We start from the raw sequence: 288358 nt of genomic DNA on the forward strand, positions 1-288358 counted from the left end.
AAACATTCCGGCACAGCGTAGCTTCCGGTCCCGATTCAAAGGCGCATCTGGAAGGACGGGACGGACAGCATTACCATCATATTTAACCCAGCCTGCTGGGCTCGGAGGAACACCACTATCCTCCCCCATCAGTCATGGATAATTTTGATATTTGATTACTCGTGGGGTACAATAGGGACAAACATCACTACGATTCCCATTCTCCGTTTTCTGCCTGTCTCCATTGTATTTGTTTAAATAGATCTCAATATAAGTTTGATTCATGCCCTCCACCTCCCACACACCCGCCCCACGTCGTCCGCGAGTAGCTTCTATCTCGGGTTCCCAGTCCTTGAGAGGATTTTTAAAAATCTAGAAACGAATTGACGGTTGTGGAGAGCAGACAAAGGGGGAGCTAAGGCTACGGTCAGATGAACCATGACCTTTTTTTTTGGATAGTAAGAAGTCTCACAACACCAGGTTAAAGTCCAACGGGTTTATTTGGTAGCACAAGCTTTTAGAGTCTCGCTCCTTCTTCAGGTGAGTGAGGAGTTGTGTTCACAAACGGGGCATATATAGACACAGGCTCATTTACAAGATAATGGTTGGAATGCGAATCTTTACAGGTAATCAAGTCTTAAAGGTACAGACAATGTGAATGGAGAGAGGGTTATGCGCAGGTTAAAGAGATGTGAATTATCTCCAGCCAGGACAGTTAGTGAGATTTTGCAAGCCCAGGCAAGTCGTGGGGGTTACAGATAGTGTGACATGAACCCAAGATTCCAGTTGAGGCCGTCCTCATGTCTGCGGAACTTGGCTATCTGTTTCTGCTCAGCGATTCTGCATTGTGTGTCGTGAAGGCCACCTTGGAGAACACTTACCCGAAGATCAGAGGCTGACTACCCGTGACTGCTGAAGTGTTCCCCAACAGGAAGAGAACATTCCTGCCCAGTGATTGTCGAGCGGTGTTCATTCATCTGTTGTCGTAGCATCTGCATGGTCTTGCCAATGTACTATGCCTCAGGACATCCTTTCCTGCAGCGTATCAGGTAGACAACGTTGGCCGAGTCGCAAGAGTATGTACCGTGTACCTGGTGGATGATCTCACGTGAGATGATGGCATCCGTGTCGACGATCCGGCATATCTTGTAGAGGTTGCTGTGGCAGGGTTGTGTGGTGTCGTGGTCAATGTTCTCCTGAAGGATGGATAGTTTGCTGCGGACAATGGTCTGTTTGAGGTTGTGTGGTTGTTTGAAGGCAAGAAGTGGGGGTGTGGGGATGGCCTTGGCAAGATGTTCGTCTTCATCAATGACATGTTGAAGGCTCCGGAGAAGATGTCGTAGCTTCTCCGCTCCGGGGAAATACTGGACGACGAAGGGTACCCTGTGTCCCGTGTTTGTCTTCTGAGGAGATTGGTGCGGAAGAAAATGTCATTGATGTATCTAGTGTATAGTGTCAGTTGAAGGTCCTGTGCAGTGAAGAGGTCTTGTTCGAACCTGTGCATGAAGATGTTGGCATATTGCGGTGCAAATTTGGTCCCCATGGCTGTTCCGTGTGTCTGGATGAAGAACTGGTTGTTGGTGAAGACATTGTGGTCCAGGATGAAGTGGATGAGTTGTAGAATTGCATCTGGAGATTGGCAGTTGTCGGCGTTAAGTCCTGAGGCAGTTGCAGCAATGCTATCGTCGTGGGGGATGCTGGTGTAGAATGCCGAGACATCCATTGTGATTTTCTGGATGGCAGAACAAGCTTGAGGGGCCGAATGGGCCAGTCCTCCCTTATGTTCTTATGCCTTAGTTTCTTAAGGAGTTAAACATGGACACTGCTGTGGGAAATCTAAGAGAAAAATCATGAGGTCATCAAAATTATAAGTTTTTATTTTCAGCAAAACTTCTGTTCATTACAAAAATACTTGAGATGGGAGAAAAAAGAAACTGCCTGACTGGGTTGAGGTGAGTGCACTCTGGATAACCTGATGAAATCTCCAGGAATACAACATTCACCTGCTAACTATACAGTGAACCCTTACCCTGCAGAGGCTGAGTGCCAACTATTTTGACATTCCCCAATACCTTCCCTGGACTGTGATTCCTCCTACCATTCAACGGCAAGCCATTGTCTCCAGGACTGTCACTGACTGACCTGATCTCTTGAGCTCTTCCGAGTGCAGCTTTGGAACCAAGTGTATACTTGGGAGTTTTTTGTGTGGCAGTTAGATGAAGAGCAGAAGTAGGTGCTCCTTTCGTTTGCTTTTTCTCTCTGACAGAGAAAAGAGTTTGGTGAGTATCTGGTGAGTGGTTAAGGTCTATTCTGGTCTTAAGATTTAAAATTGTACACAAACTGATGTTGAAGTTGAAAAAATATATAAAAAAGGAAAAACAAAGAACAGTACAGCACAGGAAACAGGCCCTTCGGCCCTCCAAGCCTGTGCCGCTCCTTGGTCCAACTAGACCAATCGTTTGTATCCCTCCATTCCCAGGCTGCTCATGTGACTAATAGTGAATAATATAATTAAGTAATTAAAACACATTAAGAGTGGCAGGTCAGGTGATGTGTCAAGGCTCTGTGGGAGCTCCTGGATGCAATTGTGATCCAGGGCAAACGTCTGCAGTAAGTTCTTACAGCTCAATGAACATCAGCTCAGAATGATGGAGCTGGAGTCTATGCTGCAGACACTCTGTCATATTAGAGAGGGGAGAAGTTACTGGATACTTTATACCAGAAGGCAGTCACACTCCTTAGGGTCTTCTGATTTCGTCAGGGCAGGAGGATGTGACAGTGAGTGACACAGGTAAGGAGAGGGCAGGAGTGCAGGAGCCTCAGCCTTTGCATTGTCCAATTTTTGAGGTTCTCCACAGTTGTTTGGATGACAGTGGAACTGAAGAGTGGATGAGCAAACTGACCATGGGACTGTGGCACGAGAAGCTATTCAAGGGGATGTAATAGTGAGAGGGATTGACATTTCTCCAGCAAATTCAAGAGTCCAGACAACTGTGTTGCCTGTGCAGTGAAAGATCCAGGCCATCTGGTCAGCTGGAGAGAATCTTGTGTGGGAGGAGAAGGATCCTGTCGTTGTAGTCCATGACATCGGCAACAATGACATCGGCAAGACAAGGAAAACGAATCTGCGTAGTCAGTATGAGGTGCTAGGTGCCAAATGAAAACACAATCTCAACAGTAATAATCTCCTGGTTTATTACCTGACCGTTGAAAATTGGCAAAGGACAAATAAGATTAGAGAAAAGGATGCGTGGCTCAAAGACTGGTGTGGTAGAAGTGGATTCTTGTTCGTGGGGCACTGGCATAAGTACTAGGGAAAATGGGGGATGTATTGTGGGACAGTCTACACCTGAACCATGCTGGGACCAGTTTTCTTGCAAGCCAAACAACTAGGGAAGTAGAGAGGATTTTAAATTAAATAGTTGGGGGCAAGGGATCAAATTTGGGAAGATGTGGTAAAGCAAAGTATAGAGCTAAGCAAGAGAGAAAGGTACTAATATGGGAAATGATAAACAGACCTTGACAGGAAAGGATAGAGATCACAAATCTAAGAGTAAGTCGGCAAATAAGGCTAGAGAATCATCATAGAAACACTACAGTGCAGAAGAAAGCCAATCGGCCCATCGAGTTTACACCGACAAAAATCCCACCTCGGCCTTACCCCCAATGCCCCACACATTTAGCCCACTAATCCCTGTAACCTGCACATCCCAGGGCACTAAGGGGCAATTTTGCATAGCCAATCAACCTAACCCGCACATCTTTGGACTGGGGGAGGAAACAGACATGGCGAGAATGTGCAAACTCCACACAGACAGTGACCCAAGCGGGGAATTGAACCCAGTTTCTTGGAGCTGTGAGGCAGCAGTGCTAACCACTGTGCCACCATGCTGCCCATTACAAAAATAATAAAAGGACAAGACTAAAAGCTCTGTATCTGAATGCATGTAGCATTCGAAACAAAACAGATGAACTGAGAGCGCAAAGAAAAATAAGCATGATCTGATAGCTATCACAGAGACATGACTGCAGGATGACAGATTGTGACGTGAATATTGAAGGGTATATGACATTTAGATGGACAGAAAGCTAGGAAAAGGTGGAAAGATGGCTCTGTTAAATTATGGTATTAGCACAAGAGAGAGGGATGACCTAAGTTCAGGAAACCAGGGTGTCGAAATGGTTTGGATAGGGATTAGCAATTATAAAGGCAAGAAGTCACGTGGGGTACCACACAGCAGGAGGAAATAGGAAGGAAGTTATGTTGGGAGCAGCAGGGGCCTCAACTTCTTACAATTCATATGAATGACTTAGATGAAATGACTGAAGGTATGGTTTCTAAATTTGCTGACAACTAGACAGGAAAGTAAATTGTGAAGAAGAGATAATGCAGCTGCAAAGGGACACTATGTATGCCGAGGCACGTGAAACAAAGGACTTCACACTAACCTTAGGTACTTTGTATTAGATAGATTACACTTGTTATACTTGGTACATTCAGTACCTAAATGTTACAATAAAATACTTAATTAACCAACTGTCATCCCACAGGTGTTGGCCTTTATCTCAAGGAAGTTGGAATACAAAGTGCTGGAAGTGATACTTCAGTTGATCCAAGTCCACTTGGAGAACTACAATGGTTCTGGAGTACAGCACTGGAGAAATGATAGATATATTGCTCTTAAAAAGAGTAGAGCATACATTTATCAGAATAATACCTTATGCAGTGAAAGTGCAGAAAATTGGATTATATTTGCTAGGGTTTAGAAGGCTGAGTTTTGTAAAATTATAGTGACTCAGAAGGGTGGATATAGAGAAATGATTCCTCTGATGAGAGATTTGAGAAAAAGAGGGCACAATCTTAACGAGAGCCAGGCTGCTCAGAAGTGAAATAAGAAAGCATTTCTTCTTCCAAAGAAGTAGTGAAAATGTGGAACACTGCCCAGAAAGTGTGGTTTTTGGATCAGTTTAAATTTTCAAGACTAAGATCAGTGCATTTGTACTTTTAATTGTATATTTGTAATTATATAATATTTTTTGACTTTAAAATTCTCATCTACATTTTCAATTCCCTCTTTGGTCTCGCCCCTCTCTATTGCTGTTATCCCACCAGACTGTTGCCCTCAAACTCAGGTCAACTGATGCCATGGACAAAGACACTCAAACTCTCAAATTATTATACAACAAACTCGTTTATTGTGTTCTACTAAGTTATCACAAAAGTATCAAACTCTAATGCAAAACTTTAGTACACCAGACATTAAACTAAGTTTATTTAGTATTGTCACAAGTAGGCTTACATTAACACTGCAATGAAGTTACTGTGAAAACTTTGTCATATACAAAGTATTCAACCTCTGTCTTTACTTCATTATGTGGAGATGCCGGCGTTGGACTGGGGTAAACACAATAAGAAGTTTAACAACACCAGGTTAAAGTCCAACAGGTTTATTTGGTATCAGCTTGTGTGGCTTTTGCTACCAAATAAACCTGTTGGACTTCAACCTGGTGTTGTTAAACTTCTTACTGTGTTTACTTCATTATACATAAAGTAACCTCTGACTTACTTTGTTATACACAAAGCATTTAAAAAGTACCAAACCATAACAAAATATCCAAACTCACAACTTGGACTTAAAGCTACTACCTATGGTGAGGCAAACTGATCAGATTTCCTCCTGATAGGCTTTGTTCAGATGCCTCCGAGTCCCAGACTTGGGTCTTGCTGCTTCTTCTGCTGTGTTTGATCCTGGATTACTACTGCCAGTATCTCACTGTTTCTTCTTTTACAGATCTTACTGATACTGATCGTGCTTCCAGTCATATACTCACAGAACAGGTACTAATCAATCACTGTCTTTTTGGTCACGAATGCTGAAGAGCTGAGCCTCTGTCAGGGATTGTAATTCTCTCAGGAACATGACGCACCAGGGTTTGTGTTCAATCACTATCTGTTCAAAGCATTGCAGAAGCCACTGTCCAATCAACTCCTTGTTCCATTGTTACACATCCTGTTGTTTGCTGCTCCCACAGTCCTTAGCCCTTTTAACCATCAGGCTTTGCTGGTGGCTTCACTTTGCTGGTGTGTATAAATACCAATCAGTCTACAAGATCTTCAACCCTCAGCACTATCCTCTAATTCTAGAACATAGAACATAGAAAAGCTACAGCACAAACAGGCCCTTTGGCCCACAAGTTGCGCCGAACATGTCCCTACCTACCAGGCTTACCTATAACCCTCTATCTTACTAACTTCCATGAACTTATCCAAAAGTCTCTTATAAGAGCCTATCGAATCCGCCTCCACCACCACTACCGGCAGCTGATTCCACGCACCCACCACCCTCCGAGTGAAAAACTTACCCCTAACATCTCCTCTGTACCTACTCCCCAGCACCCTAAACCTGTGACCTCTTGTGGCAATCATTTCAGCCCTGGGTAAAAGCCTCTGAGAATCCACTCTATCAATACCTCTCAACATCTTATACACGTCTATCAGGTCACCTCTCATCCTTCTCCTCTCCAAGGAGAAAAGACCTAGCTCTCTCAACCTATCCTCATAAGGCATGCCACCTAATCCAGGCAACATCCTTGTAAATCTCCTCTGCACCCTTTCTATGGCTTCCACATCCTTTCTGTAATGAGGCGACCAGAACTGGGCACAGTACTCCAGGTGGGGTCTGACCAGGGTCCTATACAGCTGCAGCATTATCTCCCGATTTCTAAACTCAATTCCTCTATTGATGAAGGCCAGTATTCCATACGCCGCCTTCTTAACCACAGTCTCTACCTGCGACACTGCTTTGAGCGTCCTATGAACCCGGACCCCAAGATCCTTCTGATCTTCCACACTGCCAAGCATCTTACCCTTAATATTATATTCTTTCATCCTATTCGACCTGCCAAAATGAATCACCACACACTTATCTGGGTTGAAGTCCATCTGCCACTTCTCCGCCCAGTCTTGCATCTTATTTATGTCTCGTTGCAACTGCTGACATCCCTCTACACTATCCACAACACCACCAACCTTTGTATCATCAGCAAATTTGCCAACCCATCCTTCCACTTCCTCATCCAGGTCATTTATAAAAATCACAAAGAGCAAGGGTCCCAGAACAGATCCATGGGGCCTCTTGTACATCCCCAATTTTAATTGGTGCATCATTGGTGGCCGAGCCATTAGTTTCCATGGCCCCAACCTCTGGGATATACTCCCTACACCTCTGCCCCTCCACCGCACCTTCCTTCTTTAATACAGTCCTAACTAGATACCTCAAATAAAAGCAAAATACTGCGAATGCTGGAATCTGAAACAAAAAACAGAAAATGCTGGAAAATCTCAGCAGGTCTGACAGCATCAGTGGAGAGAGAGAATAGAACCAACGTTTCGAGTCTGGGTCCAGACTCAAAATGTTGGCTCTATTCTCTCTCCACAGATGCTGTCAGACCTGCTGAGATTTTCCAGCATTTTCTGTTTTTGCTTAAAAGCTACCTCTTTGGGTAAGCTTTTTGATCATCTTTCCCAATATCTTTTTATGTGGTTTTGTGTCATACGTTGTTTTATAATGTTCCTTGTGAAGTTCCTAAGTGCCTTTCATAATGTAATGTTTCATTATATTAAAGGTGCTATCTAAATAAGTTATTGTTGTATTCAGGAAAAGTATTGAGATACAAGGCAATGGCAGGTAATTGGAAGTTGAGTAACAGATGAGCCATGATCTAATTGAATGGTAGAATGGAGGTTGTAAGGCTTACTCTTATCACCAGAATCTAATATTTAAAGTTTGATTCTTTAGCGAGAAGGTATGGAAATGTAAAGATTGTCATGAGCATGTAATAGATGCAACCAGATTATCTTATTAATGTATTAATCTATTTCAAAGTATGAAGTTAAATAGGAACTTGATTTGGAAGACCCAACATCGCGATCATTATCTTGTAGTACTTGAGATTCAAAATGGTATAGTGTGGGAGGAGACTAAGATCTGTAGGAGATCTTAAGTCCTAATTCAAACTGAACTTCTTAATTGTGCTGGCATCTGAAAGCAGGAAGAACCATCTTCATCTCCAGTTCTCTGTCCAACTCACAACACCCACAAACTCCGCCACGAGTATGGAACATTGCTGTGCTTCCTACATTATATCACTGACTATGCTCAAAATGTATTTTGTTGGCAATTAATAATTTTGTTCTCTTTTATGGGATGAGTATGGTTGGCGAGACCAGCATTTGTTCCACGTCTCTATTTACCCTAGAGAAGGCGGTGGTGAGCTGCATTTTATGAATCACGTAAACCATCTGATTTAAGTACACCCACAGTGCTGTTTGGAAAGGAGTTTCAGGATTTCAGGGGTAATGGCTAGATTCTGTCTTTTTGGAGATGGTCATTGCCTGGCATCAGCACAAGCTTGAATGTTGTCCAGGTCTTACTGCGTGCGAACTGCTTTTGTATCTGAGGAATCATGAATGGTATTGAACACTGTGCAGTGAACAGAAAACATCCCAACTTTTGACCTTATGATTGAGGGAAGGTTATTTATGAAGCAGCTAAATATGGTTTGGCCTAGGACACTACCCTGAGAAAATCCTGCAGTGATGTCCTAGGGCTGAGATAATTGACCTCCAATGACCACACCAGTCTTCCTTTTTTTCAGTTGAGTGGTAATGGCAACAGACTTAGTGAGAAGAAAGACGATACCATTAATAATATCAGCTAACATGGGAGCCACAGGATAATAAACCAAGATGAGTTGCAGAAATATTACCTGATTACATTTTTTACCCCCCTGGAACCTGAAGAGATCCTAGTGAAAGTATGAAGCTGTCTAGGTGAATATGGAGTCTGAACAAGTCATTCAATTGTGTTATAGGAAATCCCCCAAAGGCAAAGAGACAAAGCATTCTGGTACCAATATTCAAAGTAAAAGACATTCAAGACTACAAAAGCTACAGAGGAATTAATCTCCTACAACATACCTTCAGGAATTGGGAGTTGTGGACCAGAGATTCAGATAATGAAAGCCCATGATGGTCAGTTGGGATTCATGATGCCATTTTGTTTTGAGACAAGTGATGGAGAAATATTGGGAAGGCCAATGCAACATGAAGACTGTAGTCATTGATCTAGAGAAGGCTTATTATGATCAAGTGCCCTTGGAGGAAGTATGGCTATGTGCTGGATCTGTGGTGTCCCTGAAAAGTATGTATGATTAGTACAGAACTTGTACGAGGAGTGCCAGACAAGTTGGTTAGCACTGCTGCCTCACAGCACCAGGGACCTGAATTTGATTCCTGGATCGTCATGGATTTTCTGAATAAAGTGAGACAGGAAGTACATGGTCAATAGTGTTTGCAGTTAACATTGAACCATGTGGTGAAGATGATGAGAATTGGAGAGAAGTACTGGAGTATGGCAGAGGTATGAAGATCAGTAAACCAAATATGTGGACAGTCAGTTTGAGCTTCGGGAAGAGTATCAGAGAGCAGGTGTAAAGATTGTGGTGAAGATGTAGCGAAAATGAATAGCTTCAAGTATCTAAGATCAGTGGTGGCAGAAGATAAAAGTATTTAAGTGGAAATTAAACAAAGGATTAACTCTCGTTGGACTAATTGGAAGAAATGTGTGGAGTGTTATGTGATAGAAAATTATCACTGAAACTGAAAAGAAGACAGTTTGGGTAACATCTGGAAGAGAGGAACAGCAAAGATACAAATGAGTTGTGAATGCTGAGATGAATGTGACAAGAAGGGACAAGATCAGAAACGAGTACATTAGAGAGCCAGTGAAGATTGTGGGAACATCGAAACAAGTAGCTGGCAAGAGATTGAAATGATATGGTCATCTGTTGTAGAGAGAGAGAGAGTACATTTGGTGAGGCAAGTGATGGAGATGGGACTGCCAGGAAGAATGAGAAGAAGAAGATCGAAGACCAGATGAAAGGATAGGATGGCGAGAAAGTGAAATGCAGTGGAATTGGAAGAAGAATGGGTGGTTGACAGGAGGAGATGAAGGGTGATCAACCAGCATCATGGCAACCCCAAAGTAAAATGGAAGAAGCTGAAAGAAAAAGAAAGAAGTCCCTATTTACATTGTTCTGTGCTCAACAATCTATTGCAGTTTCACAGATCCAAAAACACATTCAGCTACTACTCTTTTTGCGGCAATTATGTCTCTGATTTTGAAGGGTTTTAGAAACGTCTTACGTGTGCACAGTATATTTGAAACAGGGAATATCTTGCTGGTGCCCTCTCCTGGTCTAACAGAGTGATAGATTGTGTTAACAGTGGCCTGAAAAGTATTTGAAGGGGCATGAATCATTGGCCGGATGACCAAGAGACATTCCAGAGGCAATTAGAAATCAACCGTTGCATATACGTTTGGTCACAATGTTGAAACATCAAAGAAGTCCCCAATATATTTAAGTTTTCAACACAAGGGTTTCATATAGCTGAGATGTAAATGATTTTCTGATTAGAGATAGGATTTAAGGATTATGTTGAGGAAACAAGTTGTCTTTAAATTAGACATTTATATTCTCAGCTGAAAAAAATCTTAATGAATCAAATTATTATATTTGTTTCCATAACCGTTTTTTGGCAACTCCAAATTTAGCAGGGTTCAATATTAGCTGCTGCTTCTATTTACTGCTCCACTGTTGTACATCCCTAACAATTTGCTGGGAGTATGAATTTTCTGAAGAATCAAAACTTAAGCATATCTAAAATTGAAATTCAGTTCGACACTAAAATTGTAGTTTTAAACTGCATGAGAAAGTGTACCCAGAAACATATAAGGTCTTACTTCTGTTTTTACACTTAGCATCAGGTTCAAGAATCAGGGTAGGTTCTTGGAATTTGGCAGCTTGGATAGCTTCTTTAATCTGGTATCGCACAGTATCTGAAATAGATTCAGGGGCTAGAATATGGGGATTGGCTCACTGATGAATTATTGGTTTGTCAGCAATGAGAAAGAAGGGCACAAGACTGAAGCAATGAGGAAATGAGGTTGGAAGCACTGGTTTATAAGCTTTAAATGATCGTTGCAAACTTAAATTCATTGTTTTGTAATTTGTTCCTATAGCTCTCAAAATTGTCATTAAATCGTTTCATAATTTTTTAATAGCCAAAATACATTCTAAACTGAACTTTCCTGGTTGCTGGAAACACAATTATTTTTATTATTTGGAAAAATGGGAGGAAGAGCAGGATTCTCTGGCCGTTCACGCCAGCAGAATTCTCAGGTCCCACTGTAGTGAATGGAGATTTGGCTGAGCGCCAAATTCTCCGTCCTCTCTGGCAGCGGTGACAGGGCGTGAACGGACGGAGAATCCCAGTCACTGTCTCCAACCCAAAGTGTTTATAATTTGAACATTAAAAACCAGTACAGTACTACTTAGAATAGATATTTCCTCTTACACTTTTCTCAGTTTCTGAACTTAATCTGTTCTGTTGAAATTTATCCTAGTTTTGTCAAAAAAAATTCAAAAACAACTAAGGCTACAGTTGGAAACTTGGAGGATTGCATCAATTGGGCGAGCTGAATGCTACTGATACATTATGGCAAATTGTGCGTTTAGTGCCCATTTAGATTGCAATAAATCACAAAATGTCAAGTACGGTCTTAAAGACAGAAATAAGGACTTTAATAAAGATATTACTGAACACAAAGAACAATTCCAAAGATGAATTTAGCCGTTATTGTGAAATATGAAATTTTTAGTTACCTAGAAAACAGGCACAAATCTTCCGTTCTCTGGATCAGTGGCGACCGGATGGATGACTCAAGATGTGTGATGGAAGTCCTGATATGTTGACTCCTTTGGGAATTCTTGGAAGTTTCAACTTCTGATGGGCAATTTCTCCAAGTTAGAGTTGGAGACAACAGTTCCGCGGTACTTACCTGGGCAGAACATTTTCGATTTAAAAGCTAAAGCATGGGTAATAAATAGAACTGACCGTTTAACCACTCACACTGACCCTCCCCAACCACCCCCATTGACCTGACCCCATTACCCCTCCTGACCACGCTAACCCCCCCTCCTCATCTCACTCACCTGCCACCCAACCTACCTTACTTCCAACTCCTGAAGTCACCCAAGGAGGAAACAAAAAGAAAGCAACATTAACATTAGCAACAAAAACAGAAAATGCTGGAAAATCTCAGCAGGTCTGACAGCATCTCTGGGGAGAGAATAGAGGCAACGTTTGGAGTCTAGATGACCCTTCATCAGCTCTGACCACCACCCTTGCATGATCATTTTCTTTACCTTCTGGGCCTTTTTCTGTCCACAATCTTATGTGCCTTGCTGAGACCGGCAAAGTCTCTATCATACGCAATGCAGAATTGGCAGTGATGCCACTGTGTGTGGCAGGGGGAACCTGCTGAGCATATCCTCATTTGATATCTGTGTTCCTGGGCAATACTGAGCAACATAATTGTACACATCCAATAAGAGAGCCCATCTCTGCATCCTTGCCGAAGCTATTGGTGGCACTGGCTTATCTTCTTTGAATAAACCCAGCAATGGCTTGTGGTCCAAAACTATTGTAAAATGTTGACCATAAATCTACTGATTAATTTTTTTGACTGCAATATGACTGCCAAGCTTTCCTTATCTATTTGGGAATATTTATTTTCCAAAGGCAATTGGCCTTTCTGCTTCATCAGGCATTCTGTGAGACAAAACTGTTCTCATGCCAGATGGTGATGCATTGCAAATTACCACCAAGGGCTCAGTTGGATTGTCGTGCACCAATAATGTTGATGACTTCAGAACCTGTTTGATTTTTATGAATGCTTCTTTCTTTCTGGTGTGTCCCCCCCACCCCCAAAGTTGATGTTTCTTTAACAATTGGTGGAGTGGGGCTAAGATGGTAGATATATTTTATAAAAACCTACCATAAACTTCACCGTTCCAAGAAATGATTTTAATTCAGAGACATTTGTTGGCTGCAAAGCCTTTTTATGGCTTTTATTTTGTCTTCCAAGAGGTGCAACCCTTTTGCATCTACCTAAAACCTAAATAGGTAAATTTGTCTGCTTGCAAAGTACAACTGCTTCTTTAAAATGTTTCAAAATTTCCTCCAAATTTTCCCTGTGTTCTCCAGGAGTTGCTCCTGTAATTAAAACATCATCGAGATAACCCACTAATGTACTTTCCATCTGCTTATTTGAGCTCCTTTATTAACTACCAATTTATGGTCCCCACAAATTCTTGCAGTCCGACCTGGTTTTAGTATAGAGACAATGGATGCTGCCCATTCTGAGAATTGAACAGGGTTTATGATACCTAAATCTTCCAGTCTTTTGAGCTCAATTTCAGCTTTATGATGAAGTGCATAGGATATAGGGCGAGCCGGGAAAAAATTAGGTGTTGTCTCTGAATTCAGATACATTTTAGCTTTAGCTCCACTTATATAGCCCAGTTTATTTTGAAAGACCTCAGAATATTTACATAGCAGTTCCTGAAAACCTCCAGCCCGCAGATTTACTGGGTGGGATTTTACAGCTTTGCTCATCCCGAAACCGTAAAATCTCATCTGAGGCCAACAGACCTTTCCATTGTCTGCCTCTTGCCCGCTCCAATTCCTGTGGCAGGCGGGGCAGTAAAATTCCGACCAATATCTCTAACCAATTCAGTTTAATCTGTTTGAGCCAATAACATTCCATTAAACAAGGTCAATATCCCTTAATTACTAAGACAGGTAACTGCACCACTTGATTCTTGTTGGATGCTGTGTTGTTGCTGTCCCTAATTCTTCACTGCCTCTCCAAGTATATGTAAACAATATGGCTCCTGACTCGTTCAATCTGAATGATCTGAGACCTTTTTAAAGGTAACAAAATGCCAGCTCCCCTATAACTGTAGCCGTACCCCTGTGTCAACTTCCATTTTAAGAGATCTACCCCCATGTTCTGCACATTCAGTCACTTGGCAAGCTTCACAGCTTTTTCTGATTTTGGTCTCAGCCAATAACTTCTTTGGTATAATTAGACAATTTACGCCACAGACCAAAAGGTCTTTTAACATTTGTTCTAAAGTTGGACTGAATTTGCAATGCACTGATCCTCTCAACCTGACCATGAAGCCTGAGACTGTCTCCCCGAGCTCTTGGACTGCTGAATGAAATTTGCACCTCAACATAATTGAGGGTAAGATTTGAAATGATTTTTAATCAGCTCAACCATCTGGCCAAAAGACTTGAGTATCAGGTGATGTTAAACTTCTGATTAAGCTGTAAGTTTGTGGGCCACAAACTGAGCAAAATAACCTTCTGCTTTTCTTTAGTTATCTCATTTGTTACAAAAAGGTAACATAGCCTTTCAATATACTTAAGGGATGTGATATAAAGCGGAGGTTGATACCCCCCCGCTGAGGAGTACCTCACTTTATAAACTAAAAAGTGTGTGTGAAGTGGTGTGACCTGCTCTTCAGCAACTTCTAGTGGTTAAATACAAAATAAATCCCTGACACTTACTCTAAAATCAACACACAACAACTTATTTATCTAACAGTGAACAAATTAACTAAACTATTAACAAACTTAATAAATCCCTTCTAACTATTAACTATTTCTGAAAACAAGATTTTAACGGTATGCTGTTCAAACAAATACAATTCCCACACATTAACAAAATGAGAATTTAGTCACTCTCTAAATTACAACCAGGTTTCGTGTCTTCCGGAATATTCTGAGCCTTCTCTGTTGATTCTTCTGTCTGGAACTTCTTTCTTCTTTGGTACCTTTGCTATCGAGATGGTGCTTTCTCTAAGACATAGATGAAGCTATGAGTTAGCGATTCTCTCACGCGCTCTCTCTCTCTCTCTCTCTCTCTCTCTCTCTCTCTCTCTCGAGAGAGAGAGAGAGAGTTGAGAGCTGTTAGCTCTGGCAGGTGGCAGTTGCTTTACTTCTTTGTCTCACTGCTCCCTTCTTTTATACTCGTGATGACATTTCAATATTTCCCACAATAGGATTGGTCCTAGGTTATTGATGCGCGACAATCAAGCACGTGGAACAAGGCTTCAGCTATTGAAGGCTTTTATTAGCAAACAATGGAACTAACTAACACGAGTACACCAGTTCAGACTGGAGGGGTCCTGCCGGAGCAGAGGGTCTTATACCTCTCCTCCGGAGGCAGGGCCCCACCGGGATGTGCCATAATAACATTTACCACAGGTAAACACCCTAACCCAACAACATTATACAACCCCCACAGTGACAACACCCTAACCCAACAGTAACATAAGAACAACCCCCAGTGGTAACCAACGATGGTTCACCACATTCACCCCTCCTTTAAAAACAAAGGCCGGCGGGGTGCAAAAAACAGGTCATATATGTACAAAATTCACAAGTCCAGACGGTCTGGAGGACCGCACCGTCGCTGTGATCTCCTCAACACCGGTTGCGAAACCGGAGCAGGTGCTTGCGGTGGCGTTCTCTCCAAAACAGCGTCCGGCTGTCCCCTCAAGGACTCCCGGGCCGGTTGACCCTGGTGAGGCGATGGTGCAGGGGATCCTGGAACCTTCTGTGGTGGCGCCGATCTCCGAGTCTCAGGCAAGCTGTACATGGGAGTATAACTGTTATGCATTGGTCCCGGTGCTGACCGCGCCACGTCTGGGGAAGAAGTAAGTAATAGGGGATTCGTGACAGGGGGTATGGGAGCGACAGGAGTTGCTACGTCCCCTGCGGGCGCCAGGTCTCGAATGGAGACTGTGTCCTCTCGCCCATCAGGATATGCCACATAGGCATACTGAGGGTTGGCGTGGAGGAGTTGGACCGGTTCGACCAAGGGGTCGGACCTGCGGGCCCTCACATGTCGCCGCAGAAGGACGGGTCCTGGGTACGTCAACCAGGCTGGTAATGAGATCCCCGAGGACGACTTCCGAGGGAATGAGAACATCCTCTCGTGGTGAGTAGCATTGGTTGCCGTACACAGGAGGGAGCGGATAGAATGGAGCGCATTTGGAAGGACCTCCTGCCAACGGGAGACTGGAAGGCCCCTGGATTTCAGCGCCAGTAGGACAGCCTTCCAGACTGTAGCATTCTCCCTTTCCACCTGTCCGTTACCCCTAGGGTTGTAGCTCGTGGTTCTACTAGAGGCAATCCCGTATGAGAGCAGGAATTGCCTCAAGTCGTTGCTCATGAACGACGAGCCCCTGTCACTGTGTATGTAGCAGGGGTACCCGAACAGGGTAAAAAGCTCACTGAATGCCTTAATCACGGTGGCAGTCGACGTGTCCGCACAGGGGACAACAAACGGGAACCGGGAGTACTCATCTATTATATTGAGGAAATAGACGTTCCGGTCCGTTGAGGGAAGGGGGCCCTTAAAATCCACACTCAGCCTCTCGAAAGGGCGAGTGGCCTTGACCAATTGTGCCCGGTCCGGTCGATAAAAGTGCGGTTTGCATTCCGCGCAAATCCGACAGCTTCTCGTCACTGACCTGACATCCTCCACCGAGTAGGGCAGGTTGCAGGCTTTTACGAAGTGGTAGAGTCGGGTGACTCCAGGATGACACAGGTCATTGTGGAGGGCCTTCAAGCGGTCCTCCTGCATGATGGCGCATGTTCCGCGCGAGAGGGCATCCGAGGGCTCATTGAGCTTCCTTGGACGATACATAATATCGTAATTATAGGTGGAGAGCTCAATTCTCCACCGCAAGATCTTATCGTTTTTGATCTTGCCCCTCTGCGTGTTACTGAACATAAACGCCACGGATCGTTGATCCGTGATCAGAGTGAATCGCTTCCCCGCCAGGTAATGGCGCCAGTGTCTGACAGCCTCCACAATGGCCTGAGCCTCCTTCTCCTCCGCTGAGTGCTGAATTTCGGGGCCTTGAAGGGTGCGGGAAAAGAACGCGACGGGCCTGCCTGCCTGGTTTAGTGTGGCGGCTAGGGCGAAATCAGATGCATCACTCTCCTCCTGGAAAGGGATGGATTCACCCACCGCGTGCATCGTGGCTTTCGAAATGTCGCTTTTCAAAGCCTTGAAGGCCAATTGGGCCTCCGGCGTGAGTGGGAAGGTCGTGGACTTGATGAGCGGACGGGCTTTGTCCGCGTAGTTGGGGACCCACTGCGCATAATACGAAAAGAACCCGAGGCATCTCCTCAGTGCTTTCGTGCTAGCGGGCAAGGGAAGTTCAGTAAGGGGGCGCATACGGTCTGGATCAGGGCCAATGACCCCGTTTTCCACCACGTATCCAAGGATGGCTAACCTGCGCGTACGGAATACGCACTTCTCCCTGTTATAGGTCAGATTCAGGCGAGATGCAGTGCGCAGAAAGTGTTGGAGATTCGTGTCATGGTCCTGCTGGTCATGGCCGCAGATGGTGACGTTATCCAGGTACGGGAAGGTAGCCCGCAACCCGTTCTGGTCCACCATTCGGTCCATAGCACGCTGGAAGACCGAGACCCCATTGGTGACACCAAATGGAACCCTGAGAAAATGGTATAGACGACCATCCGCCTCAAAAGCCGTGTATTGTCGGTCCTCTGGGCGGATGGGGAGTTGATGGTAGGCGGACTTAAGGTCTATGGTAGAGAACACTCGGTACTGCGCAATCTGATTGACCATATCAGAAATGCGCGGGAGAGGATACGCATCCAGCTGCGTATAACGGTTAATGGTCTGACTGTAGTCGATGACCATCCGAGGTTTGTTCCCGCTTTTGACTACCACGACCTGCGCTCTCCACGGACTAGCACTGGCCTGTATGATCCCTTCCTTGAGGAGCCGCTGAACCTCAGATCTAATAAAGATCCGGTCTTAGTAGCGATGGGCTTGCAGCCTGGTACCAGATTCTTAAATAAAGAAGGTGTGGTGATTTTCAGAGTGGAAAGATTGCATGCGGGGCGCTTTGGGCAATTTGGAGGCTGCGGCTGATTCCCTACTGCCAGTGAAGGGAGTGGCCCACCGTACTGTAGGATCACACTCTTCATGTGGACCATAAAATTTAGTCCGAGGAGAATTGGCGCACAAAGATGAGGTAACACAAGGAGCCTGTATTGCTCGTAAATTGTGCCCTGTACCTCTAGAGTTACCATACACCGTCCTTGGATCGGTACAGACCGAGACCGTGATGCCATGGAAATTGTCTGCTTGGCAGGTAGAACCCGGAGTCCACACCTTTTTGCAGTGTCAGGGTGTATGAAACTCTCGGTGCTCCCACTGTCAAACAGACAATACACAGTACGACCATTTACCTTGATGTTCATCATGGAATTCTCAAGCCTGTGGTGCTTTGTCTGGTCCAGGGAGATCGACGCCACCGTTGGCCCCTGGGCGTCACTGCACGCAGCCGATGTTGATGCTGAGGACCCCTGCTGGTCGCTCCTGGTCGTCGTGGACCATGATGGCCGCCCCCATGAATCGCACGTGGGTGAGGGCGCCAAACGTAGCGACTCCTGGTGGTCTTCCTCCTCCGTCAGCCACGATGGCGCCGTCCTGGATTCGCACGTGGTCGGACCTCGTGGGTACTGTGACGCCGAAGGAGATTGTCTCCGCTCTGGAGGGTTACAAGCTGCACTGCCGTTTTTGGACTTCGACCTGCAAACTTTAGCATAGTGGCCCTTTTTACCGCACTGGCTGCAGATTGCCGTTTTTGCAGGACACTGTTGCCGTGGATGCTTGGCCCCACCGCAAAAATAGCATCGCTGGCCGCCTGGAGCTGCCGCCGTCGTCGGATCGATATGGGAGCGCGAGCCCGCGGGGCGAGGAGGGATTTGAGCTTGCTCTTGCCACGTTGTCTCCACGTGGTCCTCGGGGTACAGAGCCAAGCTTTTCGACGCCGCTTCCAGCATCTCAGCCATCTCCATCGCTTGGGTCAAGTTGAGGTTCCCTTTCTCCAGTAACTTAAGCCGGATGTACGAGGACCCTACCCCTGCTACGAACGCGTCTCGGGCGAGGTCGTACATATATTGTTCGGCTGATACGTCTTTACAATCGCAACCCCTGGCAAGCTGCAGGAGCTCATTGGCGTAGTCCTCCATGGTTTCGCCCGACTGCCGACGTCGTGTAGCGAGGAGGTAACGAGCGTGTATCTCGTTGGGTGGTCTCGTGTATCGTTTCTTCAGGAGCTCGATGGCCCTCGGGTAAGTGGTGGCCGCACGAATCGCAAGATAAATCGTGTCGCTTACCCTTGCGTGGAGGACCTGGAGTTTGTTGCTGTCTGTAGTAACAGCTACAGAGGCTGCCAGGTAGTCTTCGAAACACTTCCACCAGTGGTCGAAGGTGTTAGCGGCACCGACCGCACGTGGGTCCAACGCCAGACGTTCTGGTTTTAATATCTGTTCCATACTCCCTTTTTACTGTTGAGAGTTTTATGTTTGCTAATAAAATTGATGCGCGACAATCAAGCACGCGGAACAAGGCTTCAGCTATTGAAGGCTTTTATTAGCAAACAATGGAACTAACTAACACGAGTACACCAGTTCAGACTGGAGGGGTCCTGCCGGAGCAGAGGGTCTTATACCTCTCCTCCGGAGGCGGGGCCCCACCGGGATGTGCCATAATAACATTTACCACAGGTAAACACCCTAACCCAACAACATTATACAACCCCCACAGTGACAACACCCTAACCCAACAGTAACATAAGAACAACCCCCAGTGGTAACCAACGATGGAATATTCTGAGCCTTCTCTGCTGATTCTTCTGTCTGGAACTTCTTTCTTCTTTGGTACCTTTGCTATCGAGATGGTGCTTTCTCTAAGACATAGATGAAGCTATGAGTTAGCGATTCTCTCACGCGCTCTCTCTCTCTCTCTCTCTCTCTCTCGAGAGAGAGAGAGAGAGTTGAGAGCTGTTAGCTCTGGCAGGTGGCAGTTGCTTTACTTCTTTGTCTCACTGCTCCCTTCTTTTATACTCGTGATGACATTTCAATATTTCCCACAATAGGATTGGTCCTAGGTTATCAAACCAACAGACCTAAATTTAATTGGCTTTTGGTATCTATGTGCCTGATTCAAATTGATTGACTAAATTCAAAAGCCTGTTGTCTTGGTAAAAACTGTTGCTGGCCTTTTGATACAAATGTTTCAGTTGGGGCTTCTTATGTACTTGCATTTTTAAAAAAAATCTCTAAGCACAGAAAAAGCACCACCTTTTCAAGGGATATGCAAAGCTTTCCCCCTAGCATTTTACAATTTTACAAACACCAAATTCTAACTTCCTACCTCCCAATCTACAATTACTCTATCCAACTTCGCAACAGTTGAATTGTTCTAATTTCCTGATCGAAGGAATTTTAACGTGTGCCTTTACCTTGTTTCTTCTTATTTTTGACACTCCAGTTTCTTCCCCCTCTGGTTGTGCAGTGATCTCCAAGGACTTGAAAATTTTTCCTCATCATCAGTGTAATAAATTGAGGGCGACTCGATGAGACTAAAGATCAAAAGGCTTCATGGCCAATGAACAAATAACTATATCTACAACAGGGTCAGACAGAATAACCATGCAACTTTACACTATTCCTTCCTGGCTCCAACTCGGATCCTTTCCTGGCCTGGGATACATCCCACTCGATTGACTCTGCTTCCCACCTCGACATTCCATAGGGTCTGGCTTGACCACGTGGCTCTTTGGGAATGCTGCCTTAAAGGGCCCACACTACCACAAGAGTAATTTAATTAATTTCATATTTTGATGGGCTCTTTCAAAATTTGGGATTGGTAGTTTTCATAATTCCTTAGTTTCTCATTGGCCATGATCTAATGAATTACTGTGTCTAGTCACATGTTCTCTGCTTCTTCAGTTTTGGGTCGTGCTACTTTGAGCCAATCAACAATATTTGTCATACTTTTATAGTGATAGAACCTGTAGCAAACAGAAAGTGAATGGTAGACAAGATATTATGTTTGTTATAAGCAGATCCCTTGAGGCGGTGCATATGGTGAGTTAGAGATTACATGGTTTGACTTTTCCTGTAATTGATCCTTAGATTTGATAGATTACCTGCACCACATGAAAGGCAATTTGTTAAAATAATCTAAAACCATGTTTAAGATTATTGATATTTGAACAGTTTAATTTATTAAGGAAATGAGTTAATACTACAGTGGCACATTGGCACAGTGGTTCGCATTGCTGCCTCCCAGCGCCAGGGACCCAGGTTCAATTCTGGCCTTGGGCCACTGTGTGGAGTTTGCACATTCTCCCCGTGTCTGCATGGATTTGATTTATTATTGTCACATGTATTAGTATACCATGAAAAGTATTGCTTCCTGCGTGCTATACAGACAAAGCATACCGTACATAGAGAAGGAAAGGAGAGAGTGCAGAATGTAGTGTCACAGTCATAACTCGGGTGTAGAGAAAGATCAACTTTAGTACGAGGTAGGTCCATTCGAAAGTCTGATGACAGCAGGGAAGAAGCTGTTCTTGAGTCAGCTGGTATGTGACCTCAGACTTTTGTATCTTTTTCCCGATGGAAGAAGGTGGAAGAGAGAATGTCCGGGGTGTGTGGGGTCCTCTATTTTGCTGGCTGTTTTTCTGAGGCAGCGGGAAGTTTAGACAGTCAATGGATGGGAGCCTGGTTTGCATGATGGACTGGGCTTTGTTAACCACCCTTTGTAGTTTCTTGCAGTCTTGGGCAGAGCAGGAGCCATGCCAAGTTGTGATACAACCAGAAAGAATGATTTCTATGGTGCAACTGTAAAAGTTGGAGAGAGGCATAGCAGACATGCCAAATTTCCTTAGCCTCCTGAGAAAGTAGAGGCATTGGTGAGGTGGGTTTCCTCCAGGTGCTCTGGTTTCCTCCCACAGTCCAAAGATGTGTGGGTTAGGTTGATTGGCTATGCTAAATTGCCCCTTAGTGTCAGGGGGACTAGCAGGGTAAATACATGAGGTTACGGGGAGAGGGCCTGGGTGGGATTGTTGTTGGTGCAGGCTTGATGGGCTGAATGGCCCCCTTCTACACTGTAGGTTTTCTATGTTTCTATGTATATGGAGAGTATTTGTAAAGAATTCAAAACATTGACCTGGTTGCTGCAAACCAGTGGGAGGAAGCACGGAGGGTGGCAAGCGTGCAAAATGTATTCTGGCTGGGGAATTTCAATGTCCACCACCATGAGTGGCTCAGCAGCAGCGCTACTGATCGAGCTGGTTGAGTCCTAAAGAATATAACTGCTAGACTGGGGCTGCAGCAGGCGGTGCAGGAACCAATAAGAGGGAAAAACATACTTGACCTCATCCTTACCAATCTGCTGACTGCAAATGCATCAGTCCATGATAGTATCGGTAAGAGTGACATCTGCACAGTCCTTGTGGAGACGAAGTCCCGCCATCACATTGAGAATAACCTCCATCATGTTGTGTGGCACTATCACCGTGCTAAATGGGACAGACTTTGAACAGATCTAGCAACTCAAGACTGGCCATCTATGAGGCGCTGTGGGACATCAACAGCAGTGGAACTGTACACCACAATCTGCAACATCATGGCCCAGCATATCCCCCCACTCAACCATTACCATCAAGCCAGGAGATCAATCCTGGTTCAATGGCGAGTGCAGGAGGCCATGCCAGGAGCAGCACCAGGCATACCTGAAAATGAAGCATCAATCTGGTGAAACTACAACACAGGACTACTTGCATGCCAAACAGCATAAACAGCAAGTGATAGACAGAATTAAGCGATCCCACAACCAATGGATCAGATCTAAGCTCTGTGGTCCTGCCACATCCAGTTGTGAATAGTGGTGGACAATTAAACAACTGGCTCCACAAATATCCCCATCCTCAATGATGAAGGAGTCCAGCACATCAATGCAAAGAATAATGCTGAAGTATTTGCAGCAACCTTCAGCCAGAAATGCTGAGTGGATGATCCATCTTGGCCTCCTCCAGTGGTCCCCAGCATCTAAGGTGCCAGTCTCCAGCCAATTTGATTCACCCCTCGTGATATCCAGAAACGGTTGGAGACATTGGATAATAAAGAATAAAGAAAATTACAGCACAAGAACAGGCCCGTCAGCCCTCCAAGCCTGCACCGACCATGCTGCCCGTCTGAACTAAAAACCCTTACCCTTCCGGGGACCATATCCCATTATTCCCATCTTATGCATTTGTCAAGACGCCTCTTAAAAGTCACTATCGTATCTGCTTCCACTACACCCCCTGGCAGCGAGTTCCAGGCACCCCACCACCCTCTGTGTAAAAACTCTTGACTCGTTCATTGCCTTTAAACCTTGCCCCTCGCACCTTAAACTTATGCCCCCAAGTAATTGACTCTTGCACCCTGAGAAAAAGCTTCTGACTATCCACTCTGTCCATGCCCCTCATAGTCTTATAGACTTCTACCAGGTCACCCCTCAACCTCCATCGTTCCAGTGAGAACAAACCAAGTTTCTCCAACCTCTCCTCAAAGCTAATGCCTTCCATACCAGGCAATATCCTGGAAAATCTTTTCTGTACCCTCTCCAAAGCTTCTACATCGTTCTGGTAGTGTGGCGTCCAGAATTGAACACTATATTCCAAGGTTCTATAAAGTTTGTCAGTTTTTAAACTCAAGGCCCAGCCAATGAAGGCAAGCATACCATATGCCTTCTTGACTACCTTCTCCACCTGCGTTGCCACTTTCAGTGACCTGTGTACCTGTAAACCTGGATCCCTCTGCCTATCAATGCTCTTAAGGGTTCTGCTATTTACGGTATATTTCCCATCTATATTAGACCTTCCAAAATGCATTACCTCACATTTGTCCGGAGTAAAGTTAATCTGCCATCTCTCTGCCCAAGTCTCCAGCCGATCTATATCGTGCTGTAGCCTCCGGTCCTCATCGCTCTCCGCAATTCCACCAACCTTTGTGTCGTCCGCACAGCCAATAGCAATGGGCGCTGACAACATTCTAGCATTGGGCTCCAGAACTTGCCGCTCCCTAGCCAAGCTTTTCCATTACAAAGAACAAAGAACAGTACAGCACAGGAAACGGGCCCTTCGGCCCTCCAAGCCTGTGCCGCTCCTTGGTCCAACTAGACCAATCGTTTGTATCCCTCCATTCCCAGGCTGCTCATGTGATTATCCAGGTAAGTCTTAAACGATGTCAGCGTGCCTGCCTCCACCACCCTACTTGGCAGCGCATTCCAGGCCCCCACCACCCTCTGTGTAAAAAACATCCCTCTAATATCTGAGTTATACTTCGCCCCTCTCACCTTGAGCCCGTGACCCCTCGTGAACGTCACTTCTGATCTGGGAAAAAGCTTCCCACCGTTCACCCTATCTATCCCCTTCATAATCTTGTACACCTCTATTAGGTCTCCCCTCATTCTCCGTCTTTCCAGGGAGAACAACCCCAGTTTACCCAATCTCTCCTCATAGCTAAGACCCTCCATACCAGGCAACATCCTGGTAAACCTGCTCTGCACTCTCTCTAACGCCTCCACGTCCTTCTGGTAGTGCGGCGACCAGAACTGGACGCAGTACTCCAAATGTGGCCTAACCAGCGTTCTATACAGCTGCATCATCAGACTCCAGCTTTTATACTCTATACCCCGTCCTATAAAGGCAAGCATACCATATGCCTTCTTCACCACCTTCTCCACCTGTGTTGCCACCTTCAAGGATTTGTGGACTTGCACACCTAGGTCCCTCTGTGTTTCTATACTCCTGATGACTCTGCCATTTATTGTATAACTCCTCCCTACATTATTTCTTCCAAAATGCATCACTTCGCATTTATCCGGATTAAACTCCATCTGCCCAATTTTCCAGCCTATCTATATCCTGCTGTATTGCCCGACAATGCTCTTCGCTATCCGCAAGTCCAGCCATCTTCGTGTCATCCGCAAACTTGCTGATTACACCAGTTACACCTTCTTCCAAATCATTTATATATATCACAAATAGCAGAGGTCCCAGTACAGAGCCCTGCGGAACACCACTGGTCACAGACCTCCAGCCGGAAAAAGACCCTTCGACCACTACCCTCTGTCTCCTATGGCCAAGCCAGTTCTCCACCCATCTAGCCACTTCTCCTTGTATCCCATGAGCCTTAACCTTCTTAACCAACCTGCCATGTGGGACTTTGTCAAATGCCTTACTGAAATCCATATAGACGACATCCACGGCCCTTCCTTCATCAACCGTTTTTGTCACTTCCTCAAAAAACCCCACCAAATTTGTAAGGCACGACCTCCCTCTTACAAAACCACGCTGTCTGTCACTAATGAGATTGTTCCGTTCTAAATGCACATACATCCTGTCTCTAAGAATCCTCTCCAACAACTTCCCTACCACGGACGTCAAGCTCACCGGCCTATAATTTCCTGGGTTATCCCTGCTACCCTTCTTAAATAACGGGACCACATTCGCTATCCTCCAATCTTCAGGGACCTCACCCGTGTCCAAAGAAGCGACAAAGATTTCCATCAGAGGCCCAGCAATTCATCTCTCGTCTTCCTGAGCAGTCGAGGATAGATGCCATCAGGCCCTGGGGCTTTGTCAGTTTTAATGTTCCCTAAAAAACCTAACACTTCCTCTCTTGTAATGGAGATTTTCTCTAACGGGTCAACACCTCCCTCCGAGACACTCCCGGTTAACACGTCCCTCATGCGAAGTATTCATTTAGGATCTCCCCTATTCCCTTGGGTTCTAAGCATAATTCCCCTCCTTTGTCCCTGAGAGGTCCGATTTTCTCCCTGACAACTCTTTTGTTCCTAACGTATGAATAGAATGCCTTAGGATTCTCCTTAATCCTGCCTGCCAAGAACATCTCGTGACCTCTTTTTGCCCTTCTAACACTCCGTTTGAGTTCTTTCCTACTCTCTCTGTATTCCTCCAGAGCAAGAAGTTTAACAACACCAGGTTAAAGTCCAACAGGCTTATTTGGTAGCAAAAGCCACACAAGCTTTCGGAGCTGCAAGCCCCTTCTTCAGGTGAGTGGGTGGCTTTTGCTACCAAATAAACCTGTTGGACTTTAACCTGGTGTTGTTAAACTTCTTACTGTGTTTACCCCAGTCCAACGCCGCCATCTCCACATCATTCCTCCAGAGCTCCATCTGTTTTCTGTTGCCTGGACTTAATGTACGCCTCCCTTTTCATTTTAATCAGATCCTCAATTTCCCTGGTTATCCATGGCTCTTGAATCCCACCTTTCCTATCTTTCCTTTTTACAGTCACATGCCTATCCTGCAGCCTTATCAATAGTTCCTTAAAAGTACAGTTACAATACTGGTATCTACCCAACAGTGTGGAAAATTGTCCAAGTATATCCTGTACACAAAAAGCAGGACAAATCCAAGCCGGCCAATTACCGCCCAATCAGTATACTCTCAATCATCAGTAAAGTGATGGAAGGGGTCACCAACAGTGCTATCAAGCAGCACCTGCTCAACAGTGACGCCCAGTTTGGGTTTCACCAGGGTCACTCAGCTCCTGACTTCATTACAGCCTTGGTTCAAACATGGACCAAAAGAGCTGAATTCCAGAAATGAGGTGAGAATGACAGCCCTTGACATCAAAGCCACATTTGACTGTGTGGCATCAGGGAGCTCTAGCAAAACTGGAAAAAATGGGTGTCGGGGCAAACTCTCCACTGGTTGGAGTCATACCTGGTACATAGGAAGGTGGTTGTGGAGGGTCAGGCATCTCAGCTCCAGGACATCTCTGGAGTCCCTCTTGGTAGTGTCCTAGGCCCCAACCATCTTCAGCTGCTTCAATGACTTCCCTCCATCATAAGGTCAGAAGTGGGGACATTCACTGATGATTGCACAATGTTCAGAACCATTCACGACGACTCAGATACTGAAACGGTCCATGTTCAAATGCAACAAGATCTGGAGAATATCCAGGCTTGGGCTGACAAGCGGCAAGTAACATTCGCACCACATAAATGCCAGACAATGACTATCAGCAATAAGAGACATTCTAACCATCACACCTTGACATTCAATGGTGTTACCATCACTGAATCTCCACTGTCAACATACTTGGCGTTACAACTGACCAAAAACTCAACTGGATTCACCATATAAACAGTGGTTACAAGAGTAGGTCAGAGGCTAGGAATACTGCGATGAGTAACACCCCTCCTGACTCCACAAGTCAGGAGTGTGATGGAATACTCCCCATGTGCCTGGATGGGGGCTGTTCCAACAACACTCAAGAAGCTGGACACCATCCAGGACAAAGCAGCCTGCTTGATTGGCACCACATCCACTCCCTCCACCTCCGATGCTCAGTTGTAGCAGTGTATACTATCTGCAAGATGCACTGCAGAAATTCACCAAAGCTCCTTAGACAGCACCTTCCAAACCCACGACCACTTCGTGAGACAGAAGGACAAGGGCTGCAGATACATGGGAACAACACCACCTGCATGTTCCCCTCCAAGCCACTCACCATCCTAAATTGGAAATATATCGCTGTTCCTTCGTCATCGTTCGGTCAAAATCCTGGAATTTAAAGTAAAGTTTATTTATTAGTCACAAGTAGGCTTACATTAACACTGCAATGAAGTTACTGTGAAAATCCCCTAGTCGCCACACTCTGGTGCCTGTTCGAGTACACTGAGGGAGAATTTAGCATCGAACCAGCACGTCTTTTGGACTGTGGGAGGAAACCAGAGCACCCGGAGGAAACCCATGCAGACACAGGGAGAATGTGCAAACTCCACACAGACAGTGACCCAAGCCGGGAATTGAACCTGGATCCCTGGCACTGTGAGGCAGTAGTGCTAACCACTGTGCCACCATGCCGTCCATCCCTCCCTAATGGTATTGTGGGTCAACCCGCAGCATGTGAACTGCAGCGATTCAAGAAGGCAGTTCACCACCGCCTTCTCAAGGGCAACTCGGGATGGGCAATAAATACTGGCCAGCTAGCGACGCCCATGTCCCACAAATGAATAAAAAAAATAGGCCCAAACTCTAGACTCATCTTGGAAGGGAAATCAGACAGTTTGGAGCAGAAAAACCACAGCCTGAGGTTTGAAATCAGATTGTCTCTTTTCAAAAATAGACAATTTATTGTATATTATTTTGTATATTGCAACTAAATGATAACTAACTTGTGCAGAAACTGTGAAATTTAATCTCGGTCAAAAGATATTGGGTGGAATTTTCTGCTCCCACCAACAGCAGGAATCTTGGCTGGCAGGGGCATGTAACTTAGCAAGAGGCAAAAAATCTGTTTCACCAAGGGTGGGAAAAAGTTCAGGTTTTATTCTGTTGATTTTCAAACTGGGTTAACAATGTCGGGAACTCTATTTGCATCTCATGCATGTTCATTAAAAGGCCACAGCACTGGAATTAAACTCCGGTCCAAATTATGTACCCTGCCAGTGAGAATTTAGAACATTGTTTTATGATCATATACAAGTGGCATGCATCTGGCAAGCCTTACCTCTCCCAGGACTTTGAGGTCTGTAGATGGTGCTTTTTCCTTCTCAGGAAACTCACATAATTTCACTCATATTGAGTGTCATTAGCTAGCACGTGGGCATGGATTGTGATAGGGTCCAGGTCAACGGGCGAAATTCAAGGGTGACAAAGGGTGGGCCTATGGTGATGGAGGAGGATAAAAGGTGGTGAAACAGGTTTGCAAGGTGACATGCATCATTCTTCCAATCTGACCTTGAACATGCAGTTAGTCAATCAGTGAGATCCCTTGAGATGGGTGGGGGGATCTTTTGGTAGGTGAAGCTTAAGGTCAGCATATATGGCCAACTAAAGAGACAGCCTAATAATAAAGTAACTGGATGTCAATGATGCTCACTTATATTCTCCTCTCTCTAGTTGGGCCCGCATTACGATCGTTTTTTTCCCCACCTCGTGGGTCTCACAACATCAAGATCCCAACAAGGTGTGGATTCTGTGCCATTTGCCATCAGCTGAAGTCAGAGGCAGGGACAAAGGGTGGGAAGGAGGTGGAATGCCTCCAAGGACATGCTGGTGGAGGGCAGCTAACCAGTGACTCCAAACATCCATTCTCCTTGGTTGATGGTTGAAAGGGTAAATAATCTCACAAATTTAAAAATCACAAGCTGCAAGCTGCTAAACTCAGTCACACAGGAAAACTATGAGAAAACCACAGGTTTGATTAAAGCAGACCCAGATGAGTGTCAAGGACCATAAAACTCCTAGTTACAAGGGAGGTCTCGGTCCTCCATGCACACAAGACCTCCACTGAATTATGCACAGCTGTAGCTTGTCAGTGTCTGTTCCAAGGGACAATGGGACAGAGGAGCTGATATATCACTGGTTAGCAGGATAACTTCATAATTGTGTCGATACGGGCATGGTGATATTATAATTAGGTAGACATGCATAATGTGTAATTTGCAACGATACCCTTACGTTATGCATGATGTAAATCTAATTGATAGTTGTGAGTAGATATAGATAACTTCTGTGCAAATGTACATCTTTGATTGGTATATCTTGTAACTCAATCTTAATTATAAATGTTTGCATAAATCCCAGATTGGGGGCTCACTCTGGGCCCGATTTTATCATTTTGATTCTAAGTGCTGAACCTGGGCGCAATTCAGATCCGACTGGGAAAACTGCTCTCAGGTGCCCCCATACGTACTTAGCCCAAAAGAAAAATTGTGAGTCTTAATCGCGCTGTAGGCAGGACTTATCACACCTGAAATGCTGCAGCTCTGATCGGAGCTTTGAATTGTACATGCGCAATGAAAACAAATATGAAAAACACCCGCTGTCACATTGCTCCCGGGCCTCAAAAAGCGGATAAAGCGGTCCAGGAGTGAAAAGCGGGAGCGATGGTCCCCACAGACATCACCCCACCCCCACAACATAACTGTCCCCCTTATCCACCCACTCCCACTACCCAGACCAATCGCAACCCTCTGCCCCCCTTCCCTCCCACCGATTGCCCGCAGAGTGGCAGCAGTCCCCGCTGCCCCTGCCCCCCCCCCCCCCCCCCCCCAACCAGAGATCCAGCAGGCCCGCCTCCCTCGTCCTCCTGCATCAGAGAATGATCGGGCCTCCCTCCTCTCCCCCCCACCAGAGAACGATCTGGCTTCCCTATCGCCCCCCCCCCCCCCCCCCCCCCCCCCCCCCCCCCACCCACCAGTGATTTGGCCTCCCTTCTCCCCCCCCCCCACCGGAGAATGATCTAGCCCGTCTCCCTCCCACCCCACCACCACCGATCTGAGTCAGAAAGCCATTGGAAGCTCTGAACTTACCTCTTAAGGAGCTGGAGCGCCCGAAACAGACCTTTGCCGAGCATGTCTGTTTCACGCCGAATCTGGACGGGCAAATGTGATGGTAAAGGGGGAAATGCTGGTAAAGTTGGGTGGGCAGGCCATTAATTCAATTTAAATGCATTTAAATTGCCGTTGCACCCGTTTCGGGCACGGTTCGGATCGTGGTTATTTTCGGGCTTTGGTAAAGTGGACATTTGCGTGAATGCAGGCACGGATTGCGCTAATCGTCTTTCCCCCAGTTTTACCAAGTTTTCACGCCCGAAAATGGACGCAACGCATTGGTAAAATCGGGCCCTAAGAGTGTTTGTCTGGTTTTCCCGAGAGTGAAATACACTATAGCCACATAGCTTTATTTTTCTCCTTAACAATGGCATGGTTATCATGCTGTTTTTCTATGCTGCCAAGGAATAGTCTCTGTAGAGTTTTGAGAGTAATGGAGACGAGCAGAAAAGTGAGGCTTCTTGCACGTGACTTTGGTCAAAGAGTAACGGTTCCATATGCACTCATGTACGAACAGGAGGAACACCCATCTCTAGTTCTCCAGGATGTCCTTTACCTGGAAAGGGTCGGTTGGATTGCCATACCTAGACAGAGACCAAGTGAAAGGCTGAGCAGTTGCCTGTTGGCTTTGAGATGGTGGTAAAGGACATGCTCAATTAATGTATCACTTCAGTTCATTCACACATCCACTGTAGCATCAATGATGCAAGCTGCAGGCACCACTACCTTGCTCTTGTCTAGATGTAGCAGGGTTGGCATCTCCAGTTGGCACAGGGCCAGGAGAAGGTAGGGCCTGTGTAGCAAGAGGTAGCAGGGCCTCTAAGTTCAAGAAGCTGGCAAACATGGGACACTTCAACAGTGAACATTGGGCCGATCATGGGTATATCATTTGCGGTGCTCAAGTCTTGATGAGCGAAAAGCTAATGCCGTGGGCACCCTCATATGTCCTTGGATGTGGTTGTTCACATCTGCCAGCTTCTCAAATACCAGCTGTGGCTGCAAGGTCTCTGCAGGAGTAGTGCAGATCTAGCCTGTAATTACTGAATGTTTGCCTGAATATCTTTAAATATGGCGCCAGGACCTTTGCTCATGAGGTTATGACAGGACAAGTGATTTCCTCCCTGTCCTCGTCATGAAATTCGCCGAGCTCCTCGTAGATGCGTAATTAATGAGCTTAAAAGTAGAAGATTGCACGTTCACCCACCCCGCTACCCAGCAGGAACCATGCCAACTTTCCCATCTGCTACTGGACTTGAAACATATTCAATATTCACTGTGGGAGTGCTGCTCGGGCTGCAGTAGAGTAATTAATTTATTTAATTATTTTTCAGTTCAATTAGTGAAAAAAATCGGAGGTTTTTTTTTCTAAACAGGAAATAGGCCCAGCAGCAGCCTGGGAAGATTTTGGAGGGTTTAAAAGTAGGCCGCACCTTTGAGCGGGCAGCGTCGTTAGCGGGCAGTGGAGTGAGCAGGGGACAGAGTGAGAGCTAAAAGGGCTTTGACTCACAGGGCTTCGGCGAGGAAGGTTGTTTGTTTGTTTTTCTTCGGTTACACCCCCTTTTTGTTTTATCCCCAAAACTAAAAAGGACATGGCTGGTATGAGTGGGAGGCCAGTATACTGCATTCGGTGTGGGATGTGGGAGTTCCTGGAGACAACTTGCCTCCCGGAAGTCCATATCTGTGCCAGATGTGTGGAACTGCATCTCCTGAAGGATCGTGTAAGGGAGCTGGAGCTGAGGCTCGATGAACTCAGTTTAGTTAGGGAAAATGAGAGAGTCATAGATAAAAGTTATAGTCAGGTAGTGACACCAGGGTCTCGGAAGGAAGACACGTGGGTCACGGTTAGGAGGGGTAATAGTCAGAAGGGTGATGTGCCAGAAAGCACCCCAGTGGCAGTCTCCCATAAGAGAAAGGGATGGGCAACAGATGGCAGAAGGGAAGGGAGTGAGCAGTCTGTGGAGGGATCCCCTGTGGTTGTCCCCCTCCACAATAGGTATATTGTTTTGGATTCTGTGGAGGGGGATGACCCTCCAGGGGTAAGCCACGAGGACCAGATCGCCTCCACGGGGACAGGCTCAGGGGTCCGGAAGGGAAAGAAGGGGTTTAGGAGAGCGATAGTTGTGGGGGACGCAATAGTTAGAGGCACGGACAGGCGCTTCTGTGGGACTGAACGAGAATCCAGGATGGTAGTCTGCCTCCCTGGTGCCGGGGTACTGGATGTCTCCGAGAGGGTAGGAAGCATATTTAAAAAGGAGGGTAGTCAAACGGATGTGATTGTACACATTGGGGGAAATGATGTAGGTAGGAAGAGCAGGGGGGTCATACGAGAAAAATTCAGGGAGTTGGGTGCTAGGCTAAAAAGTAAGACCTCCAGTGTAGCAATCTCTGGACTGCTCCCGGTGCCTAGTGCAAGTGAGGCTCGGAACAGGGAGATTCTACAGTTGAACGCGTGGCTAAAGAACTGGTGCAAGAGGGAGGGTTTTAAATTCATAGATAACTGGGAAATCTTCAAGTCAGGATGGCAACTGTACAGAAAGGATGGGTTACACCTTAACTGGAAGGGAGAAAATATCCTGGCTGGGAGTTTTGCTCGAGTGTTTCGGCAGGATTTAAACTAGTGTGGCAGGGGGGTGGGGAACAAAACAGGAGGTCAGTAAATACTGAGGCTGGGGTCGAGCTGGGGGCCAGGGCAAGGCTAGCTAAGAAGAGGAGCACTCTAGAGGAGGAGGACCTGACTGGGCCTGGAGGTCTGGAGTGCATCTGCTTCAATGCGAGGAGTGTAACGGGTAAAACAGACGAACTTAGGGCCTTAATGCTTGTGCGGAATTTGGATGTGGTTGCGGTGACGGAAACTTGGTTAAAAGGACAGGACTGGCAGCTGAATATTCCGGGGTATCAGTTTTTTAGGCGAGACAGAGGAGGGGCTAAAAAAGGTGGGGGAGTAGTGATATTAGTTAAGGAGCATATTACCGCGGTGCAGAGGGTAGACAACTTAGAGGGGTCATGTACTGAGTCGCTGTGGGTGGAACTCAGAAACAGGAAGGGTGCAGTCACTATGCTGGGGGTGTACTACAGACCACCCAACAGCCCACGGGAAGTGGAGGAAAGGATATGTCAGGAGATTCTGGATAGGTGCAGAAAACATAGGGTTGTTGTAGTGGGGGACTTTAATTTCCCTGGCACAGACTGGAAAGTGCTTAGAGCTGGGGGACCGGACGGGGAGGAATTTGTAAAATGCGTACTGGAAGGTTCTTTGGAACAGTATGTAGATAGCCCGACTAGAGAGGGGGCTATACTGGACCTAGTTCTGGGAAATGAGCCCGGTCAGGTCGTCAAAGTTTCGGTAGGGGAACATGTGGCAAATAGTGACCACAACTCTGTTAACTTTAGGATAGTAATGGACAAGGATGAGTGCTGTCCTACGGGCAGGGTGCTAAATTGGGGGAAGGCTGACTATAGCCGGATTAGGCAGGAATTGGTGGATGTTGATTGGGAGAGGATGTTCGAGGGTAAGTCCGCGTCTGGCATGTGGGAGTCTTTTAAGGAACTATTGATAAGGCTGCAGGATAGGCATGTGCCTGTAAAAAGGAAAGATAGGAAAGGTAGGATTCGAGAGCCGTGGATAACCAGGGAAATTGAGGATCTGATTAAAATGAAAAGGGAGGCGTACGTTAAGTCCAGGCAACTGAAAACAGATGGAGCTCTGGAGGAATACAGAGAGAGTAGGAAAGATCTCAAACGGGGAGTTAGAAGGGCAAAAAGAGGGCACGAGATGTTCTTGGCAGGCAGGATTAAGGAGAATCCTAAGGCATTCTATTCATACGTTAGGAACAAAAGAGTTGTCAGGGAGAAAATCGGACCTCTCAGGGACAAAGGAGGGGAATTATGCTTAGAACCCAAGGGAATAGGGGAGATCCTAAATGAATACTTTGCATCGGTATTCACGAAGGAGAGGGGCGTGTTAACCGGGAGTGTCTCGGAGGGAGGTGTTGACCCGTTAGAGAAAATCTCCATTACGAGAGAGGAAGTGTTAGGTTTTTTAGGGAACATTAAAACTGACAAAGCCCCAGGGCCTGATGGCATCTATCCTCGACTGCTCAGGGAGACGAGAGAGGAAATTGCTGGGCCTCTGACGGAAATCTTTGTCGCTTCTTTGGACACGGGTGAGGTCCCTGAGGATTGGAGGATAGCGAATGTGGTCCCGTTATTTAAGAAGGGTAGCAGGGATAACCCAGGAAATTATAGGCCGGTGAGCTTGACGTCCGTGGTAGGGAAGTTGTTGGAGAGGATTCTTAGAGACAGGATGTATGTGCATTTAGAACGGAACAATCTCCTGAGTGACAGACAGCATGGTTTTGTAAGAGGGAGGTCGTGCCTTACAAATTTGGTGGAGTTTTTTGAGGAAGTGACAAAAATGGTTGATGAAGGAAGGGCCGTGGATGTCGTCTATATGGATTTCAGTAAGGCATTTGACAAAGTCCCACATGGCAGGTTGGTTAAGAAGGTTAAGGCTCATGGGATACAAGGAGAAGTGGCTCGATGGGTGGAGAACTGGCTTGGCCATAGGAGACAGAGGGTAGTGGTCGAAGGGTCTTTTTCCGGCTGGAGGTCTGTGACCAGTGGTGTTCCGCAGGGCTCTGTACTGGGACCTCTGCTATTTGTGATATATATATAAATGATTTGGAAGAAGGTGTAACTGGTGTAATCAGCAAGTTTGCGGATGACACAAAGATGGCTGGAATTGCGGATAGCGAAGAGCATTGTTGGGCAATACAGCAGGATATAGATAGGCTGGAAAATTGGGCGGAGAGGTGGCAGATGGAATTTAATCCGGATAAATGCGAAGTGATGCATTTTGGAAGAAATAATGTAGGGAGGAGTTATGCAATAAATGGCAGAGTCATCAGGAGTATAGAAACACAGAGGGACCTAGGTGTGCAAGTCCACAAATCCTTGAAGGTGGCAACACAGGTGGAGAAGGTGGTGAAGAAGGCATATGGTATGCTTGCCTTTATAGGACGGGGTATAGAGTATAAAAGCTGGAGTCTGATGATGCAGCTGTATAGAATGCTGGTTAGGCCGCATTTGGAGTACTGCGTCCAGTTCTGGTCGCCGCACTACCAGAAGGACGTGGAGGCATTGGAGAGAGTGCAGAGAAGGTTTACCAGGATGTTGCCTGGTATGGAGGGTCTTAGCTATGAGGAGAGATTGGGTAGACTGGGGTTGTTCTCCTTGGAAAGACGGAGAATGAGGGGAGATCTAATAGAGGTATACAAGATTATGAAGGGTATAGATAGGGTGAACAGTGGGAAGCTTTTTCCCAGGTCGGAGGTGACGATCACGAGGGGTCACGGGCTCAAGCTGAGAGGGGCGAAGTATAACTCAGACATCAGAGGGACGTTTTTTACACAGAGGGTGGTGGGGGCCTGGAATGCGCTGCCAAGTAGGGTGGTGGAGGCAGGCACGCTGACATCGTTTAAGACTTACCTGGATGGTCACATGAGCAGCCTGGGAATGGAGGGATACAAACGATTGGTCTAGTTGGACCAAGGAGCGGCACAGGCTTGGAGGGCCGAAGGCCTGTTTCCTGTGCTGTACTGTTCTTTGTTCTTTGAAGGGGGGGAGGTTTAACACAGATATCAGAAGGACATATTTCACACAGAGGGTCGTGGGGGCCTGGAATGTGTTGCCGGGCAAGGTGGTGGAGGCGGACACACTGGGAACGTTTAAGACTTATCTAGACAGCTATATGACCGGAGTGGGAATGGAGGGATACAAAAGAGTGGTCTAGTTTGGACCAGGGAGCGGCGCGGGCTAATTGTTCCTTGTTTCTCGTTTCAAGGCTTCATTCTATGATCATCTTGCTGGTGCCAGTACAGAGCGAGACTGCGGATAGTTGGGAACCTGTCTCGGGGGCAGGGAATTCATATGGTGTTCATGGAAGTGGAAATGACTAGGGTTGGGAAGTATTTTCCAATCAGGGCCATTGTGATCTCCTGGACTCGTTTCGATCGCCTCAGGGGGTCGGAGAGGAATTTCCCAGATTTTTTTTTTCCCCCATATTGGCCCTGGGGTTTTTCACTCTGGGTTTTCGCCTCTCCCTGGGGATCACATGGTCTGGAATAGGGGGGTGGGGGTGAGTTAATAGGTTGTAATGAACAAAGCATCGTAGCTGTGAGGGACAGCTCGGTGGATAGGATATTGGTATGTAGATAGGCTGGAAAATTGGGCGGGGATCCTGGATTCAGGATTCAATCCTGGACCGGGGAGCGGCGCGGGCTTGGAGGGCCGAAGGGCCTGTTCCTGTGCTGTATTGTTCTTTGTTCTTATATTAATAGGAAATTGAAATTCACCAATACATTTAGAAAGGAAATATCTTTATTTCATCTTCATACCGTAAATTAACAATTATGATTCAGTGTTTAAGGACACAAAGGACCACACAATGCAGCTTATGTACAGCAAAACCGCTCCAGAGGAGAACAGTGCTCAAAGATAAAATTTAACTTGATAAACAGACTACTGTCAACTTATAGCTTATAAATATCAAATACATACATACTTTCAATTTCATAAGGACTAAAAATATTCTATTTTACAGCAAGAGCTGGTTAGATGCATCATATCGCATGTTTCAAGTATTATTCAATCTTTTTGACACACTTCAAACACCAGCCTGGTGGTATACTTCCATTAAATTAATACCAATATCAAAAACCTAACTATGAAGTTGAATGTTTGAAGACTGTGAGAAATCCTTCACATTATGCAAGGCATCACTTATTTCAGTTGAACTTCAATTTTATTCATTTCTATAAAGTGCACAGCATTACATCACTAATACAAGCATCCAAGATGTGCTTCCAATAACTTTTGTCATACATTAATTAAATCACTTGGACAGTTCTGCCATTTAAAGAAAAAAAGCAAATATAATCGAGTTTGAATTAGATATTTTTAAACATATGTTGGAGACATAAAATACTTGCCTACATTAATTGGTTTGACATCACAAATGGGGAATGTTGTAGATTTTGGAGTTGCATTTACATTTAGTTCCTATAGCGATGGTAAAATTGACTCTAATTCTAGGTGAGACCCTTAGTATAATCATGAGCAAGAAATCTTGTTTCCTGTTTCTTGTTCCATCATTAATAGCATCCAAGATGTGCTTGCAATAATTTGACTCAATAATTAAATAACTTGAATGATTCTATCATTTAAACGTAAAATAATTGTTTATCTAACATTAGGTAATTTTCCCTGCTGGACATGCAAGATAAGTCCACAGTTTGCCGCTGCACATTATTTATGCAATAACAAAAATCTTCAATTTTATTAGGGTAATATAGATGATACTATTGTGGATTTGGAAATTATATGGCACCAATTGTCACAACTTGTTTTGTCAAATAACCTCAACAGCATCAGTTGCCTAATGTAACAAAAATGAAACATTTATTCAAATGAAAATATGCATTACAATGTTAATTTACTTGCATCATGTACATGAAATGTAAAGGCACTTGCACAAAGTTCCTCTACTATGTTGATTTCAAAGTGCTAGTTTAAACACGTCCAGTTTAAAATAAATGATTTCACATTTCAAAATAGCAGACACAAGAATTTCATATGAAGGCATTAAATATTCATTTTGGTATTTCTACAGCATAATTTCAAGACTAATGATACTTAACCACAGAATTCCACTTCAAGTAACTGAAATAATAACATGGTGTACAATTGTTGAGGGCAACAAAAATTGATAGGTTTACCTGTTCCAATACTTTAGATCCCGATGCTTCGGTAGCGAAGAAACTAAGTTCCAGAAGCCGTTCACTATCTAAATTAAGACTGCTCAGTGCCAACAGCAGCAAGATCCTTCTGTAGTTTATTCGCTGAATTATACATATATAACAAAATGTAAATTGTTCCCTGCAAAATAAGACCTTCCTTCAAACAGATGCCATGCAAACATTTAAGAATGGGTGAACTAAGTCATTGGTTTCGTTTAGAGTTGAGGGTAACATATTTCTGGTTGGCTTCACAACCCCCACCTTCCATAAATTTCAAGCCACCCAAACCTCTGCTGCCCATATCCTCAGTTGCTCCAGTTCAATATTTTAATTCACTCATGGAATAAGTGCAAAACAGGACAAGGCCAATATTTATTGCACATCCCTAATTCGTCTTAAGGAGGTTGCAGAGAGCCTCCTTCTTGAACTACTACAGTTCATGTGGTGTCGAAAAATCCACCGTGTTAGGCAGGAAGTTCCAGGATCTTGACCCAATGATAAATGAACAGTGATTTATTTCCAAGTAGGGATGGGGTGTGACTTGGAGGGAAACATTCAGGTGGTAGTGGTGTTCCATTGGCTTGCTGTCCTTTTGTTATAGGTGGTTGATGACATGGGTTTGGAAGCTGCTGTCGAAGTAGCCTTGGTGAGCTGCGAAAGTGGATCTTGTAGTTGGTACATTATTCAGCCATGGTGCACCAGTGGTGAAAGACGTGCTGGTTAGATGCATTGGCTACGCTAAATTCTCCCTCAGTGTACCCGAACAAATGCCGGAGTGTGGCGACTAGGGGATTTTCACAGTAACTTCATTGCAGTGTTAATGTAAGCCTATTTGTGACACTAGTAAATAAACTTGTGGAGGGAGTTCATGTTTCATGTGGGGAATTGGTATGAATCAAATGAGTTCCTTTATCTTAAATAGGGATGAGCTTCAACAGTTTTTGGAATTGCATTCTTCCAGGCAAGCGCTGAGTATTCCATCACATTCTTGTGCCCTGTAGCTGGGGAGTCAGGAGATGAGTTATTTGCCACAGAACATCAAATCTCTGACTGATTTTTGCAGCCATGGTATTTATGTGGCTAATCCAGTAAAGTCAATGGTGACTGCCAGGATGGTGATAGTGGTATTAGATAGTTGATAAGTATTGAATGTTAAGGGAAGGCAGTTAGATGCTTTCTTGTTGGAAATGGTCATTACCTGGCATTTCTGTGGCACAAATGTTACCTGCCACTTACTAGCCTTAGCCTGCATATTGATCAGATCTTACTGAATGTGAGCTTTATTATGCTACGCTGTAAAAAGAACTGAGCACGATGCAATCATCAGTAAATATGCCCATTCCCAACCTTAAGATGGAGCAAAGATCATTGATGAGGCTGCTGAAGATTGTTGGGCATAGGACCCCACCCTGAGGCATCCCTTTTAGTGATGTCTAGCAGCAGAAATGATGGGCCTCCAATAACCACAACCACCTTCTTTTGTGCTGATTTGGCACCTCCCAGTGCACTTCTGACCCATATAATGTTCCAACTGAGCGACAACTTGATTGTTAAAATTCCTATCCTTGTTTGCAACTCAGTCTGTGATCTTGCCTCTCCCTACCTCTGTAACTACCCAAAGCTCTACGAGCCTCCCAGATATCTTCTCAAATTCTGGGCCTCTTGTGCATCTAGGATTTTAATTCCTCCAAGATTGACCGCGTGTCTTTAGCTGTTAAGAGCAAAGAACTTCCTCTCCAACTATTTTTCCCTGTTTAAGATCCTCCTTGAAACCTAACTCTTTGACCAAGCTTTCGGTCATCTTCCCAAATATGTTTTGGGACAAGGTGTCAAATTCTGTTTGTTGATGCTCCTGTGAAGCACTTGGACATTTTACTACTCGAGTGCTAAATAAATGCAAGTTGTTTTTGGAATTGCATTCAGTTGTTGTTGGTTCTAAGGATGACAGCATTATATTTGTTTGATGCGTAATAGCAATGGAGAGGGAGCACAAATATTTGTGAAGAAAATATTAGATAGTATATCTTATTTAAAATATTGGAAAATATTTTCAAAAGAGCTACTTACTTAATTGATCAATCTCAAATTTGATCACCTAGGATGTAGAATGTGCTTTATCAACAATCCATTTAATTACTGTACATATTTTTGCAACTCAAACTGATATTACACATCAGATTGTACAAAAATAAAGAATAGTGAACAAGCAAACAGTAGACAGTCCTTTAACAAAGGCATTCCTGTTCATCTTTTAAAGCAATTTTGTAAACAGCTCACGTCATAATCAAAATAAACCAATGGTTACTTGATAACTGATTCATTAATGGGTGTAGTAATTTAGTTCAATTCTTTCACAGGAGATACTGTCTCATTTTTCCGTCCAGTATTAATGAGAACATTAGACTTCCTAATCTCAGATTCTGCTCCGGCAAAATATTTAGCGGATAATGTCTAGATAATGTATGTCGGGATAAAGGAAACTAATAAGAACAGCTAATAGCTTGTTGCCATCCAAAATGCAATAGTTTGGGTTCTTGATAAACATTGTAGCCTGTGAAATCTCTTCTTGATAGTCTGCGTACTGTTTACTCAATGACATAGATTCTAGTCCATTCAGGGCCTGAAATGTAAAAAGAAAAATGTTATTTTGTTTCGCATCTTTTTAAAAAAAATGCAGAAGAATGTATTTCACAATGGGGAATAATCTCCCATGTTATAGTAATTATAAATAGGTAGAATAAAAGCTGATAGTATTCTGATTTTAGGATGAACCAGTGAATATATTTTGTGTTAGAAAAACTGAACTGGTGGTTGAGGTACTTGAAAAATAAAAATGCTTTCAATGGTTGTTGCATTCAATCTGGAACTCAAATAAAACCTATTGCCTGCAGAAGTCTATGGGAGAACTAACGCTGGATCAGGTGTCACCCCTGGTTTAATGGTGACATTTTCACCTGAGTCAGAAGGCTCTGTGTTTAAGTCTCACTCTAAAGACTTGAGCATATAATGCATGCTGACAATACCAATGCAGCATGGAGGGAGTACCTCTCAAGGTGGATGTTAATAATCTGCCACTATTTTGAAGAACAGGCAAATTCTTTCCAGTGCACTGGTTAATATTCATCCCTCAACCAAAATCACTAAAATTAGATGGTCTGGTTATTTATCTCATTGCTGTGTGTAAATTTGCTGCCATGTGTCCTACATCACAGCAGTGGCTAAATTCCAAAAGTACTTCATTTGGTATAAAGCACTTTGAGATGAATTGAGGTTGTGAAAAGTACTGTATAAATTCAACTCTTTTTCTTCCTTCCTAGTATACTTCTCTAGTTCCGTTTTAAATATCTCTGCCTCAATAGTCATTTGTGGTGGAAATCTATCGCTTAATAATGTTGCAGAATTAGAACATTCCTTCCACAGTGCAGGAGGCGGCCATTTGGCTCATCAAGCCTGCCCCGACAACAATCCCACCAAGACCCTATCCCCGTGACCCCACGTATTTACCCTGTTAATCTCCCTAACACTAAGGGGCAATTTAGCATGGCCAAACCTAACCTGCAAATCTTTGGACTGTGGGAGGAAACTGGAGTGCCTGGCAGAACCCCACGCAGCCACGTGGAGAATGTGCAAACTTCACACAGACAGCTACCTGAGGCCGGAATTGAACCCGACTCCCTGCTGCTGCGAGGCAGTAGTGCTGACTACTGTGCTTTTCCAGCATGTCCTTTTTAAATTCAGATTTAACTTTTTTGCTTTTATAAGCAGTTCGGCAGGTTCCATGGGAGATGGATGTGGAACATCATCGGTATCAAATGGGAGTATAAAGTTACCAACACTGAGGTACTTCAAAAGCAGAAAAGTCTAAAATTGAAGCACTTATCATCAGAGACAAGCTCAGATGGAGTGGACATGTGGTACATATATCTGACAATAAAATCCCTAAGGCGGTCATGTATTCACAATCTAAACTTGGATGCTTGGATACCGGCTGCAAGATTAAGACCTCATGAAATGTGGCATGTTCACCACAAAATGCAAAAGGAAAAATCAGGGGGTAATAAGAACATAAGAAATAGGAGCAGGAGTAGGTCATCTAGCCCCTTGAGCCTGCCCCGCCATTCAACAAGATCATGGCTGATCTGAAGCGAATCAGTTCCACTTACCCGCCTGCTCCCCATATCCCTTAATTCCCTTATCGATCAGAAATCTATCTACTTGTGATTTAAACATATTCAATGAGGTAGCCTCCACCACTTCAATGGGCAGAGAATTCCAGAGATTCACTACCCTCCGAGAGAAGAAGTTCCCCCTCAACTCTGTTCTGAACCGGCCCCCACTTATTTTGAGGCTGTGCCCTCTAGTTCTGGTTTCCCTTCTAAGTGGAAAGAATCTCTCCACCTCTACCCTATCCAGCCCCTTCATTATCTTATATGTCTCTATAAGATCACCCCTCAGCCTTCTAAACTCAAGTAGTGACACTGTTTCCTTTGAACAGCAAAGTATACAGGTAGCAAAGGACAAAAGGCAAGCTGGATAAACCAGATAGTCCCAACAAAAAATCAGACAATTCATCCTTATGCGAACGATGGTAAGCTATGCAGGTCTGCAATCAGGCTCCACAGTCACACTGGAATTCATAACAGATTATTTTATGCGTACAAGAAAAGGCCACCTTCGATTATGAAGGGAAAGCAATGATAACTATCCCATTACAAAATGAATTATCAGAAGACAGACTACAGAGAAAACAAGTGTGGATCCAGTTTCGATCTATCCCATTTTTTGTTAAGCTTTTTGATTATACTTTTATTTTTTAAAACCACAGTTTTAAACACCTGGGCAAATCAAGCAATACCTAAATGCTAGAATTGGTCATACTTATGAGGTGTCCCTTCATACTTACGGTAGTAATCATATCAAAATATTGTGCTAGAAAAACACAATACTTACTAGAATACATTGGGAATGCTATCGTGTCTGACAAAATGATAGTGAATCTTAATATGGCAACTATTCACACATTTGCATCTTCCACTAAGTAATAGCTTGGACTTAAAACAAAATGCAAGGAGGTTAAGTTTGTTGATGGTGTTAAACTAGGATAGGCAACAGAATCAAAGGAAGCAACTCAGAAATTAGAATGAGCTGGGAAAAGTAAGTATATATATGGGCAGATTAAAGGTAGCTGAAGTTTAATGTAAATAAATGTAAAGTTTTGTAGCTAAGATGGAAGAATGGGCAACATGCATACTCCATGAGTTGTGCAAAACTAAAGCTGGTTGAAGTTGAAAGAGATATAGAAGTCTGATAGAACTGGTGTTCAACAGGTCCAATCAATGTACAACAGTAATAAAATGTAGAATTACATTGCTAAAATAGTAGAATATTAGCTTGAGAAAGCTGTAATGAAATTATAGTCAGACTGCAGCTTGAGTATCTATTTCTGGGTGCTGCAAACAGGGGCGAGACATTCATGTGCTGGAGGGAAATTCTTTTTAACACCAATCTTTGACTCAGATCGGTGGTGGGGGTAGGGAGGCGGGTCCGCTCATTCTCTGGTTTGGGGGGGGGGGGGGGGGAGAGGGAGGTAGGCTAGATCATTCTCTGGTGGGGGGGGGGGGGAAGGGGTGGGCTGGATCATTCTCTGGTGGGGGGGGGGGGAGGAGGAGGAGGAGGAGGAGGACAGATCGCTCTCTGGTGGGTGGGGGGGGGAGGAGGAGGAGGACAGATCGCTCTCTGGTGGGGGGGGGGGGGACAGATTGTCGTCTGGTTGGGGGGGGGGGGGGGGGGGGGGAGGAGAGCGGACCCCATCATTTTCTTGGGGGGGGGGGGCCCGATCATTCTCTGGTGAGGGTGGGGCAGGAGAAGGGAGGCCCGATTATTTTCTGGTGGTTGGGGGGGGGGGGGGGGGGTGTGTGTGTGTGTGTGGCAGGGCCAGATGTATCTCTGGTCGATGGGGAGGAGGGAGGCCCAATCGTTGTCTGGTGGGGCAAACTTTCTCTGGGTGGGGGGAGGGGGAGGGTTGGAGGAGGCCCGATCATTCTCGCGGGGGGGGGGGGGGGGGGGTGGGTGGAAGAGGGGGGGGGGGGAGGCCAGAAGGATCTCTGGGGAGGGGGGGGGGGAAGATAGGGCCAGATGGATCTCTTGGGGGGAGGGCCAGATGGATCTCTTGGGGGGGCGGGGGGTCCGCTGCCACTCTGCGGGTGATCGGTGGAGGGGGACAGAGGGTCGCAATCGGTCTGGGTAGCGGGCGGTGGGTGGATAAGAGGGAAAGTTATGTTGTGGGGGTGGGGGTGATGTCTGTGGGGGCCATCACTCCCGCTTTTCACTCCCGGGCTGCTTTATCCACTTTTTGTGGCCTGGGAGCGATGTGACAGGGGCGCGTTTTTCAAATTTTTTTCTAACTGCGCATGTGCAGTTCAGAGCTCCGATCGTTTCAGACACACTAAGCCCCGCTCACAGTGCGATTCAGACTCGCGATTTTTTTTCAGGCTAAGTGCGTATCGGGGGCGCCTGAAAATGCCCTGATTCAGCATTTAGAATGAAAATGGTAAAATCAGGCCCAAAGATCAATCAACACGTGACTTTGACTCGGTCCCTTCTAGAGAACTGGAGGTGAAAAACATTTACTAATTAAATGCTACAGTATGGTGGTAGAAGATAGTATAGAGTGCTTCTTGGTAGGTGAATTCTGATGGGAATGGTTTTCATTAACTGTAATTAATTTCTGAAAAAATATCCAGTATTGAACCCATTGTATAGGTTCTCAATACCTGTTGTGCTTTGGGAGATAGCTGCAGGTCTGTGCCAGGCTTTAGTCGAATGCAGTTCTCTGCAGGAAGCTGAACCAAAAGGAATGCTGACATGCTTCGTGCCACCACTCGAAATCTATAAAGACAAATAAACAGAAATCTGAATACCAACTGGCACGAAAATGGGACAGGAAATGTGGCAAATCTCAATTTCAAGAAAATGGATGTGTAAAGAAAGTCACTAATATAGCGAAAGCAAAATACTGCATATGCTGGAATTCTGAAATAAAACAGAACATGTTGGAAATAATCAGCAGGTCAGGTAGCATCTGTGAAGGGAGAAGCTGAGCTAACATTTCATGTTGAAGGCCTTTCCATTCTATATGACTCATATCGCTGAAAAAAGAAACATGCTATCAAAGCTTTTTGTCTTGCACTCATCAGAACAGCTTGCAAGAAATACCAACAATCAAGGGAACAACAGTTCATATTATATGGTATGAGAAGAGTGCGCTGATTAGTTGGCAATGGACTCCGATTGGTACATTGGGGGAGGGGGGAAAGAACACTTTCCCCTGAGATGTCCCTTTTGGGGGCTTTTGAACTGCTCTCCTTCTGGAGACTTGGTTCCCCTGGGGATGTAGCATCCTGTTGGCTGTGGGGCCTCAGTGCAAGTCTGAGTGTTTTGGTTCCGCGTTGTCAGAGTCTTTCCTTGGTTGATATTAGGCTGATTGGAGGAGTAGTTCGCCCTCCTCCATGTGGTCTGTCCTCCTTCCTGAGGCTTGGGCTCCCCAACAGAGGCAGTATCTTGCTTATTGTGAGGTTATGCAGTCCTGTTTTTGGTATCCTTTTTGCCAAAGTAGACCATGTCTGGCATCTATTGGCTAATCCTGGTGTTACTCTCTCTCTGGGGTTTCCTTCCTTTATCTGGGTAGATGAGGTGCTGATACAGGCTTTGAGTTGTTATATTTAATTCTAGAATGTTTCCCTGATTTTGTTGGGAGGAGAATTATATCTCACGCTGAGATATCCTGTTGATGGGCATCTTGATGATCTTTCTCCTCCTTGTCGGTAGGGTTTCCTTGGTGGAAAATGGTTGAAGTTTTCTGGTGAAGGTGCCTCTGATATGGCTGGAGATGAGTGAGGTCTGTTGTGTTGTAAGGCTTGGCATGGTGTAAGAATCCTTGGCTTACTAGCTCCTGTATTCGAGAGTGTACACAGCCAAGCCACGTCTTGTACTGATGGCAGTAACCTGATATTCCTTTTTTCTGGGGTATCCTTTCGTTAATTGGAGGTCTTGGGATGCTTAGCTAGGTTCCGATTGGTTGTATTTTACCCCACAAGGATCCCGTATATTGTGTGGCTCTGTTTTTGTTATCCGGTGCAGAAAGGCATGCCGAATGGTGCCATGTACTCATGGCTTTATCCTGATGTGGAGATGCCGGTGTTGGACTGGGGTGCACAAGGTGAGAGGTCACACGACACCAGGGTATAATCCAACAGGTTTATTTGAAGTCACAAGCTTTTGGAGTGCTGCTCCTTCGTCACTTCAACTATAACTTGGTTTCGTGTGACCTCTCACCGTGGCTTAATCCTGTTATCCCCCATTCTTTCTGGTATTCTTTCATTATCCGTATAAAAGGAGACACCGACTACAATGGTTACAATGATTGATAATCTGAATCATTTGTATGAGTATTTGTTGGTCTTTTCTGTATGTACATATGGAATAATGATCACTCTATACTGTACTAGATTTGGGAGATTTGTTAGATCTTGTAGTAAAATGGAAAACACTTCATAAAAACATTCATTAAAAAAATGAAAATTGCTGAAAATACTCAGTATGCATTGTAATATACAATTCCGATTAACCATTGTTTTCATGTAACATATTTTATAACTATTATGAACTCTATGAACCCATAATATAAAATAGACAATTCTGAAATCCCATTAATTGAAGAAAGCAATCTTAAAAAAAAAAAATGCAAGAGCAGTCTGATTTATATATGCTGTTGCTTCCAGGTGAAACCCTTTAAAAAGTTCTTAGTATTAAGTGTGCTGAACATTAAAATGAGAAAATGTTGATGAAATATGTATGTTAATAAAATGTCTGATTTTGAACACAGCTTGCCAAAATGTCTATGGCTTATACAGGAGTTAAGTCTGAAAAAATACATTTCTGAACATGAGAAATTAAGACAGAGGTTATCTTTTGAAGTCTGAAAGAATTATATTAATTTATAAAATTAGTTGCTGAAAACAGGGTGAAAGGCAAAACATTTATTTTTTTTGCTAAACTTCGCACAAAATTCCCCACCTGTTTGAGAGGGGAGACTTCCTTCCAAGACCAATAGCTCCCAGAATTCCAGCAGATAGTTTCTCCTCTGCCAAATGATTTTGCTTCATTTGAAATGCATTTAGTATTCTCATTAAAAATTCCAATGTAGTTACGTCATTCTGCTCAAGTTGGATGAATGTTAACTGCAATACTTTGTGCCACCAAAGGAACAGCTTAGCCTCATCATTTGCACTGCTATTTGAGGAAAAAATAGCAATGTTAAATTTCAGCAGAAAACAAAATCTCTCATGAATATCCACCAGATTAAATCACACAATCCCCAAAGTCTAAAATGGCATATTTTATTTGTATGAAAACAAATCCATCTTCAATTAAATTCTGACACTATTAAGTGCTTTCATATTCCTGGACACTTCTGTTGCTCTGGTTGGCAACTTTTGTGTATTTTCAGCTCACTTGCACACAATGCTAAAATTGTAGAGTTTTGGTGAGACGACATCTGGAATTCTGTATCCAGTTTTGGTCTCCACATCTGAGAAAGGATATATTGGAGTTGGTACAGCCTCCCTGATCTCTGGAATGAGGGGTGGGGGGGTATATCCTATGAAGAGAGATTGAGTAAATTGGGCTTATATTCTTTGGAGTTTAGATGAATGAGAGGCAATCTCATTGAAACCTACATGATTGTGAAGAGGCTTGATTGGGTAGGCGTTGAGAGATTGTTTCCACTGGTCAGGAATCTAAAATGTCTCCGTGCACTGTTGGAGAATAGATTTTCACTCCATCTGACGAAGGGGCAGTGCTCCGAAAGCTTATGGTATTTGCTACCAAATAAACCTGTTGGACTTTAACCTGGTGTTGTGAGACTTCTTACAGGAATCTAAAACACAGGGACACAGTCTCAGGATAAAGGGCCAAACACTTAGGATTGAGATGAAGTGAAACTCTTCACTCAAAAGGTTGTGAAGCTGTGGAATTCTCCAACACAGAGGGTTGTGGATGTTCCACCTTGAATACTTTTAAGGCAGGGAAAGAAAGATATTTGGTCGCTCGGGGAATTAAGGGATACGGGGAACATTCAGGAAAATGGAGTTGAAGCCCAAGATCAGCCATAATCGTATTAAATGGTTTCTACTCCATTAGCCATTTTATAGTGCGAATAACAAGCGAACATATTGAAAAGCTTACAACATACTCCAAAGGGCAGTTTTTTAAAACATTCAAATGACAAGCGTTGGAAGATTGAAAAGCCAATTTATAGAAGCTAGCCTGAAAGCTACATTTCAGCATCGAGAGCAGAAGTACTGGTGATTCTTATTGGTGCCTGCAGCCTGACCAAACCTGAACAGTAAATCTGTTGATGCTTAAAGATTTAAAGTATCTCTCCTCCCTTGCCAACACACTCAATTCTCACAAAATGTTACTTTTGGAGGTTCTATTAAAAGCCTTTGTCAATTAATTTGTAGCACTGATATCACTAGTGCACCTTTTTTAAAAGGTCCCATGGCACAGGTGAAAGAACTGAATTCTCCAGATGTTCTGGTTTATAGCTCTCCAATGCCACCAAAAACAAATCAATCATTTCATTGCTATTTGCACAATGTTATTGTCCTATTTGATTATGTAACAAGTCATTCCAAGTAATTCAATGCTGTGGAGTGCTTTGAGACTTTTCAGAGAGACTGGATAAAACCCTACATCAACAATTTTAAATTGTTTAGCTTTCTTTACTGTTGCACACTTATTTTGTTAAAATAAACCTTGGAATTGGATTTTTTTCTAACACATCTGTGGCTCTGGATTTGAAAGTTCCATGTAGATTAAACAACACAGTCTTGTTAGTCTGACATTTATAATTATAAAAAAATTATAAAAATTATTCCAAAAACACTTAAAATACATAGCTCCCTAAAGTTATTCTTACTTAATCAATAGTACCTGGGAAAAGCTTGCTCTATCCATTTGTTAAGTAGAACTAGCATTTTCATTTCATTGGACAGAGTCTGCTCCATGTTCAAATGCTGAAGAATGTACACATAAAGTGTCAAGTAACTTCCTAAGTCCAAGCATTCTTTTAGAAATTCTTCTGTAGTTAGCTCTGGAACTTGAAGTGACACTAAAATTGGTCCCCATCCAAAATACTGATCAAGACATGCGCCTAGATTGAAAAAATGCACATCTTAGTAAAAATTAAAAATCTGTTTCATTCCAAATCATCATGGCAATATGTTATACAAGTTGCTTGGGCAGTATTATTTTGTACAAGTTTTAAATTAGAGGTTGAGACATATTAAAAACTACACAGTATTAATATTGCTCAGTATTAAGCCTAAAAATTCTGGGGCCAATTAACATTTTGCCAAGTTACATGGAATTGTAGATGCTATGCCATGGATAAATGGAGTCAACTTATACTCAGGCAGAAAATACTTCTAGGTAAAATACTGAGCAATTATGCAAACAACAATAACAAATGTATGTAGTGTCTATAATGTAATAACATGTCCCAAGGTGCTTCACAGAATTATTATATATGAAAGAATGACATCAAGCCAGATAAGGAGATATTAGGACAGTTGACCTAAAACATTGGTTAAAGACATCGATTCTGAGGAGTGTTTTAAAGGAAAAAAGTGAGACAGAGAGATGGTGAGGTGTAGGGAGGGTATTGCTGAGTGTGGGGCCTAGACAACAGAAGACTTATCACCAAGGCGGAATGATTAAAACTGGGAATGCACAAGAGGCCAGAAATAAAGTAAAGATATCTCAGAGCATTGTGGGGCTGGAGGAGAGCTTGGAGATAGGGAAAGGTGAGGCAATTAAAGCATCTGCAAAAAGGGTCATAAACAGTGGAGCAATTAAAATCGGGGATGCTGAAGAGGCCAGAATTGGAGGATTGCAGAGAGTGTGAAGGGTTGTAGGGTTTGAGAAGGCCACAGAGATAGGGATGGATGAAGCCATGGAGGAATTTGCAAATAAGGATGAGAAATTTAAACAGTGGCACTGCTTAACAGTGAGCCAAATGTGGGTCAGTGTGTACAGGTAAATGGTTGAACATGACTTGATGTGAGTTAAGACATGGGGAGTTTTGGGTGACCTTGGGGGTGATTTTCCCAAAAACATTCAAAATGAAGAATTCACATGAAAATTGGAGCAAATCATGCTTTTTTTTTCAGTGGGAGTTTAAAAAAGAATCTCCCACACTCTGTACACTGCAAAATTCACTAGCATGATTAATGTTAAAAATCAGGGGGTGAGGCCTATACCTGCTGGAGAGGCCGGCAGCATAGTGCTGAGTGGGCCACTGCGCATGCGTCAATCTGTCAACACCGAGATCGGCGCATGCGCTGCCAGCCTCCTGATTGCTGGGCAGCCCCATGACCCCCGCATCGCCGGCTCTCCACCTCCGTGCCCCCCAACAGCCCGATCGCTGGTCGCCCAAAAACGCCTGGGCCCAGCCCCAACCTCCTAGCCTTCCTCTATCTCCCAACACCCTCCCTACCCCGATGGCCAACCCCGATCGTTGGCCTCCCTCCCCTTCCCCACCGATCCCGATTGCAAAGTGACAGCGGGAACCCCCAGCCCCAGGCCCCGCCCTCTTGGCACTGCTCCATGCCTGGTGGGTAGTGTCGTGCCCTGTGGGCATTAACACTTTGCCCCTCAGGCAGTGCCAGGGGGCCCAGGCTGGCACTGCCAAGGTGTCAATGCCCAGGCCTACCCCCTGGTCCTTTGGGGAGCTTAGATTGCCCCCCGCCTTTCAGTTCAGCGGGGTCAGGCAACCAGCTTCCTGCAAGTGGGGGGGTTACTGTAAACCCTGCTGGAGTGAACCATTCCTGGTGGGGGGAAATGCTAGCGGGCTAGGAGATTTCAGTCCCAGGCCCACTAATGCTATTGAAATTGTATGCTAATTATGGGCTGCATAATTTATTCAGCTCCGTGCTGTTTTTTGACGTGGAGCTGACGACGTCAGAAATCCGGCGCCGGGAGACTTGCTCAAGGCTGGACGTCCAGCCGAATCGCGTGATTCGGGTGCCCCTTGAATCTCCCGGCCCGCTAAAAAATCAGGGATGGGAGAATCGCCCCCCCCCCCCCTGTATTTACAGAAGGTGGATGATGAGAGGCCGGCCAGGGGTATATTGCTATCGTCAAGTCTAATCAAAGCTACCATCTTAAAAATGTGAATTTCCACCCTTGATGTAATGGCCATGGAAATTATATGGTCCATTTAGCTACTCTTCCATGCACTTATTCAGCAGCACTGAATGAAAACCATCCTAACGTGCAAGGTGCGAACGTCCATAGTATATATTGGAAGGCATTCAATTGTCTCCTGCTGATCTGATATGCAAGAATACACAGTTTTGAGACAGCTGATCTGTTGTTTCAACCAGTTTATCTTAAATATCTTAAGACAGCTTAATTCTCATCGGGACTTAACATTTTGTGAACTCAATCTTCCAGGCCAAATAGAAAAAAAACCTAGAGTGTTAAAGGCACAAATAGATAGGTAAAAAGTGAAGAAAATGAAATCAGCTCCTCAAACATACACAAACTGCTTACCATCCTTGAAATAAGCCATGATGCACCCTTCAGTCGTTTCTGCCATGTGTTTAACAGATGCCAGACTTTGACAAGTTGCAGTCAGTAGTGGTAATGAGAGATTATAACACATTTTAGTCTCGATCCATGTCCGCAAACTCACTCGCAGCGATTCTGCTGATTTAACACTGGTGTTATTCAGCATCATCAGTACTTCCATAAAAAGACTGGCTATTGCCATGTGACGCATTTGATTGTCCACATCTGAGGAAGGGAAATGGAAGGAAAATACTGTTCATGAAAAACTTACTGACGAATCATCAGTTTAATTAAATATACAATATTTACTAACTTACCTCCAATGCACTTTATTATGATTTTTTGAAAGTATAATTGTAATGCAAATATCTGGAACTTTTTCCTCTAAAAGTTTGTAGGTGTTGGATCAATTGAAAATTTTAAGACTGAGATTGATAGATTTATTGTATATAAAATTATAGATTTATTGTTGTGCAAAGGTATCAGGAGCTATGGATCTTGATATTTAAGTTGAGGTGTAGATCAAGAGCAATTAAGATGGGCAATGAAGGTTAACCTTTGAGTGATATTTGTTAGGGACCAGGTCGGAAACGCCAAGGAATATTATGAAGTTAGACTAGACCCCAACGAATTTTTTGATTTTGGCATTAATGTGAGGTTAAGGTGTTTCACTCCAGGTGTGATTCTATTGACACATTAGGAAGCTTTTATCAAAAACATTATTTTAACAATACATTTTAACTATAATAAATGAATTAGTTTAACTTTCACCAATTGAAGTACTTAAACATGACAAGATACAAATCTTAACTCCTAACCTATCTCTATTAGTTCCAATGTAAGCAATATTCCTCATATACTTAAATTTCAATATATAAATGCAAAATACTGCGGATGCTGGAATCGGAAACAAAAACAGAAAATGCTGGAAAATCTCAGCAGGTCTGACAGCATCTGTGGGGAGAGAATGGAGCCAATGTTTTGAGTCTAAATGGCCCTTCGTCAGAGCTAAGAGCATCAGCAGAGATTTATACTATGAGAGTGGTGGGGGGTTGAATGGGACAAAGGGAATGTAAATAAGGATACAGAAGACTGAGAAGGTGCTAAAAATGTCCATAAAGTGGCAGAACAGAGGTACTGGTGGTATAGGAACTGCCTGGGGATTATGGCAGTTGCCTGAAGGGAGTGGGAGGGAAGAGATGGGAAAGGGCGGGGGCAAAGAGAGCTAGAATGGAGAAGCGAAAAAATGGAAGTGAGAAAGAAGGATGATAAAATGGATGAATGAGGTGAAACGAAATGAAAAAAAAAATGGAAATGGTGTGAAGGTGAAGGACAGACTTCTGAAGTTTTTGAACTCAATGTTCAGTCCAAAAGGCTGTAAAGTGCCCAATCGGAAGATGAGGTGCTGTTCTTCCAGTTTGTGTTAGGGTTCGTTCGAACATTGCAACTCTCTCCTCCACTCTGTCTCTTGTCAATCAACCTAATCAAAACCCTACTCTGAAACACCAGGGGAAAAATAAAAAATAAAAATGCATTTGCTCAGATAAAAACAAACCCCCCATTAGCTAAAACCAATTATTTTCCTGCATTCTCAGCATGCGAGGTGCCTGGTGCGGACAAATTGACACCATGTAAACAGAGTTAAATTCTAAATATACCCCTTACAAGAAACACAAAAAAAATACATTTCTTAAAAGGCACAGTATCATCATATGCTTCATCCCATGAAGGTATACCTGAAAAGAGTGACTTGACTGAATGATATACAATATTTAAGGGGCTGAATGGCCTGCTCCATTTCTTTTCTCTTCCTGGTTCAAATAAAATTGTGCTCCTGTGTATGAGCATGCATACTTAAGTTCTACCGCATTCCCAAAGTGGTCCCGACACCTACGCTAATGGTTTCTGTGATGAGTGGAGTATTTCTGAAATTATCAAAGGTTATCTGTAAATAATGGCACAAGTAATCACATTCTCATGTAGTTTACTTGACTGTCTTTGTCAATCTTAGAGGAATTTAATTAGTAGAGAGGGGCTGGAGGAGAGGATGATAAATGTAGGCATCAACATGTCAGAATGGTTCAATTTGACTAGTAGTTGGGCATTTCATCTCTATGTTGTTCTTTTCACATGGAGGTGCTTTGGTAGTGTGGGTGTCCTATTCTTTTTTTACATTTTCTACAAATAGTTAATCAAGTGCACTTCAAGTTTTCAAGCTGTCGTAACAAGATGAAAAACACCAGACAGTATATAATGTAATGAGTAACACATATAAAAACACACGAACTCAGAAACTGACATTAACATCCCTTCGGTAGTTTTCACACTGCACTGACCTGGTGGGTTAAAGATAACAATATCATCCAATAGTGTTAGCATTTCATGTTCTAATTGAGCATGGACTATCTGAGCATTCTGATCCAAAGTGATGAGGAACTGGACAACTTGATGAACACATGCCCTGCATTTATGTGTAGCATCCTAAAGAAAACATATACACAGCATTAGCATCTAAAGTATTCAGCAATATGTGATTAAAATAAAAAAACAATTTTCTCAGAGACAACTGTGGCCTTTGTTATGTGAACACAGAATATTCAGCAATTTCCAGTATAATGTCCAAACCAGATAAATGGACGACCATAATCGGGGCACAGGCATCACAATCATAACTTTTAAATAAATCAATCTGATTTTTTTCTCCCCTCTATGTGCTCAATGTTTCTTCTCATGCAATTAGAGTCCTGCTTCAGAATCTGAGGTTATTCTGCAAGAGTGGACTCAGAAACTCTCAGCATCTATACTGGCATGGATTTCAGGGTAAAGCAAATGGCAGCCAATATTTAGCTTCAATTTCATTAGTGTTGTTTTCCAACATGTCTAAGGAACTTCCATTCATCACACTTCACATTGCGATGAAGGTTGTGTCTAATTTCAGAGCAGCTATGAAGTCACAAAATATTACTGAATAAACACACAAGCTGATTTGGAATACATGCAAAGAGATACTTTTAGTTAATGAATATTATTCAAAGGCCCATCATTGTGGTGTACCATGTACTGGAAAACTTGAATTAGAAAAGCATTCACGTAGCTTCAACATAAATCATACTGACCAAACAAATATTTTCATTTTAAATATCTACTTACACTGTGTATGTCCAAGGTTTCACAAAAACCTGCAGCAACTTTTAAAAGCTTTACTATCAGTTCAGCTGATGGAGTTTTTAAAATTACAACGGAGGGTGAGTAGTGGTTACTGAAGTAGCTGATGACATTTTGGTATGATACAGTATCCACAAAATGCCAGGGTATTGCATTTGATTGTCCAAGAAGGCTATGTAACGGGGATTCCTGCAGAGATGCATTAACAACGGAATTAGTAAAACCTAAGTTGCGAATACAATTAAATAAGCAAGACTGTAATATTTTTCACAGAAGTATCCAAGGTGAAGCAGTCAAATTCTTCTGGGTCATTTCAGAATCAAATAGACATGACTGCATTCATATGCTTCTGAAGACCTGATTTTTCCAAGAAGCAATTACTTTTCAGAACATTAGTAGGAGCAGGAGTAGGAGCAAAGTAGGAGCGGAACAGAAGTAGACCATATGGCCTCTTAGGCCTGCTCCACCATTCAATACAATCATGGCTGATCATCTCTATTTTCCCACCTACTCTCCATATCCTCCATTCCCTGAGAGAGGAACAATCTCAGCCTTAAGTATATTCAACAATGAAGCATCCACAACACTCTGGGCTAGAGAATTCCAAAGGTTCACAACCCTTTGAATTCTCCTAATCTCAGTCTAAAATAATTGGTCCCTTACCTTGAGATTGTGCCCCCATATTCCAGATTCCCCAGACAGGGGAATCAACTTCAGTGTATCCCCTATCAAGCCCCTTCAGAATATTGAATATTCAATGAGATCACTTCTCATTCTTTGACATTCTGGGAAGCAAAGATTCAATTTACTCACTTTTCCATTATAGGACAACCCTCACATCCCAGGTACTGATCCAGTGAACCAATATAACAAAATAAACATGAATTTATTGCACAATGAAAATGTAGGGCGGATTTTGATCTCTGTGCAATGGATTGATGGAGTGCGGTCAAAATCTTCAGAGATTTGAAAAGCGTGGTTCACTCAGATGTGACCGATTTTCAGTGGCCTTTACCAATTACGTAATCAGGTACACGCCCATAATGGGCGAGAACTTGAGTCTAATACTTTCCAATAAATCCAGAAACTCAGCTAATGTTCTGGGGACCTGGGTGTGAATCCTGCCACGGCAGATGGTGGAATTTGAATTCAATAAAGCAGATCTGGAATTAAGAATCTACTGACGACCATGAAACCATTGTCGATTGTCGGAAAAACCCATCTGGTTCACTCATGTCCTTTAGGGAAGGAAATCTGCTGTCCTTACCTGGTCTGGCCTACATGTGACTCCAGAGCCACAGCAATGTGGTTGACTCTCACCTGCCTTTTGAAACGGCCGAGCGAGACGCTCAGTTGTATCAGCGTTTCAATAAGGCAGCTCACCACCACCTTCTCAAGGGCAACTAGGGATGAACAATAAATTCTGGCCAGCCAGCAATGCCCAAGTCCCACAAACGAATAAGAAAAAAATCATCTCCCCTCATGGTATATTCATACCTCTTGACATGATATCACATTGGCGAGGTTCTCGACAGAAGAGGGACATGGCCAGGCAGTGCAGGGGCGGGTCCTAGTAGGATTCCCACTGGGGGTGGGTGTGGGGGGGACACAAGCACGGAGGGGGTTGGGGATGCCGGTGATGATTATGGAGGCGGGAGTGGGGGGGGGGGGGGGGGGGAAGACTTATAATTCTGTGGTGGTGGAGGTGGTTACCTTTTGTTCTGATCTGGGAGCTCTTTAAAAATGGCGCACAGATCTCTGTGGAACCAATCTTGTCGGCTCTAAGAGTCTCCACCCTGCCAGAGTGATGGCGTAAACCGCACATTCACTTTTTAAAAAAGTCTAAGAGACTCACAGTCCAGAGAAAAAAACTGGTCTATGGAGCCGGAGGGCTTCACACCAGTTTTCTTTCTGAGGCTGAAACTTTGAAGAATTCTGGTAAGATTCTGCCCAACAGATTTCTATGCTAAGCCATGCTAATGAATGGAGGACAAAAATATCAAATCAGAATTTTTGTAGCTGTTAATATAAACATATTTTGTAATACAATTGATGTTTTCCATATTCTTGAAGTTAATTATACACTTATATTTCAGAAACATGAACAGCACAGATTGCCTCTCTCTTCTTAATGCTTTTTATCTTCTTCCTTTCTCATCAAGCCTGCGACAAAAAACTTTTCCATATCCAAAAATACATTAAGGAAATGTTTCCATCATTTGTGTTGTTTCAAGATGATGCATCCTGTTGGATGAGAGTGTTTGAAGACTTGGACCTTAGACCAGGTACCAAGCTCATGGTCGACAGAACAGTAGTGAAATCCATCCTCCTAATTGCTCAGAGACGTGGACAATGTGCAGCAGGCACCTTAAAACCCTGGAGAAGTACCATCAGTGCTGCCTCTGCAAAATCCTGCAAATCCTTTGGCAGGATGGGCACACCAATGTCAGTGTTCTCGCTCAAGCCAACATTCCCAGCAACGAAGCATTGACCACTCTTGATCGGCTCTGTTGGGTCGGCCACATCATCCGTGTGCCTGACACGAGGCTTCCGAAACAAGTGAAATTCTTGGGAGTTTCGACATGGCAAGTTAGCCCCAGAAGGACAGAGGAAATACTTGAAGGACACTTAAAGACTCCTTGAAATATTGCAACATTGCCATCGACACCTAGGAATCCCTTGCCAAATCTCCCAAAGAGGAGAAAAAACATTTGGGAAAGAGCTGAACACCTCAGATTTAATCTCAGAGCAAGATGAAGTCAAACGTTGACAGCAAAAAGGACTTGTGGCAACCCAGGCACTCCATCTACTGGCTCCTCCAATCACCACCTGCCCTGCCTGTGACAGAGACTGTAAGTCACACATTGGACTCTTCAGTCACCCTTGACTCTGAGGGACTGCCTGAGAGAGAGGGCATCCTGTTGATGTCACTTGCTAATTTTCCTCCCCCTACTGCCCAAGGAAGGCAGGTTAACTTTCTGCCCCTTTGTAAAACGACTGTCACCAGTTTGCAACTTTATTGTCTTTGAATTATGTCATTTGGTTTACATGAGTCACACCTCCCATTTGAATGTGGCACATCAACAGAACACAAGTTCAGATTTGAAGTTATACTTCCCAATTTTGCATTTTAAAATGTACTTTTCTGGATAAATTATTGAATAATCTTTCTAAATTATGTTTTAGCTGAGAAAATGACTTTAAATATTACAAACAAATCACATTGATGCTCAGTTACTCAGAATTCATGGATCTGCTGTTTTGATAATAAGATATTGCATTATCTCTTAATAGAAAGCTAGACAAGGGAAAATACAAAACTACTTACTGGTTTACTTATAAGCTTGTCTTCTTTTGATAGAAAAACCATCATAAACAACAAACAGACAACCATCATCCGTGTTTGCAAGAGGGGTTGGGGATTCCAAGCATCAGAAAGAACACTAACCCAGTTAACTTCACATAGCAAAGTTCCCAAAAATAGGAAACAGCTCTTTGGACTTCCTCTCTCTACCTGAAAAATAGCATCAAGATTATTGACCAGTGTCCTCTCTTTGGATTTGAGAAGAACTAAAGCCAAGATTGAATATAAACATGGGATGGTTGAATAGTCCTCTATAACAGAGTCATTGTCAATTATATCTCCACAAACAAAAGAAATAAAAAACACTTCCATCTGAAAAAGTTTTACGCTCATAACACTTCCTCTGAAGCAATAGTCTGTACTAATATTCCAAATATTTCCCAATCTTATACACTATCTATCAATGGTTAGCGATCATCTTGTCTGCTCAATGACCTAAAAGGCAACCAGTCATATGGCAGAGTTGTATTTCATTGTTTAAGCAATGATGCAGTTATTATAATTTACACATTTATCAATGCTCGACTCGGAGTGTTAGAAAGCATGATTCTTCTACCTTTGTAAAAATGCAAATGTTAAATAAACCGTTGCTTTGTCAAACAATTCTATAAAAGCAAATTACGACAGATACTGGAAATGTGAAATAAATACACAAAGTTCTGGAAAAACTCAGCAAGTCTGAGCAGCATCTGTGGAGCAAGAGAAACAGAGTTAACATTTCATGTCAAATATGACTTCTTCAGAACATTCTATATATTGTCCTTTCGTTTTATCCATGTAAGTGAAGTCCCCTCATTCCTGGAACCATTCTCATAAATCACTTTCAGATCCTTTCTAAAGCCTTCACATTCTTCTAAAAGTGTGGTGCCCAGAGTTGGACACATTATTTCAGTATGTTTTAGGCAAGACAGAGGTGAAGGTAAAAGAGGTGGGGGAGTTGCAATACAGGGTAGGGGACATATTACAGCTGTACAGAGGGAGGATATCTTGGAAGAATTACGTAATAAGACACTGTGGGTAGAAGTCAGAAACAGGAAGGGGACAGTCCCTATGATAGGGGTGTACTGCAGGCCTCCCAATAGCCCAAAGGAAGTTGAGGAACGGATATGTAAGCAGATTCTGGACAGATGTAGAAATAATAAGGTTGTTATAACGGGAGACTTTAATTTTCCTCATATTGACTGGAAATCCCTTAGGGCCAATGGGTCCAGATGGTGAGGAATTTGTTAAGTGTGTCCAGGAAGGCTTTTTGGAAGAATATGTGGATAGTCCGACTAGAGAGGGGGCTATTCTGGACCTAGTACTAGGAAATGAGCCTGGCCAGGTCATCAAAGTTGCACTGGGGGAACATGTGGCGAACAGTGACCACAATTCCATAAGCTTTCGGATACTGATGGAAAAGGACGAGTGTTGTCCTAGGGTTAAGGTGCTAAATTGGGGGAAGGCTAACTACAACCAGATTAGGCAGGATTTGGAGGCTGTTGTTTTGGAGAGGCTGTTTGAGGGTAAATCCACATTTGGCATGTGGGAGTCTTTTAAGGAGCAGTTGATCGGAGTGCAGGACAGGCATGTGTCTATGAAAAGGAAGGACAGGAAAGGCATGATTCAGGAACCGTGGATGACCAGGGAAATTGTGAGTCTAGTTGAAAAAGGATGCGTACATGAGGTCTAGGCAACTAAAAACAGATGAAGCATTTGAAGAATACAGGGAAAGCAGAAAATAGCTCAAGCAGGGAGTTAGGAGGGCAAGAAGGGGGTCACAAAATGTCCTTGGCAGACAGGATTAAGGAGAATCCCATGGCATTTTATACATATATTAGGAACACGAGGGTAGCTAGAGAAAGAGTTGGTCCACTCAAGGACAAAGGAGGGAAATTGTGTGTAAAACCAAAGCAAGTGGGTGAGATCCTTACTGAGTACTTTGCATTGGTATTCACAAAGGAAAGGGACACACCGATTGATGTTATCTTGGAGGGGTATATAAACCCTTTAGAACGAGTCATCGTTACGAGGGAGAAAGTGTTACGTGAATTAAGATAGACAAATCTCCAGGGCCAGATGGCATCTATCCCAGGTTACTGAGGGAGACAAGAGATGAAATTGCTAGGCCTCTAACAGAAATCTTTGTTTCTTCATTGGCCACTGGTGAGGTACCAGAGGATTGGAGGATAGTCAATCTTGTCCCATTTTTTAAGAAGGGTAGCAGGGATAACCCGGGTATTTATAGGTCAGTGAGCTTGACGTCAGTGATGGTAAAACTGTTGGAGAAGATTCTTAGGAGTAGGATCTATATACATTTGGAACTGAATGGTCTTGTTAGCAACGGACAGCATGGTTTTGTACGTGGGAGGTCACGTCTCACTAATTTAATTGAATTTTTTGAGGAGGTGACAAAATTGATTGACAAGGGAAGGGCTGTGAATGTTGTCTACATGGACTTTAGTAAGGTATTTGGCAAGGTCCCTCATGGCATGCTGGTGCAAAAGATTAAATGTCACGGCATCAGGGGTGAACTAGCTAGATGGATTCAGAGCTGACTTGGCCATAGAAGACAGAGGGTAGCGGTGGAAGGGTGTTTTTCTGAATGAGGGTCTGTAGCGAGTGGTATTCCGCAGGGATCAGTGCGGGGACCTCTGCTGTTTGTAATATATATAAATGATTTGGAAGAAAACGTAGCTGCTCTGATTAGCAAGTTTGCGGATGATACTAAGATTGGCGGAGTTGCGGATAATGATGAAGACTGTCAGAGAATACAACAGGATATAGATAGACTGGAAAATTGGGCGGAGAAATGGCAGATGGAATTTAATCCGGCCAAATGCGAGGTGATGCATTTTGGTAGATCCAATTCAGGTGAGAGCTATAAAATAAATGGCAGAACAATCAGGAGCATAGACACGCAGAGAGATTTCGGAGTACAGGTCCACAGATCCTTAAAAGTGGCAGCACAGGTGGAAAAGGTGGTGAGGAAAGCATATGGCATGCTTGCCTTCATCGGATGAGGCACTGAATATAAAAGTTGGCAAATTATGTTACAGTTATATAAAACATTGGTTAGGCCACGTTTGGAATACTGTGTCCAATTCTGGTCACCAGAACTACCAGAAGGACTTGGAGGCTTTGGAGTGAGTGCAGAAAAGGTTTACCAGGATACTGCCTGGTATGGAGGGTATTAGCTGTGAGGAGAGATTGAATAAACTGGGATCGTTCTTCCTGGAAAGACAGAGGCTGAGGGGCGACCTGATAGAAGTTTACAAAATTATGAGAGATGTAGATAGGGTGAACAGTTGGAAGCTTTTTTCCAGGGCAGAAATGACAATTACATGGGGGCACAAGTTCAAGATAAGGGGGAAAGGTTCAGTGGAGATGCGAGGGGAACTTTATTTTTAAACAGAGGGTGGCGGGGGCCTGGAATGCATTGTCAAGTGAGGTGGTTGAGGCAGTTACATGAGCCACATTTAAGACTTACCTTGATAGGCATATGAACAAACGGGGAATAGAGGGATACAAGCGGTTGGTTTAGATAGGCAAATGTGATCAGCGCAGGCTTGGAGGGCTGAAGGGCCTGTTCCTGTGCTGTACTGTTCTTTGTCCAGTTGGGATATGAGCCAATATTTTATAAAGACCGAACATAGCTTCCTTGCATTTGTTCTCAATGCCTCAATTTATTAAGTCCAGGATCCTAAATGCCTTATTACTCACTTTCTCAACCTGCCACTTTCAATGATTTGAGTACATATACCTTGAGATTAAATTTGCAGTTTGCAAGCTGTTCTCTGCACTATGGTTTTCAAAGCCTGTGTATTTTTGAAACAGTTTCTGGCTGTGACATCGGACTTTAAGTAGTCTGCACCTTCTGTCGACGGGGAAACAAGATGTTTGGGAAGGTAAAGAAAACACTTCAGTTAGTGGTCAGAACAGACACAGGCTTCTTGGAGCTCAGTGTTTTCAGCAGGAGAAGAACAGTATAGTAGGTGTGGAGAAGCTGTATGTGTAAGACTGTTAAAGTAGAAAGCTGTGGAACAGCAGAAGACCAAAAAGAGTGGTACGTGGTAGGGGTGGAGAATGACCTTAAAAGGTGCACCATTTAGTAGACATTTTACCTGTGGAACTTGGGTAAATCTGTTGTCAGATGGGACTTTTGTGCCTAACTCCTACATGGGTAAAAAAACTGAACTTCTAGCCAGGAAAAACTGAGTTTTGAGGGACTTTGTAGTTAGATTAATGCCATACATGCGGACTGGACTACTGAAAAAATCTGAGATCCTACCTTTGGTGTATCAGCTAAAGGAGTGCAACGTATGGTTTCTACTTAATATAGTCTGCCTGTTAATTCATGTTGATTTTAGTTTGATTGCTACAATAGAAATTTTAAAATGTTAAATCTTGTCCATTAATTTCTTACATTGGTGTTTGGGAAGTTTGGTTGTTGTTATTGGTCTCCATGGGGATCATAACTATCCACAGGACCCTCTGCTCTTGCACACCCCCTAGAATCATATACTTTATCTTGCTTCCCCTCGTTCTTCCTACCAAAATAAATCACATCATACTTCTCTGCATTAAATTTTATCTGCCACATGTCCATCTGTTCCAGTAATCTCTCCACGTTCCTTTGAAGTCAATCACAATCCTCCTCACAGTTCAGAATCCTTCTCAGTTTTGTATCACCTGCAAATTTTGAAATTGTGCCCAGCACACCCAAATCTAGGTCATGAATATAGATCACGGTGGCACAGTGGTTAGCACTGCTGCCTCACAGCACCAAGGATCCGGGTTCGATTCCCAGCTTGGGTCACTGTCAGTGTGGACTTTGCACATTCTCCGTGTGTCTGTGCGGGTTTCCTCAGGGTGCTCCGGTTTCCCCTCTCAGTCCAGATGCGCGGGTTAGGTTGATTGGCCATGCTAAATTGCCACTTAGTGTTAGGGGGACCAGTAGGGTAAATATGTTGGGTTACAGGGATAGGGCCTAGGTGGGGCTGTGGTCGGTTCAGACTTGATGGGCCAAATGGCCTCCCTCTGCACTGTAGGGATTCTATGATCAAGGAAAGCACTGGTCCCACTTGTGAACTTTGGGGAACTCCATTATATACCCTTCTCCAGTTCTTAAAACAACTGTTCACCACTACTGCTTCCTGTCACTCAGCTAACTTTATATTCATGCTGCCACTGTCCCTTTTATTCCATGAGTTTCAACTTTTCTAACGTGCGACATATGACATTTTGTTATGTGACATTTTGTTAAAGACCTTTTGGAAGTCCATGTACACTGCATCCATCTCATTAACCCTCTCCATTACCCCCTCAAAAAACTCAAACAATTTGAGCGGTAATGTGGCAATAATGGAAACTTGGTTCAACCTTTTCAACTCTTTTTCCTCTCTGCCCTTTACAAGATTTATACCCCAGTCTATATGAGGATAATTAGTATTCCCCACTCTTAACTACTCGAAAGATTTTACACCCTCAGTAACTTCCTTACAATTCCTTTCCCTCTGGTTGTTGACCTATGGAATATACCTAGTGCAATAGTTTCTCAAATATTTCTCAGTTGTAATCAAATCAATTCTGTCCTTGACTCATGCCACTGATCCTGCTTTCTTTCCTTTCCTATTTTTTCTGAACACCTTACATCCAGGAATATTTAGTACCATATACTCAGTCCTATCCTTTTTCAGCTAGATCTCTTATTACAATATCGTATTACCGAAATAACAACCTGCACTTGTAGCTCCTAATTTACAACACTGCCTATGTTCACATAGGCAGAAGCAGCCCAATTTAGGTCACTTTGCACTTTCTCTTATGCTGATCCCACCTAATATCTCATTAAATGCAGATGTTTGCAAATAATTCCATGTTTTATTAATTTACCAGGTAAGTCTGTAATTGGAAAAGATAAAGGGAATTTGAGGGTGGAAATTTTATTCTCAAGTGTTTCATTCTTTTATCAGCCATTCATTAAAGTCAGCTTCACAGTACATTCAATAAATGCAGCAAGACATAAATATTGATGTACTCAGAACCTGTAAAGTCAATAGTTACAGCAAAAGTGAGTTGAATATACTTAACTTTGTAGAGAACAACTTTTCATAAAGTAACCTACTTTAAAGAACTCTTCCATTAAGGCTTGGTCAGGATACAATTCTTTCCATGGCAGTTTGGAATATTCTGAATGGTAGGTATACAGGATATACTCAGGCATTTTGGGTTCAGTGCAAGTTTCACAATAATGCATCAAATGGAACCATAGAGCACCTCGCTGGCCAGGAATTAGTCGATCTGTAAGGAAAAGAGTGGAAAATATTGTGTATAATGAAGAAAATGACTATCTGCTGTTGAGGCTAAAATAGCAAAGAGAAACAATTTATGCTCGTGTCATTTTTGTGACATACATACCTAGCAGATTGGAAAATTGCTAATACAACACTGGGATTCAAGAAAGGAAGGAGGCCGAAAGCAGCAGGCCAGTTAGCCTAACGTCTGTCATTGGAAAATGCTAGAATCCATTATTAAAGAAGTAATATCAGGACATTTGAAAATCAGAATACAATCAGGAAGAGACGATATGGTTTTGTGAAAGGGAAATCATGTTTCACTAATTTATTAGAATCCTTTGAGGATGTAACAGGCAATATGGGTAAAGGGGAACCTGTAGATGTGGTGTATTTGGATTTCCAAAAGGCATTCAACAAGGTGCCACGTCAAAGCTTACTAAACAAAATAAGAGTTCATGGTGTATGAGAGTAACATATTAGCATGGAGAGAGGATTGGTTAGCTAACAAGAAGCTGAGAGCAGGAATAAATTAGTTTTTAGGTTGGCAAGCTGTGACTAGTAGAATGCCTCAGGGATCAGTACTGGAGCCTCATCTATTTATGATTTATATCAGTTACATGAATGGAGGGACAGAACATCTGGCAGTTAAATTTGCTGCTGACACAAAGATACATAGGAAAGCAAGTTATTAAGAGGACAAAAAGAATCTACAGAGTTTTTAAAGTTTATTTATTAGTGTCACAAGTAGGTTTACATTAACACTGCAATGAAATTACAATGAAAATTCCCATGTCGCCACATTCCTGCGTTTGTTCGTGCACACCAAGGGAGAATTTCGCATGGTCAATGCATCTAATTAGCACGCCTTTTAGACTGTGGGAGGAAACTGGAGCACCCGGAGGAAACCCACGCAGATACGAAGAGAACGTTCAGACTCTGTTCAAACAGTGACCCAAGCCAGGAATCGAACCTGGGTCCCTGGCGCTGAGAGGCAGCAGTGCTAACCACTGTGCCACCGTGCTGCACCACCTCCCCCATATGGATTTATATGTGGTACATGAGCGGACAGAAATTTGACAGGTGGAATACAATGTGGAAAAATGTGAACAGGAAGAACAGAAAAGCAATATATTATTTGAATGGAGAGAGACTGCAGACCTTTATGGTACATAAGGATTTGAGAAACCTGGTCCATGATAAGACCATAAGACAAAGGAGCAGAATTAGGCCACTCGGCCCATCGAGTCTGCTCCGCCATTCAATCATGGCTGATATTTTTCTCATCCCCATTCTCCTGCCTTTTCCTCATAACCCCTGACCCCCTTATTAATCAAGAACCTATCTATCTCTGTCTTAAAGACACTCAATGACCTGGCCTCCACAGCCTTCTGTGGCAAAGAGTTCCACAGATTCACCACTCTCTGGCTGAAGAAATTCCTCGTCATCTCTGTTTTAAAGGATCGTCCCTTTAGCCTGAGGTTTTGCCCTCTGGTTCTAGTTTTTCCTACTAGTGGAAACATCTTCTCTACATCTACTCTATCCAGGCCTCGCCGTATCCTGTAAGTTTCAATAAGATGCCCCCTCATCCTTCTAAACTCCAACGAGTACAGATCCAGAGTCCTCAACAGTTCCTCATACGACAAGTTCTTCATTCTAGGAATCATTCTTGTGAACCTCCTCTGGACCCTTTCTAAGACCAGCACATCCTTCCTTAGATATGGGGCCCAAAACTGCTCACAATACTCCAAATGGGATCAGACCAGAGCCTTATACAGCCTCAGAAGTACATCCCTGCTCTTGTATTCTAGCCGTCTTGACATGAATGCTAACATTGCATTTGCCTTCCTAACTGCTGACTGAACTTGCACATTAACCTTAAGAGAATCTTGAACAATGATTCCCAAGTCCCTTTATGTTTCTGATTTCCTAAGCATTTTCCCATTTAGAAAATAGTCTATGCTCCCATTCCTCCTTCCAAAGTGCATAACTTCACACTTTTCCACATTGTATTCCATCTGCCACTTCTTTGCCCACTCTCCTAACCTGTCCAAGTCCCTCTGCAGCCCCCCTGCTTCCTCAATACTACCTGTCCTCTACATATCTTTGTATCAACTGCAAACTTAGCAACAGTGCCTTCAGTTCCTTCCTCCAAATCGTTAATGTATATTGTGAAAAGTTGTGGTCCCAGCACTGACTCCTGAGGCACACCACTAGTTACCGGCTGATGACAAAAAGTTGGTATGTAAATGCAGCGGCAAGTGATTAGGAAGGCAAATAGAATCATGATGTTTAATGCAAAGGGCAATTGAATATAAAGGTAGGGAAGTGTTGCTGCAGCTGGGGTGATAGACTGCACAGGAAGACAGGAAATAGGAGCAGAAGTAGGCCACTCGGCTCCTTGAACCTGCTTCACTATTCAACTAGATCATGGCTAATCATCTACCTCAACACTATATTCCTGTACTACTGCCATAGCCTTGATGTCTTTAATATCCAGAATTCTATTGATTTCTGTCTAAAACATACTCAATGACTGAGCCCCATAGCCATCTTAAGCATCTGGAGTACTGTGTACAGTTTTGGTCTCCTCACTTAAAAAAAGATACATTTCCATTAGAAGCAGTTCAGAGAATGTTCACTCAACTGATTCCTGGGATGCAGGGGTTGTTTCATGAGGAACAGTTGAGCACGTTGTGCTGAAACCCATTGGGTTTCTGAAACCCAAGAGCGATAAGGGCAAGAAAGGGGTACAGGGCAAAGATCACAGTGAAGAAAAGAATTATTGTTGAACACAAGTCCAGAATCAAATTCCAATAGTGTATTCTTTCACAGAGTCAGCAGGTTGAAGAGATGCTGGATAATTCACCTTTCCAGTAGAGATGACTTTCTTGATGAGATAGGCACATAGAGGTGATGCAGTCTTGTAGGCACTGGTATAGAAGCTCAGGTAGAAACAGTGTAGATGAGGATCTGAAAATTTAAACCTAGACAAAGCTCTGGTTCTGTTGCTGTTTGATAGAGCATGGCAGATTGCCCTTGCAACTTCACAAGGCAGGATTAACTGGTTCTCCCATCTGGGGTGGGGGAGGAGGGTGGTGGGCAGGGCTGTCATGTGATATGACTCCCACTTTCCCACTTTGGTTTGGACAAAGCATGTATATTTCTTTGTCTAAAATTATAGAATCCCTACAGCGCAAAAAGCATCCCACCCAGGCCCTTCCCTCTGCCCAATCCCTGTAACTATGGCTGATCCACTTAACCTACACATCTTTGGATTCTTAAGACAGTTACTATTTCAACCATTAACAATTTCAAAGGAAATTTCAGGGTCCTTTGCTCTGTCAGACAAGTGGTCTATGTTGGCTGGTTCTGGCCTCTGAAATGTAAACTGTCTTTGCATAATCATTTTGGAATTTGGTCTCTAAGCACAAGGTTGTTAGCGCATCTTCAGCGATGACAAGATTGTAGCTGTTATGATTGCCAGGAAGTTCCTAGCATTTGAGTCAAAGTCATCAATGGCTTCAATCATTGCACAGCCTTTGTCCAGTTTCAAAGATTTAATTGATTCACCATGCTGATATATAGAACATAGAAAGCCACAGCACAAACAGGCCCTTCGGCCCACAAGTTGCGCTGATCATATCCCTACCTCTAGGCCTATCTATAGCCCTCAATCCTATTAAATCCCATGTACTCATCCAGAAGTCTCTTAAAAGACCCCAACGAGTTTGCCTCCACCACCACCGACGTCAGCCGATTCCACTCACCCACCACCCTCTGAGTGAAAAACTTACCCCTGACATCTCCTCTGTACCTACCCCCCAGCACCTTAAACCTGTGTCCTCTCATGGCAACCATTTCAGCCCTTGGAAATAGCCTCTGAGAGTCTACCCTATCCAGACCTCTCAACATCTTGTAAACCTCTATCAGGTCACCTCTCATCCTTCGTCTCTCCAGGGAGAAGAGACCAAGCTCCCTCAACCTATCCTCATAAGGCATGCCCCCCAATCCAGGCAACATCCTTGTAAATCTCCTCTGCACCCTTTCAATGGCTTCAACATCTTTCCTGTAATGAGGTGACCAGAACTGCGCGCAGTACTCCAAGTGGGGTCTAACCAGGGTCCTATAAAGCTGCAGCATTATCTCCCGACTCCTAAACTCAATCCCTCGATTAATGAAGGCTAGTACGCCGTACGCCTTCTTGACCGCATCCTCCACCTGCGAGGCCGATTTAAGAGTCCTATGGACCCGGACCCCAAGGTCCTTCTGATCCTCTACACTGCTAAGAATGGTACCCTTCATATTATACTGCTGCTTCATCCCATTGGATCTGCCAAAATGGATCACTACACACTTATCCGGGTTGAAGTCCATCTGCCACTTCTCCGCCCAGTCTTGCATTCTATCTATGTCTCGCTGCAACTTCTGACATCCCTCCAAACTATCCACAACACCACCTACCTTGGTGTCGTCAGCAAACTTACCAACCCATCCCTCCACTTCCTCATCCAGGTCATTTATGAAAATGACAAACAGCAAGGGTCCCAGAACAGATCCCTGGGGCACTCCACTGGTCACTGACCTCCATGCAGAGAAAGACCCCTCCACAGCCACTCTCTGCCTTCTGCAGGCAAGCCAGTTCTGGATCCACAAGGCAACAGCCCCTTGGATCCCATGCCCTCTCACTTTCTCAAGAAGTCTTGCATGGGGGACCTTATCGAACGCCTTGCTGAAGTCCATATAGACCACATCCACCGCTCTTCCTTCGTCAATGTGTTTGGTCACATTTTCAAAGAACTCAACCAGGCTCGTAAGGCACGACCTGCCCTTGACAAAGCCGTGCTGACTACTTTTGATCATACTAAACTTCTCCAGATGATCATAAATCCTGTCTCTCAGGATCCTCTCCATCAACTTACCAACCACTGAGGTTAGACTCACCGGTCGGTAATTTCCCGGGCTGTCCCTGTTCCCTTTCTTGAATATAGGGACCACATCTGCAATCCTCCAATCCTCCGGAACCTCTCCCGTCTCCATCGACGATGCAAAGATCATCGCCAAAGGCTCCGCAATCTCCTCCCTCGCCTCCCACAGTAACCTGGGGTACATCCCATCCGGTCCCGGCGACTTACCAACCTTGATGCCATTCAATAGTTCCAACACATCCTCTTTCTTTATGTCCACATGCTCGATCCTTTCTGTCCACCGCAAACCAGCAGTACAACCACCCAGATCCCTTTCCACCGTGAATACCGAGGTAAAGTATTCATTAAGCACCTCCGCCATTTCTAACGGTTCCGCACAAACTTTTCCCCCTTCACCTTTTAAGGGTCCTATGCCTTCACATCTCATCCTTTTACTCTTGACATATTTGTAGAAAGCCTTGGGATTCTCCTTAATCTTACCCGCCAAGGTCTTCTCATGACCCCTTCTCGCTCTCCTAATTTCCTTCTTAAGCTCCTTCCTACATCCCGTATACTCCTCTAAATCCTTAACACCTCCTAGCTCTCTGAACCTTCTGTACGCCTCTCTTTTCTTATTCACCAGGTTCATCACAACCTTCGTGCACCACGGTTCCCGTACCCTACCAACACCCCCCTGTCTCATCGGAACGTTGTCATGCAGAGCTCCACTCTATAAAAATATAGAGTGAGGTCTTAGCTCCAGGACACTGAGGGAAGGAAGAAATTTACTGGGCGTGCAAGCACTTTGGAACTGACTGACAATGATATTTTTAAAAACTCTCTCTTTAGCGTTACTGGGAGTTACTTGCAGCTGGGATTAACATTAATTAACATTAAGGGTGGCACAGTGGCTAGCACTGCTGCCTCAGTGCCAGGGACTCTGGTTCGATTCCCCGCTTGGATCACTGTGCGGAGTCTGCACATTCTCCCGTGTTTGCGTGGGTTTCCTCCGGTGCCCCAGTTTCCTCCCAGTCTGAAAGATGTGCTGGTTAGGTACATTGGCCATGCTAAATTCTCCCTCAGTGTATCCGAACAGGCACCATGTGGCAACTAGGAGACCTTCACAGTCACTTCATTGCAGTGTTACTGTAAGCGTATTTGTGACACTAATAAATAAACTTTAAAACTTTAAACTTTAATTATTTTGATACAATCATGAACAATGGGGGCCTGATTGAATATCCACCCTTTTACAATATCTGACCATAAATGCACATTTCTCAAAATTCACCCTTCTTTCCAGAATTAAACAATCTGTTTAATTAAATCAGAGCTCACCTTTAAAACCTTGATGCAGATAATCAACACTTTTAGTAAATAACTTCACCATGCCAGATGCTACTGGACTGTCAATCTCTAGCCAAGGATACGAACGGTTATTGCTGTAAGTTAAAATATAACATTGGGATGCTCAACTAAACATAAATGAACACAGTTACAATTTGCAATTCACACTATCAAAAATGGTAGTCTATGATAAAACGGTCATTCAAAATCAAGTAAGTAGCAGAATTAGGGGGAGGAACAACTTGCATTTAACAGTGATGGGCACAGCACCTGCCAGGCCATCCAATTTTATCCCACCTCCCCCCCCACCCCACCTCCCATTGGTGAGGGCCATGTAAAATTCCTGCTCTATTTCGGAAGTTCTCTCATCAAACTCCTTTATTATATGTATTGTTTTGGGTTCCGCCACAGCCACTCAGCTCCTGACTTCATTACAGCCTCAGTCCAAACATGGACAAAAGAGCTAAATTCCAAGGTGAGCTGAGAATGGCTGTGCTTAACATTGAGGAAGCATTTGACTGTGTGCGACATGAAGGAGCTCTAGCAAAACTGGAGTTAGCGAGAATCATGGGGAAAACCTTCCACTGGTTGGAATCATACCGAGCACAAAAGGAGATGGTTGTGGTTGTTGGAGGTCAATCATCTCAGTCCCTGGACCATCACTGAAGAAATTCTTCAGCTGCTAGATCCCACCATCCTAAGGTTAGAAATCTGGATGACCCTTCGTCAGAGCTCTGACTTATTACATCTTTCCATTCTGAAAAGGACCCATTTATTGCAGCTCAATGGTGACAACCAGTTTTCAATAAATGCTAACACATTTCCTCCATTTCCATAGGCTTTTACTTTATGCACCAGCCTCTTATGTGGCACCTTGTCAAATGTCTTTTGGAAATCTAATTACGCTATATCTAGGTTCCCCTCAATCCACCCACCTTGTTACATCCTCAAAGAATTCGGGCAAATTTGTCAAACATGATTTGTCAAACTGAAGAGAGTTTGGAAGTTAGGTCCAATCATAGGAGGGGTTGTAAAAGTTCACCTTTGAGGTGTCTTTTAAAATTGAGGAGAAATTAAGCAATACAGACATGTAAGAAATATATTAAAAAGTCTCACAACACCCAGTTAAAGTCCAACAGGTTTATTTGGTAGCACAAACCACTAGCTTTCAGAGTGCTGCTCCTTCATCAGGTAAGTGGGAGTTCTGTTCACAAGCAGGACATATAAAGACACAAACTCAATTTACAAAATAATTTTTTATTATTATTAAAATCATTATTTTGTAAATTGAGTTTGTGTCTTTATATGCCCCGTTTGTGAACAGGACTCCCACTTACCTGATGAAGGAGCAGCGCTCCGAAAGCTAGTGGCTTGTGCTACCAAATAAACCTGGTGGACTTTAACCTGGTGTTGTGAGACTTCTTGCTGTGTTTACCCCAGTCCAACACCAGCATCTCCACATTAAGAAATATATTCCAGAACACAGGGCCACTGTTCTCTCATCCCACCGAGAAATGCATAGCAATCTGGAATTAGAAGGGCCAATATTGAGAGTTTAGATATGGGGCTGGGATAGGGTGGAGTCAATTTGGAGAGATTTGTAGATGTAAACAAGGATTTTCATGTCAACATGTGGTAGGATGAGGAATGCATGGGAGTGAAGTTTATTGTGAAATAGGTTGCAGGCAGTGAAATTTTGGAGTTAAAGTTGTGTAGGATGGAGTGCAGGAACCCAGCGAAGAAGTCATTAGGTAAATGATGTCTGGAAGTGACAAAGGTATAGATGAGGATTCCTGTACATGTACCATGTTCAAATTAATAATAGATTAAGAAATGGATTAACGTTACATAACTTTGTTGTGAATAATCCCCATATCTAACAGAACTTCATTACATGTATAAAGAAAACAACATATTACAGTTAAAGTAAAAGCTTCTACAACTGCTACAATTAAGTTGCTTCCAGTTTTGCTTTGTCTCAGAATGCAATCACCTTTTGTCATAGCAAGTTTACAAGATTTGGCAGTTTCATTACTTCCTTATTCAAACATGAAAATCAAACTATTGTTTTGCCTGATGTTTTACAAGGAATTACAAAAGTGGTTACCTTGCTTCTTCTGTATTTAACACCAATAGCCATGGCCTGAAAAGTCCCAGCAATTTTGAATATACCATTTGCAAGCCTACAATGAAACGATCACAAATCATTAATGTTGGAAAAATGAAACTAAATTAAATACAGTTGGAACAGTGGACCGCTCGGATTTCTATTTGTAATATAGATGAAATTAACCCATTCTAAAGTACCATGTTTTGCCCACTCAATTTACAAATGATGCAGTAATATAAATTTTATATTGTATCTTCTAAATGACTGATTATATAAAGTTTAAGTTTGTTTATTAGTGTCACAGTAGGCTTACATGAACACTGCAATGAAATTACTGTGAAAATCCCCTAGTCGCCACACTCCAGCGTCTGTTTGGGTACACTGAGGGAGAATTTAGCAAGGCCAATGCACCTAACCAGCACGTCTTTTGGACTGTGGGGGAAACTGGAGCACCCGGAGGAAACCCATGCAGACACGGGGAGAACGTGTAGACTCCACACAGACAGTGACCCAAGCCGAGAATCGAACCCGGGTCCCTGGCACTGTGAGGCAGCAGTGCTAACCACTGTGCCACCGTGCCTCCCATTGCAACAGTTAAACAGAGTGGTAAGTTATTATCCCCATTCTTTGAGTGTCCTCAATCACAGCTGGATCTTTTGCCCTCAGGAAGCAAGCAGCTTTTATTAATTAGACGTTTGCGTCTTAGCGAAATCCAAAAAATGAGCAACATACTCTTTGAAATAGTTAATACTGAATTTCAATATTAAGTCAATACTTTCTCTAATCCTAACACATCAAATTGTTCTACTGTGTTAGACATGGTTCAGGTGGTAGCATTCTTGACCTGAGTTGGAAGTTTGCGGCTCCTCCAGAGACTTGAACACAAAAATCTAGGCTGATACCCCAGTGTAGGCTGTGCTGTAGGGGTGCTGTTTTTTGGACTAGACTTTAAATTGTGGAGCTGTCAGTCCCTTCTTAAACGATCCCTTGGCATAATTTTGAAGGGGAGCTGGGGAGGGTCCTGGTCAATATTTATTCCTCAATCAACATCACAAAAATACTCATCATATTGCTGTATAAATAATTGGCTGCTATGTTTCTCACATTACAACAGTAACCATACTTCAGAAGTGCTGCTTTAGCTATAAAGTGCTTAGCGACATCCAGAGGTCACAAAAGGTGCTGGATATAAAAGCAATTCTTTTTCAAAATACTTGCTCAGGGAAATTACTTGTTGAAGCCAGACAACTCAAAACTGTCTTTTCCACTTGAGGCCTGTTGTGTGCCAGATTAATTTTATTCTTAATCATATTATTGGGCCTTCACAACAATACTCCCATCCAGTGAATTCCTTCTGAAACGTTAATTCTTGTACAAACTACAGTAGCGAGGTACCAACACAGTAAAGGAGATGAATACACACTTAAACAGTTTTGATACTATTGATGGAGGAAGAAATATTAGTCTAGACAGCATGTGAACTCAATGCTCTTCCTCAAATAGTGCTATAGGGAACCTGAACATTCACCTAGATCAATGGAACTTGTAGATGGGACCAAGATTTAACACCTTATCCAAAAATGGCAGCTTTGATAATATATAACTTATATGCACAAGGCCAGAACTGCGATATGGGACTCCCAACATTCCAATTTAGAATAGAGCTACCAACTGAATCAATCCGACACTATGTTCATCAGATTGTGCAAAAAAGCTCACTTAAAAATGTTGATTGAGAATAAAATGTAGGCATAGAAATGTATTTCCGCACAGGACATGCTGTATTTGAATTTATGCAGATCAAAAAAGGAGTCAATTGATATTTTAAATGCAATTGTGGTAATTTTCAACAGACAGATGAAACTGGACCAACTTTCTTGAGAGTAATCAATTCTCTTTCAGAAGTATTTGCTTAAAAGTTAATTTTCAATGTAACAGATATTTGTTAGAGTTCTTAAATCGTATACAATAGAATCATAGAGGTTTACAGCATGAAAACAGGCCCTTCGGCCCAACTTGTCCATGCCACCCTTTTTTTTCAAAACCCCTAAGCTAATCCCAATTGCCCGCATTTGGTCCATATCCCTCTATACCCATCGTACCCATGTAACTATCTAAATGCTTTTTAAAAGATAAAATTGTACCCACCTCTACTACTACCTCTGGCAGCATGTTCGAGACACTCACCACCCTGTGTGTGAAAAAATTGCCCCTCTGGACACTTTTGTATCTCTCCCCTCTCACCTTAAACCTATGCCTGCTAGTTTTAAGCTCCCCTATCTTTGGGAAAAGATATTGACTATCTAGCTGATCTGTGCCCCTCATTATGTTATAGACCTCTATAAGATCACCCCTCAGCCTCCTACGCTCCAGAGAAAAAAGGACCCTTTTCTTCATTCACTGAAGAACATGGGGACCCTGTTCTTCATTCATGGATCAATTGTTTAATTTAAACATGAATACAGAATCAGGCAATCATAACCAGGAATATTGGGAAGACGATGGCCTGGTGGTATTTTCGCTGGACTATTAATCCAGAAACTCAACTAATGTTCTGGGGACCTGGGTTCGAATCCTGCCACGGCAGATGGTGGAATTTGAATTCAATAAAAAATATCTGGAATTAAGAATCTACTGATGACCATGAAACCATTGTCGATCGTCGGAAAAAACCCATCTGGTTCACTAATGTCCCTTTAGGGAAGGAAATCTGTCGTCCTTATCTGGTCTGGCCTACATGTGACTCCAGAGTCACAGTGATGTGGTTGACTCTCAACTGCCCTTGGGCAATGAGGGATGGGCAATAAATGCTGGCCCAGCCAGCAATGCCCATGTCCCATGAATGAATTTTAAAAATCCTCACTCCAATGTAATATGTGCATTTCACAATACCAGTCATTGGCATTGACACTAACATTTTACTTTAACATTGTATTCAGAAAGTGAAAGTGCAACTAATGAAGGATCAGATGCTGATTCATCAATCCTTTGGTTAATACCTGCTACATTTTTGCTGCTGGCCAGAGGTTCTTGGGCAAGTTTGGCAATCTCAGAATCAATGAGAGACCTAGCAAGGAACATCAACAATTTCTTCACTTCATTCATGTATGGAGTCCACTTTGAAAACAGACCAAAGCTCCTTAGATCTGGTTTTGAAAGGCGCAGTTTGAAGAAGAAATCAGAAAGCCATTGTATGGTCTCCAGCACCTGCATGGTGAAACAAAGTTCAAAACTACTTCCAAATTACATCTGAAAATATTTAGATGTGAAAAATAATCATCAAAACCTGTGCTTAAAATGTCATTTTTTAAAGGATATTTTTGATTCCTCTCTGTTGAGTAAGTTAGGGTAGGCTTGAATTTTGAATCCCCTTTTTACATCTCAAGTTGGTTTAAGACCCACATTGCATTACTCAGCTTAAAACAGGATAATTCAGTGCATGGATAACTCAATACACGTTGCCAATGTTACTTCTTGGCATCACACTTGAAATTACATAGAAAGGAACCCTTTGGAAACTATTTTTCTCTACCTCTGCTGGCTGATATGCTTGATTAACAGACTCACTCCATTGAAACTAAAATGTAAATACTGCTGAAGACAACACCAAATGTTCAGGCCTCAAAGTTTGAAGCTCCCAGATCTGTTTTAATTGCAAATTATTTGATAGAGAAATATTTTGGTCGGAACATGGTGTTTTTAATTGTCCAATTATCTGCAGCAAACACCCAAATTCACAGATAATTGCATTGAAGAGTGGTCCCGACAAAACTTACTTCTGAGATATTTGTCATTCTCCTTCATTGTGCTGATCAGCATCCTTCATGAGGTGACCCAACATACTACAAAAGTTGTAATCTGTGATGAAGGGTGTGTTACCCAGTGTAACAAACTACTAATCAATACTCATCTACTTAATGTCCGAGGACATTAACATAATCTGAAAACACCAATTATGCATTTGTCAACATCAGGTTTTACAACACTGGTAAGTCATTTCTCAAGAACCAACCATTTTGTTTTCCTCAAATTTACTCTTATTTCAAGATTTACTTTTGTGCTACGGTCCCTATTGGTTACAGTTGACATGTTTGTGCGAACACGATATGCCTGCTACATGCAATGGATGTACAGAGTTCTGTCTCCCTACTTCTAACTAAAATAAAGCAATTAAAATGATGTTGCTGTTCTAAGAAATGCATAAAGCATATGCATTAAACTCTCCACAATGCTTTTTTAAACAAAGGGTATATCATGGTTGGTCAAAGAATCAGAGGCACTAACTCTCACTCAGTACGAGAGAGTCACTTTGGGCTTATTTTGCTTTCTGTCAATATATTTATGGAAAATATTCCTGACTACAGATAAGCTGTATGAGAGGAAAGCTTTTCATTTTATTCAGTTATGGAGAATTGCCTTTTCATAGGCATTTCTAAATTCAGCATCAGGAAAAGTATTTGTTAACTTCCCTGTCAGTGTGGAGTGATGATGTGGAGATGCCGGCGTTGGACTGGGGTAAACACAGTAAGAAGTTTAACAACACCAGGTTAAAGTCCAACAGGTTTATTTGGTAGCAAAAGTGTGGAGTGAAACAGAGGGAGTAAGTTATTTAGTTTCAGATGTAAATGTACTGAAACTAATGAAAACTGCCAATGTAAACTTGTCATGCTGCAATTACACCCTCTTGCCTGTGCACTTACAAATTTATAATGCAGTCTGTGAAACTGAGAATGTACAACTTTCAAAACATGAGTACCAAGTTGTGCTTGCTTGCTCTGGGCAATTAACCGCTATGCTCTAACTCTACTTCACCCAAAGAATAAAGGAGATTAACTACAAAGTAATTACTTCTGTTTAAAACTTAAAATAGGGAGAGAAATCACAAAGGTGTTCAGTAGTCTGGAATTCGCACCACTAAAAGGCTCCGGATGTCCAATTAAATGCCGTTTTCAAGATTGAGAGTGATAGATCTTTACTGGGTAAGAGTGTAGAAAAGAGGCAGATAAATGGACCAGAGGTGTGGACCAGTCATGATCTGACTGGATGGTTCTTCTCCATATGGTACTTTCAACCCAAATAAATTTTACCACACTTTCATTTAAGAACCGAAGAAATCTTTTAGGGAAGAGTTGGCTTTTTCAGGTTTCCTCAAGTCATGTGCCACTCAATTATAATCTGAGGGTACCGCCAATATACTTTGGAACTGGTCACTAGGAGCTAAAGAATTGCACAGTGATTTACCTTAGCTTTCTCCTTCACGTGAGGAAGTACCTGGCTTCCTGATTTTATGACTGGGATATGGAACTTTCAAGCTAACTGTAGGTTTGAACATCCTACCTCTCCACTGTCAAATTGATGTGCCATTAAACTTCATTTTACTTGGATTTATTTCTGAAGATTTTGAAACTCTGCTTACCTAATCCTCCATTTTGCTTTAAGCACAGTCAAAGAAAGGTACGTGAAACATTGACCTAATTTGATTCTAGTACTATTCTAAACTTCAACTCAATAATATCTTGTTGAATAGGATCAATATTGCAGCAACGTGCTGAATTAAGGATGGGCTGGTGCATGGGAACAGGAAGAGACCAAGAAACCAACAAGATGATAAACATTGTGAGACAGAGTTAAAGAGAAGATAAAAGGAAACTACACACAGAGAGAGAGTGACAGAGAGAGAAAGAGAGACACAGAATTTAAGGGATTAAAAATGTAGAATATAAGGGGGTATGGGGGGGAGACAGGATTAAAATGAATATGAACTCAAGAAAAATAGGGAGAGAATACTAGAATTTAAGAATACTGGAAATGAAAAACAAACCAAGAAACTCCAGAAACAATCTCAGAAGTCGAAGTATTCTAGTGGTAGGCAATTAACCCACTTTTCTCATGTTTGAATATAGTTGGTAGACTTTGCATTACCTGTTCAAATGACAGGCTAATCTTTTGAGAACGTTGCGTTTCTGTGGATCTCACAATTCTGGGTTCATGTTCATCTTCAGAGGTACAATTTAACGTTTTCAAAGCAACCTTCCAGCAGTCAGGGTTCAATCTTTGTTCTGAAGAGCCTTAACCAAAGAAAAAGGAAAGTGGACATTTCTTTCTGCAAAAGCTCTTCCTATTCAGCAGTATCCTAATAGAATCATAGAATCCCCACAGTGCAGAAGGAAGCCATTCAGCCCATCCAGTCCGCACTGACTCTCCAACAGAGCATCTTACACTAGTCCACCCCCCACCCTATACCCGCAACCCCACACATTTACCTCGCTAATCCCACTAACCTACATATTTTGGGACACTAAGGGGCAATTTTAGCACGGCCAATCCACCTATGTTAATTATTTTATTTACATCCATTAAACAAATAATTGACAAATGACTGTCGATAGCAGCGAACAAGTTAACCTTTGAAGCCTTGAAAGTTCCCGCCAAAAGCAGGGGTCAACTTACGTGCCTGGTATAAAAGCGAACTGCTAAAATGAGTGCAGGCGATCACAAGGCTTTGTCATTTGCCATGCAGGGTCTGCTGTGTGTATGCATGTTTTAAACGCTCACGCATCTTCACAACACACCCTGTATCGTGTGCTTGATCCCTCACACCCAGTTATAAGGTATAGGTAAGTAAAACATCCATTTGTGGGATGAAAAATTGAGGCTGACCACTCATGCAATATAGCATGTCTTGGCTGAAAAGGGCATCAACTTATACACTGAGTATATAAAAAAAAACAGGATTTTTTGGGGCTAATAAAAGTTGCATAGCTTCTATGCTGGATGAACTTTTCAGTGTGATCTATAGTATAACAGCAGGGATATAAAAAAAGACTTAATCGAACAGCCAATGGGAAACGACATTGAAACTGCTGCCTCAACTTTCATTTGTCTTCGGATTTCACAAAATACAAAATTCATCAGGCTGAAGGAAGGGAAATACTGGACCAGAAAAATGTATGTTGCGGGGGTAGCGTTCATGTTCATTTAAGACTGACATAGGACTGAGATATAAGAACATAAGAACTAGGAGCAGGAATAGGCCATCTGGCCCCTTGAGCCTGCTCCGCCATTCAATAAGATCATGGCTGATCTTTTTGTAGACTTAGCTCCACTTACCCACCCGCTCACCATAACCCTTAATTCCTTTACTGTTCAAAAATTTATCTATCCTTGCCTTTAAAACATTCATAGGAATATTATAACCATTAAAACATGAAAATACTTCCAAGCAAAATGAACATTATTTTTCCAATATCCATTCCTGTCGTAAAATACATTTGAGTAACAGCTTGACATATGGAAGCAAAATATTAATTTCTTCCTGATAGAGCTCACCTACGTGGCAAAATCCCAATGACATTCAAACAGTCCAATCAGACAAAAGTGAACTGGATAAGCAAAACAAAATCATTCAGGTTTACCACTTAAAAAGTCACCTTCGATTTCTGTGAAAATTCCTGTTAATAAAGAGCTTACTCTGCATCAGAAGTCTGAGGAAGTCACTATAGTGATCAGGGAACTGATATTGTAGAACATACATCCAGTGTTTGCAAAAAATGTTAAAAGCCATTTGAACTTCTTCCTCTGGTTGGAAGCCACACAAAATGAGGGCTATATGAATTATCTCCAATAGCCGAGTCCGCTCAGACATAACTGGCTTGGTAGAATTCAACCACAGCACAAGGTCAAACTGCAATATAAAAACAGAAGTCAATTTTTATCTTGGTAGGATCCTAAATCTTGATTAATACATACATCTATGTGTAGTTGCTTTTGAGCACAGTCACTATTTCTGGGGAAACCACATGTTACGTATGAAAATAGTATGATAATCCACATAGATGGCAATGTACATCAAGGGAAAACAATCAATCTCAAACTCTGTTCCATGTCATGAAGATAATGACTTGGATACAAGCAGCAGTACTTTCATTGCTGGGTCAAAATCCAAGAATTCCCTGCCTGACACCTTTGTGGGAGCAGCATCAGTAGATTTGATATGTTGTTTAAACTCATGAGAGGTTGGGACAGGATAGATAGAGAGAAATTGTTCCCACTGGTGGAAAGATCAAGAACCAGAGAGCACGAATTTAGTTAATTGGCAAAAGAACCAGAGACAGGATTTTTTTTTAATGGAGCAAATAGTTAGGATCTGCAATACCTTCACTGAGAGTGTAGATTCAACTGTGGCTTTCAAAAGGGAATTGGCCAATTATCTAAAGAGGAATAATTACAGTGTTATGGGGAAGACAGTGAAGTGGGGTTAGCTAAGTCACACCTACAGAGAGCTAACACAAACAGAACAGGCCAAACTGCCTCCTATACTGTAACCATTCTAGGACCGTGATGACCACAAGGTCTGAAAATGCTCAAAGAGAAGGACTTGATGAAAACTTGGATTTAGTGAGGTAAACAAAAAGAATAATGGCTTTCCCTGTGTAAAAATCTGCTTGTGGCAAATGTATTTTTCTATCAAGGAGTGTGAAAAATCATTGCAGTAAAACCAGTTCTGTAGAAACATCATATGGACTCGAAATATTCACTGTGTTTCTCCCTAGATGCTGCCAGGCCTCCTGAGTTTACCCAGCTTTTTCTGTTTTTATTTGAATAAACATTGGACTTAGTTGTCACCCAAGAGGGGAGGCGGGGTAAAGAAATATGATCACTTCCTGCTGAGTAAATACAAAATGTAAATTAATGTGCTGTCATGCAGATCCTTTTCAGCCAATGTGAGTTCATAAGATAGCTTTGGCAATCCTAAGGTTCAGAATGAGAATAAGAATTGACGGCACGGTGCAGAGTGGTTAGCACTGCCGCCAGGGACCCTGGTTCAATTCTAGCCTTGCGTGACTGTGGAGTTTGCATGTTCTCTGTGTCTGCATGGGTTCCCTCCGGTTTCTGCCCACAGTCCAAGGATGTGTAGGTTAGGTGGATTGGCCATGCTAAATTGCTTCTTAGTGCCCAAAGGTATGTAGGTTAGGTGGGTTGAGTGAGTTGGTGGTTGAATGGAGCTGGTGCCGTCAGCATACATGTGGAACCTGATGTGATGATGTCAATGAGGGACAGGGACCAGGACCGGACTGGCAATGACTGAAGTGAAGAGTGTAACCAGCAAAGTGCTGTTGCACTTAGTTATTTAATGAAGAAGTGGATGGTGAAATCAACTGTGTAAAGTCTGCAAGAGAAGATTGTGAATCAATATTGCACAATGGTCACAGTAAGAGAGGATTGCATTTACAATTTTGAGGAAAGCCATTTAGGTGCTAACGTAGCGAACCCGTATATAATTAATCACCTCTCCAGGTCACTACTTTTCTCATTGGCACATCAGCAACACTAAGTTAAATTCTGAACTGTGATGCAATAAACCTATTAAATGGGCAGCATGGAGGCACAGTGGTTAGCACTACTGTCTCACAGCGCCAGGGATTCGGGTTCAATTCAGGCCTTGGGTAACTGCGTGGAGTTTGCACATTCTCCCTGTGTCTGCATGGGTTTTCTGCGGGTGCTCCGGTTGATTGGCCATGCTCAATTGTACCTTTGTGTAAAGGAGATTAGCAGGGTAAATACGTGGGGTTACGAGGATAGGGCCTGGGTGGGATTGTTGTCAGTGCAGGCTCGATGGGCTGAATGGCCTCTTTTTGCACTGTAGGGATTCTATCAAGATTATTTTGATAGTATCTTTCTCTCTTGTAACTTCCAGTACTGTTAAGGACAAAAGCAGCAATATCCTCAGAGTACAATCACTCCCAGTGTGCTCAGTACATATCCCAGGATTCTGTACCAAACAGCATTTGGGAGGACATCACCATAGGATTGCATAAAACCCACAATAACCTCCCAAAAACAATTGCAATAAATGCAATTCTACCAGTGTCGCGACATCCCAAAGACAAAACATAAGAAATTTGGATACGACAACTGAAAGAAAGCAGACAGAGTTGCACCATGCCACTAACTTGGAAATCCTCAACTTGGGTAAAAGTTTTGATTCAGTGATAGGGTAAATACAAAATACAGGTTGGCACAGTGCCTAGCACTGCAGCCTCACTTTGCCATGGACCTTGGTTCAATTCCAGCCTTGGAAGACTTTCTCCCCGTGTCTGTATGGGTTTCCTCCGGGTGCTCTGGCTTCTTCCCACAGTCCAAAGATGTGCAGGTTAGGTGGATTGGCCATGCTAAATTACCCCTTGGTGTCCCATGATGTGTAGGTTAGGGGGATCAGCAGGGTAAATATGTGGGATTACGGAAATAGGACCTGTGTAAGGTGCTCTGTCGGAAAGCCGGTGCAGACTCGACCAAATGGCCTCCTTTTGCACTGTAGGGATTTAATGATTCTAAAATGGTTAGATAATGAACAGCACCTACGATGAAACTAGATTTCAATAGTTTTAAAAATGAATAATTTTACCTTTGTTAGTAACATGAAGATGACATCCCCACTATCTGTGTGGAGGACCTTGACAACTTCTTCGTAAAGACTGACAAATTCATCTGGAGATATATTTGGAGTGAAGTACGGTGACAAAAGATTGCACAGTCTTCTATTCTGAAGAACTTTTTTCAACACCGTTTTGCTTTCAGTTTTAGCACAACTAAGAAAAACCTGAATAAGTCACAGAGAAAAGTATTCAAATTTTATTCTACCAATTGAAGATTGAATAACCAAATTATGGAGTAAATATAACTTAATATATGCATTAAAAAACTGCTCAATAATTTAAGTTGAGAAAATTAGAAATTCTAACGTGTTATGTTCACAGTGCTAGACTTTAAGTAACCTTGAATTTACTAATTCGAAACACTGATGACACTATTAGGATCCTTGTAAGTTCAAAGGGGACACATTACCATTAGTGATGTTATTGTCCAAACACTTCATGGCTGCAGCAAACTTTCCTCTTGATTTGCAAGCATGCATTAACTCAGTTAAAATAAATGGGCTAATGCCTTTGTAAAAATAGTGAGAAAGAAGTTTGACGCAAACCCTCAAGGGCAATTAGGGATGAGCAACAAAAGCTGTGCTGCTGTGACAAACAGAATAAGAAATATGACCCTTGAATTGGACCTGCTTGTTCTGAATTATGAATCCTGTTCATTCTCTCACTAAATTCCCTTCTCCCTTATTTTAATAAAGCTTGTTTATTTTAATTGGGTTTAATCATTTTTGTTGAGGGCGGGGGGACATTGGCTCATCTTGCTTCGTCGTTGGCTTTCTTCTAAGCTTTCCCTGTCCAAGTCTCAATGTTATCCAACCACTGGATTTTTCTTCTTCCTCTTCTGTGGTTACCCTCAATAGTATGACTTCCCCAAGCAAACCAAGGGAGAGGTGACCAAAGTAATAAATAGCTTTGACTAACAATTCCCCAATTTGGCTGGTCAGAAAGTTAGATGGCTCTTGGAGGCTGATGTTCGACTACTGGGAGCTGAACAAAACAACCCCGATCACAGCATCCATGGCAACAACCACCCCCAAGACCATGATGAGGCAGGCCCTCCAAGCCAATTATTTCACTGTGCTGGGCATCAGCAACGGATTCTGGTCAATCCCTTTAAACACACAATGCCAGTACAAATTTGCCTTCATGTTCCAGGGCCAGCAATACATGTGGCCCTGCCTATCCCAAAGATCCCTCAAGGGCAATTAGGGATGAGCAACAAAACATTAGGGGGCGGCACGGTAGCACAGTGGTTAGCACTGCTGCTTCACAGCTCCAGGGACCTGGGTTCGAATCCCAGCTCGGGTCGCTGTCTGTGTGGAGTTTGCACATTCTCCCCGTGTCTGCGTGGGTTTCCTCCGGGTGCTCCGGTTTCCTCCCACAGTCCAAAGATGCGCGGGCTAGGTTGATTGGCCATTCTAAAATTGCCCCTTAGTGTCCCGGGATGCAGAGGTTAGAGGGGTTAGTGGGTAAAATATGTAGGGATATGTGGATAGGGCCTGGGTGGGATTGTGGTTGGTGCAGACTCGATGGGCCGAATGGCCTCTTTCTGCACTGTAGGATTCTACGGATTCTATGATCCACAATTCCCCATCCATTTTACACCAAAGGTTAGCTAAAGGGTTGGAAGGGTTCTCAAAACCCAAATGCCTAATCCAACACATGGATGGTCTCTTCCCCCAGACAGAGAGCAGATGGGAACAGCTTTGGCTATTGAAAGAGCTGTGAACCTCTTCGCCACATTAGGACTAAAGGTAAAGCCCAAAAAGGCATACATTGAGATCTCAGATTTCATACTTGGGAACCGTAGTGACTTTAGGGGAAGCATGAAATTGAGGGGAAACACATCGAGTTCGTAACCCACTTGCCCCACCCAGAGATGTGGGCTCATTGCGTTCCTTCAAAGGGTTGATAGAGCATTGCCAAAATGGATGGTTTTGCCACAAAAGCCACCCTCCTGTCAGACCTGCTAAAAAACAGCATGCCGTGGGAATGGACCGAGCAGCATACAAAGGCTTTATCGGAATTAAAGCAGGCCCTAGCGAAGGCCTCACGCTACAGATGCCAGACTTAGAACTCCACTTTGCGCTAGAAGTTGCTGCCATGGATGCAACACTTGTGGCTGTACATCTACAAGAGCACCATGGGAGACTCGGATATGTGGCACGGTGGTTAGCATTGCTGCCTCACAGCACCAGGGAGCCGGGTTCAATTCCCGGCTTGGGGTCACTGTGTGGGAGTTTGCACTTTCTCCCTGTTTCTGCGTGGATTTCCTCCGGTTTCCTCCCACACTCCAAAGATGAGGGGGTTGGGTGGATTGGCCAAGCTAAATTGACCCTAGTGTCAGGGGGGCTAGCTAGGGTAAATGCATGGGGTTATGGGGATAGAGCCTGGGTGGGATTGTGGTCGGTGCAGGCTCGATGGGCCGAATGGCCTCCTTCTACATTGTATGATTCTATGATCTATGAAATATTCAATCCCTCCACAATTGACAAACAGTGGCAGCAGTGTGCACCACCTACAAGATGCACTGCAGGAATTCACCAAGATTCCTTAGGGAGCACCTTCCAAACCCTCGACCATTACCATCTAGAAGGTCAAGGGCAGCAGATATATGGGACAAGGGCAGCAGATATATGGGACAAGGGCAGCAGATATATGGGAACACCACCACCCGGAGGTTCCCCTCATTCACTATCCTAACTTGGAAACATATTGCTGTTCCTTCACTGTCACTGGGCCAAAAACCTGGAATTCCTTTCCTAACAGCGCTGTGAGTGTACCTACACCTCAGCACACCATCATCTTCTCAAGGACAATTAGGGATGGACAATAAAATGCTGACCTAGCCAGTGGTGCCAAGGTCCCAAATGAATTTTAAAAATTGCTGTAGATATTTGTAACATATAAAAAAACAAATTATACCTGTCCAAGAATTTCTATACATGATGTAAAGAACTGTCTTGTTGGTGGATGTCGCTGTGTTTCATCACAGACAAAAGACACAATCTCATAGAACAAGGAAATGCCCACTTTCTGGTAAGTGTCTGTATGATGTAGCTTGAAGGCATTTACCAAGGCCCTGGAAAAAAGCCATAACATGAGTGAGGAAAACAAGCAAAATATGAAGGCATTTTAGAAATCTTAAAGAATGTAACTGGTAACAAAAGTTTAAATACACGTGTTTTCCACACAGACCACACACGCTTAGAAGCACATGCATATATGGTAAAAATTGTTTCCACTAATTAACAAATCATTAACAAGGGGGGAGTTTTTCAGGAATTACTCAAAGAATGAAATGGGAGGTGAAAATATTAGAGTTAATTGGAGTAAAAGCAAAATATTGCAGATGCTGAAAATCCAGAATATAAAAGATGCTGGAAATACTCAGCAGGGGGGCGTGGCATTCCTGTGACCTTACACACGAAGTGGGGGGAAAAAACAAAAATGCAACAGTTTAAGTGAAATGTGGTGAGAATGGGAAGAACAACAAAATAAAAGGTCTGTGATAAGGTGCAGGGAAGGAGAGGTAAAATGACAAACAATTTCACAGTGGAAGCCCAAAAGGAATTATAATGGGACAAGAAATAAAAAAATGTCTAGAGAACACCAAGTATATGAAAAAGAAATAGGTAAACAAAACATACCAGCAAAGAAACATCAGATAAAATAGGGGCAGAAGTTATGATTTAAAATTGTTGAATTCAGAAGGTTGTAAAGCACGCAGTCGAAAGATAAGGTGCTGTTCCTTCTGCTTATATTGAGTTTCATTGGAACACTACAGCAGGCCAAGAACAGAAAGGTCAGAATGGGACAAGGTGGAGAATTAAAAATGACTGGCAACTGGTAGCTCAGGGTCACGCTTGCAGATTGAATGGAGGTGTTCTGCAAAGCGGTCACCCAATCTGCGTTTGGTCTCTCCAATATAGAGGAGACCACATTGTGAGTAACGAATACAGTATAGCATCTACTGCTCGCAAGAGTTACATTCCTGCGAAACATCGCAAATAGCAAAATCGCAAACAATTAACATTTTTCAACGAGGCTCAATCTGATAGGTTTCAGTAAATTGTGGTGCAGTACCAGTATACAACAGACAGGGGAGCCTTTGAGCAATCCAGGACATCAGTGAAGATTTCAAAATTATTTCAGCTGCACTCCTGCTCCTAGAATAATAATCATTTGACTCAACAAAGTATCTCGATTGCCACTTTAAAAAAAAAGAGTGCAGGCAAGAAGATGAGCCGCTGCATTGACTTTGTCAAGAAGCTTCTTCCCAACTGGATCAACACACCAACTTTCAGCACCAGCCAAAAGCCCCAGGAAAAAGAGAGGGGTAGAAAAAATGCGGACAAACGAACATTGTGCTCACAGAAAGTGCAAAACACAGGTAAATGAAAACGTGGAAAGCAAGTCACAAAATACAGGACTTAGCAGCATACTAAACTGAGTGTACAAGTAAATCGCTATTTCTCCTAGGAGTGTTTGAGGTCTAAAGAGGTTTGGGGGTGACTTAGGAATGGACCAGGATGTCATGGAAGAAATGGCCCCTTTGGAACGTTGAAATGGAAGATTAGGGAAAGATGTGTTTGGTAGTGGCATGATGCTGGAAGAGACAGAAATGGCACAGGATGTGCCATTGAATGCAGAGACTGATGGGGTGGAAGGTGATTTTAAGTAGGAAGATGATCTTGCTCATTCAAGCACAGTGTTGGTCATTAAGTAGATGGTGCTGGCATTAAGATAGAGCTGAGTGGTGACATATACATGTGGAAACTGAGGGCCCTATTTTACCATTTTGATTCTAATGGACTTGAAACTGGGAGTGTTTCAGATCAGACTTTCAGACCCATTCTTAGGTGCCACTGTACGCACTTTGTCTTTAAAAATATCAGCGATTCCGAATCGCGCTGCACAAGCCTGTGGGTGGGGCTTAACGCATCGGAAATCCTGCAGCTCCGATCGGTGCCTCCAACTGCGCATGTACAAAGAAAAATGATTGAATGCTGTTCCCTTGCCACATCCCTCCCGAGCCAGATAATGCCTCCTCCTGGCCCCCACAGACATTGCTCCACCCCCACAACTGACCCTGTTATGCCCCCACCCCGCCGCTCAGACCGATTGCGGGCCCCAACTCCCCTTCCCCTCAGGCAGAGTGGCAGTGGACCCCCCTTCCCTCCCACTGACCACAGGCAGAGAGGCAACGGGCCGCCCCCCCCCCCCCCCCGATCTCAAGCAGAGTGTCAGCAGACCCCCCTTTCCCCCCTCCCCCCCACCGAGCGTCCGAATCGGAGTTCTATGGAGCATGCCTGTTTCCCACCGATTCTGGATGGGCGAACGCAGTGGTGAGGGGGGCAAGTGCCAGTAAAGTTGGGCGTGCAGCCCATTAAGTCAGTTTAAATGCCTGCAAATGCATTTAAACTGCCATCGTGCCCGTTTCAGGCACGGTCCCAGTTGCGGCTATTTATGGGCCTTGATAAAGAGGGAACCGGCGCGGAGGCAGGCACGGATCACGCTATTCACCTCATGGCCGACTTTACCAAGTTTTCACGCCCGAAACCGGGCGCAATGCGATGGTAAAATTAGGCCCCGAGTCTCTATCTGCAGATGCTGCTACTGGTGGTTGGGGGGGGGGGGAAACAGGGGTTAAACTTAGAGAATTTTGGTACTAGTTTTACCTTGAAAGGCAATCCTCTTGCACTGAGATGGTTTGCTTGTGGAAGGGGAAATGCAGTATTATTTGGGGCAGTTCACTTGGATCTAGTGATGATCCAGATACTGACAAAGGATTGCTTTTCTACTGTCAATGCAATTGCAAATTTGATTGGTGAGACCACATCTGGAGTATTTGTACATTATTGGAGTTCCTTGTATAAGGAAGGATGCAAGTAAATTGGAAGAAGCTCAGATTTACTAGACTAATAGCTGGATCGGTATGTGGAAAGGTTGGACAGGCTAGGCCTGTATCTGATGGAGTTACATAAGAACATAAGAAATAGGAGCAGGAGTAGGCCATCTAGCCCCTCGAGCCTGCCCCGCCATTCAATAAGATCATGGCTGATCTGACGTGGATCAGTACCACTTACCCGCCTGATCCCCATAACCCTTAATTCCCTTACCGATCAGGAATCCATCCATCCGCACTTTAAACATATTCAGCGAGGTAGCCTCCACCACCTCAGTGGGCAGAGAATTCCAGAGATTCACCACCCTCTGGGAGAAGTTCCTCCTCAACTCTGTCTTAAACCGACCCCCCTTTATTTTGAGGCTGTGTCCTCTAGTTTTAACTTCCTTACTAAGTGGAAAGAATCTCTCCGCCTCCACCCTTTCCAGCCCCCGCATTATCTTATAAGTCTCCATAAGATCCCCCCTCATCCTTCTAAACTCCAACGAGTACAAACCCAATCTCCTCAGCCTCTCCTCATAATCCAAACCCCTCATCTCCGGTATCAACCTGGTGAACCTTCTCTGCACTCCCTCCAATGCCAATATATCCTTCCTCATATAAGGGGACCAATACTGCACACAGTATTCCAGCTGCGGCCTCACCAATGCCCTGTACAGGTGCATCAAGACATCCCTGCTTTTATATTCTATCCCCCTCGCAATATAGGCCAACATCCCATTTGCCTTCTTGATCACCTGTTGTACCTGCAGACTGGGCTTTTGCGTCTCATGCACAAGGACCCCCAGGTCCCTTTGCACGGTAGCATGTTTTAATTTGTTTCCATTGAGATAGTAATCCCATTTGTTATTATTTCCTCCAAAGTGTATAACCTCGCATTTATCAACGTTATACTCCATTTGCCATATCCTCGCCCACTCACTCAGCCTGTCCAAATCTCTCTGCAGATCTTCTCCGTCCTCCACACGATTCACTTTTCCACTTATCTTTGTAAGAGTCGACTTGATTGAAACATAAGCTCCTGAGAGGTCTTGACAGGGTGGTTGGGGAAAGGATGTTTCTTCTGGTCAGAGTATCTAGAATGAGGGGCCACTGTTTAAAAATTAGGGTTCACCCATTTAAAACAGAGATGAGAATTGTTTTTTCATCTCAGGATTGACTCTGTTTGGAAACAGAAAATTCTGAATAATCTCAGCAGGTCTGGCAGCATCCGTGGGGATAGAAACAGAGTAAACATTTCAAGTCCATATGGGTCTTTTTCAGAACTAAAGAGGGGTTGAAATATAATGGATTATATAGTTGCGGGGGGGGGGGGGGGTAGAGGTCAGGGATAGGTCAGAGCTAAGGACAGATTTGACAAAGATGTCATGAGACACAAGACAAAGGGAGTGTTGCATTAAGGACTAAAGAGCTGTTGATGATGGCATAAAGGTAAGATAGCAGAATGGAAAGCAAGACTGAGGAACATGTGATAGATGTCCCAGCAGGGGTGTCCATCTGGGATCCTCCACATCTTGTCCCTCTGACTCCACGCCTTTGCATTGTATTCACTATACTCTCTGGCCTTCTCCTCTCTGATGATGAATGATCTGTACTCAGCAAAGGACTCAATTTCATTCCCTTACGTCCTCACCTCAATGAATTTCAATGCCGAACTTTTCTTTGTCTCCATGCTCTCTTCTTTGGGCAGGAGTCGATCCCCTTTCATCTGCCTTTTTCCTCTATCTGGACCCTGCCCTGTGACCTCTTATCTGTTCTTGATCTTTTTATTGAGACCTATTCATTACAAAGCCACGACTCCTACAGTTACCTTGATTACAGCTCCCCACACCCTAATCCCTGTAAGGACTCCATCCTATTCTCTCAAATTTTCCACCTCCACTGCATCTGCTCTGATGATGCCACCTTTGAAATGAGGGCTTCTGACAAGTCTGCTTTTCTCTTCAACCGATGTTTCCTCTCCACTGTTGCTGACAGGGTACTCAACACCCCATCATCTCCCCCCCACAGGGCCATCTGTCAACTTGTTCTTCAGTGTTGCTTTCATTGAACATTGACCTTTGTTCCCCTATTAACACATTCTGCTATCTTACCTTTATGACGCTATCAGCACTTCTTTAGTCCTTAATGCCACCATCAACACTCCCTTTGTCTTGTGTCCATCACATCTTTGTTAATTTCTCCTTAACTCTGACCTATCCCTAACCTTCTATTCCGCTGCACCCTATATACCCCCACCAACTATATAGTCCATTACATTTTTACCCCTCTTCAATTCTGAAGAATAATCATGGACTCAAAACGGTAACTCTGGTTCTATCTCCATAGATGCTACCAGACCCGCTAAGTATATCCAGCATCATCTGTTTTTATTTCAGATTTCCAACATTCGCAATATTTACTTTGATTTGAGTGCCTTCGGAACTCTGCTTCCTGCAGTGAACACAGTAAGAGTTTTTTAGTCCTGCAGTGGAAGCAGAGTCTTGGATATTTTTAAGGCAAACCCAAATGGATTCCTGATAAGCAAGAATGTGAAGTTGAAGTTACAATCAGATCAGCCATGATCTTATTGACTCGTGGAGCAGGCACAAGGGACCATGTGGCCTACTCCTGCTCCTAATTCGTTTGTTCATATGCTTTGGCTAAAAATGTCCCAGGTTGGAATGACTTAGCATCTCTCAAGTTCACTTGGATGAGGCACCAGACGCTAACCTATCTTCAAGACAAAGTTTTTGGAAGAGTCGGGTTTTGGAGGGGGGGGGGGGTTATTGTCCAAAATATTCAACATTGTGGTAGAGAAAAGAGATTTTCCTACATCTTTAGATCTTACTGCTGACAAAAATGGATCAGAAAGTAACTTTCAAGCAGCACTATGGAAAAATCACTAAACAGAAACCAATAACACTGATAGGACAATAGGTAGAATGATGTGATGTAGGCTATAATGCCTAACAAGTTAATTTAGTTACAGAGCAGTAGGGACAATATCAAACTGCAACAACACAACCATAAAAAGTTTAAAACAAATGTATTTCTGTAGATATATTAAAAACATCATCACTATGACTGCATCTTACCAGCAACTCAATGATGTGGAGGCTGTGACCACAAAATGATGTCCCAATGATCAGTAATGCCACATACAAGAACTTTAACCCCTTATCTCTATTAAAAAATAAATAAACTGACATTTGTCCGCGTGAATAAAAGGAAATGAAAGACTTAAAACATGCCTGCAGAAAGTACATTCCATCAGGTGGCTAAAGACGACATTATTTAACTTTCTTTTTAATACCACAATTACATTTTCTAGAAAATAACAAAGCAATATTTCTTTTTGTGATCACTAACTTACGTTATAAAGTTTTCCACATGTACAGCAGCTTCAGCAATGTTTTGAGGAGGAGGCTTGGCAACATCGGTTTGCAACTGCTTAATGTCTTTACTTAAAGCATCAATTTGTTGTCTGATAGCATTATTCTGGTACAATTCTTTACACTGAAATGTGAACAGAAATTCATTAACTCATTTTAATTATTTTGTCAAGATGATTTAGATAAACTTGTACATCTGAAATTTAACTTTTCCTAACTTGCATGTATTTTTAATTATAGTTCCATACAGCAATATGCTTGTGTTGATATTAATATCTCAATATTGCTATTTGTGTAAAATTTACAGGACCAAAAACAGGTCAGTTAGTCCATGTGATCCATGTCAGTGTTTATGCTTCACAGGAGACCTCTCACCTTAAGTCATCCAACTATATCAGCATACCTTTCCATTCCTTTCTTTCTCATGTATTACCTAGCTTTCCTATCAAAGTGTCGAGGTGATTTATGTAAAATACTTCATATGACAGCATATTCCATATTTTAACCACTGTTTAGTCTTTACCTGAATTCTCTATTAGACTTACTAGTGACAAGCTTACATCTGTGACTCCTGGTTTTGGACACCACCACGTAATGCTGTTTAATGTGTCTTGTAAGTGATATCTTTCACATGTATTGGTGAATTGATTAGTATGAAGTCTTGAAGCAGGCTTGATAGTTTAATTAAACAAATCTATGAATTTGTTATGAATTTTACACTTATTTCCTGGATAGTGATTAGGATTTCCAGATGTGTCCTTCTCCACAAAGTTAACACAACCAAACTCAGGTTGTTGATTAACAAAAATGTAGTTTCTACATAAATTGTATACTATAACAAGTATTAATGAACTGCCATAACACAAATACTGCAAATAAATGTTTCCTTCTCTTTTCTTTAATTAGTTACTACATTCATAATAAAATAATAGCAGACTTGAAATTTTACCCTAAATAGTAATTAAATTCAAGTGACAGCGGTGTTTAATTTCCAACTGGGGCCAATCACATTACTGCAGTAATTACATTTCTAAAGTAACATCTTCCCATTTTCAAATCTCCCCATGGCCTTGACAGGCCTCCCCCACCAATTCTCCGTTGTTTCCTTCAGACCCACAATCTTCTGAGATATCTGCACTCCTCCAATTCTTGATGAGATCGATTTCAATTGCTCCACCACTGGCGGCCACAAGTTCAAATGCCAAGGCTCTAATCTCTCCATATCTATACTTTCCCCTCCTGTAAGATGCTCTTTAAAATCTCCCTGGGTTAAGTGAGTGGGCAAAGATCTGCCAAATGGATATAATGTGGACAAATGTGAAATCCGGCATTTTGGCAGGAAGAATAAAAAATAAGCTTATTATCTAAATGGTGAGAGATTGCGGAGGTCTGAGATTCATAGGGATCTCAGTGTCGAAACAAAGTGAATGAGTTGATGGCACAAATCAGTACAAATGGGTATGATCTAGTGGCCATTACAGAAACGTGGTTGCAGGGTGACCAGGACTGGGAACTGAATATCCAGGGGTATCAGATTTCGGAAGGATAGACAGAGGAAGGAAAAGGAGGTGGGGTAGCTCTGTTAATTAAAGATAACATCAGGGCGGTAGTGAGAGACGATATGGGCTCTAAGGAGCATAATGTGGAATCGTTGTGGGTGGAGATAAGGAATAGTAAGGGGAGAAAGTCACTGGTGGGCGTGGTCTATAGGCCCCCAAATAATGGGACTAAAGGTAGACAAGTCCCCGGGCCCAGATGGAATGCATCTCACGGTACTGAAAGAAATGGCAGAAGTAATAGCATTATTGTGTGCAATTGGTTGTAATTTATCAAAATTCGCTGGACTCTGGGGAAGTGCTGATTGGAAAACAGCTAATGTGACTCCACTGTTTAAAAAAGGAGGTAGACAAAAAGTGGGTAACTACAGGCCGGTTAGCTTAACGTCCGTAGTTGGGAAATTGCTGGAATCCATCATTAAAGAAGAAATAGCAGGACACCTGGAAAAAAATGGTTTGATCAAGCAGACGCAGCATGGATTCATGAAGGGAAAGTCGTGTTTGACGAATATACTGGATTGTTATGAAGATGTCATGAGTGCAGTTGACAGAATGGAACCGGTGGATGTGGTGTTTTTGGATTTCCAGAAGGCGTTCGATAAGGTGCCTCACAAAAAGTTGCTGCAGAAGATTAAGGTACACGGAGTTGGGGGTAAAGTGTTGGAGTGGATTGAGGATTGGCTATCTAACAGGAAGCAGAGAGTTGGAATAAATGGGTGCTTTTCTGGTTGGCAGTTGGTGACTAGTGGCGTGCCGCAGGGATCGGTGCTGGGGCCTCAACTGTTTACCATATACATAGACGATCTGGAGGAGGGGACCGAGTGTAGGGTAACAAAGTTTGCGGATGACACAAAGATGAGTGGGAAAGTGAATTGCGTGGAGGATGCGGAAAGTCTGCAGAGAGATTTGGATAGGCTAAGTGAGTGGGCGAGGATCTGGCAGATGGAGTATAATGTTGACAAGTGTGAGGTTATCCACTTTGGAAGGAATAATAGTAAAATGGACTATTATTCAAATGGTGAAAAATTACAACATGCTACTGTGCAGAGGGACCTGGGGGTCCTTGTGCATGAATCGCAAAAACTCAGTTTGCAGGTGCAGCAGGTGATCAAGAAGGCAAATGGAATGTTGGCCTTTATCGCGAAGGGGATGGAGTATAAAAGCAGGGAGGTCTTGCTACAATTGTACAAGGTACTGGTGAGGCCGCAACTAGAGTACTGTGTGCAATTTTGGTCCCCTTATTTGCGGAAGGATATATTGGCCTTGGAGGGAGTACAGAGAAGGTTCACCAGGTTGATACCGGAGATGAGGGGGTTAGCTTATGAGGAGAGATCGAGTAGATTGGGCCTGTACTCGTTGGAGCTTAGAAGGCTGAGGGGAGATCTTATAGAGACATATAAGATAATGAAGGGGCTGGATGGGGTGGAGGCAGAGAGATTCTTTCCACTTAGAAAGGAAACAAGAACTAGAGGACACAGCCTCAAAATAAGGGGGAGTCAGTTTAGAACAGAGTTGAGGAGGAACTTCTTCTCTCAGAGGGTAGTGAATCTCTGGAATTCTCTGCCCATTGAAGCAGTGGAGGCTACCTCGTTAAATATGTTTAAGTCACAGGTAGATAGATTTCTGATCAATAAGGGAATTAAGGGTTATGGGGAACGGGCGGGTAAGTGGAACTAAACCACTATCAGATCAGCCATGATCTTATTGAATGGCGGGGCAGGCTCGAGGGGCTAGATGGCCTACTCCTGCTCCTATTTCTTATGTTCTTATGTCCTAGAAACAAAAGGCTAGTATGCAGGGACAGCAAATAATTAGGAAAGCTAATAGCATGTTATAGTTTATTGTGAGGGGAATTGATTACAAAAGTAGGGAGGCTATGCTCCAGGTGTACAGAGCACTAGTGAGATCATATTTGGAGTACAGTGTACAGTATTGGTCACCTTATTGAAGGAAAGATGCAACACATTCAATGTTTTTCATTTGGTAATATCGTCATATTTTCTATGTACTGGAAGACAAGCTGTTGAGGGGTTCTAAGTATGGTCATTGGAATAAGTGACAGGGTGGCTGCAAGAATCTAAACTGACAGTAGGAAGTGGTTTTGATATGGTAATAAACCAAGAGGAACTTCTGTTTTTCACAAGACAGGAGTGGTTTTGAATGGATTGTTTTAGTTCAAAGGGAGTCACAGAATGTGGGGGGGGGGGGGGAGATCTTCCAAGAGGGAGTTCCCAGCGCATTTTTGGGGTAATCTTCAAATCCAATGCCACGGAGCCAGGAAATTATGGGCCATTAACTCAGTTTCTCTCTCCACAAATGCTTCCAAACTTGCCAAGTTTTTCCAGCATTTTCTGCTTTTATCACAGACATAAAGGGTTGTGCATTCAGCTAGTGACATCAAAATGGGGCATGCATCGCACTGCTTGACCTTTTTACTGATTTTACCATTGGGCCCACATAGTAGCTGGGAGAGCAACTTCCCTCTACAGCTTAGGGCCAAGGTAGGATCATACTTTTTCATGCAGTCAGTGGCGAACATCTCTGCTTTGTCGCTGACCTCAAGATCCGGATTATTGTTTCATAAAGTGCTTTGCAGCAACGTACGGTAATGAAATCTGCATGATGTTTGTTTATCATTTATTTCTTTACAACAATGAAATATCCTTCAAAGGTAGTTAAGTGGCAATGAAGTGCTTTGGGAAGTCCTGAGAATAGAAAGGCACTATATAATTGCAAGTTCTTTCATTTGTACTAACCCATCCACTTTAGCTGAAAGCTTTTAATTATGCAACTGCCATTATAAAGGTGTGATTGGATCCAGTTTCAAATCCCCAGTCAATTTAGGAGTCTTTGAGTGATTGCAAGTGAGAACAAGTACAAGGGATCAGTGCATTGATTTAGAACATAAGAACATAAGAAATAGGAGCAGGAGTAGGCCATCTAGCCCCTCGAGCCTGCCCCGCCATTCAATAAGATCATGGCTGATCTGACGTGGATCAGTACCACTTACCCGCCTGATCCCCATAACCCTTAATTCCCTTACCGATCAGGAATCCATCCATCCGCGCTTTAAACATATTCAGCGAGGTAGCCTCCACCACCTCAGTGGGCAGAGAATTCCAGAGATTCACCACCCTCTGGGAGAAGAAGTTCCTCCTCAACTCTGTCTTAAACCGACCCCCCTTTATTTTGAGGCTGTGTCCTCTAGTTTTAACTTCCTTACTAAGTGGAAAGAATCTCTCCGCCTCCACCCTATCCAGCCCCCGCATTATCTTATAAGTCTCCATAAGATCCCCCCTCATCCTTCTAAACTCCAACGAGTACAAACCCAATCTCCTCAGCCTCTCCTCATAATCCAAACCCCTCATCTCAGGTATCAACCTGGTGAACCTTCTCTGCACTCCCTCCAATGCCAATATATCCTTCCTCATATAAGGGGACCAATACTGCACACAGTATTCCAGCTGCGGCCTCACCAATGCCCTGTACAGGTGCATCAAGACATCCTTGCTTTTATATTCTATCCCCCTCGCAATATAGGCCAACATCCCATTTGCCTTCTTGATCACCTGTTGTACCTGCAGACTGGGCTTTTGCGTCTCATGCACAAGGACCCCCAGGTCCCTTTGCACGGTAGTATGTTTTAATTTGTTTCCATTGAGATAGTAATCCCATTTGTTATTATTTCCTCCAAAGTGTATAACCTCGCATTTATCAACGTTATACTCCATTTGCCATATCCTCGCCCACTCACTCAGCCTGTCCAAATCTCTCTGCAGATCTTCTCCGTCCTCCACACGATTCACTTTTCCACTTATCTTTGTGTCATCTGCAAACTTCGTTACCCTACACTCCGTCCCCTCCTCCAGATCATCTATATAAATGGTAAACAGTTGCGGCCCGAGTACCGATCCCTGCGGCACGCCACTAGTTACCTTCCTCCAACCGGACAAACACCCATTTATTCCGACTCTTTGCTTCCTGTCGGATAGCCAGTCCCCAATCCACTTTAACACACTACCCCCAACTCCGTGTGCCCTAATCTTCTTCAGCAGCCTTTTATGGGGCACCTTATCAAACGCCTTTTGGAAATCCAAAAACACCGCATCCACCGGTTCTCCTCCATCAACCGCCCTAGTCACATCTTCATAAAAATCCAACATGTTCGTCAAGCACGACTTTCCCCTCATGAATCCATGCTGCGTCTGATTGATCGAACCATTTCTATCCAGATGCCCTGCTATCTCCTCTTTAATAATGGATTCCAGCATTTTCCCTACTACAGACGTTAAGCTGACCGGCCTATAGTTACCCGCCTTTTGTCTCCTTCCTTTTTTAAACAGCGGCGTAACATTAGCCGTTTTCCAATCAACCGGCACTACCCCAGAATGCAACGAGTTTTGATAAATAATCACTAACGCATCCACTATTACCTCTGACATTTCTTTCAATACCCTGGGATGCATTCCATCCGGACCCGGGGACTTGTCCACCTTCAGTCCCATTAGTCTACCCAGCACTGCCTCTCTGGTAACATTAATTGTATTAAGTATTTCTCCTGCTGCCAACCCTCTATCGTTAATATTTGGCAAACTATTTGTGTCCTCCACCGTGAAGACCGACACAAAAAACTTATTTAAAGACTCAGCCATATCCTCATTTCCCACTATTAACTCCCCCCTCTCGTCCTCCAAGGGTCCAACATTCACTCTAGCCACTCTATTCCTTTTTATATATTTATAAAAACTTTTACTATCATTTTTTATATTAATTGCTAGCCTAGCTTCATAGTCTATCCTTCCTTTCTTTATCGCTTTCTTAGTCTCTCTTTGTTGTTTCTTAAATTTTTCCCAATCACTTGTTTCTCCACTATTTTTGGCCACTCTGTACGCAGCTGTTTTTATTTTAATACTCTCCTTTATTTCCTTCGTTATCCACGGCTGGTTCTCCCTTTTCTTACAATCCTTGTTTTTTGCTGGAATATATTTTTGCTGAGAACTGAAAAGGATCTCCTTAAAAATCCTCCACTGTTCCTCAGCTATCCTACCTGCCAGCCTGCTCTCCCAGTCTACCTTAACCAATTCATCCCTCATCCTATCATATTTCCCTCTGTTCAAACAGAGGACACTGGTTTGAGACCAAACTTTCTCCTCTTCCATCTGAATCAGAAATTCGACCATATTGTGGTCACTAGACCCAATTTCTAAGATTGTAGCAGATACTTTATTCACTCAATGCCACATTATTGATTAGGTCAATTTTTCTCAATGTTCTTAAGGCATTGAATTAATTATCAGGTTCGGTTTGATTTCACATTTTAGTTACATTATGTAGCATACACATGGAGAAATAATTACCAACCTTGACAGAGATTTTTGCTGCTCCTTGGCATATGTGATTTGAAGAGCTACCTCGGCATTCTAGTTTCATCGTGATTTGCTCTTCCCGGTTGCTGTACAATTTTGGTAACGTGTTCAAAAGCTCACTGTTCAGCACTGTCTGCTGGCACTCCCATTGGGCTGCAATTCTGAAGAACCAAAAAGATTATTTTGCTTTTTTCTCCACCTCAAGTCACTTTTAACAATTTGTTGTGTACCTTAGGAGATTAGACTTACATACAGCAAATTTGCCATTAAAAAATAAATAGCACAAATAATTGAGAAAATGTGGCCATTAATGGGAGTATCTTGCCAAAAAACAGAACTGTAGATTAATGTACACACCAAGGAGAGAACAACATAAAATATCAGGAACAGAAGTCATCCTGGTAAGCTATAAACCAATCTTGTCATGGTTTATAAATCACAACCTGTGATTGCACCTTGGTTTGAACCAACACTTGACAACTAGTCCCTTCAGCATGCTCATAGTTACAGAACTCTTCAGGGGACAGAGTCCCTAGATATTTTTCAACTGCTCTTACTAATGTACTTTATTGATACCATCACGGGAGTGTTCTTTTCACTATCAATTCAAACATTTGAACTGAAGTAGTACAACTGAAGTAGCTCTTGAGGCTGTTCTGCCATTTAATAAGGTCATGACTGATCTGTGGCCTAACTCATTTGCCCCATATTCCTTAATACCTTTGGTTAGCAGAAATCTATCAATATTAGATTTAGAATAACTGACCCAGAATGAACTGCCATTTGGAAAAGGGAGCTCCAAACTTCTATCACTCTGTGTAGAAGTGTTTCCTGACTTCTCTCCTGAAGTCTAGCTCTAGCAGGTTGATCAGGCATGACCTACCCTTCACAAAGTCATGCTGGCTCCCTCTGATCAACTGGTTCTTTGCAAGGTGTTCAGTTACTCTACCCTTAATTACAGACTCTAGTAATTTGCCAAAAGGAAAAGTTGGGCTACAAATTTCTCGTGGTTTTCTTAAACAACAGATGACGTGCATGTTTCCAATCTAAATGGTCTATTCTCAAATTTATCTAAAATTTTAAAAACCTTCAGAATCAACTTGTTCACATTATTTTGAACTGAATTTTCCAGGTAGCAAGGACACTTTATTTTTCATGCAAATGTGAAAAGCTTAAAAAGGCCCTTTCAAAGGCTAACGAATGCTGCAAGTGACTTACTTTGCCTGCTGTCGTAAGATGTTTAGATTTCGGTGAATAAGTTTGATTGCCACTTTTTTGTCTGACAAACTCATTTTGACAATATCTGGAACAGGAGCTTTCATATACTGCAGGGACACAGTAGGTACGGGGGCATCATGAGTCTTCAGATTGTTAAAGATTCTGTCTTTTGCTAAAAGGGAAAGAAAAATACCATCACCAAAGTATGTGTGTGTGTGTGTGTGTGTGTGTGTTTTCTCCTGTTCTTCCAAATAAGAGACGAATGCTATCATGGAAAAATGATATCGAAATACAACTCTGTTGTATTTCAATTACATCATCGTATTTTCCTTACCAACCTTTTATGAACAATACATATTATACATTTCTTAACATTATCATCCTAGGGCTAACCATCTTTGGTTGCCTCATCAATGATTTTCCCTCCATCATAAGGTGAGAGATAGTAAAGTCAGCTGACAATTGCACAATGTTCAGTAGCATTTGTGGTTCCTCAGATACTGAAGAGTCTGTGTCCACATGCGGCAAGAGCAGGACAACATTCAAGCTTGAACTGATAAGTGGCAAGTAACAAGTGCCAGGCAATGACCATCTTCAACAAGATAGAATCTAACAATCCCCCCTGGAAATGCAATGGCATTGTCATCACTGAATCACCCATTATCTGGGGGCTATCTTGACCAGAAATTGAGCTGGACCAACCAAATAACTACTATGGCTACAAGGTAGGCAAGTAACACCTTCTGACTCCTCAAAACCTGCCCACCATCTACAAGGTAGCATGTAATAGAATACTCTCCACTTTCCTGGATGGATGCAGCTCCAATAACACTCAAGAAGCTTGACACCATCCGGGACAAAGCAGTCCCCTTAACTGGCATTCTTACCAAGACCTTAATCATTCATGCCCTCCATCACCAATGCACAGTGGCAGTAGTGTGTACCAGCTACAAAATGTGCTGCAGCGACTCACCGAGGCGCCTTCAACAGCACCTTTCAACCCTCCAATCTCTACCATCTAGCAGGTTAAGGGCAACAGATGCATGGGAATAAAACCCATGTTCACCCTCAAGCCACACACCCCTCCGAGTTCCTTCACTGTTACTGGGTCAAAATTCTGGAACTTCCTTTCTAACAAAACGGTGGGTTTATCTGCACCACACAGAGTGCAGCAGTTCAAGGTGGTGGCCCCACTACCACCTTCAAGGGCAACAAGGGATGGACAACTGGCCTAGGCAGCAACGCCCACATCCCATAGAAGAAATTTAAAATATGATCTGAACATAGCACTTTGAAACACTTGCCTGAAAGTGAATCAATAAGGTTATTAGAACTTGATGTTCGATAGGTTGTGAAAGGTTCATAGTGGGGCTGGGTCCAGAGATTCAATGTCTCTTGAAATTCGTGTTTAATACGCTCATTGTCAACATATTCAGTCCAAAGATCCTAGATAAATAGAAAACAGTCTTGTAACAATCACATTCAATCAGACTCATTTTATTTTCTATTTGCTATTTGGTGAATTCATTGCTCGATAAACATGAAGATTTACCTGCTGGTTCTGCATGACCTTTGCCAATCTATGTGTATCATACTGGACAGGTAGAGAAGGTAGATAAAGATCTGTCTTTTGTAGATTCATATCATCCAGCCAAAAGGCAAAAACATGGAAAAGCCTATTAAAAAGATAAACATGCATTTATGTACCATCTTACGTCCCAGAGCAAAATGCTTCACACAGAGAGTTGGTTTTGAATCACAGTAAATGTCATCAAGCAGGTAACCACAACAGTATCTTTATCAGTAACATTTCACAAACAGGAAAGAGATAAAATTACCAATTAATTTCTCACTGGTATTGATTGGATAGAAATCAGCATTATTTGAATGTAGTAATGCAGGAATAATAGTTGGCCATTTATTCCCTTCAGCTTATTCAATGGTTGATCTATGACCTATCTCCAAAAGCCCATATTTGCCATATATCTCCCTTTGATTAACAATGATCTATCAATTTCAGATTTAAAATCTAGAATCAACTTTGTTTGCGGAAGAGAGTTCAAACTTTTACAATCTTGTGTGTCCAGAAGTGTTTTCTAATTTCACTCTTGAAACAGTCTGGCTCTAACATTTAGAATGTGCCACTAGTCTTCGACTTCCCAACTGGTGAAAAAGAACCCACTCTAAATTCAAAGCATCTGAAAATTAATATTTGAACACAGGTTTGTCATAATAGGTTGCTTACAGTATGTGCCAGGATTTTAAAAAGAAAACTCAAGGGAAAAAATATTTCAGTACATACAGGTATGTGCCTTCACAGAACACAAACAACAATACAGCACAAATATTAACTATTTACATTTATCAATAGGGGACAAAGACAACAATACAGACAGAAGTCTCACTAATTGTAAAAACTCAAAATATTCCTCACACTGCTGTCACACATTGTCACTGGTGTCTCGTGAGCTGTCACTTTCTTCAATTAGCACGTCATCCTCACTGCCACTAAGGGCGTTACTGATGTTACATTTCTTGGATGTTTCACTATTCGCCACAGATTTCTCATTGACTCACATTACCCTGGGTCTCTGGATTATTAGCCCAGTGACAATACCATTACACCTCTGCTTCCCCTTAGAAAGGGAGTTAAGGAGGGAGTTCCAGGACTTTTACTGAGTAATTTTATCTGGTCACCCTATTATAGAAAGGATATTATTGAACTAGAAAGAGTGCAGAAAAGATTTACTAGGATGCTACCGGGACTTGATCGTTTGAGTTATAGGGAGAGGCTGGATAGACTGGGACTTTTTTTCTCTGGAGCGTAGAAGGCTGAGGTGATCTTATAGAGGTCTCTAAAATAATGAGGGGCATAGATCAGCTAGATAGTCAATATGTTTTCCCAAAGGTAGGGGAGTCTAAAAATAGACTTTAAGGTTTGAGGTGAGAGGGGAGAGATACAAAAGGGTCCAGAGGGGCAATTTTTTCACACAGAGGGTGGTGAGTGTCTGGAACAAACTGCCAGAGGTAGTAGTAGAGGCGGGTACAATTTTATCTTTTAAAAAGCATTAGACAGTTACGTGGGTAAGATGAGTATAGAGGGGGATATGGGCCAAATGCGGGCAATTGGGACAAGCTTCGGGGTTTAAAAAAAACAGGGCGGCATGGACAAGTTGGGCTGAAGGGCCTGTTTCCATGCTGTCTATGACATTAATAGTGAAGGAACAATGCTAGAGTTCCATATGAGAAGGATTATGGTTTTGGGGGGAACTTGCAGGTAGTGATATTCCTCTCTATCTGCTGCCAGGAACTGATAACACACCATTAGGGTTGGGACTTTTAGAAAGAGGCCAACTGGACACTTTGGCCGTACTTTCTTGAGCCACAATTACATCTCTTCTTCATACATCCATTCCTTATAACGAAAGTAAACAAGAACTCTATGAGGAATTTCAATCTTTGGTATCATTTTGTTTAACAGATAAGTTATGGTGGCAGTTTTTGCACTCAGAACAATGTGCCAAAATAGCAGTGCAGTGAATCTTCTCATGGCTAAATATTTTTATTGCTCCATGGTCTTGCTTGATGGAACATCAGAAGTTAAGGCAGTTTTGTCCATTGGTCTAAGTTTAAAACTCCATTTTTCCTTTCATTAACCATGAACATGTGAAATTGAAACATCTTTGTTTTGTCTGGCATTTTCTATGCTTTCCTGGTTCAATACATATGTTTAACCCATGCCTTTTCAGACATCTGTAGCAGTAAGATATCCACTTGTCAAAATGAACAAAACCATTTTCTGCTGCTACTCTTCACGCACAGTCGTTTTGGTATCAACTTACTCAATTTTTCACCTCTTCTTCCAGCTGTGGCTACTTTGCAACATACTTATGAAAAGTGTGCTTGCAGTTTTCTATTTTCACTAGTTTTTCTTCTTGCTGCTTTCAATCCAATACAATTTTGTCAGGTGACAGAACAAAATGTCTTTCAGCCATTCTATATCTCCATGCTCTTTGGCATACCTTACCACTTGCAGTTTGAATCTTATGGCAAGAGCAAAGCTTATTTGTCTTTACTCACTGGGTTTGTGCTAACTGCTGGTATGTGTGTATAACTTCGAACAATGTGCTAATCATCTGAGCAGCAGGGTATGTTCAATCTTGGGCAACGAAAAAAAATGCATTTTTCTGGTTTGGCAAAGAAGACAATATAAATTTCTCCGGTGGAAAAATAACTTCACATTATCAGAGATAGACTATAGTGAGAAAGGAAAACATGGAAAAGTTCAAAGGGCAGTATTTTAACCTTAAAAAATGGGCAGGCTTGGGATAGGTCGGGGTTGGTTAAATTAAAAAAAGTCTACCTCTTGACTTCAATGCACTTCTAACCTTCCCATTTCAGCTTTGAACAAAGACTGGAAGTTGGGTAACCAACTTGATCCAAGGAAATGGATTTTAACTTTAAATATGATAATAAAGCTGAGAGTCTCATTGTCATGCACCTTGGAAATTCACAGCTGTCAACTGGGTTTCTCTAATATAGGGTAACTTGCCAGTTACCTTGAGGTAAGAACATGGTGGGTTCAGGAGTTAAGTGCCTTCAATCTACCTCAAGCGTCTGCACTCACTAACCATTCACCTCGCACCCAACCGCAAACAAGGCCTTTAGTCTCCTAATCACTCTTTACCATGTCCCGATCCTTGCTCCCCAGAGGCTCCCCCACTTCACTCCCTCCCAACTCCCCTAAGACCAGTCCCCAAATTCCCCTGATTTCACGATCCCCTGCCTCCACTCAATGCTTCCCTAACTTGAGTTGACTCTTGTCCTTGGTGTGGGCTTACTTGCAATCCTGTGGCTTCCAGTGACAGACTCCCTACCTAATAAAGTCCCAGCCTGTAATTAAAAGTTGGCCTCTGAGTGGGGGAACATCCCAAATTGTGGGCTTCCCTCAACCTCTTTACTGATCCATGGGAGCTGACACGTGAAGGAATAATTCTGCACAAAATCTCAATATGATGGAACAGCTGGGACACAACTAAGAAAGACTAGAGTAATCAAATAATGTGATGGTTCATAGCCTGAAGGAGAACAGAGGTACAACAAACAAAAAATCATAAAATAACTCTCCTTCTGCCCACCCATTTCAATCTTCTATATTCTGCATAAATAATACTTTATTCAATATTCAATCTTGTCCAATAGACACTATTCAATTCTGGACTGTTATCCTTCCAGGACTAGTTTTGTCTAATGGATTGTACTGTTGGCCAGATGACTAAGAGAAGGCAATTGGTTGTGCGGGATGCTTTCTAAAAATTATGCGTGGTAGTTTCACGAAACAAATTCTATTGAAATAATTTTATACCTGAGCAATTCTTTGTGCAGCTCTGGTGATGTCATGGATTCAGGCTGGCAATTTCTGATGTTCTCATTCAATGTTGAGATGTTGTCAGCATGATCCATATTCTTCTGGATCTTTACAGCCTTACTAGCTGCATGATGAAAATCGGCTATTTCAACAAGACGCTTTTTCATTTCTTTCAGCAAGTTGGAGTGCGAAGTGCTATGGAAATATCGTTTTCCAATACAGCCACTTACAGGCAAACTGAAACAAAAAATAAACTTGTATTTTCTTTCAAGTGCAAATAACACAATTAAAATTGTGCTCATATTAGTGACATTCACATTACTTGTTCCAAAAGTGACAGATTGTACTCCAAAGTATATTTCACCATTTCAATTCACATTCTCATTTTTATATATATTCATATATATTAAAATTTTCTAGCATTCTACAATCCCAATCAGCTGATTGACACCTGAACTGAAGTAATGATAAAGTGGTAGTAATAGAAATGGTAGAAAAACAGAGATTCAAAGGCGACAAAATTGAAAAGAAAATTTACTCTGTGGTGCCTCAAGTCTGGTGCTGGATTTGCACTTTTTTCTCTCGGTCTTAATTTGAAAAATGGTAACAGATTTATGCATAGCTAGAAAGGGGCAATCTGAAGCTGAAAAACAGGGAGCAACACCACAATTCTGAGTAGTAGGAGACAGCAGCAGACTCCACTTTCTTCATAGTCAGGAATGGAGCTACAGAATGGGCTTCAAAGAAAAGACAAGGAACAGACTTCGAGCAGGTGTAAAGTAACCAAGACATTAAATAGGGAAAGCAACAGGTTGTTTATTGTGAAGATACTGTGCCTTTAAGAAATATATTTGAGTCATGCTCTTGTGCAGCATCTGTTGCAGCAGTGCTATGCAATGGGAGCGGTTTTGTCTGGATCTGGCAGCACTGTATTGTTACTGCAGCAGCTTAATTGCTTCTATTTGATCGAATGTTTGTTCTAATCTGGATTAATCCTGTTCTTGGTGCTCCCCTGGCGTTTTGCAGAGTTGGGCTTGATTAGGATGATTGACAGGTAGGGTCATATGACTATGGAGCTAGGCTTACACAGATAATTCAAGCTTAGTTGCCCTTTAGATGTTTTGATTTGATTTGATTTATTATTGTCACATGTATTAACATACAGTGAAAAGTATTCTTTCTTGCATGCTGTTCAGGCAAAACATACCATTCATAGAGAAGGAAACGAGAGAGTGCAGAATGTAGTGTTACAGTCATACCTAGGGTGTAGAGAAAGATCAACTTAATGCAAGGTAAGTCCATTCAAAAGTCTGACAGCAGCAGGGAAGAAGCTGTTCTTGAGTCGGTTGGTACGTGACCTCAGACTTTTGTATCTTTTTTCCGAAGGAAGAAGGTGGAAGAGAGAATGTCCAGGGTGCGTGGGGTCCTTAATTATGCTGACTGCTTTGCCGAGGCAGCGGGAAGTGTAGACAAAGTGAATGGATGGGAGGCTGGTTTGCGTGATGGATTAGGCTACATTCATGACCTTTTGTAGTTCCTTGCTGTCTTGGGCAGAGCAGGAGCCATACCAAGCTGTGATACAACCAGAAAGAATGCTTTCTATGGTGCATTGGTGAAAGCTGGTGAGAGTCATAGCTGACATGCCAAATTTCCTTAGTCTTCTGAGAAAGTAGAGGCGTTGGTGGACTTTCTTAACTATAGTGTCAGCATGGGGTGACCAGGACAGGTTGTTGGTGATCTGGACACCTGAAAACTTGAAGCTCTTGACCCTCTCGACTCTTCTGTTCCTTGGAGTTGAGACAGAGAGCAGTGCCTCTCTTTTCCTCTCTCTGAAGTTGGAGACCGGAATCTGCCAGGAGATAAGTTTCTTTCTCTGAGATTCTGCTGTATGTGAGTGCCTCTTTCTCCGAAAGTTGCTGTTTGAGAATAGATCCTTCTCTGGAAACTGCTGTCTGCATCTCTGCCCAGAAGTACTAAAGAGGCTATAAATCTAGCAGCACATGAGCATTCTTGTTTTTTGTGCTAACTAATTCTGAAGAAGGGTGTATGTCTAAGGGGATATTGCTTTAAATTGGAACAATAGAGATAGATGTTAAGAATTATACTTTGCCATGTTTAAGCATTTTGATTAGTAAAAGTTAGGCTAATTCCTGTTCTTATATTCTCAATGTGTTCTTAAATAAAGTTTGTTTTGATAAAAGATACCGTGTGGTCAATTGCATCATACCAGGAGCTTATGCTTATGCTCAGCTTATTGCCAAAATCACAAGTAAAAGTTGGGTCTTGACTAACTTCATAATACACCTTGGAAATTCTGATCTGGTCCATAACATTATTTACATTTTTAACATGTTTAAAAATTATAATTAAGGAACAATTAAGAAAGCAAATGTGTTCATCAAGACTTCAGTTAGTGACTAAACTTTGCAACCCCCCCCCATCAAAATAGTAACCATAAAATTAAACAGAAAACGTTTCTTTAGTAACTTGCAATAGAAAATCCTGACAAACTAATTAATTACAAATAGTGACAAGAAGAAATAAGTTCTGTAAACAGGAATGCTCATCTTATACAAGATTTTAAATGAATATAGGTCAAAAGTAACCCATTTGATATCAAACAGATCATTAGAAAGAATCAGTAAGAAAAATAATTTTTAAAAATGTTGAAAGTTACCCAAATTCTGGCCCAGACCGGTGAAGATAGAGAAAGAAGAATTTCTGCCAGATGAGAGGGAGGAGCGGGTGATCTGCAGGAGTAGCTAAAGCTTGATGGGCCCAGCGATAGATCATAAGCCGCTGAATGGATGGCACAATTGGTAACTTTAAGTGGCTTTGGGCCTTCTGTGAACAAAATAAATGAGGAATCACACATCAATTCTCCACTTTTCTAAAACCTAAAAGCATAAATTTTATGTTTGAGTTGTAAGTCAAGTTAAAGTAAAAGTCAATGCAATAAAATATGATATGACCAGATAAATAAACCAAACTGGTGGAATCATTTTACAGAGGTATTGTCTACTTAGTGCAAGCATCGGATCAGTTTTTTAAATATTGTCTGCTTGGGGTGGGTGGGGCATGGTGGGGAATCTTCTCACCCATACGCTGTACATGGTGAATTTTGGAATATTTTGATTTAAAGGAGCTCGAGTATAAACAGACCGAATTGCTGTGCACTACCGGACAGTGAAATTGGATACATGTACAGCTCTATTAGAGATACGGGAGTTTCTCTGCAGGTATGGATGCTGTGGAAAGAGAATTCCGTTACATTAAATCTGGGACTTGTAGATATATTAGAAGGTGCAGTCAGCAATTAGGTTACCTGAAATTGTGGGGGGCTCGAGATTGGGATGGCAGGAGGACGAAAGGGAGACTGGGAAGGGGGTCTGAGAGCGCAAAAATGGTGAGGATAGTTTCTCCATTTACTGGTCTTTGGTTTCCCACTTAAGCCAGCTCTTGGGTGGCTTCCTTCTTCTTCGGGTTATCACAACAGGTGTTTGCATAAATAATTCACAACTACAGGGACCCAGCCTTTAAATGTTGTTGGATTTGCCTTACATAGCTGATGTGTCACATTATCTGACATGGTGTAAACAAGCCGAGATTTTATTTTAGTACAGTTTAGTGTGCTTGCTTACCTTGGTCATTTTATTTTAAAGTCCTTTTACAAACACATTTTGTCCAACAAACCAACTAGGTCAAGTCACCATTTTGTGCTAACACAGCATCAGGAAAGAAGACATATTAATGTTGCTAACCTTTTACAAACAAACGTAACTTATCATTAGTCACCAACTAGCAACAGTTTATTATATTAGAAGAGAGTACCTCAATTACCATGTAATTGAAGGATACACAATAATCAAATAGTTACTAAGAATCAGGTTTTATTTATATTTAACCCTAATCCTAATATTCCTATATTAGCATTAAAGTTTGAAACTTAAAAATATTGTAACAGTAGCTATCAGAATGGAATCTGCATGATCCAGTATTATCCCCTGTCAGAGCACATTGTCCTGGACTTATTCAGTACTGGTCAAATAATGAGACATTTGTGAAGTTTCAAGATAAGGAATACATCTAGAAGTAATCTTAAGGCAACGTGTGCAAATGGAAAGATCCAACAAAATTAACCCATGCAACATTATTGACCAATTTAGCAAAAACTGTGGGCTAAAATGGGGTGATGTCAGAATTATGAATAAAAGAGGGTGTCAGGAACTATTTTCTTTGTGTACACTAGGTGTCGGGGGATTAGTAAGGTAAAGTGTTTGGTTGATTGTCAGACCCTTGGGGGCAGCGGGAGTTCCTGTCAGTGTAGGAGTCACTTGTGAAACACTGGCCCCAGGGACTGAGGTGGAATTCTTATCATCGGGGCATCAAAGTCTTTATTTCCAAGACAGGGGCAGAATCCCTGTTGGTGGAAAAGGGCTGAGGGTATTTCCTAAAGGACATTAGTGAACCAGATGGGTTTTTGCAACAATCGATGGTAGTCTCAGTAAGACTAGATCCTATTAATCAAATTTAAATACCACCAACTGCCATGGTGAGATTTAATCCAGAGTTTTAGCCTTGGCCTCTGGATGGCCATTTCAGTGACATTACCACTACACCATCATCTCCATCACTGCACCCCTCCCCCACTTAAGTGTGCCATCAATAAAAGCATTTTCTCGTCAACCGATGTTTGTTAACTTGTAAGTATTCACATTAATTAGTCCTCGTACTCACTTACAGTGGGGGAGATGCATATTAAGCTGAATTATATGCAATTCGTTTACTAAGAGATCGTAATATTTACCCTAAGGGCTTGATCCGGAGTAACTGAAGATTTGCTAATTAATTCAAGTTCCACATATCTACGGAGCTGGGAATCTTCTTCAAAGATGGCCTCCATGTTGAATATCATCCAGGAAAACCACACCTATATAAAAAAAAGTATTTCTTAAAGGAAAAGTTGGGTGGGCATTGCAGTACTAAACAAAATCAATGTTACAAAGTAAGGGACTGTCAATAATTCTGACAAAATGCAGGAGCACCTGTTTTTTCGCTGCTCCTAAAAATGATAGCCCAACAGGTCTTTAGAAGGACTCTGCTGAACACTCAGTTCATTCCCACCATTCAATGTCCCATTTATATTATAAAGTTACACAAACACACGCGCACACACATTTTTACTCACCTCATTCTCTCCATCCATTATTCCTGCTTTAGCAGTGTTCCCAGCACAGACTAAGATCCATATTCTACCAAATTTATGTGGGGATCATAGCTAAACCAGGTACGTATGATCTGCTGAAATGACAGTCCTGATAATGAAAACTTTCAAATGGAAATAATCGAAAGCTGGTTTTTGAAGATTTCCAGTGATGGGGCAATGGACCATTTCCTTTGGCCAGGGGTAGCATGGAAGTTAAAATGTTCAGATTTTAAAAATCATGCCTTCTCTGTAACAGCTTGTGAGAATGTTATTAATTGCAGATCTTCAATGGAACCTCTCTGCTTCAGACTAATCTTCTCTTGCCGAGGCCTTAAAACATTCTGCTTTTTGACCTTCACCCGAGGGTGAGCAAGACCAGATTTTTTTCATAACAAATACCAAAGGCGAGATATGGGGATATGCTATGCAAATGAAGGATTAGCAGAAGTTAATTTTTCATCGAATGAGAAAGGGCGAAAAGTCAGGATTTAATTGGTAAATATGTACGCCAATGAAAGGTGTGAAAAATCGCTTGTTCCTGATTTGCTGTAATTGATTATGACTGTTTAGTTGTTTCTCTGTAACGTCAGAACCACTCCAGCCATTTTGATGTGGGGGTGGGGATAGTTGGCAGGGGTTGACTAAGGGCCTGATTTTACCATTTTCATTCTAAGTGCTGAATCTGGGCGTAACTCAGATCCGACTTAGAAATCTGCTTTCAGGCGCCCCCATACGCAATCAGCCTAAAAAAAATGACAGGTCCCATTCGTGCTGTGGGTGGGGCTTAGCGCGGCCAAAACGATCTGAGCTCTGAACTGCGCATGAGCAGTTAGAAAGAAATTTGAAAAAGCACGCCCATGTCAGATCGCTCCTGTCAGAAAGCAGAGAAAGCGGCCCAGGAGCGAAAAGCAGGTGCGATGGCCCCCACAGACATCGTTGTCCCCCTTATCCACTCCCCCACTACCCACACACATCACTGTCCCCCTTATCGACCACCCCCACTACCCAGAGACATCGCTGTCCCCCTTATCCACCCCCCCCCGCTACCCACACATCACTGTCCCTCTTATCCACCCACCCCTCCCGCTACCCAGACCAATCGCCACCCCTGCCCCCTCCCTCCACCAATTGCCCGCAGAGTGGCAGTGGAACCGCCTGCCCCCCCACCAGAGATCCATCTGCCCCCCCAACCAGAGATCCATAGAACATAGAACAGTACAGCACAGAACAGGCCCTTCGGCCCACGATGTTGTGCCGAGCTTTATCTGAAACCAAGATCAAGCTATCCCACTCCCTATCATCCTGGTGTGCTCCATGTGCCTATCCAATAACCGCTTAAATGTTTCTAAAGTGTCTGACTCCACTATCACTGCAGGCAGTCCATTCCACACCCCAACCACTCTCTGCGTAAAGAACCTACCTCTGATATCCGTCCTGTATCTCCCACCACGAACCCTATAGTTATGCCCCCTTGTAATAGCTCCATCCACCCGAGGAAATAGTCTTTGAACGTTCACTCTATCTATCCCCTTCATCATTTTATACACCTCTATTAAGTCTCCCCTCAGCCTCCTCCGCTCCAGAGAGAACAGCCCTAGCTCCCTCAACCTTTCCTCATATGACCTACCCTCCAAACCAGGCAGCATCCTGGTAAATCTCCTCTGCACTCCTTCCAGCGCTTCCACATCCTTCCTATAGTGAGGTGACCAGAACTGCACACAATATTCCAAATGTGGTCTCACCAAGGTCCTGTACAGTTGCAGCATAACCCCACGGCTCTTAAACTCCAACCCCCTGTTAATAAAAGCTAACACACTATAGGCCTTCTTCACAGCTCTATCCACTTGACTGGCAACCTTTAGAGATCTGTGGATATGGACCCCAAGATCTCTCTGTTCCTCCACAGTCTTCAGAACCCTACCTTTGACCCTGTAATCCACATTTAAATTTGTCCTACCAAAATGAATCACCTCACATTTATCAGGGTTAAACTCCATTTGCCATTTTTCAGCCCAGCTTTGCATCCTATCTATGTCTCTTTGCAGCCTACAACAGCCCTCCACCTCATCCACTACTCCACCAATCTTGGTGTCATCAGCAAATTTACTGATCCACCCTTCAGCCCCCTCCTCTAAGTCATTAATAAAAATCACAAAGAGCAGAGGACCAAGCACTGATCCCTGCGGCACACCGCTAGCAACCTGCCTCCAATCCGAAAATTTTCCATCCACCACCACCCTCTGTCTTCGGTCAGACAGCCAGTTGCCTATCCAATCGGCCAACTTTCCCTCTATCCCACACCTCCTCACTTTCATCATAAGCCGACCATGGGGGACCTTATCAAACGCCTTACTAAAATCCATGTATATGACATCAACTGCCCTACCTTCATCAACACACTTAGTTACCTCCTCAAAAAATTCTATCAAATTTGTGAGGCACGACTTGCCCTTCACGAATCCGTGCTGACTATCTCGGATTAATCCGCATCTTTCTAAATGGTCGTAAATCCCATCCCTAAGGACCCTTTCCATCAATTTACCAACCACCGAAGTAAGACTAACCGGTCTATAATTACCAGGGTCATTTCTATTCCCTTTCTTAAACAGAGGAACAACATTCGCCATTCTCCAGTCCTCTGGCACCATCCCCGTGGACAGCGAGGACCCAAAGATCAACGCCAAAGGCTCTGCAATCTCATCCCTTGCCTCCCAAAGAATCCTAGGATACATTTCATCAGGCCCAGGGGACTTATCGACCTTCAGTTTATTCAAAACTGCCAAGACATCCTCCCTCCGAACATCTATTTCCTCCAGCCTATTAGCCTGTAACACCTTCTCTTCCTCAAAAACATGGCCCCTCTCCTTGGTGAACACTGAAGAAAAGTATTCATTCATCACCTCGCCTATCTCTACTGACTCCATACACAAGTTCCCACTACTGTCCTTGACCGGCCCTAACCTCACCCTGGTCATTCTTTTATTCCTCACATAAGAGTAAAAAGCCTTGGGGTTTTCCTTGATCCGACCCGCCAAGGACTTCTCATGTCCCCTCCTCGCTCTCCTAAGCCCCTTTTTCAGCTCATTCCTTGCTAACTTGTAACCCTCAATCGAGCCATCTGAACCTTGTTTCCTCATCCCTACATAAGCTTCCCTCTTCCTTTTCACAAGACATTCCACCTCTTTCGTGAACCATGGTTCCCTCACTCGGCCATTTCCTCCCTGCCTGACAGGAACATACCTATCAAGGACATCCAGTATTTGTTCCTTGAAAAAATTCCACTTTTCATTAGTTCCTTTCTCTGACAGTTTCTGTTCCCAACTTATGCCCCCTAATTCTTGCCTAATCGCATCATAATTACCCCTCCCCCAATTGTAAACCTTGCCCTGCCGTACGGCCCTATCCCTCTCCATTGCAATAACAAAAGACACCGAATTGTGGTCACTATCTCCAAATTGCTCTCCCACAACCAAATCTAACACTTGGCCCGGTTCATTTCCCAGTACCAAATCCAATGTGGCCTCACCTCTAGTCGGCCCATCCACATATTGTGTCAGGAAACCCTCCCGCACACACTGCACAAAAACTGCCCCATCCAAACTATTTGACCTACAAAGGTTCCAATCAATATTTGGAAAGTTAAAGTCCCCCATGACAACTACCCTGTGACCCCCACACATATCCATAATCTGCTTAGCAATTTCTTCCTCCACATCTCTATTACTATTTGGGGACCTATAGTAAACTCCTAGCAACGTGACCGCTCCTTTCCTATTTCTAACTTCAGCCCATATTACCTCAGTGTGCAGATCCCCCACGAAGTGCCTTTCCGCAGCCGTTAAACTATCCTTGATTAACAATGGCACTCCTCCACCTCTTTTACCAGCTTCCCTACACTTCGTGAAACATCTATACCCCGGAACGTCCAACAACCATTCCTGTCCTTGTTCTACCCACGTCTCCGTAATGGCCACAACATCGTAGTCCCAAGTACCAATCCACGCCCCAAGTTCATCTACCTTGTTCCGGATGCTCCTTGCATTGAAGTAGACACACTTCAACCCACCTTCCTGTCTACCAGTACCCACCCTTGACCCTGATACCTTCCCCAATACCTCACCACCCTCACTGACTTCTGGACTACAACTCCCTTTCCCACTCCCCTGACAAATTAGTTTAAACCCCCCTGAAGAGCCGTAACAAATTTCCCTCCGAGGATATTGGTGCCCCTCTGGTTCAGGTGCACCCCGTCCTGTTTGTACAGGTCCCACCTTCCCCAGAACGTGTTCCAATTATCCACGTATCTGAAACCCTCCCTCCTACACCATCCCTGCAACCACATATTTAACTGCACTCTCTCCCTGTTCCTCAACTCGCTATCACGTGGTACCGGCAACGTACCAGAGATGACCACATGTTTCGTCTTGGCTCTCAGCTTCCAGCCCAGCTCCAGAAATTCCTGCTTTAAATCCCCGTAATCCATCTACCCCCACCCCACCAGAGATCCATCTGCCCCCATCCGACCAGAGATCCATCTGCGCCCCCACCCCTACCAGAGATCCATCTGCCCCCCCCCCCCCCCCCCCCCCCCCACAAGTGTGCGATCGGGCCTCCGCCCCCCCCCCCCCCCCCCCACCAGTGAGCGATCGGGCCTCCCCCACCCCCACCAGAGATACATCTTACCGTCTCCCTTCTCTCTCTCTCTGCCCCCCCCCCCACCCCAAGACAGCGATCTGGCCTCATTCCCCCCCCCCTCCAGACAACGATCTGGCCTCACTCACCCTGTTTCCCCCCCCCCCACCAGAGAATGGTCTGGCCTCACTCAACCACCCCCCCTCCCCCCCAGAGGAACATCTGACCTGCCTCCTCCTCCCTCCCCACCAGACAACAATCGGCCCTCCCCCCCACCAGACACCTCCTCCTCCTCCCCCCTCCCCAACCAGACAATGATCTGGCCTCACTCCCGCGCCCCCCCCCCACCCCCACACAACCAGAGAATGATTTGACCCGCCCTCCCTCCTCCCCCCCACCACTGATCTGAGTCAGAGAGCCATTGGAAGCACTGAACCCGCTCTTCAGCAGCTGGAGCGCCCGATTCAGACTTTTAGTTAGCAGGTCTATTACGGCACGGTTCCGGATTGCCAAACGCGGTGGTAAAGGGGAAAATGTTGATAAAGTTCGGCGGGCAGTTCATTAATTCAATTTAAATGCATGGATCGCCGCCATTCCCGGGTTTCGGTAAAGTGGCAATCTGCGCGGACGCGGGCACGGATCGCGTTAATGGCCTCACACCCGACGTTACTACATTTTCGCGCCCCGCAATGATAAAATCAGGCCCTAAGTGTGCCTAAGGTTGCTGGTACCCAAGGATCTCTGATAGTGGGGGAAAGATTGTTAATACACTGTCTTATAAACAAATGATCTGTGTGTGGTTGGCTATCTCGCGATTCCACATTGCTGGAGAACACCATGTACTTGTTTCAGTCAATCCCTCTGACTCCATTCCATATTTTATAGAAGGTGGTCAGTTTATTTTTCTCCCTCCATTGCTGTAATGATTCCTATTCCAAATCTTTGACGAAGGATGATCCCACACACATCAGCCACACGACAAGTCACACGCACGCACACAAGTCTTCATTTCATCTCCAAATCTATTCATATGTTTAAATGAAAAAGTTTACTATCTGTTCAAGGATACTTAAGACTGTTAATTTTTAAGTTTTCTAATCTATTCATGATCATTCTGACAGCACCACTGGTATATTTATTCAAAAATATCTCTTATGGTATTGCACATGCAACATTAGAACCAAGTGCAGTCTTTAATGAACCTTGTTGAGGGGCCAGATGATAATTCCCATTTCCAGAGTTCCCATTTTAAAGTAATCCATTCTGCCTTGTATTATTATACGTTTGACCATTACAAATTCCTACAACATCCCCACTGTGGGAGGGACGTAATTACAACTTGATATCAGAAGTTTCCTTTATAAATTTGGACATAAGAATTTAGAATGGAATAGGTTGACAGATCTAGATATGATTTTGATGTAAGGTTTTAAATTATTGCAGATGAACTGTATCGATTTTGACAGCATGTAGCATATTTTCACGGTTATTAGCCAGGTCAGGGTAAGTAAGAGGAATGTATATTTGTAGTTGTGTTTTGTTTCTGAACCTATAAGCCAGGTGGTTACATTTGTCTCAAACAATCAAGCATTCCTACCAAAGTGAGGTATCCTCTTTGCAATATGCTAGTTATTAAAACAATTATAGAAATAGTGATACAGAGCTGGCTGCCTTATCAGTGATGTGATTAGAGTTTTAAAACATCATATTATATATAAATATAGTTGTGTTTATAGATATAGGAAAAAGTTCCACTGTACCTCAGTTGAGGTGGCACTGCCTTCAATGAAGGATGGAGTTATGTTGCCAGCTAACATCCAGCTCATGAATGAAGTTAGTAATCCACGATCACCATGATATCCAAGAGCAGTCTAAACATTTATTAAAATCAAGAATATCTCTTTAGAGATTAATAAGAAACAATACAACATGTAAGAGGACTTGTACATGTGTGAGCAAGCTTCACTATTATAGTTACAAATTGTAAACAGGAGGGAAGCAAACTGACATCTTAAATGGATGCTTCCAAATCAATGATCATTAATAATACTATATCTATTTTGCAATCATAGAATTTCTACAAGTGCAGAAGGAGGCCATTTGGCTCACTGCCAGTGCTAGACACTGTGCTGTCCATTGATATGTTATCAATATAAGGTGTTAATACATATGTTAAATAGTTCTAAAGATATTTGGCTATTGTTTCATCTTTTACATGAAAACATGTTCCAGAATTTTAGGCTAGCTTGCACCTGAAAATTTAATTTCTGTGAGATACCTTGTGCAGCTGGTAAAGAGGCTTTTGCAAACAATCTTCCTGTTGATGAAGGAATGCAACCTTACAAAGATTATCCATCAGAAACAAAACACTTTTGTCTTTGTGCCACAGTTGTTGGCTTGTCAAGACCTGAATCCAGAATTCCAGTACAGCAGCTGCTCCAACTCGACCAGGTTTATTGCTCTCAGAGACATGAGTCTGTAAACATGAATGGCAATTAATTTCTTTCAGAGCATAAGATCCAAATTTGATGACTAATTGTATATATGAACATAGACTATAGCATGAAAAGTATTTCCACCAAAGACTTGCATATTGTGTCTTTTGTGACCACCAGACGTGCTAACTTGCTTTACGGCGAATGGAGTTAATTTTGTAGTTACAAAATTAACAGGCTCTGTGAAGGGTCATCCAGACTTGCAACGTTGGCTCTGAGTCTCTCTCCACAGATGTTGTCAGACCTGCTGAGATTTTCCAGCATTTTCTGTTTTTGTTTCAGATTCCAGCATCCACAGTATTTTGCTTTCATCTTAATTTTATAGTTACTGTTGTAATGTAGGAAATGCAGCAACCAATTTGCACACAACTCCTATAACAGCAATTTGAAAATGACCAAATAATCTGTTTTGTGATGTTGGAATTGCCCTTGAGCTGAATGGTCTCAGTTCATAGTCAACAAAATATTTAGTTGGCTGTAAAATCATAGAATCCCTACAGTGCAGAAGAGGCCATTCACCCCATCGAGTCTGCACCGACAGAGTATCTTATCTAGTCCTTGCCCCCATCCTATCCCCGTAACCCCACACATTTACCATGACCAATGTACGTAACCTACACATTTTGGAAACTAAGGGGCAACTTAGCATGGTCAATCAATCTAACCCGCACATCTTTGGACTTTGGGAGGAAACTGGAGCACCCGGAGGAAACCCACGCAGACACGGGGAGAACGTGCAAACTCCACACAGACAGTCACGCAAGGCTGGAATTGAACCCGGGTCCCTGGCGCAGTGAGGCAGCAGTGCTAACCACTGTGCTGCCGAAAATGATTTAGGACATCTTGACGTCACTGAAAGGTATGACATAAACGTGAGTTTGTTATTCCTTTTGTGTGATTATTCCTTTTGTATTAACCCTTTATGATCCTGTAACTAATGTTTCTTTTTACCTGAATCATACTGTTTAACAATTTAATGTTTTCTCCATAGCTGACGCCGGTCAAATGCTGTGCTACTTTCTGGGTCACCTGTTGAGTCACTCCCTGAAGCACACCACTATCAGTCTGAAGAAAAAGCTGTAGACACGTTAAAAACCTATGGTGGAGGAAGAAACAAGGTATGGTGAGTTTTCCATTGCTTAACATTAGGTTGTCTAATCACAGTTCACAATCACATTGGGAATGGAGACAGAACGTAAATTAAAACAGATTGACATTTCCTGAAGGCTACCAACTTATGAACTGGAGCACTTTGGCTTATAACAAGTCAGGATCAATGGACCAGCTGGTCTTTTTCTGTCCTTTGACTTTTAACACGTTTATGTAGTTGCAATCTGCCAATGAGTCACACAAAAAGTGCGGCAGATTTATTTTAACATTCAAGAACATGCAGCGTTCATGATACAGATGCTAAAATATGGGCTAATCTAAATAAAACAAAACTTATATTGCCTAATTTCCAAGAAGTCAATCAGGTCAATGACTTAAGTTTACTGAAATTCAATTAAAATAGAAACAATCATCATTTATGTGGAATTGTCATTTTAACGATTAGCTTGGTGTCAATTAAAGGATTTGCTTGGATGTCAACAATTCAGGATATCAAATAATAATCAGGTAAATGGTACAAGTATTACATGAGAACATAAGAATTAGAAGCAGGAGTAGGCCATCTGGTCCCTTGTGCCTGCTCCGCCATTCAATAAGATCATGGCTGATCTTTTCGTGGACTCAGCTCCACCTACCCGCCAGCTCACCATAACCCTTAATTCCTTTACTGTTCAAAAATTTGTCTATCATTGCCTTAAAAACATTCAATGAGGTAGCCTCAACTGCTTCACTGGGCAGGGAATTCCACAGATTCACAAACCTTTGTGTGAAGAAGTTCCTCCTCAACTCAGTCCTAAATCTGCTCCCCCTTATTTTGAGGCCATGTCCCCTAGTTCTGGTTTTACCTGCCAGTGGAAACAACTTCCCTGCTTCTATCTTATCTCTTCCCTTCATAATCTTATATATTTCTATAGGATCTCCCCTCATTCTTCTGAATTCCAATGAGTATAGCCCCAGTCTACTCAGTCTCTCCTCATAAGCCAACTCTCTCAACTCCAGAATCAACCTAGTGAATTTCCTCTGTACCCCCTCCAGTGCCAGTATATTCTTTCTCAAGTAAGGAGACCAAAACTGTACGCAGTACTCTAGGTGTGGCCTCACCAGCACCTTATACACCTGCAACATAACTTCCCTGTTTTTAAAGTCCATCCCTCTAGCAATGAAGGACAAAATTCTATTTGCCTTCTTAATTACCTGCTGCACCTGCAAACCAACTTTTTGTGATTCATGCACAAGGACACCCAGGTCCCTCTGCACAACAGCATGCTGCAACTTTGATCATTTAAATAATAGTCCATTTTGCTTTTATTCCTACCAAAATGGATGACCTCACATTTACCAACATGGTACTCCATCTGCCAGACCCTTGCCCACTCACTTAGACTATCTCCATCCCTTTGCAGACTTTCAGCATCCTCTGCACACTTTGCTCTGCCACTCATGTTAGTGTCATCTGCAAATTTTGACACACTCCAAATCATCTATGTAAATGGTAAACAATTGCGGTCCCAACACTGATCCCTGAGGCACACCACTAGTCACTGATCGCAAACCAGGAAAACACCCATTTACCCCCACTCTTTGCTTTCTGTTAGTTAACCAATCCTCTATCCATGCTAATACATTACCCATAACACCGTGCACCTTTATCTTATGCAGCAGCCTGTGGTGCAGCACCTTGTCAAATGCCTTCTGGAAATCCAGATACACCACATCCACAGGTTCCCCATTATCCACTGCGCATGTAATGTTCTCAAAGAATTCCACCAAATTAGTCAAATGTGACCTGCCCTTCATGAACCCATGCTGCATCTTCCCAATGGGACAATTTATATCCAAATGTCTCGCTATTTCTTCCTTGATGATAGATTCAGTCATTTGCCCTACTACAGAAGTTAAGCTAATCGGCCTATAGTTACCTGCCTTTTGTCTACCTCCTTTTTTAAACAGTGGCGTCACATTTGCTGTTTTCCAAACTGCGGGAACGGCCCCAGAGTCCAGCGAATTTTGGTAAATTACCACTACTGCATATGCCATTTCCCCCGCCATCTCTTTTAGTACCCTGGGATGCATTCCATCAGGGCCAGGAAACTTGTCTACCTTTAGCCCCATTAGCTTTCCCAACACTACCTCTTTCGTGATAATGATAGTTTCTAGGTCCTCACCTGTCATAGCCTTCTTGTCATCAATTTTTGGCATGTTATTTGTGTCTTCCACTGTGAAGACCAACACAAAATGCCTCAGCCATTTCCTCATTTCTAGTTATTAAATCCCCCTTCTCATCCTCCAAAGGACCAATGTTTTCTTTAGCCACTTCTTTTCATTTTATCTACTTGTAGAAACCTTTGCTATCTGTTTTTATATTCTGAGCTAGTTTACTCTCATAATCCATCTCACTTTTCTTTATAGTTTTTTTCGTGGTTTTCTGTTGACCTTTAAAGATTTCCCAATCCTCTAGGTTCCCACTAATCTTTGCCACTTTGTATGCCTTTTCTTTCAATTTGATATCCTCCTTTATTTCCTTAGATATCCATGGCTGGTTATCTCTTTTTCTACAGTCCTTCCTTATCACTGGTATATACTTTTGCTGAGCACCGTGAAAAATCACTTTGGAAGACCTCTACTGTTCCTCAATTGTCCCACCATAAAGTTTTTGCTCCCAGTCTACCTTAGCCAACGCCTCCCTCATCCCATTGCAGTCTTCTTTGTTTAAACACAAGACACTGGCATTGGATTTTACCTTCTCACGCTCCATCTGTATTTTAAATTCAAACATACTGTGATCGCTTCTTCCGAGAGGATCCCTAACTGTAAGATCATTAATTATTCCTGTCTCATTACACAGGACCAGATCTAGGATAGCTTGCTCCCTCATAGGTTCCATTACATACTGTTCAAGGAAGCTATCGCGGATACATTCTCTGAACTCCTCCTCAAGGCTGCCTTAACCAACCTGGTTTGACCAATTGACATGTCGATTAAAATCCCCCATAATAATTGCTGTACCAGTTTTACATGCATAGTTGTTTATTTCTCACCCCATGATACTATTTGGTGGCCTATAGAAAATGCCTATTAGTAACTTTTTCTCCTCATTATTTCTAATTTCCACAGAACCTATATTATCTCTCACGACTGCCCTGATGTCATCCTTAAATATCAGAGCTACACCACCTCCCTTTCCTTCCTGTCTGTCTCTCTGAACAGTCTGATACCCCTGGATATTTAACTCCCAGTCGTGACCATCCTGCAACCATGTTAGTTTAGACAATTCATCGAAACAGAATGGAAATAATTTTGTGATAGCATACTTTTCCGAGTTAGTCAGTGAAGGTCAAATAACTTTGTGACCCTAATGGTCAAATAATGGTTAAATTACGGTGTTAAAATAACTCAAATAAGAATTTAATGCATTATTAACCTATGCATTAAAAATAGCAAATTGAGGAAATGAAATGCCCAAAATCAATAGGATATATCAATTGCTTTCCAAATTTATCAACTGGCGGGCATGCCTTCCAACATCAACAACCATATCTATGAATAAGAAATATTCTCTAATGAATGCAAGTCTTTTTCCTTCAGTGAAAAGTCAGATAGCTTCTACTTAACTGTTCATTTTTCAGAAGATAGTACTGGCATGGGTAGAAGAGTGGCAAGATCTTATCCAACACATAGACTAATGCTTTAAGATGCTTTGACTGTACTAGTACACCCAGCAGAGGTATGCCTTCTGAGCAGAATTTGTCAATGCTAAAAGAAATGTTAAAACATAAGCAAATTCAGAAGATTATAACATTGACTTTACATCTTTGAATGAAACAATGCAGTATTATAGATACCAGAGGAGGGAGAGAACAGTGATCACATGAAAATCTTCAAACCTCTCATGTTGAATGGCATAACAACTGCATTCACTGGAAAATTAATGAAGAATGCTAACAGTTCTTTGCAGTTGCTACTTTATTGTTAACAGGTTTAGCTGGTTCTACTCCTTACAATGAAATACACAGGGCCTGATTTTACCAAAACTTGGCGCCTGTTTTCGGGCGCAAAATCGCGGTGAAGTTGGGCGTCGGGCCTTTAACGCGATCTGCACCCGAATCCGAGCAGATCGCGGTTTTACCGACACCCGATTCGGGCGCGGGTCCGGCCCGCGCCCGAATCGGGCAGCCCGGGACATTTGCATGCATTTAAATCGACTTAATGAACCGCGCGCCCAACTCTACAGCCAAATCCCCCTTTACCGTCTTCTGGCCCGATCCGCGTCTGCGCTGTAATCGACCTACCGAATAAAAGTCCGAAGTCGCCGCTGCAGCCTCCGAAGAGCAGGGTCAGAGACGGCAACGGCTCTCTGACTCAGGTCATCCTCTGGTCGGGGGACGAGGAGGGTGGGAGGAGGAGAGGGGGTGTGACATCTCATCCCCTGTGGGGGGGGGGGGGGGGAAAGAGGGGGGAGAGGTGTGTGACCGATCATCCCCGGGGGGCGCTGACGTCTCATCTTCTGGTCGGGGGGGTTTCGCTGCCTGTCTGCGGCCGATTCCCTTCTGCCGGAGTGGACGTGCGGCCATGCCATCCCACAAAACCTTCAGGATGAAGCCATTCCTCGCTAAGATGATAAAGCAGAACCGGCTGATTCCACCGTGGATCCGCATGAAAACCGGCAACAAGTTCAGTACAAGTCCAAGAGGAGACACTGGAGAAGGACCAAGTTGGGCCTGTAAAGGGATACACCATCGCTGGTACACTACCAGCCACAGATTACTCTTCCCTGCAGGAGCAAGAGAGCGGGAGAGATGGCTGTGGCTGGTAGTGTACCAGTGATGGTGTATCCCTTTACAGGCCCAGCTTGGTCCTTCTCCAGTGTCTCCTCTTGGACTTGTACTGAACTTGTTGCCGGTTTTCATGCGGATCCACGGTGGAATCAGCCGGTTCTGCTTCATCTTCTTAGCGAGGAATCACTTCATCCTGAAGGTTTTGTGGGATGGCATGGCCGCACGTCCACTCCGGCAGGAGGGAATCGGCCGCAGACAGGCAGCGGAACCCCTCCGACCAGAGGATGATACGTCACACTCCCTCCCCCCCCATTAGGGGAAGATCGGTCACACCCCCCCCCCCCAAGAGGAAGAGATGTTACAGCCCCTCTCCTCCCCCCCCTCCCAGGGGATGATCGGTCACACACCACTCCCCCCCCCCCCCAACCGACCAGAGGATGATCTGCCCCCCCCCCCCCCCCCCCCAGAGGATGATCGGCCCCCCCCCCCCCCCCCCCCCCCCCCCCCGACCAGAGGATGATCATCAGAGAGCCACTCTCTCCGCTTTTTGCTTTTTCTTTCTTTCGCACCCGGGCGCGCTCAGTCAGATGTTTTTTGAATTGTGCATGCGCAGTTCAGAGCTCCAATCGGTCCGCCAGCGCTAAGCCCCGCCCACAGCGTGGATCGGGCCGGAGCCGGCAAAACGCGTATGGGCGCGCTGGAAAGAGGATTCCAGGCGCGGATCTATTTGACGCCCGGATTTGGCACTTAGACTCAAAATGGTAAAATTCCCCCCACAGTGTGCATCATACCTGTGACCTATTGATGTTATTGACAGTGCAAGGTAACAACCAATAGGAATGCCAGCTTTTACAGCTTTAGAAAGAGGATGGAGGGTAGGTGACTCATTCATTTCAGGCGCAGCAATAACGTTGTTAATAGGTGGCCAACGCTGGTCATTGCATGGATGATTATTGTGCAGCTTCAATCTGACAACCAATTCCCACGCCCAGTGATTAAATAAGGCCTCAGGAGTCTGATTCAGACGAACAACATTAGCCAAATATGACACCTAAAATTAAACAAAGATCAAAAAGGTTAACGTGGATTTGTATGAGTAAAGTATCTGAAAGTTTAATCACAAAATCTGTATTTACAAAAGTTTTGCCGAAGAAGAGAGATGCTGATATCAGGACAGATTGGCAAGAATACCAAATTTAGAGGGAACAACAATTTATACTGCGTGAGAAGAGGGTGCTGATTGGTTGGCAAAAGGACTGACTGATAGAGATGTTGCTATGGTGAATACACCAGGGAACAGTTAACTGCCTAGTTTTGGCTTAAATTTAAATCAGGCAGGTCAATCTGATTATTTAATGAATTGTTATGGAGATTGGACCAGGGAATGGCTGTCCTCCAAATTTTGTTTAGTTAAAAAAGGTGCTGTTTTTGTTTGCAAAGGACAAGACCCTGTGTGTGAATATATGTAGCTTCCAGCATGTGTAAGCAGCCATACTGCGAGCCCTACTGATCATATTAGTTTACTGCATTAAACTGAATTGCTGAAGTACATTTGAAAGTTTAGATATTGTTGTGTCTCGATAGGGTCTGATAATATATTTCAAATTTGTTTATGAAGAATCATCTTGAAATTGCAGATGAAGAATTTAAATTCAGTTAATAAAACAAATCTGGAATAAAAACCATCATCAGTAATGATAACCATGAAATTTCCAAAACCGTCTTCATTAGTTTTCAAGAAAGGAAATCTGTTGTTCTCATCTGTTTGGCTTATTTGTGATTTCAGATGCACAGCAGAGATTCTTAACTGCTTGAACAAAACGTTCAGTTGTATAAAACTGCGACAACATCTAATATCCTATGGATCAGATGAAATTTCTGATGAAAGTCTTGCCAAATGCAATTATGAATAGTCGTAAACAATTAAACAACTGATGGGTATAGGAGGCTCCATGAACATCCTGACCCTCACTGATGGCAGTACAAATGACTTCAGCCAGAAGTACCATGTGGATGATCTATCTCAGCCTCTTCTTGAGTCCCAGAATCACAAATGCCAGTCTTCAGCCAATTCGATTCATCCCAGAACTAGGAGTGTCTCTAGTCAAGCTGTTCCAATATAGCTACAACAATGACATCTATCTGTCAATGCGGAAAATTTACCAGGTATGGCCTATCCACAAAAAAGGACAAATTCTATCTGCCCATGTACTTCCAGTCTATTCTGAATCATCAGCAAAGTTATGGAAACTGTCATTGACAGCGCTAAAAAAATGGCACTTACTTACCAATAGCCTGCTCACTGGTGCTCAATTTCCGCCATGACTAATTGTCTCATGACCTCATTACATCCTGGAGTTCCAGGATTTTGACTTGTTACTGAGTTAGTTAGCTGAAGTTACAGTCTCCTACCTTGCAAATGACAAATGAGCACTCACCAGCTATTGTTGGAAAATAAAAATCAGCACCTCCTTCCCCATTTGCACCCAATTTTCACTTGTACCAAATTCCAGACTTACATTCAGTTCGTGAAACACTTCTCAGATCACTTTGCGCTGTGTTTAATATTGACATCCATACATATTTTGAAATTATTTACAAAACTAACAAAAGTACATTTCTTGTATTTGACAGGTTTTGTGGTCAGCATTTACATTGTGGGTGTCAACTTTTATGGAAATACCTAAAATCAAGGTACTTTGTTTAAACAATTTTACTAACTAAAAATTAGCCAAGAGAAAAATAAATGATTTTACATGCTAGCTTGTTCCTTATCCTGCATGTTACCTGCTTTATGCTTTCAGAGATGAATCCACTGTAAGGCTGGTCAGTGAGGTACTTCTGATATACTTCGAGAACCATCAATGCTACTTCTGTATGAAGGCAAGGGTCAAGAGCGAGGGCTGATTGCTGGAAAATAAAGCAAATTACTAACTCAAAGATAATGTTAAATGCACAGGGCTTAGCAGGTTAGGGACTATAAAGTAAAATGTTTATTTAAATAAAAACAGAAAATGCTGGATAAACTCAGCAGGTCTGACAGCATCTGTGAAGAGAGAACAGAGCCAACGTTTTGAGTCTGGATGATTCTTTGTCAGACTTCTCTCTCCATTGATGCTGCCAGACCTGCTGACTTTTTACAGCATTTTCTGATTTTGTTTCAGATTCCAGCATCCGCAGTATTTTGCCTTTCTCTTAATGTTTACGTAAATGTTCAATTAAATTTAATTTTCATTAATCTGAATATAATTCCTTGCAATATATTGTTTTATATTAAAGGCCCCCTAAATCAGGAATGGGGACTATTTTCCTCCTTCCTTAGTTTCAGGACACAACATTCAATTCATTCCACTGCTATCCAGACAGAGAGCTTTAACATAAATTAGCAATCGAATCTGGGATCTCAGATCTGTATTGTATTACTGCACTGAACCAACAAGGTTGAAAGACTTTTAAAAATATTCAGTAGGGTCCAAGGCACATTATACAATTTAGGCAGGATTTTTATCTCCCAATGGGGGCCAGCATGGAAGCAGGCATGCACACAAATTCATGCCACTGATCAGAATGCTGGTTTGCAGGCTAGATTATAACTCTAGTCCCAAATGGAGACTACCCTAGATCGGGAGCACTCTCTCAATAATCATCCTCACCTGAGTTAGAACATAGAACATAGAACAGTACAGCACAGAACAGGCCCTTCGGCCCACGATGTTGTGCCGAGCTTTATCTGAAACCAAGATCAAGCTATCCCACTCCCTATCATCCTGGTGTGCTCCATGTGCCTATCCAATAACCGCTTAAATGTTCCTAAAGTGTCTGACTCCACTATCACTGCAGTAGCTTCAGGGCAGCAGCTTCATACAAACATTTACTTTGGATCTGAGAAAATCAACCATGTCTTCCCCAGGGAAGGCAACCATTAAGAGCATGAAGTATACCCACTAACACAGTATAGGAAAGAATGCACCTCAGATGTAAATTCATTTACACATGTAAAATGCTCTTAAATGCTAGGTGTATCCAATCTACAAGTTGAACTTATAAAGTGTAACCTAATGTGAAAAGTTTCCAGTCCAAACTAAGAAATCCTTGGGCGGGATTTTACGGTCTCGATCCCGCGAGACCATAAATTCCCGCCCAAGGTCAATGGAGACTTCTGTTGCCAGACACTCGCCCACTCCGATTCCGGGCAGGCGAGGTGGTAGAGTTCCGGCCCATGTGTCCAGTCTGTGATCAGTTTTAACAATTATTGTTCCTGGTTTTAGAAATACGGACCAGGTTTAAACAAACTCTACCTTAGCGGAATATATTTAAAAACCCACAATGCCTGAATCTAAGTATCAAGAGAAAGAATGATAAAGCTTTCGTAACTGTAAATGGAATGTTACTTTTGCCCCTCGCAACTCTTATAACATACTGTAGAAAATGGCCATTTGGCCCATCGAGTCTATAGCGACTCTCTGAAAGAGCATCCCAAGCAGGCCCTCTCCTCCGCCCTATCCCCATAACCTCACGCATTGACCATGGCTATTCCACCAAACCTACACATCTTTGGACAACAAGGGGCAATTTAGCATGGCCGGTTCACCTAACCTGCACATCTTCAGACTGTGCGAGGGAAATGGAGCACCCAGAGGAAACCCATGCAGACAGAGGGAGAATGTGCAAATTCCATACAGTCACTCAAGGTCAGCTCTCTGGCATGGAGAGGCAGCAGCGTTAATCATTGGGCCATCATGCTGCCCTTTTTGAAAAGAATGGAAAAGTAAATACCTGCTCGTCAAGTCCCCAGTTCAGTCCTTCAAGTATGATGCATGCCAACTTGTTCTCCACAGTAGATAAATTGTAGTTCAGAAGCCACTCACGAATTACATCCATTTCAGTTGAGGTGATTTTCCATTGGTGCAGGGGAAGTTCTTTAAATAGGTATAGAGAAACCTACAACACAAAATGTGCTGAATTTCTCTCAAAATAAAAATTCAAGTTTAAATATTGTTTTTAAGAGAGATATTAGAGTTCAGATTTCATTCACATCCACTTCTGTGTTCAAATTCTTAATTTGCGCGCAAGTTGCACAAAGCTGCTCCTGATGTGCAAATCATAAAATCTAATGTTATATCTAATGTTATGCTATACTCATAGTTCCACTGTGAATGTTTTACTGCTTAAACCATCATAAATTGCTATTTCAATTTCACAGGCTCTTAAAAATGACAATATGATGCTGCTCTGTAGCATTTTGATTTCTTATTCCATTTTGGGATTTAACTCCCAGTGCTGAAATTTGTAACATGTCCCCAAAAGAAGTAACCTAGAATAGCAATAGAAATGGCAGCAATAACATTTCCAAAGCAGGAATATCATGCCATTAACAGCAGAAATGTCAGTGGATGTGTAATTTGGGTTGTCTTTGTGAAAATAAATTTAAAATGTTAAAATAAAAATGTTAGTAATATATTTTGAAACATATGTAACTACAATAGTTTTCACCAGCCAATTTCTTCAAGTGGTGCTGTTATTTTGAATAAATATGAACATGTTCATGGAAAGTATTTTATGATAATCTGCAGTCTAATGATTAGAATTGAAAGTAGAAATATTGAAGGACAAGAATTTCGCAATTATCACTTTTTGCTCACCATTTAAGTCTGAAGCACAAACTGCATAAAAACATACATATTATTTTTCCCTTTCAGAAGCTAATGAGGCTGCTATGCATTTTCAGGGTTGTCTGATTTTATTTTCAAATGCTTGCATTCAGAGACTTTCACGAGGATGAGCCAGATATTAATTTAAATTCCAGAAATAAAGAATGTATAATTACTATACCATTTAATCTTCTTTCCAATGTATTTTATGATAAAATACACTTAAAATGTGCATGCACTTGAATCAATTCTAAGGCTCTGTTATAATTACCCCAGCTTATTTGCTGCCGAAACCCTTAATCATGCTTTTGTCACCTCCAGATTTGACCATTCCAGGCCTGACTGGCGTTTCATGTTCCATCCTGTCTAAACTTTGTTCAAAGCTCAGCTGCTTGTGTTCTATCTTGCACCAAGTCCCATTCACCCATCACAGCTTCACTCAATGACCGACATTAGCTCCTCACTCAGGAATGCTTCAATTTTCAAATTCTCATCCTTGTTTTCAAGTCCCTCAGTGGCCTTGCCCACCCTATCTCTGTAATTTAACATGAGGATATAAGAACATAAGAACTAGGAGCAGGAGTAGCCATATTGCCCCTCGAGCCTGCTCCACCATTCAATAAGATCATGGCTGATCTTTTTGTGGACTCAGCTCCACTTACCTGCTCGCTCACCATAACCCTTAATTCCTTTACTGTTCAAAAATGTATCTATCTTTGCCTTAAAAACATTCAATGAGGTAGCCTCAACTGCTGCACTGGACAGGGAATTCCACAGATTCACAACCCTTTGGGTGAAGAAGTTCCTCCTCAACTCCGTCCTAAATCTGCTCCCCCTTATTTTGTGGCTATGCTGCCTAGTTCTAGTTTCACCCACCAATGGAAACAACTTCCCTGCTTCTATCTTATCTACTCCCTTCATAATCTTATATGTTTCTATAAGATCTCCCCTCATTCTTCTGAGTTCCAATGAGTATAGCCCCAGTCTATTCAGTCTCTCCTCATAAGCTAACCCTCTCAACTGCGGAATCAACCCAGTGAATCTCCTCTGCACCCCCTCCAGTGCCAGTATATCCTTTCTCAAGTAAGGAGACCAAAACTGTATACAGTATCCAGGTGTGGCCTCAGCCTATACAGCTGCAACATAACCTCCCTATTTTTAAACTCCATCCCTCTAGCAATGAAGGACAAAATTCCATTTGCCTTCTTAATTACCTGCTGCACCTGCAAACCAACTCCTTGAGATTCCTGCACAAGGACATCAGGTCCCTCTGCACAGCAGCATGCTGCAATTTTTTACAATTTAAATAATAGTCCATTTTGCTGTTATTCCTACCAAAATGGATGACCTCACGTTTACCAACATTGTACTCCATCTGCCAGACCCTTGCCCACTCACTTAGACTATCTATATCCCTTTGCAGACTTCCAGCGTCCTCTGCACACTTTGCTCTTCCACCCATCTTAGTGTCATCTGTGAATTTTGACACACTACACTTGGTCCCCAACTCCAAATCATCTATGTAAATGGCAAACAATTGCGGTCCCAACACTGATCCCTGAGGCACACCACTACTCACTGATCACCAACCAGAAAAACAGCCATTTACCCCCACTCTTTGCTTTCTGTTAGTTAACCAATCCTCTATCCATGCTAATACATTACCCGTAACACCGTGCACCTTTATCTTATGTAGCAGTCTTTGGTGCGGCACCTTGTCAAATGCCTTCTGAAAATCCAGATACACCACATCCACAGGTTCCCCATTATCCACTGCACATGTAATGTTCTCAAAGAATTCCATCAAATTAGTCAAACATGACCTGCCCTTCATGAACCCACGTTGCGTCTTCCCAATGGGACAATTTATATCCAGATGTCTCGCTATTTCTTCCTTGGTGATAGATTCAGGCATTTTCCCTCCTACAGAAGTTAAGCTAACCGGCCTATAGTTACCTGCCTTTTGTCTACCTCTTTATTTAAATAGTGGCGTCACATTTTCTGTTTTCCAATCTGCGGGAACCATCCCAGAGTCCAGCGAATTTGCTATTTCTCCCGCCATCTGTTTTAGTACCCTGGGATGCATTCCATCAGGACCAGGAGACTTGTCTACCTTTAGCCCCATTAACTTTCCCAACACTACCTCTTTTGTGATAATGATAGTTTCTAGGTTCTCACCTGCCATAGCCTTCCTGTCATCAATTTCTGAGATCCTCTTTGCCCTTCCAATTCTGCCTTCTTGTAAATCCCTGATTTTAATCACTCCTGCATTCGCAGCCATGCCTTCAGCCACCGAGGCCCTAAGCTCTGCAAGCCCTTCCGAAACATCTCTGCTTCTCTACATCTCTCTCCTCCTTTCTGATACTCCTTATAACCTCTTTAACCAAGCTTTTAGCTACAGTCCTAACAGCTAATGTGACTTGGTGTCAAATTTTGTTTGGCAATGTTTCTGTGAAGCGTCTTGGGACATTTTACCATGCCCTCTATGCAAGTTGTTGTTGGAGCAAAAAATAGGTAATATTTTCCTTCCTTATAAAAAAAGAAAATTGTATTTATCCAGCTAGTAGCAGCTCACACTGTTAATGTGACATAGAGGTAAATTCAATTTCTTCAAGCAAAATTACTCAATTTGTTTATGAACAAGCTTTGGCAGTTCATTCAAAGTTAAAACAGAACATACCATTCCAACCTTTTCAATGGTTTCTCGGACGCGAACCAGAAGTACAGAGATTATATCAGGATGGGCAGTCGAAATTGTTGCCAAAAGTTCACGACCAACCTTGGAAAAGGTTTCTCTGGTGGAAAGGCTTACGTAAGCTACCTATGTGGGATCAAAACACAAGGGATATCTTATAAACACGCACAAGGAAATATATTCTGTAGTCCATTGTCCTAGTTGGGCAATTCCAAGGTGATGGTGGTGATAGTATTTTTGTACTGCCATTTTTTCACTGCTATATTTACAGTGTTTTTTAAATAAAAGATTAAAACAGGCATCATTATCATAATAAGGGATATTTCTAAATGATCTCTCCAATGTGTACTGTTATGATCCCAGCTATTGTTGCTACTGAACAAGTCAGATCCTGGGGTGGAACCTGGCTTGAAAAATCCTAACTTGTATTTTTTGTTTAGAAATGTGGAGGGCAGCTACTGAACAGGAGACTGCTGATGAACCTTTAACAAGAGAATATACATTCATGAAATAAGAAAAGACAATCTATATTACACAGCTCCTTCACCCACAACTATATCTTTACAGATATACACAGATTTGTAAGAGTAACACAAGTTATAAAAATCTATCTTGCAGAGTCCATGTAAACCAATAAGTGACAGGTGGTTAGACACATCACACTCTGAAACCAGGTGACAGATGCCAGCCCAAAGCAACTTCTATGGATCTCTCATCAAGCCTCCTCAGACGCTTGTCACTCGGTGAGCCAACTGGTCCCACAGAAGTTCTAACTTTTAACTTGGGTTTCAAATCTCCACTCTCAAAGAACTCGCCTTGGAATTTCCTCCCAAACTATGCTTTCACTTGAACATCTTCCACAAGGATTCACCTCCAGACTTTCGATCTCTCCCTCTGCTCCCCTGTATCGCCATGTGCATTTAAGCTACACTTCCAAAATACTCAGCCTTGCCAACAGAACACCACTGCTTCACAGGCCCTTATTAAGGAATCACCAACCTCTGGGTATCTTCTTGGATCTTCTGGCTTCTTGTAAGCCCACTTTGTCTTAATTCTGCTCCTCACTTTAACTTCACTGAACAGGACCTTGTTCAAACTTTCATTCTTGTTCCCTGACTTAAGTATCTTTTGGGGACTTTCTTTTTGTCCCACTCCCTGGTTTCTGGGACTTACTCCTGTTCTTTTGGGAATCTGCTTTCTGCAGTTAGTTCCCTCTCCTGTTCAGCTCCTCTTGGTAGCTGTTTCCAACTGTACTAAAGCTGCTTTCTGTTTCTCTGTCACCTGTTGCTAGGCAACCGCCCCATTTTTTTCTACTTTTTAAAAAACTTCCCTAAACCACTATCTACCCTTTGGTAACACAGCTCTCCATTTCAAGAGTCACAAACCTTCATTAAAATGCAGGTATAAAAACAAACCCACATGCAGGCATCACTCTATAGTGAAAGCAAAACACAGGTTCCCCCTTTCTTAACACACAAATGCAGAAATATAAATCAAGTTTAAACTTAAAGCTGTAGCTTATTCCTAACACATACAAATACACACATAACCTGCTTAAACTAACTCCAGTTCCTAGCAGTACATTGAATTGCTCAACAATGCAATTTCTTCCATCAGTTTAGTTCCTCTGGTTACATTCTCCACCCCTGCTGCCACCACCCAAACCACCCTCCTCCCCCCCCCACCCCCAACCACCCAACCCATCCCCACCCTCACGCCCCCAGCTTCACTTTTAATTACAAGCCTTTTTACAGCTGATGAAGTATCCCCTCAAATTCGGTTGCTCTCAGAAATTTGTCATCATCCTCTGCCTACTCCATGATGACATTTAATCTGTGATCCTCACCAATGGAACCACCACAGACCCTATCTAAATGAAGACTGGAGTCAAATAAAGCTGTGTGTTTGCACTAACCCTCTTCGCCATTTCTTATGTTACAATACTGCACCTCACCTCCAACAAATTACCCACAAAACAGATGGAAACTGTTCAACCTATGCCATCTTCAATCCAAAATCAAAATCAGTTCAACCTCAGTCACTGAGCTCCAGCATGCAGATGATGCTTGCGTGCGTTCACTCAGAAACTGAATTCCAAGTCATTGCTGGCTCCTTCAACAAAGTGCAAGAGAAAATGGGACATTCACTAACCAGTTCCCACAGCCTAACACCTCACCCATCGAATACAATCAAGGGTGAGACCCTGGAAAATGTGGACCATTTTCCATATCTTGGGAACCCCCACTTGATGAAGGCAGACAAAGATGAAGAAATTCATCAATGCCTCCAATGTGCGAGCTCAACTTTCGGTCGACAGCAGAAAAGAATATTTCAGGACCTGGAGCTCAAACATGGGACTACGGTCATGGTTTACTCAGCAGCAGTAATCTCTGCTATCTTCCTTGGAGGCTTGGGAACCCCCTGCAATAAGAATCTCAAAGCACTGGAAAGATACCACCAGCAATGCCTTCAAAGGTCCTCCCGATTTGGCAGCAAGAAAAGTGGTCCAACATCAACATTGCCTCCCAAGTCAACATGCCCAGCACTGAGATGTTAATCACTCAAAACTAGTTCCACTGACATCAGACTTCAGAAGGAACTACTCAACTTTAACTTGGTCATGGCAGGAGACTCCCAGGAGGACAACTTTTGAGATGTCCTTCAAGCATTGCTGAAGAAGTCAAACGTCTCTACCAACTCACGGGGGTTCCTGAATTGTGATGGACCAAAATGGAGACGGTTCATTCAGGAAAGCACGAAAGACATTGAGAGACTTCATCGGGAATATGGAATGTTTGAATCAAGGCGTCAGAGGAAATCCACAAAGTCCTAACAATTTATTTACCTGACCCTTCAAACACGACCTGGCCTGCAGGGGGCAGTCTCCAGATTGTGCACTGGATTTACAACAGTAATCCCAGAATCCCTGAAACTACAGTAAAGCAAATCATCCTCGATTCCGAGGAATTCCTGAAAAGACTGTAATTCTTTTAATTTACGGCACAGGAACAGGCCATTCGGCAACTGATTTATACTCCATCTGAGACACCAACCACAACTCTTCATCTGACCCTATTAGCATATTCTTTTATTTATTTCTCCCTCTTTTGTTTATCTAGCTTTCACATGAATGTATCTATGTTTCCACTTCAACTACTCCCTTAAGTAGTGAATTTCACACCGTAACCACTCTCTCGGGAAATAAATTTCTCCTGAATTCTTTATTGGATTTATTTGTGAATATCATATATGGTTTAGGTCTTCTCTGCAAGTAGAAACATCTTCTCCACATCCACTCTATCCAACCATTTCAAAACCTTTATCAGAAACACCCTGTAGTCTTTTCTGAAGGAAGAGCCCAGTCTATTAATTCTTTTCTGATAAATATAACTTCTTAGTTCTGACATTAGAACATAGAACATAGAACAGTACAGCACAGAACAGACCCTTCGGCCCACGATGTTGTGCCGAGCTTTGTCTGAAACCCAGATCAAGCTATTTCCTCCCTATCATCCCGAAGTACATGTGCCTATCCAATAGCTTCTTAAATGTTCCTAAAGTTTCTGACTCCACTATCCCTGCAGGCAGTCCATTCCACACCCCAACCACTCTCTGCGTAAAGAACCTACCTCGGACATCCTTCCTATATCTCCCACCATGAACCCTATAGTTATGCCCCCTAGTTACTGCTCCATTCACCCGAGGAAATAGTCTTTGAACGTTCACTCTATCTATCCCCCTCATCATCTTATAAACCTCTATCAAGTCTCCTCTCAACCTCCTCCGCTCCAAAGAGAAAAGCCCAAGTTCCCTCAACCTTTCCTCATAAGACCTACCCTCCAAACCAGGCAGCATCCTAGTAAATCTCCTTTGCACTCTTTCCAGTGTCTCCACATCCTTCTTGTAGTGAGGTGACATTGTTCTGGTAAATCTTTTTTGTATCTTGTCCAGTGTCTCTGTATCTTTCTTATAATATATAAACCAGAACTGTTCACAGTGCACCAAGTGTAGCCAAACCACTAGTTGAACAGACCGACTATGCTTGCCAATTCTATCCTGTCACAAATAAACCCCACTGATATGTTTGCAATTTAAAAAAAACTGAGTTGCTACTTTTGGTGATCTCTACTCTTTTTGATCCTCTACCCTATTTCATGGAGCATGTATTCTCCTTACTCTTCCTACCAAGTTACCTCACACAGATCTATAAGGACGCTTATTTGTCAATTACACGCTCATTTTGAAAATGTACTGTGTTCCTGCATTGTGCATTTTTCAAAAACTGTGATGAGTACAGGATAAGCCAACATGGATCCAGTAAAATTTTCCAATATTCTGTTCTAAGCTACTCATTAAAATAATGTAACGTCACTCTTACATCAGACTACATCAACTAAACTTGATTTATTTATTTAAAGTGAACAACATTCTGTATTGCCCATATAACAAATTAATGAGGTCTTAAAGATCATAAGAAATGTTACTTTTTTGTTTGTATGACATAATGCAGTACATTCACTTCACCAGATTCATTGGACAGCAATCGGGAATGGGGTCAATTTTCTTCCTTCCTTAGATTGAGGACACCAAAATTCAATTTATTCCACTGCTATCCAGACTGAGAGGGCATCAACGTAAATTAGGAATCAAACCTGGGATCTTAAGCATTCTGCATTTTCATGGACAGCACATCTGCATATGCACCAAGTTAGGTTTATAAACCTAGATACAATTAACAATAATCATTCTGATTCGTCATAACCATCAGCATTGAATAGTTGCATGAACCATATTAACCATATTAAAGCTATTTTCAGTACTACAGTGCTAAAGTCTTACATAAGCTTGAGTTATTGTCCCTTACATTTCAAAGCTACATTATTTTAATTTCCTGATAATGTGCGTACCTCATATATTTCTAAAGCAACTGTCTTCACAAACTCTTGATCCACATTTCCTTGTTTTGGTTGGGTCATATGTGCAAATGTAGTGAGAAGGCATATTCCTTCTGAGTTAGTAATGTTGGACAGACATTGTTCAAACATTTTTTTATGTTCAGGGTCTGCATTAAAATAGAGACAAAGTAATGTAATGAGTTTCAAAGGTTTGCACAAAGTAGAAGCTTTTAAGACATGGACTGTCATATAAATTGGAAGCAGCACTTTACAATGATGTGGAAGCAGTAAAATATTTAAACTTCTGCATATTTTATGGTTTGGACCACAGACACCAGATTTTTAAATTGCATTTCTCTTGCAACCAAGCTACTTAGAACTTTTAATAAAAATCATGGGGGCGATTTTCATTAAAAAATTCTAAGGAGTAGTGCTAATTCTAAGAGTCGAATTCACTTGAAGATTGGAGTAACTACGCTAGTTTTTTTAGCGTGATTTTCAGAGTGCATCTCCCACACTCTGAGCGCTGCAGAGTGCTCTAACCTGATACACTCTGAAAATCAGTGGCCATCCGGGAGGCCAGCAGTATAGTGCTGAGCAGGCCACTGCACATGCAGTAATCTATCAGGGCAGAGATTGGTGTATGCGCAGTGTCAATGCACTGCCGGCCTCCCGATCACTGACCAGCCCCTCGACTCCACATCGCTGGCCTCCCAGATCTCTCCGGGCAAACCCTGGTCTCCCTGACCACGCCCCTCCCCCGACCCGGATGGCTAGCCCCTTTCTTTCCTCTGCCTGCGATTCGAATGTAGAGTGGCAGCGGGGCTCTCTCCTCAACTCCACCGATCGCCCTTCCAATAGGCCTTACCCTCTTGGCACTACCCGATACTGAGTGGGCAGTGCCAAGGTGCCCCTTGGTCATTGCCAGTTTGCCCCTTGGGCAGTGCCGGGGACCAGGTTGGCACTGCCCAGGGGGCACCCCCCTTACCCTCGAACTCCTGGGGGGCATCAATGGCCTCTATTCTCCCCAGTGGGGTTAGCCGCCCGTTCCCCGTTAGTGGGGAGCAGTAGTAAACCCTGCTGGAGAGAACAACTCTTGGCACAGCGGGGAGGGAGGGGAAGACGAAGCGGGCCCGGAGGCTTCAGTCACAGGTCCGTTAATGAATTGGTAATGTTATAATATTTAAATCTGTGCTGATTTCCGGCATGGAACTGATTACTCCAAAAATCTTGGAGCTGGAGATGCATGGAGGCCATGGCACCCAACGGGGAGCCCCCTAAAGGCCTCTGCTGATGTCTCCAGGCCTGTTGTGCTGCTAGAGCAACGGGATGGGAAAATAACCCTGCATATCTACTCTACTTCAAATGCTCTCAGTCTTTCTTGAAGTGTTGGGATTCTTGCCGTTTTCTTTGTTTCTCAAATGAGTACACTAGGAAAAGCTCACATCAATCTACTTTTGAGCTTCAGCTTCAACATAATTTGTGTTTTTGGGGGATTCTGCCAATTATGGCGTGAGGGCACTAAGAGTCCAGGAATCGAGTAATATACAGGCCAAATCAACTGGGGGTTGTAGGATATTAGAGATTTTACAAAAATCAATAGTTTTTATGTTCATTTATTCTCCTGCTAAACCACAAATGACAAGGTTATTGAATTTAATTTCATAACTTGCCCCAGTAGGATCTGAACTCCAAACATTTTAGTGCAGCTAGTCCAGTATCATTCTGTGCCTATGAAATATTTAAATACTCTATTGATTGTCCTATAAAACCAACAGATCAAAGAATCCTGCGATTCTCACTTGGGGTTATATTCAGAAAGTTATGATGAAAGACTAACGGGATTTTACCACCTCGCTTGTCCCGAAATTGTAATATCCTGCCCGAGGTCAACGGACCTTTCCAATGTCCACCCCTGCCCGCTCCGATTCTCATGGCGGGCGGGACGGTAAAATTCTCCCCAGGATCTAAAATATCAATATTTCTTCAGAGAAATATTTCTCCTCCTAATCAATTTCTTACCCATGTTAATTTTAATCCTGTAAGAAGTTTAACAACACCAGGTTAAAGTCCAACAGGTTTATTTGGTAGCAAAAGCCACACAAGCTTTCGAGGCTCTGAGCCCCTTCTTCAGGTGAGTGGGAATTCTGTTCACAAACAGAACTTATAAGACACAGACTCAATTTGCATTCCAACCATTATTCATGGAAATTGAGTCTGTGTCTTATAAGTTCTGTTTGTGAACAGAATTCCCACTCACCTGAAGAAGGGGCTCAGAGCCTCGAAAGCTTGTGTGGCTTTTGCTACCAAATAAACCTGTTGGACTTTAACCTGGTGTTGTTAAACTTCTTACTGTGTTTACCCCAGTCCAACGCCGGCATCTCCACATCAATTTTAATCCTGCCAGAAATAACATATAATTCTCAACATTGCTACTTTAATTATGTGCATAACCAAGGGTGAAAAGTCTATTTTCAGTACCTTTAAGTTTGTCCTTGCACTCATTAGAATGCAGACTAGCACACAACCCCTCAATATTTTCACTTTCTGCACAATGTAGAATATAGAAGAGTTTCCATATCATATGAGTGGATAAGGTTTCAAATGGCATTTCAGACATGAAAAGCCAAATTCCCAACCTGTTGCAACAAAGGAGAATTAGTTTATTTTCTTAAAAGAATTGATATATTACATACATTTAAATTTTTTTAGGCCAACTAGATTCTCAACATGTATAGCAATAAATCATGTTTAAGATTCTCCAAACCCAGCTAGTGAGAGAAACCCACACAAGTAAAGGCTTCATTTGCCCAATCCAGTCTACAACCTATACTTGTAGAACTACCATTATCCCTTATAAACCCCATTATCCTGTCTAGAGAATAGGATGACGGAGTCCAGGTGTAGAAACCACAGGTATGTAGAGGAGTGTCAGCAAAAACCATGCAGTCAACCAGTAGAGCACACTGATAAATACACTGCTGCGTGTCCAGCTACGCTTATCCTATCCATTAGGACATGGTTTATAGGGCTATCTGAATGAAAATACCTCGGCAGCAAGTTTAAATGTGGCAGGTTGTTTCATCAATCAATGATGGCATCCTGGCATTCATTGAACTTGTGACTATTAAGTCTGTCATAGAAGGTTGACTTGATTCTGAAACACAAGGCTCACTATCTTGTAGTGCACTTGCCTACAAAGAGAATTTACTTACCTTCCTCCTCCTTTGCCAATCAACTAATAGGCAGCAGATATGAGAAGCTTGTCATGGTTGGCATGGAGAACACAGGTGAGATGAAAGTGAATGCATTTAAAAGGTATGTGAATAAGCACTTGAAATGTCATAACATTTAAGGCTATGAGCCAAGTGCTGGAAAGTGGGATTAGTGTAGATTAGTGTAGTTTTTGTCGTTGCAGGCTCGATGGACTGACGGGCCTCTTCTCTACTGTAGAACTCTATGGACTACAATCAAATTATGGAAGACGGCAAAATCTGGATAGAAATAACATATTTATGTATGTAATCTTGTTAAAACCTTAGTGTAGCTGCTGACCTTCATCTGATAAAGTTCTTCAGCATCTATACACCTTGGGAAAAGGTATGTAACCAGATGGTCTAATTGCATCAGGGTAACACGAGTTTACGATGGCAGTTCTCATTATAAATGTTGACACTGACACAATCCATAAGTGATAACAGGAAGCAATTTCACCATCAAAAGTCCTCATGGAGTGAAATACCATCCCAAGCTTTCTGTGGCATATTTAATTCCTATTTATTGTTTTTTTTTCATTCATTCACGGGACGTGGAAATCACTGACTGGACCAGGAATTTTTTTACCCATCGCTAATAGTCCTCGAGGTGGTGATGGTTAGCTGCCTTCTGGAACCGCTGTAGTCCAGGACTTTCTTGCAATTCATAGGGAGTTTTAAAGACAGGAAGAATTTGGAGACCTAAGGTTTATAATGATAATGTTAGAGTCATAGAGGTTTACAGCATGGAAACAGGCCCTTCGGCCCAACCTGTCCATGCCGCCCGTATTTCTTTTTAAAAACCCCTGAGCTAATCCCAATTGCCCGCATTTGGCCCATATCCCTCTATACCCACCTTACCCGTGTAACTATCTAAATGCTTTTTAAAAGATAAAATTGTACCCGCCTCTACTACTACCGCTGGCAGATTGTTCCAGACACTCACCATCCTGTGTGTGAAAAAATTGCTCCTCTGGACACTTTTGTATCTCTCCCCTCTCACCTTAAAGCTATGCCCTCTAGTTTTAGACTCCCCTACCTTTGGGAAAAGATATTGACTATCTACCTTGTCTATGCCCCTCATTATTTCATAGACCTCTATAAGGTCACCCCTCAGCCTCCTGCACTCCATTGAAAAAAGTCCCAGTCTATTCAGCCTCTCCTTATAACTCAATCCATCAAGTCCCGGTAGCATCCTAGTAAATATTTTCTGCACTCTTTCTAGTTTAATAATATCCTTTCTATAATAGGGTGACCAGAATTGCACACAGTGTTCCAAGTGTGGCCTTACCAATGTCTTGTACAATTTCAACAAGATGTCCCAACTCCTGTATTCAATGTTCTGACCGATGAAACCAAGCATGCCGAATGCCTTTTTCACCACTCTGTCCACCTGTGACTCCACTTTCAAGGAGCTATGAACATGTATCCCTAGATCTCTTTGTTCTGTAACTCTCCCCAACGCCCTGCCATTAACGGAGTAAGTCCCGCCCTGGTTCAATCTACCAAAATGCATGACCTTGCATTTGTCTAAATTAAACCCCATCTGCCATTCGTCAGCCCACTGGCCCAATTGATCAAGATCCCGCTGCAATTGGAGATAACGTTCCTCACTGTCCACCATGCCACCAATCTTGGTGTCACCTGCAAACTTACTAACCATGCCCCCTATATTCTCATCCAAATCATTAATATAAATGACAAATAACAATGGGCCCAGCACTGATCCCTGAGGCACACCGCTGGTCACAGGCCTCCAGTTTGAAAAGCAACTCTGTACAACCACCCTCTGGCTTCTGTCAATAAGCCAATTTTGTATCCATTTAGATACCTCACCCTGGATCCCGTGAGATTTAACTTTATGCAACAACCTACCATGCGGTACCTTGTCAAAGGCCTTGCTAAAGTTTATGTAGACAACATCAACTGCACTGCCCTCATCTACCTTCTTGGCTACCCCGTCAAAAAACTCAATCAAATTTGTGAGACATGATTTTCCACTCACAAAGCCATGCTGACTGTCCCTAATCAGTCCTTGCATCTCTAAATGCCTGTAGATCCTGTCTCTCAAAATACCTTCCAAAAATCTACCCACCACAGATGTGAGGCTAACTGGCCTGTAGTTCCCAGGGTTTTCCCTGCAGCCCTTTTTAAACAAAGGCACAACATTTGCCACTCTCCAATCTTCAGGCACCTCACCCCGTGACTATCGATGATTCAAATATCTCGGCTAGGGGACCCGCAATTTCCTCCCTAGCCTCCCACAACGTCCTGGGATATACCTCATCAGGTCCTGCAGATTCATCTACCTTGATGCGCTTGAAGACTTCCAGCACCTCCTTCTCTGTAATATGTACACTCCTCAAGACACCAATATTTAATTCCCCAAGTTCCCTAACATCCATGCTTTTCTCAACAGTAAATACTGATGAGAAATATTCATTTAGGATCTCACCCATCTCTTGTGGATCCGCACATAGATTACCTTGTTGATCCTTAAGAGGCCCTACTCTCTCCCTTGTTACTCTTTTGCCCTTTATGTATTTGTAGAAGCTCTTTGGATTCTCCTTTGCCTTATCTGCCAAAACAATTTCGTGTCCCCTTTTTGCCCTCCTGATTTCTCTCTTAACTCTACTCCTACACCCCCTATACTCTTCAAGAGATTCACTTGATCCCAGCTGCCTATGCACGTCATGTGCCTCTTTCTTCTTCTTGACCAGGGCCTCAATATCCCGAAACATCCAGGGTTCCCGACTTTTGCCAGCCTTGCCCTTCACTCTAAGAGGAATGTGTTTACCCTGAACCCTGGTTAACACACTTTTGAAAGCATGCCACTTACCAGATGTTGTATGTGACATGCTGATTCAACCAGGTGATCATTTCATGTCCAACACAAAAGTGAGTGCACATGAGCTTAAGTGAGTCAGATGATATATCGGCACATAATTGAACATTTAACTATGATATTGCCTTATGAAGGGTCATCAAACAACATTTGAAGAAAACTTTAAAATGGATTAGTTCTAAAGCACAAATAGTTCATCTGTATCTACAACCGTTTTGGTATCAACATACCTTTTGGCTTTCAACACGTGAAGTACCGCCCGAAGAAACAGTTCATCAAATTCCACTTGCAGCTTTTCTAAGGAGTAAAACTGGTGATTCATCCTGGTTCTATGCTCTTTGTGGAAAGTGACAAACTGAGCCCAATGGTCACTTATGTAACAAATTGTCCTCCTAGTAATCATTTCGAAAACAGAACAAATGTTTTAAAAACTGAGAAATGATTAATTATCTAAACAAATCACAATGATGCTTTGCCTCAGTCTCTCCTACGCAGCACGGTGGCATTGTGGTTTCCCAGACTGTCACCTGAAAAGTTGATGGGAGAAATATCCTGGCTGATTGTGGCTGCACTCCCCATAGAGCTGGAAGCGGGACTTCCACCCCTCACTCAGGAAGTCCTGCCTTGCAGAGTTGCCAGCCCATCAGATTTGTTTGATAAGTTTGGGGACATGTTCCCAGTTCTCAAATTTTAGGCACCCCTTCTGGTTTGCAGTGGCCGATTAATATTGAGGCTAAAGAAATGGTGTACAATTGGATAACCGAATTATAGTTTCTTGGATTCTCCTTTTTTTAATGAAAACATTGCTACAACTCTCCAGTACAAGAGCAGAAGGAGCGCTGAAAGCTTGTGGCCAGAGTTTATATTGTTTTTTCAATGATTCTTTCAGTGGTGTACATCATCAGGGCAGATGACTTATTCACCTGGAGCTCTGTTACGTTGGTCAGATTCAACTACTTTAATCAACTTTAATTAACAGTTGTTCCCTGTCTTTGTAGCCCTACCATTTTATTTCCACCAATGAAAGTATTATGCCATACCTTCAGTCTCTACAATTTAAAAAAATTAATAGACAGGATGTGGGTATCATTGACCAGGCCAGCATTTATTGCTCATTCCAAATTGCCTTTGAGAAAGTGGTGGCCTTCTTGAACTGCTGCAAGCAATGTCGCTTAGGTACACCAAAGTGCTGTTAGGAAGGGAGTTCCAGGATTTTGACCCAACGACAGTGAAGGAAGGGTGATATATTTCCAAGTCAGGATGGTGAATGTCTTGGAAGGGAACCTCCAGGTGGTAGTGTTACCACGTATCTGCTGCCCTGGTCCTTCTAGATGGCAGTGATCATGGGTTTGGAAGGTGGTAAGATGCCTCGGTGAGTTCCTGAAGTGCACCTTGTAGATGGCACACATTGCTGCTACCGTGCACTGGTGGTAGAGGGAGTGAACGTTTGTTATATCAAGCGTGTTTTTGAGTGTTGTTTGAACTATATTCATTCAGACAAGGAGACAGTATTCCATCACAACTCCTGACTTGTGCCTTGTAGATTGTGTAAGAAGTCTCACAACACCAGGTTAAAGTCCTACAGGTTTATTTGATAGCACAAGCTACCAGCTTTCAGAGCACTGCTCCTTCATCAGGTGAGTGGGATTTCAGTTCACAAATAGGGCATATAAAGACACAAACTCAATTTACAAAATAATGGTTGGAATGCGAGTCTTTACAGGTAATCAAGTCTTAAAGGTACAGACAATGTGAGTGAAGAGAGGGTTAAGCACAGGTTAAAGAGAAGTGTATTGTCTCCAACCAGGACAGTTAGTGAGATTTTGCAAGCCCAGGCAAGTCATGGGGGTTACAGATAAGAACATAAGAAATAGGAGCAGGAGTAGGCCATCTGGCCCTTCGAGTCTGCCCCGCCATTCAACAAGATCATGGCTGATCTGAAGCGAATCAGTTCCACTTACCCGCCTGCTCCCCATATCCCCTAATTCCCTTATCGATCAGAAAACTATCTACCCGTGATTTAAACATATTCAACGAGGAAGCCTCCACCACTTCAATGGGCAGAGAATTCCAGAGATTCACTACCCTCTGAGAGAAGAAGTTCCCCCTCAACTCTGTTCTGAACCGGCCCCCCCTTATTTTGAGGCTGTGCCCTCTAGTTCTGGTTTCCCTTCTAAGTGGAAAGAATCTCTCCACCTCTACCCTATCCAGCCCCTTCATTATCTTATATGTCTCTATAAGATCACCCCTCATCCTTCTAAACTCCAACGAGTACAGACCCAATCTGTTTAATCTCTCCTCATAAGCTACACCCCTCATCTCCGGTATCAACCTGGTGAACCTTCTCTGCACTCCCTCCAAGGCCAATATATCCTTTCGCAAATAAGGGGACCAAAACTGCACACAGTACTCCAGTTGCGGCCTCACCAGTGCCTTGTACAGTTGCAGCAAGACCTCCCTGCTTTTATATTCTATCCCCCTCGCGATAAAGGCCAACATTCCATTCGCCTTCTTGATCACCTGCTGCGCCTGCAGACTGAGTTTTTGCGATTCGTGCACAAGGACCCCCAGGTCCCTCTGCACAGTCGCACGATGTAATTTTTCTCCATTTAAATAATATTCCAATTTACTATTATTTCTTCCAAAGTGGATAACCTCACATTTGCTAACGTTATATTCCATCTGCCAGATCCTCGCCCACTCGCTCAGCCTATCCAAATCTCTCTGCAGACTTTCCACGTCCTCCACGCAATTCGCTTTCCCACTCACCTTCGTGTCATCAGCAAATTTGAATACCCTAGATTCAGTCCCCTCCTCCAGATCATCTATGTAAATGGTAAACAATTGAGGCCCCAGCACCGATCCCTGCGGCACGCCACTGGTCACCAACTGCCAACCAGAAAAGCACCCATTTATCCCAACTCTCTGCTTCCTGTTAGATAGTAAGAAGTTTAACAACACCAGGTTAAAGTCCAACAGGTTTATTTGGTAGCAAAAGCCACACAAGCTTTCGGAGCTCTAAGCCCCTTCTTCAGGTGAGTGGGAATTCTGTTCACAAACAGAGCTTATAAAGACACAGACTCAATTTGCGGTCACGGTCATTCGGCCTCTGATATTCGGGTAAGCGTTCTCCAAGGCGGCCTTCGCGACACACGACAGCGCAGAGGCGCTGAGCAGAAACTGATAGCCAAGTTCCGCACACACGAGGACGGCCTCAACCGGGATATTGGGTTCATGTCACACTATTTGTAACTCCCACAGTTGCGTGGATCTGCAGAGTTTCACTGGCTGTCTTGTCTGGAGACAATACACATCTTTTTAGCCTGTCTTGATGCTCTCTCCACTCACATTGTTTTGTTTCTTAAAGACTTGATTAGTTGTAAGTATTCGCATTCCAACCATTATTCATGTAAATTGAGTCTGTGTCTTTATAAGCTCTGTTTGTGAACAGAATTCCCACTCACCTGAAGAAGGGGCTTAGAGCTCCGAAAGCTTGTGTGGCTTTTGCTACCAAATAAACCTGTTGGACTTTAACCTGGTGTTGTTAAACTTCTTACTGTGTTTACCCCAGTCCAACGCCGGCATCTCCACATCCTGTTAGATAGCCAATCCCCAATCCACACCAACACCTTACCCCTAACTCCGTGTACCCCAATCTTCTGCAGCAACCTTTTGTGAGGCACCTTACCGAACGCCTTCTGGAAATCTAAAAACACCACATCCACCGGTTCCCCTCTGTCAACCGCACTAGTGACATCTTCATAAAAGTCCAGTAGATTCGTCAAACACAGATAGTGTGACATGAACCCAAGATCCCGGTTGAGGCCGTCCTCATGTCTGCGGAACTTGGCTATCAAAGCTTTGACAAAGGGTCATCTGGACTCAAAACGTCAGCTCTTTCCTCTCCTTTCAGATGCTGCCAGACCTGCTGAGATTTTCCAGTGTTTTCTCTTTTGGTTACTTATGTGGCTATTCCAGTTCAGTTTCTAATCAATGGTAACCCCCGGGATGTTGGAAGTGAAGGATTCAGTGATGGTAAAGTCATTGAATGTCATTATGCGAGGTTAGATTTTTTCTTGTTTGAGATGGTCTTTGCCTGGCACTTGTATGGTATGAATGTTAATTGCCACTTGTCAGTCCAAGTGTGGATTTTGTCCAAATCTTGCTGCATTTGTACATGAACTGCTTCAGTATCTGAGGAGTCATGACTGGTGCTGAACATTGTGCAATCTTCAGCGAACATCCCCACTTCTGATGGAAGGAAGGTCATTGATGAAGCAGCTAAGATGGTTGGGCAGTAGGATAGACACTACTCTGAGGAGCTCCTGCAGCGTGTCCTGAAACTGAGCAACCACAACTACCTTCCTTTGTGCTAGGTATGACTCCATCCAGTGCAGAATTTTCCCCAATTCCCATTGACGTCACTCCTTGATATCACACTCAGTCAAATGCTTCTTTGATATCAAGAGCAGTCTGTGTTTGAACCAAGATTGTAATGAGGTCAGGAACTGAGTGGCCATGGCAGTACTGAAATTGAGCAGTGAGCAGTTTATTGCTAAGCAAATGCTGCATGATTGCACTGCTAATGACCCCCCTCCCATCACTTTACTAATGATTGAGAGTATATTGACGGGGTAGTAATTGGTCGGGCTGGATTTGTCCTTTTGTGTATAGGACATACCTGAGCTGGGTAGGTGCCTGTGTTGTAGCTGTATTGGAACAGCTTGGCTAAGTGTGCAGCAAGTTCTGCAACACAAGTTTTCAGTACCCTTACTTTATCCCTGAGCAATCTTACTCTCATTCTAAATATTATTTACTTATGTGCTTATACAGCAGCTTTTACTAATTCCTTTGATATTATTTGATAGCCTTTACCCATGTGCCCTTTCAGCCTTTCCAATATCAGTTTTCAGCTTCGTATTACATCTTTTTCATCTTTCTGATTTATTTTTGTTGGCCCTAACTTTATCATAATACCCCCTTTTAAGTTTTACTTTAGTTTTAATACACTCACATTTTGCTCCATTCTTATCTTGCTGATTTTGCCTTTTCCAATCTAGCACTAAATGTTTGTTATTTTGTTGTGGCCATGCACTCAATCCATCATTGTCTTACAATTTCACAGATTTCCTCCTACTCAGTTATTTGCCTCACTTCATTTTCCAGAACAAAAAATAAACAATGCTTCGTTCCTTGTTGGAATAGGAACACTGATTTAATAAATTTGTTCTACTCAACATTCTCTCTAGTTTCCCTTTGCTATGCACAATGCATTGTTAACACTACACAGTCCCTAGAACACTGCCGTGCAGATGCATGTGCTTGCATCTGTGTAGCACATTCCTGGTCCAACTGTATGAGATACATTTGGAGCAAAAGGGAAAGGATGCACTGCTTTTTATGTTGTTTTCAGCCTCCAGAAGCTGGTGAGATTCAAGACTTTAATTAGATGAGCAGATAAGAGATTGTTTGGTGAATTTTGAAGATATTATCCTTCTAAATCCAGGCAGCAGTTTAATCTGGTATTGGGGAAACATAAGAATTGCATTAAATTTATAACTTAACCAATTGAATTACTTGGTGATAACTACAGACAACAGTTGAGTGATATTTCGAAAATTGAAGCCTAATTGGTAAAATTAAACACAGTAAAGGTGTTGCAGCATTAGCTAGTGTATGGATCACAACTTCTGGCTTTATATCCTCCCTGTTCACAATGTCTTGTAGGTGCTCAGTGACGCCTTTAACCCTGGCATTAGGGAGGCAAGTCAGTGCCCACAGAAATGTTTCTCTGTTCCCTACACTATAGCTCTTCCATTCTTTTTCCCCACCTATGGAGCTGAGCCACACCTGGTGCCATGGACTTGGACCTGCCTGCACTCCCCATGAGGATCTATCATGCTCACGAGTATTCAGAATTTGGAGAGTGTGTTACTTGCCTGTCCTCTTTGTCCTTTTGGCGGTCACTTTTCCCCTCGCCCTCTTTTCCTGCACATTTCTAAGTTCTGGAGCGACCATCTTCAGAAACATACTATCCACAAAGCTCTAAGCCTGCGGATGCATCCTAGTGACTCCAGCCAGCTGCTCAAGCTCCAAAACCTAGAGCTCAAACTTTTCTATGCTTGACACTCTATCTTGGCTAGCACTAAGTGTAGTATTTATGTGGCACTGCACTCAGAGTCTTCTGGATGAGACGTTAAACCAAGGCTCCCTATCAGCCCTTTAGGTAGATGCAATACATCTCATGGCACTAATTCAAAGTGCAAAGGAGTTAGAACATAGAAAAAATACAGCACAAACAGGCCCTTCGGCCCACAAGTTGCGCCGGTCATGTCCCTACCTACCTAGGCTCATATATAGGCTTACCTATAACCCTCAATCCTATTAAGTTCCATGTACTCATCCAGAAGTTTCTTAAAAGACCCTAACGAGTTTGCTTCCCTGGTTGTCCCTGGTTATCCCACCAGTTATCCCTGGTGTCCTGGCCAGTACATATCGCTCAACCAACATCAGAAAAACACATTAAGTGACCATTATCACATTGTTGCTCTGCACGATTTGGCTTGTGTTTTCTATATTACAATAGTGCCTACATTTCAAAGCTACTGCATTGGCTGTAAAGCATTTTGGGAAGTTTTGGTCAAGAAAGGTGTTCATGTATGTCCAAATCTTTCTTTTTTTCCCTACTCTACTAAACCTTTATTCTGACAAAAGGCCATTTGATCTTAAACAGCAACTCTGTTGCTCTCTTCACAGATGCTGCCTGACCTACTATTTTCAGCATTTTCTGTTTTTACTTTCTAATGTTTCCTCTGGTTTCGCAACCATTTTTTCATTACAGAGAGCATTTTGTTAAGTTAAAGACACTATCAATATGTATTTCTTTTATTTTGTAAATACAAATTCAAAAATATTTCATCAAGAATAACAGGTATAATATCTTTACCTCACCTGATCATCTGACCAATCCTTTTCACGAACTGCCTGTATCGTACTCGGTTAAAAGTTTCCAATCCCACAGCCAGAAGGTCTGTCAACGAGGATGCAAATCCAATTATCTTCATCATCTGATCACATGTGGTTTTTTCAGGTTTGTATTCACCTGATCAACATGAAAGCAAATGAAAAGTTTTTTTGTCAAACATTATAAATCAACATTGGCTTTATTGAACATTCTCATTATATGGATGTAATAACTGGTACGCAAGTTATTTTAAAAAATCTTCCCAATGTTCACTATACAATCACTGTACGGAGTGTGATTGAATCATTTTATTATATAATGTCAAAAAGCAGTTGGTGCTTCCTTTTATCTGAATCAATGCACTGAAGTTCCAAATTTCATGACATTTGGTGTAAATTTACATACTTTACAAATATATGGTGGCCTAGTGACATTTGTGATGACTAATTTTCTCTTTGTAAATATTTACAACACAATAGCTATAACACTGGCATCTACCCAACAATGCGGAAAATTGCCCAGGTACGTCTTGTCCACAAAAGGCTGGACAAATCCAACCCGGCTAATTACTCCCCCATCAGTCCACTCTTAATCATCAGTAAAATAATTCAAATGGTTGTCAACAGTGCTAAGAAGCGACACTTACAAAGCAATAACCTGATCACTGATGCTCAATTTGGGTCCTGCAAGGGCCACTCAGCTGCTGACCTTGTTACCTTATAATGGGTGGCACTGTGGCAAGCACTGCTGCCTCACAGTGCCAGGGGCCCAGGTTGGATTCTGGAGTTGGGTGGAGTTTGCACATTTTCCCCATGTTTGCGTGGGTTTCCTTTGAGTGCTCTGGTTTCCTCTCACAGTCCAAAGATGTGCAGTTTACGTGGATTGGCCATGCTAAATTGCCCCTCAGTGTCTAAACATGTGCAAGTTAGATGGATTAGCCATGGCAAATGGGATATGGAGATAGGACGGGGAGTGAGCCTGGGTATGATGCTCTTTCGGACAATCAGTGCAGACTCAATGGGCTGAATGGCCTCCTTCTGTACTGTAGGCATTCTATTGTACAAACATGGAGAAAAGGACTGAACGCCAGAGGTGAGATGAGAGTGACTACCCTTGACATCTAGGTAGCATTTGACCGAGTGGAGCCCTAAATAAACTGAAGCAAAGGGGAATCAGAGAAAAATGTATCTGCTGGTTGGAGTCATACCTAGCACAAAGGAAGATAGTTGTGGTTTTTGGGAGGCCGCTCATCCCAGTCCAGGATATGCTCAGGGCAAGTTCCCTCCAAGCCACACAACATCCTGTCATGGAACTATATCGCCGTTCCTTCACTGTCACTGGGTCAACACCATGGAGTTCCCTCCCTAACAGCACTATCGGTTTACTTGCACCGCATGACTACAGTGGTTCAAGAGGTTGCTCACCATTAGTTTCTCAAGGACAATTAGGGATGGGCAACAAATGTTGGCCTAGAGAGTCATAAAGGTTTACAGCATGGAAACAGGCCCTTCGGCCTAACTTGTCCATGCCGCCCTTTTTTAAAAAAACCCTAAGCTAATCCCAATTGCCCGCATTTGGCCCATATCCCTCTATACCCATCATACCCATGTAACTATCTAAATGCTTTTTAAAAGATAAAATTGTACCCGCCTCTACTACTACCTCTGGCAGCTTGTTCCAGACACTCACCACCCTCTGTGTGAAAAAATTGCCTCTCTGGACACTTTTGCATCTCTCCCCTCTCACCTTAAACCTACGCCCTCTAGTTTTAGACTCCCCTACCTTTGGGAAAAGATATTGACTATCTACCTTGTCTATGCCCCTCATCATTTTATAGACCTCTATAAGGTCACCCCTCAGCCTCCTACGCTCCAGAGAGAAAAGTCCCAGTCTATCCAGCCTCTCCTTATAACTCAATCCATCAAGTCCCGGTAGCATCCTAGTAAATCTTTTCTGCACTCTTTCTAGTTTAATAATATCCTTTCTAGAATAGGGTGACCAGAATTGCGCACAGTATTCCAAGTGTGGCCTTACCAATGTCTTGTACAACTTCAACAAGACGTCCCAACTCCTGTATTCAATGTTCTGACCGATGAAACCAAGCATGCCGAATGCCTTCTTCACCACTCTGTCCACCTGTGACTCCACTTTCAAGGAGCTATGAACATGTACCCCTAGATCTCTTTGTTCTGTAACTCTAACCAATGCCCTACCATTAACTGAGTAAGTCCTGCCCTGGTTCAATCTACCAAAATGCATCCCCTCGCATTTGTCTAAATTAAACTCCATCTGCCATTCGTCAGCCCACTGGCCCAATTGATCAAGATCCCGTTGCAATTGGAGATAACTTTCTTCACTGTCCACTATGCCACCTATTTTGGTGTCATCTGCAAACTTACTAACCATGGCCCCTATATTCCCATCCAAATCATTAATATAAATGACAAATAACAGTGGGCCCAGCACTGATCCCTGAGGCACACCGCTGGTCACAGGCCTCCAGTTTGAAAAGCAACTCTGTTCAACCATCCTCTGGCTTCTGTTAAGAAGCCAATTTTGTATCCAGTGCTGCCCACATCTTGTGAAACAATAGATAAACAAATAGCTTCTGCATAAGAAATACTGAATTCCTCTTTCTGCACTGTATTCTATAAGATTTTAATGTCCTATCTGTAATGGACCATCCAGAACACCACATGGTATTCTAACTCATACTTTGTATAGATTTATCATTGTTTCTTCACTCTTGTTTTTTATGTCCATTTATAAATTCAAAAATGCTATTGTTATTTCTAATGGCTTTAATTAATTTAATCACCTCCCCGCAGTAACAGAACGATATCTTGTGCTTTACCTGGCACAATGCTCATGATTATAATACCATACAACTTAGTAAGCACTGCCCTACAAAATCTGCTGTCTAGGAGAGAACGTATTACCTTTAACAGTTATCCCAAGTAATTGCTTAAACAGTTCATCAAAAGGAAATTGTGACAAAAGGGTAACCAAGTCATCCTCGGACAGCAGTAGCCAGCTGGTGTCAGGATCTTCATCCTACATCACGAATCAATACAAAACAAAACTGACAACTTAATTATATATTAACTTAATGAACTATTCCAAATATTCCATTGTTCGAATGCATTTAAATTCCTATTTTCACTCTTGAAGTATACATCACCTAGCTTTCAAATATACAATTTCTTAGTTTCTTACTCCTATTACCCTCTTATGCTCAGTACTATACATAAACAGCTATGAATGATTCAAATTTATAGAATTCAAACATTCTTTATCAAATTTTAAGCATAAGAATAAGCTAACAGTTAACTAAATGTACAAAAGAAATTGCACTTAGAGCACCATTCCCTTCCTTGGAACGTTGAACAGAATTCACACCCAATCAATGACCAGTTAATCTGGTTTTAATAATGTGGGCTGAGGGGAATCCTGGCCTGAATGTGAGAAGAACTTCATTTTCTTCTTAAGTGATCGCTTTGGCTCAATGATAGTCAGAAGAATATTGATTTAAGCCTCAATCCAGAGACTTGAGCACATATGCTGAAAACTTCCGTCCTCGTTCGCAGCTGGGATTCTCCTGTGTCGCTGAAAGTGAATGGAGTTTTGGCTGAAACACCAAATTCTCCATTCTACTTGTAGCGGGGCGACCACAGGTGAGATCGAAGAATCCTGCCCATAGTTTAGGTTAACACTGCAGTGTAGTTCTGAGGGAATGATGCAGTCTCATCATTTACTGCATTTATAAGTCCCTGGCCATTTCCCAACCAAAATCTCCTCCCTTTCTCATTTGAGCTCTGCAATATCTGACTCCCCATTCTTGGTGATTCCAAACCTCACTTAAATTCCCACTGTCTCCAAAATAGATGAATTATTCATCCACAACTTTAAACTACCTCGATGCCAAAAGCAGCAGGACCACTGAGTGAAAGCAGAAGGACAGCAGAATTCATCCTGAAGCCAGCTAAAACACCAACCTTCAGGAGTCACATTTCCCTTTAATTTTACTGGACTCTGAATTATTTAATCTATCCCCCCACCCCCACTCTGTTAATCTATGTGGAGTGTGTGAGTGTGTGTGTGTGTGAGAGAGAACTTAAAGTGTGTCTGAATATGGAAGTCAGATTTTTATTTTTTATTTTATTTAGACTGGGTTAAGTGCAATAAAAACTAACCCCTTTCTTTTTAAAAACTCAAGAAAATTGGTCACGTATTTTATGGTCACAGCATGTGAACAGTTAAACACTCACTGAATTGGTAAATATATCCGTTTGAAGCAAAAACCTGATATAATCAATGAGGGGAACCATTCAACTCCTCCACAGCCGATGATAATCATGAACCATGAAATCCTGTCTTCTCTAATGCTAACGTTCCAAGTTCTAAACTCCAACCCACTACTCATGCATGCATTCAGGATTGATCATAGAATATCATAGAATCCCTACAGTACAGAAGGAGGCCATTCGGCCTATCGAGTCTGTACCAACCACAATCCCACCCAGGCCCTATTCCCACAACCGCACACATTTACCCTACTAACCCCAAGAAACTAAGGTCAATTTAGCATGGCCAATCAACCTAACCCACACATCTTTGGACTGTGGGTGGAAACCGGAGCACCCGGAGGAAACCCACGATCTTAATAGGTTTTATGCATGTCAAAGAATAAGACTTTCTGAAGTCAAATATAATTCTACTGATCACATATAGATGCAACAGATTCCATAGCACAATTTGAAGAGGAGAATTATTCTACCATTCTTTTTTCAATCACCAACATAAATGATTAACTGGTCATTTACCTCATTTACATTTTGAGAGATCCTGCTAGCGACCTCATTTGTTTACACAATAACAACATTAAAAAATAATCAACTGTAAAAGGCTGATAATAAGGCACAATGATTTATTTTTCAGATGGATATAAAATAGTATTTTGTGACTAAATTCTGTTACATACCAATGTAAGAAACATAAACAGGGATAGACCATATTAACCCTCAAGCCTGCTCTGTCAATACAATCATTGCTGATCTTCTGCCTAAATTCCATTTTCCTGCCCACTCCACATATCCGTTGATTCCCTGAAACACTAAAACCTTGAATATATGCAATGGCAGTGCATCCACAGCCCTCTGGGGTGGAGAAAGCGAGTAAAGATTTCTCAATTGTGTTCAAAATGATTGACCTCTTATCCTGGAACTGCACACCCATTATAAACTGCTGCCTAATTTTATGCAACATACTTAAAATTCAAGTGTTGACACAACGTTTAAAAAATCTTACAACATCGATTACATCATAACATTTCTAGCCACTGGTTTCAGTTCAAATAAATAATTTAGTTTCTATCGGACCTCTCTCCTAATTTTATCGTAAAGACCAATAAAATTAAAAATGCATTTTGAATCCTCATCCAGATGAACAATGTCTTGCTCAGTTCCACCATTATGACTTAAATCAATTAATCAAATCAGTAACTTTGGTTAAAACAGCAGTTTTATTTTCTTAATAGTAACAGAAGGAGATCACTGACTCTACACTTTACTCAGTAATTTTTCAGCCAAATTTATTCACAATATACACGTTTCTTATTTTTTGATATTGAGTTCAATAGAGAAGTTTTTTGTTTAGTAACAATCTACATTTATGGCTTCTAAGATTAAAAAAGTAAATACCTCTTCCCCAGCTTCATCGACCAAAGTCCAGTTTTGTATGTCTTTGCCTTCTGGCATAGCAGGAAGTGACTTTTTGTCACTGGGTTTCATGTTTATCAGAAAGTCAGATCGATGCCTAAGGCGATTTGAAAACGATACATTTTAAATTATTGTATAAAGCGACATGATTAGTCCCTGCCTACATCTTAAATATGATTGCAGATACAAAAATTACACAAATTATGAAGTTAATTACGACTAATACGTCATTTTACTTTTTTTTGGTTTTAAAGCAATTCAGTTAGAAGACATAAAGACTTAGTGAGCATAAAGAAATAGCACCAATGAATGTGAATCAAGGCTGAACACAACACTGAATATTTTATTTGTCAGAATCTCTCATGTCTGGCCACAAAATGGAGTTACGCAAGAAAACAAAATACTTGAATAGTTGGCAAGCGTATAAAATGTACCTATTCTAAGAGCATAGCATACTTCCTGTCAACAAATGAAGGAGTGGCATGATTGATGATAGGATTCAGAAATGCCTGACAATTAAAGGAAGGCTATGTGCATCAGTTTAAAGGTAATCTTTCTGGAAGTCCTATATAGCAGCCCTCGCTCCAAAGAAAATGACATTTTCTTCAATTTAATTGACAGAATTAGCACCTAACGGGGCAAAGGAATATCCAATGAATGGTAGCATGCTAGGACGACCAAAGGGACCTTGGGGTGCATGCCCAGAGATCCTTGAAGGAAGCAGGACAGTTGGATAAGGTGATTAAGAAGGCATTTGGGTTACTTGCCTTTATTAGCCGAGGCACAGAACATAAGAGCAGGGGAGTTATGAAATTCTCATTAGGCCACTGTTAGAATACTGTGTGCAGCTCAGGTTGGCACACTATTGGGACAATTTGATTGCACTAGAAACGCTGCAGAGAAGATTCACCAGGATGTTGCCTGGAGCTGGAGCATTTCAGCTATGAAGAGAGCCTGGTTAGGTGGGAGTTGTTTTCCTTTGAACATAAAATTATGAGGGACATAGATAGTAAGAAGCCTTTCCTCTTAGTAGATGGGTCAATAACCAGTGGGCATAGATTTAAGGTAAGGGACAGGAGATTTAGAGGTGTTTGAGGAAAAATCTTTGTAGTCGCATGGCTAACAAGACTTCTTCATAGCATCCCTACAGTGCAGAAAGAAGCGATTTGGCTCTTTGAGCCTGCACCGACAACGATCCCATCCAGGCCCTATCCCCATAACCCCACGTATTTACCCTGCTAAACTCCAGCACCAAGGGGCAACTGAGCATGACTAATCAACTTAACCCGCACATCTTTGGACTGTGGGGGAAAACTGGAGCACCCGGAGGAAACCCACGTAGACACAGGGAGAATGTACAAACTCAGTTATCTGAAGCCAGAATGGAACCGGGTCCCTAGCACTATAAGGCAGTAGTGCTAACCACTGTGCCACTTCTTCAAAGCATGATGGGAAAATAGCCAACCTCACAAGCATCAGAACTATAAAAAGCTGAGGTTGTGGTTCCATCTACAGCAAGGAAAAATGAGAAGTGCTGACAGAGCAGGCCCTGCAATAAGGGTTGTTTGGCCTTTGTGGTTACAAAAGTTACTATTGATAGATAACAATGGAACAAATGTGTCCTGATTTTACGACCCTTGGATGCATGATCTCAATACCAGGATGGCCTTGGGCAAACAAGAATCATCAGCATTCTGGAGGACTGGCAGCAACAGTATAGAGGGTGTGTTCAAGTATAAATAAGATAAACTATAAATTGAACCGGGAAAAAGATACAAAGTCTGAGATCACGTACCAACCAACTCAAGAACAGCTTTTTCCCTGCTGCCATCAGACTTTCGAATGGACCTACCTTATACTAAGTTGATCTTTCTCTACACCCTAGCTATGACTGTAACACTACATTCTGAACCCTCTCCTTTCCTTCGCCCCATGCACTCTATGAACGGTATGCTTTGTCTGTGTAGAAGAAACAATACTTTTCACTGTATACCAATACATGTGACAATAATAAATCAAATCAAATTTGGGGTTTTTGCTTGCTACGATAATGAGAAACTAAACAGTTGATGCCCCCAAGAGACAAGAAGGGTCAACACCTTTTCACCAGAGGATGGTGGGAATCTGGAACTCAATGCCCGAAAGGGTAGAAGAAGCAGAAACCCTCACAACATTTAATAAGTATTTAAATGAGCATTCAAGACGCCATAGCATACAAGATTATGGATTAAGTGCTGGAAAATGGGAGCATTTGATGGCTGGCGCAGACACTATGGACCAAACAGCCTTTTTCTGTGCCGTAAAACACTCTGGCTCTATGTTTGAAGGAGAAGCTTCAGTTAGATCTGCTAAAATTGCAATGTGAAAAAAACTCAGAATGAAGGTTGAACAGTCAATGCTGTTAAAAGATGGTAAGTAGCTCCCAAAAGGCTGAACTAGTTTTTTTCTTTCAATCCTGTGGGTGACAGTGGCAAGGCATCATTTATTCCCCATCCTTAGATTACCAAACAGATGTCATATGTAGGCCAGGGCAAGCAGGTGTACCCAGTTGGATTTCTATGACAATCCAATACAGATTGCCCAAAAATTACCAGTTGCTGATTTCAATTTCACAATGTTGGGAGTTAAACCACGAGCTTTGCATCATCTTTAGCCACGGGTGAGGTCCCAGAAGACTGGAGGGCAGCGAATGTTGTGCCCTTATTTAAGAAGGGCTGCAAAGAAAAACCTGGAAACTACATGTAACCCCCTGCTGATCACTATATGGGGCTACTATTTAACTGTTCGATTTACAGGATCCTGAATTCCTAGCAGTTGATGGTGAGCTGGCTAAATTTCCTGTTGCCCCTTGGTGCAGGCTTGCATGAAAAGGATTTGAGTATGTTTAGCGCGGTGCCTCCAAAAATGTTATTGAGATAAACCTTATAATGAGAAAAGGTTTGGAACAACAAGGTAAACGGAATAACAAAAAAATTTAATAATATAATTAGCAGATATAAACAAGTAAAGAATCCCAACTGAAGATTTTCCAATTAACAGTTTCAACCTGAGAAATGTTCAGAATATCACCAAGCACTTTGAATTTTAAACGTTGGGGGCCCATCCGTTGGTGCACATCTGAAGAAAACTACATTCTGTTACCGTTCCTGTCTGATAGTACTCACTTAACCCCGACACACACACAGTCCAGACGGGTCTACGAGCAGGAAGATGATGGAGCAAGCACACGAGGCAGAGGTGCCGCGAGCTATCTGTGTAGTAACGCAGGTCCAGTGCGCTGAAGGCTGTCCTCCTTGGCAGTCATGAAAAACCAAGCAGTTCTACCTGAGAAAGATTCACTTCGAACTGACTTTTTACTGCCTCTGAAAAGCTTCTCTTCAAAAACGTGGCTGTCCCTCTTCTGCACACTCCCTCCTCAGCTCTGCAGCTGCTTCACTTCCTGGCGCCTTTTTTTCTTCCCGCCCCCAGAGCAATCCCATTGGCCCAGCCCACATCACTCAACCAACAGCATCCTGTTCACAGCACCCGCCTGGCAAACAGGACACTGAAACCCACAAGGGACAAAGAACACTGGTAAACGTCTTCCCCACAAATTTTCCTCAGTCCCTTACATACAGACCAGTAAAGCCTAACATCTGTGGTAAGTAAATTACTAGAGAAGATTCTGAGGGATAAGATATACATGCATTTGGAAAGACAGGGTTTGATTAGGGGTAGTCAGCATAGCTTTGTGCATGGGAGATCATGCCTCACAAATTTGTTTGAGTTCTTTGATGAAGTGACCAGGAAGGTTGATGAGGGCAGGGCAGTAGTCTACATGAATTTCAGTATTTCAGTAAGGCCTTCGATAAGGTTCCATATGGTCGGTTGCTCTGGAAGCTTAGATTGCATGGAATCCAGGGAGAGCTCGCAAATTGGATACACAATTGGCTTGATGGTAGGAAACAGAGGGTAATAGTGGAAGGATGCTTGTCGGGCTGGAGGCCTGTGACTAGTGGTGTGTCCCAAGGGTCAGTGCTGGGCCCATTGCTGTTTGTTATCTCTATCAATGATTTGGATGAGAATGTACAAGGCATGATCAGTAAGTTTGCAGATGACATTAAAGTAGGCAGTATTGTGGACAGTGAGGAAAGTTATCAGAAATTGCAAATTGCAGCAGGACCTTGATCAACTGGGGAAGTGGGCCGAGAAATGGCAAATGGAGTTTAATATAGATAAGTGTGAGGTGTTGCATTTTGGAAAGTCAAATCAAGGTAGGAGTTTCATGGTGAATGGCAGGGCCTTAAGGAGTGTAGTAGAACAGAGGGACCTTGGAGTTGAGGTGCACGGTTCTCTGAAAGTAGAGTCACAGATAGACAGGGCAGTGAAGAAGACTTTTAGCACACTGGCCTTTATCAGTCAGGGCATTGAGTAGAGAAGTTGGGAAGCTATGTTGCAGTTGTAAAGGACATTGGTGAGACCGCACTTGGAGTATTGTGTTCAGTTTTGGTCACCCTGCTATAGGAAGGATATTATTAAGCTGGAGAGAGTGCAGAAGAAATTTACAAGGATGTTGCCAGGATTCAAGGGACTGTGTTATAGGGAGAGGTTGGACAAGCTCGGACTTTTTTCTTTAGAGCGTAGGAGGCTGAGAGGGGATCTTATAGAGGTGTATAAGATCATGAGAGGCATGGATAGGATGAATGCACTCAGTCCTTTTCCCAGGGTTGGGGAATCAAGGACTAGAGGGCATCAGTTTAAGGTAAGAGGGGAAAGAATAAATGGAAACCTGAGGGGCAACTTTTTTACACAGGGGGTGGTAGGCATATGGAATGAGTTGCCAGTGGAAGTGGTTGAGGCGGGTACATTAACAACATTCAAAAGGCATTTGGACAAATACATGAATAGGAAATGTTTCGAAGGATACAGGCCAAGTGCAGGGAAATGGGGTTAGTGTGGATGGACATTTTGGTCAGCATGGACCAGTTTGGGCTGAAAGGCCTGTCTCTGTGCTGTAGGACTCTATGACTCTGGGTTGCTAGTGTAGACACTTAATCAAGTTACCATACCTATTTCATATATCAATATCATGACTTGAATTTCCTTCAACAGCACCTTCCAAACCTGCGACAAGGGACAAGGGCAGCAGATAGATGCGAGCACCACCATCTGCAAGTTTCCCTCCAAGCCACACCCTATCCTGACTTGGAAATATATCACTGCCACTGGGTCAAAATCCTGGAACTCCCTAATAGTACTGCTAATGTACCTACACCACATGGACTCTAGCGGTTCAAGCAGGCGGCACCCCATTACCTTCTCATGGGCAATTAAGGATGAGCAATAGATGTTGGAATAATCAGCAACACTCATTCCATGAATAAACAAAGAAGAATAATTCCCCAAGCAGCGAGTACTTAGTCTCCACATTATAATGATAGAAGTAGAGTTAGACATTTCTTCAAAGGGTAGTTAACTCAACGCACATACCAAGTAGGTTGCTGTCATGTATTGTCTGGTGAATGACTTATCAATAGTATTGATGCTCACAGACAGAATGCCAGTGCATGGGCAGGGCAGGAAATAAAACAAAAATATTAAAGAAACCTTAACATGTAACAAAGACAGTGCTACTTACTTGATTGGTGACAGAAGTAAGGCTAGGGCTTGCATAAAGAGAAAGATACCCGAAGGATTACCAAATACTGTTATCTGAAATGCAGAAAAAAGCTGGATAAATTGTCTTAATATATTTCATTGCAGGGAAAACTGTGTGGTATTGCAACTAAGTACTGGGTAAAGCACATCACTGTTCCATTTTCTAACATATTTTGTGTACTGAAATATGTGTTGAGATTAATGTCATATAGGAACAGGAATCAGGAGCAAATTCAACCCTTCGAGCCTGCTCTGCCATTCAGTCAGATGATGGCTGATCTCTTCCTGGTCTCAAATCCGCCTCCCCACCTGTTCCCCATATCCCTTTATCCTTTTTTAAAAAATTAGAAATACTTTCTATCTCCTCCTTGAAACCATTTAATGATTCAGAATCCACCGTTCCATGGAGCAGTGAGTTCCACAAGTTCACCACCCTCTGCAAGTAGTAGTTCCTCCTCATCTCAGTTTTAAATCTACCGCCTCTCAACCTATACCTGTGACCTCTTGTTCTAGATTGCCCCTGTCTAAGTTGTTAATAAATACTGAATAGTTGAAGCCTCAATGCAGATGCTTGAGAGATATCACGAGTTCATCCTACCAATTATCCCTGACTTGTCCCTTGCCGTTTAATCGATTTTCTAACCAATTCAATAATTTGCCTTGAATGCCAATTCGGCTTACAATCTATGAAGAACGTGACCAAATGCCCCCTGGAAGTCCATATAAATAATATCCACAGACTTTCTTCTATCCGCTGTGCATGGTGGCACTGTGGTTGGCACTGCTGTCTCACAGCACCAGGGGCTCAGGTTCAATTCCAGCCTCAGGTGACTGAGTGGAGTTTGCACTTTCTCCCCATGTCTGTGTGGATTTCCTCCGAGTTCTCCGGTTTCCTCCCGCAGTCCAAAGATGTGCGGGTTAGGTGGATTGGCCATGCTCAATTAACCATAGTGTTGGAGGATTAGCAGGGTAAATAAATGTGTGGGGTTACGGGAATAGGGTCTGGGTGGGACTGTGGTCAGTACAGACTCAATGGGCTGAATGGCCTACTTCTGTACTGTAAGGATTCTATGATACTTGAGGCACCTCTTCAAAACATTAAATTGCGTTTGTTAGGCACAATCTATCCTTTACAAATCCATGTTAGCTCACTCAGATCAGCTGAAAATTTCAAGGTACTTCATCACTCTATTTTTAATTAGAGACTTCAGCAAATTTAAGCTAACTGTTTGATTCCCCTATCCCACCTTTCTTAAATAGGGAAGTAAGCTGTGCAATTTTTGAATGCAAAGGAACAATTCCCGAATCAAGAGAACTTCAAGATATTCTAATTAGTGTACCTGCAATGTTCTCATCCACTTCCTTTAAGACCCTGGGATGAAAACCCATCTGTCCCTGGGGATCTATCATTCTTTAGTACCATTCTTTTTCTTAAGTTAATTTTGACGAGTCCTTCACCCTGATTCAATATTAGTTTCCTTGGGATGTCTGGCATATTAATCTTTCCTCCTACTGCTCATTCTGACACAAACTACAGGTGATTGCAGACTAAGGATTTCTAATACAATCCGGCAGCTAGGTGTTCATTTTTACTGTCAGTTTTTTAAAAAATATCTAGAGTTTCTTTTATAAATTGAATTAAAATTCCCACAGTGGGATCTGAATTCATCAAATTCTCTGGATTATTAGTTCAGACCTCTATATTACTAATCTAGTAACATAACTACCCAACTATTATATCCCATCAATACACTACTGTCAGCTCAATGACAATGTAGAATAGCTCTGGATTTTTAAAAAAATGATTATTGCCAACATTTTTGAATTGGGTACAGTACAGATCATATTTATGCTTTTGCTATCTTTGAGTTTTTAAAAAACTCCTTAAATATTGTACAATTAGGCAAACAAGCAAATAATTAACTATCAATAGACTCAATTACAAAAAGGAAGTTATAGAGACCATCACCTGCTGTGCTGTGGCAGTCTCTGGGGATTTGTTCGTGAATCAAAAAAATCCCTCAGCAACATTTTGAACTATACCTTGAAGCAGCTACAATTTAGAGAGTATGCTGAGTTTCTGAATCTCAAAATGTCAAGTATTGCGCATCAATTAAAAAAAGTATTCAAACTGGCAAACCATAAAACATTGACATCTGTACTGCTAGATATTCCTGGTATTTTATCACAACTGAAATCATAACATTCCAGAAATTGAAAAAGCCTAATTTTCTTTGATTATTAAATTAAAACAAAAGCAAGGTTGCAATGGTTTCATGCAGAGAGTAAATTCATACCTTTAAAAATGGGGCTGCCCATTTGCTGACACCACCTGGGCATCTGAGAATGTGACTCAAAAGAAAGAGGTGGTCAGCAGCGGAGCCAACTCTGTGTAACACTGCAACCTAAAAGGATTCATTATTATTAATTAACAAATAGAATTATAGTACAGAAAATAAGACAAGGTGACTTCTATAAATTGCTTTGCCTCACTGCTAAGATGAAGGAAAATATCACAGAAAAGTAACTTTTCTCATTGGTTACACCTTTAAAACAGAATCTAACCGTTTTCCAGAATCTCTTCTGGGGCCTCAGATTTTAACCACATATAATAATGATTTGGATGAAGGAATAGAGAATTGTATATCCAAGTTTGCATATGACACTACATTAGGAGATATAGTAAAGTGTGGATGGAAGGAGGAATTTATCAAGGGTAATTGATAGACTGAATGAGTCATCAAAATCATGACATGAAATTCAATGAGATTAGGAACTGCAGAGGAGCAATGGAATTTAGATGTCCATGTGTATAAATCACTGAAAGCTAGAGCAAAAGAACAGAGATTTATTAAAAAAAGGTTAATGGAATGTTGCTCTTTATTGTAAGGGAATTAGAATATAAAAGTGAGGAAGTGATGCTTTAGCTGCTGATTTTACATCAGAACCCTCTGGAAGTTATAGTCAGAGAGATGTTTCGGTCCAATTCAGCCATGCCGACCAGGTTTCCTAAACTGAACTAGTTCCATTCACGTAAACCTTTCACATCCACATACCTGTCCAAATACCTTTTAAGTGCTGTAATTGTACCTGCCTCTACCACCTCCTCTGGCAGCTCATTCCATACACGCACCCACTCTGACGATTCCAAATAAACCTGTTGGACTTTAACCTGGTGTTGTGAGGCTTCTTATCGCATATACGAACCACCCTCTGTGTGAAAAAGTTGCCCCTCGGGTCCCTTTTAAATCTTTCCCCTCTCACCTTAAACCTATGCCATCTAGTTTTGGACTCCCCTACCCTGTGGAAAAGACCTTGGCTATTTACCTTATCTATGCCCCTCATGATTTTATAAACCTCTATAAGGTCATCCCTCATTCTCCTAAGCTCCAGGGAAAAGAGTCCTAGCCTATCCAGCCTCTCCTTATGATTCAAAGCTTCAAGTCCTGGTAACATCCTTGTAAATCTTTTTTGCACCCTTTCCAGTTTAATAACATCCTTCCTATAGCAGGGCAATCAGAATTGTATGCAGCAGTCCAAATGTACGGCATTACATTTGAGGCACTGGACATCAAAGAAGAAGACCCCTCTGATGAAGGGTCATCCAGACTCGAAACGTTGGCTCTATTCTCTCTCCACAGATGCTGTCAGATCTGTTAAGATTTTCCAGCATTTTCTTTTTTTGTTTCAGATTCCAGCATCCACAGAATTTTGCCTTTATCTGAGAAGATATATCGGCCTTAGAAGGTTTACAGCACAGATTCATATGTATCTGGTCCATTGGGTTAAATTATGAGACTACTGTGCATAAATCTGGTTTGTACTCTCTCACGTTTTAGAAGTTGAGGGGTGATGTAATCTAGAAAATCATAAAAGAGATTTGATTGGGTTGAATCAGAGAAACGATTTCCTCTGGTGAAGGAAATTCAGATGAAGGGAGCAAATTTTTAAAAATAAGAGTGAAATCAAGAAGCTGCTTATTCTACTTAGAGAATAGTGCAAATTCAAAACTCCTTTCGCTAAAACGATGCTGGGTCAATTGAAATTTTTAAGATTGAGATGGATTTTTGTTGAGTAAGGATATCAAGGGTGATGGAACAAAGGCAGTTAAATGGAGTTGATGTACAGCAATGATCTAATTGAATTGCATACTTGCAAAGTTTTCAGAAGTTTTAATACAGTGGGGGTGCAGAGGAGATTCACCAGGATGCTGCGTGGGATGGAAAATTTATTTTATGAAGCGAGGTTGGATAGACTTGGGTTGTTTTCTTTGGAGTAGAGAAAACTGAGGGGTGACCTGATCGATGTGTACAAGATTATGAGGGACATGGACAGAGCGGATAAGGAATTTTTTCCACTGTTATGGTTCCTTAGTTTTTTTCATCTGAATTTCCTTCACCAGAGGAAATCGTTTCTCTGACTCTACCCAATCAAATCCCTTTTATGATTTTCTAGATTACGTCACCCCTCAACTTTCTAAAACGTGAGAGAGTACAAACCAGATTTATGCACAGTAGTCTCATAATTTAACCCAATGGACCAGATACATATGAATCTGTGCTGTAAACCTTCTAAGGCCGATATATCTTGGATAAAGGCAAAATACTGTGGATGCTGGAATCTGAAACAAAAAAAAGAAAATGCTGGAAAATCTTAGCAGATCTGACAGCATCTGTGGAGAGAGAATAGAGCCAACGTTTCGAGTCTGGGTTAGGTTGATTGGCCAAGGGTTAGGTTGATTGACCATGCTAAATTGCCCCTTAGTGTCAGGGATTAGCTGGGTAAATATGTGAGGTTACGGGGATCGAACCTGGGTGGGATTGTTGTTGGTGCAGGCTACATGGGCTGAATGGTAAAAGGGCGGCATGGTAGCACAGTGGTTAGCACTGCTGCTTCACAGATCCAGGGACCTGGGTTCGATTCTCGGCTTGGGTCACTGTTGGTGTGGAGTTTGCACATTCTCCTCATGTCTGCGTGGGTTTCCTCCGTGTGCTCCGGTTTCCTCCCACAGTCCAAAGATATGTGGGTTAGGTTGATTGGCCATGCTAAAATTGCCCCTTAATGTCCGGAGATGCGTAGGTTAGAGGGATTAGCGGGTAAATATGTAGGGATATGGGGGTAGGGCCTGGGTGGGATTGTGGTCGGTGCAGACTCGATGGGCCAGATGGCCTCTTTCTGCAATGTAGGGTTTCTATGATTCTATGATTGTTTTTTCCCCACATGGCCACAGAACTGCAGTTTTGTGACACAACATGTATATACATAATGATGAGTATTTAATAATTAAATTACGTGAGACTAGCACAGCTCAAAGAAATGGACTCAGTTAATGATAGGGCATTGGGGAGGGTTATAGAACAAAGAGATTTAGGGGTACATGTTCATAGCTCATTAAAAGTGGAGTCACAGGTGGACAGGGTGGTGAAGGCGGCGTTTGGAATGCTTGGTTTCATTCGTCAGAACATTGAATACAGGAGTTGGGACATCTTGTTGAAGTTGTACAAGACATTGGTAAGGGCACACTTGGAACAGTGTGTGCAATTCTGGTCACCCTATTATAGAAAGGATATTATTAAACTAGAAAGAGTGCAGAAAAGATTTACTAGGATATACTGGGAGTTGATGGTTTGAGTTAAGGAGAAGCTGGATAGACTGGAACTTTTTTCTCTGGAGCGTAGGGGTGATCTTATAAAGGTCTATAAAATAATGAGGGGCACAGATCAGCTAGGTAGTCAATATCTTTTCCTAAAGGTAGGGGAGTCTAAAACTAAAGGGCATAGGTTTAATGAGAGGGGAGAGATACAAAAGGGTCCAGAGGGGCAATTTTTTCACAGAGAGGGTGGTGAGTGTCTGGAACAAGCTGCCAGAGGTAGTAGTAGAGGCGGGTACAATTTTGACTTTTAAAAAGCTTTTAGATAGTTGCATGAGCAAGGTGGCTATCAAGGGATATGGGCCAAATGCGGACAATTAGGACTAGCTTACTCGTTAAAAAAAAGGGCGGCATGGACAAGTGGGCCGAAGGGCCTGTTTCCATGCTGTGAACCTCTATGGCTCTATAAATGGGTGTTAAATGTTGAGCACAGCATACAATTAATATTACTAGTGTCCAGTGGTGATGTATGAGGGTAGAACAAGGAAGAAACTGAAGCACTAAATTCATCCACAAGACAGTATAATTATCTAACGGACATTTTAAGATCCAATATTGTAATTGCATACCAATTTCTGTAGCCAGAGAAGAATATCACTGTGGAATTGACTATCTTCTTTTGTTCTTCGGGTAAAAGTGAAGAGTACACTGATACTTTCTTTTAAAAGTTGCAGATCTGAATGGCTGCAATCTACTTCTTGATCATCTGTATGGAAGTAAGAATAAGTACCAGTGCTACAAAATTGCATTTTCATCATGTTTATTATTTAAAGTTAAACTTAAAATCATATTTAAAGGGGTAATTCCATCGTAAAACTAACAGTGGGCTTTATTCTGTATTTGCTAAATTTACAGTTTCAATGAATATAGATATGATTAACGATAGACAAAACATTAAGGTAAGGGAATACATCACAGATGGATACATGATCGAATTCGACAAAATGATTCCTATCCAAGTTGGAACTAGTGTTGCTAATAGCTTTTAACTGCATGACATTAAACTGCTAATATTAAAATGGTACAATAATGTAATTACCAATAAAAGTAGGGAAGAATCCTACCAACTGCCGATGGCAAGGCTGTCAATGGTGGCATGAGGCCAACAACAGAGAGTTATGGGAAGATTGCAGAGCTGGAAAAGGTTATAGAGATGGGGGTGATCCCAAATCTATTTATCTTTCTGTTTCAGATGTTACTTGACCTCATTCATTTCCAGAATTTTTATTTCACAGTTCCAGGAATTTATTCTTTTTCATAGAATTCTTGCCTTGAAGTCAATATAATCAGACATGGTCAAAATAAAGACGCTATTTGCACTTTCCAATTGGAGAAGGCACACTTTTAGGATTTAGTGCCGATTAAAAAGCCCTAGTGGATTAGAATAGAGTAGAAATAAAGATATAAATGCACACTAAAATGAACTATTGACTCATGGTATACTAACCTTGTCTCTGCAGAACTGCCACTGCTCTAAATGCTGAAGAGCTGTTCAACAACCTGTAAATGTAAGATTCCACCTGTAGGCGAGAAAGCACTGAGGTATAGGCATGTAAAGCCAGCGTTTGATGCAAATGATCAGCCTTAATATCCAAGATCCTTTTCAGCTCTCCAAGAACCAAATTGTTCATCTCCACAGTCTGAAATCGATGATAGGCTGTAACTTTTGATTGATCAGCACAAACGCCCTATAAATTAAAAAAACAAGGTAATGTTAACCATGGAGGAAGCCAGAAGGAAGGTGTAGACCTCCATGTAGAAACAGTGGAATTAAACAACACCCAGTACAAAATGTATTTGTTTTTAAAAGTCAAGTGCATTCGTACATAAATATAATAAGGAACGTAGCCATTTAATCCTTGAGCATGTTCATTGCAAAGGCCATGTGCACCATTACGGGCTTGCCCTCCTTCATGTTATGGACAGGTGGGAGTTCAGTTCAAACAGCACTGTTTTTTCTTCTCAGCACCCGATCCGTAAACAAAAGATCCCAACCCCTCAGTTTTAGTGTGATCCGGTTCAATAAACTAACTCAGGTTAGTTTATTGCACACATTCAAAAACCACATATAGGAGTGTCTGCAACATCCCCCTCCATGCTCATAATCAAAGAAGGCCCGAAACTGCTCACAATACTCCAAATGGGGTCTGACCAGAGCCTTATACAGCCTCAGAAGTACATCCCTGCTCTTGTATTCTAGCCTTCTCGACATGAATGCTAACATTTCATTTGCCTTCCTAACTGCCGATTGAACCTGCACGTTAACTTTAAGAGAATCTTGAACAATGACTCCCAAGTCCCTTTGTGTTTCTGATTTCCTAAGCATTTTCCCATTTAGAAAATAGTCTTATGCCTCCATTCCTCCTTCCAAAGTGCATAATCTCACTTTTCCACATTGTATTCCATCTGCCACTTCTTTGCCCATTCTCCTAACCTGTCCAAGTCCCTCTGCAGCCCCCCTGCTTCCTCAATACTACCTGTCCCTCTACATATCTTTGTATCATCTGCAAACTTAGCAACAGTGCCTTCAGTTCCTTCCTCCAAATCATTAATGTATATTGTGAAAAATTGTGGTCCCAGCACTGACCCCTGAGGCACACCACTAGTTACCGGCTGCCATCCTGAGAAAAAACCCCTTATCCCCACTCTCTGCCTTCTGCCAGTCAGCCAATCCTCTATCCATGCCAGGATCTTACCCTTAACACCATGGGCACTTAACTTATTTAACAGTCTCCTATGCGGCACCTTGTCAAAGGCCTTTTGGAAATCACGTCCACTGGTTCTCCTTTATCTAACTTCCTTGTTACCTCCTCAAAGAACTCTAACAGATTTGTCAGACATGACCTCTCCCTGACGAAGCCGTGCTGACTATTTTATCATGCACTTCCAAGTAGTCCACGATCTCATCTTTAATAATGGACTCTAAAATCTTGCCAATGACTGAAGTCAGGCTAATCGGCCTATAATTTCCCGTCTGCTGCCTCCCTCCCTTCTTAAACAGCAGCATTACATTAGCTACTTTCCAGTCCTCTGGTACCCTCCCTGCCTCCAGTGATTCCTGAAAGATCATCACCAATGCCTCCACAATTTCCTCAGCTATCTCTTTTAGAACCTTGGGGTGTAGTCCATCCGGTCCAGGTGATTTATCCACCTTCAGACCTTCCAGTTTCCCCAGAACCTTCTCCTTAGTGATGGCCGCTACACTCATGTGTGCCCCCTGGCTCTCCTGGAGCACTGGCATCCCATTGGTGTCTTCCACCGTGAAGACTGATGCAAAGTAACTGTTCAGTTCCTCTGCCATTGCTTTGCTTCCTATTACTACTTCGCCAGCCTCATTTTCCAGTGGTCCAATGGCTATTTTTGCCTCTCTCTTACCTTTTATATACTCTTCCTATCTTCTTTTATATTACTATTTAGCTTACACTCATATTCCATCTTCTCCCCCCTTATTGCTTTTTTAGTTGTCCTCTGCTCGCTTTTCAAGGCTTCCCAATCCTCTGGCTTCCCATTAATCCTTAACACTTTGTAGGCTTTTTCTTTCGCTTTTATGCTGTCCTTGACTTCCCTCGTCAGCCATGGATGCCTCGTCCTCCCCTTAGCATGTTTCCTCCTCCTTGGGATGAATTTCTGTTGTGCCTGGGTTGAAAGAAGTACTATTTGTTCGGGGGCTCGAACAAAGCCCTGTCCATCACACAAACCAGCCTCCCATCCACTGACTCTATCTACACTTCCCGCTGCCTCGGAAAAGCAGCCAACATAATCAAGGACCCCACGTACCCCAGACATACTCTCTTCCACCTTCTTCTGTCGGGAGAAAGATGCAATATCTGAGGTCACATAGCAACTGACTCAAGAACAGCTTCTTCCCTGCTGCAATCAGACTTTTGAATGGACCTACCTTGCATTAAGTTGATCTTTCTCTACACTCTAACTATGACTGTAACACTACATTCTGCACTCTCTCCTTTCCTTCTCTATGAACAGTATGTTTTGTCTGTATAACATGCAAGAAACAACACTTTTCACTGTATACTAATACATGTGACAATAATAAATCAAATCAAATGGTATGTTGGCCTTCATAGTGAGATGATTTGTGTGCAGGGGCAGGGATGTTTTACTGTAATTATACAGGGCTTTATTGAGGCCACACCTGCAATAATGTGTGCAATTTTGGTTTCCTTACCCGAGGAAGGATGTTGTTGCTATAAAAGGTTTACCAGACTGATTCCAAGAATGGTAGGACTGGGGGGGGGGGGGGGGGGGGACTGGGGGGGGGGGGGGGGGGGGAGAGAGAGAGAGAGAGAGAGAGAGAGAGAGAGAGAGAGAGAGAGGGGGGGCGGGGGGAATATAGTTCTTGGAGCCAATCTGAAGATGGTTGGGCACAGGACACTACCCTTCTTTAAGGACCACTCAGCTGATATGAGATATGGATTAATAAGCAAGCCACTCAAGGAAGGCAACTGACTCCAAGAAAAGCTGCTCATTGTCAACTTGACAACTCTAGTCCAGAAGAAGCTACAGACACAGCCCATAAACCGCAGGAACTTTATGCTAGAAACAAAATTGCTAAAACTTTTGATGCTTGAACAATGTGGGTGTAGAAAATTATTTGCATTATCCTCCCATGGCAATCTTTATGACAAATCAGGTGATGTGTTACTTATGACCACAATGTACAATTGCTGTAAATAGACAAACCTGGGGTGAATTAGCAGCTGTAACATGCTGCTGAGAAATATGCATTGCTTGTAAATCCTAAACTCCCTGGTGCAACCAAGAGGAAATTAACCTTTCGGTCCAAAGCATTTTGAGTAATTACAGACATATATTTGCATGCCATTCAACTTATTTTGCTTGCGTGAATACAAACTCTTCAATGGGAGCATTCCTAAAGCAGCTCCCTGCCTATTCACCGCATCACTTGATCCAAAACCCTTTCTAAATAATATTAGTCTTGCCTAAATACTTACTTCTGTTAAATTCTAACCCATCTCCTTAATTATTCAATTATAACATTTAAGTACCCATACACAAAAAAAAGGAAAGAATCTTGCATTACTTAGCCTCTTAAAGCTGTTCAAAACTTTGAAAACCCCAATAGGCCATTCATTAATTTCCTCTAATCTGGTGTGTAAAAAAAAATCTCCGATCCTGGTATCATTCAGGTGAATCTTCACTACACAGTCTACACTGCAATTATCGGGTGGCACAGTGGTTAGCACTGCTGCCTCACATCGCCAGGGTCCCAGGTTCAATTGCTGGCTTGGGTGACTGCGTGGAGTTTGCACATTCTCCGTGTCTGTGTGCGTTTCCTCCGGGTGCTCCGGTTTCCTGCCACAGTCCAAAAATGTGCAGGTTAGGTTGATTGGCCACACTAAATTCTCCCTCAGTGTACCTGAACAATGCAGACTAGAAGACGTGCATGACTGATATTCCATTTGAACACTGGCTATACCACTTTGACAAACATGTTATTGAGAGGCAGTAAAGTCACCTGGATACATATTCATCTATTGTACTTGAGTTCTAAAGACAGAATCAATTGCTGTTTTCCGCACCATAAATTCATCCAAATATCAATGGAAGCAGCTACAACTGACAGACAAATAGGTGATTCTTCCATAAAGATCTCAGTTGAAAAATGGAGATAAGTTGCAAGGACTGCTTGATAATTTGAGCCAGTTTTGATGGCTTGCAGAAATTGGAAAATAGTTGGTGCCTCCAAATATCACTTCCATGCCTAACTTCCTCATTAGGTGTTAATTACCCTCCTACTTTTTCTGTTCATTTTCTCTCATCTACAATCTTGATCCTTGTTCGGGTATCGTTTTACAAGTGCTGGCTGCCTTTAGTTCATGTGGACATGGTCATTGCCTGGCACCATGTGGCACGAATGTTATTTGCCACTTGTTAGCTCAAACCTGAATACTGTCCAGGTCTTGCTGCATTTGGACATGGACTGCTTTAGTATCTGAGTTATGAATGGTGAACACTGTGCAATAATCAGTGAACATCCACACTTCTGACCTGCCGATGGAAGGAAGGTCCTTGATGAAATAGCTGAAGATGGTTGGACATAGGACACCACCTTGAGGAACTTCTGCAGTGATATAATGGAACTGAGATGCTTGACCTCCAATAACCACAACCATCTTCCTTTGTGCCAGGTCCGACTGCAACCCTTGATTCCTATTCTCTTCAGTTTTGCTAGGGCTCCTTGATGTCAAGGGCAGTCATTTTTACCTTAACTCTGGAGTTCGGCTCTTTTGTCCATGTCTGTACCAAGGCTGAGATAAGGTAAGGAGGTGAGTGGCCCTATTAGCAACCAGACAGAGCTTCAGTGAGCAGGTTATTGCGAAGCAAACGTTGCTTGATAGCACTGTTGATGATTCCTTTCCATCAGTTTACTGATGATTCAGAATAAACTGATGCGCCAGTAATTGGCTGGGTTGAATGTGTCTTGCTTTTTGCGTGCAGAACATACTTAGGCAATTTTCCACACTGCCAGGTAGATGCAAATATTAACTTGTGTTTCTCTCTCCAGATATTAACAGACCTGCAGCGCATTTCTGTTTTCATTGAACAACTCAACTCAATTCAATCCTCAAACAGGTGTTTACATTTGTATTTCAACAAAACCAGGAGAAGACAGTTGGAGCATGGTAACAAGAAATAAGGTGATTTAGCGGAGTGCTATGGGAATTGGGATCATTGTTTATTCTTAGCTCTTGCCTGACCTAATTTTTATTTTCCAAAGTACTGTTAAGGCAGAAGTAAAGTTGAAGATTTTTAAAATGCTTGGCTCAATGACTGTTAGGTAGAATACATGCAAAGGCTTGAATATTAGATTTGGAAATAGAAAAATAGAAAGCATTATCTCAACTTTGGCCATTTTTACAATGATCTACATCCATGTAAGAACTGGAATTCTGGGCTGCAATCTTTTAGCCAGCTCGCAAATTCCGATACGTTTAACATGGTAGTAAATGATATACCCAATCAATCCAATCATTTAGAAATATAGAAAATTTCAAATATATTACATTGGAATTCTAATTCATACTCAAACCAGGATTTAATTTACAATGTCAGACTAGAGATTTTATTCTTTTTGGAGCAGCTTACTGAATTTTAGGTAAATCAGGTTGAATTCTTCCATATTGCTACCCATATACCTCAGCTTTGACATGCTTTCAAACTTTCCATGAAATATTAAGAATTTTTTGAGTGCATGGGACAGAACAAATGTTGATCCTGATAAAACGCCAGCGGTGGGTGGCTCAGAACCTGTACGTCAGAGCTAGCTGTAGGAGTGGACAGTTGATGGTCTTGTGTCTGAAAAGACAAGTGACATCCCATTCATTCTTCATTGACACGGATGAAGAAAAGAAAAATTTGCACTATAATAAAGGAAAACTGAAGCCTCCATGGACTATCCTAATTCTAACTTCTAATCGAACTGACAATGGAATCTTTGCCCAGTTATGCCTTATTACTAAACAAAAGGATGAACCTAATCTGATGACCATCACCCATCAACTGTTCCCATTATCTGGTGGTTTCAACACAAAACATTGTGATAACAATGATCTACAGTGGCTGAAATTGTTGGGCGGGACGGTAGCACAGTGGTTAGCACTGCTGCTTCACAGCTCCAGGGACCTGGGTTCGAATCCCGGTTCGGGTCGCTGTCTGTGTGGAGTTTGCACATTCTCCCTGTGTTTGCATGGGTTTCCTCCGGGTGCTCCGGTTTCCTCCCACAGTCCAAAGATGTGCGGGCTAGGTTGATTGGCCATTCTAAATTGCCCCTTAGTGTCCCGAGATGCATAGGTTAGAGGGGTAGTGGGTAAATACGTAGGGATATGTGGATAGGGCCTGGGTGGGATTGTGGTTGGTGCAGACTCGATGGGCCGAATGGCCTCTTTCTGCACTGTAGGATTCTATCTATCTATCTATATCCCACATCTGTCGAGAGCTTCAAGTTTTTAGGTGTCCAGATCACCAACAACCTGTCTTGATCCCCCCATGCCAACACTATAGTTAAGAAAGCCCACCAACACTTCTACTCTCTCAGAAGACTAAGGAAATTTGGCATGTCCGACGACTCTCACCAACTTTTACAGATCCACCATAAAAAGCATTCTTTCTGATTGTATCACAGCTTGGTATGGCTCCTGCTCTGCCCAAGAATTGCAAGAAACTACAAAGGTTTGTGAATGAAGCTCAGTCCAATACGCAAACCCGTCTTCCACCCACTGACTCTGTCTACACACCCCGCTGCCTCGGCAAAGCAGCCAGCCTAATTAAGGACCCCACGCACCCCAGACATTCTCTCTTCTACCTTCCGTCGGGAAAAAGATACAAAAGTCTGAAATCATGTACAAACCGACTCAAGAACAGCTTCTTCCCTGCTGCCATCAGACTTCTGAATGGACCTATCTCGCATTAAGCTGATCTTTCTCAACACCCTAGCTATGACTGTAATACTACATTATACACTCCTTTCCTTCTCTATGAATGGTATGCTTTGCCTGGATAGCATGCAAGAAACAAACTTCTCACTGAATACTAATACATGTGACAATAATAAATCAAATCAGTCTTTGCTGAATAGATAAGCCTACTACTATCATAAGAAAAATGATGAAAGGAACCATCAATAGTGCCATCAAACAATATCGATTTGCCAGTATTCAGTAAGGTTCCTTCAAATTCAAAGGCTATGTGGAAGCAGGGGCTTTCCCTGACAATTAAACTGTGCTGCTCCACTCATAATTCCTCTGATGAGGAAACAGCCTACACCAGCAGCAACTGGGTAACAACCGGGTTGTGTTTATAAGTGGTGCATTCAGTTAGTGTCACTAACTGAAATGTCAGTTAGTGACCATCACAGAAAGCCCAGGTATCTCTCTGATCTTAATGATACCACTATAATTTAGGGTCTCCCCACTAACATCGAGTCACAACTGATCAGAAACTTAGTTGAAACAGCACACTAATACTGTGGCTATAAGAGCATTGCAGAAACTGGGCAAGGTGTCAGGTAGCTCACCTAAAAACCTCTCCATTATTATAAGGCTCAAGTCAAGAGGATAGCCAACTGTATGGGCTCAAGGGAGGAAGTGTTAGGTTTCTTAGGTAACACTAAAGCGGACAAATCCCCAGGGCCTGATGGCATCTATCCTAGACTGCTCAGGGAGACAAGAGATGTAATTGCTGGGCCTCTGACGGAAATCTTTGTCTCTTCATTGGACACAGGTGAGGTCCCTGAAGATTGGAGGATAGCGTTATTTAAGAAGAATAGCAGGGATAACCCAGGTAATTATAGGCCAGTGAGCTTGACGTCCGTGGTAGGGAAGTTGTTGGAGAGGATTCTTAGAGACAGGATGTATGTGCATTTTTGAACGGAACAATCTCATTAGTGACAGACAGCATGGTTTTGTAAGAGGAAGGTCATGCCTTACAAATTTGGTGGAGTTTTTTGAGGAAGTGACAAAAACGGTTGACGAAGGAAGGGCCATGGATGTCGTCTATATGGATTTCAGTAAGGCATTTGACAAAGTCCCTCATGGCAGGTTGGTTAAGGCTCATGGGATACAAGGAGAGGTGGCTAGATGGGTAGAGAACTGGCTTGGCCACAGGAGACAGAGGGTAGCAGTCGAAGGCTCTTTTTCCGGCTGGAGGTCTGTGACCAGTGGTGTTCCGTAGGGCTCTGTACTGGGACCTCTGCTATTTGTGATATATATAAATGATTTGGAAGGTGTAACTGGTGTTATCAGCAAGTTTGCGGATGACACGAAGTTGGCTGGACTTGCAGATGGCGATGAACATTGTCGGACAATACAGCAGGATATATATAGATAGGCTGGAAAATTGGGCGGAGAAATGGCAGATGGAATTTAATCCAGATAAATGCAAAATGATGCATTTTGGAAGAACTAATGTAGGGGGGAGTTATACAATAAATGGCAGAGCCATCAAGAGTATAGAAACACAGAGGGACCTAGGTGTGCAAGTCCACAAATTCTTGAAGGTGGCAGCACAGGTGGAGGTGGTGGTGAAGAAGGCATATGGTATGCTTGCCTTTATGGGACGGGGTATAGAGTATAAAAGCTGGAGTCTGATGTTGCAGCTATATAGAACGCTGGTTAGGCCACATTTGGAGTACTGCGTCCAGTTCTGGTCACCGCACTACCAGAAGGACGTGGAGGCTTTAGAGAGAGTGCAGAGAAGGTTTACCAGGATGTTGCCTGGTATGGAGGATCTTAGCTATGAGGAGAGATTGGGTAAACTGGGCTTGTTCTCCCTGGAAAGACAGAGAATGAGGGGAGACCTAATAGAGGTGTACAAAATTATGAAGGGTATAGATAGGGTGAACAGTGGAAAGCTTTTTCCCAGGTCGGAGGTGATGATCACGAGAAGTCACGGGCTCAAGGTGAGAGGGGCGAGGTATAACTCAGATATCAGAGGGATGTTTTTTTACACAGAAGGTGGTGGGGGCCTGGAATGCGCTGCCAAGTAGGGTGGTGGAGGCAGACATGCTGGCATCGTTTAAGACTTACCTGGATAGTCACATGAGCATTCTGGGAATGGAGGGATACAAACGAATGGTCTAGTTGGGCCAATGAGTGGCACAGGCTTGGAAGGCCGAACGGCCTGTTTCCTGTGCTGGACTGTTCTTTGTTCTTGTTCTTTAAGAAATTCAATACCATTCACAACAGAGCATTTCACTTGAGCAAAACATCTGCCACTTAACTCACATCCATCCCATCAGTTACCAGTTACACTGTGACTGTGCAATTGTATTAGCCACAGGATGCACGGCAGGAAGGTTACTTTGGCAACATCTTCCTTGATGTGGAGATGCCGGCATTGAACTGGGGTAAGCACAGTAAGAAGTCTCACAACACCAGGTTAAAGTCCAACAGGTTTATTTGGTGGCACAAGCCACTAGCTTTCGGAGCGCTGCCCCTTCACCAGGTGAGTGGGATCCCACTCACCTGATGAAGGGGCAGCGCTCCAAAAGCTAGTGGCTTGTGCTACCAAATAAACCTGCTGGACTTTAACCTGGTGTTGTGAGACTTCTTACAGCATCTTCCTTCTCATGAATGCTAGCATCAAGGACAACAGCAAAAATATTGTAGGAATGCCCTCACTTCAACTTAGAAACTAGACACAAGAGTAGGCCACTCATCCCAATCATCGAACCCAATATCCCGATCTCCCCTTACCCCCACATCCCCTTAGCCCCAAGAGCCACATCCAACCTCTTCCTGATCCAACTTCACATCCAAATCTGACTTTGATGCACATCATTATTTCTTTACCAGTGAGGTTGGTATTCTAGAATTCCCTACTAAACACTAGAAACACAATCACCACTTTAAGACTGCAGCTCTTTAAAAAAGTCCATCACCAACTATTCAGGGCAAGTAGGAAAGGGCAGTCTTTGCCAGCTTTATCCTACCTCCAAGAAAGAAAAAAGTAAATTCCCCTTTTAACTGTTTTACACTGTTAATCTGCGCCCTATTACATAATTATCCATTGTGAAAAACCAACTTGGACTTATATAGTGGCTTTGATGGAAAGAGACCTTCCCAGGCATTTCACATGCACAAGAAAAAATTGAATTCCAAGCGAAAGATCTATCAGAAGTGATCACAAGCTTGGCCAAAGGCAGGAGTCTTAAGGATGCTCTTAAACACTTGAGGTGCAAAGGAATTATAGAAGAGAATCTAAGAAAGTGAATGCACAACAGCCAATGATGGGGTAAAGGTATTATGGTACTAGCTAAAGTTTATACTGGGCAAATCAGATCCTAGAGTCCAACCTTATTTTCTAAAGAAACTGTGGAGCAAGTTATTGAACACATTCACAGGAGTTTGATGAACTCTTAATTCAAAGAATAAAACATTTATTGAAACAAGAAAAATGAACTATGTTACACCAGACAAAAAGGTTGGAAAGATCTCAATACAAACACAAGAGAATTATTCAAATCACACTATTCTTTTACCTCAGCAATAGGTTTACAGACACATACAACTTCAGATACAACAATTTACATTATCTACCTTACTTAGTCTGAATGTTAGCCTTTATGAGGTTCATATAAATTAACAGGGAACTGTGGTCAGAGATACCACACTTCAAAGTTAATGACAGTTGCGACCAAATCAGGTTCCATTGATTTCCCACCCAAGCATCTGCCACATTGTGAGCCAGCCAGTCTCACAGAAACTTTGTCCTTCTCACAAGGGTTTCCAATCTGACTTGAACATCGCATCTTGGAATTCTCTTCAAATGTTCCCCCACTTATCCAGCTTCAACAATGATCCACCTTCTGAGACTCCTGTCCCCTGGATCAGTGTATATTTAAGCTTCACCTTTCAAGCAATTTTCAGATCTTCGGCCAAGCATATTCACTGCAAGTCTTTCTTTAACCTGGAGCCCTTTTCTCTGCTCCTGTCACTTATCTTGACTCAATGGGATCTTTGATCCCTGTCTTGTCCCTGCCTGGGACTTTTTTCTGGGACCTCTATGTCTCACTCCCTGGTTTGGATCCTTCTCCATACCCCCTCCTCTTCCCTGTCCGCTTCTCGGTGTCCTGGGACACTTCCTTTCAAATGGTGTTCTGGTTCCAGGTTTCACTTCTTTGCCCATATGTGTGGAGCTCATTCCCAGCCTAAAGAATTAAAAACCTAACTACACTTGTGCAGCCTTTTCTAGGCCGGCACATGCCTGAAAGGCCCGAGCTAAGTTTTTAAAAAACCCAAACTGCACACGTGTGGCAAGTTTCAGGCTGGCACATGAGCAGAAATCCCAAGGCCTACCAGGAACTACAGTCCCCAAACTGCAACTGCTGGTTCAAAAACAAGAATTTCATTACAAAGGAATGAATAAATACACAAGCTGGAATCAAGGGAACAGATAATTTGGTCTGGGAAGAGTGTGTTGTAATGTTAAAATAGGCTAAAAAGATCGGGAAAATCAAGTCCATGGAGGGATTTAAACATGGATTATCATTTTGAATTTATGATGTCGGAAGGCTGGGAGCCAAGCTGCTTCAATGAGGATGGGATGGTGTGCAAGTGGGACTTAGAAATAGTAAGCAGGGTTTTGCACCAGCTGAAGTTTATGGAAGGGAGGTTGGGGCATTGATCAGGAGAGCATTGGAATAGTTGAGTTTGGAGATATCAGAGGCACTGATGAGCATTTCAGCAGTATATGAACTGAGAGGGGGGCAGTTTGCCTATTTCTTAATTTGATATTATTCCCAAGTTTGGGAACCCGTTACCCTCTGCTACTCTTGTTTAAAGAAAACTATGAGACAAAACAAAAGCAATAGTCAGATAGATCCTGGATAATAACTGCAGATCCAAGCTTTGGAAATAAGAACATAAGAAATAGGAGCAGGAGTAGGCCATCTAGCCCCTCGAGCCTGCCCCGCCATTCAATAAGATCATGGCCGATCTGAAGTGGATCAGTTCCACTTACCCGCCTGATCCCTATAACCCCTAATTCCCTTACCGATCAGGAATCCATCTATCCGTGATTTAAACATATTCAATGAGGTAGCCTCCACCACTTCAGTGGGCAGAGAATTCCAGAGATTCACCACCCTCTGAGAGAAGAAGTTCCTCCTCAACTCTGTCCTAAACTGACCCCCCTTTATTTTGAGGCTGTGCCCTCTAGTTCTAGTTTCCTTTCTAAGTGGAAAGAATCTCTCCCTCTCTACCCTATCCAGCCCCTTCATTATCTTATAGGTCTCTATAAGATCCCCCCTCAGCCTTCTAAATTCCAACGAATACAAACCCAATCTGCTCAGTCTCTCCTCATAATCAACACCCCTCATCTCTGGTATCAACCTGGTGAACCTTCTCTGCACTCCCTCCAAGGCCAATATATCCTTCCGCAAATAAGGGGACCAATACTGCACACAGTATTCCAGCTGCGGCCTCACCAATGCCCTGTACAGATGCAGCAAGACATCTCTGCTGTTATATTCTATCCCCCTTGCGATATAGGCCAACATCCCATTTGCCTTCTTGATCACCTGTTGCACCTGCAGACTGGATTTTTGCGTCTCATGCACAAGGACCCCCAGGTCCCTCTGCACAGCAGCATGGAGCAACTGAATGATTTGGAACATCAATAACAGAAAATTGACACACAAAAACAAACTAAGCTGCATTTCTTATCCTGGTCATTTTATAAAAAGAGCTCCAAACAGTGACTATTGATTCAGCTTCAATTATGTTGTCATTGGTTTTGAAAATTATTCGAGTCTCAACATCTGTAGTCCAAGCAAAGGAATAAACTTCAGATTTTATGATGTTTCCATGTATTGATATCAGCATGAACTAGGTGATTATACCACCCAGACAGGCAACTCTAACTATAATACAACAGACAGACCAAGGACTGAACTTAATACAAAAGCAAAAATCTTGCAGATTCTGAAAATCTGAAATAAAAACAGAAAGTGCTAGAAACACCCACTCAGGCCAGGCAGCAACTATGGAGGAGAGAAAGAGCATTAACATTTTGGAACAATGACCTTTCATCAGAACTGAATGAAATACAATTCAAAATCCAGTTCTGATCGCCATAATAGTGTGCCAATAAATAGAACTAAAAACAACATTGTTTCTGCTTATCACTAAAGACTAACTCATTAATTGTATTTATAAGATCAACTGGGCAAAACTAAAAACAAAAACTGACCTGGATAGTCAGTTGCTCTTCCTTGAATGTCCACAGCCTCTTTTTGATACTCTTATAATCACACATCATTGTCTCCAGTTCTGCCTCAGCCAGCAGAAGTTGTTTTCTACATCTCCCATAGTTCATAAGAAGTTCAAAAAGATCATTTATATCCTGATTGGCCACAGAAAGAAATTCTTCAGTGTATGTATCGACATTTTCTAGCCATGAACCTAACGCAAACACTTTCAGCTCCTCTTTTGAGAATGGGACAACTTCACGTGGAATTGCTGGATACAGTGTCCTGCAATGGGGTGAAACCTGCTCAGTGAATGCAGTTCCAGGGCTTTCTTTGAACTCCAATGGCAAATCAGGGTACAGTCTCTCTACGGTCAATTGTACAGGAAGATCTGCTGTGATATTATGCAGTTTCATATCTATAGTCCCTTTCGCATGCTCATCCAGTATTAAAATAGCAGGTTTTTGGTTGTCATCCCTCGTGATCTCCTTTTCCTTCAAATCAACTGTTACTTCCTGTGAAGAAATACTTTTAGAGTGCAATAACATTTGGTCCGAAGCACTGCAAACAGCAGGTTTAACATCACCAGTATCCTTCAAAGTTTCTTCATTTTGACCAACAATAGATTTACTACAGCAAGATAATTCATTAGCCTCTGGAATTTCAGGCACCTTTTGGAGCACAGTATTATTGTAATGGCTATGGTGAGTGTTTATTTTTTTTGTCTGATCCACATGAATCTGTTGACGTTCATTATCTAAAACAATATGCTGTTTTGAATCAATTTCAGATTCAACAACTGCAATGGATACTGCTGCTATACATGATTCAGATTCTTGAGTATTTTTCACAGTCTTCGCAGCTACCAATGAATCCGGAAGCAATTGGTGATCTTCACTTTGGCCCCCCTCATTAGGTTTTAAAAGAGTTTCTTCTTTTTGGCTCTTGTCAACAGTTGTAAAACTGGATGAAGAGAGCCCTGCTTTTGTAACAATACTAGAAACCGGTTCCTGGTCTGACTTCGGCTTCATTGAACTTTCCTTTTTTTTTATTTCTGTGGTAACTTTTTTCTTTTTGTCCTGAAAATCCAATAAAACATTACAAGTTAGCCCGCTTTTAATATAGTCTCACAGACATCAGTTTCACTTTCCTTGTTTATTCACCATCATTGGGGCATAACATTCTGCGTTGTGGTCACAAGTTTCCGTTTCATCGAAGGGACAAATCACCAGTGGTTTGCGTTTTCAGGGAAATGGGGAATTGTGTATTTCTTTGCGAATTCGAACATGTTTCATATGTAAACAATGGATATTTGTGGCGAAAAATTAAATTTGATGAGGACTACTTGTGAAATTAAATCACTTAACAGTTTAATTGCCAAATATGTGCCATTTTTCTTTAAGTACAGAGATTTTTACCTGGAGTAGGACTGCTATCAATAGTCAGTAAAGTGTGAGACTCCGGGGAAGGAAAATACATGATTATTTGTAGGGAGATAACAGACAAGCTGCGATAAAGCCCAACACTTGATGCAGACAGAGCTATTCTCCCCCTCTCCATTCCTGACAGCTATTCCCGGGGCAACGACTGCCTTAACAACCGCCATTAACGATGCCTGCCCCCGCACAGCGGGACTCTCCCCTGCTTCTCCGAGGCCTTTTACCTTTGTTGCCGGCCGAGCTTTTCGCGGCCGCACCGCCTCCGCCATCGCGAGCCGCGGATCCAAGCGCCAGCGGCCGCTCTGCAAAGTCACGGGACCAAAGGTCACAACCCTGCCACGTGACGCGTGAGACTGAGCATGCGCTGGAGAGGAAACAGACAGGAGGCCATCAAGGGGATGGAGGGAGAGGGACGGGGTATTCAGACATAGTGTGGAGTAGAGAATGCAGGAGGAGGAGAGGATAGATGGGGAGGTGGGCATGGTGGAGGGGAGAGGTAGGGAATGGTGGAGGGGGGGGAGGTAGGGGAGGAGAGGAAGGTTTGGGATGGGATGGGATGGGATGGGGAAGGGGTGGGAGGATGGGATGGGGAGAGGTGGGAGGATGGGATGGGGAGAGGTGGGAGGATGGGATGGGGAGAGGTGGGAGGATGGGATGGGGAGAGGTGGGAGGATAGGGGACAGAGGAGGGGGATGGAGTGAGAGGGAGATGGAGGACAGGGTAGATGAGCAGGGTGGGAGGGGTGTTGCCAGGGTGCCTAATGGCCCCTGCCCCTGCCCCTGAACACCTGAGAGGCTTCAATGGCCTCCGGTCCCACCAGTGAGGACGTCATGACAGGTCCCTGTTGGTGGGGACCATATGTATGCCTCACTGATGAGGACCTCCACCGGTGTGGTCGTGAAGTCAAGTGAGCCTGGACAATTCTGTGCAAGCTTCAAAGTCCATTACATACCTGGCACCAAACAGTTTGCGAGTCTTATGGCCACTTCCTAATGGCTCAAACTGGATTGCGCCCATTCAAATCCCAGCACATGGAATTCACCAGCCTTCAGGCGCGATGCGATAATGACTTGAATCACTACTATACAAGCGGATACCTGGTGTGATGACCCTGCTGTGGAAGTTTGGAAGCTATTGAAATTCCGGGTGGGGGGGTGGTCAGGCGTGCCAATTAAGCAGTGCCCACCTGGTGGGGCCCAATTGGTTCACCAGTGGTGCTAGTTGGACACCACCAGTGTGCCAGGGGCAGTTTCAAGAGTGTGGGGGCTATGACAGGTGTTAATGCAGGGAGCTCAAAATAGGGGACCCATGCAAAGGTGGATCATGTGGAGGGTCCTAATGGGCATTTTTGGGGCTATGCGGGTGGAACCCATTGGGAGGGCCCTGATGCTGGCGACCTGTGTTGGGGAGCAGTGGAGGATGAGGAGGTGTCTGATGTCCGTGGGGTGAGGGAGGGGGTCTCTCAGTGTACTGTGGGATAGGGGTGGGGCACCCTTGTGAAATGGCGCCCCCTCCCACCCCCTGCCCAGTACCCAGCGTGGAACTCCCAACTCTCCAATCAAAATAGTGACTTAGTGTGGGATGATTGCAGTGCGACACCTGCCCAAAACACTGGTGTGGATCACTCCATTCTTGTAACATTTAGAAATTTTTGGGAAGAATTCTGCTCCTTGTTTCTTGCAGTGAGAACCCTTCTTGCCATTTGTTTTCACTGATGGGCAAGTGAGGAACAATGTTTTGCTATTTATACACAGTAAGGTCCCTGGGTTTTACTCACCCCTTCACTGACTTACTGCTTTCTCTGTGCTTCTATTCACAGCATTGTTGCTGCTGCTCTGGGTACTGCAGGAAATGTGGGCTTCCTCTCTACCGTCACCTCCATTCCCCAGTCTCACTCTTTTCCCAATTCCCTTTTGCTCATTCTCCCTCTTCTAGCAAAGGCCCCATCTCCTACTTTCCCTTAATTCCAGCGACTTCCTCCACCCCATCAATTTCAGTGACCTCTTTGCTGGCGATTTCAGTGGCCAGGTTGCAGAAACTCCCCCTTTACCATCCTGTTCTGTGAATGCATAGGCCTCTCTTTCTCCTCAACCTGCCTCCCACCCAACCAACCAAGGCAGTGGTGACTATCTGGGTGATATCACTGAGCAGTAGCTAATGATGAGCTCTGTGAGGATAAGTGGGAATTGATTGTGTTTAAATCTAATGTGGCATGAATTCCCTAGCAATACAGATGTCAGCCCTCAAGTCAATTTGATTAATTCAACATGATAACAAGAGACAACTGAGGTCACTGGATGCTAAAGGCTATGGGCCCCTGACAACATTCCAGCAATCGTACTGAAGACTTGTGCTCCAGAACTAGCTGCACCCCGAGCCAAGCTGTTCCAGTACAGCTACAACAGGGGTATTTACACATCGATGTGGAAAATTGTGCAGGTATGTTTTGTCCACAGGACAAATCCAAGCCAGCCAATTACTGCCCTATCAGTCTAGTCTCGATCATCAACAAAGTGATGGAATTTGTTGTCAACAGTGCCACACAAGTGCCAGGCAAGGACCATCTCCAACAAGAGAGAATCCAACCATTTGCCCTTGACATTCAAAGGCATTATGATTGCTGAATTCCCAACTATCAATATCTGGAGGGGTTACAATTGACCAGAAACTGAACTGGACCAGCCATATAAATACTGTAGCTGCATGAGCAGGTCAGAGGAGGGAAATTAGGTGGAGAGTAACTCATCCCTGATTCTCAAAGACTGTCCACTCCGTTCAAGACACAAGTCAGGAGTGTGATGGAATACTCTCCATTTGTCTGGATGAGTGCAGCTCCAACAAGACAAAAATAACACTATCCAGGATAAAGCAGGCTGCATGATTGGCACTCCATTCACCACCTTAAACATTCCACCATCGATGTAGAGTGTCAGCATCAACACAAAGTACTGCAGCAACTCACTGAGGCTCATTTGATGGTACCTTCAAAAACTGCAACATCTATCACTTTGAAGGACAAAGGCAGCAGATCATCTACACATTCCACTCCAAGCCACGTACGATCTTGTCTTGGAACAATATTGCTGTTCTTCCACTGTCACTGGGTCAAAATCCTAGAACTCCCTTTCTTACAGTACTGAAACAGTTCAGGAAGGCAGCTCACTACCAGTTTCCCATGGGCAATAAGCATTGGGCAATAAAGGCTGGGCTGGCCAGTGATGCTCACATTCCATGAAAGAATAAATTTTAAAAAATGACCTTGTTCTGAATCAGAACACCGGGCCAACAATTAGCGATTATGTCTAACAGCTCACGTAAGTACTTGTTGGGCACACAGTGACAAATTTAAATTGCTGGCATGGAACTTCCGATTCTGATGGCTGAATCCTTCTGGGATAATTTGAACCCCTACATGAGTCAGACGATGGGGAAGGGGGGCGGGGGGGGGTACAAGTTCCATTCCAGAGACTCGAGCATGACATCTAATTAACTCTTCATAGTAGTTCTGAAGGAATGCTGCACTGGTGAGGAACCACCTTTCAGGTGAAATATTAAAGGTATTGTTGCACTGGCTGCCATTTCCTACAACAGTGACTACATTTCAAAATTAATTAGTTGGCTGTAAATGTCTGAGATGTTCTAAGGTTGTGAAAGGAGCTAACTAAATGCAAGTCATTTCTTTCTTATAAGGAGAAAATTGGGTGGAGCTTTGCCACCAAAATTCTCAAATCCAGTCCTGATTGGTGCTGGCTTTATGTGTGTCATTTTAGTACATTTCATTGATGAAACATCCATACTTGCAAACTAGACAATTTGGAAAGTTGATAACTCAAAAAAGGTCTAACTGATAAATGGTCCTGAACAAAGCCAATGACCAAGGACACTGAATTCCTTTTATGACATTTGATTTTAAAAAAATCATTATTTGGAATCACATTTTGAAATTCAGTTTGTTCGTTGTGAAGTTCAATACCTTCATGCACAGCAAGCTGAAAGAACTGATTACATTGGGTATGCAGTGGTATATGATCTTGTCATGAATTAAAATATACCCAATATTTCTGTTGTAAAATGGGGGTAAAAGAGGGTTGTTGTTGTAATTGCTAAATTAAATTGCTAAAAAATGAAATTTTTGTAGTGGTGCTATTCCAGAACCGAGCCCTTAATAATCAAATTCTATTACAGATGTTCAGTCAGGTGGAAAAACGTTCACTTTTGGGCAAAGGGCAGACATATTGGTCGATGGTTCACTAGTCCTTGCCGTTGATTTTGATGTTAGATTAGAAGCTGCTGTAAAGTGGAATTCTATTTGAATTCTTTGTGGATGTAACTAGTTGAGTTGACCAAGGAGAACCAGCGGATGTGATTTATTTGGATTTTCAGAAGGCTCTCAATAAGGTCAATATGCTACTATGTAAAGTTAAAATGCATGGGATTGCGGGTAGTGTATTGAGATGGATAGAAAGCTAGTTAGCAGATAGGAAGCAAAGAGTTGGCATAAATGGGTCTTTTTACAATTGGCAGGCAATGACGAGTGGGGTTCCGCAGGGACCTCTGCTAGGACCCCAACTGTTCATGTTATATATTAATGATTTGGAAGAAGGGGCCAAATGGATTATCTCCAAATTTGCAGATGATACAAAGTTGGGTGGGAGGGTGAGCTGTGAGGAGGATGCAGAGATGCTTCAGCGTGATTTGGACAGGCTGGGTGTGTGGGCATGTGCATAGCAGATGCAGTTTAATGTGGATAAATGTGAGGTTATCCACTTTGGTAGCAATAATAGGAAGACAGATTATTGCTTGAACGGGTGTAAATTGAGAGAGGTGGATACTCAGCAAGACTTTGGTGTCTTCATGCATCAGTTGCTGAAAGTAAGCGTGCAGGTACAGCAGGCAGTAAAGAAGGCAAATGGTATGTTGGCCTTTATAGCGAGAGGATGTGAGTATATGAATGGGGATGTTTTACTGCAATTGTATAAGGTATTGGTGACGTCACACCTGGAGCATTGTGTACAGTTTTGGTGTCCTGATCTGAACAAGGCTATCCTTGCTATTGAGGGAGTGCAGCAAAGATTTAACTGATTCCTGGGATGGCAGGTCTGTTATATGAGGAGAGATTAAGCCAGTTAGGGTAATATTCACTGGAGTTTAGAAGAGTGAGAGAGGATCTCATAGAAACTTATAAAATTCTAAAAAGATTAGACAGGGTAGATTCAGAAAGAGTGTTCCCGATGGTGGGGGTGTCCAGAACTAGGGGTCATAGTTTGAGGAAAAGGGATAAACCTTTTAGAACTGAGGTGAGGAGAAATTTCTTCACCCAGAGAGTGGTGAATCTGTGGGATTCACTACCACAGAAAGTAGTTGAAGCCAAAATGTTGCGTGATTTCAAAAAGGAATTAGATATAGCTCTTGGGGCTAAAGGGATTTGGCGAGATGGCAGGATCAGGATATTGAATTTGATGATCAGCCATGATCAAAATGAATAGCGGAGCAGGCTCTAAGGGCCGAATGGCCTATTCTTGCTTCTAGTTTCTCTGTTTCAGTGTTAATACATGCCTCCACAAACATAGAGATGATCTGTAGAGGGAGGACAGTATGCATGATGAAACTTTACAGGTCGAATTTCACGCTTGGTAAGAACCGGAAACAGCCACGAATGCCAGTCCTGCCCAACTCTTAATTAAAAACTCACAATATTAGTGGCAGCTACTGTGAATCATGTCCGCATTCGGTGAGAGTAGTCGATGAGGGAGGGCAGGAGGCCACAGCTGGCAGGAGGGGAACTCCGACAGCTTGCAAGCCCCAATGATTGCCTCAAGAACCCTGGAGGAAGCAGCAACCAGGAAGGATGGATGTCCTGATGCCAAGGGATCATAGAAACCCTACAGTGCAGAAGGAGGCCATTCGGCCCATCGAGTCTGCACCGACCACAATCCCACCCAGGCCCTACCCCCACATATGTTCATCGGTATCTATGTCTGAGGCAGCTACTCCAGGATTAGCATCCTGCAGCTCAAGAGGCTCCCCTTAGGGACAATGAGATTGTGAAGAGCACATCAGACAACTACTTTGAGTGACACTTGCTCAAGCTGTTATTGTAGGACGCTTCCGGATTGATGGAGACTTCTGAACTTTATCTTCGGCAACCCAATGGTCCTCTCCACCACTATTGTGGGTACATGGCAATGGTTGTATCTTTCCACAGTGTCTGTCCTCGTGTGCCTGACATGTAACTAGTGGGGTCCCACATGGCTAGTTCTTGGACCACAACTATTTATAATCTATATCAATGATCTACAAGCAGGAACATAGTGTAACAGCGAAATTTGCTGATGACACGAAAATAGGCGGGAGAACAGGCTGTGATGTGGAGACAAAAAGTTTACAAGTGGATATTGACAGGCTAGGGGAATGGGCCAGAATCTGGAAGATGGAGTTTGTGATAAATGCGAGGTTATCCATTTTGGCATAATGTCAGGATATGCACCTCACATCATCACGTGCGATTTAACATTCTTCCGGATTGGACACGTGCTAGCAGTGCTCAATCTATAATTGTACTTTACATTTTTATTATTTTTTTTGTACACAAGTAAAGTCAAATGTTTTCAAGGGGCACAGCTTCCTTTCATTCTTGATATCAAAAATCATATTGAAACACATTTATGTGTCACTTATATGTGTTATCATTATTCTGTATGTGGTGCCCTGAGCAGAAGTTATACTTGTGAACAGTGCCCCTTTATAATTTTTGAAAAGTATCACTCTCTTCACGGGTTCTGGGTTCCATCTTGGGCGAGAACCCCATGTCAGCCCCACTTTCACCAATTGTCAGCAAGGAATGTCTACGCCCTCTGGAGATGGGGAAAACTGGATCTCCCAATGTGGGGATTTCCTAGCCCCACGTTCCTCACACTGATGGCCTTGTTCATGGCAGGTGAAAACTGTTCTAAGGCCACCATTTTGAAAACTTTTCTGATTCTTCGGGCACATTCCACCAAAGTTACAGTAGGAGCTCATGATAGGCATACCTTCACCAGATAGACTGCAGCGGTTGAGGAAGGTGGTTCACCACCAGCTTCCCAAGGGCAACTACAGATGAGCAATAAATATTGGCTGTGCCAATGATTATGATATCCCATGCGAGAATAAAAAAAAATTATTGCATGTTGTTAGAATGTGTAGCATTGCATTTTATGTTGTAGCTGTTTACACTTTTAAAGTTGTAAGTATATATTTTTTATTTTTATATCAGTGCAACTATAATACATTGTATACGATAACGTTTCATGAAATGTTATAAATTTCAGAAGTTTTTTCTCCTTAATAACATTTAAGGATTACATGACACATTTGTGCCATCTACTGGTGTAACAAAGATACTGAAAATCTTGGTTGATTCGTATGGCAGAGTTGAACTGTAGACGTGATTTTTATGAGTTAACACTCCTGAGGGTTTTTTTGCCATTCAATTTATTAAATGGAAAATTGGGTTGGCTGTGAATTAGATCAATGTCCACGTGATCCATCTTGTTAAGCGAGACTGGGTCAGGCATTCTATCTTGTTGCATTTGTCTGTTCAACTTACGTAACTATAGAAATTTCATCTCTAACTTGTCCACCCATTCCACCAACCTGACTATGTTTTTTTAAAGTTTAACACTATGAGAAGAATGTTTTTCGTATTGGAGGTATGTGAAAATCTTGTTATATTCTTACCTCCTTCATTCATGTAGGTGTACCTTATATCCTTTGCTTGCAGCAATTGTATAGTAAAAAACCTATCAGTTACACTTGCTTGTTTTTGCCTAGGAAGGCTGCACCAGCTGATACTATTCGGAATTGAGAGACTTCAAATTTGGTGCTTTCATGTTATCCTGTGAACTCTATCTGATATGAACTGCATGTAGAAGACATTCAGCAGCTAGATTCATTTCTGCCTCTATCAAAGATATTCCTGCCAATTGCCCATTCTTTCTGACAGTGAAAGCAGTTCTGCACATTTGATTGGGAAACCCTTAATCGATTTAACCTGACTGGAGGAAGGTTTAATGGAGTTTCTGGGCGGGGAGGAGGGGGGAGTGGTGTTGGGACCCCTGCTTCTCTTGATATATATTAATCTAGACTTTGGTGTGCAGGGCGCAATTTCAAAATTTGCAGATGACACAAAACTTGAAAGTATTGTGAACTGTTAGGAGGATAGTGTTAAACTTTAAAAAAACATAGGTTGGTGGAATGGGTGGACAAGTTAGAGATGAAATTTAATGCAGAGAAGTGCGAAGTAAATCATTTTGGTTGAAAGGAAGCAGAGTGGTAATATGAAATAAAGGGTACAATTCTAAAGTGTCTCTGTTGGTATATGCCCCCTTGTTTAGCAGCAGCCCATGCTGGGCTACCTCTTGGGAGCAGGCCACCCTCTGCGGTGGGGTGGGGTGAGACATTTAACTGGTCATTACTTAGCCTCTTGAGGGCCTTGGGGGCGGCACCGTGGTCAGCACTGTTGCCTCACAGTGTCAGGGACCCGGATTCAATTCCCGGCTTGGCTCAGTGTGTGTGTGGAATCTGCATGTTCTCCCTGTTTCTGCGTGGGTTTCCTCCAGGTGCTCCGGTTTCCTCCCAGAATCCACAGATGTGCGCATTAGGTGGATTGGCCATGCTAAATTCTCCCTCAGTGTACCCGAACAGGCGCTGGAATGTGGTACTAGAGGATTTTCACAGTAACTTCATTGCAGTGTTAATGTAAGCCTACTTGTGACTAATAAATAAATAAAACTCAATAGGCCCAAGGACAGACAAGTCACCCAATTCCTCCACCATGCCCTAAGAAATGGGAGACAGATCAGGGGTGGGTGGTAGACAGCTGACAGGCCACGCACAACATTTTATGAGATTCCAAACCTGTTGGAGGGGAGTGTAAAAAAAAAGCTGTTTATTTTACTTTCTACTGGTGCAGACAACATCAAAAACCAGGAAAATGTTTCCAAGTGAGCTGAGATGGTTACAAAGAAATCATTTTACAGTTTTTGTGTCCATTGACAGCTCCCAGGAGTATAAAGGCCTGCAGAGGCCTACTTTCAACTGTCAGGTCTGACCATAAAGTGGGCCTATAGTAAGGAATCCCCTTGGATAAAAAATAATGGTATTCCTGGGCCTGGTCAGTTGGTAGGCCAGAAAAGACTGTCCTCTTTAATATTCAACTCACTTCCAGCTATGGAATTTAGCAAAAGCTGATGAATAAATTATCAGGGTTTCTGCTGACTATGCAGCAACTTGTCAATTGGCTGAGCACTATTTCAATATCTAGAGACAAAACGGCAGAATGCTTTCATTTATTTTGGGATATGGCAAACCATGTAATGTAATGTTTATTTGAGTGCATCAAATCCACTCTATATTGTGGGATTAGGGTCACAGATATTCCAGAGCAGATAGGGAATGCAGATTCCCTTCCCTGGAGGACATTAATGCACCAGTTGGAATTTATATGGTAACTTCCCATTGTTAATCAATGGATGGCCAGATTTAATAAATACATGTTCACAATTTACCAGAGGGGAGTTTGAGCTCTCAACATTTACATTATTCGTTTGCACCATAACTACTAGGTGGTTCCAATTATGAACTAAAAGAATGTCATCTTTAGTTAATAGGTCAGGTTCATTGGCCATGCTAAATTCTCCCTCAGTGTTCCTGAACAGGTGCTGGAATATGGTGACTAGAGGATTTTCACAGTAATTTTATTGCAGGGTTAATGTAAGCCTACTTATGACACTAATAAATACACTTTAAACGTAGATGGATTACATGTGAATTTCTGACACAAACTCTTTAACAGGTGAAGGGTAAAATAATTAACCCAGCTATTGATTGTGATTTTAATAAAAGGCACAGAAGATTGTTTCCTTCTCCAGTTTTCTCACCGACAAAGTCCCTCATGGTAGGCTAGTGAAAAAGGTTGGATCTCATGGGATAAAGGGGGAGGTGGCTCGATGGGTGGAGAACTGGCTTGGTCATAGAAGACAGAGGGTGGTAGTGGAAGGGTCTTTTTCCGGCTGGAGGCCTGTGACTAGTGGTGTACCGCAGGGCTCTGTATTGGGACCTCTGCTGTTTGTGATTTATATAAATGATCTGGAAGAAGGAGTAACTGGGGTGATCAGTAAGTTTGCGGACGACACAAAACTGGCAGGACTTGCAGATAGTGAGGAACATTGTCAGAGGCTACAGAAGGATATAGATAGGCTGGAAATTTGGGCAAGGAAATGGCAGATGGAGTTCAATCCTGATAAATGCGAAGTGATGCATTTTGGTGGGAATAATGTAGGGAGGAGCTACACGATAAATGGAAGAACCATAAAGGGTGTAGAGACGCAGAGGGACCTGGGTGTGCAAGTCCACAGATCTTTGAAGGTGACGTCACAGGTGGAGAAGGTGGTGAAGAAGGCATATGGCATGCTTGCCTTTATAGGACGGGGCATAGAGTATAAGAGTTGGGGTCTGATGTTGCAGATGTATAGAACGTTGGTTCGGCCGCATTTGGAATACTGCGTCCAGTTCTGGTCGCCACACTACCAGAAGGACGTGGAGGCTTTGGAGAGAGTACAGAGGAGGTTTACCAGGATGTTGCCTGGTATGGAGGGGCTTGGTTATGAGGAGAGATTGGGGAAACTGGGGTTGTTCTCCTTGGAAAGACGGAGGATGAGGGGAGACTTAATAGAGGTGTATAAAATTATGAAAGGCATAGATAGGGTGAACGGTGGGAAGCTTTTCCCCGGGTCGGTGGTGACGTTCACGAGGGGTCATAGGTTCAAGGTGAAGGGGGGGAGGTTTAACACAGATATCAGAAGGACATATTTTACACAGAGGGTCGTGGGGGCCTGGAATGTGTTGCCGGGCAAGGTGGTGGAGGCGGACACACTGGGAACGTTTAAGACTTATCTAGACAGCTAAATGAACGGAGTGGGAATGGAGGGATACAAAAGACTGGTCTAGTTTGGACCAGGGAGCGGCGCGGGCTAATTGTTCCTTGTTTCTCGTTTCAAGGCTTCATTCTATGATCATCTTGCTAGTGCCAGTACAGAGCGAGACTGCAGATAGTTGGGAACCTGTCTCGGGGGCAGGGAATTCATATGGTGTTCGTGGAAGTGGAAATGACTAGGGTTGGGAAGCATTTTCCGATCAGGGCCAGTGTGATCTCCTGGACTCGTTTCGATCGCCTCAGGGGGTCGGAGAGGAATTTCCCAGATTTTTTTTCCCCATATTGGCCCTGGGGTTTTCACTCTGGGTTTTCGCCTCTCCCTGGAGATCACATGGTCTGGAATGGGGGGGTGGGGGTGAGTTAATAGGTAAACAAAGAGTTAAGCATCGTAGCTGTGAGGGACAGCTCGGTGGATAGGATATTGGTATGTAGATAGGCTGGAAAATTGGGAGGGGATCCTGGATTCAGGATTCAATCCTGGACCGGGGAGCGGCGTGGGCTTGGAGGGCCGAAGGGCCTGTTCCTGTGCTGTATTGTTCTTTGTTCTTTGTTTGTTCTTTGACTCTCCTGAAGGTACTGACTCATGCTGTAAATTCAACAAAGCTCAGAACACAGAGTTATGCTACTCCAGAAAATCGTCAAGCTTTCGTTACAGTTACAATATTAGCTTTAAACTTATAGCTTCCTTGTATCTCAGCTTACTATTTTGCTGTACTTCCAAGCTCAAATAATTTGAAATTGTGTAACTTGCATCTTCATCATTTGTTACCCATTTTGGGACAAGGTTCTGTCTTTCCAACTCCACTCCTGCCGAAAGACTCATGTTAAAACTTACTGCTTTGACTAGGCCTTCATAGGCTAATTCCTCCATTGACCTAGAACCCATTTGTTTTTTCTGATTATACCTCTTTAAGTGCCTGGGGATATCTTGTGCGTTAAATGCAAGCTATGGTGCCATGGATATCCAATTTCTTTCACTGTGTCACACAGTCCTGCATACCCATAGAGGTATTTAACTTCAGATATATGCCATCAATGAATTTCCATTTTCTGTAGTAGAACACAAGCAGTTCAAATCATGGGCAATGATGTATGCATCATAATTTCAATGATATGATATTTTTTAAAAGGAGCATATTTCATCTGTGGAAAGATCAGGATATTTGAGGCATTTATACAAAACGCAGGTTATATAATTAACTAATTAAAAATGAAGCATTGCATGGATATATATCTTGTACACAGTTCTATTTGAGGATTTTTTTGCGCCATGTTCTCTTCATTTATTTTGTTCCATTCTCTTCATCTCTTGATAAATTCTTATGTTCTTCTCAGGGTAGGTCACTTCAGATAGACTCACTTTACAGATGGCTTTATTATTGGTGGTCATCAGCAGAAATATAATTGTGGAAAGGCAAAAAGGCAACGTGCATGCAGGTAATCCAACCTTGAAAACAACACAAAATATAACACTTAACAGCGACATCAGCTCTGTTTCAACAAAAAACATTGAAGTAATTGATATACTGAATGATATGGCAGGAGACAGTCCCAGATGAAATTTCCCATACACACAACAAAGGCAACACTGTTCGAACACATACCCAAAGCTCCCCTCCCCATCTCCCGTCTCAGTAACTTTATCCAACAGTGCCGGAAATCATTTGATGTTATGAAAATTACTTTCTTTGATATTATAAATAGAAAGAAAATGATACTTCTACATCATTTTGACTAGAATTGTTACATTTGCATTAGAATCATAGAATCCTACAGTTCAGAAGGAGGCCATTCGGCCCATCGAGTCTGCACTGACCACAATCCCACCCAGACCCTATCCCCATAACCCCATGCATTTAACCTAGCTAGACCCCCTGCCACCGAGGGGCAATTTAGCATGGCCAGTCCACCTAACCCGCACATGTTTGAACTGTGGGACGAAACCGGAGACACGGAGAGAAATCTACAGAACATAGAATTTACAACTCCACACAGACAGTGACTCAAGAAATTGGGAATCGAACTCAGGTCCCTGGCACTGTGAGGCACCAGTGCTAATCATTGTGCCAACATGCCGCTCAAAATAAGAGCACAAATGAACAAAAATGCTCAAATCCCAGTAGCCCTCCATGAAATAAAGCCTATTGAGGTCCTTAACTGGACAATTGATGGTCAGCTAAGGGCCTGTTTCTTCCCCGGCACAATAATATGCGTTACTTTGGGAGTGCCCTGTGCCCTTTGGGAACAACCCCAAAAATATTAACCACTTATGTTAACTGCTACAGCATTCAAATCCCTCCCCAAACCCGATGTGGTTCCAACCAAAAACCCTGGATTCACCTATGTCTTCCTTCTTTGGACTGATTGTAGCCCCAGGAGTTGTCACTATTGAGTTCTAGTAATGCTGGGACTACTCAGCCGCTGCCAACTCTTGAGACCTGAGAAGTCCAAGCCTGACAATTATCTCATTTAAGGTCATCGCCAGAATATTTTTGCTGCAATTTTTTTCAAAGACTGACTTTTCCACTGAGGAGGGATGGAAGTGAGAAATATGCGCACACCACCACCCCTCCCCCCACACCACACCCTGTAAAATTTATCCTGAAATTACCTCTCTTCACCCTTCTGCAAAAATACATCACTTCATATTTATCTGTATTAAATCCCATCTGCACTTCTCTGCCCATTTTGTTTATCTACGTCCTGTTGCAGGCAATTTGTGGAATCCTCCAAGTTTGGTACCATCGGCAAATTTTGAGATTTTTCTCAGCTTTCCAAGATTCAAGTCTTTATACTCAGTGAATAAAGGAATGGTCCTAGCACTGATCCTTGGTTAAAACTACTATTTATTACTACTCTGGTCTGAAAAACAACCTCTACCTTTTGCCTTTAAGTCAATTTTTAAAATCTAATTGCGCACTGACCAGCCCCGATTCCATAAGCTTCAATTTTGTTAACAAGCCCTTTATGCGGTACCTTGTTAGAATCATAGAATCCCTACAATGCAGAAGGAGGCCATTCGGCCTATCGAGTCTGCACCAGTCACAATCCCACCCATGCCCTATCCCCATAACCCCACGCATTTACCCTAACAAGTCTCCCTGATACTAAAGGGCAATTTAGCATGGCCAATCCACCCAATGCTTTCTAAACATCCTTATACATGAACTCCACTGCATTGCCTTCATCAACCTTCTCTGCTACTTCATAAAATAATCAATTAGATTTAGTTAAGCACAATCTGTCTTTTATAAATCCGTGTTGGCTGTTCTCAAACCTCCCCAAATACCCACAGATGTTTTATCCTGATTAAGGATTCCAAGATTTTACCCATCACTGATCTTTGACTGATTGATCTCAGTCACATTTTTTAGCCTCCACAAGATTTCCTTTTTTGGCCACTAATAGAAGCATGTTTCCTCTGATTATCCATTAGCAAGCATAAAAAATAATTAGAAGCTGAAGTCGTCAATTTGGCCCCTTAAGCCTGCTCCACCATTTTATAAATCGTAGCTGACCCTTGACCTCAAATCCACTTTTCATGTCCAATCTCCAAATTTCTATTGATCCCAGCCTTGAATATACACAACAATAGTCCCTGCAAGCTCTAGATAATTCAACAGTTTCACAACCTCTGAGTGAAGAAATTTCTCCTCATTTCAGGCTGAAATGGCCATCCCTTCATCTTTATGCCCCTAGTTCTAGACTTCAATGAGGGAAAACAATTTTTCAGCATCAATCCTGCCATCCTTAATAGGACATGGTCCTGGCACTTAATGGCCACTTAATTGGCAGCAGACAAAACATTGCACAAGGGTCCAACTGTTTGACCACTTAGGCTCACAAACTGCTTTCAGGCTCAGTGATGAAGCTTCACTCTTATTAGTTGAATTATGGCCTTTTTGTCCTCCTGATATTAATATAGATTGTAAACATCTGAGGCATTGATCCTTACGGCACCCCATTCATTACATTCTGCCAACCTGAAAATGACCCATTCATTACTACTCTCCGTTTCCACTATCCAATCTAATATTTTGCTCAAAAGTTCATGAACACTTATCTTGTACAAAAACCTGCCATTTACTCTTCATAATTTATTATTACAGCCTGGTGAGGAAGGGTTGAAAGGTCAAAGAGTTCCCCTGTTTGCCCACTCTTCACTTGATCACAACAGATTTTTTGAAAAGGTTATTATTGCCAATTAAGTGAGTACTTAATTATTATAGCGCTATGATCATAAAAGAACCAAGAGGGCATGTTTTCTTGAGTTTAACAAAGAAATAGGTTAGCATTATTATACTTAAACTGATCTAAGCAAAATAATTAAATTAGCACTGACTCACACACACACACAACAGACTGTAGAATCCACAATAAAAGTAAGAGAGAATACAGTCTAGTTTGGTGACTTGGCTGAATTCGATGGTCTCAGTATTCTGATCAAGAAATGCAGAAGACTGAATTGGTTGTTCTTCAGGGAATTATAATGCTGGGTTGGATTATTTTAAGAAATCTCTGTCAGCAGTCGGCATTCATGGATGATAGACTGACTCCACTCCAATGAATTGGAATGTGAACATATAGAAATGCAAATTTGGGTTAGTCATCTTGGGCTGTGAGTTCAAGTCACTTTATCTCTGTTTTTGAAAGGTCTGGTTTTATAAGTTCAACTCGGGTTTCCAGCCGGTGGATTAAAAATCATTATTTGGCATGAAGTACATCTGACAGCAGTGGTTCTGTTGGTAATATTCTCAGCTTTCAGTCAGAAGATTGCGGATTTAAGCCCCACTCCAGAGACTTGAGTACACAAAATAGATTGGTACTTCAGTACAGTACTGAGGGAGTAATGCATTGTCTGAGGTGTCACTTCTCGGAGAAGATGTTAAACCAAAGTACCTCTGCCCTCTTGGTGGGCATAGAAGATCTCATGGTGCTTTTCAAGACCAGGGAAATTTTCCTCTCGTCCTGGCCAATGTGTATTACTTCACCATCAACACAAAACAGATTATCTGATTAGTTAACTCATTCAAAATTATGGGATCTTGCTGTATGCAAATTGGTGGCTGCATTTTCTACATTAAAACAGGAACAAAGAAGGAACCAAAACTAAGAAACTTTAACGCTGTGCAAATGGATGGGTTTTGAGTGGGTTCAGATTCACCTAATTTTGAAAAATACTTAATTGGCTGCGCTTTGCAAAATGCTTTGTAACACTCTGAGACCATGAAAACCACTTTTTCTCATTTATTCTGTAACCTAAAACTGCATTCCCTAAAATTGTGCTCAAGTCCAGATTAAGATTATGCAACAAGCTCTTTCAATTTAATGATAAATGCATCAACATTTTGACAATTAATGGCAATGACTTACCACAGACATTATGTTCATGAGTGCTTCTCCTAAATAAGCGCAGAAAAATGCTATTGGGAGGATAGAAAAATATGTGTTAACGACACTTGGAAAACATTGGCTATTCTTTACATAATTACATTTCAATAGATGTTTATCTACTGCCTTTTAGACTTCATGTTGAAACATATTAACATCTTTAAGGAAAAGGAAATTTAAGGAATGTGGTGGGGATCAACCAAACATAATTAGAGAGGTGGATTTTGAAGAACTTTTGGAAACAGACATACTGGCTGAAACACAAGCTTTAACATCAAGAAATCTATCTACTTCCTTCTTAAGTATATTCAGTGACTTGGCCTCCATGGCCTTCTGTGGAATTCCAAGTGAGTGAAGCAGTTTCACCTCATTTCAGATTTAAATGAGCTACCCCATATCATGAGAATGTGACCTCTTGTTCGAGAACATCCACCCAGGGGAAACAGCTTGTATTCGTATCAAAACTTTATAAAGCTAAATGTCTCAAAGCTCTTCACAGTGACATTAGAAAACAAAGTATGGCACCAAGTCACGCAAGGAGTGCTAAAACAAATGACCAAATGTTTGGTCAAAGAAGTAGGCTTTAAGAAGGGTCTTAAAGGAGAAAGCGAGATGGCGAGGTTTACTGAGGGTATTCCAGAGCTTGGGGCCAAGGTAACTGAAAACATGGCCACCAATGGTGGAGCAATGAAAATCAGAAATACTTAAGAGGAGAAAGAGGAGCACAGGTGTGTGTAGAACTGCAACAGATTACAGAGAAAGAGAGTAATAGCACCACAGAGCAATTTGAATACAATGCTGAGAATTTTGTTGTGAGCTTGCAGCAGAATTTTGGCCTCAAGTATACAGGGGTAGAAAGTGGGAGGCCAGTCAGGGCTGCATTATAATAGCCAGGCCTAGAGGTAACAAAGACATGCATGAGGGTTTCAGTAGCAGATGAGCTCTGGCGAGGGTCTTGGGCAATATTATAGAGGTGAGAATATCCAGCATTAATGATGATGTAGACATGTGGTTGAAAGTCCACCTTGAGGTCAAACATGACACCAAGGTTGAAAACAATCCAGTTCAGGCTCAAACAGTTGCCAGGAAGAGGGATGGAGACCGTAACTGGAGGAAATACCTGCTGATCTAGTATTGGATATCAGTAGAGACTGTGGAGAGGCTGAGAGTGGCAGTGGTGAGGAAAAGCCGGGTGTTTTCAGCATGCTTGTGGAAATTGGTGCTTTGTTTTTGGATAATGTCACAGAGGAGTTGTGTGTAGATGTGAAATAGGAGAATTCGAAGGATAGATCCTTGACAGATACCCAAAGTACGTGAAAGGGAAGAGAAGCCATTGCTAGCAATCCTCTGGCTACAATCAGATAGGGATGAATAGAACCAGGTGATTGTCGTCGCACAGTTGACCACAGGAGAGAGGTGTGGAGCAGGATGGTGCGGCCAAGTGTGTCAAAGGCTGCAGACAGAAGAATGAGGAGGAAAATTTATCTTTGTCTTAATCACATAGAAAGTCATCGTGACTTTGACAAGAGCTGACTTGGTCCCATGGTGGGGGCTGAAACTTCATTGGTGGGATACTCGTATGGAGCTCCGGGAAAACAGGAATTAAAAGTTTAACGGTGATCATGAAACCATTGTCAATTGTTGCAAAATCCCATTTACTTCATCAGTGCCCTTTTGGGAAGGAAATCTGCCATTCTTACCTGGTCTGGCCTACATGTGACTCCAGACCCACAGCTATATGGTTGACTCTTAAAATGCCCTCTGAAATGGCCTTGCAAGCCGCTCAATTCAAGAGTAATTAGGGATGGGTGATAAATGCTGGGCCAGCCAGCAATGGCCACATCCCATTAAAAAAAAAATGATTAGGCACTCAGACACAGCTCTGGAGTCAAAGGTGCTGATAAGTCAGGTGGAAAGGTTGGTGAGTGCCATCAATGCGCATGTGGAAGTGAGCCCATGCTTGATGTTGGTGAGAGGAGGCATGTAGATGATGTACAAGCAAGGGAGCAAAAGTGGTTTGAGGATGTGTAGAGTGTAAGCTTGTGTCAGGTAGGAGTGGAACCATAACAACATTGTACCATAGAGATGGTCATGAAGAAAAAAGGTAGAAAATGGTGGTCAAAATTGTTACGTGAAATTGGCCAGAATGATGATCTGGTTTTCTTCAAGGACTATTCCTCCCTTTACTTGTGGTTAACATTAATTTTGCAACAAAATAATTGTAATAGATTGTGACAACAAAGATTTGTTTCTACTTACAGCATATTATTGCCAAGAGGTGAGTCTGCCATGTCAGAACATAGAACATTCCTCCCACAGCACTGCAGGCCAGAACACAGTTGTAGCCCCAAAGTCCTTCATAGATTTTCTGGAATGGTGAGGCCAGAGATAATCCTGTAAGGCAAATTGATAAACAAGATAAAATATGTAACTGCTTAGTCCCCTACATGTTGCTAGTTATTTTGAATCTGCTTTGGTGCAAGTATATCTAATGTGTACATATTAGATTACTTAACACTGAGAACTAACTGACTTAAATAATCACTTTTGCCCAGTGAACAAGTGAAAGTGTAGCAGGATGCAGTTCCATGTCAGAGGGTAGGCCGAAAACCTCCCAGAGGGTAACCAACAATCTAAGAGGTATGGCTCTGTGATGAATGTGCCCTTCAAATAGCACTGTTAAAAGGTTGTTCCTGCCGTTGGCATTATGAGTTGCGCAATGTGTTTATCAAAGGGTACGTCAGGCACTGGAGAAGATCAATATCTCCAATGGGTTCAACCACAAGTGGAAAGCACTTAATTGAAGATTTCACTCAACGTTTTACAAAACTTTGAGAGATACCCTGGCCAACTAAGGAGCAGCCTGATCCAATATTATATAATGCCCTTTGGGTAAGAAATGAACACACTTAATATATAAATGATTTGGAAGAAGGTGTAACTGGTGTAATCAGCAAGTTTGCGGATGACACGAAGATGGCTGGAATTGCGGATAGCGAAGAGCATTGTCGGGCAATACAGCAGGATATAGATAGGCTGGAAAATTGGGCGGAGAGGTGGCAGATGGAATTTAATCCGGATAAATGCGAAGTGATGCATTTTGGAAGAAATAATGTAGGGAGGAGTTATACAATAAATGGCAGAGTCATCAGGAGTATAGAAACACAGAGGGACCTAGGTGTGCAAGTCCACAAATCCTTGAAGGTGGCAACACAGGTGGAGAAGGTGGTGAAGAAGGCATATGGTATGCTTGCCTTTATAGGACGGGGTATAGAGTATAAAAGCTGGAGTCTGATGATGCAGCTGTATAGAACGCTGGTTAGGCCGCATTTGGAGTACTGCGTCCAGTTCTGGTCGCCGCACTACCAGAAGGACGTGGAGGCATTGGAGAGAGTGCAGAGAAGGTTTACCAGGATGTTGCCTGGTATGGAGGGTCTTAGCTATGAGGAGAGATTGGGTAGACTGGGGTTGTTCTCCTTGGAAAGACGGAGAATGAGGGGAGATCTAATAGAGGTATACAAGATTATGAAGGGTATAGATAGGGTGAACAGTGGGAAGCTTTTTCCCAGGTCGGAGGTGACGATCACGAGGGGTCACGGGCTCAAGCTGAGAGGGGCGAAGTATAACTCAGATATCAGAGGGACGTTTTTTACACAGAGGGTGGTGGGGGCCTGGAATGTGCTGCCAAGTAGGGTGGTGGAGGCAGGCACGCTGACATCGTTTAAGACTTACCTGGATAGTCACATGAGCAGCCTGGGAATGGAGGGATACAAACGATTGGTCTAGTTGGACCAAGGAGCGGCACAGGCTTGGAGGGCCGAAGGGCCTGTTTCCTGTGCTGTACTGTTCTTTGTTCTTTGTTCTTAATGGATAAGTACATGGATGGGAAAGAATTAGAGGGATATGGACCAAGCGTGGGGAATTGGGGCTAGCTGGGAGGCCACCATGGTCGGCGTGGACTGGCTGGGCCAAAGGGCCTGTTTCCGTGCTGTATTGCTCTATGACACTATACAAATCACTTGTCTTGTTGGATGCTTAGGTGTCTGTTTTGTTCCTGATATTAACCCAAGAGAAGAAATGGGAGATATGTCACATGACCTCCCCCACAAGCTGCCAGGACCTGTAATATTGCCACATGGAACGGAACTCCAGCAGTTTACCATTTTACCATCAAACAGGTAGTAGCAGAAAGATCTTTGCCCAGGTAGATTGGCCCTCGTCTAAACTGTGTATTACTGGAAACATCACAACTCCTGTATCAGTGCCATTAAGACTAATTCATCTCTGTATGGCTTCTTCTATCATGAAGTCCTTGCTTTTGAAATGATGGATCACCCTGCAGTAGTTTCAGCTTGCTAACCTCTGAAGGAATGCATCATCGAACTTTTGATTCTGGACCTTGGACTCATGTGAAACCATTACTCTTATTTCTATTGTGGTCCTGTCCTGTATCTCTTTCTTGCCCATTGCCCTCTTTTATTGTATGAGTACAAATGGGGCAGACATTGCAAAATCCCTCCCACAGGTGGCACGGTGACACAGTGGCTAGCACAGGTGCCTCACAGTAGTAGGGACCCGGGTTTGATTCCCAGTTTGGGTCACTGTGCAGAGTCTGCATGTTCTCCCCGTGTCCTCATGGATTTCCTCCAAGTGCTCTGGTTTTCTCCCAGAGACTGAAAGACATGCTGGTTAGGTGCATTGACCATGCTAAATTCTCCCTCGGTGTACCCAAACAGGCACCAGAGTGTGGCGACTCAGGGATTTTCACAGTAACTTCATTGCAGTGTTAATGTAAGCCTACTTGTGACACTAATAAATACACTTAGACATTTTTTGAGTGTGCAAAATAAACCAACTCTCTTATTTTATCTTAGCTCAAGTTTACTGTGGGGTTATTAATAAAGGATTGAATCACTTCACACTGAAAGGTGGAGGAATCAAAAATCAACAACACTTTTCTGTTTAGGGACAAGTAGTGAGAGGAGAAGCTGGGGCTGTTTAAATTAATCACACTCCCGTCTGGAATACTGAAAAATAGCATGGCTCCTCTGAAGTGTTTTCGTAATGATGTGGAGATGCTGGTGTTGGATTGGGGTAAACACAGTAAGAGTTTTAACAACACCAGGTTAAAGTCCAACAGGTTTATTTGGTAGCAAATGCCATTAGCTTTTAGGGCGGCATGGTAGCACAGTGGTTAGCACTGCTGCTTCACAGCTCCAGGGACCTGGGTTCGATTCCCGGCTCGGGCCACTGTCTGTGTGGAGTTTGCACATTCTCCTCGTGTCTGCGTGGGTTTCCTCCGGGTACTCTGGTTTCCTCCTTTCCTCCCACAGTCCAAAGATGTGCGGGTTAGGTTGATTGGCTATGCTAAAAAATTGCCCCTTAATGTCCCGAGATGCGTAGGTTAGAGGGATTAGCGGGTAAAATATGTAGGGATATGGGGGTAGGGCCTGGGTGGGATTGTGTTCGGTGCAGACTCGATGGGCCGGATGGCCTCTTTCTGCACTGTAGGGTTTCTATGATTCTATGATTCTTTCGGAGCCCTGCTCCTTCGTCAGATGGAATGAATATCTGCTCCCAAACAAGGCATACAGAGGCACAAAATCGAGTTACAGAATATTGATTAGAATGCGAATCTTTACAGCTGATCAAGTCTTAAAGATAATCTCTATCTTTAAGGCTTGATTAGCTGTAAAGATAATCAAGTTACAGAATACTGATTAGAATGCGAATCTTTACAGCTAATCAAGTCTTAAAGATAATCTTTATCTTTAAGACTTGATTAGCTGTAAAGATTCGCATTCTAATCAGTACTCTATAACTTGATTTTGTGTCTCTGTATGCCTTATTTGGAAGCAGATATCCACTCCATCTGACGAAGGAGCTCCAAAAGCTAATGGCATTTGCTACCAAATAAATCTGTTGGACTTTAACCTGGTGTTGCTAAAACTCTTACTGTGTTTTCGTAATCCAGAGTAGTTAGGAATCGGCAACAAATGCTGTCCTTGCCCATGAAAGAATATGAATAAACATTGAACATGAAACCCTGGAGTGCTTCCATCTCAGAAAGCAGCAATATAGTCATACCTGCCAGTATACCCACACAGGATCCAATTGTAGCATGCAGACATATGACTGGTGAGGAGATGATTAATGCAACAAGGAAGATACCGCCAGTCCAGGGATTGTTACAGCCATACACCTGTCCAATACCTACTGGAATAGCTCTCAGAAGCTGAATAAAAATGAAACGAAATGACATGAAGTGACTTTTATGCAATGTGAAAGTTGTTAAGTAAACTGGTGAAATAGACAATCAGGGCAAAAATGATGACATACATTGAAAATACATAGAAAATAGAAACAGGAGTAGGCCATTCAATCCTTCAAGCCTGCTCTGCCATTCATTATGATTATGGCTGATCATCAAATTCAATACCCTGATCAGGGTATTGAATTTGATGATCATATCCCTTGATCCCTTTAGCCCCAAGAGCTATATCTAATTTCTTCTTGAAATCATACAGCGTTTTGGCCTCAACTACTTTCTGTGGTAGTGAATTCCACACATTCACCACCCCTTGGGTGTAGAAAATTCTCCTCACCTTAGTCCCAAAAGGTTTACCCCTTATCCTCAAACTATGACTCCAAGTTCTGGGCTTCCCCACCGTTAGGAACATTCTTTCTGAATCCACCCTGTCTAATCCTGTTAGAGTTTTATAAGTTTCTATGAGATCCCTTCTCACTCTTCTAAACTCCAGTGAATATAATTCTAACTGACTTTGTCTCTCCTCATATGACAGACCTTCCATCCCAGGAATCAGCCTGGTAAACATTTGCTGCACTCCCTCAATAGCAATAACATCCTTCCTCAGATAAGGACACCAAAACTGCACACAATACTCCAGGTGTGGCCTCACCAAAGCCCTATACAATTGCAGTAAAACATTCCTATCCCTATACTCAAATCCTCTCGCTATGAAGATCAACATATTATTTGCCTTCTTTACTGCCTGCCGTACCTGTGCACTTACTTTCAGCAACTGATACACAAGAACAAGTATCCATCTCTCTCAATTTACACCCATTCAAGTAATAACTTTCTTTCCTATTTTTGCTACTGAAGTGGATAACCTCACATTTATCCACATATCTGTAATCATAATTACAGATGAATGAATATATAAGCTTATTTCAAATTAATTAGATTTGAATAGATATATTTTGCTGTGTGTGTATGTTCAATGTGATCTCTATCTGTTTAATGTGTAGTTGAACTATGTTTAAAGACTATAAAATGAAATATAATATCCCTTACCATTGGAACATTGAGATCAGACCATGTAATGTTTTGCGATGTAACTGGTTCAATAAAAACCTGAGGAAAATGCTGGTTGTTGTGTCCTGTTGCAGCCATGAACAAGCCAACAGCTATATTAAAAGGTAAAGTGAAAACAGGTAGTTCCCATCTTCCCATCACAGCTGCCAAAGCACTGGAAATAACAGGGCTGAAAAATAAAAATTGCTTTTAGTACAAACACAAGACAGAATAGCCCCAGTAGCAACAAAAGCAACACCAGTACCATTACCAACCACTTTCCTATCAAATGCAGAGCAGCTGGGATGGACACTGAGATCCAGTTGGATGGAGCAAAGACCTCCCAGCACACCTCCTATAGGCAAAGGATTAGCTCTCTTGACATACCTGAGCAGCAGTGCCTTACAAGGTCAGGCTCTCTCAGCTCAGTTTCTGGTCAGTGGTAACCCCAAGATGTTGATGGTGGGAAATTCTGTGATGGTAATGCCATTGAATGTCAAGGGGTGATGGTTAGATCCTCTCTTGTGGGAGATAGTCATTGCCTGGCACTTGTGTGGCGTGAATGTTATTGGAACTTGTCAACCCAAGCCTGTATATTGTCCAGGTCTTACTACATATGGACATTGACTGCTCCAGTATCTGAGGAGTCTCGAATGATGCTGAAAATTGTGCAGTCATCAGTGAATATCCCCACTTCTGACCTTATGATGGAAAGAAGGTCATTGATGAAGTGAATCTCTGGCGCACTCAGGTTGACTGTGGTGGTCCGTGGAGAATGCAACGTACTGACCTACCAGCAGGCTGCATTATGTCACTGAGATCTACACAAGCAGCCTGAAAATCTATCTTGTCCTTCAATATCTAAAAGACAGAACATCCATATCTCACTGGGGTAGAGAATTCTAATGATTATAACCCTCTAAATGAAGAACTTCCTTCTCATCTCAGTCCTAATCTATTCACATTATCATTCAGATTTGCTAATGGTTGTATACATTTGGTACTACCCAACCACATCCCAAATAGACCAAGTTATTCTTGTAAAGTGTATAATTTGTATTTGCTGTCTTTCTTCAACAAGAACATGTTGGCTTTATTCCCATAAAAGAATTTCTATCTCTATAAATGCTCTAATCGTTCCTCTGTTAATCCCCTCTAAAGATGAGAGATTAGTTTAAATATTGCTATCAACAATCTCCCTTCGGTTGTTTAAACTGTAGTTATTTTTGTGGTTGGGCCATTTTCAGGTTGAATGATTATATTATTTCCCTTTATTTTGCTATTTGATTGTATCTCAATTGGTTGTACATTCCACTGCGTTTAGCCAGCAGGTAATTCATTCTCCAGTTCTATGCTGTTTCATCCAGACTATTGGTGAATACTCACAACTTTTCCAAACCAAGTCACCACCAATAATATTTGAACTCACATTTAACTCATGTTATTAATTTCCTAAAATGATTGCAATCTACCATTATTATTTTGATAAATGTTAATTTTAAGCAGATGCACATAAGCAAAATAAATTAATTTTGTATATCATTTTTAATTTATCGGAAGCCAATATAAAATTTAATCTTGTGCTCCTGGCAGGTAACTTCTTCATTGGGAATGCATCCAAGTGCTTGGGAAAGCCACCTATGATATCCTTATCAGTTTCGCTCAGAAAATTGTGCGTGCACACCGATATTTCAGATCTGCTGTCCTCGTGGATGAGGAGAAAGTAACTCCTAAAGGATTATTAAACATATTTGACAATATTAAATTGATTACTTTGCAACTCTTCAATCTAAAGCGTAGAAATTAATCCATCCATCTCTTTTGGACCTAAATTCTGCTCCGCACAGGCAGCACACCTCCAAGCAGACAGGATGGAGTCTGTCCTGAAATTGGGCCTGTGGGCTCATCTACATCTCTGGGACAAGCTGTTACACCTCCACAGGCAGCTCAGCCCATGAAAAAAAATCACAGAATTGTTACAGCGCAGAAAGAGGCCATTTGGCTCATTTTGCCTCGACTAGCTCTTCAAATGAGCAATTCACTTCGAATCACTGAATTGTGACAATAACCCTCAGGTAATTTCCAGGAGTGGGGTTTGGATTGGGTAAGAGATGAGTTGATTATGAGGAAGGAGTAGTAGGGTTCAACACTCCCACTCCCCCTGGCTTCATGGAAATGTTACAAAGAACCTGTTAACTGGTGGCCAGAGGGACCACTTAAGATTCCTGAGTGAGTATGGGCCCAACGTCTGCCCTCCTTATCAGGAACACATTTTATGAAGACTCTTTGGCATTAGACCCCTCAAATTATTTTAAAGGGTTTACTGCATGCAATGGACACATAAAAATGGACCTCACAAAGTTTGCGATGGAACTAAGGTTTACACAAATTGGGTGCAGGTCATCTTGTTATGATTTGTACTTGTTCTGTGCCTGACAAATATTCCTGCTATTAATTCTCTTCAGCTCTTTCTTATTTTAATCTCCCTATCTCGAGCCTCCAATTGTAATTACACTCAGGGATAACTCTGCTCAAATGTTTGACATTAATTTTACATTTTCTGATAACCTCATAGGCACTGAATTTTTCTTTTGGATTTTTCTTGTAAAGAAATAGCACAGATTAAGTTTGCCTCCAGGCTGAACCGACAGTCTTTGGGCTCGAACTCTCTATTCCTTGGAAATGGGTCTGAAGGTGGCATAGGAAACAAAATGGGAAGAGAGTACGTCAGATTACCTTCCTTATATGTTTCTACCTTTGAGCGACCTTGCCAGAGGTAGGGTCAAAATGGCACCAACTACCTGCCCGGCGAAAGCGTGTAAGCAATTAGAAAAATTAAGTGCTCATATTGGGGCAAATTGATGAAGCCTCCAAATTTTTCCTGATGCGGATGGAATTTGCACTGACTCTGAAGCCCAGCAAGTAGTCTGGGCACATCCTTGTGTCCCTGTACTTGCCTCAGCAGTGCCCACCTCTCCCAGCAGCGTTGACGGCAGTTCACAGCCCTCTGAACTGCCTCATTGGACAGAAAACATTAATTTTCTGCCTCCTGTAGGATCGGTCGTCAGGAAACAACTCTGACCCACGTGTTACTGGAACCCAGAAATGGTCTCAAACCCTGAAATTTTTGAATGGTCTTTGCCCTTTATTTCAACATTGTGTTCTTCCAGTCAACTATCTCAACATATCACAAAGCAGCAAATATTGGGGCTGAAGCTTTGGGCCCTGTGAAATTTGGAACAGAATCAGAAAATCACAAAGTTGGCAAACGTGCAGATTTCCTGACCCTCTTCCCAACGTTGGTCATTTTGGTGTGGGCAGACAATTAGACTTGTCATGAGCCTTATTAAAGTAAGTAATGGAGGCTGACTGGGATTTTCCAGTAGGTCCCCAGTTTCCGAATGCACAAGGGGATGTTTTATCTGCCTGAGGAAGGCACCCAATGACATGCCAGAGTACCAGCCTGAAGGCCCTCCCTGTGTCCCTGGGTGGGTTTGCAGCCACAGGTTTCCTTGTAGAGGGATTTACCCCACAGTGGTGTCTGCTTTGTATATTTTTTATTTGAATTTTTAAATATGTCAGGTGAACACCTTTTTGTTGAACTGCCCTCTCAATTACTTACCTTTAATTGCAGTTGGGTTCTCCTCTGTAGCTGGAAGGCCTCCGATTGGCCCTGCAGCGTTAAGAGCTCCTGCGCTGTCCTTTGTTAGACAGAGAACCAGTCTCCATGCCAATTAAAGGGGAGGCCCAATCAACAATTCAGGTCAGAGACGGGGTTTTGTCCCAGGGCTCCCAAAGTGAAAATTCAGCCTTATATAGGCAGAATATTAAAAAGGAGATTTCAATACACACTAGCACAGAGATTACTGCTGACAATATGAGTGACCGAGCATGCCTGAACATATGAGTATGTGAATTAGGAGCAGGTATAGGCTATTCAGCCCTTCAAGCCTACTCCCCCATTTGATAAACTCATGGCAGACCTGATTATGTCCTCAACTCCACTTTCCTGTCTAATTCCTATGCCCTTTGACTCCCTTCTCAATTAATAATCTATCTAACTCAGCCTTAAAAGTGCACCCACCGCTCCCTGACAAGTAATTTCACTGGCTCCTGACTCTATGAGAGAAGAAATTCTGTCTTAAATGGGAGATTGCTTTTTAAACTCTGCCCCTTGGTTCTAATCTCTCCCACGAGGAGAAACATCTTTTCAGTTTCCACCCTGTTAAACCCCTCAAGATCTTATATGTTTCAATAAGATCATCTTTCATTGTTCTAAACTCCAATACATACAGGCCCAGCCTGGCCAACCTTTCTTCATAAGGTAACCACTTCAACCAGGGGTTGATATTGATAAAAGATGATATTTGTATGATATTTTTTCATCTGTTCTTTTGTAAACACAGAGATTCACCATAATCAAACCTGTGCCTGAACACTGTTGCTGACTCTGGTGATTCTTGAGATTGAGTGAGAGGATATTCGCAGTTCAGGGATGCATCTCTAGTCTTCTCCTTTTTTATTGAAGATGCTACAAACTGTAGCCAGCTGTGAGGAGGATATCAAAATTCCCACCCTGACTAGAAAGCTGATAATTCTACCCATTGCATCCTCCTGTGTCAGAGGCAGTTTTAAGAATGAAAGGATTAAATTTCACCATAACCTTCATGTATCTAGACCCGGGTGCTGGCATGGATCCCGAGGTCGGCCCCACTTCTGCCAACTGTTGAACATTTAAGTTGATGGATGGGGTGCCTATTAAGAAGGCTGCTTTCTCCTGCACAGTTTTGGGCTTCTTGGGTGTTGTTAGAGACTCCATAATCCAGGTAAGTGGAAAGTATTCCACCATGCTCCCAACATGTGCCTTGTAGATGGTGAACAGGCTTTGGAGAGTCAGGAGGTGAGTTAATAGCCACAGAATTTCCAGCTCCTTACCTGCTCTTTTAGCAGTATTTGTATGGCTAGTCCAGTTCAGTTTTCATTCAGAGCTAGTTCTCAGATGTTGATGGTGGGAAATTTGTGGATGATTATGCCATTAAATGTCAAGTGAAGGTAGATGGATTCTCTCTTGGTGGAGATAGCATTGCCTGGTACTTGCGTGATGTGAATTTGCGGAAGGATATATTGGCCTTGGAGGGAGTGCAGAGAAGGTTCACCAGGTTGATACCAGCGATGAGGGGTGTTGATTATGAGGAGAGACTGAGCAGATTGGGTTTGTACTCATTGGGGGGATCTTATAGAGACCTATAAGATAATGAAGGGGCTGGATAGGGTAGAGATGGAGAGATTCTTTCCACTTAGAAAGGAAGCTAGAACTAGAGGGCACAGCCTCAAAATAAAGGGGGGTCAGTTTAGGACAGAATTGAGGAGGAACTTCTTCTCTCAGAGGGTGGTGAATCTCTGGAATTCTCTGCCCACTGAAGTGGTAGAGGCTACCTCGTTGAATATGTTTAAATCACGGATAGATGGATTCCTGATCGGTAAGGGAATTAGGGGTTATAGGGATCAGGCGGGTAAGTGGAACTGATCCACTTCAGATCAGCCATGATCTTATTGAATGGCGGGGCAGGCTCGAGGGGCTAGATGGCCTACTCCTGCTCCTATTTCTTATGTTCTTATGTTTTTATGTGAATGCTATTTGCCACTTATCAGATCAAACCTGTTTCTTTTCCATTTCTTATTGCATGCTGAAAAGGACTGCTTCTGTATCTGAGGAATGGTGAATGGTGCTGAACATCATGAAATCATTAGCAAACTTCCCTACTTCTGAACTTATGCTGAAGGGAAGTTCATTGATAAAGATGATTGGGTCTAGGACACTATACTTAAAAAAATTATTTCATGGGATGTGGGCATTACTGGCTAGGCCAACACATATTGCGTTCGATTCCCGGCTTGGGTCACGATCTGTGCGGAGTCTGCACATTCTCCCCATGTCTGTGTGGGTTTCCTCCGAGTGCTCCGGTTTCCTCCCACAGTCCGAAAGACATGCGGGTTAGATGCATTGGCCATGCTAGATTCTCCCTCAGTGTACCCGAACAGGCACCGGAGTGTGGTGACTAGGGGATTTTCACAGTAACTTCATTGCAGTATTAACGTAAGCCCACTTATGACACCAACAAACAAACTTTAAAAACTTTTAAAACATCCTTAATTGGTCTTGAGAAGGAGAAATTCCCTGAGGAATTCTCACAGCAATGTCTAGTGACCTTGGTGAGACCACATTTGGAATATTGTGTGCAGTTCTGGTCACCTCACTATAAGAAGGATGTGGAAGCGTTGGAAAGAGTGCAGAGGAGATTTACCAGAATGCTGCCTGGTTTGGAGGGTAGGTCTTATGAAGAAAGGTTGAGGGAGCTAGGGCTGTTCTCTCTGGAGCGGAGGAGTCTGAGGGGAGACTTAATAGAGGTTTATAAGATGATGAAGGGGATAGATAGAGTGAACGTTCAAAGACAATTTCCTCAGGTGGATGGAGCTATTACAAGGGGGCATAACTATAGGGTTCGTGGTGGGAGATATAGGAAGGATATCAGAGGCAGGTTCTTTACGCAGAGAGTGGTTGGGGTGTGGAATGATAGTGGAGTCAGACACTTCAGGAACATTTAAGCGGTTATTGGATAGGCACATGGCGCACACCAGGATGATAGGGAGTGGGATAGCTTGATCTTGGTTTCAGATAAAGCTCAGCACAACATCATGGGTCGAAGGGCCTGTTCTGGGCTGTACTGTTCTATGTTCTATGTTCTATGACTCAGATGATAAACCTCTAACAACTCTAACCATCTTGGGTGGCATGATGGCACAGTGGTTAGAACTGCTGCCTCACAGTGCCAGGGTCCTGGGTTCGATTCTAGCCTCAGGTCACTGTCTGGGGAGTTTGCATGTTTTCCCTGTGTCTGTGTGGGTTTGCACCGGTTTCCTCCCACAGTCCAAATATGTGCAGGTTAAGTGGATTGGCCATGCCAAATTATCAGGGTAGATAAGTGGGGTTATGGAAAGAGGGTCTGGATGAGATTGTTGCTGGTGTGGACTTGATGGGCCGAATGGCCTCCTTCTGCACTATAGGGATTCTATCTTCCTTTCTGCTAGGTATGACTCCAATCAGTGGAGTGCTTTCCCCAATTTCCATTGACTACAATTTTGCTAGGGCTTCTTTAATACACACTGGGTTAAATGCTCCCCTGGAGAGGCCCAAGGCTGTAATGAGGTCAGGAGCAGAGTGGCCCTGGCAAAGCCCAAATTGTTGTTTAAGTGCTGCTTGATAGCACTGTTGATGATATCTTTCATCATTTCGCTGATGATTGAGAGTAAATTGATGGGGTGGTAAGTGGCTAGATTGGTTTTGTCCTACTTTCAGTGGACAGGGACCTGGGCAATTTTCCACCTGGTCAGGTAGATACCTGTATTGTAGGAACAGCTGAATAGGGATGCTGCTAATTCTGGAGCGCAAGTCTTCAGCTGCACAGGATATTGTCAGGGCCCAGAGCCTTTATTGTATATAGTGCCTTGCCCTGTATCATGTGGAGTGAATCAAATTAGCTGAAAACTGGCATCTGTGTTGCTGGGGGGCACCTGAGGGGACTGAGATGGATCATGCACTCAAAACTGCTGACCTACTGGAAGGAAGACTCACCTTCTGATTGGCTTCGCGATGCCATTAATGCCTCCAATTTGAGTATTTGTTTAAAGAACTGCTGGAGTCATTAAAAATAAAGCTGTAGGGTTCTGTTCGTCGTATAATCAGACATTAGTGCACCAGATTTTAACAACAATTTCCACAGTTTGAAGTTATCTTCTCAGAATATGGTTCCTACAGTTAAACACCTCAGCCACAATACTTCAGTAATAGGACTGATGAATTAGTGAATTAGACTCTTCCAATATTATAGACAAGTCATTCCTTTGGAAAAAAACACACTTGGAAGGTTTGAAAATTCAAATGTAAAATGTGCTTACTGTAATTGTAAGTGTAATTTCAATAATATGAGTCCAGGTAGATATGTTTAACATACCATGTCATTGATGTGAAGATCACGGGCAGCAATAACCACCAGTACCAATCTCCTTTCTCACAAAAGTCAGCTATCAAAAGACCAACCAGGATCCCGTTGTATCCATAAAGCCCCGCTGCAATCGCGGATCTAAAATGTTGTAAGCAAAACACACTAACATTTTGGAACGGAACACTTTTCCATATATTTTTAAAGTATTAGCAAAATCATTTTGTTTGCTTTGGTAAGAATCAAGATGAACAAATGCAATTATAAAATAAATATCTCAACACATGAACCATTGTGATTCATGTGATTAGCAGCATCAGGATATATTACATATTGACTTCAAATCACGCAATTTTTTAAAGATTCCTCATTGGGAAAATGGTCATCATTAAGTAGGTGTCACCAAAATGGTTTCTGATTTCCGAACCTTATCAGAGATTTTTTCAAAGCACCACGTAAAATGAATCTTCGAGAAGGTTTTTGTTTTTCAGAGTAGCTGATTTATTTTACAGCTCATTCAGGCAACACTATCAACGATGAGGAGCATCAAAAATAAGAGGTGGAAAGTACAGGACAAAGCAGATGATTTGCCCATCAGGTTTGTTTTGGGCTGGTCCACATGGACACTTTGGCAGATTGCAGCTCTTGGAATAGTCAGACAATGTAACCTGGTGACAATTGCATCGATTTGGCATTAAAAAGTTGGAATATAATACATGTTGCGGATCTCAATTAAGGAGCTGAAGACTCTTTGAAGCTCCACCCGACATTTCAAGTTGAGCACCTTTTTACTTGGTTTTGCAAAGCATTACAAAAAGTTCATTGTACCTGTCCAACTCCAGTCTGACCCAGGGATTACTGGCTGTTTTATAAATGTTCTCATTGATCAACTAAACCTGCAATATCAGCTATTTTTTAATGTAAGTGGCAATACAGTAGATTACATAATTCGTTGAGCTAATTTTGTTTCCTCCATATTAATGGGTGGCTTATCTTCTTTTTATTCATTCACTGGATGTGTGCGTTGCTGGCTAGGCCAGCATAAATTGTCCATTCCTAGTTGCTCTTGAGAAAGTGATGGGCAGCTGTCATCTTAAGCCATTGTAGTCCATGTGGTGTAGGTAAACCCACAATGCTGTTAAGAAAGGAATTTAACCCAGCAACAATGGAGGAACAGGAACATATTTGAATGTCAGGATGGTGAACGGCATGGAAGGGAATTTCCAGGTGCTGGTGTTCTCACGCACCTGCTGCTTTTGTTCCTCTGGATGGTAGTGGTAGTGGGTTTGGAAGGTGCTGCCTAAGGAACCTTTGTGAGTTCCTGTAGTCCATTGTGTGGATCATAGAATAGAATCATAGAATGCCTACAGTGCAGGAGGAGGCCATTTGCCATTGAGCCTGCACAGACAACAATCCCACCCAGGCCCTATCCCCGTAACCCCACGTATTTACCCTACTAATCCCACTGACTAAGGGGCAATTTAGCAAGGCCAATCAACCTAACCTGTACGTCTTTGGAGTGTGGGAGGAAACTGAAACACCCGAAGGAAACCCACACAGACATGGAGAGAACATGCAAACTCCATACAGCCACCCGAGGTGGGAAATGAACCCGGGTCCCTGGTGTTGTGAGGTGATAGTGCTAACTACTGTGCCACCATGCCACCCAATGGTACATTGGTACACACTGCTGCCACTGTGTGTCTGTGGTGGAGGGAGTGAATGTTTGTGGATGGGTGCCAGTCAAGTGGGTTGCTTTGTCCTGGGTGGTGTACAGCTTCTTGAATGTTTTTTGAGCTGTACCCATCAAGACCTGTGGAGAATATTTAATCATATTCCTGACTTGTGCCTTGTAGATGGTGGACAGGCTTTGGGGAGTCAGGGTTGAATTGCTGATACAGGATTCCTAGTCTCTGACCTGTTGTTGTAGCCACAGCATTTATATGGCTAATCTAGTTCAACTTCTGGACAATAGTAAGCCCCACGATGTTGATAGTGGGGGATTCAGCGATGATAATGCCATTGAATGTCATGGGGCACTGGTTAGATTCTCACTTGTTGGAGATGGTCATTACCTAACACTTATTGTGAATGTCAATTGCCACATGTCAGCCCAAGCCTGAACATTGTCCAAGTCTTGCTGCACATTGGTATGGACTGCTTCAGTATCTGGGGAGTCACAAATAGTTGTGAACATTGTGCAATCATCAGCAAACATCCCCACTTCTGACCTTATGATGGAAGGAAGGTCAGTGATGAAGTAGCTAAAGATGGTTGGGCTTAGCACACTACCCTGAGGAACTCCTGCAGTGATGTCCTGGAACTGAGATGATTGACCTTCCTTTGTGCCAGGTATGACTCTAATAAATGGATAGATTTCCCACTGATTCTCTAGTTTTATCAGGGCTCCCTGATGCCCTCGGTCAAATGCTGCCTTGATGTCAAGGGCAGCCACTCTCACCTCACTTCTGGAGTATAGCTCCTTTGTCCAAGTTTGAACCAAGGTTGTAATGAGGTCAGGAGCTGACCCTGGCGGAACCCAAACTGAGCGTCAGTGAATAAGTTATTTCTAAGTAAGTGCCAATTGATAGTGCAGTTGATGACCCCTTCCATCACTTTACTGATGATTGAGAGTAGACCGATGGGGAGATAATTGGCTGGGTTGGATTTGTCCTGTTTCATGTGTACAGGAAATACCTGGGAAATGTTCCACATTGCCTGAGAGATACCAGTGTTGTAGTTGTAGTGGAAGAGCTTGGCTGGGGGAGCCACAAGTTCTGGAGCACAAGCCTTCAATACTTTTGCCAGAATATTGTCAGGGCCCACAGCCTTTGCAGTATCCAGTGCATTCAGCTGTTTAATGATGTCACGTGGAGTGATCACATTGGCTGAAGACTAGAATGTGTGATGCTGGGGACCTCAGGATGAAGCTGACATGAATCATCCACTCGCACTTTCTGGCTGAAGATTGCTGCAAATGCTTCAGCCTTATCTTTTGCACGGATGTGCTGGACTCCTCCATCATTGAGGATGGGGATATTAGTGGAGCCTCCACCTCCAGTGAGTTTTTTAATCTCCACCACAGTGCACAACTGGATGTGGCAGGACTGCACAGCTTAAATCTAATCCATTGGTTATGGGATCACTTAACTCTGTCTATTGCTTTCTGTTTATGCTGTTTGGTATACAAGTAGCTTCATATTGTTGACACCTCATTTTTAGATATCCCTGGTGGTGCCCCTGGTATGGCCCCCTGTTTCCCTTCATTGAACCAGGGTTGATTCCCTGGCTTGGTGGTAATGGTAGATTGTAGGATATGCCAGGCCATGAGATTATAGGTTGTGGTTGAGTACAATTCTGCTGCTGCTGATGACCCACAGTGTCTAATGGTTTCCCAGTCTAAAGTTGCTAGATCTATTTGAAATGTATCCCTTTTAGCACGGCGGTAGTGCCACAAAGATAGCATATAATCTCTGCAAAAACTGTGCAATGGTTACTCTTACCAATGGACAGATGCATCTGTGACTGGTGGATTGGTGAGAATGAGGTCAAGTGTTTTTTTTTCCTCTTGTTGGTTTCCTCACCACCTGCCGCAGATTCAGTCCAGCAGTTATGTCTTTTAGGACTCGGCCAGCTCAGTTTTGTAGCAGTGCTTATGGAGCCACTCTTGGTGATGGACATAGAAGTCCCCCACCCAGAGTACATTTTGTGCCCTTAACACTCTCAGTTCTTCCTCCAAGTGGTATTTAACATAGAAGAGTACTGATTCACCAGTTGAGGGGCAGCGTGTGGAAATCAGCAGGTGGTTTTCTTGCCCATGTTTGACCTGGTGCCTTGAGACTTCATGGGGTCTTGGGTCGATGTTGAAGACACCCAGGGCAACTCCCTCCTGACTGTATACCACTGTGTCACCACCTCTGCTGGGTCCGTCCTGCAATGGGTTACCACACATCATTCAACACATCTTTTAATAAACAAGTCTGTAAAATAGTAACCTTTGTTACCATGCTACTCAAGAACTTTGATTTATTTTTGAAACGTGGTAACTCATGGCACAGATAGAGATGTTCAGAATGCCATTTTGATTTATTCTTGTCGAAGAAATCTTTGAAAATCAGAAGCTTATCAAAAATATTTACCTGTTCTGACTGAACAAAAGTGCCGCCAGGGTTGAGAACACTGTTCCCACAAGGCCATTCAGTGCCCACCATGGATTCTGTAAGATCAGTCCAGCCAAAATAACAATTCCACTCAACGGATTGTTGACAAACATCACCTGGGCAATTCCACGTAAGTTCCAGTCAATAAACTGAAAGATGATGTTCTGGTCTGCAATATTGTCAGGAGAAAAGTATGTAACTGTTAAAGAATATGATTTATGCCTGTTTCTCTTGTAAACTCCAGCAACAGACCTACAAATGAGCTGCAGATTTATAGGTGTTAAGCGGTTATCAAATATAATTCAAACCCTAAAATTAGATTAGACAGTAACCTGATAACACAAGGGCAAACATTGAGCACATTAACAAGCATCCATTTGATTTATTTCTATAAGGTGGATCACAATAGCATTGTTTATGCCAAACCAGATGATCCACTGTTTTATAATAAGAACATTCAGACAATTTAATGCACAAAGTATTAATCTGTTGCTAAATTGGAACTTTGCTTAACATAATCTTTTGCATTAAGTCCAAAAGCTATAAATGTTATTATAAATGCAATGTGCAGAGTTAGAGTTTAAAAAGTGCTTTGCATTGCGATTTGTACATTGCCTTGTTCCCGTTGCTGGTCTCAAAGACGATATACAATCCACCCCGTCGTAGACTTCACTCCACGTTTCATTGCTCTAAAACCTTCCTGCCAATCGCATCTGGAATTGTTCTTCTTAGAACAAAGAGTACCGAGGGAGCATTGAACACAGGTATTCAACATTATGATAGAGCAGAGAGAGGAAGATATTTCCCACTGGCAGCAGGGTTGAGAAATAAATAATCAGCAAAAAAACCAGGTGGGAGCAGAGGGAATTTCTTTACCAAGCAAGTTGTTGTGATCTGGGATGCATGGGCTGAAAGGGTGGAATCAGACTCAATGGACAGGAATTTACCGGCTTGCCACACTGGTCGACCGGCATGGCGAGCCGTAATATAAGGTGAAAAATAGGGTTCATGCCCAATTTCTCACTTCTTGCGATCTTGCTGGCCCTGTTCTGCCACCGAAGTGAGCCTTGCACCTGGGGAGGGATCTACATGTGTAGAGCACCTTGGGTACTACTTCCAAGTGAGCAAAGTGCAAGGCAATTCTCCTGAATGTGTGTGGAACCGAAACGTATAATTTAATTCGCAGGCTCACAGCCCCAAGCACGCCCGACTCCAAGTCATTCAGTGAGCTCACAGAATTGGTGGATTTCCAACCTAAATCATCAGTCATACTCCAGAGATTCAAATTTAATTCAAGTGGGAGACCCCCAGGCGAAACAACTGTGACTGATATCACTAAACTGAAACAGATATCAGAGTATTGTGATTTTGAATTGTGATATCACCTCGAATGATATGTTACGGGACAGGTTAGTTTGTGGGGTGAATAACAAGGTAATTCAATGGTGATTACTTGCACAGGTCGTTGTAAATTTTAAGCAAGCAAAGGAGATCGCGGAGGCACAGGAAAGCAATGAAAAAGGTGCACGTGTTATAGAGCGTGCAAAATGAAGCAGTTCACTAGTTAGGACGGGAACCTGCTGTCAGCAGTACCAAAACCAAAGAAGTAGCTGTGGGGTGGGAAACAAATTCAGCCACAAATAAGATATAAAGATTTAGAAGAGGCAATCAATCAGCAATATTTGAAGCAAAATGTTACCAATGTGCAGGTAACCATTCCCCTGAATCCTATAGGTATATGGAGGCTGAATACTCTTTTGCAATTCTGGGGGTGGAACTCTTCCTCAAAAGGCAGTGGAAGCAGAGTCCTTGAATATGTTTTAAGGCAAGGGTAGATCGATTATTGATAAACAAGAGGTGAATGGTTATCACAGTGATTGGCAGCCTAGGCTAGTGAGTGGGCCTCATGAGTGGCCCTCCTTCATCTCAGTGGGCTGCAAGATTGAAATCAGGCTTGTCCTCTAACCATTACCCCATGACTAAAATAAATATATTTAATACACACCGAATATTTCGTAATGAGTTACAGAAAATGCTTCATCATTTATATATTAATCGACTAACATCAACTTGAAATGGTAAAAACAAAATAAATATTTACACTTTGGTTGCAGAGGGAGCGCACGGCTTTCACAGTCCATGTTGTCTGCAATCAGCTCGCACCTCACTTTGTTTGCCTTTGCTTTACGTGCGTGTCACTTCAGTCATACTGATAGGAAGGAAACTATGCCGTTGGAAATCATCAGAATGTGGCAACCCTGTGCATGTGCAACAATCAACAAAGTGTCTTGTGGGCCCCGCATTCAGAACCCAGATGGCTGCACGTGGCCCCCGGGCCACAGTTTGCCCACCACTGGGTTATCAGGAATAAATGGACCATTATAATCGGTTAACCATGATCTTATTGAATGGTGGAGCAGGCTCAAGGGGCTGATAGGCATATTTCTGCTTCTAATTCAAGAGCGGTTCAAACGATGAGGAATTTCAGTTACGGAGATAGATAAGTGAAGTTGCAACTGTTCCCTGTAGAGAAGAGAAGGTTGAGGGGAGATTTGAGAGAGGTATTCAAAATCAGAGGAGATAGGGTGAAACTGTTACTGTTTGTGGCAGGATCGAGAACCAAAGGACACAGATTCAAGGTAATTAGCAAAAAAAAGCAGTGGTGACTTTGGGAGAAATCTTTTACATAAGTCATGACTGTACCAGCAGGTCCAAACCCACCAGCATTTCAAAAGTATTTCACAGAATGTGAGTCCCAGCAATGAGGTTAGAAGCCACCAACATTTCAAACGGTATTTCACAGGATGTGAATCCCAATGATGAGATTCGCAGCTGTAGACAGACCAAAAAGAAATACATCATCCTGTTAATCGGAAATACTTTGAGGTAGATGATGGTACCATTGAGGGAAGACATACATATGCTAATGTTAGAATTAATAGAAGTTGAGGGGACAGACAGACAAATATACAGAGTGTATCTTCAAAGGGAAACAATGATATAATTGGGAATCACTTTGTGGAAGAGGGAGGCAGTATCCATCTCGAAGTCTGAGGCGCCGAGCCAGTATCCAGCTAGCAGCCTGTAAACCGGTGCTGGTTTGCAGACCAGAAGCAAGCTGTGAAGAGTACCTCTCATGGAGGCAGTTACAACCCACATCTTCACTGAACCAAGAAAAGACGTTTCCCAGAATAATTACTCAATTGTAAACAGTGTGGTAACTATAAGCTGGCCTTTACTTATAGATCTATTGGATTGGATGTTGTTTGGGCAGGGGGAAGCCCTGAACCAGTTCAGATCCTGTAATTATACTTTGGATCAGATGGGTAATTCCTATGTATGCTATATAAATGCAAGTTGCTGTTGATGGTACAGAAGATTGCTAAATATTTTCCTGAACATTTAGAGGACAGAACAAGAGAGCAGAAGATGGCATAGAGCTCGAAATGCCTTAAGTTCACCAAGCGCCCTCCTTCCACACTTGGCATACAATCGGCTTGGGAGAAATTTTATGGAAAGTTTCCTTGTTCCTAAGCAAAACTGTGTATTTATCCTACATGATTTATTTGTGACCATGTCCTTGGTTAGATATTTCCAACTCAGCAATTCGGGGAACCAACGCATTATGCATGACATTCAATAATCATCAAATGTATTTATCCTTATCACTTTCAATCCTGTTCCAGCCAGAAACATTGAAAGCTATTTGGCATGACAATAATTGCTTTTGCTAGCATATCTATTGTTTGTGTATAGATTATTATATAAAACATACATATATATGTGTGTGCTTTATTATATATATCATATATATATTGGTTTACTGATCTCTCTGAAGTGAATCACTGTCTGCCTTTACCAATGACTATTTCAAACTATTTTCTGACAATACTGACGTGCTCCATTGAAAATACTTTCAACATTTTCTCTTACCTTTCAGCCAGTAACCAAATTCTTGCATATCGCCAGACAAATAGCCAATTCTTTTGAGAAAGGTTTCTTTGCAATTATCTGGTTCCAGGATTGATACCTCTTCAACCATTACTGTTTTCTTCTTCTCCATGAATGGATTCTGCTCCTCACAGAATTAAAAGAAAATCACGCTGCTGTATGTTGTTTAAAATCAAAGTCAAAGCTAAAGCATAATTGCATTTTGTTCACTGTACATAACAAGTAGTTTCTATGTAACGCAAGCATAGAAATAAATCTGACTCAAAAAACTCCAGATAATTGGTCTTTAAATGCAACTTAAATACAAAGCTACAAATACCTGAGTAGCTTCAGATTCAAACATTCAAGCTGTCCTTTTCTTCACTGGCGAAAGTAAACTGCAAGGGAAGGACTAATGCTTTTATGTAACAGAAGTGCAATATGTAAACCTTGAATGCAGATTGTAATCAAAACTGTAATACTGGTTTGAACAATTTTATATAATGAGCTCGTAATTGCACTTTGCCTAGGGTATTCCGTGCATGTGACGAAATACTTTACTTTCTTATCGATCAATAAATTACTTATGAAAAACTTACTGAAATTGGTATTTTGAACCAATGGAAAGTTACGGTGGCTTTGGTCCAGGAAGTACCAGAAGACCTCCTAAAAGTTCTAGAGAGGTTGAGGAAAGGATTGCGGAGTCAATCCTGCTTAGGAGTGAAAGTAATAGGGCAATTGTTATGGGGGATTTTAACTTGACTAATATTGACTGGAATTGTTATAGCTCTAGCTCGTTAGAGGGGTCAGTTTTTGTTCAAAGCGTGCAGGAAGGTTTTTTGACTCAGTATGTAGACAGGCCAACTAGAGGTGAGGCTATATTGGATCTGGTGCTGGGAAATGAGCCAGACCAGGTGCTAGACTTGGAAGTTGGTGTGCATTTTGGTGATAGTGACCACAATTCGGTTACGTTCACCTTAGTGATGGAAAGGGATAGGCATGAACCTCGGGCCAGTGGTTTTAGCTGGGGGAAGGGTAATTATGAGGCTATTAGGAGAGAATTAGGAAACATAGGTTGGACTAGGAGATTACAGGGACTGGGAACGTCCGACATGTGGAGTTTTTTCAAGGAGCAGCTACTGCGAGTCTGTGATAGGTATGTCCCTGTCAGGCAAGGAGGAATTGGTAGGGCTAGGGAACCGTGGTGCACCAAAAAAGTTTCTTTGTTGGTTAAAAAGAAAAAGGAGGCTTATGTTCGGATGAGACGTGAGCACTCGGGTAGTGCACTAGAAAGCTTTAGATTGGCTAAGAGGGAGTTGAAGAGCGAGCTTAGAAGGGCTAAAAGGGGACATGAGAAGACTTTGGCGGATAGGGTTAAAGAGAATCCTAAGGCGTTCTATAGGTATGTCAAGAACAGAAGGTTGGTTAGGGCAAGTTTAGGGCCAGTTATAGATGGCAGAGGGAAGTTATGTGTGGAACCGGAGGAGATTGGTGAAGCATTGAACCAATATTTCTCTTCGGTGTTCACGCAAGGGGACATGAATATAGCTGAGGAGGACACTGGGTTGCAAGGGAGTAGAATAGACAGTATTACAGTTGATAAGGAGGATGTGCAGGATATTCTGGAGGGTCTGAAAATAGATAAATCCCCTGGTCCGGATGGGATTTATCCAAGGATTCTCTGGGAGGCAAGAGAAGTGATTGCAGAGCCTCTGGCTCTGATCTTCAGGTCGTCGTTGGCCTCTGGTATAGTACCAGAAGATTGGAGGTTAGCGAATGTTGTCCCATTGTTTAAGAAGGGGAACAGAGACTTCCCCGGGAATTATAGACCGGTGAGTCTCACTTCTGTTGTCGGCAAGATGTTGGAAAAAATTATAAGGGATAGGATTTATAGTTATTTGGAGAGTAATGAATTGATAGGTGATAGTCAGCATGGTTTTGTGGCAGGTAGGTCGTGCCTTACTAACCTTATTGAGTTTTTTGAGAAAGTGGCCAAGGAGGTGGATGGGGGCAAGGCAGTGGACGTGGTATATATGGATTTTAGTAAGGCGTTTGATAAGGTTCACCATGGTAGGCTTCTGCAGAAAATGCAGATGTATGGGATTGGGGGTGATCTAGGAAATTGGATCAGGAATTGGCTAGCGGATAGGAAACAGAGGGTGGTGGTTGATAGTAAATATTCATCATGGAGTGCGGTTACAAGTGGTGTACCTCAGGGATCTGTTTTGGGGCCACTGCTGTTTGTAATATTTATTAATGATCTGGATGAGGGTATAGTTGGGTGGATTAGCAAATTTGCTGATGACACCAAAGTCGGTGGTGTGGTAGACAGTGAGGAAGGGTGTCGTAGTTTGCAGGAAGACTTAGACAGGTTGCAAAGTTGGGCCGAGAGGTGGCGGATGGAGTTTAATGCGGAGAAGTGTGAGGTAATTCACTTTGGTAGGAATAACAGATGTGTTGAGTATAGGGCTAACGGGAGGACTTTGAATAGTGTGGAGGAGCAGAGGGATCTAGGTGTATGTGTGCATAGATCCCTGAAAGTTGGGAATCAAGTAGATAAGGTTGTTAAGAAGGCATATGGTGTCTTGGCGTTTATTGGTAGGGGGATTGAATTTAGGAGTCGTAGCGTTATGTTGCAACTGTACACAACTCTGGTGCGGCCGCACTTGGAGTACTGTGTGCAGTTCTGGTCCCCACATTACAGGAAGGATGTGGAGGCTTTGGAGAGGGTGCAGAGGAGGTTTACCAGGATGTTGCCTGGTATGGAGGGGAGATCCTATGAGGAGAGGCTGAGGGATTTGGGATTGCTTTCGCTGGAAAGGCGGCGGCTAAGAGGGGATCTTATTGAAACATATAAGATGATTAGAGGTTTAGATAGGGTGGATAGTGATAGCCTTTTTCCTCTGATGGAGAAATCCAGCACGAGGGGGCATGGCTTTAAATTGAGGGGGGGTAGTTATAGAACCGATGTCAGGGGTAGGTTCTTTACCCAGAGGGTGGTGAGGGATTGGAATGCCCTGCCAGCATCAGTAGTAAATGCGCCTAGTTTGGGGGCGTTTAAGAGATCCGTAGATAGGTTCATGGACGAAAAGAAATTGGTTTAGGTTGGAGGGTCACAGTTTTTTTTTTAACTGGTCGGTGCAACATCGTGGGCCGAAGGGCCTGTTCTGCGCTGTAATGTTCTATGTTCTATAAGTAACCAAATATTAGCTTTGATTTCAAGTTTCTGGTAGCTCATCAGAAATCTTCACCTTGTCATTTAAAATAAACTGTTCAGCAGGTTCAAACTATCTCCTTAGTAATAATCCATTTTTTCTGATAAACAAGAAAGAGCTTGTATTCATGTAACACCTTTCATGTCCTCATGTTCAAAGTGCTTTATTTTTAATGCAGTGCTTTTGAAGTGTAATCGCCAATATAATGTAACTAAACACAGCAGTGTGCTCACAATGGGGAAAATTAGACTTCGGCAGAAGTGCAAAATAGGCAATTTTACACTGCACCTGATTTTCTTTTCAATGCAGACCAATTTAACACCAAAAAAGCTTCTGCAAACAACAAAGATTAATCACCATGATTTAATTTATCCTAATTGTGATAGCTAAGAGATAAATGTTGAATTGGACAACTCCACTGTTCCTCAAATAATGTCATGAGATCTTTTACATTCATTTGAGAAGGTAGAAAGTTTAGCACCTCTAACAATACAGCACTCCTCAGTAGAATCATAGAGTCATAGAGTCACAGAGGTTTACAGCAAGGAAACAGGCCCTTTGGCTCAACTTGTCCATGCCGCCCAGTTTTTATCATTAAAGTTAGTCCCAATTGCCTGCGTTTGGCCCATATCCCTCCATACCAATCTTACCCATGTAAGTGTCGAAATGCTTTTTAAAAGACAAAATTGTACCCGGCTCTACTACTGCCTCTGGCAGTTCGTTCCAGACACTCACCACCCTCTGTGTGAAAACATTGCCTCTCTAACCCTTTTGTGTTCCTCCCCTCTCACCGTAAACCTATGCCCTCTAGTTTTAGACTCCCCTATCTTTGGGAAAAGATGTTGACTATCTACCTTATCTATGCCCCTCATTATTTTATAGACCTCTATAAGATCATCCCTAAGCTTCCTACGCTCCAGGGAAAAAAGTCCCAGTCTACCAGCCTCTCCTTATAACTCAAACCATCAAAGTCCCGGTAGCATCCTAGTAAGTATTTTCTGCACTCTTTCTAGTTTAATAATATCCTTTCTATAACAGAGTGACCAGAACTGTACACAGTATTCCAAGTGTAGCCTTAAGTCTTGTACAACTTAATAAAATGTCCCAACTCCTGTGTTCAATGTTCTGACCAATGAAACAAAGCATGCCGGAAGCCTTCTGCACCATCCTGTCCACCTGTGACTCCACTTTCAAGGAGCTGTGAACCTGTACCCCTCGAGCTCTTTGTTCTATAACTGTCCCCAACGCCCTACCATTAACTGAATAAGTCTGTCCTGGTTCGATCTACCAAAATGCATCATCTTGCATTTATCCAAGTTAAATTCCATCTGCCAATTGATCAAGATCCTGTTGCAATCCTAGATAACATTCTTCATTGTCCACTATGCCACCAATCTTGGTGTCATCTGCAAACCTACTAACCAGGCCTCCTATATTCTCATCCAAATCATTAATATAAATGACAAATAACAGTGGACCCAGCACTTATCCCTGAGGTACACTGCTGGTCACAGGCCTCCAGTTTGAAAAACAACCCTCTACAACCACCCTCTGTCTTCTGTCGTCAAGCCAATTTTGTATCCAATTGGCTACCTCACCCTGGATCTCGTGAGATTTAACCTTATGCAACAACCTACCATGAGATATCTTGTCAAAGGCCTTGCTAAAGTCTATGTAGACAACGTCGACTCCACTGCCCTCATCTACCTTCTTGATTAGCCCTTCAGAAAGCTCAATCAAATTCGTGAGACATAATTTTCCACTCACAAAGCCATGCTGACTCCCTAATCGTTCCTTGCCTCTCCAAATGCCTGTAGATCCTGTCCCTCAGAATACCTTCTAACAACTTACCTGCGACAGACATTAGGCTCACCGGCCTGTAGTTCCCAGGCTTTTCCCTGCAGCCCTTCTTAAACAAAGGCACAACATTTGCCACCCTCCAATCTTTAGGCACCTCACTGCACTGAAATGTCGGCCAAGATTATGTGCTCATGCTTTTTGTGAGGCACTTGAATCTGCAACATTCTGACTCAGAGAGGGACAGGAGTGCTGCCAGCTCACCACCAACTTCTCAAGGTCAATTAGGGATGGGCAATAAAAGCTGGCTTAGCCAGTGCCGCTCACAACCTATGAAAGAATAAAAAAAGCAACAAGAATAACAACGACCCTGAATTTTCTTTGCGTTTCTATCTCGTGAATGATATAACATCACTGGAAACGTAGTAGAAACCTCTTTCACACACATAAACATCAAAGTTAACACAACGCAGTGATGGAAAATCTCAGGAACTTCAGAGCTTAGAAAGATTCTGACTGATAAAAGCCAGAGATCACTTGCCAGAAACATATCCTATCCTATGTGATGTGAATTATTTGTTTCAGTTACCTGCAGCCAAATAATAAAGGAACTTGGCTCTAAGTTACTCAACATTGATCAAGCCTATAATGTATTTTTATTTGTATGTCTTATTATATTCTTTAATCATACTACTGTTAGTTATCATTTCTTCATTTGCTGGCCTTATTGTCTTTTTGTAGTTACTTATCATTACTTAGTTTTCTAACTGTTCCAAAATACTTATGAATATTTTGACAAATGTTGATGTTTGAACTGCAAATTTGATGTTTACATTGAGAGATTGAGATTGGCTGGTTTGGATAATGTGCATCAGATTGGCTCAGTTAATATTAGAAGAGCGTTAGAAAATCAAAACGAGGCATGAAAAAGGACTTGCGAACAAGATTAGGGAGACTCCTAAGATATTTTATAAATACATTAAGGGGAAGAGGTTAACTTGGGAAAGAGTAGGGTCCATTGCATAGAAACATAGAAAATAGGTGCAGGAGTCGGCCATTCGACCCTTTGTGCCTGCACCACCTTTTAATATGATCATGGTTGATCATGCACTTTCAGTGTCCCACTCCCACTTTCTCTCCGTGCCCCTTGATCCCTTTAGCCATAAGGACCACGTCCAGCTCCCTCTTGAACAGCTTTCTGTGTAGAGAATTCCACAGGTTCACAACTTCCTGAGTGAAGAAATTCTTCCTCATCTCAGTCCTGAATGACTTACCCCTTATTCTTAGACTGTGACCCCAGGTTCTGCACTTCCCCAACATCAGGAACATTCTTCCCGCATCTAGCCCGGCTAGTCCCACGAGGATTTTATATGTTTCTATGATATCCCCTCTCATTCTTCTAAATTCCAGTGAGTACAAGCCCAGTTGATCCAGTCTCTCGTCATATGTCAGTTCTGCCATTCCAGGAGTCAGTCTGGTGAACCTTCGCTGGATTCCCTCAATAGCAAGAAAGTCCTTACTCAGACTAGGAGACCAAAACTGCACACAGTACTCAAGGTGTGGCCTCACCAAGGCCCTGTATAACTGCAGCAAGACATCCTTACTCCTATACTAAATTAGAGATCAAGGGGGTCTCTAGTCAGAGAATGTAAGTACAAAATTCAGGAAAAGGGCCTGTGAGGAACTTAACTCAGCCTTGTGAAACTTCGACAGCAATGAGGTTGCAATGATTGGTTCTTTCATATCGTTTACCATTTGAAGTTGAAAGTTGAAGTTTATTTATTAGTCACAAGTAAGGCTTACATTAACATTGCAATGAAGTTACTGTGATATTCCCCTAGTCACCACACTCCGGCGCCTGTTCGGGTCAATGCACCTAACCAGCACATCTTTCAGAATGTGGGAGGAAACCGGAGCACCCGGAGGAAACCCATGCAGACACGGGGAGAATGTGCAAACTCCGCACAGACAGTGACCCAAGCCGGGAATCAAACCCAGGTCCCTGGCGCTGTGAAGCAGCAGTGCTAACCACTGTACTACTGTGCTGCCCTGTACATCAATGACAAATACCATGCCAAGTTTTGTATCATTTGTAAACTTTATAATGATGCTCCCTATACTTGTGTCTTGGCCATTTATGAAAAACTAAAAGTAGTAATGGACCAAAAACTGAACACTACAAACCACATTCCAGTAAGAAAAACACCCATCCATCATTATCCTCTGCTTCCTGTCATTGATCCAATTCCATAACTAATAGTTTCCCCTTAAATCCATGGGCTTCCATCTTAATAAGTGTGGCACTTTGTCATATGCTTTCCAAAAGTTCATATCTATATTTACTTCCCTACCTTGATCAACCTTCTCTTTTATCTCATCAAGGAATTAAATCAAGTCAGTCAGACACAATTTACCTTGAACAAATCCACCTTAACTCATTGATTTGTCCAAACCTTTCCAAATAGAAGTTTATGTTGTCCCATATAATGATCTCTAATAATTGCCTGACCTTTGATGTTAGGCTGACTGGTTTCCTAGTTTACCCCTCTCCATTATCATGAATAATGACAAAACACTAGTCTGATTATCACCATGGTTGTTGGATCACTTAACTCTGTCAATAGCTAGCTGTTGTTAGTGTTTAATATACAAGTAGCCTTATGTTCTACCTTCTTTAGAATTAGGTTAGCATCTTATTCTAAGCCATGCTTGTTACTACTCCTGCCATACTTCACTTTAAAGCTATCAGCTTGATGGAATGATACATGTGCATTGGACCATGGGTACTATACAATCCTGATGCACATGGCTCTTGGGGAATAAGGAATGTTTGGTTTTGGCATGTGAGATCTCTCCCAAACTGTTTCACTTAGAATGGTTCTCGTGCCATACTACATGATGGAGGTTATCCTTACAGTGAAGGCAAGACTTCAGAATGACTCTGGCGCGAGAGTGCGGTGACTAAGGGATTTTCACAGTAACTTCATTGCAGTGTTAATGTAAACCTACTTGTGACAGTAATAAAAAAATGAACAATGAAGCCTCTTACCCAGATGTGTCTCCAATGGGCGCACTGGTGAAGAAAAGGCCAAATATGTTTTTCCTTCATCTTATCACAGTCTTTTAGCTAAAATCAAGCGTCAGATCAAAGCCAAGATCAGGTGTAATTCATTTCCTTGTCAGCTTGAATCTTGTATGTCTCTCTTGTGGGGACCATGAATTGGATTCTATTTGAATTGACTTTTGGAGCAAGCAAGGAGATGGATTCAGGTCTACCCTGTCCACTCTGCGCATTAACTTTGTAACTTTAAGAATGGAGTAAAAACTCAATTAAGATAAAACATGTTTTTCTTTCATTTTGGTTTCTTCATCGCTTAACACATGCCTAGACTGCAGCTATGTCCTTGGCCAAACCAAACTTAGTAGTGGATACTGATGTCCCTCACCCAGAGTACATACATTCTGTACCTTTGCTTTCCTCAGTATTTCCTTGGTTGTTGGCAAAGTGGGGGAAACAAATTAATCAGTTAAGGTGAGATCATTTTTCTGGTGTTATCCCACAAATTACCGGAGTTATTGAATAGGATTTCCTACCTTATCAGTTTAGTTTGTTTGAAAGGGTTTAGTTTGAATCCTTCACCACAAAATTGTGAGTTCAGTACTATAACCATTAGGCCATTGTACCTGTCTCATACTGTTGAACAGATTACAAGGAAAAGTTTTATATCTGATAATTGATTGTTTTCTCATCTCTGGATTACAACCCTTCTCTTCCTGAAACATTCATCCTGATCTCTTTTAGCAATACGACAATGATCATTACTCTTGTTCCTCGAAGCTGCAAACACACCGTTCCACATGTTGCAATTCCTAATCCACCTTAGTTGTGCTAAAACCAAGATTATTCATGCATCATGCCACACACACTGTTTGTTTATAGGGTATTTGAGCTCTTCTGTATCTTTGGCTTCTTAAATTATCTAAGAAAATAACTTCTCTTTCTGTTCACACCCTACAAATGCTGTTAAATGCTGTGTGTATAAGATTCACGACACTAATTGAAGAATAGCCATTGACTGTGAGTATTTCTGATCAACATTTTTCCATGGACCAATGTCACCATAAATAGACTCATTGGTTATTCATCACATGGATGGTCTTGTGGCACAGTGGTAGCGCCTCTACCGCTGGACCAAATGCTCTGGGTTCGAGTCCAATGCCAGGACTTGTTGGCCATGGACGGAGCATTCAAAGCGGTTCAGTGGGCTGATAATTGGCTCAGAAATCCAGCCTCAGTTACTAAAACAGTCTTCTACCACCACTCCTTGTTTCCTATTACTAAGGTAGTTTTGGATCCAACTCGCATAGTTCCCCTGAATTCCAAGTGCTTCAAGTTTCTCAATCAGTCTCCCATGTGGGACCTTGTCAAAAACTTTGCTAAAATCCATATAAGCTACCTCAACTGCACTTTCCTCATCCACACACTCAATCACATTTTTGAAAAATTCTATCAAATTTGTTAGGCATGACCTCCCTTTGACAAAGCCATGCTGACTATTCCTAATTACCACACGCGTTTCCAATGGATATTAATTCTCTCCTTCAGAATTTTTGCGAATAGTTTTCCTTCCACTGGTGTGAGACTCACTGTTCTATAATTTCCTGGTTCATCTCTACCGCCCTTCTTGAAAAGCGGAATCACATGAGCCATCCTCTAATCCTCTGGCATTTCCCCCGTGGCCAAATAGGAAAGATAAATTTGTGTCAGAGCCCCTGACTTGCCTCCCACAGCAGCCTGTGATGCAATTAATCCGGGCCTGGCGATTTGTCCACTTTTAAGCCCATCAGAGCCTTCAATAACTCCTCATTGGTCAAGAAGGGAGCTGTTTTCTGATTGATTCTACAGTATTCAGCTCCATGCACTAATCCGCAAAAAAGAAGCATTCCATGCTATAACCTAAACCTGAACATTGTACAGGGTGGTTGTGCCAAGTAATAGGTAACACTCACACACATAATTGCTCAAACATACCTCACCCCTTGACCCTGACCTTGTGTCCATGATTCTCACCATTAGTTTTCTGAAGATTACAAGTGGCTCATCAGAATTCGCAGACTCTACAATCTATAAGACTGAGAGCCAGAGTTGGATGGAATACTCACCACTTTCCTGGATTGGTACAGCTGCAACAATATCCAAAAACTATAGTGCCATCCATAACAAAGCAGTCTGCTAGATTAGCACTCCCACTACTGAACTCAATTATGCATCCACTCTACCACTAGTGCCATGCTGTCTCAGTAGCTAATGTCGAGAGCATATATTGTCGGGACATGCTAACTTTATTTAGACAACTCCTTCAAGTCCCACAACTATGTACAACAAGAAGGTCAAGAATAGCATTATTATAGGAATTACTTTTCAAGTTGTGCACTATCCCGACTTGGAAATATAATTCTTTTATCATTACTGGCTTGAAATCCTGGAATTTTTAATAATGTGCAAGGACCACTTGGTTCAAAGAGAAGTTCCACTGTTACTTTCTTAGGCCAACTAGGAACGGGCAATAAATGTGGACTTGCTAGAATTGACATATTCTGAGAAATAAATTTTTTTTTAAAAGCTTGTCTAAATATTAGAAGAATACTTTAGCTCAGGACAGGCAAAAGTAAAGTAAAGTTTATTTATTAGTCACAAGTAGGCTTACAAGTAAACTTAAGGGGTTTAAGTTGTGGAAGGAAAATTAGATGTTTGGCACAAACGAAGAAACTGAGCCCTTTGGAACCTCTATCCAAAGGCATGGGACAAATAAAACCAATAATATTTATATAATGAAGGATCAATTTTTATATTAGGTCTACAGGAAACAGGGACTTTGGCTTTTACCCAGTCTGGCTTTTACCCAGACTTTGGCTTTTACCCAGCTTTTACTGCCTGTCCAGAAGAAGCTACAATATATCAAATATACAATTGTTTCAGCATGACATGAAGTGCTATTAGTACACAAAGTTACGGGGTTGTAGAGAAGATGACCATGCATCACTTGTAACTATAGCTTACAGGCTCAACATTTCTAGTGGAGCCATTTATCATGGATTGCTGCTAGTCACAATGTTACTATCTGGCAGGTAAATGGTGAAATTACTGAGGTACAGGAAGAACTTGTACAAATAAGAGTACATACAAATCTTTAATCGTGCTGTACTAGTCTCTTTGGCATGAATTTGTGACCCTTTTCATCCCCACAATCATTCTCAAAATTCTTGACCTGACCCATGCTGAAACTAAGTGGCCAATATATTTTCATACCTTTGAGCCAATTCCTTCACTGAGATTTGTGCTGATATTACTCCGTTTAATTATTATTTCTTCCTGTGTGATTTCTGTATCCTGATTATCCATGATTGGAATTGTCCCCTGAAAAAAATTAAAAATGTTTACTTTCCTTCTAGATTTGAAATAGGTAAGTTTGGTAAGATGAATGTGATTGTTTTTCTTTTTAATCGCTCTATTGTCCATAACAAATGTATCAAATTAGCTTCACCTGATTGTTCATAAGTTTAATATACAGATCAAGGTAAAACTACATATTGCTGGGCCAATGAGTTACACGTCTTCATTTTGTTGCTTGGTCAAAGAAAATTGTTCAGAATGAATTTGTAAGTTTATTTTTACTTCACTTTTTTTTAAAACAATCAATAAATGATTTGTTAAACCATGACTGAAATGTAATGATTTACTAAAATCAGAAGTTAGAGTATCTCTAATCCAGGAACTACCAGTATGCTGAATCGATCCCATGGATGTGGCAAATCAAACATCGTCATCTCCTCAATCTAGAAACAAAGACATTGAGGGAGTGTAGGTGGTGGGGGACGGGGAGATGTAGAATGGTGTTAGCGTGGGGCATGTCTCAATTTATCATTGTGAGAAAAGTCTTTCTTTAAATGTGCATTGTGTAAAAAATTCAAGTAAATTCCCAATAAAGACCACAACTCTGGCTTTAACAATTTTGTTTAATGAGTTTGTTATCGCACCATGCATAATATTTGAGGCATGTGAGCAAATATTTCACTTCTTTATCGATCAATAAATTACTCATAAAACTTAATGAAATAAATGATTTACTGCTGTGATAGGTTTGGACACCTCAATTCCAGGAGCTCACTAGTTTGCTGAGTTGTTCCAATGTATGTAGCAAATCAGCTATCATCACCTTATCAATCTGGAAACAAAGCCATTGGGTGGGACTAGGGTGCTGCTTGGGGGAGCGATCTCATGTTATCATTGCGATACAAATTTTTCTTCTTAACACAGACAAGAAATGACAAAGGATGCAACTAATAGAGAGAGGAAGAAGGTTGCAAGTTTGTTCAGTAGAATTTTCTTGATCAGTATGTTTTCCGCCCAACAAGAAAGGAACAGCATCCACAATATTTTGCCTTTATCTTAGTATTTAATTCACTGCGACTTCTCTTCAAGGAATGCCTTCCCTGAAGAAGGACTGCTCTTCTCTCTGACAAAATTTCCATCTGTCTGTTTTACCCTGTCCACTTTCATTGCTTTCCATTCCTCTCCTGCTGTTCCACGAGGTGTTTAAGGTGCTCAATTTCACAGCCATATTTCCTTCCTCAGCAACTGTGTCCATCTCCAACTCACCTCACATGGATTCCAACCAAAGTTCCATCCCCCGTCTTTCGAATCTACCCAGGATTACAGGTATCTCCAGGACATACAACATTCCTCGGACTGCTGTTCTCGCCGCATCCTGGGATCCACGCTCAGTGCCATATGCCACGAAATGCACACACTTGATATCTCTCTCCAGCAGCAGTGACTCACTTTATCTCAGAGCTGTCCTTGTCTCCAGCATTCTGCCTCCACCTGGACCCCTCCCTCTGGCATCTTACCTGCCCTTGATCTTTTCATCGAGAACTGTCAGTGTGACATCGGCCAACTCAATTTCTCTACTCCTCTCAACCACTCCAGCCTGTCTCTTTCTGAACTTGTTGCATTTCGCTCCCTCAGGTCCAACCCTGACCTTGTCATCAAATCCACCGACAAGGGTGGGGCTGTTGTTGTCTGGTGTACTGACCTCTACCTCGCAGAGGCTGAGTGCCAACTCTTAGACACTTCCTCTTACCTCCCCCTGGACCCTGACCCCACCACCGAGCATCAGACCCCTGTTTCCAGGACTGTCACTAACCTCATCTCCTCCGGAGATCTTCCCCCCACAGCTTCCAACCTCATAGTCTCCCAAACCCCGGACAGCCTGCTTCTACCTCTGTTCCAAAATCCACAAACAGGACTGCCCGGGTAGGCCCACTCTGTCAGTCGGTTCCTGCCCTACTGAACTAATGTCTTCCTATCTATCCCCTCTCCTCATGTCCAGTCCCTCCCCACCTATATCTGCAATGCCTCTGATGCCCTATGTCATATCAGCAACTTCCAGTTCCCCGGGTAAACTGCCTCCTTCTCACCACGGATGTCCAATCCCTCTACACCTTCATTCCCCGCCAGGATGCTCTCTGCTCCTTCCTCGAAGAGAGGCCTGAACAATCCCCATCCACCACCACTTTCTCCGTCTGGCTGAATTTGTTCTCTCACTCAACAATTTCTCCTTTAACTTGTCCCACTTCCTCCAATTAAAAGGTGTGGCTATGGGTACCCGCATGGGTCCCAGTTATGCCTGTTTCTTTATGGGATATGGAGAGAATTCCCTGTTCTAGTCCTACTCCGGCCCCCTCCCACAACTTTTTCATTGGTACTTTGATGACTATTTCAGTGCCACTTCATGCTCTCAACTGGACCTGGAAAAAAATGATCAATTTAGTTTCCAATTTCCACCACTCTATCACCTTCTCATGGCCTATCTCTGACATTTCTCTTCCCTTTCTTGACCGCTTTGTCGCCATTTCTGGTGATAGGCTGTCCACCAGTATCCATTGTGGGCAGCAAGACGGCAAGAACTGCTGCCTCACAGCGCCACGGACCCGGGCTCAATTTTGGCCTCGGGTGACTGTCTGTGCGGAATTTGCCCATTCTCCCCATGTCTGCGTGGGTTTCCTCCAGGTGCTCCAGTTTCCTTCCACCGTCCAAAGATGTGCGGTTAGGTGAATTGGCCATGCTAAATTGACCCTTAGTGTCAAGGGGACCAGCAGGGTAAATACATGGGATTATGGGGATAAGGCCTGATTGGGATTGTTGTTGGTGCAGGCTCAATGAGCCAAATGGCCTTCTTCAGCACTGTAGGGATTCTTTTTTTTACTTCATTCGTGGGACATGGGCGTTGCTAGCTGGCCAGCATTCATTGCCCATCCCTGGGCAAGCAGAACCCAGACCTTCTTGTTGCTTGCCTCTTCAACACACCACCCTGCTCTCCTGTCTACATGTCCGTTCTTGGCTTGTTGCAATGTTCCAGTAAGCCCAATGTAAACTGGAGGGACAGCACCTCATCTTCCAATTGGCACCTTCTGGACTGAACATTGAGTTCAACAAATTCAGAGAATGAACTCTCTCCTCCACCTCCACTCCATTTCCATTTATTTTATTTCATTTCTTCTTTTCATCTTATTAATCCATTTTTATTACTTTATATTTTTATTTCTCCACTTCTAATATCTTGCTTTCTATCTTAATTCAGCTCCCATCCCTCCCCACCTCATGAGAGCTAACTGCCGCATTCCTACAACCTGCATCTTTGTTCTGCCATTTACACATTCTGATCTCATAGAGTCATAGAGTCATAGAGGTTTACAGCATGGAAACAGGCCCTTCGGCCCAACTTGTCCATGCCGCCCTTTTTTTTTTAAAACCCCGAAGCTAATCCCAATTGCCTGCATTTGGCCCATATCCCTCTATACCCTTCGTACCCATGTAACTATCTAAATGCTTTTTGAAAGATAAAATTGTACCCGCCTCTACTACTACCTCTGGCAGCTTGTTCCAGACACTCACCACCCTCTGTGTGAAAAAAGTGCCCCTCTGGACACTTTTGTATCTCTCCCCTCTCACCTTAAACCTATGCCCTCTAGTTTTAGACTCCCCTACCTTTGGGAAAAGATATTGACTATCTCGCCGATCTATGCCCCTCATTATTTTATAGACCTCCATAAGATCACCCCTCAGCCTCTTACGCTCCAGAGAAAAAAGTCCCAGTCTATTCAGCCTCTTCTTATAACTCAATCCATTAAGTCCCGGTAGCACCCGAGTAAATCTTTTCTGCACTCTTTCTGGTTTAATAATATCCTTTCTATAATAGGGTGACCAGAATTGCACACAGTATTCCAAGTGTGGCCTTACCAATGTCTTGTACAACTTCAACAAGACATTCCAACTCCTGTATTCAATGTTCTGACCGATGAAGCCAAGCATGCCGAATGCCTTCTTCACCACTCTGTCCACCTGTGATCTCTTAATTGACACTCTTAGCACCATTCCTAGCCTTTATCATCGCCACTTACATTCCCTTTGTCTTTTTGTCTGTACTATTCCTATCAATTTTAAATTTCCATGTCCTGATAATCTTCCTCCCAGTGTACTTAAAGTTAAGAAGTTAAAGTTTATTTATCAGTGTCACAAGTAGGCTTACATTAACACTGCAATGGAAGTGGAAAGCCCTGGAAATAGTAGATCCATTGGTGGTTATTTTCCAAAATTCTTTGGACTCTGGACTGGTTCCTACATTGGAGGGTAGCGAATGTAAACCCACTATTCAAAAAGAGAGGTAGAGAGTAAACAGGAAACTATAGACCAGGGAGCCTGACGTCGGTACTGGGGAAGTTACTAGAATCCATTATCAAGGATTTCATAGCTCAGCATTTGGAAGACAGTGGTATAATCAGCATGGATTTATAAAAGAGAAATGCCAGGGTTCCATGCATTGCTGACAACATTACTGACTTTCACTCACAAAGCCTCTTGGTATCCCTGGCTTTGCATTTTCATCTCAAGCAGCTGAGGGATGAATGTGTCCAGAGACACGGCACCTGGCTAGGGCACAGCTGTGTCCTGGGATCCAGTAGATCTCCGACAGGCTGATCCCTGAGACGTTCCTGTCTGCACCTGATGTGCATCAGAAGCAGTGTGGTGCTCACCAGAAAGTGACCCAGAAGCCTGTGTGCTATGTTTGCGCACTGAGGTGTGTGTTTCTGTGATGGTGGTTGGTGCAGGTGATAGCTGTGATGCTTTATCTGTGTCCTCTGAGATCTCCTCCAAGGTGCTTTCGAGGGTGCCTGGTGGGGCACTGCTGGCAGACAGGCCAGGCTCTTCGGTTGATGCTCCTGCAAGGCAAGGGATACGGTTTTAGTACATGTCCTGGTCAAGGGTTTAAGCACTCACTTGAGACTGGTTATCTGGATGGAGTTTCTCTCACACACCAGCCTCACACTCAGCACAGGCCTACGATCTCCATGGTTCTCTCTTCCCTCCTCTTGGGCGGCACGGTGGCACAGTGGTTAGCACTGCTGCCTCACAGCGCCAAGAACCTGGGTTCGATTCCCGGCTTGGGTCACTGTCTGTGTGGAGTTTGCACGTTCTCCCCATGTCTGCGTGGGTTTCCTCTGGGTGCTCTGGTTTCCTCCCACAGTCTGAAATTCGTGCTGGTTGTGCATTGACCCGAACAGGCGCCAGAGTGTGGCAGCGAGGGGAATTTCACAGTAACTTCATTACAGTGTTAACGTAAGCCTTACTTGTGACTAATAAATAAACTTTAACTTTAACTTTAACTTCAAAAGGAATCAGGATCCTCAGTTTGGGCATTCCACTACCCATTTTCTCTCACTTGCTATGGTTGTGGGTTGTTCAAAATTGGCTCAGTTATAGGAGGCATAGGGTGATGACAGAAGGCTGTTTTTGTGACTGGAAGCCAGTGTCCAGTGGCATACCACAGGGATCTGTGTTGGACCCCCTATTATTCATCATTTATATAAATGACATTGATGACTATGTGGGGGGTAGAATTAGTAAGTTTGTGGACGACACAAAGATTGGATGGGCGGGTAACAGTGAGGTGGAGTGTCTTGGGCTACAAGAAGGTATAGACAGAATGGTCATATGGGCAGATAAGTGGCAGATGGAATTTAATCCTGAAAAGTGTGAGATGATACACCTTGGAAAGGATAATTTGACAAGAAAGTGCTCAATGAATGGTAGGGCACTAGGAAGTTCTGTGGAACAAAGGGACCTTGGTGTGTTTGTCCACAGATCTCTGAAAGCAGAAGGGCATGTTAGTAGGGTGGTGAAAAAGGCATATGGGACTCTTGCCTTTATCAATCGAGGCATTGATTACAAAAGCAGGAAAGTCATATTGGAGTTGCATAGAACTTTGGTGAGGCCAAACCTAGAGTACTGTGTGCAGTTCTGGTCGCCACATTATCGGAAGGATGTCATTGCACTGGAGGGGGTGCAGAGGAGATTCACCAGGATGCTGTCTGGGATGGAACGTTTAAGTTATGAAGAGAGGTTGGGTAGGCTTGGGTTGTTTTCATTGGAGTAGAGAAGGCTGAGGGATGACCTGATCGAGGTGTACAAGATTATGAGAGACATTGACAGAGTGGATAAGGAGCAGCTGTTCCCCTTAGTTGAAGGGTCAATCACGAAGGGACATAGGTTCAAGGTGAGGGGCAGGAGGTTTAGCGGGGATGTGAGGAAAAACTTTTTTACTCAGAGGGTGGTGACGGTCTGGAACGTGCTGCCTGGGAGGGTGGTAGAGGCGGTTGCCTCACATCCTTTAAAAAGTACCTGGATGAGCACTTGGCGCATCATAACATTGAGGGCTATGGGCCAAGAGCTGGCAGATGGAATTAGGTGGGAGTTCAGGTGTTTCTAATGTGTTGGTGCAGACTCGATGGGCCGAAGGGCTTCTTCCTCGATCTATGATTCTATGATTCTTCTCCTGCAGGGGCAAAAAAGGGGATATGGTGAGCTGGATGCCTGACAGGTCAGAGGTTGATAACAACTGGCATTTGTGGGCACTGTTCCTAAGGAGGAAGGGGTTCCGATGAGGAGTATCGGGAGGGTTTGAGGATGCTGATGGGATGTCGGGTGCTGGGGCCCTGTGAGGTGGCGGCATTTGGGATTGAGAAGACATTCCGGGAGGTGATGGAAGGGTGGAGTGGAGAGAGGAGACAGGGAGAATTTACCCAGGCTGAACGGTAGTAGGTCATTCATCTTCTTGCGGCACTGCACCCCCTGTCCTCTTGATCAGGCTCCTGGCACTGATCAGTGCTGCCACCATCTCCCAGGCGGGATTCATCATCTTGCTGGTGGGTCTCCTGCCCTCACGAGGGTACATTGTTGTCCATCTCTCCTCCACGGCATCCAGCAAATGGGTGAAGGCTCCCTCTGTGAATCAGGAGTTGGTTTCCTTGCTACCATCTTCCTGACTTGAATGAAAGCAAATGCTGTGAAGCTGCTTAAATGCAGCAGCCCCTTGATTGAAATGCTTAGAAGGCCCCTGGGGAGGTTTTACATGGGGCAAAATTTTCAAAGTGCCGAATTGCCCTACTGGGGCTCACACCTGGAATTGACACTTGGGGTGGAATCCTACCGGCCGTTCTTGCCCTGCTGGAGTGAGGACGGAGTATTTGGCGTCCAGCCAGATCTCCGTTCACTGCAGCAGGGCCAGAAAATTCCACTGGCACGGACGGTTGTAAGATTCCAGCCTTGAATTTTTTTTTGGGAAATTCCACTAGAAGTTTACAATTTACAATTCTAAAGCAAATGCAGGAACAGTGAAACAGGGGTGCATGTGTACAAATGGACAAGGAGACCCAATGGATCCTGGGCTTTATGAATAGAGGCACAGAGTACAAGAGCAAGGAAGTTCTCATGAACTTTTATGGAACATTTATTTAGCCTGAACTGGAGTACTGCGTCCAATTCTGGGCATCACATTTTAGGAAGGATGAAAAGGCTTTAGAGCGGGTGCAGAAATGTTTTACAAGAATGTGAACCCTGGTGCAATGTAAAATTTTTGCCCTATGATTCTATAGCTGGAAGTTGTCCCATTCCGAGGACAGAAACCAGGGCCCAGTCCTCCCTGGACAGGTGGTGGGAAGTTGGGTAGCGTTTTATGGAGGCAACTGATTCAAAGGTCACCACCAGCGCCACTGTCCGTGCTCCCAGAGAGTTGCCAACCCAATCAGAGAGCAAGCAGCTCGGCAGCCCTGGCAGTGCCACCGATAGAGGTGGCTGTTACTGGGAGCTGCTGGAAGAGGGGCCCTCGAACACAAGGTAATGTTTAATTCCAGGGCAAGGCAGGCAAGCCCTGGTGATTGGGAAATCCTTCATTGGGGTTGCAGCCGTGAGGAAGGTCATTACCTCCCAGGCCTGTGCTGCCAATTTACCCACCACTGGTAATATTCTGTGGCAGTGGAAAGAAGTTTATCTCATGATGCCTTGTGACACCATTGTATCAACCCTCTTGCCTCCCAGCTCATCTCCAGAGGTCTGGGAATTTCCATCCCTATGATTCTATAAATTTGCCGTTGAGGGAGTTCTACAAGGGTTCACTTGACTTGTTCTGGGAGTGACATGACTGTCTTATGAAAAGACATTGGGCAAACTGGGCCTGTATTCTCTAGAGCTTTGGTGATCGCATTGAAACCTTCAAAATACTTAAAGGAACAGACAGGATAGATGCAGGTAAGATGTTTTCCTTGGCTGGGCAATCTAGAACCGGGGGCATGATTTCAAAATAAGGGGGATGCCACTTGGGATAGGCATGAGGAGAAACAGTGCGTTGTGAATCTTTGGAATTCTTTACTCCTGAGTTCTATGGAAGCTCAGTCATTGAGTATGTTTAAGGTAGAGATTGACAGATTTCTGATAAACAGTAACGTAAAGGGTTATGGGGATAGAGTAGGTAAAAGGCATTGAAGTGTCCAATCTGCCATGATCGTATTGAATGACAGAGTAGGATTGATGGGCTGAATGGCCTAGTCCTGTTCTATGTCCATATGTTCCTAATCCAACAAGCTCACTTTTGAATATTCATTAACATATATGAATGCAAGCTATTTTAGGTAAAAAATAGCAAGCTGAACAAGCAAGGTGTTTGTGAAATAAGTGTCTTATCTACTCTAGGCTATCTCTCGGGAAATCTCTAACCACCTTGTGTTATCTAATTAAGGATAGAGTGCTGAACTTTGACACAGTGGCAACAAAAGTTAATCTCACACAACTTTGTGCACTGAATAATCATGCAGAATCTTTTACATTAGATACAATTCACATGTAGGGTTGTTACAAGATTGGAGATTAGAAAAATATATTTATTCCACAAGGTAGTGGGAAGTTTGGGGACACTGTTGATCAGGGTAAATTGGCTCTTTTATAAAGAAGTAGGATTAATATTTGTTGAAAAGAAGGATTGATGGCAATAGCGATATTTAACAACATTATTTGGTTGTATTCCAGGGGAAGTCAGGAGAAATCTAATGTTTTCAGAATCATCAGCTTGTGTAGGAAGGAATTCCAGGATAATTGTGCATGGAATCAGGAAATAGTAAAGCATAAAGAGCAGAATGATCTTTTATCACTCTGGATTTTCAATACCAATCAAGACAATGGGGGAGCACAGCGGGCCATGAGACATAAGCGGAGGCCATGTAGCGGACTTCCCGCTGGACGCCACGGCTTCTACGTGTCCCCGGTCGCCAGATCCGGTGTTTAAATGAGAATTTCCACCTGAATAGTGGGCCTGGGACTGAAATCTCTGGGCCCGCTAGCGTCTCCTCCCCTCCCCCCCGCCAGAAGCGTTTCACTCCAGCGAGTTTACAATAGCTCCCCACTAGCAGGGATCTGGTGGCCTGACCCCACTAGAGTGAAGGGGGGCCATTGATGTCCCCCAGGAGGTAAGGGGTAAGGGAGGGATGGGTGCCCCCTGGGCATTGCTAGCTTGATGTGGAGATGCCGGCGTTGGACTGGGGTAAACACAGTAAGAAGTTTAACAACACCAGGTTAAAGTCCAACAGGTTTATTTGGTAGCAAAAGCCACACAAGCTTTCGAGGCTCTGAGCCCCTTCTTCAGGTGAGTGGGAATTCTGTTCACAAACAGAACTTATAAGACACAGACTCAATTTACATGAATAATGGTTGGAATGCGAATACTTACAACTAATCCAGTCTTTAAGAAACAAAACAATGGGAGTGGGGAGAGCATCAAGACAGGCTAAAAAGATGTGTATTGTCTCCAGACAAGACAGCCAGTGAAACTCTGCAGGTCCATGCAACTGTGGGAGTTACAAATAGTGTGACATAAATTCTGATTCTAGGATCGCATGATAAAGACTCAGGAGGAAAAAAGCAGAAATATTTATGTGAAATAGTGTGACATAAACCCAATATCCCGGTTGAGGCCGTCCTTGTGTGTGCGGAACCTGGCTATCAGTTTCTGCTCCGCGAAACTGCAGAAACTGATAGCCAGGTTCCGCACACACAAGGACGGCCTCAACCGGGATATTGGGTTTATGTCACACTATTTCACATAAATATTTCTGCTTTTTTCCTCCTGAGTCTTTATCATGCGATCCTAGAATCAGAATTTATGTCACACTATTTGTAACTCCCACAGTTGCATGGACCTGCAGAGTTTCACTGGCTGTCTTGTCTGGAGACAATACACATCTTTTTAGCCTGTCTTGATGCTCTCCCCACTCCCATTGTTTTGTTTCTTAAAGACTGGATTAGTTGTAAGTATTCGCATTCCAACCATTATTCATGTAAATTGAGTCTGTGTCTTATAAGTTCTGTTTGTGAACAGAATTCCCACTCACCTGAAGAAGGGGCTCAGAGCCTCGAAAGCTTGTGTGGCTTTTGCTACCAAATAAACCTGTTGGACTTTAACCTGGTGTTGTTAAATTGCTAGCTTGACAAAGGGGCAAAGTGTCAATGCCCAGGGGACACCTTGGCACTGCCTACCAGGCATCGGGCTGTGCCAAGAAGGTGGGGCCAGAGAGGGCGGGGCCTATTGGGGGCAGGGCCTATGGGGGAGATAGGTGGGGATTGGGGATGTTCCATGGCAACTCTGCATTTGGGATCGTAGGCAGAGGGAGGGAGGACCGTGATTTGGGGCTGGCCATCGGGGTGGGGGAAGGGTTGACCTCCCGAGGGTTTGGGACTGTGGGCAGGGGCATGGCGGTTGGGGCTGCCAGTGGGGTGAGGGGGATCGGGAGATCAGGACTGTTGGTGGAGCGGGGAGAGATGGAGGCAGGCGATCAGGGAGGTTTGGGGGGGGTGGGGTTGGGGGGTGTTGGGGGGGGTCAGGGCTGGCTTGAAGACATCCGGAAGGCCAGCAATTGGGGTTGAAGGATCGGAGGAGCAGCGTTTCAGTGTCGTGGGGCTGGCCAGCGATCGGGAGGCCAGCAGTGTGGGCCTACTGCGCTTGTGCCGATCTCCACTCTGACAGATCGGCGGATGTGCAGTGGCCCGTTCAGCTAGTCCCAATTGCCTGTATTTGGCCCACATCTCTCTATACCCATCTTACCCATGTAACTGTCTAAATGCTTTTTAAAAGACAAAATTGTACCCGCCTCTACTACTGCCTCTGGCAGCTCGTTCCAGACACTCACCACCCTCTGCGTGAAAAAATTGCCCCTCTGGATCCTTTTGCATCTCTCCCCTCTCATCTTAAATCTATGCCCTCTAGGTTTAGACTCCCCTACCTTTGGGAAAAGATATTGACTATCTATCTTATCAATCCCCCTCATTATTTTATAGAGCTCTATAAGATCATTCCTAAGCCTCCTACGCTCCAGGGAAAAGAGAGAAGCATGTATGCTGCAAGCTAAAGGAACTGGGAAATTTTGGAAGGATTATTAAGAATGTCAGGAATTGAAATTTCATTTGTGTCATTTTGGGACTAACCTGGCATCGCGCACAATATATCAATCATAAGTTAAGTTTGGGTCGGTTGAGGACTCTGGGTCTGTACTCATTGAAGTTTAGAAGGATGAGGGGGAATCTTATTGAAACTTACACGATACTGCGAGGCCCGGATAGAGTGGACGTGGACAGGATGTTTCCACTAGTAGGAAAAATTAGAACCAGAGGGCACAACCTCAGGCTAAAGGGACGATCCTTTAAAACAGAGATGAGGAGGAATTTCTTCAGCCAGAGAGTGGTGAATCTGTGGAACTCTTTGCCGCAGAAGGCTGTGGAGGCCAGGTCATTGAGTGTCTTTAAGGCAGAAATAGATAGGTTCTTGATTATTAAGGGATCAGGGGTTATGGGGAAAAGGTTGGAGAATGGAGATAAGAAAAATATCAGCCATGATTGAATGGCAGAACAGACTTGATGGGCCGAGTGGCCTAATTCTACTCCTATGTCTTATGGCCTTATGGTTTTATGGGTCGACCTTAAGCCTTGTGAGCATTTGAATGAGTTGCCAGTTTACTGTTACCCAGCCTCTTGGATCCAAAGCCAGAATGACTATTGATTAACCTTCAAGTATTTTTATTGCAGAAGCTTAGTGCCTAAGCATTGTATCTACATAGACACAGAACTTTCCAAAGTGCTTCACAGCGAACAAAGTAAATGTTGCTGTGTTATCGCTGTTGATAATGTAAAAAATGCAGTGGTCAATTTGCCGTGAAGTCTTATAAACTTCTTTTAAGGCAGCACTTCAGGTTTGAGGATGACTTGCTTCCACTCAGGTTTGATGAGTTCTGAGATGGCTGTTATGTCTAATCCATGATCTTTAAGGTTTGGGTTGACGGGTTGTTTGGAGATTTGTGTGCTCTCTCCCTCACTTGAGTTCGCCTCTGCATGTTCCCAACGAAGTCCCTCAATGGGTTCAGTGCCTCCCTGAATGAACCTTCTCCATTGTGTTTGGTCACCAATCAGGGACTCTCAAAGTTTAAAGTTTAGTTATTAGTCACAAGTAAGGTTTGCATTAACACTGCAATGAAGTTACTGTGAAATTCCCCTAGTCGCCACACTCCAGCGCCTGTTCGGGTCAATACACTTAACCAGCATGTCTTTTAGACTGTGGGAGGAAACCGGGGCACCCGGAGGAAACCCACACAGACACGGGGAGAATGTGAAAACTCCACACAGACAGTGACCCAAGCCAGGAATCAAACCCAGGTCCATGGCGCTGTAAGGCAGCAGTGCTAACCACTGTGCCACCGTGCCACCCATGAGTCAATGGGGATCTTTGATCGATTCATGGATGCTTTGAGGACATCCCTAAAGCAATCCCATTATCCTCCCGTGATTCTCCTGTTGCAACTGAGTTCCGAGTAGAGCAGCTGGCTTGGGAACCTGGTGTCAGGCAGCAGAATGGCTTTTCAGTGATTATCGCCTTGCTGCTGGGCATGTTGGCTTGGGTGAGGGCGCAGTTGTTGAACTGCTTTTCTTGCCATCAGTTTTGGAAGATTCTGTGAAGGTGCCATTGGTACTTTTCCAGTACTTTGAGGTACCTGCTGTAGGTTGTCCAAGTCACTGAAGCATTTAGGAGTACAGGAGTCACTGCAATAGAACATAATCATTGTGTTGAGATTGAGATCCTGGCCCTCAGATGTTTCTTTTCTTAGTCAGCTGAAGGCTGAGCTGGCACACTGGGAGCAATGGTGAATTTTGTCACCTATGTCTACCTTCAGACAGATAGTCCACATTTTAGAGGATCTCGCCATCATTATCTTAGTCAGAGGAAGAAAGTGTTGTGCTCTGGGAGCTGGTTGGAAGAGGACCTTAAAGTATTTTGCATATTTAGTGAAAGGCCCATTTTTTCATATGCTTCAGAGAACCTGGAGCTGAGTTTCTGAGTGAGCACACATGAGCATCATCTGCATGTAGGAGCTCAATGACGGAGGTTGGACTGATTTTGGTTTTGGATTGAAGATGGTGCAGATTGGATAGTTTCCATTCTGTTCTGTAAATTAGCTCTACGCTAGAGCTGAGATCCAGTGAGGGAGATAGCGAAGAGGGTTTGTGTGATGACAGAATCTTACTTGATCCCAATCTTCACTGAGATGGGGTCTGCAGTGGTTCCACTGGCGAGAATCATGGCTTGCCTGACATTGTAGAGTAGGTAAAGGATAGTGACAAATTTCCGAGTGCTGCCCAATCTGAGGAGGATATTCCATAAGCCTTCAGATTTGGCAAAATCAAAGACCATGTCCGTGTTGCCTCTCGGGGTGGGTGAAAATTGTACTCTGACTCTGCAAGGAACTCTTTGACCACTGGGATGAAGTGATCGAGGAAGAGACACTGTGGGAGACAGCAGGGAAACTCCTCAGTAGTTGCTGCAATTGCTCTTGCCTCCCTTTCTGAATATAGTCATGACCACAGGGTCCCTGAGATTCAGTGGCATGCACTCTTCTTCCCAGATGAGGGATAAGAGGTTGTGCAGCCATGCCAAGAGTGCATTTCTGCCGTATTTCAGAAATTCATCAAGGAGTCCATCTGCTACAGGGACCTTGTTGTTTTTCAGCTGTCAAATGGCTTTTTTTACTTTGTTCTGGACTGGAGTGGCGCCAAGACTGATATTGAAGAATTATATGGGAGGGCATTCAAGATGAAGGCTTGAACAGTCTTGGTTGGGGAGTTCTTCAAAATGTTCTGTCTAGTGAGAACTGACTGCCTCCCTGTCCTAGAAGAGCCGAAAACCAGCAAGGTGATGACAATTGTGTTTTTTCCGTGATGTCGGTTGAGGGATAAATATTGATTGCAGATAACTTACTTGAGACAATGCAGACCTCATTTTTCATCAGTATAGTGCTATGAGATTTTATGCATCCACCTGAGAAAGCAGATGGGGCCTTGATTTAACATCTTACCCCAAAGACAGTACATAAGGTGGGGGGGGGGGGGGGGGGGGGGGGGGGGGGGATGGTGGCACAGTGGTTAGCACAGCTGCCTCACAGCGCCAGGGACTCGGGTTCGATTCCCAGCTTGGGTCACTGTCTGTGTGGAGTTTGCACGTTCTCCCTGTGTCTGCATGGGTTTCCTCCGGTTTCCTCCCACAGCCCAAAGACGTGCTGGTTAAGTGTACTGGCCAAGCTAAATTCTCCATCAGCATACCTGAACAGGCGCTGGAGTGTGGCGACTAGGGGATTTTCACAGTAACTTCATTGCAGTGTGAATGAAAACCTATTTGTGACACCAATAAATAAATTTGCAACTTAACTTAAACATTCATCAGTGCAGAATCTTCTCAGTGCTGTGCCAAAATATCAGTCTGAATTATGAGTTCCAGTTTCCGGGTTAGGTCTCTCACAACCTTCCAACTTAGAATCAAGAACCTACTGAGCCAGGATTGATACTCAGGATAAATTCAGTTTGCCGAAACTCTTGTGTTTGTATGTTTTTGTGCCAAATTTGGAATGAAAGCCATGGAAAAATTACAAAAAGCATAAGTTTGGTCTGAAGTTATATTTTAAGTCAGGACAGGCATCAATACAGATGAGAAGCTGCTTTTTGACAGCCTTGGAGAAAAACTAAATGCTGGTATTCAGCTAGCTAGCAAATTAACTTGGAGTGGGCTACAAAGCAAAATGCTGACTGGGAAATGGGGGAGGGTTCCAAACATTCAACAACTGTGTTTAATTTAAATGGGTTGGTTTTTAAGTGGCACTGACACCAGCAATTCCCCTTCCAGTAAAAGGCAGGAACACTTGAAGCAGATGTATTAATAGATCATTGTTTGAATTATCCTGGAAGAATGCAATAGTGGGAGGATGAAGAAACTAGAACACACCAGAAATCACAGCCACACAAACCACTTTCCCTTTACACTGGCCTGGGTGGTGATGTGGGAGCTGTTGGAGGGTGTTGGATACTATTTGGTAGGTCCTAATGAGGTCCACGTTGCCCCAAGCAAGCTAACCGTATGTATTTATTAACTACAAGACCTATGTGCAGATATACAGTGAAGGGTTCAAACTAGGAGCTCCTTCCATGCTTGCTGGTACATACTGCTGTGTCCAACACTAAACTGACCACTAGGTATGGGTCATGTGCTCTCTTCCATCACTGTACTCACTCCTCTTATGTGTCAGACCTTTACATAACACCTCCCACCAAGTCTTATCCAATTTATTTCAAATTATTTCTACTTTAGCCCATATATTAACACCGCTATCACTGCTCCATCTCCCTCCTTCAGGTTTCTGAGTTCAGAGGTTCAGGCAGCCTGGAGGCCTTATTATCCTTACATACCTTGTTCTCACTATTGTTGGAGGACTGGTATGCTCTCGCGCTGCAGATAAACTCTGCTGATTTGGAGGTTGTTCTGGCATCTGGGTATCTTATTTGTCTCTTTTTCCATTTCTTGGTATTGAATGACTGTTTGTCACTTTGATAGTTGTGGTGATAGATGGTTGTTTTTTCATCCAATTTCTTGCTGCCTGGATGAATATTGTGCTCATCTCCATGTCATTGTTCTCCCTCCTCTACTTTCATTGTATGGGTCATCACCATGTTCTCTGTGATGGAAGATGGTCATTCCTGTTATAAAGAGGTGTGCTGCCAGCAATGGATTGCTGCTACTTGGTTCCAGCATTGTCTGTGGCACTGTGATGCTGGCTGGGAATTACAGTGTTTGCTCTGTGGTCGCTGTGTTGACCTTATCAGCAGCTGTTAGAGCTGAAGGTTGAGACTTTTCTGATTGTTTGGTTGCTCTCTTGTCTATCCTCCACTGGAAGTGTCCTGGTAACCATCTGAGTAGTTGACTGGTCTGATCAATGAGGGGCTTCTGGCTGCTGGGAAAATAGAGAAGACAGTTCAGAACTGAAGGCCCAGTCAGGATAATCTTTCCTGTTGGAGCTCTTGGGGACTTGCAGTTCTGCATAATTCACAACAGTAGTTGTCTTGACATCTTCTGCCATTTTGAGGAGATTCAGGGATACACATGCATCTCAGCTCAAGAGGGAAAAGACTGGTTATGGATGATGTACATCAGTTTGAAGATTTGTTTGATACCATGCCTTAATGGTTCCAGAATCATGTCAGTGGCTGGAAGTTGCATTTCTCCAGGCCAATTGTGTGGTGTGTACATAGTTTGAAGCCAGAGATCTCTCAGCCATGGTTCTTTGTCTGATAGAACCGTAACACTCACTCTCAGGTCTAATTTAAAGTTTGTGAGATGGCTGTTAACTGAAATGTCTGCATTCCAATATGAAAATCCAGGATCTTTGATCTCACCCAATAAGCATGGCTGTGTGTCCCCTTAGTGTGTACAGTCTCAACCTCATAAGTTATCTTTGCGTCTTCTGCACATTTAGATGTTTTGGCCATGCATAATCTGCTGAAGTGTCAAACTCTATTACGTTGAAAGTTTAAAATTGGTGGACATTGATCTCGCCAGTGGGGCCGGGTGCTTTGCTCCACAGCGCTGACATGGTCTCACTACTGGTTAGTTAGGTTATTGTTTTCCTTGACCTGGAGTGTCCCTGGTTCTGCGTTGTTTAACTAACTGGACTGTGGCATTTCCTTTGTGCCATATGTTATTTTCTCCTCTTATGCTGCACACGGAGTTCAGACTGCCTGATAATCTGGATAGCTTTCTCAGGGGTTAGGTCTTTCTTCATTTGCACCATAGAATCTTTATCTCTGAAGTACCGATTATGTGACTGATCTTGGATAAGTCCAAATTGATCTGGAAGAGTGGATTTCTGATCGAGGCTCAAAATCTTAAAGAATAAGCTCGGCTTTGAGAAGTTGCTAAAATTCAAGGTGGCATCACCATTTATTTGAATACTTTCTTCAGATATTTCCCCTGGCAGTTTTCCTCTGTGCATCTGATTCTCAAGCTTCTCTTCAGGTCAGAGTGCTTCTCTGAATTTTCTTTATCTTTGCAGGATTTTAGTTTTGTTGTGCATTTTTGTGAGGTTTTGTGCTTTTCCATTCGCTGATACCATATTGTAAGCTGTTAAATGCCATTCGGTAAGTCTTAATGTGGTTTTTGTAGTCTTAAGTAGGTTAACAGTATGTATTCATTAACTACAAGAACCATGTGCAGATATATAGTAAAGGGTTCAAGTTAGGAGCTGGTTCCATGCTTGCTGGTACACATGGCTGTATCCAAATCATACTTTCCCTTACATCACTGAAGGAGGGTAATATAAAACTTACAGTAAAAAAGCCCCTCATTTTAAATTTACTATAAGTAGACTAGGTTAAGGTGAAGATTACAAGGTGCCTTATATATAGAATAAAGATTCACCATGTGCCTAATACAATATGCAAAGGTATTGTCTGTATAACCACAATTTAACCAAGTATTATGAAATTAAACTGTATTCTTATTGTGTTTGTAAACCGAGGCCAATGGGCAATCTGCTCAGCATGATGGGAAATAGACCAAATTCTTTTGAGACAATGGAGTATATGGAGAGCAATTCTCCATATCAGCTTGAGCCAGGCAGCTGCATGTTAATCAGGGCTTTGGAATGTATGGGAGTGCATTAGCTCATGGTTAATGAGATTCATACGGTTTCTCATACTGGTAATGGGACGGGACATAGGCAAGGGAATTGACTCCCCTTACTAATTAAAATTTGCAGGTGACAGCAATATCCTTGAATCTATCGGATTTACATAGTTAGGTTTCCCAGTAATGAGAGAAGAACTTTCAGGTGCAATGACCAATGAGTTCCTAATCCTGCTGACAGATAGAGTGTTATTGGCTAAGGTAATAATGTGTAAGATTGTAATTGGACCCTCCAGTTTGGGTGACAAGCTGGGCAGGGAATGGAAGTGTTCAGAAGAGTATATCAATCGCACACTTGTACTATTACATCAGAAAGGGTAGCCGGTGCTTGCTGACTATCTTTTCTCCTGGCGCATGCATTAGCAATAAACTTCTTTTCGCTCTTTAATTGCATGCTGTGTGTCATGGTCTCTTTATTGGTTGAGTTCAGCTGAGTAAAAGACCACCCAGAGGGACACCCCAGAAAATTCCTCTTACAATCACTGTGTGGGTAGCATTGTACTCAATACCAAGTTGATCCTATATATGCCAACCCTTATACTACAAGCAGGGAGGGTTTCAAACAGCAACAATCAAAATATGTCTTGACTCCTTTTTACACATAGTTAATACAGATGAATAAACTACAGTTTCCCCACTTCCTCACCCACATCAGAAATTCCTCCAAAACAAACAATTTTGAAAGGATCGCATGGCGTGTATGCATATGGAGAAAATCTCTGAACAAGGGTGCTGTCAGGAAGATCTTTATCACATAAAGGGGATTGAAAAACTGGAATCTCCTCCTCCAAAAAGCAGTTGGTGCTGGGGGAAGGGGGGATGTCAATTGAAAATTTCAAAACAGAGGCTGGAATGTTATGGCTGTTCATGCCAGTGAGATTTTTCCATCGCCCTGCAGTGAACGGAGATTAGGTTGGGTGCCACGTTCTCTGACTTCATTGCAGCGGGAATGTGGCATGAACGGCCAGTAAGATTGTGTCCAGAATCTGATATATTTATGTTAGGCAAAGGTTTATGGATTACAGAACCAAGGAGAGTAAATGGAGTCAGAGTGAATAAAGTGAATGAAATGAGTTATCCAGGAACAGAGTGCTTTGTTAACCTAGTGCTAAGTTGGGAATTTGATACAAGTGGAAGATTATTCTTTTTATTTGATCTCCATTCTCTTTTTTTGTCTCCAATCTAAGAGACTGTAAATTGATGGTACCTTAGTTAACTAGTTACTAATTTAGTAAATTAATCAAGTGAATAAAAAAGGTTAGACGGACCATGGCAGGGCAGGTGGTGTGCCATGACTGCAGTCTGTGGGAGTTTGTGGAATGCATACAGTCCCTGACAACTATATCTGTGCTTTGTGCCTGCGATTTGAGCAACTTGAGCTCAGAGCTGGAGTCACATTTGCAGATGTTGCGGGGCATCAGGAAGGAGGAGAGTTACCTGGATATTTAGTTCTGGGAAGCAGTCACACCCTTTAGGTTAAGTTGAACTTTGGAAATAGTTAATGGCTCACAACAGACAGTTTTGACTGCACATGAGGCAGGTTCAGGGATCCAGCATGCAATGATGGAGGAGCCTGAGCACTTGACTTTGGCCAATAGATATGAGATACCTACTCTGACGAAGGGTCATCCAAACTTGAAATGTTGGTTCTACTCTCTCTCCACAGATGCTGTCAGACCTGCTGAGATTTCCCAGCATTTTTCTGGTTTTGGTTTAGATTCCAGCATCCGCAGCATTTTACGTTTATCTTAGGTATGAGATACTCACTGCCTGTGTGGATGAACAAACATCAGGACACCGTGTTGTAGGATGTTTGTCATGTGGGGGGAGTGAGAAGGAATGTGGTAGCGATAGGGGACAGTACAGCTGGGGGATAGATATTGTTCTCTGCACCCGTAACTGGAAGTTCCGAAGCTTGTGTCTCTTGTCCAATACCAGGGTTAATGACATTCCCTCTTTACTAGAGACAAATGCGGAGTGGGAGGGGGAGGATTTAGTTGTCTTAGCCCATGTCGGAACCAATGACATAAGTAGAACTAGGAACGAAGTTCTGGAGAGAGAGTTTGAGCAGTTAGAATCTAAATTAAGCAGAGAATCAAAGGTAATAATCTCTAGATTTTTATCTGAGCCATATATTGATTGGAAAAGGATAATCAGATCAAAGAATCAAGCTGTGCTTCAAAGAGTGGTGTGGAAGGAAGGTGTTTAGATTTGTGGGGGTACTGGATTTGGGGGCTCCACTTAAACCAGACTTGGATCAATGTTCTGGTGAATTGTATAGCTTGGGCTCTGGACCGGGCTTTAAACTAAAAGGGGATGAGCAGAGGTTTCAGGTGAAGGAAGATTTAGAAATCTAAAGAGAAAAGTTGAGACAATAGAACAGTGTAGCGATTTCAGTAAAAACACACAGAGTGGGACAGATAGAGAGAATTTAAGAATAATAATCCATTATTAAATACGGCCCATGCAAATAATCATATTAAGAAAGTAAAATTATAGGTATTTTATTGGAATGACGAAGCATTCAGATAGATATCTTTGGATAGATAAGATAGTAGTGCTCATCAAGATAAACGGTTTAGATCTAATCACCATTATGGAGACATAAGTACACGGTGACCCAGGTTAGGGAATAACAATTTCAAGTGCACAGCACTGTGAAAAGACAAGGAGGAGAAGTATTTCTGATAGTAAAGGATGACACAAGGACAATACTGAGATTGGATCTTGGTTCAGGAAGAAATAGAATTAGTATGAGTGGAGATTAGAAATAACCACACCTAGAATACTCAAAACAGTTTTGATCCCCTTATCTAAGCAGATATATTGGCATTGGAGGCAATCCAGAGAAGGTTAACTTGGTTGATCCCAGATATGGAGGGATTTTTTTATGAGGAGAGGTTAATTAGGTTGGGTTTATACTCATTGGAGTTTAGAAGAATGAGAAGCAACCTTATTGAGAGATAGGATTCTCAGGGTGCTTGACAGGATAGCTGCTAATAGGTTGTTTCCTCTTACGAGAGAGTCTAGGACCAGATAATCTCAGAGTAAGGAGTCGCCCATATAGAACAGAGATGAGGAGGAGTTTCTTCTCTCAGAGGGTAGTGAATCTGTGGGATTCTTTATCGCGGAGAGCTATGGAGGAGTGTTGTTAAGTATGTTCAAGGCTGAGGTAGACAGATTTTAAACAACAAGGGAATCCAGGGTTATGGGGATAAGGCGGGAAAGTGGAGTGATGTGTGATTAATTCACTCGGGAGGCGAGGACGTACCCGGGAATAAAGGCTTTTATTCGCAACAAGAATAGAGCATACTGCTTAACAATACTATCCCAGACTAAGGGCCACTAGGAAGTAGCAGTGACCTTTATACTCCTATAAGAAGGCGGAGCCAAACGGAGTGTACCACAGAACAATGCGAACAGGTGGAACACCCCAACCCTAACCCCAACAGTAACAAGAGTAACATATGTACAAGTGCCCATAGTGGTAACCATCTATGGTTCACCACATTCACCCCTCCTTTAAAAACAAAGGCCGGTGGGGTAAAGAGACAATACGAACTGTCCAGATGTTCACAAGTTCAGTCGTATCGGAGGTCTGCACCGTCTCTGTGACCTCCGCAGTACTGGCTCCAGTGCCGGTTCTGGTGACCGTGGTGACGACCCTCTCTCCGAGGTGGTGTCCAGTGACTCCTCCAGTTCCTCACGCACCTGTGGACCTCGAGGTGGCGACAATCTCCTGGACTCAGGCAAGCTGTACACGGGAGTAAGAGGATTATGTGGAGATCCCGATGCTGCCCGCGCCATGTCAGGAGGGGAGAGAATGGGCAAAGGAATCCTAACCAGGGGTGTGGGAGTGACAGTGCTAGATCTCTGATAGAGACCGTGCCCTCTCGCCCGTCAGGATATGCCACATAGGCATATTGAGGGTTGGCGTGGAGGAGATGGACCTGTTCAACCAAAGGGTCTGACTTGCGGGCCCTAACATGCCACTGCAGGAGGACAGGTCCTGAGTACGTCAACCAAGACGGCAGTGAGGTCCCAGAGGAAGACTTCCTGGGGAAGGTAAACATCCGCTCATGTGGGGTAGCGTTGGTTGCCGTACACAGGAGGGACCGGATTGAATGGAGCGCATCAGAAAGTACCTCTTGCCAACGGGAGACTGGAAGACCCCTAGACCTTAACGCCAGTAAGACAGCCTTCCAGACTGTAGCGTTTTCTCTCTTGACCTGCCCGTTACCCCTGGGGTTGTAACTTGTAGTCCTACTTGAGGCAATTCCTTTAGAGAGCAGGTATTGCCTCAAGTCGTCGCTCATAAACGACGAACCCCTATCACTGTGGATATAACTGGGGTAGCCGAACAGGGTAAAAAGTCTCCGCAGGGCTTTGATGACCGTGGCAGAGGACATGTCAGAACAGGGGATGGCAAAGGGGAATCGGGAGTACTCGTCAACCACGTTGAGGAAATACACATTCCGATCTGTCGAAGGAAGGGGGCCCTTGAAATCGACACTCAGTCGTTCAAAAGGGCGAGTGGCCTTAATGAGGTGTGCCTTGTCAGGTCGGTAGAAGTGCGGCTTGCACTCTGCACATACCTGACAGCTTCGAGTTATCGACCTGACGTCCTCTATGGAGTAGGGCAGATTCCGGGCCTTTACAAAATGGAAGAGCCGAGTGATCCCCGGATGGCAGAGATCATTGTGGAGGGCCTGTAACCGGTCCTCCTGCACACTGGCACATGTTCCACGCGACAGGGCATCTGAGGGCTCATTGAGCTTCCCCGGACGGTACATGATATCATAGTTGTAGGTGGAGAGTTCGATTCTCCACCTCAAGATTTTATCATTTTTCATTTTTCCCCTTAACGTGTTGTTGAACATGAATGCCACGGACCGCTGGTCCGTGAGCAGGGTAAATTGTTTTCCAGCCAAATAATGGCGCCAATGCCGTACAGCCTCCACAATGACCTGAGCCTCTTTTTCCACAGACGAGTGCCGAATTTCAGGGCCTTGGAGGGTGCGAGAGAAAAAGACGACGGGCCTGCCCGCCTAGTTAAGTGTGGCGGCCAGGGCGAAATCAGATGCATCACTCTCCACCTGGAAGGGGATGGACTCATCGTGGATCGTGGCTTTCGCGATGTCAGCTTTTATCCCTTCAAAGGCTAAACGAGCCTCTGCTGCCAGGGGAAAAGAGGTAGATTTTATGAGCGGACGGGCTTTGTCCGCATAATTGGGAACCCACTGTGCGTAATACGAGAAGAAGCCGAAGCATCTTCTCAGTGCTTTGATGCTAGTGGGTAGGGGAAGTTCAAGGAGGGGACGCATATGGTCTGGATTGGGGCCGATGACCCCGTTTTCCACCACGTATCCAAGGATAGCTAGGCGGTGCTTGTTAAACACGCACTTCTCCCTGTTATAGATCAGGTTCAGGAGAGACGCAGTGCGTAAAAACTTCAGGAGGTTGGCGAAGTGGTCCTGCTGGTCATGGCCGCAGATAGTGACGTTGTCCAGGTACGGGAAGGTAGCCCGTAGCCCATTTTGGTCCACCATTCGGTCCATCTCATGCTGGAAGACCGAGACCCCATTAGTGACGCTGAAAGGAACTCTTAAGAAGTGGTAGAGACGGCCATCCGCCTCAAAGGCCGTGTATTTTCGGTCCTCTGGGCGAACGGGGAGCTGGTGGTAGGCTGACTTCAAGTCGATGGTGGAGAACACCCGGTACTGCGCAATCTGGTTGACCATGTCAGATATGCGCGGGAGAGGGTACGCGTCCAGCTGCGTGTACCTATTAATGGTCTGACTATAGTCTATGACCATCCGGGGCTTGTCTCCAGTCTTGACCACCACGACTTGTGCTCTCCATGGGCTAGTGCTAGGTTGAATGACCCCTTCCCTGAGGAGCTGTTGAACCTCAGATCGAATAAAGATCCGATCCTCAGCGCTGTAACGCCTGCTTTTAGTTGCGATGGGCTTGCAGCCTGGCACGAGATTTTCAAATAAGGAAGGCGGGGTAATTTTGCGTGTCGAGAGTTTGCATGTGGAGCGCGCTGGGCAATTTGGAGGCTGCCGTTCTCCCACCGAAAGTGGAGGGAGTGGCCCATCGTACTGCAGGGTCACACTCTTCAGGTGGACCATAAAGTCGAGCCCCAGGAGTACCGGAGCGCAAAGGTGCGGTAACACGAGGAGACTGAAGTTCTCGTAAACTGTGCCCCGCACCGTTAAGGTTACCACCCAGCTCCCAAGAACAATAACAGATTGGGACCTCGACGCCATAGAGATTGTCTGCCTGACAGTTTGCATGCGGAGAGCGCACCGTTTCACTGTATCCGGATGGACGGAACTCTCCGTGCTCCCGCCGTCAAACAAGCAATGTGTCAGGCGCCCGTTTACCTCTATGTCCATCATGGACTTGTCGAGTCTGTGAGGCTTGGCCTGGTCCAGGATGATTGACACCACTGTTGGATCCCGAGTGTAACTGCAGGCAGCTGAGATAGTCGACGACGAGGACCCCTGCTGGTCTTCTGCGGCCGGTGTCGACCAAAATGGCTGCGCCCACGGATCGCACGTGGTCGATGGCGTTGAAAGCGGCGGCACCCGCAGGTCGCATGTGTCTTGCGTCGTCGTCATCAGAAATGGCGGCGCCCGTGAATCGCACGTGGTTGAAGACATCGACGAGGCCGGAGACGAGGAGACGGATCCTGGGGAGTCACACGCAGCACTGCTTGGCTTGGAAGGGGTCTTTGCTCGGCACACTTTTGCATAGTGCCCTTTCTTCCCACAGGCGGAGCAAAACACCATCCTGGCTGGACATCTCTGATGAGGGTGCTTCACCAATCCACAGCAATAGCACCGTGGGCCTCCTGGAGCTGCCGCAGCCGTCAGATCTGAAGTTGAGAGCATTATCGCGCAGTTCCGAGGAGCCGCCGGGTACAGTTGAGTCGGTGGCTGTACTTGCCACGATGTTCCCACGTGGTCGGTGGGGTAGGTTTCAAGACTTCTGGAGGTCGTTTCCATCGCATCAGCCAATTCTACCGTCTTAGCCAGGTCCAAGTTACCCTGCTCTAGCAGCCGCAGGCGAATATAGGATGAGCCGATTCCCGCCACGAACGCATCTCGGATCAGATCGTTGGTGTATTGAGTAGCCGACACCTCCTTGCAATTGCAGGCTCTGGCTAGCTGTTGAAGTTTGCGCAGGTACTGTCCCTTCGTTTTGCCGGGCTGCCGCCGTCGAGTGGCTAATAGGTGACGAGCATGAATTTCATTTGGCGATTTATGGTACAGCTTCTTGAGTAATTCGATGGCCTCTTTGTAATCTTGGGAATCGCGGATTGTTGCATACACAGTGTCGCTCACCCTTGCGTGGAGGACCCGCAATCTGTCGGCGTCGGTCTGGACTGCTGTCGAGGCGTCGATATAATCCTGGAAACACTTCAACCAATGGTCGAAAGTGTTCGACGTTCCCGCGGCACGCGGATCCAAGGTTAGCCGATTGGGTTTCAGCATCTGCTCCATTTTTTTTTGAACAAAATTTGTTGCGAATAAAATTGATGCGTGATTAATTCACTCGGGAGGCTAGGTGCTACCCGGGAATAAAGGCTTTTATTCGCAACAAGAATAGAGCATACTGCTTAACAATACTATCCCAGACTAAGGGCCACTAGGAAGTAGCAGTGACCTTTATACTCCTATAAGAAGGCGGAGCCAAACGGAGTGTACCACAGAACAATGCTAACAGGTGGAACACCCCAACCCTAACCCCAACAGTAACAAGAGTAACATATGTACAAGTACCCATAGTGGTAACAATCTATGGTTCACCACATGGAGTTAAGGATTATCTCAGACCAGTGATGATTCATTGAATGGAGGAGCAGATCTGATGGGCTGAATGGCCCACTTCAGCTCCTATATCTTATGGTCTACCAATGATTGGAAAATGGTTGTGCAAGTAGTTGATAGGAACCCAAACAATGGTTAAATCATTGGACAGGGCATTAAGCAACAAATGATTGGAACTTGGGCCTGATGAAATATATCCTCGGATTCTTTGGGAGGCAAGGGATGAGATTGCAGAGCCTTTGGCTTTGATCTTTGGGTCCTCACTGTCCACGGGGATGGTGCCAGAGGACTGGAGAGTGGCGAATGAGGTTCCTCTGTTTAAGAAAGGGAATAGAAATGACCCTGGTAATTATAGACCGGTTAGTCTTACTTCGGTGGTTTGTAAATTGATGGAAAAGGTCCTTAGGGATGGGATTTACGACCATTTAGAAAGATGCGGATTAATCCGGGATAGTCAGCACGGATTCGTGAAGGGCAAGTCGTGCCTCACAAATTTGATAGAATTTTTTGTGGAGGTAACTAAGTGTGTTGATGAAGGTAGGGCAGTTGATGTCATATACATGGATTTTAGTAAGGCGTTTGATAAGGTCCCCCATGGTCGGCTTATGATGAAAGTAAGGAGGTGTGGGATAGAGGGAAAGTTGGCCGATTGGATAGGTAACTGGCTATCTGATCGAAGACAGAGGGTGGTGGTGGATGGAAAATTTTGGGACTGGAGGCAGGTTGCTAGTGGAGTGCCAAAGGGATCAGTGCTTGGTCCTCTGCTCTTTGTGATTTTTATTAATGACTTAGACGAGGGGGCTGAAGGGTGGATCAGTAAATTTGCTGATGACACCAAGATTGGTGGAGTAGTGGATGAGGTGGAGGGCTGTTGTAGGCTGCAAAGAGACATAGATAGGATGCAAAGCTGGGCTGAAAAATGGCAAATGGAGTTTAACCCTGATAAATGTGAGGTGATTCATTTTGGTAGGACAAATTTAAATGTGGATTACAGGGTCAATGGTAGGGTTCTGAAGACTGTGGAGGAACAGAGAGATCTTGGGGTCCATATCCACAGATCTCTAAAGGTTGCCACTCAAGTGGATAGAGCTGTGAAGAAGGCCTATAGTGTGTTAGCTTTTATTAACAGGGGGTTGGAGTTTAAGAGCCGTGGGGTTATGCTGCAACTGTACAGGACCTTGGTGAGACCACATTTGGAATATTGTGTGCAGTTCTGGTCACCTCACTATAAGAAGGATGTGGAAGGGCTGGAAAGAGTGCAGAGGAGATTTACCAGGATGCTGCCTGGTTTGGAGGGTAGGTCTTATGAGGAAAGGTTTTGCGGGAGCTAGGGCTGTTCTCTCTGGAGCGGAGGAGGCTGAGGGGAGACTTAATAGAGGTTTATAAAATGATGAAGGGGATAGATAGAGTGAACGTTCAAAGACTATTTCCTCGGGTGGATGGAGCTATTACAAGGGGGCATAACTATAGGGTTCATGGTGGGAGATACAGGAAGGGTATCAGAGGTAGGTTCTTTATGCAGAGAGTGGTTGGGGTGTGGAATGGACTGCCTGCAGTGATAGTGGAGTCAGACACTTTAGGAACATTTAAGCGGTTATTGGATAGGCACATGGAGCACACCAGGATGATAGGGAGTGGGATAGCTTGATCTTGGTTTCAGATAAAGCTCGGCACAACATTGTGGGCCGAAGGGCCTGTTCTGTGCTGTACTGTTCTATGTTTCTATGTCTATGTTTCTATGTAACTTGTAACAAAGGGAATGTAATAATTGTGGGGTATTCATCTTCATATATACCGGACCAATCAAATTGACAAAGGTGATCTCAGAGATTAGCTTGGGTTTTGCAACAATTTTCTGGAACAATACGTTGTGGAACTAACTGGGAATAAAGGTACTTTAGATCTTGTACTGTTCAAGGAGACAGGGTTAATTATTAATTTCATAGTAAACGATCTGCTGGGTAAAAGTGATCATCATACATTTGAATTCAATTTTAAATTTGAAAGCAACATACTCCAGTCCCAAACAAGAATCTTTAACTTAAACAAAGTTAATCCACAGGTATGAGGGCAGAACTGGCTGAGGTTGGTTAAATAGATTAAAAAGTACGATGATAAATAAACAGTGGGAAACAATTAAAGAAACAATTCAAAATGTTCAAAAAAATTCATTGTATTAAAAACTGGAAACTCAAAAAGTTTCATCCCTGGCTTGGTAGAGAATTTAGTTATTACTTCCTTAATTATTAGATTAAAAGAAGAGATTAGTAGCAAGCCTGAGGATGGGAATGTTTTAGAAACCAACAAGTGGGCAGTAAAAAGTTGATGAAAAGGGAAAAGATAGAATATGAGAATAAACTAGCCAGAACATAAAAGGAGCTTTAACATGTATATAAAAAGGAGGACAGCACTAATTAAATATTGGTCACTTACAAGCAGAGACAGGAGAAATTATCACAAGGAAGGAGTAAATAGCAGACATTGAACAAATATTTTGGGGAGATTTTCTGAAGGTTTTGCCAGTCTGGACCATCGGCTGCAGAGCCAGCGAGAGACTCGTGCTGTCTCCTCCTGGTTAGGCCCTTTGCCAATCAGGCAGTTGAAGTCTCTGATGGTGAGGTGTGCCCTGTCAGGTTGGTAGAAGTGCGGCTTGCATTCAGCACATACCTGGCAGCTTCGAGTTATCGACCTGACATCCTCTATGGAGTAGGGCAGATTCCGGGCCTTTACAAAATGGAAGAGCCGAGTGATCCCCGGATGGCAGAGATCATTGTGGAGGACCTGTAGCCGGTCCTCCTGCACACTGGCACATGTTCCACGCGACAGGGCATCTGAGGGCTCATTGAGCTTCCCCGGACGGTACATGATATCATAGTTGTAGGTGGAGAGTTCGATTCTCCACCTCAAGATTTTATCATTTTTCATTTTTCCCCTTAACGTGTTGTTGAACATGAACGCCACGGACCACTGGTCCGTGAGCAGGGTAAATCGTTTTCCAGCCAAATAATGGCGCCAATGCCGTACAGCCTCCAAAATGGCCTGAGCCTCTGTTTCCACAGAGGAGTGCCGAATTTCAGGGCCTTGGAGGGTGCGAGAGAAAAAGGCGACGGGCCTGCCCGCCTGGTTAAGTGTGGCGGCCAGGGAGAAATCAGATGCATCACTCTCCACCTGGAAGGGGATGGACTCATCGACAGCGTGCATCGTGGCTTTCGCGATGTCAGCTTTTATCCCTTCAAAGGCTAAATGAGCCTCTGCTGCCAGGGGAAAAGAGGTAGACTTTATGAGCAGAGGGGCTTTGTCCGCATAATTGGGAACCCACTGTGCGTAATACGAGAAGAAGCCTAAGCATCTTCTCAGTGCTTTGATGCTAGTGGGTAGGGGAAGTTCAAGGAGGGGACGCATACGGTCTGGATCGGGGCCGATGACCCCGTTTTCCACCACGTATCCGAGGATTGCTAGGCGGTGCTTGCTGAATACACACTTCTCCCTGTTATAGGTCAGATTCAGGCGTGACGCAGTGCGTAAAAACTTCAGGAGGTTGGCGTCGTGGTCCTGCTGGTCATGGCCGCAGATAGTGACGTTGTCCAGGTACCATTCAGTCCATTTCACGCTGGAAGACCGAGACCCCATTAGTGACGCCGAAAGGGACCCTTAAGAAGAGGTAGAGACGGCCATCCGCCTCAAAGGCCGTATATTTTCGGTCCTCTGGGCGAATGGGGAGCTGGTGGTAGGCTGACTTCAAGTCGATGGTGGAGAACACCCGGTACTGCGCAATCTGGTTGACCATGTCAGATATGCGCGGGAGAGGGTATGCGTCCAGCTACATGTACCTATTAATGGTCTGACTATAGTCTATGACCATCCGGGGCTTGTCTCCAGTCTTAACCACCACGACTTGCGCTCTCCATGGGCTAGTGCTAGGTTGAATGATCCCTTCCCTGAGGAGCCGCTGAACCTCAGATCGAATAAAGATCCGATCCTCAGCGCTGTAACGCCTGCTCTTAGTTGCGATGGGCTTGCAGCCTGGCACGAGATTTTCAAATAAGGAAGGCGGGGTGATTTTGTGTGTCGAGAGACTGCACATGGAGCGCGCTGGGCAATTTGGAGGCTGCTGTTATTACACTGAAAGTGGAGGGAGTGGCCCATCGTACTGCAGGATCACACTCCTCAGGTGGACCATAAAGTCTAGTCCCAGGAGTACTGGAGCGCAAAGGTGCGGTAACACGAGGAGCCTGAAGTTCTCATAAACTGTGCCCCGCACCGTTAGAGTTACCACGCAGCTCCCAAGAACAGTAACAGATCGGGACCTCGACACCATAGAGATTGTCTGCCTGACAGTTTGTACTCGGAGAGCACACTGTTTCACGGTATCCGGATGAATGAAACTCTCCGTGCTCCCGCTGTCAAACAGACAATGTATCAGGCGTCCGTTTACCTCTATGTCCATCATGGACTTGTCGAGCCTGTGAGGCTTGGCCTGGTCCAGGATGATTGACGCCACTGTTGGATCCCGAGTGCAACTGCAGGCAGCTGAGATGATCGATGATGAGGACCCCTGCTGGTCGTCTGCGGCCGGTGTCGGCCAAAATGGCTGCGCCCATGGATCGCACGTGGTCGATGGCGTTGAAAGTGGCGGCACTCGCAGGTCGCATGTGTCTTGCGTCGTCGTCCTCAGGAATGGCGGCGCCCGTGAATCGCACGTAGTTGAAGACATCGACGAAGCTGGAGACGAGGAGACGGATCCTGGGGAGTCACACGCAGCACTGCTTGGCTTCGAAGGGGGCTTCGCTTGGCACACTTTAGCATAGTGCCCTTTCTTTCCGCAAGCGGAGCATAATACCGTCTTGGCTGGACATCTCTGGCGAGGGCGCTTCGCCAATCCACAGAAATAGCACCGTGGGCCTCCTGGAGCTGCCGCAGCCATCAGGTCCGAGGTTGAAAACACGATCGCGCAGTTCCTAGGAGCCGCTGGGTAGAGTTGAGTCGGTGGCTGTACTTGCCACGATATTCCCACGTGGTCGGTGGGGTAAGTTTCAAGACTTCTGGAGGCCGTTTCCATCGCATCAGCCAATTCCACCGTCTTAGCCAGGTCCAAGTTACCTTGCCTAGCAGCCGCAGGCGAATATAGGATGAGCCGATTCCCGCCACGAACGCATCTCGGATCAGATCGTTAGTGTATTGAGTAGCCAACACTGGCTTGCAATTGCCGGCTCTGGCTAGCTGCTGAAGTTCGCGCAGGTACTGTCCCGTCGTTTCGCCGGGCTGCCGCCGTCGAGTGGCTAGTAGGTGACGAGCATGAATCTCGTTTAGCGGTTTATGGCACAGCTTCTTGAGTAATTCGATGGCCTCTTTGTAGTCTTGGGAATCGCGGATTGTTGCATACACAGTGTCGCTTACCCTTGAGTGGAGGACGCGCAATCTGTCGGCGTCGTTTTGGACTGCTGTCGAGGCATCGATATAATCCTGGAAACACTCCAACCAATGGTCGAAAGTGTTCGACGCTCCAGCGGCACGCGGATCTAAGGTAAGCCGATCGGGTTTTAACATTTGCTCCATGGTTTTTTTTTCAAAACAAAAATTGTTGCTAATAAAATTGATGCGTGATTAATTCACTCGGGAGGCTGGATCGTTCCTGGGAAATAAAGGCTTTTATTAGCAACAAGTATAGAGCATACTGCTTAACAATACAATCCCAGACTAAAGGGTCACTAGGCAGTGCGGTGACCTTTATACTCCTATGGGAAGGCGGAGCCAACCGGAGTGTACCACAGAACAATGCCAACAGGTGGAACACCCCAACCCTAACCCCAACAGTAACAAGAGTAACATATGTACAAGTACCCACAGTGATAACCATCTATGGTTCAGTACCCATAGTGGTAACCATCTATGGTTCACCACAGATGGGCCTTTACATGCGATCAAAAATCCCAGGGCCATTCGAGGCCAGCTGCTCTTTGCTCAGCAGGAGCACTGGGGAGACAGTGTGGGAAAGACAAATGCTCGAGGCCTCGAATCTTCCTTGGATCCCTGAGCTCAGGTGGGTGATGATGGGAGGGGTTTCGCCGGTTGGGGTGTCATGGGGAAGGAAGTTGTAGCAAGGGTGCATCGGCAGCAAGGGGAGAGGGTTGGTTTCCAGCAGCACTCCTTCCTGATTCTGGGTCCCTTGCATTAGGCACTGGATTTGCTGAATGAGGGATCTCCCCTCACCGGGTGGTCACAAGCAACCCATTCAGCTTTGTTCATTGTACTCCCCTTGTGGCGAAATGCCCTCCTACCTCTAGTTTAATAGCAGTGGTGGCAGAACAAGACCCTTAATTGGACTGACTTTGTGTCAGTCTGCATAGTAGAAGGTACAATTATAAACCAGAAATAGAGGGTAACCAAAGAGCCAATAAGATTGAGGAACTGAAGGTAATTAATCTCAGCAAAGAAAAAGAATTGGATAAATTAAGGGACTAAAGGCTAACAAATCCTAGGACCTGATGGTCTACATCCTAGGATTGTAAAAGAAATAGTTGCAGATATAGTGAATGTGCTAGTATTGATTTTCTGAAATCCTCTAGATTCTGGGAACAGTCCCAGCACACTGCTATTCAAGAAAGGAGGGTAATAGAAATCAAAAAACTATAGGCCTGTTAGCCTGACATCTGTCATCAGAAAAATGCTAGAATCTATTATTAAGGAAGTCTTAACAATGCACTTAGAAAATCATAGTATGTTCATACATTTTCAACATTGTTTTATGAAAGAGGATTTGTTTTTGAAAAGTTTATTGGAACTTTTTGAGAATGTAATTAGGAGAGTAGATATAGGGAAATCACAAAATATGTAGTCGGTCTAAATTTCCAAAAAGGCTTTTGATAAGATGCTACACACAAGGTGGCATGGGAAAAATACATGATGAGGGCACTTGGAATTGGAGGTAATATATTAGCATGGATCGAGGATTGAACAGGAAACAAGGGCTATTGATAAACAGGGTATTTTTACATTGGCAAAAAGATCAGTGTTGGGGGCTTGAGCTAGTTACAATCTATATTAATGACTTAGACAAAGAGATAGAGAGTAAGGTAGATAAGTTTACTGATGATATATAAGTAGCTGGGAATGCAAGCTGTAAGGAGGACTGCAAAGAAACATAGACAGGTTGAGTGGGTGGGCAACAAGGTGGCAGATGGATTATAATGTGGGGAAATATGAAATTATTCACTTTAGTCCTAAGAATAGAAAAGGAGGATATTTTTTAAAAGGTGATGATGGGAGAAGTCTCAGGGGTTGGGGGGGGGGGGGGATCATGGGGAAGGGAGTTGTAGGGGGGGTTGGCTCAAGGGGAAAGGGTTGGCTTTCAGCGGCACTCCTTCCAGATGCTGGGTCTCTTGATTAGGCACTGAGTGCCATTGAATGAGGGACCTCTCCTCATCGGGAAGTCACAAGCAACCCACAGGCTTTGTTCGTTGTACTCCCCTTGTGGTGAAACTTGTAAATGTTGATGTTCAGTGAGACTTCAACTTCAGATGCACTCATACAGGGAACACAGAAAGTTAGCATGCATGTTCAGCAAGCAATTAGAAAAGTGTGGTAAACCACTGTTAAGCTTATTGCCTGTGTGTGTGTGACATGCCTGGACATGGCCCTACCTGAGACTCCTCCCCCCCTGGTCCAGGTATAAAGGTGACTGCTCCCCACCCCGCTGCCTCAGTCTCTGGACCAGTTCATCGGCATGGGTGTGCTCCAAGTCTTTTGCGAATAAAAGCCTATTTGTTCTTGCACACAAACTAGTCTTTGCTTGATTGATAGTGCATCAATTTTATTCGCAAAACGTTTTGGAATGGAGCAGATACTAAAACCCGATAGATTAGAGTTGGATCCTCAAGCCATAGGAGCCTCTAACAGCTTCGATCATTGGCTGCGATGTTTTGAAACTTACCTCACCGCCTCCGCCTCCGTCGTCCGGACCGAAACCGACAAGCTACACGTGCTCCACGCCCGGGTAAGCGATCAAGTATCCTCGATGATTAGAGATGCTGAAACTTATGAGGATGTGATTGAACTTTTAAAAGGCCAGTACAACAAACAGACTAATGTAATCTACGCCAGACATCTTCTGGCTACTCGCAGACAACAGCCAGGAGAATCGGGCGACCAATTCCTGCGTGCGTTGCGAGCACTTGGCAGGGCCTGCAACTGTAAGACCGTAACAGCCGCCCAAAACACTGAGGACTTAATCAGAGATGCCAATGTCACGGGTATCAGGTTGAACTATATCCGACAACGACTGCTGGAACAGGGTGGGCTGGACCTACAAAAGACTGTAGCGCTTGCCGACTCGTTAGAGGTGGCCTTCCGTAATCACGAGGCCGACACCCCCGACCACAGGGGCGCATCGTGGACGCCGCAGTCGCTGCCACCTCTGTACTTGGGAGGGCCGCAGGCCTATGCCATGCCACGTCCCATCAATGACCCGACCGCTGCGGCAGTCTCTGGAGGCCCGAAGTGCTACTTCTGCGGCCTGGGGAAGCACCCCCGACAACGCTGCCCGGCGAAGGATGCGATCTGCTCCGGGTGTGGAAAGAAGGGCCATTACGCGAAGGTATGCAGGGCAAAATCGACCTCCAATCCCAGTAGCGCCGCGTGCGACCCACGGGGGCTGCCATCTTGGGCGCCAGTAGCCACGTGTGAGCCGTGCGGGCCGCCATCTTGGATGCCTTCAGCCATGTGTGAGCCGTGCGGGCCGCCATCTTGGATGCCGTCAGCCGTGTCGCAAAATCCAATGGTGGCTTCGGTTACGCTGGACCAATCTAGGCCTCACCAACTCGCCAGGTCCATGATGGACATCGAGGTAAACGGTCGCATTACAAACTGTTTATTTGACTGTGGGAGTACGGAGAGCTTTATTCACCCTAACACAGTGAGTTGCTACGCCCTTTCAGCACTGCCAGTGAAGCAAACGATCTCCATGGTTTCAAAGTCCCTCTCGGTGGATGCCCTCGGGTACTGCGTGGCGACCCTGACTGTACAGGGCACAGTCTACAAAAACTTCAGGCTCCTCGTGCTGCCACAACTCTGCGCTGCCGTACTCCTGGGGCTAGGTTTCCTGTGTCACCTTAAGAGTGTCACCATGGAGTATAATGGGCCTTTTCCCCCGCTCTCTGTTTGCAATCACCAGTTCTTAGATCGCCCACCGCGCTCCACCTGCAGCCTCTCAACCCTTAAAGTCGCCCCTCCCTCACTGTTTGAAAATCTCACCCCCGACTGCAAGCCCATTGCCACCAAAAGCAGATGGTACAGTGCTGGAGACAGAGCTTTTACCAGGTCAGAAGTACAACGGCTCCTAGGGGAGGGGAATCATCGAGGCCAGTACCAGCCCCAGGAGAGCCCAAGTAGTAGTTGTTAAGACTGGGGAGAAACATCGCATGGTCATTGACTACAGTCAGACCATTAACCGATACATGCAGCTGGACGCGTACCCCCTTCCCCCGCATATCTGACATGGTTAATCAGATGTCGCAATATCGGGTGTTCTCCACCATCGACTTAAAATCTGCATACCACCAGCTCCCTATCCGCCCGGAGGACCGCCAATATACTGCCTTTGAGGCGGATGGCCGCCTCTATCACTTCCTTAGGGTCCCCTTCGGCGTCACCAATGGGGTCTCGGTTTTCCAGCGTGAGATGGACCGAATGGTAGACCAGAATGGGCTGCGGGCCACCTTCCCGTACCTGGATAACGTCACCATCTGCGCCCATGATCAGCAGGACCACGACGCCAACCTCCACAAATTCCTCCACACTGCCACACTCCTAAATCTGACCTATAATAAGGAGAAGTGCGTATTCCGCACACGCCGCCTCGCCATCCTTGTTTGTGTTGTGGAAAACGGGGTCATCGGTCCCGATCCCGACCGCATGCATCCCCTACTGGAACTTCCCCTCTCCACCAGCCTCAAAGCACTGAGGAGATGCCTGGGCTTCTTCTCGTATTACGCCCAGTGGGTCCCCAATTATACGGATAAAGCCTGTTCGCTCATCAAATCCACCTCTTTTCCCCTGATGGCAGAGGCCCGCCTGGCCTTTGACCGCATCAAAGCAGACATCGCGAAGGCCACGATGCACGCTGTAGACGAATCCATCCCGTTCCAGGTGGAGAGCGATGCGTCTGACTTCGCCCTAGCCGCCACCCTTAACCAGGCGGGCAGACCCGTGGCCTTCTTCTCACGAACCCTCAAGGCCCTGAAATTCGACACTCCTCTGTCGAGAAGGAGGCCCAAGCCATAGTGGAAGCTGTACGACACTGGCGCCACTACTTAGCTGGTAAATGATTCACCTTACTCACGGGCCAACAGTCAGTTGCATTGATGTTTAATAACACGCAGCGGGGCAAGATCAAAAATGATAAAATATTGAGGTGGAGAATCGAGCTTTTCACCTACAATTACGACATCTTATACCGGCCCGGGAAGCTCAATGAGCCCCCAGATGCCCTGTCCCGGGAATATGTGCCAGCGCACAAATAGACCAATTGCAGACTCTCCACAATGACCTCTGCCACCCGGGGGTCACCAGGTTTTTTCACTTCATTAAAGCCTGTAACCTGCCCTACTCCATTGAGGAAGTCAGGTCTATAACCAGACACTGCCAGGTCTGCGCAGAGTGCAAGCCGCACTTCTATCAGCCAGACAGAGCACACATCATAAAGGCCACCCGCCCTTTCGAACGCCTAAGCGTCGACTTCAAAGGCCCCCTCGCCTCTTCTGACCGCAACATATTCTTCCTCAACGTCATTGACGAATATTCACGTTTCCCCTTCGCTATTCCCTGCCCAGATATGACCTCGGCCACAGTCGTCAGGGCCCTGCACAGCCTCTTCACCATGTTCAGTTTCCCTAGCTATATCCTCCTTTATGAGTGATGAGCTGCGACAGTACCTGCTCTCCAAAGGCATAGCCTCCAGTAGGACCACCAGCTACAACCCCAGGGGGAACGGACAGGTAGAGAGGGAGAACGCGACAGTCTGGAAGGCCGTTTTACTAGCTCTGAGGTCTAAAGGTCTTCCAGTCACCCACTGGCAAGAGGTCCTCCCTGATGCACTACACTCGATTAGATCACTCCTTTGCACAGCTACCAATGCTACCCCTCACGAAAGAATGTTTGTTTTCCCCAGGAAGCCCTCCTCAGGGTCCTCACTACCATCGTGGCTGACGTCCCCAGGCCCTGTCCTGCTCTGGAAGCACGTGAGGACCCATAAGTCGGACCCCCTGATCGAAAGGGTCCAGCTCCTCCACACCAACCCCCAATACGCCTATGTGGCGTACCCCGACGGGTGGGAGGACACGGTCTCCATTCGAGACCTGGCACCCGCAGGTGCCCCAGGGACCACGACGACCCACAACCCCACAACCCCACACCCCCAACCCCGTATACAGCACGCCTGAGCCCCAGGAGCCGCCACCACGCACCTGACAATCTGAAGGGACTACAGACGACGTGAGCGACTACGGCCTGGCGCCTGAACCAACACCACGGCCACCAGAACCGACACCACAAACAGCAGTACAGCGGTTCAGCGGCAGATCAAGCCCCCAGAGAAACGAAATTTGTAATTCTGTAAATATCATTCCACCCACCTCACCCCCGCCGGACTCTTTTTTAAACAGGGGGTGAATGTGGTAAACCACTGCTAAGCTTATTGCCTGTGTGTGTGTGACATGCCCGGACATGCCCCTGCCGGCCCTACCTGAGACTCCTCCCCCCCTGGTCCAGGTATAAAGGTGACTGCTCCCCACCCCCCTGCCTCAGTCTCTGGACCAGTTCATCAGCATGGGTGTGCGCCAAGTCTTTTGCGAATAAAAGCCTATTTGTTCTTGCATACAAACTAGTCTTTGCTTGATTGATAGTGCATCAGAAAGCCAATTGCATGTCATCCTTCATTGCAAGGGAATTAGAGTGCAAGAATAAAGAAGCCTTGCTACAACTATACAGGGCTCTGGTGAGACCACAGTTAGAGTACACAGTTTTGGCTTCCTTCCCTAGGGAAGAATGTACTTGCCTTGGTGGTGATTCCTGGGATTACGGTTTGTCCTATGATGAGAGGCTGAGTAAATTGGTTTTAAATTCTCAGAACTTTAGAAGAATAAGAAGTGATCTAATTGAAACATACAAGATTCTGAAGGGGCTAGACAGGGTAGAATGCTCAGGGCTGGTTTTCATCATCAAGACCCTCCTGCCTCTAGTTTAATACCAGTGGCATCAGAACAAGACCCTTAATTGGGCATTAATTGGCAGAGTAACTGCCTGATTAAATACCCTTCGCACTTCCAAACTCACCGCAGGGGAGAGCATTAAATATCTTCCTTTGTCTGGATAGTAGAAGGTCCAATTACAAACTAGAAACGGGGTAACCAAAGAGCCAATAAGATTTAGGAACTCAGGGTAATTACTCTCAGCTCAAATCAGGAAATTTCCAGGCTTGGCATACCAACCTGAGTTAAAGTGCCCCAGATGCTATGATTTTTCTTCTGGGTGGGCAGCAGATGGAAGAAGCAGTTGGGCTCGCCAACCTGGTTGGCCCACCTTGGTTCTTTGGGACTTTGTCCCAGTTGTTTAATTAAATATTGGGCCCTCAAACCCCATCCCTCACATCCCCCAACCCACCACTCCCTATGTCCCATCCATCCTAAATCATTCCAACTCATGCCCCCACCCACCTCCAAAGGTCCCTCATATCCTCCTTGCCAACTAAGCACTTCTATGTCCATTCACCTGGTAAACACTCTGTATTGAACCAATGAACCCTACAGTAACTGTAGAGGATCAGAAGGACCTTGGGGTCCGGATCCATAGGACTCTAAAATCGGCCCCGCAGGTGGAGGAGGTGGTTAAGAAGGCATATGGTGTGCTGGCCTTTATCAATCGAGGGATTGAGTTTAGGAGTCCGGGGATAATGATGCAGCTATATAAGACCCTCGTCAGACCTCACTTGGAGTACCGTGCTCAGTTCTGGTCGCTTCACTATAGGAAGGATGTGGAAAAGATTGAAAGGGTGCAGAGGAGATTTACAAGGATGTTGCCTGGATTGAGTGGCATGCCTTATGAGGATAGGCTGAGGGAGCTCGGTTTTTTCTCCTTGGAGAGACTAAGGATGAGAGGAGACCAATAGAGGTGTATAAGACGTTGAGAGGCATAGATCGGGTGGACTCTCAGAGGCTTTTTCCCAGGGTGGAAATGTCTGCTACGAGAGGACACAGGTTTAAGGTGCTGGGGGGTAGGTACAGAGGAGATGTTAGGGGTAAGTTTTTCACACAGAGGGTGGTTGGCGAGTGGAATCGGCTGCCGTCAGTGGTGGTGGAGGCGAACTCAATAGGGTCTTTTAAGAGACTCCTGGATGAGTACATGGAGCTTAATAGGATGGAGGGTTATAGGTAGGTCGAGAAGGTAGGGATGTGTTCGGCACAACTTGTGGGCCGAAGGGCCTGTTTGTGCTGTAGTTTTTCTATGTTTCTATGTAACAATGGCATATGCGCAAATGGTTAAAAACAGCCATTCAAAACTTTCTTAAAAGAAATGCTGCTGCAAAAGCCCTATAAAAGTGCCAATTAACTAAGCCTTTAAAGTATCAATGAAATAAACTATAAACACTTGACACCTCCTTTTCTGGACCAAATAGGCATTGAGCCAGTGAAAAATAAATCAAAGTAAAAAACTTTGTGAACCTATTAACTAAGCAATGTTTTCTCTTCTGTTTCAATAAAGTAATGGAATTCTGGGCTCCCAGCCCTTTCTGGGTCCATTGGTTCTGCACAGAGTGTATACTGGCTGAATGGGATCAAAGTGCTTTGAGGTGACAAGAAGTTGGGGAATGGGTTGGCATGGAGAATGTGGGGGTCATTGGGAGTGAGGGGGAGCCATGAGTTAGTTTGGAGGACATGAGGAAGACATTCTGAAGTTATCTTTTAAAAGGTCCCCACATCCAGATTATGGCTCACAGCTTCTCTAAGAGGTTGTGAGCCACGGATCTTTTTGACTCTATGAAAAGCTTTGGCAGGGGTGGCGCTAGGAGATGTCTACGCTCTCGATGGGGCAAGCCAGGTCACGAATGCAGGGTTTGGCCTTGCTGCCTACACACCTCTCCTTCACCAGCAAAAACTGGGGGCTCCGGGAATGGGGGTGAAAATCTTCGAATTCGGGCCTGTCTGCTATTTTTATCTGTGGAGTGAAGTAGGCAATTTTCCAAAAGCCATATTGGCACCATTCATAACGTGCCTACAATGCAGAGGGGAACACCCGGATGGATATTCGTTCAAACCCCCTCTGCACAGCTGAGAGACCTTTAAATTTCAAAGCCAACGAAAGATCCTTATTCTGCCCAGCAACAGCGCGAAGCTGCATTTTAAACCGGCCTTTGGCCAAGGAAGATCGGGATATCTGCGAGTCATGACCGAGAGTGGGCTATATGGCATAACCAGACTATCAATAAAATATTACAGGAATAAAATGGCCAAGGCAGGCAAAGAAACTTAACAAACTAGGGTAAAAGGAATAAAAGATTAGATTAAATCTCCCTACACACAGCAGGACAAAATGACATTAACACCTAATCTCGCAAGCAGGGAACACAGACACAAAACAATGAGGTCAATTCAGATAAGGGGACACATAGAGGGGATAATGGGAAACACATTAAAACACCGGGGCAAGAACAGGTAGTCCCATTAACACAAACACACACCATACAAATGCAAATTGACAAGCCTCCCAGAGAACTTCCTGACCCGACAGACCACTTTATACATATTGTAAAAATGCATAATCAAATGTTCCCGCTCGAATTTGGATCCCTATAAAGATCCAGAGCTGATGTGAAAGGAGAGAGATCAACGTGGCCAAGCCACTGTTTCGGAGCTGGTTACGGGGGTCTCCCTGGGATCCCAGTAATTGTACAATAAAGAAAAACACTTTGAACGTTGCCTTGCGACTCGACTTCTTTGAATGCACTGGTACAGGGATTTTTCCCTACAACAAATGGCGTAGTCGGCTCAGGATTTGATATCTGACTTCTGACTGGTGGCCACGGTCTGGAAGCCGGGATCAAATTTAAACGAATCTGATAAAAATCCAGAGCAGTCAAGCGCGAGTACAAGTCTCCGTTCAAAGTGAGGTACCTTTAAGGGTTAGGGTTTGTCTGTTTTAAATATTGTTGTCTTGTAGAACTGTATAATCTTGCCTAAGTTTTTAAATTGAAGGTACAGGTCAGAACGACCGCGTGGAAGAAGGTAAGTAACTTTAATAGGAATAGAGGACCAGAGGTAAAGATAACAGGTTTTGGGCTATTTGATAACGGGAATAAGGAATTAAGACTAATATAAAGATAAGAACCGCATGCAGAACTAATTGGTGTAACTAACCCAGGAATGTAGACAAAACCGCTGTCTGTGCCAAGGCAATAGGACAAGGGAGTGCTTGACTCAAGGTGCCCTACCCTAAACTGGACGTTAAGAGGAGAAATCTCCCACGCTAAGGTTGGGTTTTGAAGCGGGCGCTAAGAGGCATAGGCACTCAGGGTGCAAGGCACGGACAGTGTAAATCGGGTAACAACACAGACTCTGAAGGGACGAACAACCTCAGAGTCGATACAGTTACTAATTATAACAGGGGCTTTGATAACAGATACATATGTGTAAGTGTTGAGGAAAAGGGGACCCGATCCATCCTGACCAAGAGACACGACGACGGAGGATCCATTAGGGACCCGGGCGGAGTTTGATAACCTTGTTCGTCTGTAGGGAACACCACAGTCCATAGCAGGGTACCAGGTTTTGGGGTAACGGATCAACCTTGCTAGTGGAGGTGGTGGCCAAGCGGGAGGCGTTGTACTTAAAGGGGCTGGGGACAGGGGCCGACAAACCCACTAAAAAACCAGCACACATCCCAATAAGACAACACAAAATAGACCAAGCGTGAGGTGTCAGGAATAGTTGGAGGAGCACAGGGGAAGAGACCCACTGGGACCCCACTACGAGATCCTACAGCAATACAGACGGTGCTGGAGCAGTATCAGTAACAGGAGATAAGAGAGAGAGTTGGGGCACTTTTACTGTTGGAACCAGCATACGGGGGTTGCAGGACTGCTAGACAGAAAAATGGCAGACCACGTTGTTAAGGGAGAAACTGCAGTAGCTCTCATTTTGAAGTATCTGTTAGCCAGAGAAGCGATTGTTGCAAAGATGAAACGGAATGGGTGGAACGCATCACAAACTTTAGAAGATCAAAGAAAGTGGGTAGACGGAGTTAAACGGGACAAAACAAAAGTAATGGGAGTAATGTTAGTGACCCAGTTAGCTGGACTAATTGAGAAGGTAAATGCCTCAATGGAGGAGAGACACAAAGAGACAGAACAAATTAAGGTATTGCAGGAGAGAGTGAGGGAATTAGAACACAGAAGCCACACTGCGGAGATAACGCAGAGATCAGAGGCAACGGACCCTCGACGCTCATACGAGTCAGTGCAGAAACATACAACCGCTCCAGCATCAGAAGGAGACATAAAAAATTATAATCTAGCGCCAGTCACCAGAGGAGGGACGTTAGCACAACCAAAAGCAACCTATAAGCCTTTTACCCCAGGGGAAAGGCAGCAGATTATGGCATCCCTGGGGAAGTTAAAACCCAGAAGCGCAAACCTGGGATTTTGGGGCGAATTGGATTCACTCTGGGTAGGACACCAGTTACATTTAAGGGACATACACCAGCTGGTCAGGGCAGCCTGTCCAGCGGATAAATGGAGGTTGGTGGCAGGAGGGCCAGCGACCCAAGCAGCACAGGACTATAATGGAGGAAGGTGGACACATGCCGTTCCTACAACGGCTGAGATAGACGACCAGCAGGCACCCTTTACATTATTTAAGACCGAAATCCAACGGGTCTTAGGGAACTCCCCCACTAATTGGAGCAGGATCACAAATACTAAACAAGGACAGGGGGAAAGTGCATCGGAATTTGGAGAGAGATTATTCCAGGTATATAGGGAATGTTCAGGACAGGACAATGTGGATAGGAGAGACAGGGCTTTTATCCAGGCATTCAAGGACGGGCTATCAGAGGTACACCAAGAAATCCTTAAGATGGGGGTGATAGCATCCCAAGACTATGACGAGCTAGTCGAGTGGGCTAGCGGGATAAAAGAAGGGAAGGTTGCCCAGGCAAAGCCCAGACGAGAGAGAACTGGAACCCCCCATAACGGGGATAAGGGGAGAACCGGGTTCAGCTGCTACACATGTGGCCAGCCAGGGCATATGGCTAGATTCTGCAGGGAAGCACCATTCAAAGGGAAACCCGAGAATGGCGGGCCCCGCTGTGACCACTGCCACAGGGCAGGGCACACCGAGGCAACATGTTGGGGGAAACATGGGAGACCCCGAGACAACTATAGACCAACCCCAGGGGCACCACATTCCCGGAATCCACTAGGGTGACTAGAAGAGACCCCAAACCAGGGAGATGGGAGACAAGAGAGGATTAGTGTAGCCACGCCCACAGAAGACAGTGAATCCCGACAAAAGCCGGTGTCCGTCCACTCCACGTATCGGCCAACACTGGTCGAAATCTCACAACCCGTAGCTCCCATCCAAAACAGGAAAGAGGGGGAGAGAATATATGTAGAAGCCCTGGTAGGGGGTAGGGAATGCCACATGTTAGTAGATACGGGAGCAGCCATATCAATTACAAACCTACCCTTGCCACTGACCAACAAAAGAATACACATAACCGGGGTAGGGGGAGAGAGAAACCACACTAGTAGAAATCAACCACAAGTATATTCCAATGCAATTTTACGTTTGTCAGAATAATGAGGGCACAATCATGGGGAACGACTTAATGAGGGAATACCAGCTGCTGATAGATTGTGGGAAAGGGAAACTAATTTGGCCACAACCTGACGGTAGGAAGACCGGAATAGGGACATTAGCTAGCCACCTGGGGACGGTTGGGATAGCCACCATAGTGGCCCGAGATTGGGATCAGGAAAAAGAAGGGTTCGGAGCCATCTGCGCTTCCATTCCCGAAGCCTGGGCTAGGACGAAATTAGATACCGGACTAACCGACACAGAACCGATAAAAGTCCCAGGACCGGAACACAAGCCCCACCGACAATACCCTATCAAGAGAGAAGCGCAAGGGGCAGTGGTAGAAATAGCCAAGGGTTTAATAGAAAAGGGAATCCTCAGGGAAACCACCAGTACCACCAATTCCCCCACATGGCCAGTTATAAAACCTGACGGGAGCTACCGGCTCACCATCGATTACACAGGTTTGAACAAGGTAACACCTAAATTACACCCCATTGTGGCAAACCCCTCGACTATTTTAAACGGATTGGCACAAGACCACAAAATTTTCACGGTGCTAGATATAGCAAATGGGTTCTGGTCCCTTCCACTGGACTCAGAATCCCAAAACAAATTCGCCTTCACTGTGGGAGGGAAACAGTATACATGGACTCGCCTCCCACAGGGATTTCATAACAGTCCTGCCATATTTCACAGAACAATGAGCGATATCCTGAGTAGGGTGAAATTGCATGAGGACAATACAGTCCTCCAGTATGTGGACGATGTGTTAATAGCGTCCAAAACAGAAAAAGGGCACAAGGCAGCCCTGTATGCAGTACTAGAAGGATTGGCAAAAGCCGGGCTGAAAGTCAGCCCACATAAGGCACAAATTGCAAAACCCCAGGTCCTGTACTTAGGACACCTAATTTCCCAGGGAATTAAAGAAATGCCCGCAGACCGCAAAACCGCGATTAAAGAAATGCCGCGACCAGTTACAGTAAGAGGGGTCCGAAAAGTTTTAGGACTATTCAATTACAGTAGGAGTTTTATCCCTGAGTTTGCAAGAATCGCGGAGCCAATTCAGAGACTAGTGAAGGGAGGAAAGCCAGCCTTGGAAAGTATAGAGTGGAGACAAGAGCAAGAGACAGCATATGCAGAGTTGAAAGCTAGGTTAATTTCAGCCCCAGGGCTGGGACTGCCCGATGGAAGCAAGAAGTTCCACATCTTCTGTGACAACCAGGACGGCTTCTATTCTGCCGTAGTGGCACAGACTCATGGAGATAGAAAGAGACCCGTAGGGTATTATTCAACGGCTGAGGGACCAGTAGTCACCGGGATGCCCAGGTGCATAGCCGCCCTAGATTGTGCAGCATGGGCTGTGAGGATAAGTGAGCCCATTGTCATGACAGGAGATATTGTGCTACACACAAAACATACATTGGTAGAGATGCTAAACACGGGAAAACTCAAAACAGTCTCAAATATAAGGAGGGCAAGGTGGGAGGCCACACTCCTACCACCTAACAAGTCAGTCACCATCATTAGGGACACGGGAGAAAATCCCGCGGAAGGGATTTTAGATATTGGGGAAGCGCACAGCTGTGGAGAAATTGACAAAGATAACAAGGAAGGAAAGATTAGAGACGAACCCCTTCCAACAGCAGATAAGACCTTCTATGTGGATGGGTCCCGCAAATATGTATCAGGATCACCAAGGACAGGGTGGGCAGTAGTAGACCAGAACCTGGAAACCCTAGAATCAGGAAGGATTGACGGGGGTCAGTCCGCTCAGGTAGCAGAATTAGTTGCCCTCACCCAAGCCTTAAGATTAGCAGCAGGGAAAACAGTCAATGTGTATACAGACAGCCAATATGCGTTTGGTGTGATCCATGATTACATGCCCGCATGGGGGAGAAGGGGGTTCATTACTACAGGAGGTACCCCCATTAAACACCAACAGCAGATAAGGGCGCTGCTCGCAGCTAGTGAACAGCCTACAGAGGCCGCAGTAATTAAAATAAAAGCCCACCAGCGGGAACCCGGAAGGGACACCCCGGGGTGGATTCATTTCAAAGGGAATCAAGCCGCAGACACAGCGGCACAGCAAGCACTAGAAAACAGCGACATTAAAAGCCTGCCCCTTGCAGCGATAGTGGTAGAACCGGAAGAAATTGACATACAGAAATTACATGGGGACATTACACAGCAAGAACGAGATAGATGGGAGGAGCTGGGCGCAGTTAAAGGGACTGACGGGATGTGGAGAAAAGATAACCGGGTATTGGCGCCAGGATGTATCCAGAACACATTACTGGAACTACACCACGGGCTTCCCCATACAGGCAGGGATGCAATGATACAGAGCCTGGGGAGAGAGTGGTGGTGGAAAGGATTGGGACGAGATGTGGCCACATACTGCCGCAGATGCACTATATATGCACAGCACAACCCCGGGAAGCCCATAAAGGTAAAGATGGAACACCAACCCAGACCGAAGGGACCCTGGGAACAGATACAAATGGACTTCATAGGGCCATTGCCCCCCTCTCACGGGAAAACATACTGCCTGGTAATAGTAGATCAATTCACCAGGTGGGTAGAAGCATTCCCCACAACCAATTGTACAGCCCTAACGGTAGCCAGGATATTGGCAGCAGAAGTCATTCCCCGATTGGGGATGCCAATTCAAGTTGATTCGGACCAGGGAACACATTTCACAGGAAAGGTTATGAAAAACATTTGCCAACTATTAGGAATAAAACAGAAATTTCACATCCCCTATCACCCACAAAGTTCCGGGATGGTGGAGAGGATGAATCGGTCTCTAAAAATAACCATGGCAAAAGCAATGCAATCCTCAGGTAGAAATTGGACAGAAGTCCTACCTGCAGTTCTGATGAGGCTTAGGGCGACCACAAATCGAACTACCAGCTTGACTCCATACGAGCTGATGACCGGGCGAGCAATGCACTTACCCGAAAACATTATTACAGGCTGGACAGATGTGGGTCCGATAAAGGATAAGATCCGTCAATACATCCGAGACCTTAGCACCCAATTGAAGGGGATGCGCCGGTCCGTAATTTTTAATCAGGCACAGGTCGATACAGAGGAGGACTCAGAAATATTACCAGAGGTCCCAAAGGCCGGGAGCCGGGTATTAACAAAAGTGCTTCCTGCAAAACCAGGATTTGCCCCAAGATGGCACGGACCTTACGAGGTCATTATTAGCGGAGATACCTGTGCCTGTATAGATATAAGGGGACAGGGGGTCTGGAAACACTGGACCCAATTAAAGCTGTATGAAGACAAATGAACTAAAGAATACCGTTTTCGTTCATTCAAATTCCACAGGAACCAGGACCAGATCTACTATCAAGACGTCGGAACAAACTACTGTTAATTTGATTGCCTGTTTATTTTCTGTATATACTATAACGGTAAAAATACTGTTGAGAAAAAAACGATATGGGAACAGGGACATATTTGATAATAACCATGACCATTGTAAATACGCTCCAACACATGGGGGTTAGGGGAGCAGAACCCCCAATCATGGAAGGAAACCTATTCCTGAAAACACACATCCAGATCTATGGGAATAGGACTGCTTGTTACCCTTCAGCGCGATCAGTAAACTCCCTATTCATCGCAACACCAGGGTGGCTCCCACAAGAGTTATTCACTATTGACACATCGGGGGCACCCTGCAAGGAACATATTGGGTACTTTAAACAAGGGATACAAGGAAGGTGTGTAGAGCTCACTGAGCCGGGAATTCTAAGGGGGATGGGACCCCAACAGGAGGAGACACATGGGAACTACCCACAATGTTTTAAGGGAGAGGGATGGGGGTGCGTGCATGCCTTTGTCCCTAAAAATGATTCATGCGCTGAGGCACATTGTGCTCTCCAGGAGTGCCGGGTCCGGGAAGGACACTTCACTTGTGACTGCAAGCAACAAAAATGCATTGCAGTCACCGCGGGTAGGCAGCTTATGTGTGGCAAGTGCAACGGCACCCACGTAAGCTCAGCCTCGGGGACATACCCATTTGATTCTCACCAAGGGGTACAATCAAGTGGACAGTCCCGGGGGAGGGAAGGTCCCACAAGATGGGACCATGTGGTCAAACGACCCCGGGGTAATGCATGTTATCGGGTTAAAGAAGGTTACGTGTTTTTATTCAAAAATGTATACATGACGGCCACAGACAGGCCTCCAAGGTTCTTTTCCGTAGGGACAATCAGACCTCTCACGGTTCCGTGCCCAAGCGAGGGACATGTCCAGAAACGCATAGTGAGGGCCAGGGCCATCAGCGCAGAATTCTGCGCCGACTGGCAGGCCCCTGTCACATTAGGGTCTTCTCTGGGGTATGGATTTCTGGGGACACTATCCCTAGGAGGCGCCGCAGGGGTGATCAGCGCCAGTAATAGGAATTTCTTCATATGTGGACTGACCATTTTAGGAAACAACACCCTACAAGCACTGGGTGCAATTGACCAAGAACTCGCAGAACTCAGACTATACACACAGCAAACGAGATATGCAGTAGACTATCAGCTAGCCAGACAAGGAGGGGTATGCACCATCATCAAAGGAAAATGCATCACATTATGTACACGACGAGACACTAAACATAACAGCAGCCATGTCCGGGATACAAAAGCAATTGGATAGCTTTAAATAGGGATTAACAGGGACTGATGGGTGGTTAGGGTGGCTGTTTAACACAGTTTGGGGAGCATACATTATGAAGGGATTAATCTTAGTAGTAGCCATCCTGTTCACACTCTGCCTGGGCCTAACCTGTATTAAAGTGATATGTGCAAATATTACATCAAGAATGCTACCCACTGCCAGTATCCAGATGCAAGAATTTAACCACGCCACAGAGGAAGAGGAACAACGGCAAGGACGATATCTGTACAAGTCACTGTACCTCTGAAGATCGTCCATGGGGGGTCAGCCATGAATGGGACCCCCTGGACGAGAGGAGGGACTGAAGTAGGCAATTTTCCAAAAGCCATATTGGCACCATTCATAACGTGCCTACAATGCAGAGGGGAACACCCGGATGGATATTCGTTCAAACCCCCTCTGCACAGCTGAGAGACCTTTAAATTTCAAAGCCAACGAAAGACCCTTATTCTGCCCAGCAACAGCGCAAAGCTGCATTTTAAACCGGCCTTTGGCCAAGGAAGATCGGGATATCTGCGAGTCATGACCAAGAGTGGGCTATATGGCATAACCAGACTATCAATAAAATATTACAGGAATAAAATGGCCAAAGCAGGCAAAGAAACTTAACAAACTAAGGTAAAAGGAATAAAAGATTAGATTAAATCTCCCTACACACAGCAGGACAAAATGACATTAACACCTAATCTCGCAAGCAGGGAACACAGACACAAAACAATGAGGTCAATTCAGATAAGGGGACACATAGAGGGGATAATGGGAAACACATTAAAACACCGGGGCAAGAACAGGTAGTCCCATTAACACAAACACACACCATACAAATGTAAATTGACAAGCCTCCCAGAGAACTTCCTGACCTGACAGACCACTTTATACATGTTGTAAAAATGCATAATCAAATGTTCCCGCTCGAATTTGGATCCCTATAAAGATCCAGAGCTGATGTGAAAGGATTGAGATCAACGTGGCCAAGCCACTGTTTCGGAGCTGGTTACGTTGGTTCTCCCTGGGATCCCAGTAATTGTACAATAAAGAAAAACACTTTGAACGTTGCCTTGCGACTCGACTTCTTTGAATGCACTGGTACAAGGGATTTTTCCCTACAACAGGAGTCTCCATGCTTTTTTCGACAATCTAGCCCCAAGAGGTTGTTCCCCATGATGGGGTATCTATGGACAGTCTCAGTATGAGGGATTGATCATTTAGAATTGATTTGAGGAGACATTTCTTTGGAATTCTCTAACACAGAGAGGTTTGATTGTTCATCAGTGAATATTTTTAAGGCTGAGACCGAGGCCGACTCCAGGAATCAAAGGATGTAGGGAGAGGGTGGGAGAAATTAAAGTTGTTGCAGAAGGTCAGTCATGATTGTATTGCCTTTGACAAGGTACCGCATGGTAGGTTGTTGCATAAGGTTAAATCTCACGGGATCCAGGGTGAGGTAGCCAAATGGATACAAAATTGGCTTCTTGACAGAATGTGGAGATGCCGGCGTTGGACTGGGGTAAGCACAGTAAGAAGTCTCACAACACCAGGTTAAAGTCCAACAGGTTTATTTGGTAGCAAATACCATTAGCTTCTTGACAGAAGCCAGAGGGTGGTTGTAGAGGGTTGTTTTTTAGACTGGAGGCCTGTGACCAGCGGTGTGCCTCAGGGATCAGTGCTGGGCCCACTGTTATTTGTCATTAATATTAATGATTTGGATGAGAATATAGGAGGCACGGTTAGTAAGTTTGCAGATGACACCAAGATTGGTGGCATAGTGGACAGTGAAGAAAGTGATCTTTGATTGCAACAGGATCTTGATCAATTGGGCAAGTGGGCTGACGAATGGCAGATGGAGTTTAATTTAGACAAATGCGAGGTGATGCATTTTGGTCGATTGAACCAGGGTAGGACTTACTCAATTAATGGTGGGGCGTTGGGGAGAGTTACAGAACAAAGAGATCTAGGGGTACATGTTCATAGCTCCTTGAAAGTGGAATCACAGGTAGACAGAGTGGTGAAGGAGGCATTCGGCATGCTTGGTTTCATCGGTCAGAACATTGAATACAGGATTTAGGACGTCTTGTTGAAGTTGTACAAAACATTGGTAAGGCCACACTTGGAATACTGTGTGAAGTTCTGGACACCCTATTCTGGAAAGGATATTATTAAACTAGAAAGAGTGCAGAAAAGATTTACTAGGATATTACCGGGACTTGATGGTTTGGGTTATAAGGAGAGGCTGGATAGACTGGGACTTTTTTCTCTGGAGCGTAGGAGGCTGAAGGGTGATCTTATAGAGGTCTATAAAATAATGGGGGGCTCAGATCAGCAAGATAGTCAATATCTTTTCCCAAAAGTAGGGGAGTCTAAAACTAGAGGACATAGGTTTAAGGTGAGAGGGGAGAGATACAAGAGTGTCCAGAGGGGCAATTTTTTCACACAGGGTAGTGAGTGTCTGGAACAAGCTGCCAGAGGTAGTAGTAGAGGTGGGTACAATGTTGTCTTTTAAAAAGTATTTAGATAGTTACATGGGTAAAATGCGTATAGAGTGTTATGGGTCAAATGCAGGCTATTGGGATTAGCTTAGGGGTTTAAACAAAAAAGGGCGGCATGGACAAATTGGGCTGAAGGGCCTGTTTCCATGCTGTAAACCTCTATGACTCTATGAATAATGAAGCAAGCTTGATTGGTTGTAAGGCCTACTCATGCTCCTAATTCTTAATTTCTTATGTTCTTAAGTAGAAGTGGTCTCAATAGAACAAAGCTGACTGTGAGATTTTAAAGGCTGTGTCCCTTACATTTTGCACAACTTCATTAAAATCTGTTTGATCCTGCAATAAGTGGATTGCCATGTGTTATATTGGAATATTGAATACAGTATTGAGTATACGAAGATTGCTGAGAACAGATAAAATCTGGAAAAAATAAGGAGTCCTCAATGGGAGAGGAGCCATTCTCATCTCAAATACCCAAAGTTATCATTGGGAATGACACGAGAAACAGGCTTGACCGTCACACTACAGAGGAAGACAAGGATGATGTACACCTATGGGCCATTAATTCAGAGGACATGGTTTGGAAAACTAAGATTTGTGTTCTATACTTTACACTAGAGCAGAATAAGCAGAACTAAACATTTTGATGATGGAGAATAGAGTGCAAGGTGTGATACAGCAGATTATTGGGCTCATGTGAAAAAGCTACCTGAAATGATAATAGACAAATGATAGTAGTAATGAAAGTGCCTTCGGAAATAACTATGGATACAATTTCTCAAGGCAGGGGAGAGAGAAATTGAGTTGAAGCACTGCTGTGGCTGTGGTAGTCTGGAACGGGATTCAGATCCACTATATTTCCAGCCAATGTATGCTATGGCTCAAATTCTGATTGGAAGACAAATCCTCCATTCATCTCCAAGTCTACTCTCAGCCTTGGGGACATGTTTGAGAGCTCCCTGAGCTTTGCCAGGATTTGGCTTCTCTGACTTCTTTAAGCACAGAGGAAGACAGATCTGCTGTGGGCAGGCAAACTCTCTAATTGCAATTCCAAAAATACATCGGGTGAAAGTTGATTAATGCAAAGGATGATTGATTACCTCCTGAATGCAAATTCTAGCGTTGCTCTGGGGGAAATAAATATGTTTGTAAATTGCAACCTTCCATCAATTAAAAGTCTCTAGCTCTCCACATTAGAGTGAATTTGACCATCTGCAGGCATGAGTATCCAGTCCCAATAATTAAAAAAAATACTATTCCTGGAATTCTGCATGTTTGGAAGGCTGGAAATCCTCCTCCAGTTAAATTCTGCCAATGCAGCTGGAATCCTAGAATTTCCCACCATACGGGTGTGTAGAAAAGCCTTGTCATTCATTTCTATTGTGAGTTCTTATCTCAAGGGATGTATCAGCAGCCAATTTTTGGAATGTTGTACTTAATCAGGAGCTAATTAAGAAGAGACCAAGGATAAGTAATGTATTATGGAAAGTTGGTGGAAAGTCGGAGATTTCAGAATTTCCCCTCATGTGGCTTCAGAGTTCCAAAGAAATAGTTGGAAGTTGACCTCACTGGGCGCTATTTGGTTTGCATTACCTGATACACATTCAGGAAATACAACAGAAGAACTCAGCAAACAAAAAGCTGAATAGCCGTCCTGGACGTATGTTTTATGACACTTGAAGCCAAGAAGCTGCATTAAAAGTGCAGTGGACATGGGCAGCTGAAAACATTTATAAGTATGTCCAACATTTTCTTGTTGTAGACAAGTTCTGAAGTCTGTAAAAATACAGTTTGCAACAATGTTAAATATAGAAATTACTGAAAAATTATATGAACACTGAAGGTATGAAACCTATGTATTAGAAAGATCTGAGAAGTGCTTTCCTGAGGAAAAAATAATTTTGACACTTCATTTTGTGCATTTTCTGGCATTTTGGAACCTATTATAATTTTGCTTATCAGCCAAATCCAAGTTTTCCTGGAAAGATCAGTAACGAAAATGAAACACTTCCATACAACCTGGCTCAGGGAAGATAAAAATGCTGATCCAGCTAATGCCTGTTAGTAAAGGAAAATTCAATGATAAAGACCTCTAGAGTGTCAAGATTAGTTTTATTATTTTACTAGTATCACAAGTAGGCTTACATTAACACTGCAATGAAGTTACTGCACCTAACCGGCACATCTTTCGGACTGTGGGAGGAAACTGGAGCACCCAAAGGAAACCCACGGAGACACAGGGAGAACGTGCAGACTCCTCACAGACAGTGACACAAGCCAATCGAACCTGGATCCCTGGCGCTGTGAGGCAGCAGTGCTAACCACTGTGCCACCATCCCACTCTTAACAAAATAATGAAATTATATCCTTGAAATGTTGCATTTTAAAATACTTCTTGAATTGAAGATTGTTAGTACTGGGAATCTAAATGCATTTACATTCAGGTATAAGCATCCAATCCTTGGGAGTGATTCCATGATTCAGACTTGCAGCAAGTGTATCTTAGACAATCACATTTAATTTTCCGCATATTGATTTTAATTAAAGGAAAATCACGCACAATATATTCACACTTTTCCATGATGTGAGCATCACTTTAATCTGCAATGGGATATA

The 288358-nt window shown here is 43.4% G+C and overlaps 2 protein-coding genes across 5 annotated transcripts; both read right to left on the minus strand.

The window, feature by feature from the left end:
• Positions 1–36518: 36518 nt before the first annotated feature.
• Positions 36519–183978, minus strand: epg5 (ectopic P-granules autophagy protein 5 homolog (C. elegans)). 3 transcript variants are annotated; one of them, XM_078219487.1, is made up of 44 exons: positions 183894–183978; positions 182233–183309; positions 168950–169190; positions 168072–168208; positions 164150–164257; positions 161833–161906; positions 156198–156312; positions 153438–153552; positions 150486–150636; positions 143765–143926; positions 139917–140074; positions 137448–137602; positions 132526–132666; positions 128971–129135; positions 126982–127104; positions 124986–125245; positions 123032–123172; positions 119261–119405; positions 118093–118290; positions 117575–117685; positions 110784–110906; positions 108654–108820; positions 105974–106213; positions 102161–102284; positions 101913–102054; positions 100609–100780; positions 99386–99551; positions 92450–92592; positions 86112–86268; positions 83159–83353; positions 80224–80437; positions 78676–78821; positions 75753–75960; positions 72751–72826; positions 70635–70738; positions 64221–64396; positions 58079–58264; positions 54736–54939; positions 53922–54066; positions 51568–51810; positions 48946–49165; positions 47026–47241; positions 44724–44838; positions 36519–40570 (listed from the first exon to the last, which is right to left on the minus strand). In XM_078219487.1, exons 1-44 carry the CDS (start codon positions 183936–183938, stop codon positions 40388–40390), a joined length of 7887 nt encoding a protein of 2628 aa, XP_078075613.1. In that variant the 5' UTR covers positions 183939–183978; the 3' UTR covers positions 36519–40387. The 3 variants fall into 3 exon arrangements, with proteins under 3 accessions (XP_078075613.1, XP_078075614.1, XP_078075622.1); XM_078219488.1 differs by having other exon boundaries at positions 58079–58260; positions 64217–64396; XM_078219496.1 differs by lacking the exons at positions 64221–64396; positions 70635–70738; positions 72751–72826; positions 75753–75960.
• Positions 183979–195199: 11221 nt separating this feature from the next.
• LOC144498440 (urea transporter 2-like) lies at positions 195200–223912 on the minus strand. 2 transcript variants are annotated; one of them, XM_078219551.1, is made up of 9 exons: positions 223784–223912; positions 223447–223585; positions 219493–219682; positions 215366–215494; positions 207354–207543; positions 206123–206270; positions 202295–202429; positions 200018–200067; positions 195200–196091 (listed from the first exon to the last, which is right to left on the minus strand). In XM_078219551.1, exons 1-9 carry the CDS (start codon positions 223805–223807, stop codon positions 195924–195926), a joined length of 1173 nt encoding a protein of 390 aa, XP_078075677.1. In that variant the 5' UTR covers positions 223808–223912; the 3' UTR covers positions 195200–195923. The 2 variants fall into 2 exon arrangements, with proteins under 2 accessions (XP_078075677.1, XP_078075686.1); XM_078219560.1 differs by having other exon boundaries at positions 223447–223619.
• Between the last annotated feature and the right edge of the window lie 64446 nt (positions 223913–288358).

The sequence above is a fragment of the Mustelus asterias genome, chromosome 1, assembly GCF_964213995.1.
Source record: "Mustelus asterias chromosome 1, sMusAst1.hap1.1, whole genome shotgun sequence".
NCBI classification, from domain to species: domain Eukaryota; kingdom Metazoa; phylum Chordata; class Chondrichthyes; order Carcharhiniformes; family Triakidae; genus Mustelus; species Mustelus asterias.

What these genes read in the sequence shown, in the direction of transcription:
- epg5 (XM_078219487.1), bottom strand. Translation starts at nt 183,938, where the DNA reads ATGGCGGAGGCGGTGCGGCCGCGAAAAGCTCGGCCGGCAACAAAG. An exon ending in CCATTGAAAAGGTTGGAATG is followed by an intron (nt 129,136 to 132,525) that starts GTATGTTCTGTT and finishes TTTGTGTTGTAG; the next exon opens with GTTTCTCTATACCTATTTAA. An exon ending in CTCCGGATCAAGCCCTTAGG is followed by an intron (nt 108,821 to 110,783) that starts GTAAATATTACG and finishes TTTTGTTCACAG; the next exon opens with AAGGCCCAAAGCCACTTAAA.
- LOC144498440 (XM_078219551.1), bottom strand. Translation starts at nt 223,807, where the DNA reads ATGTTTGAATCTGAAGCTACTCAG. An exon ending in CTTTTGTTCAGTCAGAACAG is followed by an intron (nt 215,495 to 219,492) that starts GTAAATATTTTT and finishes ACAACATTTTAG; the next exon opens with ATCCGCGATTGCAGCGGGGC. An exon ending in CTGATCTCAATGTTCCAATG is followed by an intron (nt 206,271 to 207,353) that starts GTAAGGGATATT and finishes ATTTTTATTCAG; the next exon opens with CTTCTGAGAGCTATTCCAGT.